Genomic DNA, 237,346 nt, shown 5'->3' with positions numbered 1-237,346 from the left:
AATTCCACAACCTCCTATTTTTTTAGTTTCATTTTTCAAATACTATTTAATTTAATTTCTTTTACTATTGATTACACGCATTTTTATGCATGTAATTGTATCTAAAACACTATAATTAAGTTAATTCTCAAGTCAATTATTATGTAATTAATCCATTTTAATTCATTTTGTAGAAAATAAGCTGAGTTGCGGAAACGAGATAAAATGAGGCGAAAATGATGAAGATTGGAGTTACCGACAAAAAGACGAAAAGCACAACACCAAGTCAACCATGATCAATGCAAGCTAGAGAGCGAAACCCGACTAGTCCCTTGACATTGATATATGGAAATATTTGAGACTGTGGAAAGTGAGGAAGAAGGAAAAATAGAAAAGAAGAAAAAGAAAATTGCAGAAAAGAGAAAAAGAGTTGTGTTACTTAATCAATGAGGGATTAATTAATCAAACCTTTGATTGATTAATCAATTATTGATTACATTTGGTTTCAGCCACAGCCATCACATGCAGCCACTACAAGTTGCCCATTTAATTGGTTGGAAACCCATGTAGCTGAGACACGTGGCAGACCACAATTCATTTCTTCTTTCCACGTTCCCACGCGCGAGATGATGATTTTTCACTCTTTTCTCTTTGCTGGCAGCCACATAGAGACCAGTATATATATTGCAAAACACAAGACCCTATACCCGATGGACTTGGCTTCTCTGCTATAATATGACATGCTATAATTTGCTTGGATTCTATCACAACCGTCAGATATAGTTTTAAGGGTCAGTTGATGTCACATCAAGAAACATCAAGAAGTTTTAAGGGCCAGATGATGCACTTTTTTTTCTAGCAAATTATAGTTATAGCAGAGAAGCCAATTTCATACCGGATTCCTCTTCAACCTACAGTAGCGCCGCACACAACAGGGCAGCCCTTTGGGCTGCTCTCTTCTCACTTTCCTCTCCTCCTTCTCTATTTTCCAGATTTTTGTTAGTTTTATTTTAGAGAATTGAAGAATTACTCACCCAAAGTTTCAAGGATTCATCAAAGGCCTCTACCTCTACAAGATTCAAGACTTTGGTAATTGTGAGAGTTGTAATTCAAGACTAGTCATGCTAGCTTTTTAGCTATTTGTGATTATTCTTGTTTTCTCTTACACTTCTATACTCTTTTCTCTTTGAATTTTGTATCTTTGATATCTTTGATGTTTATAATTATGGGTTGTGAGTAATTTTCTTGTTGGGGGTTAGGGTTGTGTCCCTAACCCAAATTTTGTGTAAAAGATGTTTAATTTAATGTAATGATGCAATTTTCATATGATGGATGCTTATATCAATTTTTGTTGGGTTAAAATGCATGTCTAGGAGCCTAGTCAACTCTAGGGTGTATATTTTGAGCATGTATAGGACGGAGTTAGAGGCTTGACTCCCTTTAATTCCTAAGCTAGAAACCTTCAATTTCGTATTCGAGGGGTTATAAGCATGGTGATTTACACCCGTTGCGTAATTGCGCAGGCGGGTCGCTTAGTAGTCTAATTCCTCGATCTCTAGGAATCTTGATGTGAATTAGAGACCCTTGAACCGGCTCTAATTCATGTCAAGTGAGTTCCTACGACTCTTGAACCGGAGTAGGAATACCATGTAAGGGAATTTCAGTCCTTGAGCCTTGAACCGCCTTGGATACGACTACCGCTAAAGTATGAAATTCGCATCTACATTAGATTAGCTTCCGACACATGAGATTTGGTGAATGAGTCTCCCTAGCACTCGACATTCTCATTTTTATTGTTTCCATTTCATTTTTACTTTTATTGCTTTACATTTCATTACTTTTTGTTAAGTTAAAATCAACTCCCAAACATTGAACTATTCCACTCATTTGTGCATATCCACCACTAGGTTCTTAGTTTTGATTAGGCTTTGGTGAAAACTAAAGCCGAGCATTGCTAAGGCTTGGTGCCTTAGATTAGCTTTTTTATTTTATTTTATTTCCTTTATTTGCATAGTGACTTTAGTTCCGACCACCCACGGATTGTGGATTAGCCACTAATCCCCGTGGTACAATAACTTTGGGCATAATATTTCCCTATCTTGACAATGATACGTACGCTTGCGTAAATGTGTATCAAGTCAACTATTTTAAATTGAAATGACAAATTTATCCTTGCACATGAGGGGTTTATGTCAAAAATAGCACTTGGACAAATATTAATTAATTTCGCAAACCATAGGGATAAAATTAAATATTTTTAAATCACAAGGTTAATTTTGTGTATCACTCCAAGCCATAAGGACTATTTATAACTTTTACCCTATTAATATTGATGAAAATTCTTTTTTTTTTTTTTTTTTAAACCGATGATCTCAATCATAATCAAATGTTCTCAACTAGGTATCTTCCTACACTAGATATATAGTTCTGCAAGCAGATTACTATCCGAAGTTAACTAGTTTGTATGTCGATGAGGGTAGAATATATTATTTACTAGTTAAGGTTAGAGAGGTAAACTAAAATTTAAGAACCGTGTTACTCTATTTAAGAACCGTATAACGATGGTAAATGAGTAAGTTCATCGATCTTAAATATAATAAATGCTCTCAATTTAAGAACCGTGTTACTCTAAATAGTTCCGCAAGATAACTATTATCTAGATAAAAACTAATTAATCTATATGTCGATGAGGCTTATAATTCACCAGCTAATCGGATTCTCTGAGGTCCCTAATTAAGTTAAAAACAAATGCTGTTCAAGAAAGTAATAACCAACAATGTCGATCGGAAAACAAACAAGAAATGATTGGAGGACCATTTGTGACCTAGACTATCTAATGTTGTACTATTTAGCTCTCTACATAAATAAGAAATAATGCCCTAAGAAAAAGAATAAAGTCCGAACTGTCCAGCACCGAAATGATCCCAACAAGATCACAGTCAGCATCTAATCTCAAAATATCTCAACAGAGCCTCGTGCAGATATTTTTCGTATTTACTATTCCTTCTCTTAATTCTACTTCTTCTAATTCGTCCCAAAAGTATCTCTCACCCTGTAAGTGAATCCCATAGTCTTTGATATTTTCCTCACCCAAAATGAAAAAAACTCCTAGATATTTACACCCCCATGCACTTTTCTGCCATCTGATATTTGTTAGGCAAAAGAAACCACAGGATATTTTCGATTGGTGCTTAAGATAACCCGAATATTTGGCACCTTTGATCTAATATCCAGTTAGGTACTTAGCCTAAATGAGCTAAGGCACTGTTAAGCACTTTATCTAGGCAGCTAAGCTAATGTAGACCAAGCTTCTAAGTTCATAACTATACCAAAATATCTAAGAAATGAAAGTAACAAAAATCTAGCTCAAAATGTGAGGCAAAGCATGTTAGTAAAAGACAAACAAGTAGGCACATCCTAATACCTTCTTCCCAACAAACTTGGACATATCACATACCATATGTTCTTAGCTCTCTATTCTCTATATATAATGAGGAAACAATTTCATGGTTTTATAAACAAGTTGGTTTTGTTTTTGTAAGCCATCCTCACAAAAACTCCAACACCCCACACAGATCGTTGTTCCCAAACCCTTCGAATTATTTGCAGAGAAGAAATGGAGTCGCACGTGCCCATCAGCTGGACGAACGAGAAGCATGTGCAGTTCTTGAACACCATGGAGGCTTCCTTTGTGTGTTCCATGATTGAAAACAAGGGTCGCCTTGCTCGTCTCGATCGTTACGTGCCGGACACCTCCGACTCGACCCTAGATCTGATCAAAACACCCCAGACAACCAAAAAATCTGGTAACTAATCTTGGCTAGTGTTGGTTTAGTCGGTCTTAATGTTAGTGTTTAACGCCTAAACACACTATACATGTAAAATGCCGATCGAATATGCGTTGAAGCTAATTAACTTGTTGATGATATTAGGTCCGGTACGCAGAATGGACGGCGGAGCTCTCAGAAGAACAAGGAGATTACAGTCGCAACCGTTCATTTCTTCGCAGCTGGATCAGGTTGATAATACTTCTGCTTGCTTTTTTACCACTAGGCAGATATTTTGCTTACTTTTACTTCTATCTTTTCTGGTTAGATCTTAAGCTTGTGTGTTAAGGTACTAATTTATATGTAATTATCTCTCTGTACAGGTGGTTCCACAGTTTGAGATCGCAATGGTTGGTGATAAGGTCTTATGAGAGATGCCTAGGAAATTATAAAAATGAGAAACTTGCAGAGCCAAAATTATCCAAATAAAATGTACCAGTGGTGAGAGCTGGTTAATTTTTCAGGAGGCAGCAATTAGGTTCAGCAATTTTTCAGGAGGCAGCAATTAGGTTCAGCCCTAATTTATTATTTGAGATCGGTGATCGCAGACCAAGTAACAGAAATGCCCATGTGTTGGGTACGTAAGCTTCAAGAATTCCAAGGATGGAAAGGACATTGATGGCAAAGTAAATCTGGAGGAAGATGGTAGTCGAACTTGATGCTTCCGGCAAATATCTTATCTTTTAGGATAGAGTTAGTTGCTTACGCCCATAACATAGCTCCACGATGATGTAATTCGACTTTAGATTTTTGTTTCTTTAAAATGTATTATCATCATTTTTCATCGAATGAGCTATATACGATCTTTAAATAATTTCTCCCTTTTACAAGTAATTTATTAGAAAACAATGATTAAACTTCCTATTAGTTTTTTGTTCTGGTTAAAGTAATGATATGAAATTTCTTAATTAATCTCAGTCTCACTGGCTTGCAAACTAATCAAGTTTCACGAGGTTAGACACCGATGTTTAATGTAAAGTAAAATAACTAGATATAGATTGACTCCAAATTATTACATTCCACCACATCTATAATAATATCGTGTTGTTTATTCAAAAAAAAAAAAAATAATAATATCGTGTTGTAACATTACTGCGCTAACTCATAAAGTGTTAGATAAAATGCTAACAATCGAACGAGTAGAACCTTCAACTTCTGATCATGGGTATTCAAGAGAAGGAACTACTTCGAAACGGAGGATAGAAAGGGCTGGAGATGAGTTGGGGCTGCTTCAACCTAATGCCCTAACTTGTATCATACAATTACAGGTAGGGCTGTCAATTTCGACATGACCCAATAACACAACTCGATACCCGCACGAAACAAAGCGGGTTGAACTCGCACGATTAAAAAGTGGGTCGGCCGTGGGTCAACCCGTCATGACCCATTTAATAACTGGGTAAGCCACAGGTCAACCCGCCAACACGAAGTGAACCAGTATAACCCGATTATGTTATACTTCTTCTTGAAATTTTGGACGTTGAGAGCATTTGATCATAGTATTAGACAATTTGAAATATTTTGCTTTATAATTATTGAATTTAATTATTTATGAATATGTATAATTATTTATATTCTTCGTCTTTTGAATCAAAAGAGGCTGAAATTTTATTGATAGGATTATAATATGGGGTTAAAATCCTTGGTAATTAAATCTAGAATACAACTTGGAGGGATTTCATGCCAAACCTCACTTTGCCCATCGTCAAAAGCCAAACTGGCTAGTCGAGGTGCCACTTTGTTACATGACCTGGGTGCAAAACTAATTTGAACCCCTGCATGACTTGAACTGTCTATTGGATGTCTTGAACTAAATTGCTTAGTTCAGATAGGTTTACATCAATACGAGCTAGATCTTGTACTACCAATAAGCAGTCTGACTCAATAATTACTTGTTGGAGATGTAATGTCTTCAGGAAATTTAAACCTTCTTGTATGGCAAGGAGCTCTACCTGTTGAGCTGAATTTACATGTTGCACTGGCTTCATGAATGCAGCAATAAAGCTTCCAGTTGATCTTCTTAGAACACCACCAGTTCCACCATATGCAGCTTGTGTTACAAAAGCCCCATCTACATTGAGTTTGGGGATCTCTGCAGGCTGCCAATTTTTCGTTACATTCTGGACCTGTGTAGCAGGCACTTGTCGAGTTTGTCGGAACTCTTCCAACCAGGTCAAACGTCATTTGAAGACTGAGCACTGTCTTCCCACAACTTCGTATTTCTGTTCTTCCATAGACCCCAGATGATCATAAGAAGCTTCTCAAAGGTTTCAGGTTTGAGATTCAGAGCCTTTTCCAACATCCACTCTTGAAAATTTATATTCTTCGTCTTGTAGAGATTTTTAGTGAATTTAATCAATTTATGCATTTTTTAAAGTTAAATGGGTCGCATTGTTAACCTGTAAATGAGTCATTTTGTCTAACACGACACGACCTATTTGTTAAATGAGTTAAGTGGGTTGGAAACGGGTAACCCGTTTAATAAATAAGTTGGGTTTGAGTTTAAATTTTTGACACAATTATTAAATGGGTTGGGTTTGGGTTTGTATCTTGCGACAAGACAAATACCTTGACCCGACACGACCCATTGACAGCCCTAGTTTCAGGCCCTGTTCAAACCTAAGTGAGTGTCAAGCCCAGGCCCAAAAGGCCCACAGAGTCCAGATCACACAAAGACCAATCTAAGCAGGGAAGCACAGAATCCCATTTTCTGTTCAACACTCTCCCTCAGAAGTAGAGAAGCCAAAAATTCCAAATCAAAGATCTCAAAGGACTCAAACTTTGCTCAGTAGGTCTTTGAAAACCCAGAACCAAAACCAAGTGGTAACACTAATTCTCAAGCCAAAACAAACAATGCTGGACCAATTCTTGACCTACAAGAATCTCATACTCCAGCTCTCACTCTCTCTCACCCTCACTCTCCTCCTCACCTTCCTCAAAATCCCCATCTTCTTCCTCCACAGCCTCCACACCTACATCCACCCCGATAACATCCAGCCCGGCGGTACCCGGGCCGCCATCCGCCGACCCGACTCGTCCGATTCCGGACCCGGGTCCAAACCCAACCCGGAGCTCCGAAAGAGAACCAAGTCCAAGTCCAAGAACACCCCGGCCTTCGATGAAAACAACGCCCAGATCTTCCGGCTCAAGCTCGACGAGGCCCACCTCCAGACCCGCCTCTATTTCCCGGACTACTCCAACGCCTTCACCTTCTCTTTCGTCGCCGTCTCTGCTCTTGCGCTCCAAATATATTTAGGTGATTCGCAATCGGCGGATTCTGGAGTTCTGGTCAATGGGGTTTTCGTTCCTGTTCTGTTAGGGTTTGCGGGGGTTTCGAAGCTGCTGGTGGTTCTTGCGAAGGTTTCGGCGGAGAAATCGGCGTCGAGGAGGTCGGAGAAGCAGCTGAGTGTGGCGCTGGGGGTTGTGGGGCTGGTGGTGGGGAGTGTAGTGTGCTTTAGATTTAGTCCATCGGTTTTGGATTTTGATTTCGGGTCGGTTGATGGGAATGGAAGGCTGTTTATTGCAATTTTGATGGGGTGCTTTTCGGGTTTCTTGTTCATGCCTGCGGCGAAGAGTGCGAGGGCGTTTTGGCTCGGGACTGATCAGATTAGGTCCGATTTGTCGATGCTTTCGTGTGAATGGTTTGGGAGAATGGTGCTTTATGTGAATTATACAATGATTCTGTTTACGGTTTTGTTGTGGATCAATCCGTTAGGTGGAATGCTCGTGAACAAGAATGGGAAAGTTCGAAATGCAGAGGGTTTGATTGGGAATCTCGGGTTTTCTACTTCGGATTTTGCTAAGTTTAGGCTTTGCTGCTTGCTGATTTCGAGTTTTCTGCAGCTGGTTGCGTTGCGGCCGAATTTACAAATGTATTTGAATGAGGCATTGTTGTCTTGGTATCAGAGATTGCATGCTGGGAAGGTTCCTGACTTGGAGTTCAGTAGGGCTAAGGTGTTTTTGCACAATCATTACTTGTGTCTCGTGGTTCTGCAGTTTCTCGCACCGCCAGTATTGTTGCTTCTGTTTCTGGGGATGTCTCGGGTTGATGGCATCTCTCCAGAAGATTACCAATATGTTTGTAGTGTGCTACCCTGTTCTGCCTTTGTGAAAGAAGTGGCGGTCTTTATGGCTTGGTGGATTCTCTTTCTTTGGGCCGTGTATAGTTCAGCTACCATTTTTCTGTATCGTCGCTGCATTTTGTACATGTCTTGATGACTTAGATGTGTTGTTTCAACCTTGAAGATTGATGATCCTTGAGTTGGACTTCTGATGAATTTTGAGTGAGAGTGTTGTGCTGGTTGTAACGGGATTGTCATTACTTAACACCATTTGTGGTTTGACTTCAGGGCATAGAGAATAGAGAATCAAACACATTATCTGGTATATACTTGATCTCTCATGCTTATTCAGATAGTCTGTTGTTATACGGACTTCAATCATAGTTTGTATGCACTAGTTCATTTTCCGTCCAATGTATTTGGTTAGAAGCGAATTTACCCATTGAGTTTTGTTTATTGTATTTGTTCAACAATTATTGGAGCATGTTACTTCTCAATTTTGATAAACTGATTAGGCATGTCACAGGAAACTAACTTCCACTCAAAATATTGCATTCTCTGGCTGAATATTTGAACATTTTCACTTGTTAACTTTCTCATCTAAATCCGTTACAAGTTAAATCCAATTTGCATTAAAGAAGTGAACGCTAGGAAAGCCAAGCTGTGTATTTATATGTCTGTGTTACCCTTAACCTGTTTGTTCTTACTTATTGGCCTTACAATTGTTGGACGTGCTGAGATGTGTTTGATTGGTCGTTTGAATCTATACAGGATTTGCTTATTCATTGAGGTTATTTCTATTGCATTTTTTGGAACTGTAGATATTAATGATTGAGATTCTAGTCTGTCTTTCGAATTTTTTTTTTTTTCCTTTGGGAAGAAAGAAAGTACTACATGACATATTAGAAACAGGATTGCAATTCTTCTACCTGTTGAATATTGCTTGAGACAGCAATGTCATGCTATGTGGGGTTTGCATTGGTAATGCTGCAACTTTTAACTGCGTTGAATTGAGAAATGAGAATGCCTGGTGGAGCCTCACAACAGTGGTTATAATCATGTTGAATTCAGCTTCATGGTATTAGTTATCGGCATTTTGACCATTTTCCAGTGTCTCTCGTATCTTCTCTGCTGTACATGATGCCTACCAATCGGTCTCATTGTTGCCTGAAAGACTTGTCCGCTTTGTATTCCAAATTCAACTTTGTACAGCTTGTGCCATTCTGTTGGTTGATAGCCAGAGGTTCTTTTTCACCATTGAAAATTACTCCCTAGCTACACTGCATACAAGTCCCTTTCATTCCAGGATTACTATTCAAAAAATTCCATCTCTCTGAAAGCGAGCATTCATGGACCTCCCACATCCGTGTTTTCGGCCATTTTGCACTGTCGTTTTTATATCATTAAAACTTTGGATCCGATATGTGGGGGGACCGAAATGCAATCCTCGAACGACGAGAAAGATCCTTCCACCATTTTGGACCGATATCAGTGGTACCATTTTGTTCAGATTGGCATTTCTAGATGCAACCGATATCCATACAAACAATCCATTCACATAATCACATCACAAAATTTTATCTTTCCCTACTGTTCATGTTTGTATTTGGGAAGTAAATCCTATTCTCTTTTACCCAAAGGTAGAATATTCACCATTGCTGTCACTTGTAACGTCGATTATTAACTGACTCATTGACTATACCAAGGAAAAGAAACACATGCATAAATAAAAAATTGGACCGGCCGCCACAAGGAGAAAAACAGTGCACATTATTTAAAGCTTCTTTAGTCTCAACCCACCTGATCTTTACACTTAGGCATGAAATGAGCCGAATTTATTTATTGAAAGAGAGAATTTTCAGTTCACCGAGATGCACTTGCATCAACAAAAATAAATGATTTGATAGTATCAATTACATTTTTTCATTATTAAAAAATTGTTAATAAATATTAACGATATACTAATTCATTTGCACCACAGAATAATTTCCTATGTTTCAGTTAAAACAAAGAAGTAACTGCTGCGTTGAAATTAAAGTTACAGTTTATACTAGCCTCTCATTCGTTGCCACGTAGATACAATCGAAGAAAATTCGAGCCGGAAGTTTCTCGAAAACAGGACAGAGTGAGTTAGAAGTTTCCTGTGGTTTCCTCTGTTTTGTTTCCACACGATTATCGGTTTGCAACCAAATTCTCATCCTTTTTAAATCCCCAAAAGGAACCTTCTAGAACCAACAAACCCCCAAATTCCTCTCCCAATCTTCTCCAAGATTGATGAAAATTACTAGTTTTGGGATTTGAAAATCTTCAATTTCTGATTTCGAGTCTGTTTTTGATATCATAGAAGCGGTGGTTGTTATGGCTCCTCCTCCGCCTACGGTGGAGCAGAAAGGCGAGTCCACCTCCGGCGAGTCGACGCAGCGAGGCTCTCCGACGCCGTTTCTGAGCAAAACGTACCAGCTCGTCGACGATCCCGCCATCGATGACGTCATCGCCTGGAGCGGCGACGGATCCAGCTTCGTGGTGAAGAACCCCACCGTGTTCGCCAGAGATTTGCTTCCCAAGTATTTCAAGCACAACAACTTCTCCAGCTTCGTCCGGCAGCTCAACACCTACGTAATTAAGATTAAAATTTTCCATTTACAATCCTTCAATTTCAATTCGCGATGATTCCTGATAAGTTTGACAGTTTGATTCGTTGTTATCGGATTTTGATTTGATTTGATTTGATTTCCAGGGATTTCGGAAGATTATACCTGACCGGTGGGAATTCTCCAACGACTGCTTCCGCAGAGGCGAGAAGCGGCTGCTCTGCGACATACAGCGGCGGAGAATTATGCCTCCGGCGGCCGTGATTCCGGCGAAACCTATCACCTCTCCGGCGAACTCCGGCGAGGAGCAGGTGACCACTTCGTCGAGCTCCTCGCCGCGGACGAGGATTCCGTGGCAGCTGGTGGAGGAGAACGAGAGGCTGAGGAAGGAGAACCTCCGGCTGACCAAGGAGCTGGCGGAGATCAAGTCTCTCTGCCACAACATCTTCTCCCTGGTGTCGAATTACGCCTGTAATAAGCCACCGGAGGGCGGTTTAGGTGAGTTGACGCAGCTGAGTTTGATGCCCGGGGAGCGGTTTTCCGGCGGGGAGACGAGTCCGAAGATTTTCGGGGTGGAAATCGGAGCGAAGCGGGCGAGGGAGGAAGGCGGTGGAGGCGATGAGGAGACGGATCTACGGCTGCGGCAACCGAGCGGTGGTGGCGGTGTGAAATCAGAGCCGTCGGATGTGGAGCATCGTGAGAAGCCGTGGCTGAAGCAGTGCCACAGGGCTAATCAGAGGGTGTGTAATTGATACGTAGACTTTACATGTTAGAAGGGGAAGAGAGACAAGGATTGATGCACGTGTGAAGATTTGGTGCACGTGCGTCTTCAACCTACTTTCTTCGTTTGCTTTTAGAAGAAAAAAGAAGAATTGTACTTTATGTTTTGGTTGTCGTTTGATCTTTGGTTCTGGTAGCTTCCATGATTCAGCACATGTAATCTTTTAGCAAAGAGAATAGTGAATATTGCATAAGAGAACAAAGTTCTCCTATTTTCTAGTCTCTTTGAGGTTGTGGATGTTATCAGTAAATTTTGTTACAAGAGACTTTACATAATGGTAGAGTTATTTTCGAAACAGATGTCTATTGCTAGCATAAGCTTTAATACAGGAAAGGTCCAATTTGTCTAAAGTAGGTCTCTTGTTGGAGGAAGTGCGAGGGTTTTTGAGTAGGAATGTAGATCTTAAAGTGCTTATTACTCCACGTACGTGAAGCTGACAGTGTAGCACATATTTTTGCAAATCATGCATTAAACTCAAATGAGAGTCGAGCATAGTTGTTGTTGCTCCTGAAAGTAAAAATGATATCATGATTGTAATCTTTAAAATAAGAAATTTAATTTAAAAAAAATGAAGATTGAAGAATTTATATTTGACATTACTCGTTAAAGTAATGAATTTAAATACAAATCACTAAAGTTAGATATTTGAAAGTATTTTTTTTTTTATTGTCAAAAACAATTTAAAGGTATCTTTAAATAAAAAGATGGTTTTTTTTAAGGTATCTTCAAATCATATTATGAATTTGCTCTTGTGAACAATCCACCTGGCGAAATATGTTTTATCTACTTTTTCTTTGTTTGCTGTCTCAATTTTGTTTGTGGAGTAAAGAAAGAAACCCCGTCAACACCCTTTTTTTTTTTCTTTTTTTTTTTTTTTTCCATTGTCCATAGTTGTTAACTTTCTATGACGCTCTCTTCTCTCTCGAGACAAACCCTAAGGTCGAAACCGGCCTTGAGTGGCGGCGGCGGCGGCACAACAAAATTTCTGACTCTCGGCAGAGAGGTTTCTCAGCCACGTTGTGGCTCTGCATCTTGGATTTGGAAGGGCGGCGACGTCTCTCTTTCTTCTCCCTTCCTTGGTGACGGCAGTGCTTGGCTCCGACGTCCCTTGACTCTATGTTTGGATCCGTTTTGTCTACTAGATGGATCGGATATGCTGCAGGCAGCCATCTTGGCTGAGATGGCGCGGGTTTCATTGCCTTCAACCTCGTCGGTGGTAGGCAGGGTAGGGCTATTCGCTGCCGTATTTGGGTTAGGTGATCTGGGACAGGGAATCGGTGATGACTGGATTGTTCAGGCCGGCTTGGATTCAGACCCGATCACATGGGAGGCTGAGGATGACGTGATCGGTGGTGAACCGGATTCCCTTTTGGCGGCAATGATTGCAGCTGGGCTGCAGTTAGACTGGGACGGTGATGATGGTGACCTTTCTCCTATGTTGGACGGCGGCGAAGGGAAAGGCTGTGGCGGCAGTGGTGGTGGCGGTCCTGCTGAGGGTGGCGGCTGTTTGGTTGCTAGGAATGCTAGGGTTTGTTTCTGGGCTCTAAGACTGTTGGGCCTGGAGTGGACTTCTGCTCATGGTTGGAGTCTTTGGGCTTACTTTTGGACGGTGGACTTCCTGTGTGCTGTATGGGTCTCTTGCTGGGCTATGTTTGACTGGGGATTCTCAAGTTGGGCTGCTCTGATGAATGAAGATGGAGTGGATGATGATACGTCATCCTCTACTCCTAATTTTATTTAATTTTTGATCTTGGTCGCAGAAACCAGTAGCTCTGAGGGTTTTTTATTCTTGCTTCGGAATTTCTAGGTTTTTGTTTGAAATAATGGCGCGTGAACTTCCTAAAAGGTGGGTGTACTGGGGGTATACTGGGTTCTTGTTCTTGTTTAGAATAGGAGTCTTAGGGTGCTCTGAGGAACGATTCTTTCTGTCGACCCCATAGGGGTGTTTCGTTTTTGTACTGCTTGCTGAATCAATATAATGGGCTGACCTTTTTGATCAAAAAAAAAAAAAAAACACCCTTTTTTTTGTTCAAATTCTTGTGTCATACCTTCTTCATCCTTCCCAACCTCACTATTATTCTCACTTGCTTTGAAGTGGTATACGAGGATAGTAAAAGTTTTAGCCTCTCTTTTCTTTTGCTTTCCGTCCCAAAATCTTTTTCCAGGATAGGAAAAGAAACAGACCTGCCTCTCTTCGACTGTGAAAACTGAATGTCATTGGTTTCGTAGCAATTGGGTCTCCACTCTCCAATACTATGCAGAAAAGATCTTAAAAAAAAAAAAAAAAAAAAAAAGGAGAGAGAGAGGATAATTTCTTTGGTGTGAAGTACCTTCGAGTTTAAGGCCTACTAACTTTTCTATGCAGGGACAATCCACGCACGAGCCTTAAAATAGCATCATAAGAAATGAAGAAAACAAGTAAGAAATAAATGGTGACAATGAATCTGAAAAACTCAGGCTTGTGATCGATACAAGTTCATCATCACTTGCAACAATAATCCTATTATCCTCTTGACCAAGGAACTTCAACAATTCAAACATGGTAAGTCTGCCTGCGGCTTATCAACAAAGGCATACAGAAGCAATCTGCAGAACTCGAAACATTGGTCTGCTTTGAATACGCGTACTGTACAACTGTATATGTAAGCGAAAAGGACCGTAGACTTAAAAGCTTGTTCTTGCAATTGAAACAAGTGGTAAGGAGGAATATGAAACTCTGGCTTCTGATTGATTAGATTAGCAGATTAGAAGCAATACAGCTTAAAATCCCAAGTACTCCCTAAAACTACTTTACAACATCATTATTATACAAGATCATCATTATATTATGACAACAAGCCTATCACCCTCTTGACATAAAAGGAAGTCTCTGTCGGTCTGCCCTTCACTCATCATCTTTCATCCCTTTAAGGATCTTCAGCACTTGAAGCATTGTAGGTCTGCCGGCAGGGTTGTCACAAAGGCACACACAAGCAATCTGCAGCACTTGCAACATGGCCTGCTTCGAATCCGCACTGAGTACCAAGGGGTCAAGAACATCAGCAGCTTGCCCCTTCTTGACCTTCTGAAGCACCCAGCCGACCAAATTTCCGCCTTCCTTCTCTTTGAAGTCTGGTCCAGTTGGCTCTTTTCCAGTCACCAATTCAAGCAGTATCACACCAAAACTGTAGACATCTCCCTTTTTAGTCGACCTCCCACTTTGTCCATACTCTGGTGGAATGTAGCCAAATGTCCCGGCAACATCAGTTGTGATATGAGTCTCGCAGTCACTGATCAGTCTTGCAAGTCCAAAGTCTGCAACCTTTGGCTCAAAGTCTTCATTAAGTAAGATGTTGCTGGCTTTAATATCCCTGTGAATGATGTGGGGGATTAGTTCATGGTGAAGAAATGATAGGCCTCGCGCTGCACCCATTGCAATTTTGAAACGTCTGTCCCAATCTAGGACGTCAAGAGCCCCCATCCGATTTCTCAGCCACAGGTCTAGGCTCCCATTCACCATGTATTCATAAACAAGGAGCTTCTCCTCACCGATAGAACAGTATCCCAGCAATGAAACGAGATTTTGGTGCTTCACCTTACCCAGGGTTTCCATTTCAGCGATAAACTCTCGGTGACCCTGGGTTTTATACTCACTCAGCTTCTTAACTGCAACTGTTTTCCCATTGGACAAAGTGGCCTTGTACACAGTTCCGAAGCCTCCATCTCCAATAATGTTTGTCTTGCAGAAATTGTTTGTAGCTTCAAGGATATCCACTAAAGTCAGTTTCAGAAGAGGCTGCTCAAACATGGCCATATTGATGCTCAGAGGCTCCTTTGGTTGGCTGTTACCCAGGAAATAGAGATGATGATCCATGAAACTCTTGAGCTTGCTATCCTCGCTTTCTTCAAGATCGTTTTGCCGGCTACTTCTTGTAACCCATCTGATCAGACCCACGACCGCTGCAAGAGAGATCAGAGCACTTCCAACGACAATTGCTGCAAGTCCCCAGGCATTCAGCACAGCTGATTTGTCTAAGCTTTTGACTCGGCAATCTAAATTTGAACGTCTCCCACACAATTTTCTATTACCAACAACATATACTTTTGAAAGGTCCCTGCAAATTCCACTCCTGGGAATCGACCCTTCCAAACCATTTTCTGCCAAATTCAAGTAAACCAGACTGGTGAGGTTGCATACTTTCTCAGGAATCTGTCCAGATAGCCGGTTACTAGAAACATCAAAGTACTCGAGTTGCACCAGATTCCCAAGGTCTGGAGGAATCTTTCCTCTAAACAAATTTGCATGAAGATCCAAATATGTCAAGTATGACAGATTTCCCAATGAAAGCGGCAATTCACCAGTAAGGAAGTTGTTGCTCAAGTTGACAGTTTCAATCCTCCAAGCCATAGAGTTCGAGAACAGCTCATCTATTCGACCAGAAAGCCTGTTCTCTTGCACGTACAACCCTCCCAGATTCTGCATGCTTGAAAGAGAAGAAGGAAGCTCACCATCCAGCTCATTAGAACTCAAATCTAAGTGAGTTAACTCTTTCAGGTTCCCAAAACTTGTCGGTACAGCACCTGATAACTTATTACCAGTTAAATTCAGCTTCACCAAACTGCCCAAACGACCCAAGCTTGCTGGGATGGTGCTTGTAAGCTGGTTATTTCCCAGATATAAACCTTGAAGCTTGGGGGAATCACCTAACTCTGGAGGAATGGAACCAGTAAGCATATTCCCAGACAAATCCAAGGTTGTGAGATTTGTTAAGCGCGAGAGTGATCTTGGAACTCCACCAGAGAGCATGTTGTTGCTGATCAACAGATTAACCAGAGCGACACAACTGCCCAGGTCTTCGGGTATAGGGCCAGACAATCTGTTGTAGGAGAGATCAAAGACCCCAACATGCTGAACAAAGCTCAAATCGGGGATGGTCAGCTGCCGAAAATAAAGTGATGGCTTTGGAGGGATTGGCCCGGACAGATCATTGTGGGAAAGGACCAGACACTGTAACTCAGGAAGGTCCGCAATCTCCTCCGGTATAGAGCCATTGAGATGGTTGCTCCCCAAGTCAAGTGTAGTGAGTTTGCAGAGGCTAACCTCACTCGGAATCTGCCCCTCAAGGAAATTAGAGTTCAGGTTCAGAACAGAGAGAGTACTCAGGTTCCCTATCTCCTTAGGAATGGTGCCCTTCAACTGGTTGTTACTCAGAACAAGCCTTTCCAATGCAGCAGCATTGCCAATCTCCTTGGTGAGAGAACCCTTCAACTGATTATTAGCCGCCGAAAATTCCATCAAATTAACAGAGCTCCAAAGGCTAGTAGGTAATTCACCAGTAAAGTTGTTTGAATCAAGGTCAATCGCCATCAGAGGAAGCTCCGAAAGGTACTCAGGAATCAAACCACCAATCTGATTATTCACCAAATTCAACTGAGTAAGGTTCCTACACCCCACAAATGTATTCTCAATGGTTCCAGAAAGGAAATTACTATCCAGATCAATCTCCAAAAGCGAAACCGCATTGCACAGCTCTTCTGGAATTGCACCACTCAACAAGTTGTTGCTCAAGCTAAGATGCATGAGCACAGAACAATTCCCAATCTCAGGAGGAATCCTCCCTGAAAACAGATTGCTCGAAAGCAAAATCGCCTCAGCCTGACTCCACTTCCCAAGCCAAGCCGGCAATGACCCGGAAAGCTGGTTCTTCTCAGCCGAAAACGTCAGCATTGGCAGCTCCGAAAGCTCCTCCGGCAACTCCCCGGAAAGCGAATTAAACGAAAGCATCAAAGTCTTCAAATTCCTACACTTTCCCAGCTCGGCAGGGACAAACCCACTGAGCTCAGAAAACACCAAGTTCAATATACTCAGCTCTGTCAACTCCCCTATCTCTTTAGGTATCGAACACCTCAAAGGGTTGTGAGAAAGATCAAGCTTACTCAAAGACTTCAGCTTGGACAGCTCCTCCGGCAACGGACCGGTTATAGAACACGCCGGAGAGAAAAAATTCTCCAGCATTGAAAGGTTTCCGATTTCTTTAGGCAATGGACCCGTAAAACGGTTCACCCCAATGTAGAGGTCAGTGAGGTTTCTCAGGTTACCGATTTCCGGTGGGATTGAACCGGAAAACGAATTGTTTGATATGTCCAATGAAGATAAAGACTCAAGATTTTGAAACAGAGTTAAAGGCAGAGAACCAGAGAGGAGGTTGTTACCCAAGTCCAAGTACTGAAGCCGGGTCAAGTTCCCAATGTGGGCCGGGACTTCTCCGGCGAGCCCATTTCCGGAGAGCTCAAGAGTCTGCAGCCGGGACAATTTTCCGAGCTCCGGCGGGATTTTTCCGGCGAGCGAGTTGGAGCTGAGTTTGAGGGTCTGGAGCTGAGTCAGGTCGCCGAGTTGGGCCGGAATTGGGCCGCGGAGGAGGTTGGAGGAGAGGTCGAGGACGGCGAGGTCTGGGAGAGAGAAGAGAGAAGGAGGCAGTGGGCCTCTGAGGCCCAAATTGGGTAGGGAGAGTGAGTTGACTCGGCCGAGTTGGCATGAGACGCCGACCCAGTTGCAGACTGGAATGGAACCTCTCCATGAGCTGAGAATTTCTGGGTTTTCGAGGCCAATTTTGAAGGAAATGAGGGCTTTTGCTTCTGGGTTTTCTTCAACAATGGCTGCAATGGTGATCAGAAGCCACCCAAATGCTAAGACCACAAAAGGAACAGACTTTGTCGACTCCATCAGAATTACAGAGAGAAAAAGAAATGGGGTCTGGGTTTTCAGAGTGATATGGAGCTTGTAAGAGAGAGAAGGTGAAGAGGAAGAAGAAGCTTGAACGCCATTACTGAGTGGAGTGAGTGTGTGGAAAAGCCACACTGGTATTTTAATAGGGTTTAAGAGGGGCATGCAGCTCACGTGACTTCATTTCCGTAACGGCAAAGTTTATGGTTTGCTTACAAGCCCCTACTTGACCTAAGTTTCTAACCTCTAGGGCCTTGAATACTTTATATTCTGAAATTTGCCTCTATTTTGATTCTACTAAAGTCTAAATATGATAATAGTAGGGTCTTTCTAAATGTACCCGGCAAATATCTAAATAGACCCAGCAAAATTTTTACACCTAACAAAATTACAAAATTTCCACCTACACCCAGCAAGCTTTCCAATTATGCCCTTCTCTTAATTAAACCCAGCAAAATACTCACAGCAGTTCCATACTTCAATTGCATCGCTCACAGAAGTAATCACTCTTGTAAGCCCTTTCTCTGCAGTTTTTCTTCCCTGCAGAGGAACTCCAATGAAAATGCTGCAATTAATACATGTGACTGATTTTTCCCTGCTACAAGAACTCCATTCTTTTTATCTCCCAAGGGATTATTGTTCTTCCTCTCTCTGCAATTATTATTAGTATGATGAGTATGGAATCTCTAAATTTTGTGATGCCAATGAAGCGTGCAGTGTAAACAAGAAAACGGAGGAGAAGTTGACTCACCTGGTTCATTCTGATCACTCCCTATCTTATAATTGTACTGCTTTGAGGACAAGGTAGTCGTCTTAATATTTGTATCTCTACTGCTAAGTGCCGCATGATCAGATGATAAGGGTGAAGCTTGCTCTAGCATTGCACGATTAGGGACTTCATATTCTTCTTTATCTTTGCTCGGTTGAGTTTCTTGGGGATTTTGCTCAGTATTTCGATATTTGTATGAAGAAGTACGGTGAACCAATTCATTCATAACCTGATTTGCCCATTCAGAACCAATTCATTCATGACCTGATTTGCCCATCAACGGCTTTTCAATCACAATCACTTCTCCTTCCACCTTTTCACCATTTTCATTCAAATCGGGCTTTCTTCTTCAAGAGTTTGTGGGGAAGGGATGAAGATTGCTGGGTACAAATGTAGGGGTAAAAATAGAAATTATATGACTATTATTGTCATTTTGTACCAGGATATAAATATTTTTTCATGCAAAATTGATTTGCTGGGTCTACATAGAAATTTGCTGGGTACATTTAGAAAGACCCTAATAGTATAGTATAATAGTAATCCTTCCCATGGAGGTCAGAAAATCCGGGTCTTGTCTTTTTCTCTTAAAATAGGGGATCTGCTTCTTGGGTTTATCTGCGTCTTTCTTTTTGTTATTCTATTTTGGATTTAGTGCATTACAGATTAGGGACTAGAAGGACTTTAGAAGCTTTTAGCACTATGTATGGATGCAGGGTGATGAGAATGTGATTCGTATGACCTTTTAATCATTTTTTAAGGTGGAGGATTGGTGTTTGGTGTTAAACTATTACTTCGTACCTACGTTTAAAATTTTAAAAGCTCGAAAAGCATAGAAACGAGCATAGAATGTAATTGAGTAGTGACATAATTAACTAATTATGTGTATTAGTGTAGAATGTTAAACTAGTTTAAAGTCTTAAAAGTGCAATAACACATAGAAACAAGCATAGAATGTGATTGAGGGGAATGAACCAATGAACCAGCCACCAGGTGTACCAGTGGTAACTAGGCCCATAAGAATCTTATACTTTCTCTTGTTTGTTTATTCATTGGGGCCAATTCACAAATATTTTAACTCTTTTGGTGCTAAATTGACATAATGGAGCCTGCAAAATTTGGGTCTTAGTGCAAATATGAGAAATATGGGGAGTAAGATAGGAAACATGAGTTATGTGAGTCATCCTTGCTCATTAATGAGTGGAGAAGACCATCAAGACACCGTATGGTGCTAAACGCCAAAAGGCTCACAAGGGAAAACAAAATGTTAGAAGTTACCATGGGGAAAATGTGACCCTTGAAAATTGCAATGTAAATTTTATGGGGAAAACCATTGACTGCCCCAACCAATAGAAATAACTTCTTGAATTCAAAACCGAAAAAAAAAAAAAAAAAATGTCTTCATCACTTCCATGTTGAGTAAGAACTGCCCTTTCTAGCAACAATGGCGTTTGCCAAGAATTATGCAACTTTTCGTTCTAGTAATCGAGCGACACAAGCACGGAGTTTTGCTCCATCACAAACCATTCGATCGTTTTCCACTCACATGTGAAATGAGATTAAACTTACAACACTTTTATTTCTTGTATTGTACATTTTGATTCTTACGTTACAACAATCTTGATGGTCTGTCGTAAATTTCATCATGTTTTCAATACACATATTAAGATTTCATAACTTCAATCACTAGCACAATAACTTTTCAAGGTTTCATAACTTCAATCGCTTGCACAATAACTTTTCATATTAAAACTGAAGCTCTAGCGTATAACTTACAACCGACTTTTCACTCCATGACAAAAGTTTGGATCGACTGTCAATCTCTTTAAGCAATAACACATTGAATGTGTATAAACCGTTTCATTGAGTTCTTAGTGATAAATTTCGATTCACCGTTTAATCCAGCAATCTTTATGGCATTCCACTAGAACAAAATAAAATTACTTTTTTCAAAATCAAAATTCGACAAAAAGATTTGTAATGATAAAATCAGGAGCTGGGCCTTTAAATCTCAAGTAAACTGATAAAAACGCCCTCGAGAGTCGAGAGTGACGAAGTAGACTATGGGCAAATAAATAGCAGCTCTGCAACCTCCGGTTTATGTTCATGGCAGAGAGGCCTCGATCGTGGTCGTTTTCGTCATTTACAAATCTGTAATATTAGCTTGGGAAAAAAATATAAACAGTACCCAAACTATAACCGACTCCGAATTTCTGTACTCAAGTTTCCAAAACTATCACTTTGGTACCTGAAGTTCGGACCCCGACCCAACTTTAGTACCTAGAACACTGTTGGCCGTTACGGAATTAGTCAACTGTTAAACTTTGAGGGGTATTCTCGTCCTTTCACTAGATTTCTTCTTCTTCCTCGAGCTCTCTTCATTTTCTTCTTCCTCCCAACTCTCCCATCACTCCAGACCATTGCCAAAAGAATGAAATCCAGAATCCTCTCTCAATTTTTTTTTTTCTTCTGATGATTTCAACAGACCTACCCTCTCTCTTTTGGGTCCCTATGCTCAGCTCTCAAACCTTGAGCACCACTATCCACTGCCATCAGTTGGAGGAACACCTTCCTCCATACCGCTTGAATTTATAGCTTTGGAATGAGGACATTCTGGTGTTCGCAATTGAGGCCGAAATCGGCACCTCTCAAACTTCCACCTTTAAGCTGATCAAAACCCAAAATTTCTCACAACCCACTTCATATCTCCCCTAAAATAAACCGACCCAAAAACAATCAGCCCCAAAGCAAACAATCAGAGCTAATAAAAACACTATCTTCCCCGAGATTTCTTCTTGCAAACCCATTTTTTACACGCAACGACGAAAACAAGAGCAGAAAACAAAAGGGGATTAAGTGTGAAGAAAGTGATTGTGAGAAAAATTAGAGGAAAACAGAAAAGAAGTTGTCGAGGTCTCTCGATCGGCTCTGTTGGAGGTTAGACTCCACCACTGCTGATTGCTACTTCTTTGGGTGTCAGAAAGTGATTTTTGCTATTAATTCACCATTTCACCATCGTTAATGGGTTTATGGGTAGGCTCCACCATTGTTGATGGCATGTTCCCTCCACCATTGTTGATTGTTTCTGGGTTTATGGATTTGAATGGGGACGAGAGAGAGAGAGAGAGAGAGAGAGAGAGAGAGAGAGAGCATGGGTTGTCTGGGTTTGAATGAGGACGAAAGAGAGGGAAGGGGTGGGTTATATATCTGGGTTATATATCTGAGAGAGAGAGAGGTTATATATCTGGGTTTGAAGAAAAAACATTGAGAGAGGAAAAAAAATATTAAAAAAAGTCTAAGTGAATGAAGTGACCAAAATATCCCTAAAAATACGCCACGTGGCATACGGGTTAACGCCGTCATGGACGGTAGGTATATATGTTGGGTCGGGAAGGATATTTGGGGTACCATTGTGATAGTTTCGGAAGTTTGGGTATAAAAATTCAGAGCGGCCCATATGTTGGGTACTGTTTGTATTTTTTTCCCTATTAGCTTCTCGGTTTGTTTCTTAGCTTACAGAGCATGCGCTTGAGATGGACATAGAGATTTGATGAGACCTGAAAGTAGTAAAGTTGGGGAGGGCCATTGCCTGTGCTGTCCCTTTCACCAGGAAGCAGAAACAAAACCCATAACATGAACTTTCTCTTTTCTGATGCCCTGAGCCCCTGACACATTTCATTTTCGTCCATAAAAAATTTCCATTTCGGTTATCTAAAATCGTCCTCTTATTCTTTACTTTCAAATTTCAATTTCGTTTTTGGTGGGAGAAATGTCACAAATGTGCATTACCAAGGTTTTCAAAGGCTTTTTAAAGTGTATACCTTGGGCTCAAATCGGGATGAGGAAGTCGAATTTTCCCTAAATGCAACATGAAAGCATTTTGTTGAAAAGACTAACATCTTTATCAGTTAGACATCGTTTATAAAAATGTGTAACTATTTTTCAATAACTCGCGAATTATATGTGTGAAGCTTCGTTTTGTTTCATTACATGAGTAAACACATCATAATGTATGTAGTTGCTAACAACTCTTCTGTAGTCTTCCTATAAGTATGAAGGAGCAACACATTGCAAAGCTTAGATCTATAATTTTCCGAAAATTGTTTTATAATCTTCATAATATGGATGAGCAATACATAATCATGAAGTTTACATCTCTATCATCTTCCTTTATTCCCCTTTCAAAACTTTAAATCTATGTGCAATATTGAGACAAACAAACACTTAGATGCATCCTAGGCTACTAGCCCAAAAATGAAGAAAAAGAATAAACTTTTTGGTTGTTTGCTCAGGGAAAGCTGCTAAAGCTTATAGCTAGAGCCATTAGAGGTATACCTATTCCCTTGTCCTCATGTAACCCCTTTTTCAGTTTTTCCTCATGAAAATTATTGGACTAGTAATGTCAGTACCACACTGTACCGTCAACTGAGCTCCAATGGTGGCCCATCCCATCTTCATTGGTGTACTTCATTGCAGATCTGCTACAGAAAGTAACAACCAGAGACCTACTTACGAATAGAAATGCCTTCTGGGTTTGGGACCAAAAATTTAAAACACCCAGAAGCCACCACATGTTCTTGTTCATTATTTCTCTTTGAAACTTGTGATACTTATTTTTCAATTATTTTGTGCTGCAGAGAAGCTGAGTAGCAGATTACATCATATATAATTATATATCCATAATTTCATATATATGAAAATTAAAAGCTTTGTAATATAGGGTGTTGTATAGTGCTCACAAATATTAAAATTCTTGAATCGAGAATCAATTGAATTAGTTAATTTTGTTAGACTTACGAGTCTACAATGGCTAATCTAAAACTCTCACTGCGGAATTTGAACACTCCAAAAAAAGTATAAGACTTAAGCTGGTAATAGTACGGGGTTTGACCAAAACACACGGGATGCCACCACATAATGAAATTATGCTGAAACTTATTTTTCAATTATTGTTTGCATAAATGCTGAGTAGCACTAGCACAAGACAGATTATATTATACATGAAAATTGAAAGCCTAGTAATAGTTGCAAATTCACAGCTGGGGACCTGGGGTTGCTTAAGAAAGCATAGAAGGCATTAATAACTGAAAGACAGGTTTTGGGGATTGTAATCGGAACAGTGATGGGTAAAATTACGTGCACGCTTATTAGTTTTGGGGAAATTTCAGAGAGCCCCGTTTGGGAGTCTGTGAAAGTAGAAATGCCAGAAATGGAGGATTGAGAAAGATTTGTGAAGTGACCTTGCTTGGAGAAAGTAACTAAATGGATTTTACCAAAACAAAAGTTACCACTCTGAGTAGTGCTAGTGCTTCTGATGCTCTTCGTCATAAGCAATGATACAGTTCGGCATGGCGTTTTGGATTGGGCATCTTTTGGGGTGAGTACTGTGAAGAAGTTAGTACTGGCAGTAGCAAAGTGATACGTATGCAAGAAGACCAGAGATTCTCTGCTCTCTTTTTTTTTGTTTCGGGGTGGTGGGTGATGGATATTTCATTGATGATTGCTTTGAATTTTCTCTTTTTCTTGTGTTTTGGAAGACACTACCAACTTGTTGTGGTTAGGGTTTAGGAAAATTGATTATTGTGTAACCCCTGCACCCAAATTTTAATCTCGAAAGCCTTGTTTTGGTGTCAAATACAGAGCGAGTGAAGGAATTCCAAATGCGAGTGTGATTAAGAATGGTTTTCGTATTTGACTTATGTATCTGATCATCTTCTTGTGTGGAAACTAATAAAATTCTCACACAATAGTTTCAAAAAGTTATTATGTGATTGGAAAGTTATAAGCAGATTCTATAATGATAATCACCTTGGTTTGTGGAGAATAGCTATTACACCACTTTTTTTTTTTTTTTAAAACCCCGTAGCCTATCCACCCTTACATATGCCAGTGAGAATCGAACCCATGAACCTTCACAATTCACCGGCAGCTATTACACCACTTTAATAGTCAATATTATCAACATTTTCCTTGATAAGTTTTCTTGTAATTAATTAGTAGTCTCATTAAAATTTAATGTTTTGTTTTAAAAATCGAAACTACTAAATAGTATTATTTAAAGTTAGCCCGCATAAGAGTTCACCTAATGTTTCTCATCAAGATTAGTTGATTATATTGTATCTTCTCAAGTTTGTGCATCGCACAAAATTATCAAGTTGGGCATTGTGGTGCTCTTGTTGATGAAAGAGACCAAGATGGGCAATGAAGAGTAGCAAAACCAAGAAGATTAAAACACTGCTTCACTATCACCTCTGCAATGGTATTCAGTTCAGAAAAGGAAAAAAGAATATTCAATTGATCAGTTTCCAAATTCTTATTGGAGACGTACAATTTAGTTTTCCTATTTGGTCCATGAGTTGCAAATATAATATGTATTAATTAGGATATTTCCTTATTATGCAGGATTTTATGTATAGTTATTATCTGATTCCAAGTAGGCTAGGGAACTTCGTCTATTATCTATAATCTATAACTAGAAGGAGGGAGGATTTCTTTGACATCTATCCCTAAACTTCAAGATTGAGAAGAAAGTTGTGCTCGTCCTTGATAAAACTTATTCGATCAATCTTCTTCTAGGTTTCAAATTATGGGATTATCAGATTGGACAGAACTGCCTAAGAACCTATTGGATTTAGTTTTACAAAGATTACAGTTACCATCAGATTATGTGCGGTTTAGTGCTGTTTGTATGTCGTGGAACTCAGTAGCAAAGGATAATTTAAGAAGACATACTAGGTTAACTGGTCCTCCAATGCTCCTGACTTATACGGGCAAAGAAGAGACATGGAATTTATGTGACATGAGGAATCAGAAGGTTCTTGATTTCCAATTGAAATTACCAAACACAAGGTTTTGTGGGTTTTCTATGGGATGGTTGATAACTATCGATGAGAATTTCATAGTAACCCTTATAGAGCCGTTCTCAAAAGTTACAGGGAGGGGAGAGAGAAAAAATTCAGTGGTTAGCCTTCCACGACTAAACCCTCCTGGGATTAATGAAGGAATTAGGACTGTATTATGGGATAAGATCTATGATTTTTTTGTCTTCAAGGCTATAATTTCTACAGACCCAATATCAAATGCAAATGGTTGCATCATTGTGGTCACATACGAGGATTCGACGCGGTTAGCTTTTATTAGACTCGATAAAGACACAAAATGGACTTATATTGATTCAAATATTTGCAATATTACAGATGTTGTTTATATTGAAGATAAATTATATGCCGTTGATGTTACGAACCGACTTTTTTCGTTTGACATTACTACTAGTCAATTCAACTTCACACTGGTTGCAGAAGGTTTTAATCGACCGGGAGGGTTCTTTAAGACATATCTAGTGGAGTCAAGTAATCACAAAGAACTATTGATGGTTCATAGGTATATGCGTTATCTTCGCCGACGACATCAGCCACGTTTGACAAAAAAGTTTAAAGTTTTCAAATTTGACGCCGACAATCATAAGTGGGCCGAGATAAACACTTTGGGTGATGTTTCGCTCTTTGTGGGGGACTCTGTAATGTCTGTGATGGCTTCAAATTTCATCGGTTGTCTACCGAATTGCATATATTTTATACATGATTGGGATCGTTCGATTCATCGTCGATGACATCGTGACTATGGTGTGTATGACATGACATATCAAGACATATATAATTTCGAAGATGCATCAACCCCAATCAAGATGAGCAATCGTACACCAATGTGGACTATGGCAAAAATTAAATTGTAAAACGATGGAGAAAATAAACTTTTTTACGTTTGTTTATCAACCAAAGAAGCAATGATAACCCAATTTGTTTAGAAAAAAGATGATTTGCATGATTATATTCATAATGAAATCGAAATAAATCGCTATACTAGTATATATAGATTTCTAATAAAATTCAAGTATGTAACCTAATTTTGATACACTAACTCTTAACGCTTACAACAATTTTGAAACGGTATATAGATTTTCAAGGTGAGATATATTCTTGTTTTCTATAGAAACCATATTCTTAACGAGTTTCTCTACTTGTTTTGCATTGATAAATTAATTAGTATCTAAATACACTGAATTATTTTGTAATGAGTATCTCCTTCGACAAAAATAGAACTTGCAATTTTTAATAGTATTCTAGTTTATCAAAGTAGGGTTACTCACTTGATAATAGTCCCTTTTTTTTTTCTTTTTTTTTGAGAATAAGTAAGATAATAGTCCCTATTATCTATTGCATGAGGAATACTTTTTATGCTTCTTACATTTACTAAAGAGATATCCTTAACAAGCTTTCATTTCTATTTTCCACTGTTTAATGAATTAGCCCCTAAATTTATAATTACTTAATTAGTATCGTGTGGTTGGTCCATTTGATAAAGGAAATATTTAATGATTGACTTTATAAAGTAAAGATATGATTTGCTCGTGTTGTTGAGATTTGAGAACCACAAGTACAATTGACTAGAAAATAAAGAATTGGACCCCGATTACATGTTCTTTAGGTCTCGAGGCACATTTCAGCACGTGCATGCTACATTATCATGCTACAAATGTTAAATGATGTAAACTGTCACATAAATTAGGATTTTAAACTCACATGCACAAAAGAACAGCATTTGAGGAGAGCATACATTATTTCATCTTAAAAATATTGGTTTAAATATTTTTCACCATATAAGAGACTCATTAATCTGATTTTTACCTTCACAGTCCTATAATATGGGAGCAGCTACCTGTTGTTGTACAGCCCCACAAGGCCTATATATGAATTTAAGCTGGACTCTACATTATTATGGATATGATCACAGTGAGAACATTAAGCTAATTGAGACCTGAATGAGGTTTAAGTGCAAACCTTTGACAACTCTAAAAGTAAGAACTAAGAAGGTAAACAAAGAGGAAAATTACCTCGAGAAACTTTCCAATAAGGGACGTGCTATGGAGATAGCAGCCACAGATAGACCCAAGGCCTCTGTTCTCCATCCAAAACCCAAAAGAAATTCATAGAAATTGACATAAACCCAACAAAAGTTGAATCATACAATTCAGAAAATGAATTTATCTTCTTACAATCTGTGCTAGGGTAGGTGAAACAGAACCAGCAAAATGAGTTGTATATTTAATTTGGAACTCTCTATTTATATAAAGGTCGGAGAGAATTGTATGCACCGACAGTGCACTGTCGGTTATTTTAATCTCTAAAAAAATAACAGCTACTCATCTAATCCACTCATTTATATATTTTAATATCAAAAAAATTACATCCATTCATATTGGAAGTACCCATGCACTGATAGTGCATGGAATACACTCCCTTGTCTCTATGTTATTACATAGATGGTCTCATGGATGTAAATAGACCTTGCTAAAACATTTTGGATTCGGTGAACAAGTATTTAGTTTTCATCACAGTTTGAATAATGAACATTGATGATGATCATTTATGAACAAGATAATGCACAATACAATGTCAAACTTCAATTCCTCTTAATTTCTAGTAAGGAGAGGGCTGACCCGATAGCAAGGAGAATAACCAAACACACTCATTTTGTAAATTGAAAGATCATAGAGAGCTTCGTTTAGCGCTGAAGTAGCGTACATTGCAAACAATATTTTGATGTTAGATACGTATCCAACTAAATCGCAAATACTATCGAACCCTAGCTTATAGAAATAAATGTACACATGATCCATCAAGGTAAAGCCGTAAAGGAGAAGGGGTTTAGACCAATAAATTCATGAAATTACTTATTGATTGAAGCTTATGTTTGGACCAACATAATCCTAATTATCTATCTATTCTCTATCATGTCTTGAAAGGGTTCAAGTAAACCAATCTCTATATACTGATCCAAACTCCAAATTTTATAGACATGAAGATGAACACTTATAAGCACGATGAAATTTAATTTCGCTGAAGTGACGTAGAAAAATGTGTTCAAACCCTGGTCAACTTTGATCAAATTCTTCATCTAGCATATGACTTACCAAGTTACCATTTATATGTGATTTATATGTGCATGTAACATTGAAGAGAATAGAGAGCTTGGCAAAAGCAAGAATGGAAGAACGTACACCATTAACGTACATTAAACCGCATAAAGAGATGCTGGCTAGAAGAGGAGAAACAACAATCATCAAATGATTCAAATCATAACATTAACATTAACATTAATCTGAACAACATTATCAAATCATATCTTACTTGATAAAATCAATCATTAACATTTAACCATGTTTCTTTGATCAAATGGACAACCATATGCAGGTATGGATTTCTGCTCTAACTCGAATGGGAAGGAGCTGCTTATTGTTTAATTGTTCTAGCTAGGGTTTAAGCATGTGTAAGGGTGATTTAGTTTCTATGAGTCTTCTATGACGTTTCTAGTTCCTTCATTGTATCACAATTGCGTGATTAGCATGCAAGAGAGGACTAGTTGAATGATTTCTTTCCATAGGAGGCGAAGCCTTGTCATTCTTGGATAGGCTTCCTTAATTGTGAGCTTCCCAATGATGTTAATTAGTTTCCTTTAGCTTGGATAGGTTTTACCGGATTTTCTTGTCGGAATTCTTATGTAAGTTTTGTAAGCTATGTCCAATTAGCTGTTGATTATTGAATAACAATCAACTTCTGTTCAAAAAATGGACAACCATACGATACTATTTGCAAATTTAGGTGCTAATTCATTAAACAATAGAAAATAGAAAGGAAAACTCGTTAAGGGCAAAATTACTTTTATATCTTTAGTAAAATGTATGAAGCATATAAAAAAAAAATTCCTCATGCAATAGATAATAGGGAGAAGTGAGTTCCTAGCTACCTTCTTCATTGCCCTACTTTTATAACTACAATAGTATTTTTAGAAATTGCAAATTCTAATTTTGTCAAAGGAGATACTCATTAGAATATAATTTGAGTGCCTTTTTAGGTGCTAATTAACTAATCAATGCAAAACGAGAAGAGAAACTTGTTAGAGTACTGTTTTTATAAAAAATAAGAATATATCTCACCTAAAAAATCTACATACATAATATTTTAAAGTTGTTGTAAGTGTTACAGTTAATGCATGAAGTTATGTTACAGGGTTGAATTTTATTAAGAATAGATGTATGTACGTACTAGTCTAGTCATTGATTTTAATTTAACTATGAATGTAGTCATGCAAAACATCTTTCTTCAAAACAAAGTGGGTTATTGCTGCTTCTTTTGGTTGCCCTGGAACTACAACAGACATTTGCGGAAAGAAGAGGGAAATAACTAACTATGAAGAAATAAATAAATGTCTTCTATGAGTAATGGAATAAGAGGTTCTATGGGTAATGAAATAAAGGAGTTACAAGACCTTGCTAGGTTATCATTCTAGTATGTAAGACAGTAAGAGGTTCTACGAGAAATGAAATAAGCATTCTTTTATGACCCTTGTATCATTTGGACACATATAATTAATTGATTTAACCTTAGAAAAATGATGGTCAAGTTAAATTGTTTTCGATTATTGCCTCTAGATTCCAACGTTTAGTTGTTTAAGAAAAGTAAGATTTAATTTGTATGTAACAAACTTACATCACTCGTATATACTATATAGATATGAAATAGAATTTATCACTAGGACAGATTCTTTTACATGATTGGACTGGACATGGGGGTATTGGGCTTTGTAAATGTGAAAAAAAAAAAAAAAGATAGCCCGGACTACTAATATCATTAAGACGAGCCCAACAATTAAAAAGCACGGGACCAGTGACGACCCTGCTCCACCAATCTCGGGCCCAGTTTCTGAGCAATGTTACTGGCCCATTGCTTCTTATTATAAACTTGCAGAGCTTCTGTCAAAAGCTTCTCACCCTTAAATTATGATTTTCAAACAATTCTATAACTAATGGAATTCAAAAATCTTAACCTGCATTCTCTTTTTTATTTTTCTGGTTTTCCAGCTTTTAAAAATTATAAAATAGGTCGGATTTTTTAGTTCCCTCAGTTCTAGAATTATTTAAAAATTATGATTTACGGGTGAGAAGATTTTGGTGAAAAGATAAGAACATGTGTTTTTGGCCAAAAAATCTTGTGTTATAGTCCATAATTTTGAGTAGAAAATCAAGGTCTCAGGAATTTTTTTTTTTATTTTTTAATTTTAAGGTTGGTTCTCATGGGGTTGAAAAAGCATGCAACATTTTTTTGGTGCCTTTAACCTCATTTGCATAGACGTAGACATGGGCATCGTTAACCTCACTAGATAAGGGCATCGCTCCACTCGTTTGCATGAGCCAGGGGTATGCCCGCTGTTGGCCTCAATTGCATGAGTGCTGCATGCCGTGCCCTCTATTACCCTTGCTTGATATGACCTCCGTTGGCCTGACTAACATGGACGCTGCCATGCTCATTGTTTGCCCGCGCTTGCATGGGCGTGGTAATATTTAGTCTCGCTTAGATAAAATACAACAATTCTGGTAAGTGTAAGCAAGATCAAGCGAACACCAAGTGTAGGCAAGTTCAAGCAAACACAAGTTGTTGGCAGCGAGCACCAAGTATCTGTAAGATCAAGCCAACACCAAATTTGGACAAGATCAAGCAACACTAAGTGCGGATAAATTTAAGCAAATACCAAGTTATTGAAAGTTGAATCGAGAGAAACAACCTTTGACCTAAGTTGGAAGTTAAAGGCACTAAGATCATTAAGGTGGAGTCCTCCATTCTATATAAGAAATCGTTATATAATATTATAAAATCAATTTGCTTCTTTATAGACATAAAAAATGATTGCTTCAATGAGGTTGCAATTTGAATAGAATTATTGTTTTCAGCCTCGAACATATATATTGCAAGCACCATGAACACCATTAATTCATTGTTTGCTCCACAACCTTGGTTGTTAGAAAGGCCATGTTTAGGGTTTGAAAATCCGACAAAACTCACTATTGACAGAATCACGTTTAATAAATTTCCCAAAAAATTAAACCACAAATGCACAGCACAACAAGATGGAGCAATGGGATGATGACATTCTATTTCAGTTCTATTATATTCTCTATTAATTGGGTACCATGCATTTCATTCACTCAAGGTCTACGCAAACGACACGTTGCCGATTGGACTAGAAATCTACCAATAGGTTCGCCAACGTGTCGAACTTAGAAGAAAAGAGACACAAAATCTTGCCCCATTTATGCTGATGATTGGGAAATTGAAGTGAATTAATGAGTGACAGTCAAGGCATCGAAAGCTTCTAGTAACTAGTACAAATTAATGTTGGAAATGGCAGACAGTTCAAATCAAATGAGGTGTCAAGTATGGAGGGGTTCTTACATTCATTCACTCTAGCTACTCCTTCATGCAAGTGGGTGCTTCCTCCAAATTCCTTTGTTCTTTAACTTTAACTTGAAACTTGGCATTGTTAACTCTTAATAATTTCATAAGTTTAGAGGGAGAATTTATAGAGGATTTTTTTAAAAATTTGAAATGTGAGGATATTTATATTTCTAGCAGGTAGTTTAATTATAAATGCTATTCATTTTCTAATTATATATACATATATGAATTCTACAAAAATTTAGCTAAATCAGAAAATGTTTAACCATTTGATTAACACAATTAATGTTCGCTTTAATTTTATCTAAATGACTATATTTGTTTACACAATTTTAAATGATCAAATAATCAATGAATTTGGTTAATTTATGTTAATATATAACCTAATCAATGATTTCAACCGTTGATTGATTAGGTTATATATTAACATAAATTAATAAAAAAATTCAAGTTCTTAAAGTAAGGAGGTCCTCTCTAAAATGGCCTCTATATAAGTTCATATATAACTAAGGAGCAGCTATAGCTATAGTTCTGATCTTTATGAGTATACGGTTGGCTGCCTCAGATTCTATTCGATTATGAACATTTTTGGCCTTCAAATTAACAAACAATAAACATGTTTCGAAGTTTGGGGTTGTGCATTTAAACACCACTTTAAGTCTAATCCTATACCTAATTAAGGACTGACAAGTGCATATAATTTGTAAAACACGAAAAAGCCTAGGGTCTCAAGGAATAACAGCAATTTGAGTACTTCACCTTTTGAAAAAACTCTATGATTCCTCATTACCAAAAGAAGCAAGAAGTATATCAAATCCTTTTGATCATAACTTACTCAAAATTCTTCTTCTTCTAGAGGTGCTGTTTATTATCTGTAGCTGTATGGCACAATTTTCAGAAGAATATATTTCCATCTTCTTGCTGTCTCAATAAATCTCAAAACTTCTTCAGTATAACACACACATAGATAGTGTTCTGTTGATTCTCCGAGCTTTGATCATGGGCATGCAGAAGAAAAAAAAAACACCTGTAGATTAAAAAGCTGAATTCCCATTTGCTCAAGATATAGTTTAATATATATCAAAATAGGAAAAAGCTATATATTCCTCATTCTCATTAACCCAATAAGCAATGACATTAGATTCTTATATCTGCAAGAATTGACAAACATTATACTGTCTTTTGTTTTTGCTGGTCAGAAATCTTTGTGCTTTTCAGACTGGCCGGGATATCTGATAATTGGGACAAGCTCAACAAATTCTCATCATACATGTCATTGCCCCAAGTATACAACCCTCAATATTCTTTGAGATTGTAAGAGCCAATTAAGCTTTTGGACTCTTAAACAGTATTGTACGTCCTTAATTTGCTAGCTTTCTTGTGCCTATATAAGTCAACATTCTCAGACCTAGTATTACACATTTACACCAACACAAAACACACATTCATCTTCTGCTAGTTGCTTATATCTCTTTCTGAAACTACTCCACTACTTCATTGATGTCGAGGATGATGGAGACCCTAACTCTTGGAAGAGTGGTAGGAGAGGTTGTGGACATGTTCACCCCAACTGTGAAAATGGATGTAATTTACAGTAGCAACAAACAAGTTTCTAATGGCCATGAGCTCATGCCTTCTGTCATTACTGCTAAGCCTCGCGTCGACATCGGAGGTGAAGATATGAGGGCTGCTTATACATTAGTAAGTTCTATCATAGCTTCACTTCATAGTTAATAGTACGTCTAGCTAATATCTATATTCATTATCTAGCTGTTGGGTAATAACTTTGTTATGTATTTGGTTTTCTGAATTGTGGTGATCAACACTTGAAGGTTATGACAGATCCTGATTTCCCAAGCCCCAGTGATCCATACTTGAGAGAACATCTCCACTGGTTTGTATTCATCATCCAACAAAGTCATTACTCTCTCTTTTTCATTAATCGATAAAAGTCCTGAAGTAATTTTTATTTACTAATCTCAGGTTGGTGACAGATATTCCTGGTACCACTGATGTCTCCTTTGGTAAGATTATGTACATTATAACAGTAACGAAGATCGATCGGTTAGGGTTTTTCATATGTAACCTTCAAACTTAAGTAACCAATCTGTATGCAATCAATTTCATGAGCAGGAAGAGAAGTTGTGGAGTATGAAACTCCGAAACCGGTGCTGGGGATTCACCGTTTCGTGTTTCTGCTGTTCAAGCAGGCCAGAGGAAGACAGACGGTGAGAGTTCCGGCGTCACAGGACAACTTCAACACAAGACAATTTTCACAAGAGAATGGTCTTGGCCTGCCTGTGGCTGCTGTCTACTTCAATGCACAAAGAGAAACTGCTGCCAGAAGAAGATGAGTAATTGACTAGCTCAGACACATCAATAAGGGAAAACGTACTAATTCAATTCCGATAATAACATAAGGAGCTCAGGGGGCTACGTTTGGGGGGCTTTCCGGCATGTACTGTACTAATGCTATCATTTACGTAGGTAACTGTTTGTGTGTTTACTAGCAGCTAGGGTTTGAGTGTGTGTACGTTTGTCCAGTATCGTTTATTCGTTTTTTGTTCTGAGCTTTTAGCTCTTGTTGAATAAGATATTGGTTTTGCAACTTTTTGCATGGTAAAAGTAGTCATGTATAAGCTTTGCTACTAGGCAGTAACACAGCTACGTGTCGTTCGGTTATTTGTCATTTGAAGTAGCTTATTATTATTTTTTTTATTACAGTCATTTTCAACGGTTAATGTTAATCCATGAATGTAGATTAATTTGGTTTTTTGAGGCTCATAAAGTTCATTTGGGATGTTTAGAAGATCCAGTTCACGAGTCTGGAATCAAAATCTGAATTCTTAGTTTTTCAATTTCGTCAAATTAAGAATGCACAAATAAAACGAATTCTTCGGACCACCTTCATTTTTAATTTCTTTAGCTAAAGAGTCTTTGAAAATACCTTTGCTCACTCAAACACTGTTCTATAGCAAAGTTTCGACATGCTGTACATGAACCATGCAAAGAAACAAAATTTGTTTGTGGTTCCTAATCATCATGTACCGTTAGAATATCGAGTTATCCACTCATGAATATGACACATTTGATTTTTGAACTAAACTAAGGATGTAGAGAAACTCAGAAAAGCCGCTTTACATTATGAATAAAGTTTCTGGTGTTTGATCCTGGGAAAATGCATGACAGAAGTCTATTCATTCTTTTTGCCGGGGAAAACGAAAGGCAGTCTGAGAAATTTGAAAGCAAGAATAATATAGTGAAAAGAGATTCTCTTTCTTTCTTTCTTTTACACAATTACAACCAATGTATAATCCCACCACCCAAATTTTACAGCCCTCTTAAATAACATACGAGCAATCTGGAACTGGAAGGGTGATGACAGTTCCCACACCCAAATTCCACCATGCCAGCCACCTGAACTAAAACACCGGAAGCAAACACGGGCTTGCATACAACAGAAGGATCTCAAACATACAGGCAACACTGCTGCGAATCAAAATTTCCTTTTTACTGGCACATGAGAAGTTTTGGTGCAATCACAACTGAACTCGTCAAGCGTTTATCTCAGCATTGCACTGATGCTCCCTGCTGCAGCTTCTTCTGCTCCAGAACATGTTTGAACAGCTTGTTTTTTCAAGTCTTGGCCCTTCCATTTTACTCTGGTCTGTTGACGTCGCTTGTGAACCGGGAAATTCATCTTGAGTTTCTGCATTCCGGGATTCAAATGGTGGGCATGGACCATCATTGCAAGTGCACAATGGAATGGCAACGGAAGGAAATGGACTACAAGTGACCGGGCAGAGTAGTTCTGAAGAAACTGAAGCTACACGGTTCTTTTTTATCTCTGGAGCACAAGCTGGGGATTCACGGTGAGGGTCACGATGAAGCATGCATGGGGTACAGAGGCCGAGTGACATGGGTATTTTGTTTTCCTTTGCTGGGGAACCAGGCAACTTTACAAACGAGATGATTCCATGCCTACAAAAAGGGCATGGAATGGACCCTGGTGGGCCTACCATTTCTGCAGGGATGTTGCTTGTTGAGCAGAGATAGAGTGCGCATCTAACACAAAGCTCATGCTTACATCCTAAAAGCACAAGTAATACAAGTTAAACTAGTAAAGACATAACTTACATACTAGAATCTAATAACTTTGTTCGAGTGATATTTTTAACGGTGATAAATGGAACAATTAGGTGCTATCACTGCTATGACCGTCTCAAATATCATAAAAGAGATCACTGTGTTCTATATCATTATGTGTCGTGAGATTAAAAATTGGAATTTGGGATGTCAACTTGTCTGCATAAGTGCATATATATAGAAATTGTTGGTTGACTAACTTACCCCCGTAGACAATTCGATCTTTTGACAGTATTAAAGAGAAATAGACAAACAACTCCAATGTAGAGCTGCATTGTATATCAGAATTTATTCTCATAGTAACCACAGAGGACTTGCTCTCTAGGCTAATGAACTAATTGGAAGTACTTCCACATACAACTGCTAAGGACCTCACTAAAGGATGATTAGGCAAGTGACTACACAGCTATACGACAGCATGAACCGAGTATTCACGTAGATCGTGGCGAAAGGTAATGTGGAAAGATACGAGGAAAATAATGATTAACATGTAAAGAACCACAAAGAGAGGCATAGATGGGACAAACCTTCTGCAGCAACAAAACATGCTCTTTCCAGGCAGACAGCACAAGTATCAGCCTCATCGGTTGAGGATGTTCCAGACTTGAATCCACACTCTCTGCAGTAAGATCCAATACTTAAGTCTATATGGTGACTATAATTAAGAATTTGTGTGTGTGTGTGGAGTGTCTATGCATGTGATCGTTATGGTGAAAGTTTAGACACCAAGCACTAGACATCAACCTAAATTATAAACTTCTTCAAAAAGAAGGAGCACTATTTTATATTTAAAGCATCTATCAAAGTCAGAAATGGAACACTGGGTGCATGGTTTGACAACCTACAACCAATGTCCAAAAGCTGTCATCTTGTAGATTAATTCAGGACTGAGCGCTCATGAAGATTCAAAGAAAAAAGTTCAAACTCTTTCAAGATTATTTCATAATAAACAACAGCAATACCCCAACCATTAAACCCTCTTTTTTCTCCTAGGATTTGCTGATCCCTTTGCTGATTGTATGCTGAAATCTATATTTGTGTACTCATTTACTTTTAATGAACTTAATCTTAACATACTTGACTTTGTATTCATTTGAAAGAGACCAGACAATATCCTACAGCAATAAGATAAGGCACTCACACTTTCGATACGATTCACATCAAGAGGTGGACTGTATTTAAAAGTTACCTTGCTACGTTCAGTATGCTCATGAGAGGCAGTGATAGGTAATTAGAAAGGGGGAATGCCGGTATTATTGTGTCGGAATTGGGTGCTAGCAGCGGTTCAAGCCAGTGGCGCCCCCACATTCTGGCAACATCAAGAGGAAGCCACCTGAAAGAATATACCTCATGTTAATCATGACAATAGTAACTGAATACCAATTTTAAATGCCAGAAGACTCGTACCCATTGCAATTTAAAGTCATCTTGCTAGCACCTCTTGCAAGGAGGATCTGCACAAATATGGAAGCCATTGTTTTAAATCCGAGAGAGAAAATATTATTCTAAAGGCCATGAAAGAAATATATATATCTCTTGCCTGACAGCATTTTAAGTTACCCCCACAAGCAGCGTAGTGCAATGGAGAACTTCCGGCTCCTACAAAATTAAACTTTCACTTAAGTCCAAAGCAGGATGATAAAGCAACATTCCATCGGGTTAGGTACTAATAACTAAACAGCAACCAGACCTATTAAATCCATAGACGTTCCATAATGAAATGTAACAGCTGCCACATTTGCATGAAGATCAAGTAGGAGCTGTACGCAATCAAAATACCCATTCAATGCAGCCATATGAAGAGCGGTAATGCCACAATCTGCTGGCTTATTTACAAACTTGGACAGAGCACTGCACTGGAATAGATTGAATAAATAGCAAGAAAGAGATGTATATATCAATTGATTTTGGAACCTAAAGTCACCAAAACTTAACCTAACTGACAATGGGCTTGTCCGAAAGCTACATAAACTGTAAATATCTCAATGATAATACCTAATTTGCATGGGCCAAGATTGGTTTAAACCTACTTACCTACTGCATTGAATATTTCATGCTGAGACAGAATTTGGTGAATTAGCCTCTGTGAATCATCAAAATTGAAAAGTACTCCCATTTCATTACCTTTTTTCCATTTGTGTTACAATCTAGGAAGAATTTAGATGTATTTTATTTACTCTGCTAAAGAAAAAAAATAAGAGCCACCCACAAACCTTTGCTCATTTTTACTTGTCGCATTTGCACCGTCACCTCTGTCACTATCTATCTGAGAATTCATAGCTTCATAAGGAACACTTGGAACAAAGTCAGCGACAACAAGTCTTATACATCTTACATGTCCATTTACAGCAGCAAAATGAAGAGCTGTTCTGCCTGTAAGGTAGTCTGCTCTTGTAACCTAGTACCAAGAAGAAGAAAAACTTGAAGATATCAAAACATAACTACTACATACTACTTCCCTAAACAAGATTGAGAAATTCAACCACCGAAGGAACTCACATTGCACCTAAACAGCAGAAGCGTTTGCAAAACTTCCCAATGTCCATATCGACAAGCTTGCATCAAAGCTGTCTACACACAAACCAAATGACTTAATCAGACTCAGAACCACAATAGTGCTGCACACAATGCAAAAGATCCCACAGCTGTATCTTTTCCAAAACTCTGTTCCGATGGTGAAAAAAAAAAGACGGTTATCCCCACAAAGCATCGAAACCAATCTAAACAGGAACCTAATCAAATCCCATCATGATCTTCAATTTTCAATTCCAGAGTCCCAATTTATGCATCAAACCACACAAAGTTCCAATCTTTCTAACTACCCATATCCCAGAATTTACTCAAACAGAGATTGAAATAAACAAACCCACAATTCAATTAGAACAGCACCAAGTATCATACCTGGCCACAGTAATTTCTGGAATTGACATCAGCTCCATTCTCCAGAAGCAACGAAACAATCTAAATCAAACCCAGAAAAGAAGCCAAATCAGAAAAACCAAACAATCATCAATTTCAAATTAGAAGCGAACCCAGAAAAAACAAAAAGAAAACCCAAAACGACCTCGTTGTGGCCTTTAGCGGCGGCGAAATGGAGAGGAGAGTTAAGCCCACCAAAGGTTGAGTACTTAGCAAGGCAAGGGTTGCAATCCAATAACATCTTCGCTTCAATCACATCTCCATCTCTCGCCGCCGATACCAGCCTCTCGCCGGAGGCAGAGCACCCAAATGAATTCCCCATTTTGCCCCTCTCTCTCTCTCTGTAGCCCTTCTCCTCTAATAGTTTTCTATGGAGGAATTCGAAAATGGTAAAGAGGATAATTTAGGTCAACCGCAGAGGAAAATTCTGATACAAAAAGCAGAGTATAGGTGCATTTGAGCTGGTGGGAGGTGACGTGGCAGCTCGGAGGAAGATGGGTTTGACTTTGTGTGATGGGTTCACTGTGGAAGAGAGAGAGACTGGGTCGTCTTCGTCGTCGGTGTTTTTTGTGGTTTTGGGGTTTTTGTTTTGTGTTGCGTTGATTTTGAGGGACGATGACAACGGAGAAGAGAAGAAGAACTGCGGTGGGTCTCGAATGACAAATGTAATCGGTTTTTGTATTTTTCTGTTTTTCTTTTTTTTGGTAGGAAAATAATTCTCGGATATCAAATGAAAAATATTCTAAATCATCACGTTAGAACCGAACACTATCACGTGTCTAATGCGATTGACAGACGGTTACAATACGTATTAGTTGAGGTAACATAATCTAGCGTGACAGAAAATTGTCAACATTCAAATACAACGCAGCGTGTTGCGTCACCTCGTGTGGTGCAGTATCACACAACCACAAAACTTATTTGAAATTTTTATATTTATGTTTGTGATGTAATTATAGACGTATTTTTTTCTTTTTATAAATATTGTGTTAATTAGTATTCAAGTTACACCATGAATCATTTGTAGTTTGATTCAAGCTATGATCAAACAACGAACCAACTCATTTCATTTCGTAACTTTTATACACAATTTTCATCTTATGATTTTATAAACATAAACTTTGTTTTTAATTGTTTCCATTACATTCTCTAAAAAATTACACATTATCGATTTATTCTTGCTAATTCAAAACATAAAAAACAAAATGAAATATTAAGAAGTTTTTTACAGAGCGATGCTAATGTTCAAAACGAAAATCAATAGTGGTGCCATTACCTAAACGCTTTCTCTTTAAACAATCATGTTTCACTAGAAATCCAAAGAAGCAATGAAGATCATGTGCTCCGTAGATCACCATAATCATGTGTACAGCGCCTGACCAAAAGGAAAGTGCTTGCACCAGTTGATGTCTTTTGTTACAAATTGACACGTGTGAGAAACTAACTGGAATATCATCGCTATTGTTAACGAGAAGTAGGATTGCTAACAGTGTGAGCGTTCACACGCAAGGAATTAGGTGAAGTTTGGTGTGCGGTGGGCCTATGGGCCTGCATATGTGGGCCATTGATCGGTAACAGATCAGTCTACAATGGTTTGGTGGAATCATTCTCATCCCTTTCTATTGTTAATTTACTTAGATTTGATATGCTCATGTGCATATATTTAATTTCATATGCTATATAAAAAACAAGGCTATCATTCACAAAGATTCCTTTTACATACACCATCCGAAGTATCAAAGATTCTAGTCAGGTACTAAAGAGATCGTTTTTTCCTAGCCACCTTAGGAATATTATCATCAAGATCATTCTTAAAAAGCCGTTTTCGATCTGTGAATTCACGGGCAATGTCTTGAACCATATACTCTTGCAAATGAAGGATTGAGGGTAAATCTTGTGCTCTATGATTGAATGCAATGTTACCACCACCTGCCGAAAAGTCGCTATTTGCAGCAGCTTTGAAACTGTTATTCCTACTTGGAGCAGGGCCGTAACTTCCAGACACAGTTGGAGTAGCATTAGCGGCCGTTGAAATATTACCTCAAAAACTCAAACCATTCCTTGTCAAACTCCCATTAGAATTTGGTCAGGGAAGAGATTGTTGTCCCCTATTGTTATTATTAGACATCTCCTGCAGCAGTTGCTCGATCATCATCTGTTGCTGCAAGGCCTAGTTGCCTTGGGAGTTCTGCGGATTGGTTTGTTGAAGCAAGCTCTGAGTGACCGCTGCTGTAGCTGCGGTGTCTGATGTGAGGATAGATGGGGCTTGAATAGCCACTGCTGGGTAAATTCTGCATTGGTCCCGAACTCCCGGTATTAAAGCAGCAGCACCCTAGAAAGGTGATGATGGACTTTGGTTGGAGTTATTTAAAGACGAAGATGCCTCATGTTGAAGAGAATTTGCATTTGAGCAGATTCTGGTAATTGGTCAGCGCTAGAGCTGCTTGTGTTGAGCCACTCAAAGCTCCTCAACTAGCCATGTGCTGCTTGTTATTCATTTGATTGTTTAGTCCGGGATGCAACACCATTAGATTACTAAGAGTGTTCCTGTCAGTTGGCATGGCTTGAATACTTGCTAACTGCTCCATTTCCTGGATCTTTTGCATCTGGAGCTTGGTTGCATTTGCATGTCGAGGATAAACCTTCAAGCCCTCTGCAATTTTCAGCACAAGATCAATCAAAGAAATCAATATAAAGAAATAGAACCAACAACGGAGACAAGCAACAAGCAAACATACAGGAGCTCACAAAAAGTTTAGCACAACAAGGAATGGGGGGGGGGGGGGGGGGGGAAGTTAATGAGAAAGAATCAGTGAGGACAAGAAATAAGTATCCAAGTACCAACTTCACCGCATTATATATCAAATACAAGAAACAAGAGCAATATTACTTTGTACAGGAAAGATATGAAGACAACAACAGGGTGATTCCAGTCAACTCCAGATCCACCATGTCCAAAGCCTCATTAACTTAACTAAACATAATACTCGAGAAGCATGCCAATTAGGCCCGTACTGAACACTATAACTACCTCACCAGAAGATAGTTAACTCATGGAATGAGTAAATTAAAGCAACAAGCAATACCAAGCGGATATCAATGGCAAAAACATATCATGGTTTGTTCAAGAATCTGTCTAAGATGGTGTTGGAATACGAATATATGACTAACATTGTGCTCAACTAACATGCAAAGCAGCATCAGAGAATTACAAAATGGAAAGAGGAATAGAAAAAAAAAACATGACTATACCAATTGGGCCAACTTTGTTTTCCCGGCAGAAATCGATCAAATCTTTCATGTTGTTCACAACCTCTGATATCTGTTAAAAGTTAGAAAGTCAGCGACTAAAATAAAATTCAAGTATAAAGAGATACATGACATGAAAACTGAAGATCATATTCTCACTCAAAAATCATGTCCACGAATGCAATAAAATATACCTGGAAACACCTCACATATCTTTTGGAAAAGCCCAAGTCATTCAGCGACTGCGACTCCACTCATAGGGAACTCATAATTTGTATATGCTAGATACAACATATATGATGGATGATTGACTAGTTGCCCCTGAAAATACCAGTCCTTCAACAAAACGGTTCAAAATGTAAACTTTTTAACTCATGGCACTTCATTAATGTGATATTTGATTATATGAGTATCTTAGGACCTTATATTAGTGCCTTATTTTAAGCAATACATACTATTGCGTTGGCTCTATTAGCCAAATATTGTATTGTTAGTTTTCATCACTTTCCTCTTTTAAGGAAACAGAGTTCTTAAACTCTGTGTTTTTGAGTAATTTAGAGACATGTACTCGTAGTTGATTCATGCATTTATCCTTTAGTGAGGTAGAAAGAATGTTCAGATAATGAGTACTGAGTAGATAATGAGTACTGAGTAATGTGATCTGTGTGAAAGCTTTTTTCATTTGTTTGAATCTGAGTTAGATTGATTTCTCAATTACACAAATATGTGATGTCAATCATGTATGTTACTTGATGTCATGGGTCATTAGCAACTCCTCCAGTATGCAAGTATTTGAATTTAGTTTACATGGTTATTGTGGAGTGTTTTTTGTGCTTGCAAACCCCATAACCTGAAAATGAAATTAAATGATATTTCAGAAAACTACTAGTAATTCTATGTCAGTAAAAACTATCTAAGGTTGCCAACTTTTTCGTTTTGAAGGTTGAAAAATTGATTCATAATGTTACTCCTCAAATGTGAGTATGAGATAGCTCATGATTAACAGTTTGATTAAGTTCCCAACGTACCAAACAAATCTTGTTTTATTCAATAGCTAACCTCAACCATCTTCTTCACAGTTACTGTTGGATTAGTGTGGTATGAGTAATTAATAGCTCTAGTATCTGTTTCTCTATTATTGCAGTTTACTACTTGGTGATTACCTTTAATCTTTTACTGTATTTTTTAGTACAGTATGGACCTTGTTTACAGTTTATATATAGTCATGAATTATTGGATAGTTTTCTCAATACCAAGTGCAAACCTTTTTGTTTCAGTGGGAGCGAAGAGGGAAAGCACCATATACCAGTAGGATTAAAGGTAGTGCTCAGAACCGAGTGGCAAAATTTATCATTAAAACATATCTATTAGCACTATCATACAAACTATGATATGCTCTCAAGGGAAGGCTCAGTTGTTACTTTTTGGCAAGTTGCATTTGTATTTGGAAATCACCTTCGAGTAGTTGCCTATTCAGCTTATATTAAGTTATGGAAGTTTCATTTTGATTCGGAACTTCAAATGGTCTGTTTGGCAGTTGCCTATTCAGCACAAAAATAGTTATGAAGTTGCACTTTGATTTGGAACTTCAAATGGCCTGTTTGGCAGTTCCGTATTCAGCTTATACCTATTCTGCAACTGGGTTTAGACATAGTAGTTGCATTACTATAAATTGGAACTCCGTAGGGCTCAATACTCTGCTGATGATTTGGTAATCCAACGATGACCTGCTACAGGGAGTTCAGTGTAGCTCATGCTTTTATATCATATATTGGGTTCAGTTCAGTACTTATCCTCCCAGCTGGGCTCTGGGGTTGTTGTGTGACAACTCGGGGCGTATAAGTGTCAATAATTAACCATAAGTCTGCAGTTTGGAAAAAAATAATTACTAGAGCAAAGTTAATTTCCTTTTTAATTGAGGATATGTATTTTTGTTGCAAACATTCTTGGTACCAATACAAGCAAATTTCAGTTTAGGGTTGTCAATGTAATGTATGGTATATATAGCCCATGTATGAATGTTTTTTTTATCCATATTGGAAAAGTAGGTTTAAACAAAATATTAAAATTTGTTACAACAAGAGCCTTGTATATTGTACTTTTATCATCTTTCAGAAAATTGCAACAAATATATTACAAAGAACTTGATCTAAAAGAAAACAATATCTAAATATGGTGCCTCCTGATGTTTATGCATTACAATTAGGTGACTTCAATGTTGTATTTTGATCAGATATTCAGTTGGTATGGTTTGGAAAATATTTTCTCATGTACTGGTTGCATTTATCGTTGTCCATGCAAGTATTGCAAACTTCATTAGTAAATGGAACTGACAATTTTTCTACACTTTACTGTTAGGGAGTACAGAAAGCTATAATGGTAATGGTTGGATGGAGAGATGATGAAATCAATTGTTAGTCTTATGGAACCATGAAGACCATTGTTACTGCTGGTAGAGTGTCATGCAGAGCGGAGTATTATGAGTTGGGAACCTTGGGTGGTACTAATAGAAGCAAAAAGCGCCAATTTTGTGTATGTGGCCAGTTAGGAAGTAGAGTTATATTTTTCGAAACACAGAGTGAATAGAATGTGTTTTGTGATATTGTAAGGACAATGTGGAAAGGGATTGTATTCCAATTCCATAGCGCGATGTCACATGCTAAAATGTTATATTTCATGTTGCTGATCTTATTGCAGATTGTTGCTGGTATCTCTTCTTTCAGTTAATGGATGCGTGGAATTTGAGTAGAAATACTGTAGGGTATTTGGCCTTTTGCTGTGGAAACCATTTTCAGGTTTCCCACTATCTGAGGATTTTGTTTTATTTGCACCCTGGGAATTTAATCCTTTTGTGAAGCCTCATTATAATGCAAAGACAGACTAGGAAGTTAGAGTAACTTGTCATGTTATGTTTGCATAAGTCCCTATTTCCAGCATGCTGAAGTTAGGATCACAAGAGAGTAATCGGACTTTGATACTTGTTACTCTTGGATCTCTTGGATATGATAATGGAAATAAAGTCACTTATTTACTGCAACTTCGGTGTTTCTATCACTTCCTAATTCTTTTCAATATATACGTCCCCGTTTCAAGCTAATTGCGGCATACATCACTCTTTCTGCGAGCATTGACGCAAGTCATGTTCTGGAAACCCATATGATCTTTTATGTAATTTGTTAAAACAACAATGCGTATATTCCGTATAAATTTCTACACCAAGGAGTGTTTGCCAGTGTTGCATTGACATGGGAGAAGGATGTAACTAAAATCAGTTGCAAATAGTGTCACTGCCTTTCGGTAATTTTGTCTCTAAATTTACATCCATGAAGTACTGCCGTACACTTCTGCAGGAGAAAGACTAAACATCTGCATTGCTCTTAGGCTCCGGTTTTAGAAGCAAAACAAAACCACATCAATAAATCAGTGATGATGCACAAGGGGAAATCCTTGCAAGAATATTTCACCCACAATTCATTCTCATTTATTATCCCATTTTAGCAATGACCTTTACAACAGTAGGAAAGACATAGTGGAAATTATTACCCATGAAATAAATACAACTACTCCAAATTACTATTGTACATAGTTTACCAAAAAGACAAAAACAATTACTATTGTACACATGCCAACTAGGAATCCAAGACATCATTGTTACTCCATATCAAACCAGAAAACGAGAGTCGACGTCCGAGCATACATGACTCGGACTCGCTGCAATGTCAGGCCTCCACTAGTTGAAACAGCCTTGTCACCTCCTTCAATTCGAGTGATCGAGTCCAAGAAACAGAAGCACCATCCTTATAACACTTCACCGATGAAGACAACAGTTTCCGCACTTGCCGTACTGACAATGGGGACTGAAAGGAAGTCTAGGGGATTCGCCTCGCACTGTAGCACACACCCATCTATTGTGAGCCTTCCACTTCTATGAAGCAAGCAACAACCCAGCTCTGCCTTCACTGTTAAGTTTGCCAATTTGCAGGTGGACAGGAACTCCAATGCACTGCTCAAACAAAATGAATTTTTTTTTATAAGAAGAGAAATGATAAGAAAGAGTGGTGATTTCCAGGATCACTTCCAGACTGCTATTGGCAACAGATTTAACACCCAATGGTTCATATTTGCTTTACCAAAAGAAGAAAGAAGTCCTTGATAGTGAGACAAAGTGGCACATACATGGTATCCATATGAATAGCATCCAAGAGGAAATGTTTATGAGCTGACCCCCAAATACATCCCTTGGAATGTTTTTTTTTTTTTGGTTGGGAATCTCAAGGAAAAGAATATAAAAAGCATAACAACCATAATCTTGACATGGTTCTTTGATCTTATATATTCAGCTGTTTTCAAAGAAATTTGTATATTGGAGAAAGTGCAGGATACAGAACCAGTTGCTATGTATTTGGCTCAAAAAACATAACAGCATGGAAGTTGATCCTGGTGATTGGACATTTGAGAGAGAAATGCCCACTTTATACAATCCTATCTCTCACTTGAATGCCCATCAAACTATCCACAAACACAACATAAACCTCCCAAATCATGTTTTCATTGGACCTAAAAGAAAAGCTTGGGATATATAACAACAATTTGATATTTTTCTAAGCAATCCCTTCTGTCAGGAATACTAGACATGGCTCCACTATCACGATGTTAACCAAAAATCACACATTTTTAGCACCCTGCTATGCCTCAAATAAGTTCAACTCTCACACTCGCTCACACCATTATAACACCGCACCTATACCTCCAATTAATAAAGCCATTCCCCAATTCAACTGTTGATGTCAACTCATCAAGCACTTTTTTTCATAGTTTTAAAATACTTTGCTGAAAGAGTTATTTGTCTTACTAGTGAAAGAGTGAACTATTTCATGTGTGAAATAAGATGCTGCTCATTTAGAGACTTACCTAGCATAAATTATTTATGGTGGGGAATGATGGGAGCTGGCTTCTACTCTTTTTGGGAGGCTAGAAATTCTATCCGTTTTCAGTGCTCTTAGAATCAGCGGTAGAGCCTCAAGATCACATCAAATTCGTGAGGTAAATTGGCATGCTCCTTGTGCTTTTCAATTAAAGGTTAATACAGATGGTGCTGCTCGTGGGACGCCTGGACTCGCGGGCTATGGAGGTATTTTTCGTGATCACTTGGGTAATTGTATGGGTTGTTTTGCTGGTTCCTTGGGTATTGCTACTGCCCTAGAAGCAGAGCTTCAAGCCATTATTCATGCAGTTTCAATAGCATCAGGAAAAGGATGGACTTCTCTCTGGATTGAGTGTGATTCAGCGGTAGCAATTCACTTTCTTGCCAATAAAAATTACTCAGTCCCTTGGCGTCTAAGTGTTGATTGGGTCAATTGTTGTACCATTCTCTCCTCTATGCAGATTCAGTTTTCACATATTTATCGAGAAGGGAATCAAGTGGCTGATTGCTTAGCTAACTATGGGGTGGATCATGAGGGGCATTATTGGTGGGACTCTTGCCCTCCTTGTGCATCAGCTGCCTTTGTTCACAATCTGCAAGGGTTACCGAATTTCCGTATTAGCTAATTCTGAAGTGCTTGATTGATTTCATGCAACGGTGGTTTCTGCTGCATGATTGCTCTATTCATTAGTTCGTAACTATTTTAGCTCAGTGCTCACTTTGAGTACTTTATTTCATTTTGTTTTCAGAGAGGTTTTGGTTCTTGTCCCCCTCTCTCCTCTTGTGTTTTCTTTTCCTTTTTTAATAAAATAAAATAGAGGGATGGGCGGTGGGTTCCCGGTTGCGATGGCCCCCTTTCTTTCGAGATTGTGGGTGGGTGCCAGTCACCCCATATCGGCTGTCGCAGAGGAACTAATATCGCCTAATCCTCTATTTAATTGATACAAAAAAACCTAGCATAAATTATTTCAAGTAACTTGCTCTTGTTACCAAGGACCTGGAGGAATATAACTTTCACCTGTTAATAATATGGTCCTCACAAGAACTAGAACTTTTAGCTCAAAAAGGTATACTGACATTAATCTTTTCAGTTGTCTTAATTGGGATCAAGGAAGGACTTCACAGTGCTCCACAACATTCTAAAACCAGAACCAGCATTGATGATAAACATACGATTCATAGAAACGCAATGAAAACAAGAAAACTCACAGTTGTGTTGTCCACAAAAATAATATAGACCAAAAGATGTTCGTATGGTACCTCAGGATGGTTGTTGCTATCAATTGTCTGAAGGCAAGTGATAAGTTCCAATCTCACTGAAGGCAAATGAATCATTCATCTGAAAATTTAGCAATTTCACTGGTAATCGATTTTCCAATCTCATGTTGAAAGAGAAAGACTGAAGCAATAGTAAATTCCCTTCTTTGTAACCTCAAGCATTGTTTACAGACGTGTAAAAAGATATAAAGACTGACCTCTCCACTTGAGGCTCCTGTTTGAGCAGTGCTTCATGTTCCTCATTGGCAACAACAACTAGTGCAGCTGGATGTCTCCTATGGTACTCATGGATCTGCACATAGCATAGGAGTCCTTCTAGTCATGTACGAATAAACAGATGAAGGGTGCATGAGTGATGGGTATCTCATGCAAACATCAGAGTTTGAGTTTCGAGAGTAAAGTTTACAGAAATGGTTAAATTCTACCTAAATCAATAGAACATTCCTGCTTTGGTAAACTTGATCACAAATTTTGTTTTATGATGATTAAATTTCTCACATTTAAAAATCCCAAAAGAAGATGCAAGAGAGAGAAAGAAACACACCCGTTTCAATCTATGCAGTGAACACATATTGGTGGCTGTGGCAGCTTGACCTCCGAGAGCAGAGCCGCAAACTCGTCCTTGCTCACATTATCGTTATCCTCATAGATCTCAACCTGAAAATAGTAACAACCAATTTCCAGAATTTACAAGCATTTAGACCTGGAATTCACAATCCTAACAATCTCACTCTCTCATTGTCATTCAACCAAAATTGCAGAGAGATTGAGAAGAGTGATACTTACGAGTCTCTGTGTAGATGGTTTCTTCAAACTGGACCTTTATCTCCAACCTTATCTCCTCCTTGATGCACATGCCTTTCTCCGTCTCCCTTAAAAGCCCCTATGGTAACAACTCCAAGCACAGTTTCATCTTTCCTGTCGTATGCGAGTCGATTTGGTCAATTTCATGGCTCACCTCACGGCATCTGTTGGTCTACAATAGTTTTGGTTCATTGCAGACAAGTCCTTCCTCAAATTCCAAAGATTTCAGCTCTACAAATTCGAGCGGATTTGGAATGCAGATTCCTAAACTAACCTGGAAATATCTTTATTAAATAACAGTAGACTTCACTTGCAAATGAACAGAACAAATTCATTCATTTCCAGATCAATCGAATTCACGTGGTTCCCAACAGAACATTTTTGAAATTCAAAAGCATTTGCCAGGAAGATGTGCGCCAGTACTTACCTTTGACAACGAGTCACCTTTCACAAGCTCTGACTGAAATTCAGAATCACATGAGATGCTAGAATGAGAATATTAACAGAGAGAATCACTTCTGCAAAATGCAACCAAAGAACAAAGAAGAAATCATTACAAAGGAAAAGCTCAGAGATCCCCTGCATATATAACTAAAACAAGAAAGAGTAACTACAAAGAACAAGACTGCAGCTTACTGGCTCAACTTAGTTTGCACAATTGGTGAGGCACACATCATCCTGTGATCATGGGGTTTGGCTTTTACCACGTAAAGCAAATCCTCCAAATGCAGAAACAGCTTGGCTTCTGGTACCAGAAGACCAGAAGCTATACGCAAGTACAAACAAGCTTTCACAAATCCTGCAAATCCACTTCAAAGGTAAAACATCTGGCCCTTTTGCATTTAAAATTTGAGAAACTTCAAGATGCTTTGTCTGAGTATCTTAATGGAGACAACCCTCATGGAATGTAGAAGTAGAAAAAGGAATGTACACTTGTGAGGCCACATAAAGACAAGCAATCTCATGAATGCTTTAGCTACCAGTCATCTTTAACACAACCTTACAAATATTATTTGTAACCCAATTACTGTCATCAATTAATAACACGCTAGACTAAAGTCTCGAAAGAGAAAATGGGCAAATTCGATGAACAAAGTTCTGCAGTTCCATCATATAGTAATCCATTACATCGTACATTCCATAAAAATCAGAACTGTTCAAAAGGCAGTATCGAAAAAGCTCAGGAATTATCATCTCTTTATGGATGAATCATTAGATTAAAGGCATTTTGCACAGTGGTAGGTAGGACACTAAATGCAAAAGAAAAAAAGTGGGGTTAACTCTCAGCCCTCGTGCAAGACAAAAGCAGTTTCCATTGTGAGGTAACAGGACCGCAATGCATCCACTTACCTCAGAAAAAGTATTCTCAAATTCATAATAAAAGGGGTAGTGGTTGAAGAGAAATGCAGAATCACAAAACCTCAGACGTTTAATTAAGAATGCTCATTAATGAATCACAAAACCCATTCAGACTATAAATGTCCTCCAGATTGTTCTAATAACAACAAAGTTAATGTCAGGAGTAGTGGCAGAGAATTAACCTCCAAATACTAACAAGAATGTCAGTCTCAATTACTAACATAAACCTCATAAAAATACTTTTACCTGTATAGGGGTGCCAGTAAGACAGCATCGGCGACCAGCAACTAGAGCAGCAGCAGCAATAGAGATTTGGCTTTTAGAGGATTTTATGGTATGCGCTTCAACAAGAACCAACCGAGTAAAGTCCCCCATTGTCCTTAGAATTCTAGATGCAGAGAGGCAAGGAGAAAGGAAAAGATGCACAAAACTCAACTTGTGTTTGCACCTGTTTTTTGCACGTCGACCTACTAAGCTCTCGCTGTTGGATGAGAGAGAATTTTGGCTGAGATTAAGTAAGGGCCAAGAATGAAGTCACTCAATCATTCGGCCGAGAATGAAATTAATTGGCCATTCAGCTGAGATGAGGAAATTAGTCAAATAAGCATTAGGTCGACCGAGAATATAGAATTTAGGTTATACGGCCGAAATGAAGGTGTTGACAGAAATCAGAGTTTCTCGGTCACTCGATCGAGATTATAGTTTTGAGTCATATGACTGGGCATTGTTCGGTCACTCGACCGAGATTAGAGTTTTGAGTATGAGATAAAAACATCGTTCAATCACTCGGCTGAGGTTTGAGATTTTGGGTCGAACAACCCAAAAGATGATGAAAGTGGATCACACGGTTACATGGTTGGAAAATCTAAGTTCAAATGAGTGACTACGCAGATGGGTCGAGAAGGAGTTTAGATATGCTCGGCCAAGCCCAACTGACAAACATCGGCCGAGAAGTCCGTTCAAGGAAGGAATCCTCACAAGGAAAGAGTTTAAATCAATTAAGGATTTCAATTGTGAAGATTCCAGATATCAGCCGAATCATAACATTTATGAATGAATCAACCCAAAAAAGGAAGATGAATCCTACTTGAATTCCACGTCTTAGAGAGCAAGTTAGCCTAGTTTTTGATCTGTATATATAGGAGCTTTAAACTCAGAGAGAGACTTGCGTGGGGCACCCGCACCACGTGGCATATGCGGCAGACCAATCACGGCCTAGCAGGGGGGTCTTTTGGGTATTGTATATTTAAGGAGCAGGGGCATTTTTGGAAGAGAGAAAAAAATTTCTTTGTTCTGATTGGGTGGCCCTAAAGCCACGTGGTGGGGAAAACCCCACCTAAGAATTTCTCTTAAACTCATTGTAAAAGGTCCTGCACCACACAAACAAATCAACATAAAACTTTTACTCACAAACTTTTCTCTTGCTATCCCATAGGTACTTTACCTTCGATTCAACTTTCATAACTTGTTTTCATTTCTAGTTTCTTAGTTTCAATTCAATTCTTTACATTCAAGCACTTTACTTTCTTGTTTATTTACTTTATATGCACTTTACTTTTCGCACTTAGGAGTAGTTCGTAACATAGAATTATCATCCATTGATCTCTTTCGGCCAGTCCGGATTGGGTCGATGCGATTCGTTGTTCACACACACATAATCTCACAACGCTTTGACAACCGAGTCCACTTCACCTTCGTCTTCACCGTGATCTGCGAGTACCTTCACCCGATAGATCTCTCGCTTGTCACTCGAACATTTAAGTTTACCCAATAAGTGAACGTGATAGAAGATCCCGGTCAGGATTGACGCCTAACCGAAGTCCTTGCAACAGAGGCATTAGAACCTAACGGCCGAGAGGGTTCCTTCCTCGGTCTTCAATCATTTGATAAGAAGTCAGATACAAGCGCAAATCAGATCTGAACCTCGTTCGGCCATTCGGCTGCGAGTTGGCACGCCCGCGCAATTTCAGAAGGACGATTCAACCACAGGTCCCTCGGCCCTCATTTCGGCCGAGACGATTTTGAGGCAAACAACTTGTATACACAAGTGCAGAACTCATAAACAATTACAAATAGGATTTGTTTACATTACCTCTATAGAAAATTCTGATGCTCAAACTCCATATGTAGTGATCACAACATGGCTTTGAGCTAAAAGATTTGCATCCTTTGGTCTACTTTTGTCCATAATGAACATATACTGATACAGATCCAGGTTGCACATGAGATTCAATCTCTGCCTGAAAACACACACACACACTCAAATTGTTCAAAGTAGCTCTCAGATGGATAAAAATCTTATCGGAGTGCACATGACATTCTGATACATAAAGCAATGAATTGAATAAGCAATCCAGGATCAAATATGTAATCAAACCTCGAGAACATAAATAATCAAAATACGATCCTGAAGAATTCGACGGACAGTTTCAGATAGAATCACAAAACCCATTGAGCAATTACAAAACCATTGATCAAGCTCATCGATTCTCTTTGTCAATATATGTTAAAAAAGCTCATCTATTCTGGTTGATGAATCAAAAAACCTACTCAGCAATTACAAAAATCAATTCTGGTTGATCAATTCGAAACCCCAAAATATGAACACCTTGTAATTGGGAGAGTAAAAGTAAAGCAGCTTACCCAAACCCAATAAGCCGCCGCCAATCGAGTGACTTATTCGAAACCACAACATATATATCGCCTCCAATTTACGAATCGAATTGGAGGGGCTGAATCAAAAATTGGGGGAGAAGGGTAACGATGAGCGAGATGACGATGAGAAGGAGAAGGGTATCGATCAGGTGCCTCTCACCACAGCCGGAACTCGCAACCTCAATCACCTCCTCTGGAGAACGATGAGAGAAAGGGATCGATCGATCGCTCTGAGATTGCTTTAGGGTTGTATTGCTATCACGTGCTTCCCATGTGTATCTCAACGTAAACACAACACGAAGTTGCTCGTATTCACTCTCTCGAACTGCTTTTCCATATTCCAGCATCATCGCACATAGGTGAAGATCGAAGATGGGTTTCTGGGTTTGAGGGGTTTAGGGTGGGTTGTTGGGCAGAGTCAGGTGTCGGGTGACGATAAGGTTCAGAGGAGGAGGGAACAATCGTACTGCCCTTTAAAAGCAACACCAGCACCTAGACCTAGAGCCCAGAAAAAATTACCACTTCCGGCAAATTGAAGACTGAAGACACTCAAATTTTTGAACCCAATTCAACAAACAATTCAATTCATCCCTCCTTTTGGTTCTCCAAATTTCAACAAGGTCAGAAAACTGAAAAAGAGGGAGGGAGGGAGAGAGAAAAGAAAGGGAAAAGAGGACAATTTTCTCAAAAAAAAAAAAAAAAACAGAAATAAAGAAAAAGGAAATTGGGGCACGTGCAGAGCACGAGACTGTGTGACTTAGAGTTAGAGATTCAAAGTTAATGATGGATTTTTTTTTATAAATTTGCTAAAGTTATAATGGAGAAATGAGTCCAGGGAGAGAGAGCTTAGCTTAGAGAGTGAGAGAGAAGCACCATACCTGATCGGACTCTAGATTTTGCTCGGAGTCTTAGGCTAGTGTTGAAGCAGGGAGCTCGGGAGGGTTTTGATCAGTAGGAGAAATGAGAAGGTAGGAAAAGGAAAATGAGTGTACCGTTTATATAGTCATAAGGTCAGTACTAGATTCTAGATCTATGTGTTAATTAATTTATAGATTAAGTTTGAAAGCTATTTCCCTTGCCCTGTCTAGATCTTCACACACACACACACATCCATTATATTTCTTTACCTCTTCGATTTTATTATCTTGATTAATGTCATTATCTTCAAGTTCCTTTGCTCGATCTTGTTAGTTTTAAGTTGATTTATGACTTCTTGTTCTCTATATAGTTCTAATAAATGGATTCCACCATACAAGATCCTAACCAATTAAATCTTCATTACATTGCTTTGTTTTGTCTAAACAGTTTAATTTTCCTAGAGAAAAATGTACCATCAGTCCCTCAATTCTTGTGCACCGGCCAATTTGATACCCATATTCCCAATGCTATCAATGTGATACCTGAACACTTATTTTGCTATCGACGACATACATCTGTTAGATTTCTCTAACGGAGACGTTAGAACAGTGACGTGGCAAGCACACGAAGACAAAAAAGAGAGTAAATGACCAATTTACCCTTTTCTTTTATTAATTTATTTTTCCTTTCTTTTCTTCTTCTTCTTTTTTAAATGACTAAATCTGGGTCTATTGTTTCGTTGTTGTTCGTTGGATTCACTTGCCTGGTCTGGGTTCCAAAGAACATAGAAGAATGGTAGGTCTCTCCTTCTCTCTCTTTAACTCTATCCATCCGAATCCATTAAAAGCTTCAACCTTTAATGCTTTGACCCAACCACCACCAAATCCAAATCTAACCCATCACCAGTCTCATTCTCCCCCGAGGAACCTTGAGTGTGAGAATGGATTCGACAATCTGTGAGATATCGAAAATCGAAAGCAAAAGATTATTCATATTGAAATTAAACACAAATGATCATCAACAGATTACTTATGGAAGTGGGTATTCATCAATGGCTGTGAAGGAGGGTTTTCGCATGCAGCAGCCTTCGATATGAATATGACAGAAGCAGAGCAATGGCTGACTTGCCAATTGGCCATGGTGGATCTTGCAGCACTGCGATGGGTTTTGGATGAAGACGATGATCCCATGCTTCTTGATGATGGCTTCTTCTTCGAAAATTCCATCCAAGAAATTGGGAGTAATTGCAAGAATTGGTTACGGGTTAGGGTTTTTTTTTCTAGCAGGATTGGGGGTTTTGGATGTTATGGGTGGAATTGAGAAATTGTCGAGTTTGATGGGAAAGAAAGCGAGGATCTAGAGTTTCTGGGTTTTAGTATGAACAAGGAGGTTGAATGATGAGGAATGTTGCTATGACTTTAAAATCCCCAATCCTGCAAACACTAATTCCAAACAAATATGATGCACCTCACTCTCGTGATATGCAAATCAGTTTCGCTGCAATTTTGTTTTAATTTGAAAGCATCTCTTCTTTTCTTTGTTAATTATATCCATGTTTGCCAGACAACATGGATGCAACTTGACCAAGTCTATCTTCATTGAAAATTTGAAATTGCTGGCAACAAACAGATACAAATAGTTACAATCTTACCCCAACAAGAAATCAGAAACTAGGAAACTGAATAGCAAACAACAATAGGTCAGTTGATAAAATTGAGAGAAAGTTGATAAAATTGAGAGAAAGGATGAGGAGTTGAGGATGGGAGAAGAAGAAAGTAAATAAGAAGAAGAAAGGAAAAAAATTAAAAAGAAAGATAAAAAAAATTAATTAGTTAATAGGAAAAGACAATTTTGCCCTTAATATAAATATCATATGTGTGACACGTATTTGCCACGTTACTGTTCTAACGTTTCCGTCAGGGAAATCTAACGGATGTATGTCGTTAATAGCAAAATAAGTGTTCAGGTATCACATTGATAGCATTGGGAGTGTGGGTATCAAATTGGCCGGTGCACAAGAGTTGAGGGACTGTTGGTGCATTTTTCTTATTTTCCTATTAGTCGATTTATACCTTGAAAAATAGATGTTGGCTTTTAGAGAATATATAGACAAGTTTTTCATAAGATTAGATCGAGGACAATTTATAGGTCATGCGTGTTGATGAGTTTATAACATAGCATGGTTTTTTATTTTTAACTTTTATGATGATTAACCACGTGGTGTGGTGTGTTGGTCGAACGGCCTAGTCTGGAACCCCCAGGTCTAGCGTTTGAATCCTAGCTCCATCCCGTGGCCAGCAGATTTGAGGGACCCTTTGGGTTCGTATGTCTGCGGTGCAGTGGATTAGTCTGGCTTTGCCTGGCTTTCGCCGCAATGTCGGTGCAGGTGTCCTGGCGCTGGGATACCACTGCATGGGTGTGTGAGTTACTAACTGCTAACTACCCGATAAAAAAAAAAAAAAAAAAAAACTTTTATGATGATTTATCTTGTAGTATGGGAAAAATTTACGCATGTGGTGATTGTGAAGAGGAGTTTGACAAGAAATCGGCGTTCAAAAAGCATGAGCTTCAGCATCAGGATGACAAAAAGAGAAAGGATTGGAGCAAACCCTAGCAGTCCATCTCAACTTGAATAAGAAGGGAGAGTTGAAGGAATTTGTGTGCTCCACTTGCAAGTCAACCTCTGTGCTTGAGAATGGTCTAAAAAACCATCTCAAGAGCACAAAGCATGCTGCATAGTGTCATGTCATGCAGATTTAGTTATGCCTAGCTTATATTTTGCTCGAGTCTTAGACTCTTAGGGCCTGTTCGGTAACGTTTTTAAAAATGATTTTTCAAAAACCGATTTTGAAAATGAAAATAAGAAAACAAGATTGGATTTTTGAGATCCGAAAATGTGTCCGGTAGTATATTTCGAAAACAATTTTCAAAAACGAGAACAACAAAAACGAGTCCGGTACTACCGTATGAAAATGCAAAAAACAATGAAAATGTATACATATATCTCCGTTTTTTCTAAAATATGAGAATGAAAAGGTGAAAACGTCTATTTGTCGTTTTCCTGTTTTACGAGTAAAATAAAAAATCATTTTTAATTTTTATTTTTAGTATTTTTGAAAACAGACCAACGAACGCATTTTCAAGCCATTTTCATTTTATAAAATGAAAAAGATGACTTGAAAACGTTACCGAACGCCACCTTAGTACTCTTGCACTACTACAAATATGACATTTAATGACAATATTTAGATGACATTTGCTCAAAAACGTCATTAAATACCTTTTCTATGACGTTTTCTAATGGAAACGTCATTGATCAAAATTTCGTCTCAAGTTTATGACGTTTTCGAAATGTCATTGTAAGTCTTACTATTTGATGACGTTTTTAAACTGCCATTATTCTTATGACGTTTTTCAAATGTCATGAAAAATATTTCCATGATGTTTGATAAATGCCGTGAATGACAATGTGCCATGGCGTTTGGAGAACGTCATGAAAAATGTTTTCATGACGTTTGGTAAGTGTCATGAATGACAATAGATATTTAGGATATATATCCGATAAAGTGAAGAAATATATGAAAATCTGATAAAAAGATAAAAAAATAGAAAAAACTCAGTAATTCTCTATTCTTTATACATTGTTACACGATCACATATACAATACCATATCATCAATCAATTGAACATGCATATCAAATCACACATACACATCCAAACACAATTGTTTCGATTCCAAGAAAACCACATAACAATCAAGAAATTGTAAATTTCATCCGGTCACCATCTACTCTAGCCTAACGCACGCCGGGAATGCAACTAGGGTTCTTGAGCACAATCGAAAACTTAATAATCATGCTATGAATCGAAAACAATTTTCACAGAAAAACCTGATTTTGCTTTTTCCCCAATTTGCTGCTAAAATCACAGCGGAAGTGTGAATTTGATAACCAGATGCAGCAATTGACTTTATTGGCTTCTTGATTCACAGCAGTTGGGATTTTGAATCCCTTCTCGAGATGAAAACATCTCGCACGTTTCCGAATCCAGTCCCAGACCTTCATCTTGATCAAAACTGACCGTTGTGATACAACGGTCACCTGTTCTTCATGTTTTGGTCGGGTTTGGGCCTGGATAGTCCGCGTGCTGTGACTGGGCCTTGATTAAATAACTTACCTTGATCAGGTACCTGATCAGTTACTTGGTCAGTTACTTGACCCGTAAAGCAAAAACCCTTTTTTTTTTTTCTTTTTTTTTTTTTGCAAAACCCTATGTAATACCCGCAATTTTCCATTTCGTCTCGTGAAATTGTGCGAATTGATTAAAGTGCTTTTGCACGAATATTACCCGAAATAATTCAACTTTTTGAATTATCGAAGTTTCGAAATATTCGTTTTAACAAAAGCTCGAATTGTGCGATTCAAGAAAAATCGACTTTTCTACGTACGGAATTTGGGAAAAACTTCCTTCATAAAAGTTGTAGAGCTCGTCGATATGATCGCGTGCATATGTCGAACGAAATTTTTGGAGTTCGTACGATTATGTTACGAATTTTGGAAATATGAGATTCTTTTTATAATCTCTTTTCCTCGGATTCTCTTTTAGAAATTTCTTTTTCTTCCTTTTCCTTTTCCTTTTCCTTTCCTCCGGGTCTCCTTCCTTCTTTTTCTTTTTCTCTTTTTTTTTCTTCTTTCTCTCTCTCGCTCGACCGAAACCGAAAACAGAGCAAAGGCTCTTCGGTCTCTCTCTACCTCCACCGGCCACCAAACGGCGTCGAACCACTTCCTTTTGCTTCGTCTCAGCCTTGCGCAGCTGCCAGAGGCAGCCTTGCACCGTGACACGGCCACCAGCGGCGGCGGGAAGCTCCGCCCGGTTTGAGCTCGTTTTGGAAACAAGCTTGATATCTCAAGCTACCGGTCACCAATCCTCACCAAAATCCATCCACAAGCTCGCCTCAACTTCCTGAAACTCCCAGAAGCAGCCTCACACGGCGGCGTGGCCCGTAGCAGTGGCTGCAAGTCAAACCCAACCAAGAACGAGACCGGAGCTATCGATCAAGATATCTCGAGCTGTAGTGCATCGTTTTGATTGATTCTTTTTCCAGTGGGTTCCCCTTGATGTTATTAACAACTCTCTAGAAGGCATCGAGGCCTGAAATTGAAGCTTTGACGTCGAAATCGAGCCTTGCCGGATTCTGCAAAATTCTGGAATTTTTCCGACCACCGAAGCTTTCGATCGGTATATCTCGAGCTACAGACCATATTTTTCTGTGATTCTTGAACCAGTGAGTTCTTCTTGAGTTTCTTAACAACTCTTCAGAAGGAATCGAAGACTTAAATTGACGTTTTTACGTCGAATTGGAGCTCGCCGTTTTCTGCAGTTTCTCGCCGGTTTCTGGAAAATTCCGGCCACCTTCATACTGTTCAAGGTAATTTTCGACCCCTTCCGGTCATTTTCAGACTTCGTGCTAGTTATGAAAGTTGTCAAGCATGATGAGAGGAAGAAGAGCAGCCCGGCCCCGACACCATTGGTGGTGGTCGGCGGCGGCTCTGCCACTAACTCCGGCGGCCCTTTCCGGCCACCTCCGGGGATCAAAAATATGGTTTCTGTACATTTTCAGATTCTATATTTCAATACGATCATTTCGATATATTATACGCAATTTTTGGATATCGTATGATTAAGTTATGAATTTTTAAGTTTAGATCGATTTCGATCGTTAGATTTGTGATCTGTGAAGTTAGGACCGTCAGATGGACTTGTAGTTTTGATATGATGATCTTATGACTGTCCCAGTGGCTTTGTGTGGTCATGGGCGAAGATCCGACCGTTGGATCTTCGTATAAATGCAAAACAGTGATTAGGAAGGCGATCCGTGAGGATCCGACCGTTGGATCATCATGTAATTTCAATCCGACCGTTGGATTGTCGTTTGATTATGTTTTTGAGTTATTGGCTAAGTTAAGGTCATGTTTGATTAGGTGATCGACGGTTTGATTTGGCGGACGATTCGTGAAATTGTATTTTGAGCTGTTAAGAAGACGCAGCGGGAATTTAGAGGTGAGTAAACCTCACGTGGTTCATATTACGAACCGAGTACCTTTAATTACTTTATTTTCTGTAGTAATTGTGTGAAAATATTTATGGAATAAATATTTGTTTTAAATCATATGGACTTGATCAACTACGGTCCATAGGTAAGTAAAATGATTTAATTATACAAAATGAATTTCATGATTTTCTTGTGTGAACTATAGTTGGTATTAGTGGTCATTCCTGAGTGGGTGATTACGTATATATATATATATTTACGTGATTATATGTGGAATGGTGTGACATTGAAGAGTGTGGAATTGTGATGATTTATTTATTATGGTTTGAAATTTGACTTATCATATTTATATGTGATGATCATGATTGATGAGTTCTTGTTAATATTCATGATTTACATTGGAGTATGTATAGAGTTGGAGAATGTAGGATTCTGAGGACGAGGTGTCCGAAGTTTGACGGTTATGGATAACCGGAGTGTTTGTGTACTGAGGACGGGGATGTCCAAAGTGCGACGGTTTATTATTAACCGAAGTTGTGTACTGAGGACGGGGATGTCCAAAGTGCGACGGTTTATTATTAACCGAAGTTGTGTACCGAGGACGGGGATGTCCAAAGTGCGACGGTTTATTATTAACCGAAGTATATGGTGCTGAGGATGGGGATGTCCAAAGCGCGACGGTTATAGTGTTAACCGAAGTATTTTTGCCGTTGCTTGACCCTAGGCCAAGGTGTCAGAGGTAACGAGGCAGTTAGAGCTCTAACGTGTTATTGGGATGGACCAGAGTGGTGTTATGTGGGTTGGGTGTTTGCAGGACCAGTGTGGTGTATTGTGATTTGAGGATTGTGAAAATGTATTCCTTGTGGTTTTCCATGAGTGGTTTGATGTCTCTTTGCAGACGTAATACTGTTGAATTTTACTTGAATTGTAATTTAATAAATCAACAGTTCTTTCTTGTTTACTCATACTGGCTGTAAAAAGCTTACCGGGTTTTGTGTTGTTGCAACTCCCGGTACACTATTCAAATTGTGTAGCGGGTAATCCTACAGGACAGGAGAACCAGGACGGTGATCGTGCGGTTAGAGCAATGGTTATAGTTTTACAGCAATTGTAATAGTGAGGCGAGTTAAGCTCATTTGAGCCTTACAATTTGATTTGGTGGGAGTGTGCTGTAATAAATAACTTGAGGATTTGGGTTATTGTAAATTTGAGAGTTGTGAAGTGTGGTTGTTTGTGAGAAAAAAATTCAGGATGTTAGTTGTAATTTGTTATTATTCATGTTTCGGATTTGAATTGATTATTCAAAATTCGGGGCGTGACACCCTAAAACGATTTTCATGCCAAGCAAAAACTGAATTCATATTTGTGAGCCTATGCTCTGATACCAATTGTTAAAACCATATACATGCTCACAACATATGCACAAAAGGATCAAGACTTACCTTCAGCAATTACTGGCATGGATTCCATCTTATGCAGCTACAAAACTCGATCACTGAATATGGTCTTCTGTTACTTACCAACTTGCTTCTCAATGGACAGAACTTATGCAATAATCGTGGACCAATTCATCTGTATATATAGGAGACTTAAACCTCAAGAAACTTCCCATTAAAGCATTCCTTATCGGATTAGGTTTCCTAGTTAGATTCCTAATGTATCACAACCTTGTAGCCTTTCTTGTAGACTAAGCAATGGATTACTATCCTTAATGAATTGATACACTGCTTCATTAAGTTACTAGTATTGATTTACAGTTTGTATCCATGTTAAACTAGGTTTGACATTTAACTAATCATGAATTACTTTATGATGATATGTGTTAAGTCCATATTTGATCTAACGTTGCAAGTCAAGGATGATGTTGTATAAATTCCATGTATCTTCTTCGTCTGCAGGAATCAAGAGCATCGGAGGGTGATGACAATTTGACATCATCTTAGCTTGTTGGCTTCGATTATTGTTGGCTACACGGTGCCATGACTTGCAAATAACACTACACCGCAAATAATCTGATGGTAACTCTAGTCTCTTGAAAACTGAGTCTAGTATTTTTTCTGACAAACTTTTCCAATCTGGATACATAATTTTGAAACCTATATCACCTCAACTAGCTAGCTTGGTCTTGAGTATTGACAACTGATGAAGTTTTTGCTTTGGGCAGGTTTTTGTTTATTGCTTCTCTCTTGTCAATCTCTGTGGCTTTGCATAATATTTTGTCTTCCTTGATTTCAGCGTACGTCATATATCTTTCTTAACTTTTTGTTCAGATAATTACATATTTTAACTTCTTTGAGTTATATCTTTTGCATCCGATTTTATGTTTTATCCACAATCTAGATCGGCGATCTCAAAACCTTGTAGCCAGAAGGCCCAGAACAAGGATTAAGACTATTAAAACTGTACAATCAGTTGATCAAAAGTGCTATAGTTGTTCAGATTAATCACAGTGCTGTTCTGCCTGTCTATATTCTTGCACTAACACATTTAAGTTGCAATAGGAGCTCGAAAAAGTGTATATTCTTGCACTTAAACATAAGAAAATTGATAAGCTAGATGACTAAAGAGCAATGAGGTCGTGACTTTACGAGGATGGTGTGTACGTGCACCGGGGGCTAGCTAATGCCTTGAAAGCACCAGTCCTCTATCAAAACAACAGCTTGAACCGCCTGAAATCTTGATAGCGGAAGGCATATACTGATAACTGACATGAACAAACAAGTTTCATTCTCATTTCCATTTGGCACGAATACTTGTCTTGCAAGTTACACCAACGAACTGATGACTAGAGATACAGTTCCACCTCTTTCGATCTGGGACAGAAACAGTGGCGCCCTTATAACAATTGCGGCAACACCTACTTCCTTTGCTCATGAAATAGCAGAACACTGAAGTTCAGAAGGGTTTATGTCAAGTTGAGCAAGTTTATCCAACTGAATATTAGGACTTTGTGAAGTTCTGATCATGCCACGGTAAATGTTTAATCAAGAAACACAGGTTTGAGTTCGAACTTAACATTAATGTTCTAGTAGACCTTATTCAACTTTCCCCTTATGAGTTAATAATAACAAGGTCAAGATATGGTGCCCGGTCTTACTGTTAAGACCATAATGGATTAAATATAGTCCAACGCTCACTCCTCTTTAGCTTCTGGAAATTATGAAAATTCAACTTGCAGAGTGCGAATTTGCCTTGGCAAAGACAATTAGATATTTTTATTTTATGTTCATCTTTTTTATTACACCCTTAGGACTATTAACTGCTTCCTCAATCAAAAGAAAGGTGTTAGCATTATGCTTAGCTTCTGGCATTCCGACAGAGATAATTAGCAACATATCAAGCTAATCCAAAGGCTCCAAGCCAATACAAAAAACCAATGCACAAACCATACTAGAGGTCGACGAAACCAAACAAAATTAGACGATAATTAACATTTAGCAAAAAAAAATTGGTCGCTGCTCCATTTCCACAGTTCTGTATGGTATAACCAACAAACACAATAAACATATCGCAGGTCCACCGAGTCAATACCCGAACCAGTGTTTTTTTAAAGCTTGAAGTCGGACCGTTTATCCCTAATAAGCAATAGCACCAGTATCAGCACAAAACAGTTCTCCAAATGTGGTTCGTTCTTGACTCGAAACCCTTGAATGCAAAGGTTTTACATCCATCTCCTGTATTTTCTTTCTCAAAACCCAAAAGACAAAGACAAGGTAAACTAAACTAACCAGTCACGAACATCATGTATTTCAAGGGCCATCATTTATTTGAAGGGCACTTTTGATCTTCTGAATGGTGGAGGAGATGAGATCAATAATAGTCTTAACCGAGTGCATAGTGAGCTTGGATGTTGGTTGGCCACCATCACACACAATTTGGAATCCAACTGTCAGCAGACATCCCCCGTCATCAGAGCCGTTTCCTTCTCCTTTGACATGGTCAGAAGTAACACAAGGAAGGATTGCAAATCCTGATGGTAAGAGTTCTACATAAGTAGAATCTCCACCCTCGTACACGACATCCCTCATGATATCTGAACTTGTTGAAGTGATCGGTGCATACACAACTATTGACCCTGAAGCGTCCGTCCTAGTCTCTTGGAACATCAGCATGTTATTATTGTTATTTGCATCAAGACCCTGAAATTTCAAGAAGATGACAGACTCATGAACAAACCAATTGAATGAAAATAGAACAAGATTAGAAGACACTACTCTTATGTTCACCTTGGCACTAAAGAGAGAAACACTGTTGCCACCTCCGTGATCCTTGTCAATCTGAGCCATGGCTTGCAGTGGACGACAGCTGACCAAAATGTCCCACTGCCCCCTTAATTGCCAGTCTCGCAAGAAATCAAACAGCCTTGACCTTGATACCGGCATCCAAACAGATGTTGCAGCACTCAACACGAAGCCAGATGGCTCACCGACCTCCAAACTCTGACGCACCATAACCCTCACGTTGTCAGTAACATTATCAATACAGAGTTTGTCCCACTGGCGCACTGATGAGCCACAAACCCCAGAACAAAAGCTTTGCATCATACGCTGTGCCAACCTTAGCATGCTTTTCTTTGAATTCATACTTAACCCTGTTGGAGAACATAAGTATGTATTAATTATGAAATATGAGATATTACAAAGACAATGAAGCTAGCTATAGACAGTAGTGGAGTTACCTCTAGGAACTTCATTAGGATTGGTAGAGGACATGAGGAAAGTCAGGGACTCGCATTCCCTCTGGAGAGTAGCAAGCCACCTCTGTGCACCAAAGCCAATACCAGAACGTAGTAATGGCTGTAACAGCTGGTGAATGCCACTCTCATTATATTCTGAATGTTCTATCCAAGTCACCTGCAAATTACAATCCATCAATATTCCTAGCCTTTAAAAATATATTCCAACTAGTGTCCCCTTCAAAAGGAAAAAACTAAAAGCTCCAAATGAGAACGAATGGATAAATATCTCACTTTTTGGTGCATATTTACCACCATTTCAGTTTTTCTTTTTTCAAAACCAAAAAATAATAAAAGCCAACATTTGTGTGAGAGAAGAGAGAGGAAGCATCAGAGAAAGACAATTAGAGTGGAGATAATAACACCCAGAGGTGTGTTGACATCAGGATTAAAGGTTATTTTAAACTGAGAGTGCACCAAACAAACTTGTGGAAAAGATAAAAGAGAGCAAGTCAAAATTCAGGACTGTAGAGAAACATAACATTGATTTAAATTCAAGTGGGCAGAAAATCACATTACATGGAATTCAATATACAACAGTAAAAGACTGGATCCAGGTCACTTAACCTCGTAGACAGTAAAGAACACATTAAGACAGACAGGAACGATAGGAATAGAAGCATCAAATACATAGTTTATGTGACAAAGATTGAAATTTCCAAGGTCTAATTTTACTTTCACCTGCATGTAAACATTATGTGTATTCTATTCAAGCCTAATATTAAACTATGAGTATCCTTGATTTCATCATCTCAAAAATGAGGAAGCATCTTCTTCAGTATATAACAATAAAGAATACGGGTTTCTAGGCACACAATACATTACAATAGGACCAACACCATCAAAGAAAGTAAATTCTTGGATGCACAAGTCAAGCTAGGCTAGATTTAGGAGATTTTAACTGCCCATAATTTCATCTTGCTTTATTCTCAACAAACTCATTATGCAGTTCAACAACCTTATTAAAAACACAGTATTTAAATTTACCAAGAACCTGATTAACCAATCAATGTTTACCTTGGAGTAACCATTGGGCATGTCTTGCACAATGAAGCCAGAAGGAAGCCTCCGGCAGTTCGCACTGGAAGCATCTTGCTGGATGTCAACGGAAACATCGACGACAGCCCACACACCCTCTGCATGCTGCTTGGAAAAGCGGAGGAACTTCAGAGGACGGACTGGAACCAATGGCGAAAGCATTTGAAGCTCGGCATGCATCTACAAAATAAGATCCTCCTGAGTTTTGATTTAACTAAATACAGAAAAAGAGACACGAGAAAAGAGACGCACCATTTGAATAGTACCATTTCTGGTTCCGTTTGGGCCGCTGGAAATCATCCCAATGGTGGAGGCTCTAGCAACCAAAGTAGGGAACATATCTGTCCATCGATTCTACTCATACAAAAGAAAACAAACAACCAGAATCAAGCATTACTCTATTTTAGACACAAAAATATGTTCAAATAGAAATAAAGAGCAGAGAAGCATTACCGCATCCATCATAGTCTCTACAAGAGCCAAGCTGTTTATGATCACCATACAAGAATCCCTTGAAGCATCAGTCATCAAGCCACTTTGCCTGGTACTGATACAAGAAAATGTCCTGTACAGCTCCACGTTCAATGTTTCGCTTCCACCATCTGAACTTTTCATCCACAAAGGGGTATCTGCTTGAACCATCCTAACCAATTCATCCATAGCTTCCCCTGCAAGCTCCAGGTAAACATGTCTATCAGTCACATGCTGCAATTCATTTGGCATTCCCATAACCGGTTTCATTAGAGGCATCACAGGCGACGAGCTTCCAACACCATCTCCCAACTCGAACCCCATCGACAACTGATTGCTGCCTCCAGCGTTCAAACAACCCATCCCATTTATTCCCATTGCCAGGTCCAGACCAGCAGTTGAGCTTGGAAGAGAGCGGGGAGTGGCCAAGTTTGAAATGGGCCTGCCCAAGAACTTTTGCGCCAAAGTACAAATTCGACTCAGTTCATCATTCAGTCGAGCATTCTCAATCCTCAGTTGGTGTTCATCAAATGAAATTTGGCCAGGAATGGCAGGGCCTCCACAGTTGTGGCATATTGGATTTGACATAGCTTCCTTCATCACACCATTCTCAGCTCGGAGCTTGTCATTCTCTTGCCTAAGAATTATATTCTCATGGCGCTCCAATTGAGTCTGATTCATTCAAAACCCCATTTACATATCAATTATTTAAAAATTTACCAAAACCAAATCTAACAAAAGAAAGAAATCAACCTTCATTTGAGTTCTTCTATTCTGGAACCAAAACTTGACTTGCTTAGTCTCCAAGCCAAGCCTCCTGCTGAGGTCCAACCTTTGCTTTTCATCAGGATGTGGGCATTCCTTAAAGAAACTACACCACAAGAACATCAAGAACAACACAACAGCAGGAAAAAAAAAAAAAAAACACCAACACTAACACCAAAACAGCTCAAATACAATAGAGATAAATCAATCATACGATTCCAGTTCTTGGATTTGGCTGGGGGTATGACGATGATACTTCTTCTTCCTCCGTGGCCGATCATCCTCGTCGACAGGGTCTTGATCATCACCCGATGCCCCATCAAAATGGTCACTGCCTGACCGGCTCTGGTCAAACTCCTCTTCCCTCAGCCTCCCAATAATTCCTGGGTCGAAACTCTCAGCAATCAGGTCAAGTTCATTGTGCCCATCCATGTTTTTCTGCACCTACAAAACACAAAACAACAGTCAAGCACAACTACAACATGGAACACGAACACAAATTAATGAAGAGAATTAGATAAAGCATACTATTGAAAGAGAGAGGGCAGAGGAAGTCTGCATTGAATTGGGAATAAAGTGTGGTTGAGCAATGGCGCCACCACTGCTGTGTGGATCAATCTCAGCCACAACTCTTGAACCCCCAACACCTCCACTATTACTGATCAAACCTCCAAAATTCATCAAAACTGGGGACAAACAGAAAACCAATAAACAAATAAAATATTAAATCTCTCTCTCTTTTGCTCTATCTGAATTGGCCTGGCTCTATTTGGCCCTTCTGTCTCTGCAGGTTCTGTTAGCAACAGTCACCATCACTATCAAAAAGGTATATATAACCAGATTTTCTCTTAAAAGAAAAATATATATTCAGTCTTTGACCTTACAGGGATTTTTGGCCAGATTGAGCTAAAGCATTGAAAAGGTGGGATATTTCGATTCCTAAGTAGAAACAGAATAAAAAAGCTGCTTCCTTTGTCAACTCCCATGCATGACTGTATAGAATTTGTTTTCAGATAGAAGAGAGAAAAAGAGGAAGAAGACAAGAAAAGGCCTTTTCTTTTTTGTGATTCCCAGTTCAAACACAACCAACCAAACCCCTTTCTTTGTAAAAACACAATCACATCATGGGTATGGCTGTAGGAAAAACCCTAAATTTCCTTCCTTTTCTGCTCCCCTTGACTAAAAGTTTGGCAGGAATGAAAAGGAAGAAGAATTAAAAAAAAAAAAAACTTTAAAACCCAAAAGGGTCTCAAAAGGAAAACAGAATAGGAAAAGGCCATGAGAGCTTATCTCACTTTCACACTATTTCACAATGACTTTTCCAATACCAAATCCAAGTAGAGAAAAAGACCCAACTGGACCTCTCCCTCTCTCTCTCTCTCTCTCCTTCTCCTCTCCCTCCTCTCTCCTCTATTATGTTACAGATAGATAGATAGATAGATGGGCATGCAAGTAAAGCAAAACCAACCCCAGTTTTACCTTTAAGTTTTGACAGTGAGAAATACTAAAGCCCCTGTCTTTGTGTCCAACAACAAAGAAGTTAATGGATTTTTCAGATCCTTCTCTCTCTGGGATCTGTGGATTGTGGAAGAGAAAGAGACAGATTAATAAAATATTTATATAAAACTAATATATCAATGAAAAACATTAATAATAATAAAAACAAGGACTTGGGGAAAGGTTTTTTGGAGCTGACTTACATGGACCTCTGAAGAAGAAGAAGAAGAAGAATCAGAAGAGTCAATGAAGCTCTTCTTCTTAATACTATTTTTCTTTTTGGATTGAAAAGAATCAAATTTCAGAAACTCTGAAACCAAAGTTTGCAAATAGTGGGTTCTTTGGTTTCTTAATCATGCACACCAAATCTCACTAACCAAAGCCTTCAGAGAGACAGAGACAGAGAGGTTCTAGAGCAATATGTTAATGCATAAATAGTGGGGGGGGGGGGTTATATAAAGGGAGAGAGTGGGGCCCACAGAAATCGTGAAATCCGCCCGTCGCGTGTCGCGGCGCGTGTGAGAGATTTTTGGAGACTCTTTTAGAACCTTTTGCCTTGGCGGTGGTATGATCGGGTGCAGCGGAGCACATGGTTTTGGGTGGAATTGGATTTACGTGCGGCCAATCAGGCGGTCAGTTTGGAGGACAGAACGGTAATTTTACCTGAGTTTGAGGGAGTAGGTGGTGTTGATTCCTTAAATTATGCCCCCCACCTAGGCTGCAGGGTTTGGTACGTACATTACATCACTCCCCTTGCTCCTTATCTCATAAAATCAGCCGCAAAAATTTGCCAAATTGTAATACCCATTTTATCTTCAAATTTTTATTTCTTACGATTTGATACAGATTTTGAACTGACAAAACAACTGAATTTTTTTGTTTTAGACATTATAGTGTTTGTAGTAGTCAATCATGTCCAAATCTTAACGATCAGAAACACTATTTTCTTGCACGTGAATCGCATGCAAAGACTAACTGAGAATTGTCGCGACGTTAGACCGTTAGCTAAATATAAAATGAAATTGTAGTTATTGTCTTTAATTTGTTTCTATTAGTGTGAACTCACACGCTTTTCTTACGAGTAGATAACATATTTCACTCTTATTCTTATCTGTCTTCATGGTGTAATTTTATGGAATATATTACTTGAATGGAAAGTCACATCCGATGGAATGTAAATCTGTAACTGTGCATGCATAACTTTTATATGGTATGTAATCTGTTGAATACCGACCAAAATTGAATTCACATTTTCCTTTTATGTTTGTGTTTGCACATATCCCAAATGAATAATGTTATGAGTTGACACTACCAAATTTTTCTCCATAATACTAAATGCAAAATTTTATTGTCGGTTTTATCTTATGGTCAATGTGCTGACGAGCAATCCTTGCACGTGGTTTGGTACCTTTGGGACATGGTGTGGAACTGTGGAAGAGGGCGTTGGTTTTTCTGGCGGTTGTCTATGAGGTAGTATCGATATTCTCCGGATTCTATATATCCCGAGAGGTCGAGCGATATAGGTGGTTAGAGGTTGGGCCCTTTCGGCTCATGGAGGTCATTCATGACGAACTCGTAACTGGTTTAGGCTTCAAGGAGGAGAGTGGGGAATTCTTGTTCACCACCGGTCTTTCCCATTTTATGTAATCTGGTTTATTTTAATAAAGGTTTCTTATTCTCAAAAAAAAAAATTAATAATAATAATAATTAAGTACACTAGCTAGAGGCCTTTTTTTTGTTTTTACATTTGGTTAGCATCATTAAATCATCCCTGTAAAAGGCTGTGATGGAGTTTGACATAACTTGTTATTAGGTTCATGAACCATCCCTAATTCAAGAATACTCGTGAGAATATGATAGTAGCCTTTAGACCTTCACTAAAATATATGCATATATGGGAATTAAGGGATTAATATCCAACACATTTAAGCTTTAATCTATGTACTATGTAGTGTGGTTTTCAATCGATCAATTGCAAATTTGCAATCATCTCAATCCCCTCATGCATTTGCATTCACTTAATTATATTTAAACTTATTACATAACAAGTTTTGTACTCATTTTTTACCTGATATTGATTGCAACTTCACATACAATACACATTATGTTGTTGATTTTAATGTACTATGTAGTGTGGTTTTCAATCGATCAATTGCAAATTTGCAATCATCTCAATCCCCTCATGCATTTGCATTCACTTAATTATATTTAAACTTATTACATAACAAGTTTTGTACTCATTTTTTACAAGATTGCAACTTCACATACAATACACATTATGTTGTTGATTTTAATGTTATGAAATGGAACACAATGCATGCATAGTAGGGTACTAACAACTTCATATTTATAAGTTTTGTATTTTTACAATTACCCTGGTATAATCTTAAAATTCAGAATGGTCTGAATACAGGACGTCATCATCGGTGATTATTTGGTAAGTTCTTCATATTTGGAAGTAAATCAAACAGAAAATCTCCATATAATATAGAGATTGCCATAATAGGACACTCAATTAATTAATTTGATTCTCCATTAGGATTCTTCTTTTCTTATTGACAACTGCTTATCCAGTGATATGCGTCTACAAATACATTTTGCTTATCCAGTGATATGCGTCTACAAATACATTCTTATCCTTAATCTTTGGTAAGAGGATTTGTTTCCTAACTTGACCAAAAAAAAAAAAGGATTTTTTTTCCTAGTATGATATACTACATTGATATTTGGTTTCGAAATTTTTCCTTTTCAAAATATGTTTTGGAAGAGAAGACAGATTTGTTAGTCGGCAGAGGCCGTTTGAGCTTTTATTTAAATTGAATTGAATATAACATTGACCGATGACTTATTTGTCGTTTGAGGTTGAAGTAATGTTGTCAATGACCTATATGTCGGTAAAGCTCTTTTAAACTTTTATTTGAATTGAATTAAAGAAAAAAAAAAAAAAACTTTTGCCGACGGCTTATTTATCGGTAAAGCTCATTTTCTATTTAACTATTTTACTTAAATTAAATTGAGAAACAACTTATTCCGACGACTGTTCGTCGACAAAAAGCGTTTGAACTTTTATTGAAATCAAATTGCAAAACAAAATTTGCCCGTGGGAACAAATTCTCATATTCCAACCACAGAATGTTTACCTAGTCAATCCCTAGGCTTCAAACACTTATAGATGGGCCTCTCTATTCGGATCTGACCCACATTCAGTTGATAACTATTTGTGGTCAAAGTCCAACCCCCCTCCGCGATTATATGAAACGAAAATTTAAATAGCTCTGGACGTTCCATCTTCTTCGTCACCAGAAGCTTTCAACTCTCACCATTTCTAGGGTTTTATTTCTCTGAAGCAGAGACCAAGCTACCGCCATGGTTCTCAAGTACGCTCTCATTTTGTTCCTTTTTCCATTTTACCCTCATATCATTCTTTATTTTCTTTTGCATTTATATTCTTGATTGATTAATTTCTAGGGTTTTATGATGAACGCGTATTTAGCTGATCGATCATAACGTGTGGATCATCATCATCTGAATTCATATTCATGATGGTGGATAGATGACAATGTTTGATGTTTATTGAGGAGTGCCCTCCCTCTATAACTCGGTTTGGTTGTTGAGAGAGAAAATGAAATCTTTGAGCACCTTTAGTGTCATAGTTAATGGCTGTGTCTAATATTTTCTGGGTTGGTTGTGGATGGTCCTTCGGGTCACTTTTAATGGAACAAATTAATTTGTACTATCGGTGGTTTTAGTGGGAGTAGGTCATCTGATCAAAATTTCCTTTACTTCTCGAGCTGGAGAATTCGGTTGAATGTGGGTTTTGATCGAATTTGTGGACTTGTGGTTGATTTGGTTAGCTAGGTGTTATTTTGAAAATAGTAATTGATTTGATCCACATACTGACTGCTTCATCATCTCTGAACATGTTTCTCTGATTATAAAGAAATGAACATGAATTAGTATCAAAATTGATTAATGAGCATTTAGCACTGCTTGAGTACTCTTAAATTAACTTGTTTAGGTGTATGTCCGCATTAAGACACAGAGCGACTTATAGTGCACTGAAATTTGCAACTTTCTTATGTAACCATTACTGTGGTAGCTGGGAAGCTAGCTAGCATTTGTGTCATTCGTGAATCACAATTGTGGTAAGGCCGGTATGCAATAATTTATTGTTCTAATTGGGATGTCAGGACTGAACTATGCCGCTTCAGTGGAGCTAAGATCTACCCAGGTAGGGGCATCCGATTTGTTCGTGCTGATTCTCAGGTAAAAGGGGCACAACTTAATAAGATATGCAGCATTACGTTGGTTCTGTTTTTGACTGTTCTAGTATCAATTCATTTGCTGCCTCCCCATGTTTTCTGAAACTTCATTATGTTTTTGGATCAATTAAGGTGTTCCTGTTTGCAAACTCAAAGAACAAGAGGTACTTCCACAACAGACTGAAGCCAGCTAAACTTGCTTGGACAGCCATGTACAGAAAGCAACACAAGAAGGTAATACCTATATATACAAGCAGAAAGAAGAAAAACATTAATTGATTGAGAAGTGATAACTTGCGATCCAATCAATCTGTTTACAGTTAGTGTTACTTTGCTTGCTAGCTAATTTTGTGCATTACAATCAGGACATTTCTCAAGAAACTATTAAGAAGAGGCGTCGCACCACGAAAAAGCCTTACTCTCGATCCATCGTGGGTGCTACTTTGGAGGTCATACAGAAGAGAAGAAGTGAAAAACCTGAAGTTCGAGATGCTGCAAGAGAGGCTGCTCTTCGGTATATATATTGTTATGCCTCCCATTTGCTTCTTGAGTTTCACTTTTAAGAATCTTAAGCATACAAATGGTGTTTGTGCAGTGAAATTAAGGAGAGGATCAAGAAAACCAAGGATGAAAAGAGGGCGAAGAAGGCCGAAGTAATGGCCAGGTCAACAAAGAATCAAAGCAAGGGTAACTTGCCAAAGGGTGGTGCTGCAAATAAGGGCCCCAAGGGCGCTGGAGGAGCTAAGGGCAAGCGATAAACAAACTTACTCGAAGATCTCAGAGATTAGATCATGTTTTCTCAAATTAAGTAGTACCAGGTTTTGCAATTCTTTATTCGTAATTAATTCCATGAAATGTCGATCATTTGTGGTCTAGTATTGTCTGCATAAATAATGGAGGGACATATTTTCTTGTCTGGATATCTAGTACTGATCTTCTTTCACCTTTACTTTTATTGGCTGCTTCACCTTCTATTCCTTTGATACCTCCTTTCGTTTCCACAAAGCTCGTCTTCTATCTTCTTTCTTTTACAGTTTTACTATATATTATCCCTTTAACATGTGCGGAGCACATGCATGCCAATTGGTTTTTTTTTTTTTTTTTAATTAAAAAAGTTACGGCAATTTTAGGAAAGCTTCTCATTTTTTCATGGGAGATATAGCAAATTTTTTAATATGATATAATGTATTGACTATCTTATCCTCATATAAAAATAATTTATTTATTAATATTTATATTATGTGAGGGCATATATGGTAGTTCAAAAATTTAACCATTTCATGAAGAATTAATTATATAAGATGTATGTAAAGGAAGATGACTAAAGTTCAATCAGCTAATGGTGCAAGCAGGAGGATATATTACAAAAGTGTAAGAAGATAGAAATATCAAATATCAAACGACACGTACTACTCGTAAGAATCACATTCGATTAGATCATAATCAGCATATAATATTGCATTAGTGCATTAGGTGAAAGGAAATGAAAACAAAGATCGATGATGGTGCTCTTTGTATAATGATCTAAATATTATCAACACAGTGGGTCAAACCCTCTAAATAATCTTGTTTTGTTATACATATATTTTCATTACAATAAAACTACAAATCTACAATTGTCACCATTGTGGAGGGTCTGAAACTAAAACTTCTTAGCCATTTTTTCTTTATTTCACTTGAAAAAGAGTCTTTAATATTGAATTTTAGTCGCGAGTGTAGAGGGATACGAGTACTCTTTCAATATATAAGAGTCCTAAGAGGTTACCATTGTGATTAGTTTCTTCATCCTTGGTGGTCTACCTTCTTCTTTGATGATTTGCTTTAGGGTCCACCCCGGTTTGAGTAATCTGATCTGGGTCCATTCCGGTTTAAACCGCGTTGAAGCAACTAAGACGTCCTTTTTTCAATAACAGCCAAAACGGAACTTCCTCAGTGAAAAGCTTAAAGCTTTGAGTCCCAGTTCCTTTCTTTGTGCCTTGCATTAAACCCTTCCACCAACTCCATCTAAAAAATTCATACAAAAACCTCATCAACTCAGAAAGACAGCAAGCACCCACAAACACAAAAAATGCCTGGTGAAGCTGAAGACTTGGAAAACAACAGAGGAGGAGTGAAGCACAGAGAAAACGGAGAGAGCTACTCATCATCTAAGTATGTTGCAGATGACGCAGAGACCCAATGGACTTCTTGGTTGGTGCCCATGTTGGTTGTGATTAACCTTTTTGTGTTCCTTGTGGCCATGTTTATGAATGACTGCCCCAACCACAGTTCTGGGATCAAAGGCAAGTGTGTGGCTAGGGTTCTTGGCAGGTTCTCGTTTCAACCGTTGAAGGAGAACCCCCTCTTAGGCCCTTCTTCTTCCACGTAATAATAATCTTTTCTTTTCTCAATTTGTGGTTTTTCGCTCTTTTTGAGATTAAAGTTTTGCTATATATGGGAAATTGATTAATTTGGGGTTATTGTGTTTGAAGATTGGAAAAGTTGGGAGCTTTGGAGTGGAGCAAAGTGGTCCATAAGCATCAGGGATGGAGAATTGTTACTTGTATTTGGTTACATGCTGGAGTAGTACATCTGATTGTTAACATGCTCAGCTTGGTCTTCATCGGAATTCGTATAGAGCAGCAATTTGGGCTTGGTATATATCTCTCCATGATCTTGTTAGTTTATCTTGGTTTGCTATATCTTATTGTATCCTATTGACTATGGACATTTTGTCAGTGCGAGTTGGGATTATATACTTGTTGTCTGGATTTGGGGGTAGCATCATGTCGTCTCTTTTTATTCGAAAGAACATTTCTGTTGGTGCATCGGGTGCTCTTTTTGGTCTTCTTGGATCAATGCTTTCGGAACTAATTACGAATTGGACTATTTATACCAACAAGGTCAAGAAAATTGTGATGTTTGGTTTATATTCTTTGAGTACATTTTCATGTATGCTGATTTACTCTTTCTTTGCTCACATTATCACATAGGTTGCAGCTCTTGCTACTCTTCTGGTCATCATTCTCATTAACCTAGGCATTGGAATTTTGCCACGCGTTGATAATTTTGCCCACATTGGTGGATTTATGACCGGATTCCTCATTGGATTTGTGTTGATGCCCCGTCCTCAATACGGATGGCTGGAACAGCTGAATTTTCCTGCTGGTGCTAATGCCAATGTCAAGTCCAAATTCAAGGCCTACCAATATGTGTTATGGCTTCTTTCGGTTACTCTGTTGATTGTTGGGTAAGTTACTTTCTTTTCACTTTGTCATCATGAACTGATACAGTTAAACTAAAACTAAGATGCAATGAAACAGGTTTACAGTTGCACTGGTGATGCTGTTTCGGGGCGAGAATGGAAATGAGCATTGCCATTGGTGTCACTACCTCAGTTGTGTTCCCACATCTAGATGGCAGTGTGAAGAAAATTAACACTCATATTAGAGAGAAGAGACTTCTATTAGCTAGATTTGGTTGATTCCTATGTAAATGCCTAGTTAGTGTTACAAACTGGTTTGCTTGTGGACTAGATATTCAAATTTATGCCCTATGGTATCTAACTATCTATTTCTATCTGTAATATTGGTTAGAGAAATCTAAAGTGAAGTTGAAAGGGCAAAAAAAAAATGGATGGCTTCGCCCGGGTTCGAACCGGAGACCTTCAGTGTGTTAGACTGACGTGATAACCAACTACACCACGAAACCCTGATGGCAGTAAACCACAAGACTATAAATATATATAATGTACCTTTCTTTGAGGCGGAACCTTCTATTTTGGGTCAGCCCACACTTAGTGGCTCATTCAACCTTCATGAACACCATGCGTTCTTTACTTCACACCAAACCAAAGATAGCAACATTATAAATGAAGCTGTTAATGTACGAATACCATAGTGAAAGTTTGCAAAATGGGGAGCCAAATATTGATGATAGGAGTATTGGTAATGTTGCTATCGAGTGTGACATTGGTGTCTAGCCTTACAGATATGGAGTGCTCCAGCGTGACGGCCCTTGTATCCGCTTGCTACACCTTCATAACGTATGGCTCACCGGACCCTTCTCCGGGGTCTCCATGCTGTCATTCCATGGTAAGTCTCAAAATGGTTTCCGATCCCACTGTTGAAAATCGGAGATTTACTTGTAGATGCTTGATGAGCCTCATTTCCACTTACAACCCTAATGGCTATGCGCTTGCTACTTTGCCCGACCTTTGTGAGGTCTCTTTGGGTTTTAACATTGATCCTAACACTGATTGCAACTTGTAAGTTCTAACTCTAATGCTTTATTACTTTTAATGAGACGATTTAGCAATCGAAAATCTTGTTAATGTTCTCTTTTAGTTATGCTTCTAAAGTTTATATCATAATGCAGGATACCATGAGTTGGGAATTATGCCCAAATGGGAAATGCAATCAACAGTAAGGGATCATTAACATTCTTCTTTTAATGTGAAGAGTTCACTTTGGTTGGAGATTCTAAAAGACTAAAACCATGTTTAAGTTGGGAAATGGGAGTCAAGTTGTGTGAATGGCAATATTGGTAAGACAATCATTGTATCTGAAATATTTCTTTTTGTAAGGGTAATAATCTACCTTTTGTCGACAAAATTTAGTTTGTTAACCGTTACCTTTAAGAAAAAGTGGTTATGATTCAATGATTCATCTCAAATGAGTGCAAACTAACACAATCATGTATTAACTTTTGTTAAAACAAATCACATGTCAAGTTACCCAAAAAAGACATGAGAAATTACTTTTCCTTTAGACAAAGTTCAATAATTAAGACATGCTTTATGCGAAGTATAATCGTTGGTAAAGCCTTTCGCTACAAATAAGATATTGGAGAAGATCTTCCACTTTTGTTTATTTTCATTTTTATATAATTTATTGTTAGTCCACCCAAATTGCGCGTGTGCTATCACACTCGTGGTTGGGATCCAATGAAAGCATTTGATCTGATTTGGGTGAATGAACTAGTCCATTCTCATCATTTTCTTGTAAAGCCAAAGGGGAAAAGGTAGTGATTCATAAAGTTTTAAGAGCTTATCACCGTGAATCTACAGTCTAAATTGGAATGTGAAACGCCAGTTGGAAACTCAAGGATCCAAAGGTATAAAGGAAAGGAAATCTATATACATTGTATACAAGCACAATCAATATTACATTAAACCGAGGTTTAATCCATGAAGGTTTAGTCACAGTTTTGGAAACTATGTCCACTCTGACATCCATGGCGCGAAAGCTTTAGTTGTACATCAAGATCAGCTAGCTAAGACTCAAACATTTGCCGCCATACACACAAATAGAAAAACATGCAAATATCAGCCATCACCGTAGTCTATTCGAGTGGCTAGAGCTCAGAAACGCTTTATTCCTGAAATCCGTATCTAGAGCTAAACCTGTTTCTGAACATGTGCCTGCTTCGCAAAACTCCTGGACGGATTTTTTTGTCAAACTATATTTATCAAATTCGAGCCTTTGTCTTGGGGCACTCTGTGACCGAACCTTAGCCCGGGATGATTCCGTGTTAGCCATGTAGCTAGGGTAACCGGCATAGCTGCTAAAGAAACCCCACGAGTACTCGCTCCTTGTCGGCGTGAAGTGGCCTCTTCTAGCACTACTACTTCCAGGTTTCGATAAGGCAGAAAATGCTTGTGGGCTGTTCTGTGCGGTTCTTAAAGCCGGTACTTCATCTTTTCCTATAGGATATTTCATTGAGCTCGATGAGAAGTAATCCATGGAAGATTGACTAGGAATCAAGTTTGGTTCTTTTGTTGTGCGTTTGGACGGGGAATCGAATGTCATAAACATTGGACTGTAATTATCCGAAGCCATAACATGCTGTGCGGTTTGAAAGGTTCTGGTATTTCGTTGGGAGCCCAAGTGAGGTTTCCAAGTATCTACTTCAAGGATTTTGTCAACCTTCTCATTATCTGCTTGCACATATCTCAGTGATGAAGCATCACGGCGGTTGTTCCACACACTTTCTTCCATCCACCGATCTAACCATCCTGAGGCCAGACGTCTTCTGTCCAGACTGGTGGCATCCTTTGCGTTTGAATTTGAACCACACCTCTGGATAATGAAACAGAATAACATGATTAAACTCCAAGTACCATACAACGACTATGAAATGACATTACGATTATTTTAAGCAAAATAAGCTCAACAAAAAAGTGCCTTCCAGAGGAGTTGCATTTAGCAGGAAGGTACTCAACAATTAGATGTTAAACAACCGACACAGTGGGAGATAACAATCAAATTCTACGCAGGCAGGCATTGAAGTCAATACCTTCAGCAATGAGGGCCCATCAAATTTGCTACTATAAACACGGTGCTGGGATCCAAGTTTGTCAGGACTTTCCGGGAGCTGCAAGCAGAAATTATAGAAAATGAATTACCGCCTAATCGTTATGTATAAAGATTTGCCTTGCCCCTGGCAATCAACCAAGGATGTGAACTTGTCCAAAAGTGCATAAAGCATGCAGATAGAAAGCGAAAACCAACTAGCATGCATAATTTTAACAAAAAAGGTCTGCTTACAGGATTGTAAGACAGGGAGGATTTGCTGCTAGAATGTACTGATTCTGACATGAGTGAGCGAGTTGCCCGTGCACGGGCCTGGAGTCGAACCAGTGTCTGCATGCGCCTGAGCATGTCCGCCGTTTGTTTCCTCACTATGTGGCCTCTCACCAATGCTTGAAGCTTCACCAGTGCTTTAAGTGCCCTTAAGGCCCTCCTTGCCTTTCACATTTTCCAAAAGTTTGTGAGAATCAAATCATCACTGTCTCCCCCATACCAACCAATATAATTCAGTACCCATAGAATAAAGAAACATGTAACTAATTTTTATCTTTAACCTAAACAATGCTTTCCAGTTACACCCGAAGCTAAATCATATGGAACAGACTGGCATACAACTTTTAGAAAGGAAGATAGATGCTTGTGGATATAATCATGATCACCTCAAACATGCATAATTGCTACAAAATAAAAAAAGAAAAGAAAGAACCAAACTAATAAATTCTTAAGTCACAAAACATCTTTTTTCTGAAACTTAAATTAGCAGGCTACCCAATCCCCATTTCATCCAGTTGATTAATGTTACCATCTCTATTCAATTAATGAGCACAACAAACCCCATCTACAACCCTGTGTTTACCCCTATTGCTAAGCTAGACTACATTAAATACAAACCCAATCTCAGGCATTACAAGCTACACAACAAAGTGGTAAAACTAGTGCATTGCCCACGGTTTAAAATCGAGAAGTAGGGAACTAACAGTAGTAGTTTTCTGCAATTAGAGGCCATCATATCACCCGAAAATAACTGTAGGTCCATCCAACAAGCCAAGCTGGAAGCCTGGAAGTAAATGGAGGTTGTGGTCAAAGACAAAAGGTCAAACTTCAATGCAGATTGACATCTTTGTCCTTCCCTCTGCAATGTGGCATTGGGAGGTTGGAAATCCATGTCCAGAAAGTACCAAAGTAACCTTCTTGTTAGGAACACAGATTCAAGCAGAGAATTTCTTCTCCTAGACTCTGACACTGACACATCAAACAGTGTCGGCAGAGTTCCAAGTTTAATACTTTGTTTATTTATTTTTGTGAAAATCTATGTTCAAGAAGCTTCAAACAAACAGTTTCTTTTTAACCCCATGTTTGATTCCCCAGAAAAAAAAACCTTTCGAATTTGTCTTGGGTTATATACTAATACTAATATTACCAAGACTAAAGCCATTTTCAACATTAAAATCCTGAATTTTCAGAGCTTCAATAGAAACCAAGCAAGTAAAAAAGCAAAGAGAATCATGCAAAAAGTTACGAACTTTGTACTTCTAGGAGCATTAGCAACGTAAATTCGACTACGTTTCAGGGGCAATAGTGGAAAAATCTAGAAGAAAAAAAAAAATACCAACCAGGTATCTCCGGAAAGCTGACTGTATCTTAACGGCGGCCAAGTGGCGGTGACGGCTGACTCTAACTGGCAAGCTAACGTTCCCCGAAGTCTCAACGCCGTTAGTGAGCCTGACGACCTCCGCCGCAGCATGAGCCGCCGCGAGAGCTGCCTCGGCCACGGCGGCAGTAGCTGCCGCCACCGCTATTGCGTGCTTGTTGGCGTCCAAGCCCCATTCTTGAGAAGCTGAAGTGGAGGCTTCGGCTTTGTTAGTCTTCTTTTTGGGCTTTTTCGGGCCGAAGAGTCGCCGGAAAAAGCCCATTTCTCATTGCTCGCCGGGACCGGACCGCTAAGCTAGGAAGAACATGACAAAAAGCTGAAGACTTTGGCGGTCGGATGAGGAGCAAGTGTGTAATTAAGGAGTGATAGAGAAGATACTTATCTTCATGTTTCACACACTCCGTCCTTAAGTAGCGTTTGGTTTGGGGAATTTGGAATAGTGGGAAAACTAACACCACGCGCGCTTGGTTGGGGTGTTGCAACACGCGCCTCCACCTTTTTGTCTAGTGGTAGTTAGCAGGTGGGGGCCCACACATTTAAACTGGTGAGATAGAAATATCTGTTTTGTTCTGTTGACTTGACCACATGGTACCGAATGAAGTAACTAGCTTGTTTTATCGGAAATTCTACAATGCTCCGAGCTTGCTATGCTTGGGCACGTCAGCTTATTATGGACCGTTGGATATAAAGTCAGAAATCTAACGGTTGAAAAAGTTGACCGGGTGACCTGTTATTCCATTCTCTTTCTTTCAACACTATGCCATCATCAGCATCAACACCAACACAATGGGACACTGGTTAGTTATCATCCACAGATTCACTCCCCAAATTCATAACTAACAAAAACCCAGGGTCCCCAATTCAATTAGATCAAGATCGAGAGCAAGAACTTTCATTCCGGTTCATGGCCCAAATCTACCAAATATCAGAAGTCCAAAACAAAATTCGATCTTTCACTATAAATCAAACCCATGCGATGCGGTTGGGACCTTAGACTCTGACCTCGATCGACATCGTTGTTTAATATACTGTAAACCCAGGGCCAAACCCGACCCAATCCCCGACCACCCTCCTCCACCTCACTTTCAGCTATGACCATACTTCATTGCTATTCTCTTCAATGCCATGGCCACCGTCGACCACCACCACCTCCACCTCCACCTCCACCCGGCCTCGACTCCGCCCCCGTCGTCGACCTCCGCCTCTCCACCCAATCAGAACTCTACTCCCTCTCTCTCTCCTCCTCGTCTTCTGCATCTCACCAGTTCGACGACGATGCTTTGATCCCCAAAATCAAGAGTTCGGTCTTCAACTAATCGCTGGCAGCCGCAAACAATTGCTTCCTTGGAGCCCTGCTTTTGGTAGACTTGCGAACAGAACGGAAAGTATATCTTTTTCTTCTGGATAGCAGCCTGCTCAAAAGAACTAATGAGAGAGAGAGAGTTGATAAGTTCGTTTGTATGTGGTGTGAGTTTTTTTTTTTTTTGAGAGAGTATGTGGTGTGAGTTTGTTTCAAAGGGAGAGAAAAGAATTAAAAAAATGTGTGGCTGTTGTTCGTGTAGTGAGCGAGAGAAGAGGGACATGTTTGTGACGCATGTGCAAGCCAAAGAATAATTAAAATGCTACTTCGGTGTTTTGCTTGTTTAATTAAACAAATATTCAATTAAATAAATGTTATGTTAAACAAAAATTTAATAATTTAATTAAATATATATTTTTCCTTCTCTTATTTTATTTTTCTTTATATATATATTATAAAAATAAAATAAAAATAAAAATAATATAAAACCGCCTAGGCGTCTGGGCGCTAGTCACCTGTTGCTCATGGAATGTACACTTTGTTGATAAAGTCTATTTCCTACACATTGTTGCTCATGAAATGTATACTTTTCATTACAATTAATAAGTTAGTTATACCACATTAGTGGACATGTAAGAATTTTGTGTGATCAAAATTAAAAATCGATAAATTTGATATTACCCATCTATTTATAGAGTATTATTAGGTATTGTGTAAAAAAATTAACTCAATCCGCCGTCATTTTGACATAAAATAAACATGTCAACCATTTAAAAACTTCTACTTCCCTAAGGGGAGCGGACCATTGAGGAGATAAAATTCTCGAAATTTTTACATTATTTGATATAGCTCCTACCCACGAGAGCATGAGAGCTGACCGATCGAAAAAATAAGTTACGAGTGAGTGGTTATGAGCATATTAGTTTTATGTGGTATTTAAAGTTTAGGGTTGATCTACTAGATCGAGACCCAAACGATGACAAAAATAGCTGAAATTTTGACCATAATTATATCTTCTTATCATGATAACATCCGACGGCCGATTTTGATAAATTCTATTTCCTCCACATTGTTCCTCTTGGAGGGTATATTATTTGATACAACACATTAGTACATATATAAGGATCTTGTGCGATCTAAACAATCGAAATTGAAAATCGATAAATTTGACATTACCCATCTAATTATAGTGTATTAATAGATATTGTGTAAAAAAATTAACCCGATCCGCCGTCAAATCGACACGAAATAAACCGGTCAACCCTTTAAAAGCTTCTACTTCCCTAAGGGGAGCCGACCATTGAGGAGATAAAATTCCCAAATTTTTTACATTATTTTATAAAATTCCCAAATTTCAGCTTCAAAATTCAAACAATTCCATAATAGTAATGACGTCGATCCACTCAGCCAACCGATTAAAGCTTAATAACCCTATATTTCTTCACTACAAGCTGCAAAGAGCAAGGGTGTCATCGGATCGTACACTTGAGACACAGTTCGTTAGATAAGACAAGTACATTATTTTAGGCTTCGGGTTCAAAATTCAAACAATTCCGAGATAGTAATGACGTGGATCCACTCGGTCAACCGATTAAATTTTAATAAGCCTATATTTTTCCACTACAAGCTGCAAACAGCAAGGGTGTCATCGGATCGTACAATTGAGACACTGTCCGTTAGATATAACAAGTACATTATTTTAGGCTTCGGGTTCAAAATTCAGACAATTCCGTGATAGTAATGGCGTGGATCCACTCGGTCAACCGATTAAGCTTTAATAATCCTATATTTTTTCACTACAAGCTTCAAACAGCAAGGGTGTCATCGGATCTTACACTTGAGACACTGTCCGTTAGATATAACAAGTACATTATTTTAGGCTTCGGGTTCGAAATTCAGACAATTCCGTAATAGTAATGACGTCGATCCACTCGGTCAACCGATTAAAGCTAAATAAGCCTTAGTCGTTTGACCGAGCCGTCGGCATACTATCAATGATGGAATTTTCTAAATTTTTGACCCAAAGCCTAAAATAATGTACTTGACACATCTGACGGAAGGATTCTTAAGTGTAAGATCCTATGACGGCCATGCCCTTTGAAGCTTGTAGTGAAAAAACAATAGGATTATTAAAACTAAGTCGTTTGACCGAGCTGATCAACATCCTAATGATGACGGATTTATCCGAATTTTTGAACTGAAGCCTGAAATAATGTACATGCCACATCTGACGGAAGAATTTCTCAAGTGTACGATCTGATAACAGCCTTGCCCTTTGAAGCTTGTAGTGAAAAAAAATAGGGTTATTAAGTTTTAGTCGTTTGACCGAGCCGATCGACATCCGATCGATGACGGATTTGTCCGATTTTTGGAACTAAAGCCTAATATAATATACTTGGCACATCTGACGGAAGGATTCTCATCTGTACTATCCGATGATGGCCTTGCCCTTAGAAGGTTGTATAGAAAAAAAATAGGGTTATTAAGCCTTAGTCGTTTGACCGAGCCGATCGACATCCGATCGATGACGGATTTGTCCGATTTTTGGAACTAAAGCCTAAGATAATATACTTGGCACATCTGACGGAAGGATTCTCAAGTGTACGATCGGATGATGGCCTTGCCCTTTGAAGCTTGTAGTGAAAAAATAGGGTTATTAAGTTTTAGTCGTTTGACCGAGCCGATCGACATCCGATCGATGACGGATTTGTCCGATTTTTGGAACTAAAGACTAATATAATATACTTGACACATCTGACGGAAGGATTCTCAAGTTTACGATCCGATGATGGCCTTGCCCTTAGAAGGTTGTATAGAAACAAATAGGGTTATTAAGACTTAGTCATTTGACCGAGCCGATCGACATCCGATCGATGACGGATTTGTCCGATTTTTGGAACTAAAGCCTAAGATAATATACTTGGCACATCTGACGGAAGGATTCTCAAGTGTACGATCGGATGATGGCCTTGCCCTTTGAAGCTTGTAGTGAAAAAAAATAGGGTTATTAAGTTTTAGTCGTTTGACCGAGCCGATCGACATCCGATCGATGACGGATTTGTCCGATTTTTGGAACTAAAGCCTAATATAATATACTTGACACATCTGACGGAAGGATTCTCAAGTTTAAGATCCGATGATGGCCTTGCCCTTAGAAGGTTGTATAGAAGAAAAAAATAGGGTTATTAAAGGGTTGACTGCTTTGTTTGATGTCATCGGATCGTACACTTGAGACACTGTCCGTTAGATATAACAAGTACATTATTTTAGGCTTCGGGTTCAAAATTCAGACAATTCTGTGATAGTAATGGCGTTGATCCACTTGGTCAACCGATTAAGCTGTAATAACCCTATATTTTTTCACTACAAGCTTCAAAGAGCAAGGGTGTCATCGGATCGTACACTTGAGACACTGTCCGTTAGATATAACAAGTACATTATTTTAGGCTTCGGGTTCAAAATTCAGACAATTCCGTGATAGTAATGACGTGGATCCACTCGGTCAACCGATTAAGCTTTAATAACCCTATATTTTTTAACTACAAGCTTCAAAGAGCAAGGGTGTCATCGGATCTTACACTTGAGACACTGTCCGTTAGATATAACAAGTACATTATTTTAGGCTTCGGGTTTGAAATTCAGACAATTCCGTAACAGTAATGACGTCGATCCACTCGGTCAACCGATTAAGCTTTAATAAGCCTATATTTTTTCACTACAAGCATCAAAGAGCAAGGGTGTCATCGGATCGTACACTTGAGACACTGTCCGTTAGATATAACAAGTACATTATTTTAGGCTTCGGCTTCAAAATTCAGACAATTCCGTCATAATAATGACGTCGATCCACTCGGGCAACTGACTAAGGTATTTTTCTTATTTTTATTAACTTCCCACTTTGAATGACTAGATCGTTAATGAATACAAGATTTGGGACACAATATTAGAGTACACATCACGACGAGTCTCTAAGAATTTTTGGGAATTTTTACGGACACCCAGCTATTTATTAAGATTTTTCAAAGTTTAAAAATTTTAAAAATTATTTTTAGAAAATATAGAAATATTTTTTTTTTGAGAAGAAAATATTTGTTAATTTTTTTTACGAGGTGCCATCTGGACCGTCCACTCTCCACTGTTTGATCTGAACCGTTGATCGAAACTATTTATCTGGGCTCCAAAGATTGATGAGATCAAGTTCTCGATCTGGACACAAGCAAGGATGACCCGACCGGAGCTCCGGCGCTAGGCGGCGTCACGGCGGCACACCAGCGAGGACAAGGATGGCTTATTTCCGGCGCTTTTCATCAAGTCGGTCGAGGAACTCCCCTACAACGTCCGTCATCCACATCGACGCCGTCCTGGCCTCCGCCGTCAATCTCATGAGGATCATGTCGGCTCATGGCTGCAAGGTCTTGGCCGGAGATGAAGGTGGTGCTGCCGCCGATGTCGGAGTGCAAGGGTGCCAGAGAGCTTCGAGCAGAACTAAGGCCGTGAGCAGGTGGAGCTTCCACGTTGCTCATATTTCTTTCTGTGATTCATTCCATTCTGTTTCTGGATTTTTTAGCAGAACAGCAGAGAAGAAGAGGTGACGATGAAATTGGTGATACCCATCAGCTAACCAAACTAATGGCTGAGAATTTGGCACCTCTCTATTAATTTTTTTCGAGGCCTTCTGCCACCCTCTCTCCCTCTGCCTGTTCGAAATTCGATTGCAGGTCAAATATTGAATGGGAATTGAATTTGGTGTGAAATTCAAGATCAGATCGAGTGAGTGAGTTGGTCAAATCCGGGCTGAATTCTGCAGCTGACAGTGAAAATGAGTTTGGAAGAATGGAGAGATATGGTTATACTTACGGTGAGGAGCATGGTGATGAACACTCCCACGAGAACTCAATCCAAGATCCATTTCTACCTAGATAAATTCATTAATCAATTCACCCTGGTCTGCATTAATTTCATTTCACACAAAACCCAGTCTGTGTAAAACTTGGAACTGGGAACCGACTAACCGGCTAAACCTTTCCTATATGCATTATATTTTAATAAACAGTCACGTGAAAATCACGTGGGTGGACCCCAAAACTTCGAGCACCGTATGCTCCGAGCACGGAAGACGTTCCCTTGTTTTATAGTTAAAGCTCGGAAGTTGGGAGTCGTTAGATTAGTTCATTTGATCCTTGTATTTCGATGACTTAAGTCAAAGAATGCGAGGGTCAGAGCAAAAATGAAGGTGAATGTGGAGGGTGGAGATCGAGATCGAGATCCATTGCCTACAGTGTGACCATGAAGTAAAATTATTAGCATGGATACTGGTTACTTTGAATAAGAACTTTACTATTTCACCTTTGCTTGTAATTACCTGCCTCAGTTCAGACATGGGTTCTTGGTATGTGCCATTGATAAGAGGTTCCTGTATGAGAATTAGTATACAAACAACTCAGATACGGTGGCCATAAAAGCTCGAATCAGGTGAATATGTAATTTTCTCTGAAAAAAAAAAAAAAAACTACCTGAAGCAATTGCAATTGGGAAGGTGAATCGTGTTGGTTAGGAAAGATGTTTGGAGGTCGAAACAAGATGGCATTATCTTGCGCGTACGTGCAGTTGACTACAGGGTTCTCTTCAAAAGTGTACAAACCCTGTGCAGTAAACATGAAAGGATCAAAACTTGCACACTTTCAGCAAACTAAACATTGACAATAGCCAAAAGTGCAATTCAAGACTCACCTGTGTAATGGGATTTCCGGTTAAGGGTTCCGAAGAAATGTAGGAATGATTACTTTGCGGGGATGCATCTGAAATCTGAATTCTGTTTGTGCTAGAGAAGTTTCCATTTACATTCATTAATTCACCTCTGTCGAGGACAGCACTCCCTTGTTCGTTTGCTCCTTTTACTCCATTCTCACCCTGATTCTCAAAAGCATTCTCATCTAGAAAAGTTTCTGCATGCTCATTATCAGAAGTAGTTGTACCTGTGCTGCTTGACGTGACAGCTTGAGCATCCTCAGGTTTTAATGTCAAAATTTTCTCAACCCCGTCCATCACTTGGTCGAGTTGTCTAACAGCGAATTGAAATGCTTCCCCAGATTCAGAAGCCCTGGTAGATAACATCAGAATTCTGTGGCTAAGATCTTTGTAACGGCTTGCCACAATAAGCTTAGGGTTATCATTGTCGGTGGAGACATCACTCGGTCTTGCAATCCCTAACCTTGCATCTTTTGTCCATCTCTTCAAGACATATTTGGCGGGGAGTACCTTTATATTCCTGTGATCCAGCACTTTAAGGGCATGGCTACATAGAAACCCAACACTCTCAAATTTCTTACAACTGCATATAACTGTACCATCAGAGGAACAGAATCTGACACTGTGTTCTTGAGTTTTCCCAAATGTTTTAGCTCTGTACTCAAACAATGACCCATTCTCACTACATTGGTTAACAACAACATTTAAACACTTCTCATATCCTTGCTGAAATACTTCAAATGCCCTTGAGGTGTATACATTACTTGCATGCTTTAACATAACCACATTCCCCATTAGCCTTGGCAAACAGCTGTTCATTTCATCGCTAGCTTCTATTTCTTTGGACCGTTGCTCATCCACCATCCTTTCGTAATGCTTAAAGAATTGAAGCACAGTAGTGTCAGAGTATAGGCAACTTCTCAGATCATTAAATAAACTTTCGACCAAATGTGCGCCTTTGTCAACAAAAATAGTATTCCTACCATACACCACAGCCCATTTCTCTCGTGCTCTAAACATCCATTTTAACCAGTCATTCTGCTGAAGACCATATTTATCTAGCATATCCCCCCAAGCAGAAACAAAATCATCTTCATCTTTGTGGTCGTATATACATCTCTTGAAATCATTGGCAAAAGACCCGGTATCGTTTACCATGGGGCTAATGTGTTTGAGAGCATTTTCGTACATTTGCCATGTGCATATACGATGGTCTGTTTCTGGTAAGACTGAATCGATTACCTCAACAATTGTTGCATCTTGATCAGTTAGAATGATCCTTGGTTTCTTCCCTGACATTGCTTCCAAGAAGGTTTGAAATAGCCACTTGTAAGATTCCATGGTGTCATCATACAAAAGTGTGGCAGCAAAGATCAGCACCTGTTTGTGATGGTTTACTCCTATAAACTGTACAAATGGGAGACAATTCTTGTCTGTTCTGCAAATTGTGTCCAGACAAACCACATCCCCAAAATAATCATAATCTGATACCATCTTATCATCGGCCCAAAAGATGTTACAAACTTTATCATCAGTATCAACCTGTAATGCATAAAAAAAGGATGGGTTTTCAACATGTTGCCTTTGAAAGTAATGCAGCAAACGTCCAACTTCTCCCTTCTTCATATCTCTGGTCCTTTCAGATTGAAGATGATTGTTATAACCTAAAGAAACATTATCGAGAGATTCCCTTACTCTAAACCGTCTATTCATCGATTCAGATGCCAATTTTGACAGTGTTCTGAAATCTTTGGTACCTTCTACCAGTTCAGCATCAGCAGCTTGAGAAATACTGGATTCCCTCTGCAGTGGTAATACTTGAGCCATACTTGCGTTTAAATTGTCATGATTGTGTTGTTCTTCAATATGTGAAACCCGATATTTACCATCAGGTTGACGAGTAATGACCATATGCGCCAGGCAACCAGTTCTAGTTTCCTTTCGATGTTTCTTTACAGTAACATCCCTTTTATCCCTCCGCCGATAACCCTCTTTAGAACAAGTGAACTTCCTAGATACCACCTGACCATGTACCTTACTCCTATTCACCCAATCTTTCCGAACATTGAAACCCACCAACTTAGCATACTTATTATAACACCTGTAAGCATGCTCATCAGACTCAAACTCTGTACCAACTTTCACAACTGCATCGACACTGTGGTCATTTGTAGATGATACATTGGACACAGTGCCATTGCCATGAACAATTTTCAGGTTGTGACAGTCCTGCTCTACATTCAAGTCCAAACTATTGTTTGTTTCAACTCCAAAATCTATGCTTTCCTCAACAATACTAATAAAATCGCCTTCCTCCCTTTCCATCGACCCTTCATAATAACACGAATAAAGCATCAAACATTGAAAGAAACAGAGAAAATCAGTCACTAATTCTATGTCCAACAACAGCAAAGTCCAAAATCTTTCCTATACTGCACTACTAAATTTGGACACTGAAAATTTGAATTGCAGCAGCTGCATTGTATAAAATTGGTTTAATTCATTTCCAACTTTATTGATTCTATTTCATAAATTAGCCAATTTGGGTTTGCTCAAAGTCTTAAAATTCACTAGAAACAGGGGAAGCCATGAAAAGTAAAACTACATTTCTGCATTTGTGAGAATTGAACTCATACCTTACAAAACTCTATATACACAGACCCTTGTGCTGAAGTGACCACACCCAATTGGGCAAATTGCATTCAGCTCATTACACAAACAGCAAGCTCAGGTTCTGGCATTGACCCTTTCAATGCCGAATCCAGGTGGCCAAATTTCACATCTGCAACAAATTAGGGTTTCAGAATTTCAAATTCCAAATTGCATGTAGTGTTTTAGCTCATTGAATAGGACCAAATTCACTTACCTGAGTAAAGACTCCTCCTTTAAGAGTGAGGCAACTGCAAAGCCATAGCCTTTTAACAGTCGAATTTGGATACCGGTTTCCGATGCGTGAGACAATGCATTACCCTAATATTCAGCTCAATTTGTAGTGGTGAAGCTACTGGTTGAGAGAAAGGAGCTTTGATTTTGCGTAAAGGTTTGAGCTTTTTTGGGGAAGAAATAGAAAAGTGTAAATTCTGTAAAGATTGAGGGGTTCAAATATAGTTATTGAAAACATCTGTGGTGTTTACTGTGATTTTTTAAAATTGTAATTCTAGATAATACAGGGCTAGTATAATTGAACCACGTGGCGTTGATATATTCATCATATTGATCGAGATTTCAAATACGTGATACTTTTAAACTTTACAATAATTACTTCATATTTCTAATAAATATTGATGGACACGTGATAGAGTTAAAGTAAACAATTAACGACTTGTTTTTTTTTTTTTTGAAATAAAGGGCCGGTGCGGCTGTCTTCAAACATTGATTAATGAAACTGCCGAATACAAGGGGAGGACGTTGAGCCTAAACCCCTAATTACAATAAACATCTAGAGAACGTCCCAAAATAATATCAGGAGTCTCTATAAAGTATATGTATTCTAGCATGCACCAACTAGCAAAGAGTGTTCTATTAGCTACTCCATTTGCTTTGAAATAGCGGTGACATAACGGAAAGATAACTCGATTACAACGAAGCATAATTACTAATTTCACAGCTTTCCTACTATGTTGCCGCCGAAAAATAAATACGACGACACTTAGTTTCATTCTGCCACTAGGAGGTTGCACCCATTTAATCAGAATGGATCGTCGCCTCGCTAGGTCAGACAAGGCACATATAGTGCATACACAGGCATTTAGCCCGACTAGGCTTACAGAATACTTGTAGGAGCTTATTACTCGCCAAAGGCGAGACAACATTAAACTATAAAAGTAAATAAAACTAATAAAACAGATAAGGAAAGTGTTGACACCCAAATTTCCACAAGTTCAAATTCTATGAGTGATAAGCGAAGAGGGCAAGTCATCAACCTCGTAACCTAATTGGGCCTTCAAGCAAGCCCATTTCACGTCAAAATGAAGCTCTCTATTTAGCAAGCTATACGAGAAGCCCAAATTCTCAAACGATTGACATGCATTTTCAAAGGAGCTAACACGCTTATTTACCATGCAATACGCGTAGACCCAAGCTACGTTTGGGGCTTATACGGCGGGATGTGGTGTGGAAGGTAACGGATCCTGTGAGGCCCATTGTTACGATAAGGCCCATCGATAATTTTGGACTTGGGAACCAAAATTCATGCTTGATGGACCAAAATCTTAACATGGGCTAGTAGAGAGATGAAAGCAAGCCCAACAAGACTTAGAGCCCACTAGAGTCATTCCCCTACCCAAAGTCCACTACACTAGAACCGGTAGCCCAAAAAATCGTTGGAGTCGTCTTCCCCAAATCAGGAACGTTGTTCCATCAAGTTGTTGCTGGGATTACTACTCCACCCATTTCTGGTAAGAACCCCAAGTCTATACAAAAGCTTCCCAACTCTCATCCTCCGAAATCCTATCTCAATTTCCAATAATCCTTAGATTTTTGTGATCACAATTTACAATAGCACAAATCAAGGGATTATGATCTCTCCAAAATCACAGCAGCACGAAATCTGGGATCCCCATCACCGTCCTATACCTGCGCCACAGGTCTTTACCCACTTAGCCAAAGCAAGCTTTCACTCTTTTGATTTCATGGGGAAAACAAAAGCTGAAAGTTTTAGAATGATCCCATCAAAACTGAGAATACCCTTTCAAAGCCTCTGGTTCTTGGCGCAAATCCTCCCCGTCTATCACCGCTATAAAGGGCGAGTCCATTGCCGTAGGAAACCAAGCCACAACAGCCCAGAAACATCAAGCAAGAGATCAAGCTTTATCTCTGAATCCCTAGCCATCAATTCTTCCCAACCAACCTTAACCCAAAATCCAGAAATCATGCCATTGCTGGAATTCTCCCTCTCTGCTAAACTCTCATGCATCTAGCTCCCACACCACATCCACCTATAAGTTCCATTTGAATTAATTCCAGTTGCTGCTGTTATCACCTGGGCCAATCGCTGCTGGTATCTTCAAGCCAAAAAGCTGCTGTTACCACCCAGCTAGTCACAACAAAGTTGTTCTCAGGTTCAACCTTTGATCAATTTCGGGCCTAGTCTCGCTTAATCAAGAGGGCCCTGCTGCAAAGGTTCAAAACACAAAATAGCCCTCACAGAGAGCAGCCCATGCAGGGCCCAAACCCAAGCCTGTACCAAGGAAGCAGGAAGACCATCGACGACCGACCAAGCTTGGCCCAAACCCGGCATGACCACCTCCGACCAGCCACTCTGCCGAAACGCCGCCCCCATCGATCCACCATCCCCGTTAGTATGAGGAGCGCCACCTATTCCAATCCATCTGCTCCCCATATCGGAATCAGTAGACCCCAACCCGATCGGGTCATTCCAATCAGATTGGAAAACAACCGATCCCAGCCTTGCCATCAGCAGCACTTCACCACCAGCCCGACTCAGACCTCGCAACACCCATCCAATCCACCAACCCGGCCAACAAGGAGCGATCCAAGACCCCCCAGCCATCGCAATCTTCCTGTCCCTCAACTCTACACTCTCCCCAATCAGATCGAGACTGCAATCTCCCTAATCCGATCGAGGCTGCAACACTCGAGGACCCTACGCCTGACGACAAACCCAATCTGGGTCGAAACGGCCCGTCCGACGACGGCGCCGTAAGGGCGTGCCGGCGGACGAGAATAGGAACAGTGTTTTTAGGTCAAAGCGCGTGTAGGCGCGTTCTTCAGCCCCCCGGAAGTTTCATATGTTTCTTTTAAGAAGAAAGAGTTAACAATTAACGACTTTTGTTTATGATAAAATTGTTGCTCGTAAAAATTTGATTTTATTATTAGATTTAAATCACTTTTTACTTTTGTTGAGAAAAACAATAAAGGAATGATTCGTAGAGCATGTTTTCTTCAATATATAAATATTTTAGGCTCTACCTAAGGAGATGTACGTTAAAAAACACTTTAATAGAGGTAAAAATGAGCTTTTAAGTCTTTATGAAAAGTTTGATAGAATTTTTTATTTTTTTTTTAACATTTGATGTTTGATCATTACGTCAAAAGACGAGTAACATATCACTTACTGCACATTCGATCGATAAAAAACAGTGTTTAAACAAAAATAATAATTTGATTTTAGATGATTAAGTATCCATACATGTTAGACTATTTAGAGTCACTTGCAATTATAACTGTCTAAATTCTAATTTATACTGTTATATAATTGTTTACTTTGATCGAGACTTTATGTTTCACCTGAATAGGCCATGCGTCACTAATTTATCAATTTTATCTACTATATTTTTGTACTTCACATAGAAGTTTGAACACATACAACTTGTTCACGTAACTGATCTTGAAAACAAAGAGAATAATGTGGTTAGAGTAAGAAACGAAAATGATGATGTTACATTTGATGGTTTAATTATTAACTTGTAAGCTTCTAATGATTGGCCTTCATTTTCTTATAGTTCTTTTTGTTACAAATAGCAAATGATATTAACACGGTTTGATTGTAATTGAATCGATATTGTTTTGATTCTAACGTAGAGCAATAAGCTAGCTCCACCAAAATTCATGTGCCACATGCATGCTCAGAGGCTCGATCTCATTCTTCGATGGCAATTTCAAAAACCTCTTATTCTTAGGATGAAAAAACATTCATCTGTTTTATTTAATAATATTAAGTTTCGTATTTGATCGCCGTAACATGACAATCAGATGACACGTACATTTAAGGAAGCAAAAGGGCAAAAGGAAAAGAAAGTAAACGAAAGAACAACAGTGAAACTTCAACATTATTCCTTGGCATGCAGCGCGTGCGAGATCTTAATTTGTATGATCAGTTTGTACCTATAAGAGGAAATTAGAGGCTGTTAAGCTAGAGAGAAAAAAAAATAACAGTAAATATGAGGGAAATTATTAACCACAAAAGTAATCACCACAAGAGAGGGGAGGGAGATTGCACTGAGAGGGAAGTTGAGCAGCCATCCTGAGAGTGTTGCAAATACAGCTCGTTTCCACAGCTTGGACCGCATTGCAGCAGTCGGAGCTTGGTTTGTCGTTACTCCCCGGAACCACAAAGGGTGCACACACATTCAGATTGGTCAGGACGGCCGCGCACGAGCTGCCCTGAGCCTCGGCCATCTGGATATGCACCAGCGCGAGGCCCATCAAAGCCACAAGCAGTAGTGCTGCAGCTTGGGAGCTGATGATCATAGACTTGAAGCCTGCCATGAGTAGTGTCTAAGCTGTGAAATTAGCTAAGAACTTATGTCGATCTGTGATTCTCTATGATAATGTCATGAGATATTAGGTCAATTTATAGTTGGTCATTGTAAACATGAGGTGATCACTCTTTGCATGAAGCACCTACTATAGTTTTGGGCTAGCTTACTACGTTAGAGGAGGAAATTTACGTGGGGAATCGACTATCACATAGATTTCACGGTCTACGAATTATTTGTTTTTTCCTTTCTTTTATCTAGATTATTGTTTGGTTTAGAGATAGTAACTTTCTTGAATGTAAATCACTCACTTACTCTTCTTGCAACTCTTCCAGGCTTTGGTTCCTTACTTCCTTATATAACAAGGTGCAATCGGGGTTATTACCGTTTGGCTCAATATGCAGTATACATTTATTTGAAACTATTTGTATCAAACGGCTTGATGTTTTCCTAACAAAGTTTTAACAAGCTACTATAAAAAAGTTGATTTTAGATGATAATATTGACAAGCTCTAATATGTTCTACTAAAAGAAATGACCTCGACTATAATCTCATAGACCTTTGAGTGCCAAGAGTAACTGATCAGATTAACTCTGTTGAATTTTAGTCATTACGTACGTACATTTCAAAGAGGTTTAGATTGGGCTTCCACAACCATGTTATCAGTCATCACTTAGCCTAATCTTTAAGCGTCGTCAATAAATTCTGATTAGGAGAAGATCCCTTCCTTTACATGAGTGCATTTAGCAGGAAGAGAGCATAACAGAGAACAAACGTACTATCACAAAAAAATCATGAATGTTATACAGACTTTCAACAAATAGCGAAACAAAATGCTAAATGCTAAGAATTGGATCCTTCTTATTCTGCCGGAGCGGGAGCAGTCCAGTACTTTTTCACCGCGAATAGTAGCTTTTCCCTCTCATGAGGTCCGTCTTCGTGATCAATAATTTGACTATCCCAATCCATGTGGTCGATAATGCTCTTGATCTTCACCAACAAATCTACGTCGTCTCGGATGATCACGCTTCCCTCTGGCCTTAGAATTCTATCCATCTCTAGCAAAATGTCTTCTACTTCGCACCTGCAGCTCAAATCGAACACAAATTAACATTATTGATCATGTAAAACTATTGCTTCTAGCACTTTCATAAGCAGTGCCGGCCCAACTGGCTGGCCTTATATGTATAGGTAACGATCTTACCTGTCCTTGTAGAGACTAAACACTGTATCAGCATGAATGAGGTCATAAGTTCTTGGATATGTAGACATTGCTTCACACCTGAAAACAAAAAGATCAAATCATTTATGTGAGTAACAGACTTTTATATATTAGCAGTCACAGCCGACCTATTTAGTTTTGTTGGAACTTACCAGTTTTGATATGATCCGATCAATCCACGTTCATAGATGACTCCGAGTGTGTTAATCTTCACGTCGACGGGAACCATATTCATGACCCAAACAGGCAGATCAACTAGGGCAGCAGCAAATCCACCCAAGTAAGCATTCATATCCAGAAGGTTTCTATACCTTCCGGGCTGCGCAAGTTGATTATTCACTGTTTTATAATGTGTTACCCTTTTTCGCCATAGCTCCGAATCTTGTTGAAAATCTTCAGCTGTGACACCCTTCACAGTTCCCCTACTAATTCTCGGCGGCACTGAGGTTAGTCTCGCCGGCCACTTTGCCAACTTCCCACCAGCAACATCATCTTCGCCAGAAACTTCCGGTAAAGGAGTCAAACAAGTCTCCAACTTTGTGTACCTAAAAAACACAAAAAGGATCAACTTAAGCAAACAGCTGAAACTACATTAGTGTATAGTATATGTAAGTTGATTAGAGCACAAACCAAGCTTGATCAGGATCCTGAGCAGGGCAGAAGTTGCGATTCTTGGCAAGCTTTCGGTTCATTTTGCAGTTTAAGTGATTAGTTGGTTTTTGCCAAATTGCAATGTCGTCCTTCTCCACCAACTTCTTCCAGCAAAGGCTAGTGGCTACATCCTCTATGCCAGTTTGTTCTTCGTTCAAGTCTTCCTGTGTTCTTTCCCAACCCTTCCAGTATTTCTTCCAGCGGATTGGTGGGCCGGATAGAATCCAGTACCCACCAGGCCTCAGAACTCTATCAACCTCCGTCAAGTAAACTCCATCTGTATATACGTACCATCCAAAAAGAAACAAGATTAGAATATTTAAGAGTGACCTAGTATCATGTGTAAAACATTAGGGCATATATAGTATCACTTCACTCTTGTAGCTATCAGCTATGTATCAATTACCTACTCAACCTTGAGATTTTTTTTTTTTGCTCAAAATGGTTAATGTGGAGCCTATCACCTTATCGTCCATAATTCTAAACATTCATCCATATTTTCATTAAAAAACACACATAGCGTACACACACGATCTCCTTTGAAGGATACGTACGTGATTTGTAGATCCGAATCAAAGACAACAAGATCCGATTTGAAAATGGTGAGGTCTACCTCGCCACCTCCGCCTCAAACTTTGATCAATTAGATCTTATGTGCATCTCATCTAGGATTCATTACTGCCGTACACCCATTTTTTATTTTTTGTTTAGCAAAGAAGACTTGTACAGTCAAATGTAGAAAAATAAATATTTGAAGGCGAAATTACCGTATTGTCCCCAAGGAATGAGGCAACGAGAGCAATGAGCCATGTCAAAGGCTCTAGAAGGGTATGGAAGTCTTTTCGACGCAATGACGCCGATGAGGGCAGGTACTCCTCGCTCGAGAGCGAATTGGACTTGGGCTTCATGTGTGTCTCTTGGCGCGAAAGACATTGGTAGAATATCCCGGGACAATAGATAAGCTCCCCAACTAGCAACCTGTATGATGAGCAATGAGGATCCACGTCAAATGACTGCCACGTCAAAAAACCATTATTTAAGCAATGAAAATAGTTTAATGAGAGATAATGGTTTTTGCTCAATTGAGAGATTTACGGCCCAAATTAGTTCAATTGATGAGCAACCTGTATGATGAGCATGTCATTTGACATAGATCCTCATTGCTCAATTGAGAGATTTACGGCCCAAATTACAAAATGCACTTGTTATCAGAACTCTATTAACTCTTTAAAGAAAATCACCTCATAAGAATCTAAAATCACCTTATAAAGTTATAAGAAAATCTCCATTAATGATTACCTAGCTAAATATAGAAGAGAATCGAACTACATTAATCACCGAATCCCCAAAAGAAACCGTTTGATTTACACATAAACTCAATGAGTGAATGATAGGGTCAACCAAAATTAAGAATTAATTATTTCCATAAACAAATCACGATTAAAAAGGAAAGTATTAAACTGAGGATATCATACTTACCCCACAGCCTGTATCAATGGCGGTCCGAATGGACCCGTCCTTGAGATTGATCAGCTTCCCAATATCATCAATGTAGGCATCGGCGCCATTCGGAAACATGGTTCCACCGCCGGGGAACTTAAACCGGTCGCCTTGGTATATAATCCAATTCTGCACCGCCTTCTCCACTGTCAACTCCTTGTGCGGAACATTGGCGTACCACGCCAGATCTCTACTTTTGGGCCAAGTAAACGTGTTCCGGTAGCCGTGAGGTGCCGGAACACGGCACTTGAGCAGCTCATCCTGAGCTGGACAGTGCCTCTCCCTGTATATCAGTCTGTCCCTCTCGAATTTCAAGGATCGCTTCGCGTCCTCGCATGGGGTGTACTCACTGTACTTGACGTCGCAGGGAGGGTAGGTTTTTGGAGTGTTGTGTTTGGAAATGTTGATGGCGAAGTTAGGGTTGTGGTGGGTGGTGAAATCTAAGGCTTGTTGAGGGTTTTTGGCTAGGGTTGTGTCGGGGGAGTTACATGGAAGTTGGTTGAGGCCGGCGGTGGTGGTGGTTGCTGGGGCGGTGCTGCCGTGTTGCCAGAGGCCGAAGTAGTAAGAGAAGATGCACAGGAAGAGGATGAGTGGCAAGGTGTAGGCGTTGTTGGGTTTTATTTTCCATGTGGAAAAGTTGGTAAGGGAAAAAGGCTTGGAGGGTTTCGATGTGGGGCGGTAGGGATGGTGGTCTTCGGAGGAAGCCATGGTGATTTGATTTGATCGATGTTTTGAGGTTTGAATATAAGGGTTTAGATTTGAGGGAGGTGAGGTTAGCGGGGGAGGTGGGATGAGAGGTGGGGAGGTTGATGGGTTAAACAAATACGTTTCTAAATCAAGTAGGTCATGTGGAAGACGATTTTTTTGTAATTTATATACAGATATGAATTGACCAGCCAGCTACTTATTGGCAATTAATTTGGCTTATTCATTTTCTGGCAAACAGAGAATAATAAATTTTATAATTTTTGGGTAAAAGTTTTGTAATTAATGTCAGCTATGTGTACGCTTATAATTTCATAAATTAGAACTATTGTTTATCAACTATCAAGTATAATATGATGAATATATGTGACGTTACCATAACTAAAGATTTTAGTTGCGATTGAGTTTTTTCATTTATTTGGATAATCAAAGGTGTATTTGTAAAAAAAAATAATTAAAAAAATTAGTGAATCAGAAATTGGGTAATCATTGAATGTTTTCGAAAATATTGATTCTAGCTAGTACGGTAATTCGCAGAAATTTGATTATCATAAAGAACTTTCTATTTGATTGTTATGATGATTCATTTAAATTTGGTCAATTCTTTAGTTTTTCAGATATAATACTTAGTATAAACTAAAACAATATTGAAAATAATAGATAACAAATAATATTGAAAACATAATTAATTATAAAAGAATTGTTACAAAGCAGATTCTCAGCACTCCTCACTAACATTTGGGTCAGCACGATCAGACATACAAGTACAAACTAGGTTGTTTTCTGTCATTAGAATTGGATGATCACCATGCATATTGATCATGACTGACGAGTTCCCTACTTACATTGAAAATGTCTTGTTAGGCGATGAGATCCTAACATCAAACTAATTTTCTATCAATTAATGTAGGTAAGTACATATATACTAGAGATTCAGAGAAGAAAAAGAGAAGAGAATAGATACATGCTAGTGTAAGAATGGAGTGAGATTCGTGTCAGGGATTTGGGAACGTAATCAAAAGGTAAGATTCTGTAATTACTTATGATTAGGTAAACAAAACCATGAGGATGTTTTTGTTAAATAATCTAGCTAGTTTTACATTGGAATCAGATGTGGTCCTAGCTCCTGTCTAGTAGATTACTCCCCAGATGAGCAATACTTTTGCCTTAAACCTTTCCCAGAACAAACAATTTTTTAATTTTCATAATGGAAATAAGCTCGTACATATTGTCATGGGGTTAAGTGCTTAATTAAACCTTTCCCTAAATTAGGATCGTACTGGCTTAACCAATCTGAATTAAATATTCTTCTTAACCCCAACAGAACTGTCGGTAGATCAACGTGACATACTGCATATATTGATATTATATATGTAATTATATATGGTTTAGTAGTTACTTCTTAATTAGTAGTTGGTTTAGCCAATTAAGCCACATGCACGACGACAACGCACGTTGCCTTTAACTAGTTCTTGCACCGTCATTTCTGATTGAAATAATGAAATATGAGATTGAATGTGCGTTATTCTCTAAAGTATTGGATCAAACGTACCCTACTTGAAGTTAGCTATATAATATTGAAACTGAAATAATGTATATTGGTTTTCTTCGTAAAGTATTGCAATGAGTTGATGTCTTCGTTCACATTAATGTGGTGCTTTCTGTTTCCGCTCCTCTCCTGGGTCAACTCATATAAACCCTATCGATCGAGGGCAACTGATCCATGCATAATGTAATGGGTCCTTTTCCAAATCAAGTCTAACCCTCTACCATTTGTAGTTTTTCCTTTCTTTTGATTAATACAAACCATCAAAAGGCAAAAACAAAGCCAAGCAGGCTAAACAACACAGAACACTCTATAAGCATATCTTTGTGTTGTACAACATCTGTAATAGGTGAATTTTGTTAATTACTATAGATATGTGTTTTTACTATGTGAATTTATGTTAAAGTGAGTGTAGATATTGGAGTTTGAACGAAGCAAAGATTAGCCCTTGTATGTAAGATGCATTTCCTCTTTCACCGTCAAAAGATGCTACTAAAGCCGTGATTAGTCAATTTACTAATGTGATGTTGCTAAAGATTGATCGAGATGCATTTTTCACACACAAAACAATTTAGCAATGCTAGTTATATTTTAGTTAAAATTTCGCATATGACAACATTAGCCTCACTTTCTTGGACGTAAGCATGGCTGCATGGGCATGGGAATTGATCTTAGCTCACTTGCATGAGCGTGGACATGGATATTGTTAGTCTCACTAGTTATTGGCAGTGTTAATTAGTTTCCTTAGACATGAGAATATTAGCCTTACTTACCATGGTCACTATACACCTCGCTTGCCTTTGTTATCGTTAGCCTGCTTACTTAAAAGAAATATGTATGGGAAATCCAACTCGTTATTGTTGATGAAAAAACCCTTCATTTTAGTACGTTCTTCCTTTTCTTTTCACAAAATGCAAATAGGAGATAACAAATCTAATGGTTTAGTTTCAAATGTGAATCGGAGGTAAGTATGTCCAACCTCTTTCTTGGAGAAAGACGATCTATTATAAGACCGAAAAAGATTATTATAAATCTATCCTTACTCTCTCTTCTCGAATACAAATAGTATTAACTACAATTTCCTAGTTGCAAACTAAGGCTACTTGACAACCGCTAATTCCCACCATACATGAGAGCAGCCATCACAAACCAAGAGCCATTAATGGTCGATGTGTATGTGGGCAACTTGCAACCAGTATAGTTCTTAGTATGGAATTAACGTGGTGAAGTTGGTTTGTCAACTTTTGAAAATTGAGCTGATATATAGAGAAGGTCAATGATAATTTCAATCAACTTCGATTGAAGATCGAGTTGTCAACCACGTGGTTGTCATGTGCAGTACACCATCGTACACATTAAGGAATAAGGACTACACAACTGAGCAAAGTCTACTCAGTACAAAGTACAAACTTAGCTCTACTTAATTAGGTATCCATAACAACTGAGTGCAAGAGGTAATAGCTCTCCAAAATATGCATGAAACGCCTAGGAAACGTTTCAGTCTCCTTAATTTCGTGAACTTGGCTGGCATATTATGTGGATTATTAACTGATGAAGTATCAAAACCAAATTCCCCTTCACTCTTAACATGTTAGTTGCATGCACTAGCTTAGTTTTGTGTATGTCGACGGTTGGTCGATCTCTCTTTCTAGTTTTAAACTACTTTCTGTTCAATCACTAGAAAGAGAATTTAAGAGGTAGTTTCTTGCAAAACATAACCGTAATTATAGAAATCATGGTTGTTCTTATGCGTACATGTTGATATTTTATCTTGAGTTGGATGCTAATGAGGTTGTTTCTATTCTCTACGGTAGATTCAAGAATGTTAGTCATTCCTAATTTCCTTCATTCTCAAAAAAAAAATAATAATAAAAAAAAAAAAGGGTCATTCCTAATTTCCTATTGCGAGTCTTCTAAATTCAATCTTATCTACCGTCGGACTTATATTGATCACTTTGAATCATTCTCATTACTCTAATGATCACATCTCATGATCGCAACATCTACTTGTTTCTTGTTGCTAGCTGAGGTTCTGCTGTATTCTAGTTTGCCTTATTGGTATCGGCATGGATTCACCAACAGACAAAATATAAAGATGGAGTAATGTTGGGCCGTGGATATTTAGTGTAACGAATGAGTCCGTTGTATATAATAGTACCATGTAAACACTAGCCCTACAGATGAAAATTTAATTGGGCATATGGTGTGGCCCATTTTCTACCACTGAAAAGCCCAAGTTGTCCAAAAGATGTTGAAGCCATGCTTACTGATGTAGAAGCTGCATTTTTCAATGCTGAAGTTTTTCCTTTGCACTCTGTTTGCGTGAAATTAACATATCATGCTGCTCTTTGATACTGCATCATTTTCAGTGATAGCATTCTTATGACACTTCACAACCACAGCCATATGGATGTTACCTTTCATGAACTGATCCTGTATATCATTATTATCATACAATATTACAATGGCCATTAGTCATAAGACCCTGTTGGGCAGAATATGTGTGCTTATATAGATCGAGTTAGGTATCTGCAGCAAAAACAGAACAAACATGATGTGCAATTACATTCTATGGTGATTAATAATCAATGAGAAAACTTCTCATACCTTGGCATTCTCCTTATAGCGATCAAATGCTTCACTGGAGTTTCATCTTCAGGGCGGCAGAAGACTAGATTCTTAACGTAAACCGGGCAGATCGAATATTAGGTTATGTAATAAGTAATAACTCATGAAATAGCTGATCTCTTGAATTGGGATTCTAACAATTTCAGTTCTTGGAGCTGCTTACCAGAATGAGGCCTATAATGTTTTTGGGAATATTGCCGGAATAGTACAGGTACACAACTGTGACCCTTGCCCTTGATTAAACCCATTGTTTGCCTCAGAATATAAAGTAGCCGTAAACGTACTTGGAAGATTCAAAGAAATAAAAGAGGGAGGAAATATTGGACATACATGTTGAGTTTGGAATTTACATCCAGAGAAAAGGTTTCAGAGATGGGTGTCGACATATATAGCATCCTTGACATGCAGTTTTTTGTGTCAAATCCAATGCACCAGCAATACTACTAGCTTCATGAGTTGATAACTCTCCTCCTTTCCCTGCCTAGAATGTATAAGTGCATCAAAGACTCAAATTTCTGGACTTCAGCTACCAGATCTTCGACAAGTTTACTAACGGAAAGCCGACCTCATTTGTATGCAAAGCCACAAATGTCTTTAGCTCCGGTCTCCTGAATAACACAGAATGCTCTTTCCCAAGGAAAACAATCCAATAGCTGCAGTCATATCCATTACTAGTGCGTATGAATAAATCGCATCTATATTTTCAGGTAGATATTTGGAATTTGGTTCACTAAAGCAGAAAAAGGAGACTAACTGGAAATAGAGGTATAAGGTATTGGTTTTGGTTTTGGTTTACTTCCTATCTTCCTCTCTTTTGACCCCTCGGTCATCAGAGGGTGTGTAACTTGAGATAAATGGACATGCATTGATGCATGGATTCACCACTTTGAGTTAACTTGTTAGAACTGGTTGATCATATATATCCAAGTGTACATGTCCTCTTCTTCATTATATTTTCCTGTCATGTTTATATGTTTAATGTAGAGCAATTATGTTCATGTTTGCTGAGTTTCAACACAGCGAAGAATCAAAACGGTTTTGTTCAACACAGCGAGTAGGTTCTGGTAGGTTCACTCTTACTGGGATGCCGTCCAAGTTGCTTCGTAGACCTACAATTTGATTCAATACACGTCCACCTCCGTGAATTTCTTGCTCTAAGAAATGTGCAGTAATTAATAAATGTTCGATGAAATAGGGGACTCTGTGGAAAGAAAAAGAATGCAACCACACTAAATTTTCCACATTCAGACAAGCTATGGTACTGTGATGTTTATTATACATTCAATTTACATCTATTTGAATAAAAATTACAATTTCTATGAATTAAAATTACAACCTTGAGAACAAAATTATCATACTCATTTACACTATTTACATATAATTAAACAAAAATTACAATATTGAGTCAACAAATTTGTTCAAAAATTTGTAACAAGGTCGTAGGTGGTGTAATTACCATCAATAGAACTAAGTTACTCAAAATAGGACTCAACATTACCACTTTAACAACAAATTTGTTGTCACTTTTATAAATGTGTGTATGACATACAAGTATGTATAATAAAATTTTCCACATTTTCATTGATAAAAAACAAAAGGTTACCTGGCTGCTTCAGCTCATCATACAAAAAAATAGCAAAGTATTACGAATTTTGGACCGACAAATATGAAGATAGGTCCAAGTCTAGTGTCCAAATCCAAGTTGACCCTAGTGCTAAACCTTTAGAGCAAGTGCAGCGGTTGCACTTTGCCCGGGCAAATTGGGGGAATGATGATGTGTTGACCAGCCAAAGTCATTTTGTTGCTTCCACCGGTCCATCTTTGACCAGGCAAGCCTTGCCTTTTCATGACCAAGGCCAAAGAAACGGGCAAGCAAATGACTAAATTCTTGACTGGGGGTGAGGGCTGCCAGCTCGGCTGAGGAGAGAGAAGAGAGAGTTTCAGGGGTGAAAGTGAAGAAAAGCAGAAAAATCTGTCCTTATGAAAAAGGGCCAGAAATTTTTGCTATTTATAGAAAATTTTCAAATTTTCAAAAATTTATAACTAATTCATACGAACTCCGATTTTTGCATTCCACATATGTACGAACTCGTATCGACGATCTCTATAACTTTCATGAATGAAGTTTTCCCAAATTATGTATGTGTAAAAAGTCGATTTTCGAGACCCCCCCCCTAAAATTATATAATAATGAACAGTGTTGACCGGGCAAGAAAAACAACGGGTGTAAACCCATGTCCAGTGGCAGTGAATAGTAACTTGACTGGTCGAATTCTCGACTTCTCGACTTTGCCTTTTCTTAACTACGGGTGCACTTGCTCTTATAGATTCCCCGGAAAGAAGAAAACCAAACAAAAGTTTCAACTGAATAAGGGCCAGGAATATTGAAGTTTAACTTGAACAAAGTGATTTGTGACTTTCAAGAGGCTTATGATGCATTGACATCCACAATACAAATTTTTTTATTACCAGCCAAATTTAAGAAGATATCTCAATGGGGCCGACAACACTACGCCTTGATTCAGGCAAAGCTGTATCAGACAACCCCTGTCATGCATGGAGGATCATAAACCATACACGACTCTGGAACCTCAAAGCAAACATTAATTCTTCAAAATCTTCCTTGCGGTACTTGAGCCACACTTCAGTAGCAGGATTCATGTGAACAAGTGGACGCAAATTTCGAACGTAATTAGAAAGAGGTTTATATTAATAAACTATGTGCAATAAGCCAATAGCCTATTAATCATGCTTTATGATTTGTTTATGCTCAGTCTAGCTAGCTTAGGACATAATTAGTGGACAGAGAGCATGAGAGACAAACCAACCGGTCCCCAGCTGTAAGTTTATAATTGTTCCATGTGTTTCGTACCTAGCTTAAACTAATTAATCATGTGGTCAAATACACGTTTGTTTCCTACCCGATCAAGGATTTAAAGAATTGAGGGGACCCTGCCATGATCCTATGACTTTGGATCTCTTTCTTACCAAAACATTAACATTATGATTGATCGACATTACCTGTTTCAAAATATGGTAAGGTTTGTTTCTGAATTCAAAAAGGCATTGACAGTGACATATAAAGATTTTAGAGAAATAAATTCTTCGAATTTCTTAATCTCATGCTCATGGGTTTACTTTCACTATAAATTCACTCAGTAAACACCCCAACTTTTCCCTAATTTACTTCCCCCATCATTCAAAATCCTAGTTATATCGTTTTCGTTATCTACCGCAACTTACTTTTTTTTTTTTTTTCCCTTATAATTGGGTGGTGAGAAGTGAGAACCTTTTGAGTATTTGTTTGGTAATTTCAACCCGATTTATGATTAAAATCTTGGTACATACAGATTTTAAAAACACAAAACATAGAATGATATTTTCTTAAATCAGAGGAACAAATACATTCATGGGGACACCATGTCCTACTAAGAGGAATGAATATAAGCAGTATCGTCTACTGTTCTTCTCGACCGTTTCATATTGTAACTACTAGCTGGCATTATTGGAATCAATCTGTTCAGAACATTCTTCAAGAACATCCATGCTAATAAATAAGATATAAATTGAGAATTATACACTTCGAGATCCATTTATAGAGGGGAAGGAACGCATCCACTCATATACATTGCCATTCTGATAGAGAATAAAAGAGCATAACACACAAGAGTCAAGATCTAACCACGACACCTAAAAATTTTTATAGTTGAAACATAGACTAATTAATTTCGTGCACAATCAAGGTCGGAATCGAAAGCATAACAATCTTTACCCCATGTGGGATCGTTACTTTGAAGCCAGCCATGATCTTAATTATCATATCAACATGCATGTTAGCCACGCCTAATTAGTCTAAGAGATCATTTTCACACCTATAAAAAAAAAAAATAAGGGAGTGAAATTCACACTCTCCATTTTACAATTAACACTTCATAACCACGTGGTGTGGTGTGTTGGTCGAGCTGCCTAGTCTGGAACCCCCAGGTCTAGAGTTCGAATCCCAGCTCCATCCCGTAGCCAGCAGATTTGAGGGACCTGGGTTAGTTAAAACACCCAATGGTTCGTGCGTCTGCGGTGCAGTGATTGGTCTGACTATGTTGGGATACACTGCATGGGTGTGTGTGTTGGTTCTATTGACGTCTTCCACTCAAAAAAAAAAAAAAAACTTCATGTTTCCTTTTTTAATATTTTAACATCACAATTTTACAATCCACACTACAAAAAGAGAAAATTTATGATACTAAAAAATATATATATATAATGTGATTATAAAATGAGGAGTGAGAATTTCATTCTTAAAAAAAAGTAGATGAATTAATTTATGGCATGCATAAGAAATAAGCACTTTGTTAATTGGCCACACGAGGAAAAAGTAAGGAAGATAAAAACACGTACGAGATTTACTTTAAACTAATTTCGCGGCCATGTGCAACTAATCCTGAACTAATCTAATTTACGATAAAAACAGCTTTTGCTGCAGCTTTATAACAACTAAATCTAATTAATTAGGCAGTGGTCGTGGTTTTTAATAATACCACCCTAGTCACTACTTAGCCATTGAAGAATCCTAAATATTCCACTATATCCAGATTGTCCCACTAATTTTGAGCTCACAAATTACACGTTTATTAAGCTAATAAGAGTTGCATGTGTTATAATTATGTACATAAAATTGATTGATCATATTAGTTAATCACTTCAAAAATTAATTGGCAATAGATGGAGTGGCCCAAACCCTTATAAACTCATAGGTAAAGTCTCATTTTTTTCCATGTGGGATGTATATATTCTCAACACTCCCTCGCACGTATGCGAATTTTCAAGCCATACATGTGGACAATTTTGGGTGACGTGGAGTCCGTGTGGCCCTGAGGCATGCACACGTGGGTAACCTATCTCTGATACCATGGTAGCGGAGAAGAGAGGCTAGAGAGAAATGAGAGAAACTCAAAAATTTCGAGAAGAAAAATGAGCTGCGTTACATTACAATGAGAACGTATAAGTATTTATACCTAGAGCTGAGCTGCAAAAATGAGCAACACGTGGCAGACAGCTGTAGGTCACTAACTAATTAAGCATGAACTAACCCTAATTAGCAAGACTAATTAAGCACTAATTATAACAGAAATGTAACAACTTTTCTAGCTGATCAAGCATAAATGAACAATGCTAGGCTAGGAAATATATTTCTGTTAACAAGTTTCATTAACAGATCTGACCTTTGTAACCTAGTTAGTGTGGCGTCATACTACATATAATGTGATCAATTGAGTGTATATAAACAACATTATTCAAACTGCAAAGTGCAAACTATAACAATAACAATAACTAGGTACGTACTAACTTTTTATGACAATTAATTTTGATTAAGAACAGAAATATGTAATGTGCTAGTGTTAGAAGCACCCAATTTTATCCCAATTTTTGGGTGCAAGTCTCATCAATATATATGGATCTGATGCTACACTTAAGTGTAATAGTGTGTGTGTGTATATATATATATATATATATATGATTGGTAAAGCGTCAAGAGATAAACCTAGGTCAGCCGCTCTCTCTCTCTCAAAATCTCTTGGGTTAGGGTTTGTCGTCTGCAGCAATATTTCTCACCAAGCAATTGCAATTGATGTAATGGTTGCTCGTCTCGCCGCCTCCCTATGAATCGCGGAAGGGAAGCGACCAGTTGAGTTGCATCTATCCAAGGGTTTACGACAACATGAGGTTTTCATGATCGGGAATTACACACGTAGATCCTTTTTGGGAATGTTCCGATCTGCTTGGAGGGTGAATGGCACCTTAAGGGTTGAAGAAACTGGTGAAGATGATCGTGTTGTCTTCTCATTTTCAGATCCGGCCGATAAGGGTAGGGTTTGGAAAGGGGGACATGGGGCTTTAACAGAGCTCCGATCGCACTTGCAGACTATGATGGAGTCTAACAGATCATGGCGGTGCAACTAAAAACGTCATCCTACTGAATGGCATTGCAAGGTGTTCCCCCTGCTTTTCACTCTGAAAGAATTATGCGACTTATTGGCAATATGTTAGGTGATTTCAAAGAGTATGACAAGCCTGCTTTTAGAACAAGGGTGTTGTGCATCCGAGTAGAAATCGACTATGCCAAACCACTACTATTTAAACAACATTTCTGGGTGGAGGATAGTGTTCAGTTTTTGGTGAAATTCAAATACGACAAGTTGTTTGGGAGGTGTGGGCACTGTGGTTTCGTTACCCACGTCGAACTTCGATGTTCAGGTCCAGAATTGGAGGAAGACAGTAAGGAGGTCGCCGGTGTTTTAGGGCAACCCTCTGTGTTGGCTGTACTACGTGATGAACTGGGGGCCAGTTCCATTGCGGCTAGGGTTTTGGCAAATGAACAAACCTGGTTTTCAAGGCACATATTTTCCCGTTGTTAAATAGCAACAAGCGTGGCCCGTGGCCCACCATTGTACCGATACTGTCCCAACTTAACCACCCGTTAGGTGTTGAGTTTTAATCACAAAAGGCCTCGGTACAATTGGGTAAGAGCCACCCACTTATAAGTTATATTATATTTTATCACTTTCTCAATGTGGGATCTGTCATCTCCAACATGCCCCCTCACGTGCAACCTAGCTCTAGGTATGCACGTGGAATTAATTGACAAACCCAATTCCACATTGGAAATTGGGTCACAAGTCCCACATTAGAGACTTGACCAATCACATAACAATCCAAGGCTCACATCAGACACTTGGCAATAATCCAATCGGAAACTTCCGACGGCCAATTTAATGAACCCAAACTAGGTCCATGATTGGAGAAGTGATTGGTGAATCAATTAATGAATGAACCCATATCCGGGTCCATGATGGCGACGTATTGAAGAGTAACCCGCTTTGATACCATGTTAAATAGGGACAAGCGTGGCCCGTGGCCCACCATTGTACCGATATTGTCCCAACTTAACCACCCGTTAGGTGTTGGGTTTTAATCACAAAAAGCCTCGGTACAATTGGGTAAGAGCCACCCACTTATAAGTTATATTATATTTTATCACTTTTCCAATGTGGGATATGTCCTCTCCAACACCCGTAGCATTCCGAATTTCTTCCTTCCTCAGGTGGTGGCAGCGGCGAGTTAGGCATGCTGACCAGTACAGATTAGAGAGCTTGTGGAGCCGCGTCAAAGTGTTGCACCTTGCTATCACAAGACAACGTCGAGCTAGGGATGGTGATGAGGTAACTATTTCTTTGAAAAAAATTGTGTTTGAGTTTAGCTGTTGGGAAAAAGAACTTGGATGTTGTGACTATGAGATTGTAGGAGGGACTTTTTGGAAATGTTGAGCAATCAAAGAGGAAGAGAGGCCGCCCTGTGGGAAGTTTGAATAAGCTGCCTTATGGTATGCGGGGAAGGGCAAGAATGCCAAAAGTGATATTGACTCGGGCAAAAAGACTACAAACAAGAGCAGAAAGACAAACTTGATGCCGAGGTTGTTGGCTGGTGAAGAGGCTAAGGATGGTGCTGATTCCAACCCTAAAGGGAATGAGCTAGTACTTTCTTAAGTCTATGTTATTAGACATCTACTTACAAGTCTTTTAAAGTAGGAGTAATCTCTATGAGTTTTTTTTTTTTAAATGTTTCTAGTTGTTATTTATACCACAAGTGCGTGCTAGCAGATTTAAACTAGATGAATGATTTTTCTTTAGGAAGCGAGATTGTTCTGTTCTTGCTTGGTTAGGCTTGTTTTCTAACGAGCGTCCCTTTGAAATTTAATAAATTTAGTATTGGCTTAAATAGGTTTTTGTTTATTATCAGATCTCTTATGTAAGTGCATGTTAGACTCTGACCTATTTTATGACTTTGATTATTAATATTATCAATTCTTATTAAAAAAAAAAAGAGTATATATGATTGGTATATAACACAAAAATTCCCAAATTTGGCCCAGAAAGATGTATTATTCCAATTCCCATGCACCTTTTGTCATATGCACGTTCCTTTTAATTAATTAGTTAATCAAAAAGCCAAACTCTCTCTCTCTCTCTAAAACCCACAGGGCTGCCTAATGCCAACCGCAATGACCTTCTCTCCTTATACATGAAGAAAATGGTGATTCCTCCTCCTCCTCCTCCTCCTCCTCCTATTCTTCATCTGCTCCATCACCTCCTTCTCTACCTTTTACAGCACTCCATATATCATATTCTCTTAACTTGAATCGATTCTTCTTCTTAGCTTTAGCTCAATAACGTTCATGGGGGCTGGTTCCTCTATGTCTTCAATGGATACCAGTAGATCAGGTTCTCCCGATCATCCTCCGGATCAAACTAATCCTGGTCTCGGAGACCTACCTGAAAGCTGTATCTCTTACATTCTTTTGTATTTGGATCCGCCGGAGATCTGTAAACTTGCGCAGGTGAATAGGGTTTTCCGGGCTGCTTCATCTACTGATTTTGTCTGGCAATCAAAGCTCCCATCAAACTATAAGTTTCTAGTCGAAAAATCATTAGTCCTCGGCGAACATAATAGTAACCGTATTCCGAAGAAAGATATATACGCAAGATTATGTCGGCCAAATCGTTTTGACAATGGCACCAAGGTACAGTATTATAACTCTATATATCTCTTAGTTAACCGTATATGCTTTTTTCTTATTGAAGTACTGCTTGGAGCCCTTAACGGTTAGATCTAGCTTGCGGATAAGTTAATTGTGATTTTGTTTTTGGCAACACTAACAGGAAGTTTGGTTGGACAAGAGTTGTGGATCACATCCACAGGTTTGTTTGTCCATTTCATCAAAGGCATTGCGGATAACAGGAATAGATGATCGAAGATATTGGAGTAATATTCCAACCGAGGAATCGAGGTACTTACTTGCAGAGCCAAGATTTCAATTATTATGATCATGACACTTTGAGAAGTTCGATCAAATGGATCAATTGGGTTTTCTCTGCAAATCTTCCATTATCAGATTATCAGACCTCTACATTTATGAAGTGGATAGTTCATGCACCAAGCCTCAATAATTGCAACCTTTATTCTAATTCTAACTTATTTCCGGTTTTCTCTCACCAGTGAGACTAACCCAAAACTTCTATAATATTTCCGTTTAGACTCATGGGTATAACCCTAAACTATTAGAATTCCCATTAGCCTTGCAGAGAATTCCTGCAAAATGGGTTTGATTCTCTTTGTTAATTCTTATTCTTGACATTGATCACTTCCACAAGTCTGGATTGTCCCTTTTCTTTCCACACTATATAAAACCCTGTAGTATGAGAAAGAGTGAGAATCAGCATAGCACCTAGGAATAACGGATAGCAAGCTATTCTAAGGTGGGCTCCTTTTTGAAGATTTCATTGCATCCATAGTCTAAGCTAATTAAGAAGATTTGATTCCATTTGTTATATGACAACTTGCCTTGTGCTAGAGAGAAATTTTTGAGTTCTTTACATAAATTAATTTCCATGGTTGGCATCATCCCATGTAATCATTCGTTGCGTTTTGAGCCTTCCTAAAGATCACAAAGCATAATCGACACGAATTTTGAAGAGATAGTTTTGGTTTAACGAAAGCTGTCTTCCAATAGCTTTGAGTCTCCTAACTACCAAGTTACGTGTTTACGAAAATCCGACGTATTGGTAACATGATAAGAAAAAGAAACTTTTGTCAACTTCCCTTGTTCATATTAACAAACTTAAAAGATTCAAGCGTCATTGTTTTACAGAAACTTTGCATATATATGATCTATCATAAGATTATTGGAGGATTAATATGGGCTTTTGTTTCTGATCATATGCAATGTATAGGTTTAACAGAGTTGCATATCTTAAACAAATCTGGTGGCTTGAAGCACAAGGGGAACTAGAGTTCGAGTTTCCACCGGGAAACTATAGCCTATATTTTCGGATTCAGCTTGGCAGGACTTGTTCAGGAAGATTCGGCCGACGAGTATGCAACACTGATCAAGTGCATGGCTGGGACATTAAGCCCGTCCGATTCCACTTATCAACGTCGGACGGCCAGCACGCTTTATCGGAGTGTTATTTGCATGAACGATGCAGCTGGGTTCACTACCATGTTGGTGATTTCGTCAGCAACAGTCCTAAGCCGATGAAGATCAAATTTTCAGTGACCCAAATTGATTGTACACACACCAAAGGTGGCCTCTGCTTAGACTCCGTGTTAATATGCCCAACCAAGTTTAGGAAAAGTTAATGAAATGTAGTCTATAACTTTATATAAGCAGCTAACCTCTAACCAAAACCACGCAATATGTCATATTTAGTATCTATATATGTAATTTACAACTGAAACAAAGTAATGTCGATGCCATTAATTTCCATATGCTTTTGTATCATATTAATTTGAGCGGGTTCAGGTCCCTGTTCTTGATGCAGTCTTTCCCTAAATCACGAAGGGAAATAGTAAGAAGTGTCGTCGTGTCCCTCGACCCCCAAGTCATTTAGAAAAGAATAGAAGAAACCAGATCTAGTGGGAGTGTGGAACTTCACATGCCATGTTTTGAGGCTCCTCTAAACTATTATTTCCACATTCTACCTCGTTCAATATTTTGCATCTTCAAATAGTATTCTGAAGACAATAATCCAATCTTGAGCAGAATATAACTATGAAGAACACATAATTAAAAACATGTAAATATCATATTACTCAGAAACTAGAGAAGTTCTCGGAGTTCTGTATCCAATAGATTACACTTGCAAGACATGGAGATAGAAAACCCTCCGAACAAAGAAACGAAAAAACGATTGCTAAAGTCCTACTCAACTGAACTACTCAAGTACAAGTGTGCGATGTCACGACAAATTCCATACTAAGCCAAAGAGAAGGAAACCAAGAAAAGAAGGGGAGGATAGGAAAAACAGTTATTTTAAAAATGTGCTGTACAAAAATATATGCTGCCACTTACCAAATTGGAGCCAATAATCAGGCCAAATTATGTTAGTCATGCCTTCCAGCCGTAACCCATATTATCATCAAGATCATTGTTAAAAAAGCCATTTTCTGTGAATTCACGGGCAATGTCTTGAACCATATCCTCTTGCAAATGAAGGTTTGAGGGTAATTCTTGTGCTCTCTGATTGAATGCATTGTTACCACCACCTGCTGAAGAGTCGCTGTTTGCAGCAGCTTTGAAACTGTTACTCCTGCTTGGAGCAGGGCCGTGACTTCCAGACACAGTTGGAGTAGCATTAGCGGCCGCTGAATTATTACCTCCAAAACTCAACCCATTCCTTGTCAAACTCCCATTAGAATTTGGTCCGGGAAGAGATTGTTGTCCCCCACTGTTATTATTAGACATCTCCTGCAGCAGTTGCTGGATCATCTGTTGCTGCAAGGCCTGGTTGCCTTGGGAGTTCTGCGGATTGGTTTGTTGAAGCAAGCTGTTAGAACTGAGTGACCGCTGCTGCAGCTGCGGTGTCTGATGTGGCTGTCGTGAGGATAGATGGGGACTTGAATAGCCACTGCCGGGTAAATTCTGCATTGGTCCCGGTATTAAAGAAGCAGCACCTTGAAAAGGTGACGATGGACTTTGGTTGGAGTTATTGAAAGACGAAGATGCCTCCTGTTGAAGAGAATTTGCATTTGAATTCATTGAGTTCTGCCTCATGAGCAGATTCTGGTAATTGGTCAGCGCTAAAGCTGCTTGTGCTGGGCCACTCAAAGCTCCTCGACTGGCCATGTGCTGGTTGTTATTCATTTGATTGTTTAGTCCGGGATGCAACGCCATTAGCTTATTCAGAGTGTTCCTGTCAGTTGGCATGCCCTGAACATTTGCTAACTGCTCCATTTCCTGCATCTTTTGCATCTGGAGCTTGGTTGCATTCGCATGTCGAGGATAAACCTTCAAGCCCTCTGCAATTTTCAGTATACGATCAATCAAAGAAATCAATATAAAGAAATGAAACCAACAACTGAAACAAGCAACAAGCAAACATACAGGAGCTCACAAAAAGTTTAGCACGGGGAAGGAAATGAGAAAGAATCAATGAGAACAAGAAATAAGTAGCCAAATACCAACTTCACTGCATTATATATCAAATACAAGAAACAAGAGCGATATTACTTCCTACAGGAAAGATATGAAGACGACAACAAGGTGATTCCAGTCAACTCCAGATCCACCATGTCCAAAACCTCCATTAACTTAATTAAACATAATACTCAATAAGCATGCTACTAGCTCCAAATTGAACAGTATAACTACTTCAGAAGAAGATAGTTAACTCATGGAATGAGTAAATTAAAGCTACAAGCAATACCAAGCGGATATCAGTGTCATAAACAATATCATGGTTTGTTCAAGAATCTGTCTAAGATGGTATTAAACGTGGCACATGATTTGCACATGTAGTACAACCAAAACCAAAACTGTTCCAGTCCAAAAAAAACAAAACAAAAAAACATATGCACCAACTTATAAACAAAAAATCAAATTACTACCAATATGCTCAACTACCATGGAAAGCAGCAGCAGAGAATTACAAAATGGAAAGAGGAATAGAAAAAAAAACAGGACAATACCAATTGGGCCAACTTTGTTTTCCCGGCAGAAATCGATCAAATCTTTCATGCTGTTCACAACCTCTGATATCTGTTAAAAGTTAGAAAGTCAGCAACTAAAATAAACTTTAAGTATAAAGACATACATAACATTGAAACAGAAGATTATATTCTAACTCAACAATCATGTCCATGAATGCAATAAAATATACCTGCAAACACCTCACATATCTTTTAGAAAAGCCCAAGTCATTCAGTGACTGCAACTCCAAACTCTTTGCAAGCTGCCGCCCAGCTGTCAGAACCCTGAAGGAAACAAGCAACATCAGTGAAGCCCTACTTCTTTATGAGGAGAAATTAAAATTGAATACCAAACTGGTTGATCGCCTAAAAAACTCACAAATTGCTATTTGCTTGTAGATCCTGCTGAGAAACTCCATCAGATCCACTTTCAGCAATCGTACTCTGGCACTTCTGTGCAACCTGAACCAACTGATTGACCTGGAAAATATCATGCCTTGTAAGTTCACCACATCAGTCTATACTTAACCTTATCTACTTGTTTCTTAGGTCACAGTTCTATCTACTTAATTAATCGGTTTTCATCACTTAATTACACAGTTTTCATCACTTAATTACACAGTACATTTGAAATTCTGGCAAAAAGGGGCACATTTGTTTCTTTCAAAAACACAAAGAAATTATCAAAGTAAAATTTCAGAACTACAACAAAACATAACTTAAGATGGCTCATTGGAAAAAGCAAAGAACGAGACACTACCTTACCAAATTATTGCAATCTCAAAAGACAGCTTTCACAAAGATCAGGGCTAAGTCCATTTCAAGTGTTATGACAATTTCTTTTTAGGTTCTACAATTGCATAGTTCTTATAATCAATGAATTAAACATCGCCTATTCTTTAAACGCAAGATTGAAAAGCCCCAATTAAAATTAATTATTATAACAGAAATATTTCTACCATCTTCTATACACATTCTGCACAATAAAAGCCAAAACTTAACAAGGCACAGAAAAACAGTACCTGTGGAGCAACAAGCCTACGAGGAAGAAGCTCTTCATGGCGTCGTGCACAAAATTCCCAAGACAATATCTGAAAAAGTGTAGGGTAACATATTAGCAGAAGAAATTTTTATGAGAATCAGAACCCAGTAACAAACAACAGGTATCTAACCTTTAAATCTTGTGTAAACACGATACGAAGCTGACCCTCGCGAACAACACGAAGTTGCTCGTATACACTCTCTTGAACTGCTTTTCCATATTCCAGCATCATTACACCAGAAGGAAATCTACATTCTCTTGGCAAGTCTAGAAACAAAAGCTCATCGATGACTCCACTGCCAAATTTGATCTCATTAAGTCTAGGGAGTACTTCAAAGGTCGCCTCTGTAGACATGCCCCCATGAAACTAATTAGGACTTCAATCTAATAAATTATAAAATACATCAAATGTAAAAAAAAGATGATGCTACATGAGATTCCTAAGCAAAAGAGTTGCATCCACAGACTCCTCACGACTATTTGTATCCTCTGGTGTTAAGAACCCTTGACAAGGTATATATTTTAATTACAAATCTAAATTTTAAGTCTTTTATTCAGAGTTTCAGTTCCAGAAAGCAACACATTCACAGTTCCATGTTAAACCATGTCCCAGTTTGCAATTCTCCCAGGCTTCAACTGTTTTACAGTTATCTCCTCCCATATTAATTCCTACAGTTTTGTAACAGTATCACAATCTTCACTTGACTTGCATTTGTGATTTGAATTGTTCCTTACTACCAAGATGTATCCCCACACAGGCGAAAGAAACTAAATCAAGTTTAAGATGACAGGCTATACTGAGTCAAACAAAAAATTCCCATGAGTATATACACATAAGACCATTTACTATGCAATTTTTACCAGAGTGAGCTAAACCAGGATAAAATTTCCCAAACCATGATATGCAAAGCAGAATTCACATAAAACTGCACATTTGCTTACCGAAACCTCTTCCAGATTTAGAACCACAAATGTCACACTGCCATGCATCCTGGCCAAAAAGAAAAACAAGAAAGATACACATGTGAGACGACCATGTTGGCAGGTAACATAAACAAAAATCATTTCTAAGTGGATGAAGTACTCATAAAATAGAAGAATCCTTTGTACAAGTAAGTATGAGAAACATGTCATACAACAGACAGAAGATTATGATGGGAATATGCTACCATATAAGTCAAATTTTGTGGTATGACAATTCTAATATACTAGAAGCACTAACAAGAGCATAAACTGACCATAGAAGCCTGGGGGAAAACACCAAGCGCATGATGCCCAACATTGTCATATAACGACAAGCACCATCTTTTCTTAGCACGAGGAGAGTAATACTCTGTCACAAACTTCCTCCAATACGCAATACTATTGTCCTGTCAATAATTTAAATCGACACATCATTAGATAAATTTGACTGACAATTTCAATCTGTAATATTCAGATACATCACGAAAAGTAATGTAACCCATATGAAGAGGAACTGGAAGGAAAAAAAAAAAAAAAAAGTTTTTCCAAATGAAGTAAATGACAGGGAACTCACAGCTGGTCGTTGCCGCTGATGATACAGATATTGCATCAGCCTACGAGCACAAACACCACCATCATATGGACGCTTATTAATGGAAGATGCTGGCTGCAAAGCTTGTTGTTGAAGTTGCTGTCTCAACTGCAACTGCTGTTGCTGCTGCTGCTGTTGCTGTATATGTGCTCTCTGCAATTGAGGCATGGACTGCAAAATTTGTTGCTGTTGCTGGTGCTGTTGCCGTAGTCTCTGCTGTTGAATCAAGGCATGTAACTGTGGATTCCGTCCTTGGAACTGCATGGAATCTTGTCTTTGCAGTAGTTGCTGTAACACCTGCTGCTGCATAATTTCTTCCTGCTTGATATCCAACCGTGGTTTCTTCTGGACGTGGGCTAAATTATTTGGATCTTGAATAAAAGTTCCAGGAACACGTGCTCCCATGGGAAGGGAAACTTGGCCAGTTTGGGACGTGGGCAAGGATGTAGCACTAGAAGTCCCCTGCTGCCGCAGGTGCTGGTGCTGCTGACCCTGCTGAATTTGTTGGGAATTCTGGTCATGCTGAGAATTCTGTTGCACTACAGAAGAGCCGTCCATAATTGATGATCCGGACATGCTAATATTGTTCGACGAGAATGACATAGGGGAAGCTGGTAAGCGTAAGTAGGACTCGTTATTGATGCTTGCACTTCTCTGCAAATGGGGACCACCTGAAAGTACAGAGTTTGCATCTGTGACCAAAGAACTTGCCCCAACACTTGGACCTGAATTTGCCACACTGCTTAAAACTGCATTGTTCATGTCCCCAGAAACCGGACCCAAATTTGAACGCCCAGTTCCAGGAATTGAATTAGAAGAGTTCCCGAAAGATGAGCTCAAGTGAGAGTTAACTACAGACTGAGACTGCCCATCCCCTTGGAAGAAAATTCCAGAACTCGATGAAGATTGCGTTAATCCTCCAGCCACCCGTGAAGGCACCATAGGAGGCCCCGCCCTTTGGTGGCCAGAGTCTAAGTAGCTCTCCAGAGCCAGGCCTGACTATTATTTTTACAATAATTAATACCCTCAAACCCCCCACTCAATTCAACAAAAAGAACTCACACCAATGCAAAAAAAGCCTCAAAATTTCTCACAAACAGAACACCCCTAAATATCCCCACGATACTAGAACAAACAATTTCAGAACCCCCACTTCAGCACATCAATAATATCACCACTCATTGGGGATCTAACATAAACAACAAGAAACAACAGCATCAGCACTATGACATTAAAATCTGAAAACACAAACTACACCATATTCCTCAACAAAAATCACCCGAAAACCAAAATTAAACACCAACAAACACAGAATCAGCGACTCACACAAATCCCAAACGCAACAAAATCTTGAATTTCTAATTAACCCCCAAAAAACCCTAAATTTTGCAGCTGAGCTACTCCAGAAACACTAACACAACCCTATCAGTCTCGGACCCAACATTGCTAGAGATCGAAAAGCAAAGCAGCTAAGCTCAATTAGCAATTAAACTGAAATCAAATCAACCCAATTAGGTCTTAGCTGAGTTTTCACCACTCATAGACTGAGAATCAAAGACTGAAATCAAACCCAAAATTTTTCCAAGAAATGACCACAATAATTTAACTCGCAGTAAAATTAACACTCGGGAAAGTCTTAATTGAGCAAGGACACAAGAAGATCGAGAAGCACGAACAAATTTCAAACCAAAATTAAGCAAAAAAAAATCAGTTCGATCGGAGCAGATAAATATTTTTTAGTTAGTGAAAAACAAAAATTGAAGAAATGAAAAATAAAATTGGGGCAATGAGAAAAATGTAAGGCGGCGACTGACCTCAGAACTCGGGAGAGCTAAAACGAAGAAGCTTTTTAGTTTTTGGAAGCGAAAATTTGCAGAGAGAAACGGAGGAAGAAAGAACAGGACGACGCCGTTTATATACCTAGCGGGAATTGCAGACGGGGGTGACCGGCTGCGTAGGTGGGGCTTTTGCCCTATATTACCGGCTAGGCACTTTGGATCAGGGGACACGTGTCGGTGTTTTGGGTGAGGAATGTAGTCGGTGATAAATCGCCGCGATGTCGACCCGAAGACCAAGGAGACGTGGCGCGGCGTGATTGGAGGATCTCTAGGTTACTTATGATGGACAGTGAGGATAGCAGTGCCTGGATGAGCCCTAGGGAGAAAGTGATCTGCTGCGGTCACTTGTAGTGTAGTAGGTTTAGAGTCGTGCCGTTCAAACTTCTACAGTGACGAAAATGGGGAGTAGTGCCAGGTGTTGGTGTGGGATTTGGTAGATCATGAACCTGTGGGCGATCGAGCTTTACCATATAAGGGATAGAGACAGACCGTCAGACCGGCACGTGTGACTGACACGTATAAGAACAAGGCCTCGTATGGCTTAGAGCCTTATTAAGACCAACTACGGAGATCTTAATTACATTAAATTAGCGATTAAGATCGCTTAAAGATGACGTGCTTATAAACTCAAAAGCATACAAATATCACCTCTATGATTACCCTATAACAGTAATACAGTATTAAACTGTGTGCTAAACTATTAGCTCTACACTTTACATGAGAAACTCTAAAATTTGAATAATGGGCCAGAAGACCTCTTCCAATAAGAAACCTAACATGGAATTATTCTCCCATGTCGCATCAGTAGCATTAAAATTAACATGTTTCGATCAAAAGTATATGTGAAAATCATGTCAAATAAAATTAAAATGATTAATTACAGTTTACCCCCCTGAGGTTTGGGGGTGTCATCATTTCACCCCCCAAACTCTCAATTTCACTTTTTTACCCAATAAAGTGAAGAATTTTAGGATATATCCCCAATAAAGTGAAGAAATATCTGTAAAAAATAATTTTACACTTTATCTGTAAATAAATATCTGTAAAAAATGATTTTACACACTCGCTGGTCTACGATATTTGTGATATATCTCTGATAAAGTGAAGAATTTTAGGATATATCCCCAATAAAGTGAAGAAATATCTATAAAATATAATTTTACACTTTATCTGTAAATAAATATCTGTAAAAAATGATTTTAAACAGATATTTCTTCACTTTATTGGGGATATACAGATATTTACATATAAAGTGTAAAATCATTTTTTACAGATATTTCTTCACTTTATTAGGGATATATCCTAAAATTCTTCACTTTATTGGAGATATATCACAAATATCGTAGACCAAAAATGATTTTACACAGATATTTCTTCACTTTATTGGGGATATACAGATATTTATTTACAGATAAAGTGTAAAATTATTTTTTACAGATATTTCTTCACTTTATTGGGGATATATCCTAAAATTCTTCACTTTATCGGAGATATATAACAAATATCGTAGACCAGCGAGCGACTTTTAACCACCTAGAGTATTTTTTTATTTTTATAAACCTATTATAACTTGTGGTGTATAGGTTGAAGACAAAATAAAATTCAAAAAAAAATAATAATAACGAAGAAACATTAAAAAAAAAAAAAAAAACGATTTTTTTTTATTTTTTTTTGTCTTGAAATGACCATTTTACCCCTCAAAAGTCAGAGTTAAAGTCCAACTTGAACGGAATAGGAGAAATTAGACACGACTGATTAAATTATTGTTATTGTTTATACTATTATGCCAAACTCTACCTTTCAGATTCAAGTATATAATTTCTTGTAGATATTTTTCGTCTTATAATAAATTTACGTAAAGTTAAACTTTCCAGCTTGACTGAATACAAAACTCTAATTTGAATATGAATAACATAGATAATTTCAACAAATTTTCTGATAGATTATTTGTTGTTAATTTTTTTTTTTTTCATGTGAGTTAAATGCAGAGATAACTATGAAAAAAGGAAAAGCTTCATTTTGTTTTAGAGGGTGATCATGATTAAAGGTGGCCTAATGGCCCGGATAGTTTGAGAATCATTGACTAAAATACGGCTACCTGTTTGCAAACTTTGAAGGGCTCGAACCTAGACTAAAATAAAAATTTTGAGTTGGGTTCAAAAGTTTTGTTTTGGAGCTTGGGACATAATCAGACCCAACTCTTTTTTTTTTTTCCGGTTTGGATTTCTGGACAAAATCAAGCGCAACCCACTTATCAAATAATATCCTGCTAAAAGAGAATACCATGATCATAGTGAATTTCTTTGATTTGTTTTGGCTAATTATGGAAATAACTACTCAATGAAATGAGCACATTAGACCTTGGTGAAACAAACTACTACCTGATCCAGTTTCAAATGAAATCACGTCAGATTGATCAAAATTCAAGAAGCCAAGAAATAACATGATTTTCAACAGCCTCACTTCTCCTTATCATGGACATCGGCCTTGTGTTGGCCGAGCGCCTTAACCGAGATAAGAAATGGGGTTGAGGTTTGCAACGGCTGCTGTGAAACGGCTTCTTCGTAACCACTGGCGGATCCATGCACAGACTAGGACGGGCTTGAGCCTGTCCGAGATTTTGAAGCCCAAAAAAAAATTAGATGTATGCATTTTTTTTTAATTGGCGTTTGTCCAGACAATAGAAGCCCGCAGTAGCCGACCTGAACCAACTCCCCACTCCACTCATCGACTACGGGTCATCTCCACTCTCCAGTGAATCGTCTATCGTCTCTCACTCTCTCACAGAGTCACAGTCTCACTCAGTCACTCTCTCCCACTTCCTCCTCCTCTCGCCGCCTGCGGTTCAGCCGGCTCTCCCGACTACACTAGTCCACTCATCGACTAGGGTCTATGGCCTATTCGAAGTTTCGAACTGGTCAACTGGAAAATCGTCTCTCACAGTCTCACTCTCTCCCACTTCCTCCTCCTCTCGCCGCCTGTGGCTCAGCCAATTCTCCCTTCTCCACTTCTCTCAGAGAGTCAGAGATCAACTGATGAACAAGTTCAATTTTGTTTAATTTTGTAAGTTCAATTTTGTTTAATTGAATCAAATCAATCAATCCAATTAAACCAAAAATTATTGCGGGCAGTTCAATTTCTAGCTTTTATTCTTTTTAGTTACTAAAATTTGAGGGAAAAAAAAAATCAAAGTTCTCGAGTTATTTCTTCGGGCAAAAGCACGGCTCAAAGGCTAGTCTGTCTGCTTGTGTATCTATTTTTCTATCATTAAAGAATGTCTACATGCCAAATTGAGAGGTCTGAATAGAACCACTCCAAAAAAAAATCATCTAAGAACTAAAAAAAAAGAAACATGAGTATGAAAAAATTGAAGAAGTGGGTGATAAAGAAACTTCGGCATTCTTTTTTCATTCATCAATAACACGTGCATTGCACGGGTATGAGGGGCTAATGATTTGTTATGTTCAGGTATTAGGTCTCTTACTTTTGGCTAATTACGGAGATATCCACTTAATAAATCGTTAAAAACTACCCAAAGATAAGACCAAACCCAGACCGAAAGAGGAAAGAAAAAAGAAACAAATCTTATTCCATCAAACACGAATTTATATCAGCTGTTGCTCATTTTTGTTTTTTATTATAACAAATTACCACAAACTACAATATCAACAAAGTTTTTCCCATAAGTAGAGCCCACTCGGACTACTAAAACCCATTCAACTAATTTTTGTTTTGAAGATGAAAAAGAAAATTGCACAGTTTTTGTTTTGAAGATGAACTGAGAGATGAAATTTAGGAAATAAGCTCTGTGATTCTAACAATTTGAGGTATGTAACTTTCTCTTTTGAATTGATTGATTACAATTATTTAGTAGTTATCTTAAATCTAAGAAGAATTGTCTTGAGAGCGTCTTAATTACATCTAAATTTCTTTTGAGTTTGGCCTATGTTAGAGAACAAATATTTGTGTCTTATGCATATTCATTGTTCATATGTCAAACATTAGTGAAGGACCAAGTTCATTGTTCATATGATATTATCTTCTTTAAAGGGTTTATTCATTTTAATTTTCTCAGTTCTTCTTCAACACCTAAAGATATGATAGTTTCTTTATCATAATGAAAAATATTGGGATTTGTGTGATTGTGTCTATTGGTATATTGCTCTTAAAATAAAACAAATAAAACCGACTTGTGAGTTTGCTGTGGTGGCAATTTTGTAATTTTCATTAATTTTTTAGACATTAACAGTTGGCATCAATGCGTCTGCATGGAAAATCTGCTTATGACTTTTACACATGATAGTAAGATTGAGCCCATTTAATTTACCTTGTCGGCAAATTACTCAATTAAGAATAGACTAGATGGTACTTTTTAACAAAATATTTATACATTTTCAAATGCACGGATAATGCACTCATATAAGCTTTTCAAATGTTATACATACAGAAATTAGGAAATGGATATTCATCCGTACCATTGAATAAGTAGAGCTAATTAAGAGAAGAAAACTAAAGGAAAAAAAAAGTCAGGAAAAGAAAAAAGCTCAAAGTAGTTCTTCTCTCTTTCTACAACACAGTCCATTGTGTCCAAATAGGTGTTCGATTGCTCATCTTCATTAGAGCCGCAGCATGTGTGGTGACATCCCGTGAAAATTTTTTGCTTTCAATGTTATACACACCAAAATCACGTGGACCACGACTCCCAAAATCAATTCTCTGACGATCCCAATCATGTAGGAAGTATATGCAGTTCGGCAGATATCCAAGAGAACTTGAGGCCAACACTGATATTGTAGAGCTATCCCCTATGAAGAGAGCAACATCACCTAAAGTGTTTATCTTGGTCCACTCACAATTATCGTGATCAAGTTTGAAAAGTTCGAAATTCAATGTTATACGGAAATCATGTTGACCAGGACCAAAGAACATATACCTCTTAACCATCAATAGTTCATTCTCACTTAGTTCCACCAGATAATTTTTGACTAAATATCTCTTATCTTGTTCAAATGCTTCTTCTGCAACCAATATAACATCTTCCTCCTCGTCAAATTGAGTAGTAATGTCAATACAAAAGAGTTGGCTTTTATAATCAACAGCATAGAATTTATCTCCAACATAAAGAACATCTTCAATCATGCGACGTCGTGAATCAATATAAGTCCACGTAGTGTCTTTATTAAGTCTGATAAAAGCCAGTTGACATGATGGCTCGTATATGATCATAACAATGCAATCCTTTGCATTTGAGATTGGATCCGCCGAAATTGTAGCCTTGAAGACATTGAAGTCACATTGCTTAACCCTTTTCCCACGAGTCAAGAGTGCAGGAAGGTTGATAATAGAATTTTCTTTCGGTCTCCTCCCATTAACTCTAGAGAAAGGATTTATGAGAGTCACTATGAAATTCTCATCCATAGTTATTAACCATCCTCTAGAACCACAAAATCGTTTGTTCGGCAACTCTAATTGCAAATCAAGAACCTTATCATCCGCGACGTCGCATAAATTCCATGTCTCTTCTTCACCCGTATAAGACAAGAGCATTGGAGCTGTGCGTTTGCTTAGATTATCATCTGCTACAGAATTCCATGACATACAAACCGCACTGAACCTCACATAATCTAATGGTGATGTTAATCTCTCTAAAACTAAATCCAATGGGTGCTTTTGCAGCTTTGCCCAGTCTGAGGAGTCCATGAGCTTGAAATCCAAGAGAAGATTGATCGAAGCAATTGTTAGATGTGAGATTATGAGAAGCCCAGCCGTCCCTCTATTTATAGATGTCTGGCACTCCTTGTCCTCCAGTCCTACTCCTTTAAGGCGTAGGAATCTTCGCCTTCCCATACATATTAGGAAACCTAGCCTAAGAAAGAAAGAATAAGAAAACTTATCGATCTCCAATAAGAACTAGGAAATCGTTCCAGTAGGAATGGTCCAACTGATCCTTTAAATTAGTGTATTCTCCATAATTGGGTCACAAAGGCATCTCCTTACTAAAAAGAAGAATTGAAGGAATAATAATTAATCAATATGATGCGAGTCCCTTAACTTCGACTTGTTTATAAAATAACTGGTTAGCCTTGCTTTGTTCATTAGCACAGATCTTCTACTCATGAATTGGTTTTTCTCCTTGATCGAACAAGTTCCTGGAAGCTGCTACCTGTAGTTTCTTTATACTCTTGAGCAAGTTAACGAAAGAATTCAATGTGTAAAATTTTCATGTCATGATATGTTCACATAATACGTATGAACATGAGTACGTAAGATCGATCGAAGGTCCATATGACATTTGTTTATATCTTTCAGAAAGTAATTGTAGTTAGAATTGTGGAATTTTGCAGATATTAAATAGCCTCACATGAAGATTAGAATTTTGTCCATGCATATATTAGAAAGACAATAGATATTCAAATTCAAAACTAAGAACAATTTCTAATTATTTGAAGATCTGATCTTGTTTGATCCTTTTGACTTGTATAGTTACTCTTAATCTGAATAGTACGGCAAATTCCATATGTCACTTCATAGGTCCAACTTTCTCTGTGCTTTTGGTTTGCCCGAAGAACTTTAAAAGAAGTAGTCTGTCCAACTGAAACCTATTATAACATATTGCCTGCAAGGGTCTTTTTATTGTTTTTCCTTTTTTTTTTTTTTTTTTTGGGAGGCAGGCGCGCGCTTCTATGATGCTTGAATATCTACTTGGCGTGGGTCTATGTAGATTTCTAACTTAATGCATGTGTAGATGGTGAAGAAGAAATAAGAGAGGCTAACTATAATGCTGCTTGCTAGAGTGATACAATCCAGATCAAGTGCATCTTAATTAATTGCTATGGTTCCGATACCACTTTGTTTACTTTACAATTTTGATCAATCAAGATTCTGGACTCTGGGAGATGCTGCCCAAGGGGACTCGTTCGCTTATTGTAGAACCATTGCTGGAAGTTTTGCACCAAAGTGACAGTGGAAATGAAAAAATACAGGGATTTGTCTTGTTGGCTTCAAGCATGAGGTATGCATATAGTGATAAAGATAGAGCCTGGGCTGGAGCTATTGCAAACAAATTCAGAGGCAAGTGAAAATAGTGAGCCTGGGTTGGACCTTTCACCAAAAAAACTGGAAGTACAGACATATATGTAGAGATTCGTAATGAATTTTGAACTTACTTTACATTTGAACTTAGACAGCAATCTTTGTTTAAAGGCTCTATTTTTTACCTCATTATGTTTGTTTGCTCTGATGCATTTGGAATAGATATGAGATTGGGTCATGAATTTTAAATCCTCTGTATTATATATATAGGCTACAACTCTTAGAATGTAGACTTCTCTCAACATAAAGCATAATTAAGTGTGTCCTCTCATCTGTTTTTGATCAAGAAGTTCATATATATAACTGCATGTTTATTTTACTGAAGCTGGAAGTTCTTTTCCTACATAACACATGCCAAACAATTGGATTAACTAGGTTTGGGTTTAAGTGACTTGTCTGGGATATCCATGTCTGTCTTGTTCCATGATTCAGTAGCAATGAAAGCTAATCAAATTTATCTTAAAGGTTGCCGAAGCCCGAAAGGGCTGATCTGTTCTGTTTGGTTTATGGTTTGGCGGCAACCATATGGTGCTGATCGAACCATGTGAAGTTGCTGCCTGAAATGGACATATTAAGATATCTTTCAACATCCCTAGTGCAACCTGAAGATCACAACAGTTCCCTTAAAAGTTCACTGCTCACACTTGATTAAACAATTGAATACTTTATATCAGTAGAAGGTTAGTCAACAAAATCTTATTTCTTTTCTCTCTGCCGCTTATTTTAACAAACCATCTCCAGTTAAGCTCACATTTAGGAACCAAGTATGGGGAGCATATATGAGGTTAAGGTACACATCAATGAGACTGAAGAAAGCTTGGATTGTTATAAAAGTTTCCCAAGCCATACACCACAGGCTCTGCAATAAAGGAAAACAGTTAAGAGATGAGAGTCAGCTAGTATTGATTGTAGCAGAATGCCTGAAAAGTTTTGAGAATGCACTGTTGCACATATTTCTATGCCTTGATGCGAATAATCTTTCTGATAGCTAAGATAAGGAGGCGTGGCATGAGATTTTGCACATCTGTGATATCATGTTTCACAAGAGCTATTTTCTTTTTTTGTCCGACTCACTTATAGGTACATTGTTCAAGTCAACACTTCTGAATTGAGAAGAGATAAGTAAACTCAGTAGCACACCTCACCTGGGCGAGAAAAGTAGACTGTTGTACTGGAGGGAAGCCCTGGAAGGACTAGGCTATGCACTCGAACTCCATCTTCACCCAGAACTTGACCCCTCACCTTGTTGGCATAAAATGGCACTATATATCAAATGACAAAGTCTTGTATTTTAGCTACCTTAACATCTGTTGAAATGTCTTCTCTGTTATAGATCTGGCCAAGGTTAGAGATCGAGGTTGTTGGCAATTTGGGTTGCACCAGATGATGGAAGATCCTGTTTCCGAAAGATGAATTTAGCAACATCATTCGCAAGAGATTATATTTTCTGTATCTCGATCTTAAGCCTGGGAACTGAACTACTGATGCTAATAATAGTAAACTTACTCTTGACCTTTTCGAGTCAAAATCATTGATTGACAAAATATTGCAAGTGTTATGTATCTTCTTATCGTTCTCTCCCACTGTAGGTGTCCTATAGGAATATACATTTCATGCTTTTTGTAAGGAATTGAACTAAATTTGCTGCGACCTTCCTTAGAGCATAGAGCACCAATATTATCTGATTTGCTATTAAAAGAGACAGAGTTTACCGTTGCCTGATCGAGCTCTTGATTCTACAATTTCTACATTGTTATAGTGAAAAGAAGCTGAAATTGCAGCTTGTTGGAGGAGTATAGATCCAATGGATCGGATAGAGTCGGTGTGACAAGACAACCCTGACAACAGTAACAAGTTCATGATCAGGTGAGCGAAGTGTGGCTGAATTCCCAGATCGAAACTCAATTGATGACTTGGAATCCAAAGAAGGGGACGTGAAACACAGAATCCTATGAAAACTTGATCCAGAGCATCTCACCCTGTGCTCACATACCATGCTGGCTTTCTCACACAGAATGTAGATAACGCTGATACTGTATCCAACTTAATTTTTGGCACATAAACCACACACTTGTCATTCTAAATGCTGTTGCCCAATAGGAAAGAAAATGAAGAAACACAGTTACGAGTATCGATTTGTTATTGCTTGGTTCTTATTAATAAATCTCTGTCAATACTAAACCCATGGAGCTAAAAATTTCGTGATTGTGGCCTCTTCCTGCTTCATATTGTCATAAACTTTGGAAGCTAGACACAACTACTCCTGTACGTACGTTGCTTTAGACTGCCAATCGACATCAATGGCACCATAAACCAAAGCCACACTCACATTACACACATAAAGCAAATTTAACACGATAGAAAATTAGAAATATTATAACCAACACAAATATAGATTCAAATCCAAATCCAAATCCAAGCTAGTTACGGTAGATCGAGAACTAATTAAGACATCCGTCGAACTATGAGCATAGAACTATGTGTTTACATGCACGATCGATTCCAATTCTAAACCAAAACCAAAACCAAAACCGAATAAAGCAAATCCAAATCCAAATTACATGCATCGAACTATGACCTATATCATTTGGCTTCCTTAATTATGCTGGTAATCATTGACGTGGTTGATCAGAGCATCTGCATCGATGAAGAGAGCTGTCTCTGGAAGACAAATCGGACAGTGAAACCGCTTCCCCTCATCACATCTCATCACCTTGCGTTCATGAAGGACCGTATGATGTCCCTCGATGTCCAGAAAGTAATTCTTGCAACGAACACAATACCCTTGCTTCACTTCTTGTTTGAGTTCCTGAGAGAAGAAATGAGTTAACACTTAACATCAATCAATGATATGCTTATGGAAGAAAGAGATGAGAGAGATAATAGATGAATCAAAATGAATTTTACCTCGTTGATCTTGTCTTTGAGGTTGCAGCTTTTGGCAATCTTCTTCTTCGTTGCCATTTTGATTTTGCACACACACTCTCTCTCTCTCTCTCTCTCCAAAACTAACTTACTTTTCTGAGATTTGGGGACTACTACTTTATAGAGTAGAGGAGCGAAGGGTTTCTGATGCTCTGAACCTCAGAGTGGGTGTGGGTGGACTTTCCCGCCTCGGCACATAATGTGCGTGAGACCCATTTTCGAATTTTTACCATTTTATTCCTAAAAGGTCCTTTGTCTTTTCTATCTTGTTTACCAACGTCCAATGGGTCTTTTTGTAATTTGCTGTATCAGGTTAAACAGTAAGTAAATATGCTTACATGGTATAACTTTTACCTTTTCTTCTTCCTTGCCCTGATCCTCTCTTCTACAAATCTACCCCTCTTCGTGATCGTGAGAGAAAATGGGGAGACGAAGTTGTTGGGGAAAGAGATGAAAATTAAAGAGGAGAGAGAAGGAGAGAGAGAGAGGAGAGAGAAGGAGTTGTGAGGCCGGAGGAGGGTGGTGAGAGTGGCCGACACTCTCTGAAAACGCGTACTGTACACCGCGTTCGTACATATGGGGGCTTAAGCTTTAGGTCGTTCATGATATGGGTTTCTGGAGATTTCCTGCAAATTTGAGGCTCCTGCAATTTGAAACCTTGTAAAGGTATGTTGCTTTTGAACTTTTTGAAGTAAATGTTATCAAATTTGGGTGTGTGTCTTGAATCGGCTGATTTGGGTGTCTTGAATTCTGGTGGATTTGGGTGTTTTGAATTCTGGTGATTTGACTTTCAATCAACTGGTTCTTTTGTGACTTGAAGCTTTCGTGATGGTTCAATTGGCGACTTGGGTTCTAGTTTTTGCTTTTACACATGGATTGTCTTTCATGTCACTACTCTATGCTTTGCATTTTTGTTGTACCATATATATATATATATGCTGAGGGTTTCGATTGGAAAGTTCGTCTGAGATTTTGATTCATTTGGTGCATTCTGATGACAGATTTCTGGATTTTCATTATAATTTCTACTGCTTCTTTCGATCATGTTTTGCGTTTGACATTGAAATACCTTGGCTATTAAACTATATATGTATATTCTCATCGTGTACTAGTTTACAGCATTGCAATCATGCCTATATGAAATAACTTGTTTGAGTTTTGAAAGAACAAAAAAAAAAACAAAAAAAAATCATGCCTAAGTCAACCTTGCTGCCAACTGCCAAAGTGTGCTCAAAGGCTGTGTTTTTTGCGCAATTAAGTTGACAATGTGTGTTGTTCTGTTGACAGTGAACAAGGATTGATCAGAAGTAAGCAACCCTTTTCCTTGCTGAAGGTTCTTGCAGTAAATGTTATCAAATTTATGTGGCATGGTTGGTCCAGAGCAATTGCAGTTATTGGGTCTATGTTTTCTGGCTCTGATTTTAGGGACTCTTGCATAGTTGGATCAGTTCTGTTATTGCTTTTGAAATTGTAGAAACAAGCCAGCAAAGAGCTTAGTTTTTTTAGGATTGTTACTGTGAGTGGCTGCGAGTGAAATCTGAGACTTTCTCACTTGGGGATATGCAGTTCATCAAGGTGTGGATTCTAGTTTTCAAATTCTTGCCACATCAGAAACAAATCTACCGTGGGAACTTAATTTGAGGTTCCGGACGGCTTCCCATCATTTTCTTTACCTCTTCAGTATTTGAGCTTTCACCTCTTCCTAAACCTTGGATGTTGCATTCCATTCCGAGTTTGTATCCAGACTGGACAGTGTGATTGCCATGCTTCTGAAAGAACCACTAGAATTGGTCATCGTGCCTTCCACCACGGGGCATCACCCACCGGAATCCCAAGGTTCAGGTCAGCGTCATCGGTTTATTAGAAAGGGTTATGAATCAACGGCTCATTCTAATCTCCAACAGAAAGCTTGCATGATCACAGTAGCTTGAGGTTGACGTTGAAGTTTCTAGGGGCATTTGTCTTCATAAAATACTTTATACTTTTGTGTTGCAGTAACCATTATTGCACATTGCTATATAGAGAAGAGAGATCTTCTCTGTGAACAAGTGCTTCTGTTTATGTGTTTATTGTGCACTCAATAAATTAGGACTGTAACTTTCAGCCAATTTTTTTACTAACTGGGTAAAAAAGGTTAATGCTTTTTAGCTGGGACTTGGGGACAGCATTCAATAAAATTAACTATTTAACACAAGGACAAGAATCATGGAAAATAAGCAAACTCTATCTGACCTATAGTATTGTTACATCACCAGATCGAACTTCCAATTCCCGCAATGTTACATCACCGGAATTGGAGATTAGAACCAAGGTCTGTTACCATCATTCTCTACACTAGAAATCAGTGAAAATGCAACTTCGTCAAACCATCATTATTTTCATCATGTTTACATGCATTTAATTGCTATTGTAATTCTATTTTTTCAACTACATAACATTACATTCTCTTTCGAAAAAAAACTACATAACATTACATTGTAACACTTAAAAAGTTTATTAATGTTACAAATCAAACCACATAATATTCTAGTGTAGTAGGTCTAGACTCTAGAGTCGTACCGTTCAAACTTCCTCAATGACGAAAATGAGGAGTGACGCCACGCGATTGGCATAGGATTAGTCAGATCATGAACGAGCTGTACCATAGGATTAGGGGGTTAAGGGATAGAGACAGACCGTCAAATTGGCACGTGTGGCTGACACGTATGAGAAAAGGGCCTCGTGTGGCTTAGAGCAACATTATGAATGAAAGTATAATAAGTAACAAATCCTTAAATGTAGCTAAAGTTTGGTGTTAAAAATTTCAGTAAATTTTGAATTATCATTAGTCTTTGAATAAAATAAAATAATCTAAAATGTTATTATGATAAATTACCAAAATCAAACGAAAGGAAATTAGAAAGAAAAAAGAAAAGAGTGGATGAGAAACTCAATTTCATACCAATATTTATGGTATACATGGAAGCCAAAATTTGGTGTTAAAAACTTCACTAAATTTTGAATTACTATTAACAATCTATGAATAAAATAAACTTAATTTGTGTAAATGTTATTAGGGGCCGTGACCACTTACCCAATTTTAGTCTAAACATTGCCCACTTACTCCACCAAGAGTTTTTTAACCTCAATTACCCAATCTAACATTCATTGACAGTATTGCCCTCATTAACTACTCCCCTTAGACCACCGAGCAAACCCGAACCTTAGCCAGCCCAAACTCTTCTCTCCAAAATTTCCGACTGGCCTCAGCTCACCTCCCACCTCCGTTCGTCGATCGAGACCCGGAGCTCTTCTCCATCCTCCTCTCGCTTCGCAGAACCGGAAATCTGCCATCAAAGGCCAAATCTTTGAACCTCTAAGACCTAATGAGTGGCTGGGTAGATCGATATCTGGAGGAGCACTGGTGTCCGGCGGCGATGGGCAGAGCACGCTAGGCACCGGGGGCCGAGGGCTGGGCAGCGAGGTGGCGGGTGGGCTGCTACGTCGTCGCTGATCTGGGTACTGCAACGATGGGGGGCTGTCGAATCTGATCTGGGTGCGGCAACGGTGCAGAGCAGTCGTCATGAGGTCGAGATCGGGTCTCAAGGGCAGCACGGAGATCAATTGCTCTGGTCCTGCTGTTGGGTGCGGAGATCAGTTTCTCTTGGCTGGGAATCGTGCCGGAATCAGGAAGCATGGGTGTCCACAGGGGAAGTTTGGGTGGCCGGAGAAAAATTCTGTTTTTTTTTTTTTTTTTTTTTTTTTTTTTTCTGATTTCGCTGGTTTTTTTTTTTTTCTGATCTCGATGGGAAGAGCTCCGAGAATGGGGAAGGAAAAAAAAAAAAAAAAGTTGAACGTTTACAATTGAACATATAAATTGATCAATTGTGTCTGTAGTGTATTCATTTTGGTTCACTTGAGGGCAATAATATGATTATTGGAGGGCAATAATATGATTATTGGAGTTGCAATAATATGATTATTGGAGGGTAATAATATGATTATTGGGGCAATAATATGAGTATTGGAGGGCAATAATAAGATTACTGAGGGGCAATAAAATGTTTATTGGGGCAATAATAAGAGTATTGGGGGGCAATAATAAAATTATTTATTTAGATAAAAACCTCTGAAATCTTTCAAAATTCAAAACATCTTCATTTTTCACTAATTATTGACCCCCGATAACAAGTTTATTGGGGGGCAATAATATGATTATTGGGAGGTAATAAAATCAGACGCCGGAATCCGCTCACCAGTCCGGCAATCGGATTCGAGATTCCGGTGACCGGTCGCCGGATTCCGGCCATCGGTTGCCGGAATCCGGTCACCGGCCGCAGGAGACCGCGGCAGGCCACTGGTCACCGGAGCACAGCAAGGTGGAGAATGACTTCTCTCTCTAAGTGAGAAAGAAGGAGAGGGCAAAAAAGTTCCAAAAAAAATTAAAAATAATAAAAAAAGAATTAATTGGGTATTAGGGAAATAATCCCTTAGAGTGTTTTGGGTAAATGGGGTTTAAAAAATGTTAGTGGAGCAAGTGGGCAATTTGGTGCCTAAAATTGGGTAAATGATCATTTCCCCATGTTATTATCGTAAACTACCAAAATGAAATGAAAGGAAATTAGAAAGAAAAAAGTGGATGAGAAACTCAATTTTAAACCAAAAATTATTGCGGGCAGTTCAATTTCTAGCTTTTATTCTTTTTAGTTACTAAAATTTGAGGGAAAAAAAAAAATCAAAGTTCTCGAGTTATTTCTTCGGGCAAAAGCACGGCTCAAAGGCTAGTCTGTCTGCTTGTGTATCTATTTTTCTATCATTAAAGAATGTCTACATGCCAAATTGAGAGGTCTGAATAGAACCACTCCAAAAAAAAATCATCTAAGAACTAAAAAAAAAGAAACATGAGTATGAAAAAATTGAAGAAGTGGGTGATAAAGAAACTTCGGCATTCTTTTTTCATTCATCAATAACACGTGCATTGCACGGGTATGAGGGGCTAATGATTTGTTATGTTCAGGTATTAGGTCTCTTACTTTTGGCTAATTACGGAGATATCCACTTAATAAATCGTTAAAAATTACCCAAAGATAAGACCAAACCCAGACCGAAAGAGGAAAGAAAAAAGAAAGAAATCTTATTCCATCAAACACGAATTTATATCAGCTGTTGCTCATTTTTGTTTTTTATTATAACAAATTACCACAAACTACAATATCAACAAAGTTTTTCCCATAAGTAGAGCCCACTTCGCTACTTCCCATGTGGTAAGCCCAAAAGGCCCACTCGGACTACTAAAACCCATTCAACTAATTTTTGTTTTGAAGATGAAAAAGAAAATTGCACAGTTTTTGTTTTGAAGATGAACTGAGAGATGAAATTTAGGAAATAAGCTCTGTGATTCTAACAATTTGAGGTATGTAACTTTCTCTTTTGAATTGATTGATTACAATTATTTAGTAGTTATCTTAAATCTAAGAAGAATTGTCTTGAGAGCGTCTTAATTACATCTAAATTTCTTTTGAGTTTGGCCTATGTTAGAGAACAAGTATTTGTGTCTTATGCATATTCATTGTTCATATGTCAAACATTAGTGAAGGACCAAGTTCATTGTTCATATGATATTATCTTCTTTAAAGGGTTTATTCATTTTAATTTTCTCAGTTCTTCTTCAACACCTAAAGATATGATAGTTTCTTTATCATAATGAAAAATATTGGGATTTGTGTGATTGTGTCTATTGGTATATTGCTCTTAAAATAAAACAAATAAAACCGACTTGTGAGTTTGCTGTGGTGGCAATTTTGTAATTTTCATTAATTTTTTAGACATTAACAGTTGGCATCAATGCGTCTGCATGGAAAATCTGCTTATGACTTTTACACATGATAGTAAGATTAACCTTGTCGGCAAATTACTCAATTAAGAATAGACTTGATGGTACTTTTTAACAAAATATTTATACATTTTCAAATGCACGGATAATGCACTCATATAAGCTTTTCAAATGTTATACATACAGAAATTAGGAAATGGATATTCATCCGTACCATTGAATAAGTCGAGCTAATTAAGAGAAGAAAACTAAAGGAAAAAAAAAGTCAGGAAAAGAAAAAAGCTCAAAGTAGTTCTTCTCTCTTTCTACAACACAGTCCATTGTGTCCAAATAGGTGTTCGATTGCTCATCTTCATTAGAGCCGCAGCATGTGTGGTGACATCCCGTGAAAATTTTTTGCTTTCAATGTTATACACACCAAAATCACGTGGACCACGACTCCCAAAATCAATTCTCTGACGATCCCAATCATGTAGGAAGTATATGCAGTTCGGCAGATATCCAAGAGAACTTGAGGCCAACACTGATATTGTAGAGCTATCCCCTATGAAGAGAGCAACATCACCTAAAGTGTTTATCTTGGTCCACTCACAATTATCGTGATCAAGTTTGAAAAGTTCGAAATTCAATGTTATACGGAAATCATGTTGACCAGGACCAAAGAACATATACCTCTTAACCATCAATAGTTCATTCTCACTTAGTTCCACCAGATAATTTTTGACTAAATATCTCTTATCTTGTTCAAATGCTTCTTCTGCAACCAATATAACATCTTCCTCCTCGTCAAATTGAGTAGTAATGTCAATACAAAAGAGTTGGCTTTTATAATCAACAGCATAGAATTTATCTCCAACATAAAGAACATCTTCAATCATGCGACGTCGTGAATCAATATAAGTCCACGTAGTGTCTTTATTAAGTCTGATAAAAGCCAGTTGACATGATGGCTCGTATATGATCATAACAATGCAATCCTTTGCATTTGAGATTGGATCCGCCGAAATTGTAGCCTTGAAGACATTGAAGTCACATTGCTTAACCCTTTTCCCACGAGTCAAGAGTGCAGGAAGGTTGATAATAGAATTTTCTTTCGGTCTCCTCCCATTAACTCTAGAGAAAGGATTTATGAGAGTCACTATGAAATTCTCATCCATAGTTATTAACCATCCTCTAGAACCACAAAATCGTTTGTTCGGCAACTCTAATTGCAAATCAAGAACCTTATCATCCGCGACGTCGCATAAATTCCATGTCTCTTCTTCACCCGTATAAGACAAGAGCATTGGAGCTGTGCGTTTGCTTAGATTATCATCTGCTACAGAATTCCATGACATACAAACCGCACTGAACCTCACATAATCTAATGGTGATGTTAATCTCTCTAAAACTAAATCCAATGGGTGCTTTGGCAGCTTTGCCCAGTCTGAGGAGTCCATGAGCTTGAAATCCAAGAGAAGATTGATCGAAGCAATTGTTAGATGTGAGATTATGAGAAGCCCAGCCGTCCCTCTATTTATAGATGTCTGGTACTCCTTGTCCTCCAGTCCTACTCCTTTAAGGCGTAGGAATCTTCGCCTTCCCATACATATTAGGAAACCTAGCCTAAGAAAGAAAGAATAAGAAAACTTATCGATCTCCAATAAGAACTAGGAAATCGTTCCCAGTAGGAATGGTCCAACTGATCCTTTAAATTAGTGTATTCTCCTTAATTGGGTCACAAAGGCATCTCCTTACTAAAAAGAAGAATTGAAGGAATAATAATTAATCAATATGATCCATGCGAGTCCCTTAACTTCGACTTGTTTATAAAATAACTGGTTAGCCTTGCTTTCTTCATTAGCACAGATCTTCTACTCATGAATTGGTTTTTCTCCTTGATCGAACAAGTTCCTGGAAGCTGCTACCTGTAGTTTCTTTATACTCTTGAGCAAGTTAACGAAAGAATTCAATGTGTAAAATTTTCATGTCATGATATGTTCACATAATACGTATGAACATGAGTACGTAAGATCGATCGAAGGTCTTAAACAATTGATTTGCTCATGTTGTTGGAAAACCACAGTTGCCTGACTACAATATAAAGGGACGTAATGCTACATTGCCATGCACGCAGAATAATAGTGTATATAGGGACCTTATAATAAATCCATATGTGAGGAATCGGTATAGAGATCGACCAACTAGTGACAAGTCGCTTTACATTTGATTTTGTGTGCTACCTTCCGCACACGATACTACGGCACTACTCTTTAGCTGGAAAATTCAAAACACTCCTTATTTGTAACGTGCATATACAATTCACATTTTTTTTTTTTCTTCTTAAGTTCCAACTTCTATATTGAGGTGATATTAAAAACAAGTAATTGGCTTAAACATCTTACGTCCTATTGAGGTATACAAGAATGGAACCATGCTTCTTTCATTTCTTGTACAACATCTTATCGTATATATTCTTTATGATCTCGATCTACACGTACATGTTGATAATTCTAACTAGAATTTCAACCTAGTTAGGTCATGTAATCTTTTCACACATAAAGACTTTTACTAGCTCATTTTGGTGGTTCTGGTTCTGGTTCACCTACCCTAGCACATCTTGTAAGAAGATAAAGACATTTTCTAAATTTGTATGATTCATATTTTGCTTGTTTTATGTTAATTTTTATGAATTCCTTTTGGGATTTTGATAGAGAACAGAGGCCTTGGGTCTATCCTCTTGGCTGCTTTCTCCGTAGCACTTCCCTATCTTGGAAAGTTTCTGAAGGTAATTCTCCTCTCTATCTGCAGGGTCGGTCCTGTGTTTGTCAAGGCCTTAGCTGTAAAAATAAAAAAATTAATTTTAACAAAAAGTTTCATTAGTCAATTATCTAAAAATACAAGACCCTCACATTCATAATGGAAGGTAATTAATCATTTTTATATTAACAAGTTAATTAGAAAAGTCAAAAATAAAATTGGATTCACAAAAATGAAAAAAATAATAATTAAATCATAATTTGAGCTCATAAAATCTGATAATTGGAGTAATATTATTATTATTATTTTAATCTCCAACAGAAAGCTTGCATGATCACAGTAGCTTGAGGTTGAGGTTGAAGTTTCTAGGGGCATTTGTCTTCATAAAATACTTTATACTTTTGTGTTGCAGTAACCATTATTGCACATTGCTATATAGAGAAGAGAGATCTTCTCTGTGAACAAGTGCTTCTGTTTATGTGTTTATTGTGCACTCAATAAATTAGGACTGTAACTTTCAGCCAATTTTTTTACTAACTGGGTAAAAAGGTTAATGCTTTTTAGCTGGGACTTGGGGACAGCATTCAATAAAATTAAGTATTTAACACAAGGACAAGAATCATGGAAAATAAGCAAACTCTATCTGACCTATAGTATTGTTACATCACCAGATCGAACTTCCAATTCCCGCAATGTTACATCACCGGAATTGGAGATTAAAACCAAGGTCTGTTACCAACTTACCATCATTCTCTACACTAGAAATCAGTGAAAATACAACTTCGTCAAACCATCATTATTTTCCTCATGTTTACATGCATTTAATTGCTATTGTAATTCTATTTTTTGAACTACATAACATTACATTCTCTTTCGAAAAAAAACTACATAACATTACATTGTAACACTTAAAAAGTTTATTAATGTTACAAATTAAACCACATAATATTCTAGTGTAGTAGGTCTAGACTCTAGAGTCGTACCGTTCAAACTTCCTCAATGACGAAAATGAGGAGTGATGCCACGCGATTGGCATAGGATTAGTCAGATCATGAACGAGCTGTACCATAGGATTAGGGGGTTAAGGGAGAGAGACAGACCATCAAATTGGCACATGTGGCTGACACGTATGATAAAAGGGCCTCGTGTGGCTTAGAGCAACATTATGAATGAAAGTATAATAAGTAACAAATCCTTAAATGTAGCTAAAGTTTGGTGTAAAAAATTTCAGTAAATTTTGAATTATCATTAGTCTTTGAATAAAATAAAAAAATCTAAAATGTTATTATGATAAATTACCAAAATCAAACGAAAGGAAATTAAAAAGAAAAAAGAAAGAGAACTCTCGAGTTAGAGAGCCAAGAGCGAGAGAACCCTAGAGAGCCAAGAGCAGCAGCGAGAGAACCCTCCGACGGCACGCCCTCGTGGCGGCGTCGTCGGAAGGGGTAAAGGGGACCTAGTGCCCGGAGATGCTTGTTCGTGGAATAAACCCAGTCGATTAGAAGGTGGCGCAGTGGCTTCGTTCTCCAAACCGCAAGGTGATCATGCCGGAAAAGTGCAGATCGGGCGCAGAGGCTTATGGGTCGGGCTGGGGTCGGCCTCCCCATGGCGGCTGGTGGCTTTGCCTGGTGGTGAGAGGGCGGGCTTTGAGGGACTCAGATCGGATCGGGGTGACCCGATTTGGTCTGTGTTACTTGGAGCCGTCCGGTGGAGAGGGGTGGCTGGGGGTGGCGGCGAGGCCAGTTAGGGGGTTAGGGAGTTTGGAGGGACGGCGGGTAGGCCTGAGTTCGCTCGGCGCGGCGAGTCAGCCGCTGGTGGATGGACGCCGTGGATTGGGCTTGCGGGTCGGGGACGAGGAGGCAGCTGTCTACTGTTCTTTTGGATTGGGCTAAGTGTGTGTTGGACCTGGGTTTGGGCTCTGGGCCCACACTCCTTTTATATTTTGTTTTATTATTTTTTGTTATTATTAGTTATCAAGGGCTTTATGCCAGCAATAATATCCTACATGTACTGTGTAGGCCTAAGTGGGCTATGTGCCTGTGTATGCACTCTACGTGCCTTGTCTGCTCTAGGCCGGCGGCGAGTTATTTGCTTCGTCAAATGGGCGCTCCCGCCTAGTGGCAGGGTGAGACTAAGTGTTGTCGGATTTACTTTTCGGCGGCAACATAGGAGGAAAGCTGTGCTAAAGCAGGCAATTATGCTATGTTGTACAAGGGGTACATATCGAGTTATCTTTCCGCTATGTCACTGCTATGTTAAAGCAAATGGAGTAGCTATTTGTGCACTCTTTGCTAGTTGGTGCTTGTTAGAATACAAGTCTACTGTAGAGATTTCTGATATTATTTCAGAAAATATTCTAGATGCTTATTGTAATCAGGGGTATAGGCTCAATGTCCCCCCTTTGTATTCGACAGTTTCATTAATCGAGGCTTGAGGGCAGCCGCAACAGCCCTTTTATTCAAAAAAGAAAAAGAAAAAAGAAAAGAGTGGATGAGAAACTCAATTTCATATCAATATTTATGGTATACATGGAAGCCAAAGTTTGGTGTTAAAAACTTCACTAAATTTTGAATTACTATTAACACTCTATGAATAAAATAAACTTAATTTGTGTAAATGTTATTATCGTAACACATAATTATGAATGAAAGTATAATAAGTAACAAAAGGTTGGCTCCTATAATCCAACAGGATTTTCCTTGCTTTACAGATCAGCATATGAATTAATCAACCGACTGTGAATTGCCATAGGACACAATTGGTAGGTGGTGGTAAGTAATTGAAAGCTTCAGCGATACCTCTGTATTGGGTTTTGATATTTGGCTATGTTTTATGACTTGGTCGATTGTGGTTCATAATTTACTATTTGTAATGGAATATTGATGCGATCAATAATTATAGTCTTTATTTTGGTAATAATTGGAGCTTTTCTTTGCTCATCTGTAAATCTTAGTATATTGTTGGTCAGTTTCATTATTTACTATTGAGAATCAGTGGATATATTTATTGTTAGCATATATCATAATTCATCATGGTCACTAAAAGATACAGCAACCCTAAAGGTCAGTGATCTATTTGTTCTTGCTTTGATATCACTCTAAATTGTGTTAAGGTGATAGACTACACCCTCGTAGTTCATTTTGGAGTCAATAACATTCTAAATTTCTAAGGTTCAATACCATTATATTGATATTGAGGGTCAGTGCCATTTTTGCTAGAAGATCAATAGCCTTATTTACTATTGAGGGTTAGTAGCTTTATTTCACATAGGTTTTTCTAGTTCATTGTACAAATACGGCTTTTCTTATTCATGTCTTTCAGTATTTGTTATTGATGGCTACTAGCATTACTTGTTGGTGAGGATCAATAACTTTATTCTTATCTTCTTGAGGACATATAGTCACTTGCTATTTGAGATCAGTAACAGATAACTATTGAGGGTTAGTTGTTTTATTTTCTATGAACTTATAGTACGGAGTCTATTTTATACCTTTTTTTTTTTTTCCTCAAAACAACTGTATCTAATTTGGAGTTTCATACTACTTTTTGTTAATAAAATGGGTTGATACTATACTATCTTATTTGTTAAAGTAAAACAATAAAGCGACAAATGATAAACACTGAAAACTAGGGTCTTTGTCTTCTAAACTTGATTAGAGCGAGAAAAGACAAATAAAACTGACTTGTGAGTTTGTTGTGGTGGCAATTTTGTAATTTTCATTAATTTTTTAGACATTTTTGTTGGCATCAATGTGTCTGCATGGAAAATCTGCTGATGACTTTTACACATGATAGTAAGATTGAGCCCATTTAATTTATAGAAAATTACATAGTAGCACATGACCAAAGATGTAAACACAAAAAACCTACTTGCAAAAAGATTTATACAAATAAGGACATGAGCCCAGGCCCAAAAGCCAAATGAATCAAGCCTGATTCCCAATTTTAATGACAAATGACTAAAATACTCGAGTTTCATCATAATTTACGACACTGCCACTGTCCTAAATCGAGTTTCATCAATTTCCAAACTCACCGATTTGGAAATCCTTCAAATTCTCCTTTCACAGTGAGAATTTCAGCTAGAAGCTTTGAGGGAAGATGATCAGTGACTCGAGGCGCTCCTAATAGGATCAATTTCACTTCTGGAAGTGGCCGGAAAATGGAGAATTTTGCTGGAGAACACAACTGCTACAGTGACGGTTTTGGTCAAAATTGATGGTTTTCTGGCCAAATCGCCGTGACCCACGGGTACCAACGTGTAGAGGAGAAAGAGACGGTTCTTTTATGGGTGGTGGCGCGCCGTTTGGTTGCCGGATGCCGGAGAAATCAAGGAAAAACGGGAGAGGGCCGACGCGGGGGAGAGAGAGGAAGAGTGAGAGATCGGGGAAGAAGAGAGAGAAAAGTGGCTGGGTAGGTTTCTGACCTACCCACAGTAACTTTCCAAATTACCATAAACAGTAACTTTCGTATTTCGCTTATAACTTTTGCATATGAAGTCCGATTTTTACGAACCAAATATGCACGCGCTCGGTTTAACGTCCTCTACGACTTTCATGAAGAAAAAATTTTCAAATTTTGACCCGGTCAAAAAGTAAACTTTCAGGGCCCCCCCTAAAATATCGAAACTTAAATAAATTGTATAGAAAATCGTCATTCCTCGTTTAATAACAACTAAACATGAAAAATTTGATTCCGGGCGTAACAAAGGTTCTGTAGTTTACTTTGATATACATGAGGAGCAGATTCATGAATTTAGTATCACTAAGGTTCTGTGGTTTACTTTGATATGATCGGCTACTGTCAATGATATGATCTGCTAATGTTCAAATTGAATTGATCCGCTACTTTATAGTTTATTGTTTATGTTAATGATATGATTTTCATTGTTTATGGTTCAAATTGGCTATTGTGTGGAGGTGCAAAAGGGTGATAATACAAGAAATAATCGAACAAAACCAGTGAGAAAAAAAGCTCCGGCACGTAGGAAAAAGTGCAGTATCAGAACTGGACGAGTATGAGTACAGTAGCAGGATTGGACGAGTGCAGTAGCAGGATTGGACGAGTGCAGTAGCAGGATTAGGTGATGACGAGTGCAGTAGCAGAACTGGACGAGTATGAGTGCAGCGAGTGCAGTAGCAGGATTAGACGAGTGCAGTAGCAGAACTGGACGAGTATGAGTGCAGCAAGTGCAGTAGCAGGATTGGACGAGTGCAGTAGCAGGATTAGGCGATGAGATAAGAGTAGTAGGAGAGTGAAGTTTTGTGAAGTAACGTAAAGAGATTATTCTCAAGAACTGGACGAGTATGAATGCAGCGAGTGCAGTAGCACGATTAGACGAGTGCAGTAGCAGAATTGGACGAGTATGAGTACAGTAGCAGGATTGGACAAGTGCAGTAGCATGATTAGGCGATGACGAGTACAGTAGCAGAACTGGACGAGTATGAGTGCAGTAGCAGGATTAGGCGATCACAAGTGCAGTAGTAGAACACGAGTACAAGTGCAGTAGCAGAATTGGACGAGTATGAGTGCAGTAGCAGGATTAGGCGATGAGATAAGAGTAGTAGGAGAGTGAAGTTTTGTGAAGTAACATAAAGAGATTATTCTCAAGAAAAAAAAAGAGTAACATAAACGGATTGTTCTCAGAAAAAAAAAAAAAAAAAAAAAAAAAAAAAAGTAACATAAACGGATTGTTCTTACAAAAAAAAAACATAAATGGATTGTTCTCAGAAGAAAAAAAAATAAAAAGTAACATAAATGAATTATTCTCAGAAAAAAAAGTAACATAAATTGATTATTCTAAAAAAAAAAAGTTACATAAAGGGATTAAAAGTCAAAAGAAGTAGTTAAAAATAAAAAAAATAAATTAAATCAAGACATGTGGCAAATGGAGAGCATATTGTCCTTATTTGTAAGATTTAATCCTTGTAAAGAGATAATCCTTGTAAAGAGATTAGAAGTCAAAAGAAGTAGTTAAGGGTAAAAAAGTAAATTAGCTCATAACATGTGGCAAGTGGAGAGCACATTGTCCTTATTTGTAAGATTTAGTCCTTATATGTTTAATTCAATCTTTAATGGATGTATTTGTTAAGTCATCTTTTGTCAATAACTTATATGTAATTTGTTATTTAATTTACCTTATCGGTAAATTACTCAATTAAGAATAGACTTGATGGTACTTTTTAACAAAATATTTATACATTTTCAAATGCACGGATAATGCACTCATATAAGCCTTTCAAATGTTATACTTACAAAAATTAGGAAATACCATTGAATAAGTCGAGCTAATTAAGAGAAGAAAACTAAAGGAAAAAAAAGTCAGAAAAAGAAAAAAGCTCAAAGTAGTTCTTCTCTCTTTCTACAACACAGTCCATTGTGTCCAAATAGGTGTTCGATTGCTCATCTTCATTAGAGCCGCAGCATGTGTGGTGACATCCCGTGAAATTTTTTTGCTTTCAATGTTATACACACCAAAATCACGTGGACCACGACTCCCAAAATCAATTCTCTGACGATCCCAATCATGTAGGAAGTATATGCAGTTCGGCAGATATCCAAGAGAACTTGAGGCCAACACTGATATTGTAGAGCTATCCCCTATGAAGAGAGCAACATCACCTAAAGTGTTTATCTTGGTCCACTCACAATTATCGTGATCATGTTTGAAAAGTTCGAAATTCAATGTTATACGGAAATGAGCATGTTGACCAGGAGCAAAGAACATATACCTCTTAACCATCAATAGTTCATTCTCACTTAGTTCCACCAGATAATTTTTGACTGAATCTCTCTTATCTTGTTCAAATGCTTCTTCTGCAACCAATATAACATCTTCCTCCTCGTCAAATTGAGTAGTAATGTCAATAGAAAAGAGTTGGCTTTTATAATCAACAGCATAGAATTTATCTCCAACATAAAGAACATCTTCAATCATGCGACGTCGTGAATCAATATAAGTCCACGTAGTGTCTTTATTAAGTCTGATAAAAGCCAGTTGACATGATTTCTCGTATATGATCATAACAATGCAATCCTTTGCATTTGAGATTGGATCCGCCGAAATTGTAGCCTTGAAGACATTGAAGTCATGATCACATTGCTTAACCCTTTTCCCACGGGTCCAGAGTGCAGGAAGGTTGATAATAGAATTTTCTTTCGGTCTCCTCCCATTAACTCTAGAGAAAGGATTTATGAGAGTCACTATGAAATTCTCATCCATAGTTATTAACCATCCTCTAGAACCACAAAATCGTTTGTTCGGCAACTCTAATTGCAAATCAAGAACCTTATCATCCGCGACATCCCATAAATTCCATGTCTCTTCTTCACCAGTATAAGACAAGAGCATTGGAGCTGTGCGTTTGCTTAGATTATCATCTGCTACAGAATTCCATGACATACAAACCGCACTGAACCTCACGTAATCTAATGGTGATGTTAATCTCTCTAAAACTGAATCCAATAGGTGCTCTGGCAGCTTTGCCCACTCTGAGGAGTCCATGATCTTGAAATCCAAGAGAAGGTTGATCGAAGCAATTGTTAGATGTGAGATTAGCTAATTGGTGTCTATGAGAAGCCCAGCCGTCCCTCTATTTATAGATGTCTGGTACTCCTTGTCCTCCAGTCCTACTCCTTTAAGGCGTAGGAATCTTCGTCTTCCCGTACATATTAGCTCTTCCCATACATATGAGGAAACCTAGCCTATTCCCGTTGTACGTAGAGACAGAAAGAATAAGAAAACTTATCGATCTCCAATAACTAGGAAATCGTTCCCAGTAGGAATGGTCCAACTGATCCTTTAAATTAGTGTAGTCTCCTTAATTGGGTCACAAAGGCATCTCCTTACTAAAAAGAAGAATTGAAGGAATAATAATTAATCAATATGATGCATGCGAGTCCCTTAACTTTGACTTGTTTATAAAATAACTGGATAGCCTTGCTTTGTTCATTAGCACAGATCTTCTACTCATGAATTGGTTTTTCTCCTTGATCGAACAAGTTCCTGGAAGCTGCTACCTGTAGTTTCTTTATACTCTTGAGCAAGTTAACGAAAGAATTCAATGTGTAAAATTTTCATGTCATGATATGTTCACATAATACGTATGAACATGAGTACGTAACACTACCACAAAACTGACCTAACAACACCATTAACAATGGTGTGTATTGAATTTATAGACACCAATCAATGGTGTTGAAGAGCAATAGACACCATTCTAGTTACCATTTATTGATGGTGCCCATTGCTGCCGTGACATATACCCAAGATGCCACTATTACTTTTTTGGTGACTTACAAATTGTGGGTCCCACAACTAAAAAGCAATCTGATATATTTATTGTATATATACAATACACCCACCAATCTGAAAAATAGTGACAGACAATATTTCAAATTAAAAAAAAATTAAAATTAATATACAATAACAGTAATTCTAATCAAACCACTAAATGAGAAAAGAAAATTCTGCAAAGACCTTAATTATAGGCATGATGTCTGCGTTCTCCTCTACTCCTCAATGGACAACTACATCACATAAAATGAACAATATTTAAACAATATAAAGAATGTTACATAGCTCATAAACTTTAAAACAAATGATATCCTTTGAACCATCTCAGTAAACCTTTCTGAACCCCTAAATGGTTTGATATATGACATAAAAAGAAGTCAGCAAAGTCTGTAGAATATATGACATAAACCACTTAAGAACCTTACTTTGCAAAGATTGTACTGCCTGTTTAACAGCTCAAACCCATTAAACCATCAAATTTAGCTCATGATAAACCTCTTTTCCTGGAAATGCTGCAAAGACAAACCTACACATTGTCAGAGAATAGAGACTACTAAAACAAGCTATAGTGGGGGAAGCAATAAGTCATTTCACATTTTAAATATAGTTCTTGGTACAAATTTACTGAGAGTAAGACCTTGTGATAAACGATCGACCCATCAAAGGCAAACCCAGTGGTGATTCTTCCCCTGTAATAGAATAATTACATGTATGAGTAACTTTATGACAGAATATCATATATCCCAGTCCAGTTCCCTTCCCCCCCCCCCCCAACCCCCCCCCCCTTGCTCACCTGCACAAATTTGATGCAAATTAATGCGACCAATTGCTCTTATAGAGACGAATGCTCCAACTTCTAGTCTGTCAACCTGCAGAATGGAACTGATATTAGTTCATAAGGTACCTCAACAGACAGTCGGAAATTCTTTAAAAATTAGGAAGCTTACATTTCCTCAATCCCAAGCATTTGAGCCTACAATGTGGAACTATAGCAAGAGCTGGACCATTGCTTTCTTCAATTTCTGCAACTTGATACTAAACAGCAAAACTACTTTCAATTGATTTAATACCACTACAGAATTATAAAGGGCATGAGACCAAGCAGTAGACTACCATAAATAGAATTCATCTAAAACAAAAGTTAGAGAAATACATGCAAGTTCCAGTTAGCATAGAGAAACAATTAATACAGTTTATACACAGACGTCTAATGAATAAAAAGCTATTTTTGTGGTATGTCAATTGCCGTTAAAATTTTTTTATGTACAGTTCTCATACATTGAGAAATTTTATGAATGATGAATACCATATACAGATATACTGTATTTGTCTACTTTTGGGGAAGCAATATTTATATCTATTCAACTTTAAATATAACTAAATCTTTTCAGTTCACAACTCTCATAAAAGATATCTTTGATTCATCCCCGGATTCTCTATTCTTTGATTAAAACAAAGGATTATCCTATTTTGCGATGATACAATTCAACTGAAGAAACATTCAAACAACTACACAGGATGAGAAACAAATGATAAATAAAACAGTGAAAGGATATAATTCAAACTTATAGAGACTTAAAAGTTATGGAGACCAAAACATTTGCCGCGAATAAGTAAATGAGTCATTTTGAAACACACGTGCATTATATCAGCAAACCTTTGTGATTTCTGCAATTTTAAAACACTATCCAAATTACATAGTTCAGTGTCTCCAAGTCTGCCAAGTTACAATTGTGTGTGTGTACAGTATATGTGTATATAAATAAAGGGCCAGAGAAAACCATAGCATAAGCTCATGCACATACAAAAAAAAAAAAAAATTAGGGGCAAACTCAACCATCAAATAACATATATTTTACACAAATCAGAGAACAGAAACAGAGACGAAATAAGTGATGAGCACAACCTAGAGAATAAAAACAACATTACAAAAACATAAAAGAGGAAAGAGCGAATGTTACCTGCTGAAAGTGAGACTCAACTTCTAACAACACAGTTCTACCAATTTGGATCAGCTGAAGACCTTAAATTATAGAAATTGAAAGCAACAGGCTTCTACCTGTGTCCATATTGTAAAATGGGTTCAGCATCTTCATCAACCCTACTTGAGCCCATAACATTATGAGCCTCTATCACCTGAAATCATGTCAAGAGTTAAAAAGGAGCATGAAAACAGTAATCTCATTGCTCATTTTATCCCAAACTATTACATACTAATTCCCTAACTATAACATCCCCAACATACTAAACAAACTAACACCCAAGCTAAATGTGGGCAAGCTCTCTCTTATTAGCTCCACCCCTTTCCAGACTTTCTTTAAAGCATAAGCATTGCCAAACTTGTTGTGCTATATAACCCAATTGCATAAATTAGCAGAAATCAAAGAACAAAAGCTAAAGTACCCAATTGAATTCGAGACTGAAACTTTAGTGTAGAATCCAATCCAAATCACCAAACCCATAAACTAAAGGAGGAGAATCAACAAAATTTACTTAGAGGACTTGAACAGCGGTGCAAACCTGAAAACTCTTGTCTGCAAATGGGATGACCCTAGTCCGTATCCCCACACATAGTTAATGGAAATTAGAAAGTGATCGATTGGGTAATTGGGTTAAGCAGTGATGGCGAATAAATGAATATATGGATAATGTAACTTTAAGAGATTTTTACCTTACAATCAGGGTTTTGAGATTTGAGATACTGTCCAACCCCAGAGACGGTGCCTCCGCTACCAACAAGTCAAACACATACCTGTGCTTCTCCTCAAAACTTTCTCCCAAAATCGATGAAAATTTCAGCAACAGCTGAATCTCTCCTCTTCTTTTTCCCACCCCACCGATCTGCGAGCAAAATAGAAAATCTTACATCAAATCCATAATGCAAAATCACAAATGTTATATCAGATCTACCACATAAACTTGATAAACCGAACCTTTCCTATTTCTCTTCAACCCAACCCTTGTAATCCGATTCGTCGACTCGGATATCAATATCGTCTACTGATCATGGAAGCTAGTGTTTCTATATTCATGAGCAAACTGATTCTTCGTCCTCGACAGATAATTGAAGGTAATCCGTCTTGAAGACCATGTCTGATTGCTGCTCTCTTCAACACTTGAGAGATGGAGAAACAATAGGGCAGAGAGAGAGTTTACGGTTAACACTGCAAAGGAAAGAAAAAGAAAGATAATCTTTAATGGGGCAATTCAACTTTCTAACATTGGTGACATTTCAACAGTATCTTGACCCCACGGTGACCAGGATTTTCTTTTCGGTACACACGTTTGGGAAGATTAGTGAGATAAAATTTGGTTGCTGTCACCATTAACCAAAACGTGGGGGTAAAATGGTATCCAAAGCCCACTTTTGTGGTAGTGTAAGATCGATCGATCTTCTACTCATGAATTGGTTTTTCTCCTTGATCGAACAAGTTCCTGGAAGCTGCTACCTGTGGTTTCTTTATACTCTTGAGCAAGTTAACGAAAGAATTCAATGTGTAAAATTTTCATGTCATGATATGTTCACATAATACGTATGAACATGAGTACGTAAGATCGATCGAAGGTCTTAAACAATTGATTTGCTCATGTTGTTGGAAAACCACAGTTGCCTGACTACAATATAAAGGGACGTAATGCTACATTGCCATGCACGCAGAATAATAGTGTATATAGGGACCTTATAATAAATCCATATGTGAGGAATCGGTATAGAGATCGACCAACTAGTGACAAGTCGCGCGCTTTACATTTGATTTTGTGTGCTACCTTCCGCACACGATGCTACGGCACTACTCTTTAGCTGGAAAATTCAAAACACTCCTTATTTGTAACGTGCATATACAATTCACATTTTTTTTTTCTTCTTAAGTTCCAACTTCTATATTGAGGTGATATTAAAAACAAGTAATTGGCTTAAACATCTTACGTCCTATTGAGGTATACAAGGATGGAACCATGCTTCTTTCATTTCTTGTATTTCTTGTACAACATCTTATCGTATGTATTCTTTATGATCCACCCTTTATACTTGCACATTGTAACAGAGACCACTTGGGTCTTCCGAACTTTCGTTTTCGTTAGTTTCATGTTTCCTTTTTCTGATTTATTTAGGAGGTTTTGGTTTTGGTCCCCCTCCTTTGTACTCTGATTTCCTTTTCTTAATTTAAGAGGATAGGAATGATCTCTTCCTCACCTATCCAAGCTTTAAAAAAAAAAAAAAACTAGAATTACAACCTAGTTAGGATTACATGACCTTTCACACATAAAGACTTTTACTAGCTCATTAAATACTAGTAGTTAGTAGAAGTAAAAGATATAAAATCTATAAGATAGTAGATGGGTACTATTTATAATGTAGTTTAGGGTTCGGTTCTTGATTTGCAATTAGAGTTCACATAAAACCTACTTACCCGGATGGATCCACTACTAGAAATATGGCCTATGGGGACAGCCATTATTTCATGGCCATTGATGTTATTAGGGACGGATTACTGTGCCTACTGGTCTTTGGCCACAGATTGGATGTCCGAGACGATTTGTACTGACTCCAAATGGATTTTAACCAACTAGCCACAGCACAAACTGTCCGTCGCTCCTAAGGTACACAGCCCCCTAACAATTTCACGCGCTGTACTGTTTACTTCTGACAATGAACAGTACTCACTGTTTTATATTATTATAACATTGCCTGCTCAACTCCTCACACGCTTGGTTCTTTTGCTAGTTTGCTACTACTCTTTTTTCATCTGTGGCCAATTGGTACCAAATTACCAAAAAAAAAAAGTACTATTGGGAAATACACAAAAATTACCATTTATGGTTTTGAAGATATTCCATTCTGGTTTTACCCATGGACCCCATCCAAGTTGTTTTATGGTAACAAAATTGATTCCTGGTAATTCTTGCTGGGATAAAATTCTCAAAGATAGCCAGTTTTTATAGTTCAAATCAAATGCCAAGTATGAATTCAAACATATCTGCAAACTAAAACAATTCCAACACATCTGCAACAACATAAACTGAATTAGAGCTCATTCTCATTCCACTATATATCAACTCCATGCTAAGAGTTCTTGCACACTTTACAACTTCCAGATATCTAACACTGGATCTAAAAAGATGTGATTACAACTTCCATCTACCAAAAGCGATCCCATTCTATATAGGTTACAAGAAAGCAATGACCAAGTACATCTCATGAAATTACTATCCTTCGTAAGCATGGCCAGGAGAACAAATTGTACAGACAATTACCAAGTAAAACACATTAGCACTGCTCAAGTTTAATCTTCAGAGTGGATGAACCAAATAATGAATTAACAATTCCATCAGCAAAGTACTGAGGCATATGAATAATTTTGAACATCAAGAGCGTTTCCAAATGTGTAAATACCTGGTAGAGATCACCTATCGGAACGTGTAGGATCCAATCTCTTCAGTTTGGGGACTTAAGAGTTGTCAAACGTGTCAAATTGTTTCTGCTTGAATCATCCAACTGCATTTCAGATACATAGCATTAGTGTTGTAATATGAAAAAGCTAACATGAATATCTACTAATAGATAAAGCTCTTCAACATTATAAAATTCAGATGGTTTGTGAATGGAGTCATGCAATTTAACAAGCAGATAATATGTGAGTATCTTTAAAGATAAACAATGGCTTAATAATAAGCATAGTCTCCTAAGATTGTGTTCTAACAGCTGCTCTGTACCTTGAATTAAGTGGCCAACTTCGAGAGCCTAAAACCTGTATGGTCCAAAAACATTGACATTACTAGGAAACAACAATTGGTAAGTAATTAATACATAATGAAAGAAACTAGCTTTGTGATTACCGCTGCAACAGAAGGAATGTCCACAAAATCATGGTAGGAGTATCTTTTATCAGAGGGACATGTGAGGAGTGCTCTAGTGCCAACAAAGAATTTATTCCTCCAAGTTATGAAGGTTAACAGAAACAGACAGGAGAAATCAATAGGCGTCCACAAATTAGAAAAGTAGAGATATGGATATCAAGATTTAGTTCTTGCCTTAGAATTGATTTTGAGAAGCACATTGGTAAGGTAATATTTGATAAATCTTGGAAGGAAAAATGCATTGTGTGACAATCCTGAAAACACTTGAGACTCTTTTTTTTTTTTTTTTTTCCAAGGCCATGTAGAATATCACAAAGTGATTATATGATCATAGCAAGGGATAGGTGGGATGCCACTGTAAATAACAATACCGTACCATAAATATAAGAATCTTTCCTCTCTGGTAAAACGCAAAGAATGAAATCAGGTGGACTTGGAAGCTTAGTTTGAGTTTTTTTTCAAACATCTTTTCAACTCTTATATAGGGCTTTGTCTTCTAGACTGTGGTTCTTCCTCAAGCAGCGTAAAGGGGCGCTCAATAAGCTGCACAGAAGAAGTTAGAGTTCTTTAGTGGACTACCCTGAAACCTCAAAGACACAACCTTCAATGTAAAAGAAATACTTGAGTGATAGCTCAACGTCAAGAAAAAACATCAAGAAAGAACTGAGATCCCTACACAAGGAGGAGTGCAATCCAAAATACCCAAGTTAAAACTTGAAACCCTAGCGACCTCGCATTTGGGCTACTTTTCGTCGGATCTAATCAATAAACATTTAGAGGGGAGATCAGACAAGATATGAACCTTAAGAAAATGAAGCGGCCATGCATGAGACAGGAGATCGGCTATCGCGCGCTCATCGCCTGGCAGTGAGAGGGAGGAGATCATGCAAAAGTTGAAAACTCAAAAATGAAAGAGAGATGAACAAAAAGAGGATGAAAACTATTATTATCTTTTTTTCTTTTTTTTAGCAAAATGGATGGATAATTGGATATTATCATAAACTGTGGGGCCGGCGCGTGATTTTGCCACGGAAAACTGATTTTCTCCCTACTATTGCTCATAATTTCATCTTTTGCGACGGAATTTGCTTTTCACTGTGGCTGATACATGTCCAGGGGTCAGCTAGACCTTAACCGTCGCAAATTTTGACCCTGTGTACAAATATAGGGACGGAGCATTAAATTTTCACTGTTGGGCTGTGGCCATAGGCCACATTTCTAGTAGTGATCTGATACGGGTTCGGTTCACTTTTGCTCCTGAACCATTTTGGTGGTTCTGGTTCTGGTTCACCTACCCTAGCACAGCTTGTAAGAAGATAAAGACATTTTCTAAATTTGTATGATTCATATTTTGCTGGTTTTATGTTAATTTTTATGAATTCCTTTTGGGATTTTGATAGAGAACCTGGCCTTGGGTCTATCCTCTTGGCTGCTCACTTCCCTAGCTATCTTGGAAAGTTTCTGAAGGTAATTCTCCTCTCTATCTGCAGGGTCGGCCCTGTGTTTGTCAAGGCCTTAGCTGTAAAAATAAAAAATTAATTTTAACAAAAAGTTTCATTAGTCAATTATCTAAAAATACAAGACCCTCACATTCATAATGGAAGGTAATTAATCATTTTTATACTAACAAGTTAATTAGAAAAGTCAAAAATAAAATTGGATTCACAAAAATGACAAAAAAATAATTAAATCGTAATTTGAGCTCATAAAATCTGATAATTGGAGTAATATTATTATTATTATTATTTTAATAAATGATGGAAGAATATGCTAATTTATTATTATTATTATTAATTTTTTTTTTTATAAAGGTTCTATAGGTGAGTTTTAAAATTTAGTGGCCCACTACATTTGGAGGCCCTAGGCACTGCCTATTTGTTTACCTTTTTACTTTTAGAGCTGTGAAAGGTTTGCAATTAAACCTCATAGTATAGGATTGTGAAGGTAAAAATCAGATTTATAAACCCTCTTGTATGGTGAAAATGATTTAAACCACTACCAGTCTACCAGTTCCATTTTCATTTTTAAGATGAAACAACTCATGATCTACTCAAATGCTGAAATCGGTAGAGAAATAACATTTCTTTATGAGTTTATGTGAGTGTAAGACCCTAATTTATGTGATGACTTGCATCATTTAACATTTGTCTATTCATGTTGAATCACAATCAATAATTGTATGTCTCTATCTCGCAGAAATGTTAAAATATGGCAATAGCATATTTTAAAACATAATTGTGCAATCCATCGACTTTAATTCCATAAATTTTGAAATTCATGAATTCTTTTCAAAATCCATCACTTTTAAAGTTTGTGTACAACACATCCCCAGCTAAACTACAAAACTAAAGGATTAGTGATTCCGACTGTGACTCGGTTTCCCTATTTGTTATTGAAGACTTTGAAGTCAACTTCTTTCTTTCTTATTGCAGACAACCTTTTCCTATTTGTTATTGGAGGTATATGCAAGTTTTTCCTTATTCGTTTATCTTCTCCTTCACAGTTCACACAAAAGGAGTTGGGTAGAGTTTACTCATCTATCATCTATAAATCGACGGAGGAGGAGATTTATGCCCGAACTCCAAAGGCTGAGAAGAAAAGGTTTGTGCTCTTTTAAAATAAATCCCGAACACTCGCCAATTTCTTATCAACAACCCAGAGTTGTTCGGTCAAATCTTCTTCTAGGTTTCACAGTATGGACTATGGAGTCTTCAAATTGGGCAATGTTGCCTAAGCACCTATTAGATTCCGTTTTAGAAAGATTACCGTCACGATTAGATTTTTTGCAGTTTAGTGTTGTTTGTATGTCATGGAATTTTGTGGCAGAAGACAATTTAAGGAAACGCACAACCCCAATGCTATTGGCTTATACAGGCAAAGAAGACACATGGAATTTATACGACATTGCATGTGATAAGATCCTTGATTTGCAATTGGACTTGCCAAATAGACGATTTTGTGGGTTTTCTAAAGAATGGCTGATAACTATCGATGAGAATTTCACTGTAACACTTATAAATCCCTTCTCGAGGGTTAAAGGGAGGATAGTGGAAGAAAATTCATTCATCAGGCTTCCTGCACTGAACCTTACAGAGAAGAGTAGAAAGCCATGGGGGCCTAAGGTATATATGTATTACGTCCACAAAGCTACAATTTCAGCAAATCCTATTTCAAATGCAAAGGATTGCATTGTTATGATCATACACGGTCAAAGATGTCAACTAGCTTTTATTAGACTTAATAAAGACACAAGATGGACTTATATCGATGAAAATATTCAACAAATAATGGACGTTGTCTATGTTGAAGATAAATTCTATGCCCTCAATCACTTTAACCAACTTTTTTGTGTTGAAATTACTAGTAAATAATTCAACTCATATTTGGTTGGCGAAACTCTTGAAGAACCATTATCTGTTAAAAACAGATATCTGGTGGAGTCAAGTGATCATAAAGAATTGTTGATGGTTCACAGGTTTTTATATCATACTGGCCCACCACGTAGTCGTCGCTCGACAATGAAATTTGAAGTTTTTAAATATGATGTTGATAAGCATAAGTGGATCAAGATAAACTCTTTAGGTGATAATGCTCTCTTTGTGGGGGAGAACTCTGCAATATTAGTGTTGGCTTCCTATTTTAGATGTTTGCCCAATATTAGTGTTGGCAAGCATCAAGTTGTAAAAGGCGTGAGAGTAATTTTGTATAATTATAATTTTGATTTTTGTTTTGTTTCAGATTTCTTAAGTATTTTAATATATACAAGATTATTTATATATAAAAAAAAGTCAGTTATGTACGATCATATTCTCTTAATTAATTGTATAGACTAAGACATTTTCAAACTATTTTTCTTTACTGGTATGAATACCAAACTATTTACTATTTTGTAGAGCATTCCTAAAGATTAAAGATTTTCAGTTAGCAAAAAGATGGCTCCTAACATAATAGCCAAAAGAAGCTTAGTTTCATCTTGTATAAGATGATTAATTATATATATTTAACTGGGGGTATGCATTTTAGGTTAGCTCAAATGGTGATGGGAGTTGGAAATTTATCGAGTTAGAACTAAGCTAGCGGTTACATTCTTTTTAACAAAAAAGAATAAAAAAAAGTCTCCTAGCTAAAACCAGAAATCATAAATCCTTTTTTGACATGAATTTCCATATATTTTCTTAGCTCCCAAACCCAGAAAAACAAAAAGAAAAAGAAAAGATGAGCTCCGCAGGCACCACTCTGTCTTCGAATCCGTTAATTCAGTTGAAAGCCTCACCTAAATTTCGCGCCAAAAAGAAAACTGCCAATTTCTCAGCTCGTCTTGACAATTCCAAGGCCAACCCAACAGACCCACAACTCAATCTCTCTGTGCTCCGCTTCACACTCGGTAACTCTCTCTATCTCTCTGTTTCTCTCTGAGATTTGCATGTGAAAATTGATGGGTTTATTGCGGGTGGTGCAGGAATACCTGGGCTGGACGAGTCCTACTTACCCAGATGGATCGGATACGGGTTCGGTTCACTTTTGCTCTTGAACCATTTTGCTGGTTCTGGTTCACCTACCCTGGCACAGCTTGTAAGAAGATAAAGTCATTTTCTTAATTTGTATGATTCATATTTTGCTGGGTTTATATTGATTTTTGTGAATTCCTTTTGTGTTTTGGATAGAGAACAGAGGCCTTGGGTCTATCTTTGGCTGGTTTCTCCATAGCACTTCCCTATCTTGGAAAGTTTCTCAAGGTAATTTTCCCTCTTTGTTTACCTTTTTACTTTTAGAGCTGTGAAAAGTTTGCACTTAAAGCTCATAGTATAGGATTGTGAAGGTAAAATTCAGATTTATAAGCCTCTTGTATTGTGAAAGAGATTTAAACCACCATCAATTCCATTTTCATTTTTAAGATGAAACAACTTATGATATACTCAAATGCTGAAATCGGTAGAGAACTAGTATTTTTATCTCACAGAAGTGTTAGAATATGGCAATAGCTGTGCGTATGCATTGCTTGCTCAGCATATTTTAAAACATAATTTTTGATGTTTTATTATAGGGTGCTACTCCAATGGATCAAACGAGTATCCCAGAGGGGTGTGAGCAAATATTTATGATATCAGAAACTACCTCAAATACTCGGAAGGAGGACTTGGCTTGGGCTACGTACATTTTGTTGCGCAATACAAACAGCATATCAGTGGTATGCAGCAGGTTTTTATTATAAATTGGAATTACACAGTTGAAATGGTATACTGGCAGAGAGAACCAGAGGAAAAGTCGACTAATTTGAATGAAAATGTGACTTGTTTTGGTACACTAGAATCCAATAAATAAATAAATAATGTTTATATATTTTAGATTTTTTGTCATAAGCTCATCAAAAATGTTATTTGCTGATTTTCCAGATAATATCAGTTCGAGATGAACTATGTGTGCGTGGTTACTGGAGCATACCAGATGATGTTTCAAAACCCAATGTACTTGATTGGTTTGAGAAACAGATCAAAAGCATTGGCCTCTCTAATTTGAAGGAAACCCTATACCTTCCTCAAATTGAAGGTAGCAATTATATGACATTTGTTTATATCTTTCAGAAAGTAATTGTAGTTAGAATTGTGGAATTTTGCAGATATTAATTAGCCTCACATGAAGATTAGAATTTTGTCCATGCATATATTAGAAAGACAATAGATATTCAAATTCAAAACTAAGAACGTACAATTTCTAATTATTTGAAGATCTGATCTTGTTTGATCCTTTTGACTTGTATAGTTACTCTTAATCTGAATAGTATGGCAAATTCCATATGTCACTTCATAGGTCCAACTTTCTCTGTGCTTTTGGTTTGCACGAAGAACTTTAAAAGAAGTAGTCTGTCCAACTGAAACCTATTATAACATATTGCCTGCAAGGGTCTTTTTATTGTTTTTCCTTTTTTCTGGGAGGTGTGCGCGCGCTTCTATGATGCATGAATATCTACTTGGCGGGGTTCTATGTAGATTCTTAACTTAATGCATGTTCTGATGATGAAGAAGAAATAAGAGAGGCTAACTATAAGGCTGCTTGCTGGAGTGATACAATCCAGATCAAGTACTTGTTAATTAATTCTAGAGCTATGGTTCTGACACCACTTTGTTTACTTTACAAGTTTGATCATTGTTTCAGATTCTGGACTCTGGGAGATGCTACCCAAGGGGACTCGTTCACTTCTCGTACAACCAGTGCTGCAAGTTTTGAACCCAAATGACAGTGGAAATGAACAAATTCAGGGATTTGTCTTGTTGGCTTCAAGCATGAGGTATGCATATAGTGATAAAGATAGAGCCTGGGCTGGAGCTCTTGCAAACAAATTCGGTGGCAAGTGAAAATAATTAGCCTGGATTGGAGCTCTCACCATAAAAAACTGAAGGTACAAAGATATATGTAGATTTGTAAAGGATTTTGAACTTCTTTACATTTGAACTTAGACAGCAACCTTTGTTAAAAGCTGTTTTTTGCCCTCATTATGTTTCTTTGCTCTGATACATTCGGAATAGATATGAGATTGGGCCTTGAATTTTGAAATCCTCTGTATTATATCTATAGGCTACAACACTTTGAATGTCAACTACTGTCAACAGAAAGGTGTGTCCTCTCATAAGTTTTTTCAAGATAGTTCATATAACCACAAGTTTATTTTACTGAAGCTGAAGTTGTTTTCCTACATAACACATGCCAAACAATTGGATTAGCTAGGTTTGGGTTTAAGTGACTTCTCTATGATATTCACGTTTCTCTTGTTCCATGATTCAGTAGCAATGAGAGCTAAGCCAAAAGGTCTAATCTGTTCTGTTTGCCCTAAGGTTTGCCAGCAACCGTTTGATGCCGAACCATGTGAAGTTGCTGCCTGGAATGGACATACTAAGATATCATTCAACATCCCTAGTACAAACTGAAGATCACAACGGTTCCCCTAAAATTTCACTGATCACATTTGAATAAACAATTGAATACTTTACATCAATAGAAAGTTAGTCAACAAAATCTTCTTTCTTTTCTCTCTGCTGCTTCTTTTAACAAACTATCTCCCGTTAAGCTTTCATTTAGGAACCTTGTGTGGGGGGCATATATGATGTTAAGGTACACATCCATGAGATTGAAGAAAGCTTGGAGTTTCATAAAAGTTTCTCCAGGCCATACACCAGGCTCTGCAATAAAGGAAAACAGTTAAGAGATGAGAGTCAGCTAGTATTGACTGTAGCAGAATGCTTGAAAAATTTTAAGAATGCACTGTTGCACACATTTTGTTACCTTGATGCGAACAATCTTTCTGATAGCTAAGATTAGGCCTGGCATGAGACTTTGCACATCTGTGATATCATGTTTCAGAGTGTAAACCTGTCACAAGCAATGCTAGTTCATCAGATTATCATCTCACGAGAGCTTTTTTTTACCTTCTTTATCTTTTTTTGTCCGACTCACTTATAGGTATATTTTTCAAGCGTACACTTCTGAATTGAGAAGAGATGAGTAAACTCAGAAACACACCTCTCCTGGGCGAGAGAAGTAGACTGTTGTACTGGAGGGAAGCCCTGGAAGGACTAAGCTATGCACACGAACTCCATCTTCACCCAGAACTTGACCCCTTGCCTTATTGGACAAATCAAGAATGAGTTCCAAGGCATAAAATGACACTATGAAAAGACTAAGTTTTGTATTTTAGCTACCTTAACATCTGTTGAAATGTCTTCTCTGTTATAGATCTGGCCAAGGTTAGAGAGGTTGTTGGCAATTTGGGTTGCATCTGATGATGGAAGATCCTGTTTCCGAAAGATGAATTTAGCAACATCATTTGCAAGAGATTGTATTTTCTGCATCTCTTAAGCCTGCTGGGTACTGAACTACTGATGTTAATAAAAGTAAATTTACTCTTGACCTTTCAGGTCAAAATCATTGATTGACAAAATGTTGCAAGTCTTATCTCCTTATTGTGCTCGCCAACTAAAGTATCTTATTGAAAAATACATTTCATGCTTTTTGTATGGAATTGAACTAAATTTGCTGCAAACTTCCTCAAGCATAGAGCACCAATATTATCTGATTTTTGCAATTAAAAGAGACGGAGTTTACCGTTGTATTAGCTCTTGATTCTACAATTTCTACATTGTTATAGTGAAAGGAAGCTGAAATTGCTGCTTGTTGGAGGAGTATAGATCCAATAGAAAGAGTCGGTGCGACAAGACAACCCTGACAACAGTAACAAGTTCATGATCAGGTAAGAGAAGTATGGTTTAATCCCCAGAAACTCAATGGTACTTAGAATCCAAAGAAGGGGATGTGAAACACAGAATCTTATGAAAACTTTATTATTGTAGAGCATCTCACCCTGTGCTCACCATGCTGGCTTTCTCACAGAGTGCAGATAATGCTGATACTGTATCTAACTTAATTTTTGGCACATAAACCACACTCCTCATTCCAAATGCTGTTGCCTAGTAGGAAAGAAAATGATGAAACACAGTTACAATTTGGTAATGCTTCGTACTTAATTATTAAATCTCTGTCAAAAATAAACCGATGGAAGCTAAAAAGTTCATGAATGTGGCCTCTACCTGCTTCACATTGTCATAAACTTTGGAAGGGTCAGTGAAATCCACAACTACTCCTGTTGCTTTAGACTGCAAATCGATATCAATGGCACGATAAACAGATTGACAGAATGAACAAAACCACACTCTCATTACACACATAGGTGTCATTTTGGTTTGTCACCTGTGATATGGAACCTAAGACCATGGTGAGATCATTTGTTATCGGTATCTCCAGTGGCTCCGCCATGTCACATAGATTCCCAATATCTTCTCCTACAAGATACGAATCCACTGCACCGGCCACCTCCATCCCTCGAGCTCTGGTCACGGCAATCACTGCTGCCCTCCCTATTTCCTTTGCAGCTCCATTTATTATTACCTATAGCAATACATTTTATTTGATTTTTTCCAATGCATCTTTACTGTTAAAGAGAAAAGAGAGAGCATTTCATGTAGAACCAAACATGTAACCTTGATATTGTTTTGAGACGGTTGCATTGAGCAAAGGGCAGAAGGTCTAGCTCTACCATTTCGATAACTCTTGCAGACCACAGGTTGAAACTGGCAGCTCAAAGCTACCATGGCTTCTTTTTCTCAGCTCAAACACAGTGCCTATGTTCACAGGAAGATGATAAGCCTATTTTCCTTAGCCATATGGTTATGGTGCAGTCAATTTTCTCTAAGATAAGGTTCTCGCGCTGTAGATTGGTCTTGTTTGGAAGGACTTACTGTGACCAATCGACAATGACAGGGATGCATGTTTTCCTTTGTGCCTCTTTTCTTTTGGGGCCATGTTGCGCATGTGTCTCAAGGAATAGGGCAACATTTGTTTTCCGGTTTCACATGCTTTCATTTTATTTGCTTATTTTTCATTGGCATTTTTCCATTGGTGGTGTAACTATTAGACGCTAAGTGCTGACCTCCTGATAGAGGAATAATGCAAACAAATGGTCAATGGTAGGGCGTTTTCATTTCTAAGAAGCAAAGTAATTGTCAACAAAATGATATTTCGTAGTTTTGTGAATTTGATTTTCTTGGATACAAGAAATAACGAAGCACGTAAGCTCCATGAGTCCATGAGCTGCAACTAGCTAGCAAACTGGTTTTTAATATCATTGTTGACGAAGACTTGTAAGTATATGTATATTTCAAGCACCTCGTGTAAACAATTGAATCGTATAGGATTAATAGTCTTGTGACCTCATGTGAAAGATTAAAAATAGTAGCTCATTATTTTGGTGTTACCGTATTGGTCTGCATCTGGAAGCAGTTCATGAATTTGTGCACTCTGGATGCTTAGGAAAAATTAAAAAATTTATGCAGAATATTCTAATTTTGTATGTCCAATTGAATAAAAATCTTCTAGAAAATGCTTGTTATTTATAAGGATTAATTTCAGTTTACCCTCCTGAGAGTTGACGGTGTAATCATGTCACTCCCAATACTCTTAATTTTAAATTTTTACCCCCCCCCCATCCCCGAGCTTTTCAATTTTCCTCAACCGTGTCCAATGTCTCATTCTCCGTTCAAATTGGACGTTAAGTCCGACAATGAGGCCCACTTTAAGGGCTAAAATGGTCATTTTAATACCAAAAAAAAAAAAAAAAACTCGACCAAAAGAAAGAAAGAAATTTTCTGCTTCTTCCTCCTTTCCTCTCCCTAACGATCTGAAACTCATCAATCTAGCCTTCCTCTTCTCATCTTCATCGTTCAAACCACTCTCCACCTCTTATGCCCTTGAGGGAATGGGATGTCGGGGTACATACTCGCCGTACTTGATTCCGACCTTGTTGGGGCCGGTTCTCGGCCAAGAAGAGCATGCGAATGTTGAGGGAGAGAGAGGCGGAAGTGTCGGGTTCGATTCACAGTTCAGATTGGGTGAGTTGATGCCCATTTACTGGATGACGAATTGGTGGAATTAGAGAAGCAATTCGAGTCGGCACAGCAAGCGAAATCGAGCATCAGATTGTCCGATCGAAACATCGTCGAATTGGTCCAAAAGCTTCACGAGCTCTACATGGTGGCGAAGGATGAGGGCGGCGATGACCGATTGCGTTCTCATCTTCGGTTCGGATCTGTTCGTGACCAAATTGGAAATCGAAGGTGACGACGGCGACGGCGATGATATCGGGGTCAAATTCCAATTCGGGGTGGAGTCAAATTCTCAGGGCTCCGGCTCTGAATTCGGTGACTTTCTGGCTCCACAAGGGCTTCAGGTTGTTGGGTTGGAGTCCGATTCGGATTCGGATAATGATGAATTCGAAAGCGGAGGAAGAAGAGTGGCGGAGGTTACCAGGAGGATGAGGAGGTTCTTAGCGACGACGCCGGCAAGCTCAATTTCCCGCCTGACTTCAAGCTCTTAATCAGAAACCTTCCCTTCACTGTCGACAGTGCTCAGCTAACTGAGCTCTTCGAAGGTGCTACAAATGTTGAGATGGTTGAGGTATGGTTTTGTTTTTCGTTCAAAATTTTGCATCTTTTTGTGAATTGAATGGAGATAAATTATGGGTTCAATGTTTTTTTTTTGGATTAATAGAGGCTGTTTGGTGGATTTTGTAGGTGATATATGACAAGACGACTGGGAGAAGCAGGAGATTCGGGTTTGTGACCATGTCGAGTGCTCAGGAAGTAGAAGCAACTGCTCGACAGTTCAATGGCTATGTGAGTCACCATTTTGTGTCTACGATTTGTGTGTGTATATGCGAGAAGGTGAAACAAATTTTTTGAGATTTGAGAAAGTTGCATTGGTGTTTGAGACTTGTTCAAGATCTGTTAATCAGAAAAGTTGGTGTTGATGAGTTGGAGATGATGGTAATGGGTTTCCTAGGGTCGGATTTTGGGAGGTAGAGGAGCTGAGGGGAAGAAGAAGAACAAGAATGATTTTTTTTTTTTGTCTTGAAATGACCCTTTTAGCCCTTAAAGTGGGCCCTATTGTCGGACTTAACGTCCAATTTGGACGGAGAATGAGACATTGGACACGGTTGAGGAAAATTGAAAAGCTCGGGGGATAAAAATTTAAAATTAAGAGTATCGGGGGTGACATGATGACACCCCCAAACCCAGTGGCGGATCCAGAAATTTTTTTCAAGTAAGGCAAGACAATGGCAGGTTGAAGGAAAAGGGGAAGGGAGGAAAATTAGAGGGAAGCTATAGATTTTGGAGGCAATTGTGAAAAGTTTGCCCAGATTTTGCCTGGTTTTGCCCTATTTCTGCCATTTTCTTCAACAATTCACTTGATTTTGCCCTATTTCTGTCAATTTCACATACCTTGCTTATACCAAACTTGTATAGACTCAAAAATCCAGTCTAGGAAAGTGCCTAAGCTGGCCTCTATGTGGATCCGCCGGTGCCCAAACCTCAGAGGAGTAAATTGAAATTAATCCTATTTATAAACACATGTAGATATATTCCAAATTATTCTACTTATCAGGGACGTAGCCAGGAATCGAAAATGAGTTGGGCTAGTTTAAGCTATATAAAAATTTGCTAGTTTCCAACACTACCACTATCTACACAACAAAAGCAAGGTATTCGATTAGCCAACCTTACGACCTCATTAACAAAAGTTTTCAACATGTTTTGGAACTATTAAAACATATTGATAACATTGTGGGTACAAGTCAACAAAAACAATCATAAACAGATTGAAGTAGTTCCTTTTCTTATTTTCATGTAAAGCCAGTACAGCTTTCAGGGGCTAATCAGGCTTAGAGGAATGAGGTCGTAGAAACGGGAGGAATTGATGAAGATATTCAATAGTTCAATTAATGTATTTGATTCCTCTAAGCCTAAGGTACGAGAAGAGCGAAAAGAGGATCGAAGAGCGAAACGAGAAGATCATACTAAGGTCGACCAAATGGTAAACCCACAAACTCGAAACAAAATATGAACCTATAACTCGAAACGAAAACGGAAAACAATCGAATTAAGAAGACCTTGATGGCACAACTCAGTGGTTTCTTCTTTGATTAATGTAAAGAGATCATGATCTTATCCTTGATTCCTTATGAGTTATATGGAAAGACTGTTACAGACAACAAAATATTAAGAAAAAATATACATTTTTGTTATCTCTCTAAAGCTTTATACTAATTTTATTATTCATTTCCATTTTCAAATCTCATTTATGATTTTATTTGTTCATGAAAGCTTTCGAAGATTAAAAAGATTCAAAAGAAAATGCATTTAAAATTACTTGGTGAATTATACAAGAACAAAGCTATGATGCAATAGACAATTATTAGATAAAGGGCTAAATACAAATTACTACCCTGTGGTTTAGGTCCCAAATCAATTCAGTCCATGAACTTCCAATTTCATCAAAAACACCCCTGCACTTTCAATTTTGATCTAATAGGTCCAATTTGTTAGTTTTCTGACAATTGAGTTATTTAACTTGTTAATGTGGCTCATATATGGCCTATGTTTTATGATGTGGTGTCGAGATGGTCTGCACAGTCAATTTAGGAGTGAGTCCTACTATTAAAAATAAATAGTTTTTCAACAAATAATCCAACTATAACTTGAACCCATAACAGAATATTAACGAATTGGACCTATTAGATCAAAATTGAAAGTGCAGGGGTGTTTTTGATGAAATTAGAAGTCCAGGGACTGAATTGATTTTGGACCTAAACCACAGGGTACTAACTAGTATTTAGCCCTTAGATAAATGTTCTTCTTATTAGTATAACAAGATCATGAAACGAGGGATAGAGAGCCATCGTGTAAACTAAATCGAATAAGCCTGTAAAGCGGCATATAAGATAAAGTTAAATAAAAATAATAAAATGAGCAAATTTAATTTTTTTTTTTGAAGAATATCATGTCGATATATTAATATTTCTCAGGCCAGAAAGGACCATTACATATCCTCCCTCTACCATCTCTGGGTAGATAAAGAGTTTGTGGTGAAAACCACAGCGATACATAGATTAGGTCCGATCATTTGACGGTACCCATGCTCACTTATTCAAAGAAAGCCTAGAAACTATGTTACAATGACAAGTAAATAGGCTTAGTTCAAAAGAAAAAAAACTAAATTTTCTCCCTGCCCTTAACACTAGGGTTAGGAGGCTTTCCAGGGCAAAGCATGCTAAGCACTTCTTCAGCTGCAATCTTCTTACTCTTTGAAGAGTTCTTGTTTTTCGAGCCCAGAGGCCGACCTCTTTTCTTTTTTTGTTCTATTTTGACCAGCTGCATAGATTCCTTAGGGAGTGATCCTTCCTTAGGAACTAAGACACCTCCGGGAGCTTCAATGAGACCCAGTGATTTAGCAGAGAATTTGGTGTAGAACTCTAGAACTTTCAGTTTCTTGGGCATCAAAGTGGAGCTAGCAGCAGTCTCACCACCATTAAACAGAAATTTCAGTTTCTTTGGGGACGTATACGGTGATGCAGGCCTATTTCTTTTCACAGTTGATGACTCCACGTCCACAGGAACTAAGGCTAGGGCATTTCCTTCCTCAGCAGGCCTTAGGTTTTCACTACGCACAACAATAGGCTTGCGGTGCTTGTTCATAGCAGAAGTGCCAAATAGGTTGCGCACTACTGGAGGCAGTAGCGGTGTTTGCAGGCCCTGAAATCGGAATGCTCCACTCTGGAAACGAAGATCAGACAAACCTGGAAAATGGGATGTGAGCGACTTCCCTGATGTCTCCGATCGTGTAGCGGTGTCTTGCCCAGCCTGTGCATCAACAGTAGGGCAAATATTCTGTTCATGAAACAGAAGATGGCAATCTTTGCATATTCCATGCAAATTTTCATAGAAAAAAGTAATCTCTTTCACCACTCTAGCCTCCAGGAATGATCTTGAGAGTCATTTTCAAGAAGAATGGATGGGAAATAGCATGAGCTACATGAACCCTAATTTGACCCTTATTGTCATACAGTCTTTGATCAAAATCCAAATACTTACCCGCCACAGAAGCAACATTCATGATAATCTTTTCCTCTTCTAGGGCTGGCGGAATACCTGTGATTTTGACCCAAAAAAAGAGTAGATTCATGGGGATGACGAGAGGATCTTCCAGGCCATCATATTGTTGTAGCAGAATCGGAGATTTGTTAAAATACCACGGCCCTCCCCTTAAAACCTTATTTCGATCACGTTTCAGATCAAAAGAAAAAACAAAGCGGCCTTGGGTACTGTCTTGAACCTTGAAGGCTCCATCAATGACCCAAATGCGTCGGAAATGGCGCTGGAGATCCTGATTGCCAAACTGTTTCTTTGTCAGTGGTTTGGCTAGAAGAAAAGCCTGAGAGTTTGAACGCCTGTCGGAGCTGTTCAAGTGCGAGATGTCAACAACATCAGAGCCCGCTAGGGCGAGAGATGCCGCGAAGCTTGCGGTAACGTCGTCAATGGACGTCATTGTGCAGTAAACAGGGGCCGTAGGGTGTACCACCGTGGGGACGAAGAATAGGGTTTGGGTGCGGCTAAAGTCGCATTAGGGTTTCTGATGGGAGAAATATTGATATGTAAGAATCATGTGTTGATGAGCAAATTTAATTTTTATAACCATAAAACATGAAAAATTAGGCTTGAAAACAATTGTGGTAATATTTTTTAATTAGTTATCAAGCTATGACTTTTTTTCAATAATTATTTTAAATTTTCTTTTTTGTGGCAAACAAATAATTATGGAAGCATTAAAACTCATCTTTAATGCTCGAAATATTCTATTTATAAGTAAGGTTAAGTTAGGTATTTGAAAGAGGTTTAGATAGCAAATTTTACTTTTTAAAAAGCAAATAAGAGGTGTAAAGAGCATGAGAGGTCAAATAAGCAAATATGGATGTCCCAATAGAAAAACTAAATTGTACATTCTAAATAGCAAATATGAGTATTTTTCGTATCTAAATTCTTCTTCTCAAATTTGCAAAAATAGATTGTACATTCTGATCAACACACACAGTCAAATTCGTTTGGATCATAGTCATGTTCAGTTTACTTTGAAGCACATGATGATATGATAACTAAAATGGATTAGTCATTCCTACCAACGCTTAAACTAACTCTTAATGATGAGATTTGACGTTTGACAAGCATTTTTATATCCTCATATCACATATTAACCGCTAATTAACAAGTCTAAGTTGGCCATGTGTCAAAAAAGACCTAATTTGGTATGAATAATAATTATTGAAGGCAATTAGTATATGCAAAAGAAGCAAATATTTTTATATTAATTAATCCTCCAATTACTTCGAGAAGGAGGCGATCTAATGAGACCCCCAGGTAACCCAATAGCTTCATTTACCAATGATGATGTCGCTTCCTTATAAGTACATGACATTATACCTACATGATTATCTTAATGAATTCATCCCTATTTTCAATTCGGCCAAAAAGTCTATGAGAATATGAGAGAGGGAAGAGTGGTTTCTAGTCATTCATCCTGATATGATTTTTGTGGTGTCAGAATTTGATAGCGCACCACAAAACATGTAGAACATCAAAATCAATCTAGCATTTTAAACCAAAATTGTAAAGCTTTAAAAAGAAACCAAGCCTATTTCTGGCGTATTATTTGACTTGAGTGTTAAGGGTGGAGTTTAGATTGCATGTGTGTGAAGCATTTCAACCAAAGCGATGCTCTTCCTTGCAGGTTCAAATTTAGTGCCCCATCATTTTCGAAACAGAACAGTAACACAGAAAAAATAGAAGCTAAGCTAGCTAGCTATATATATACCTCGTGTTTGATTTGTATTCTTCAATAATTTTGAGCAGTTGGGTATTCGTTTTCAAATTATAAGGATAACTAACCATTACAGAGACCTTCCACCATCCTTTGATTCTACAAATCATGTATCTATATATCCCTACATATAATTAACACAATTAGCAAATACAAATCTAACTCTTACACAACATGTGTCGAGAAATGCCCCCTCGATCCATTATTCATAATTATAAAACCTTAAAAATGGAACAAAACAATTAGAGTATAGTCAACTAATTATATGTCCTGATTAATTAAGGAGAGAGTATTATAATTTGTGAAGAACCCTAATCATTCCCATTGTATACATATATATAGCAAAGAATAATTAAAGTTTTGAGACTTTAGACGCATGCACCATTGCACCTTCCACGTGCCTCCATCTAATTTGGAAAACACCACCAAATCCTTACGGTTTCCCGTCTGCGTGGAGCCCTGAAAGCATGCATGCCCCATTTCTCTGGTAGTGCTCTGCAACATACTAACATGTATATGAACAGCAAATGATTACTTTGCCTTGCTTATAAGTTATAATTCGTGTGCGATAAAAGGTATACCCAAAACGGGTTGAAATATGTAGCTTTAGCTATATATAGCCTACTTTTTAACTTCTAAACTTGCCCAAGTTATTCATCAATGGCCATGATCGAATGTTTTTACTATATACGTACTGTGATCATTTTGCGATGAATGTGATGATGATATACAAGTTTATGTGTTTATGAATATGTATCGTATCGTACTGCAGACTCTTGTGTGTGGATGTTGGTGCCGGCTGGTACTTGTAAACTACTTATAATATTTTGAGAGTGACACTTATAAAACCTCATGTATATTCTATACGCTTCCCTCCTTTTACCGTTGCCCCTATTATGATAGCTTGGCTTTTTTGCCTTGTTCCTTAAGTTTTATGTGGAAACGTGTCCAAAAGATCGTTACCACCAAATGATGGGGTGCTGTAAAGTAACCCTTCAAAAACAAAACAAATGAAAGAAATAAGCAAGAAAGAATTGTTTGAGTAATTTTCTATACATACATAATCACATTCACAATAGGGCATTCGATTATTGACAGGAAACGATCCGTATGCTATGCTAATTTGGAGAATTTTTTTTTTTTCAATCATTCTCTTTTGTTTTCTTTTTTGTACGTTTAAGATAAAACTCACTAAATAACTCATGATAAAAAATAAACGAGTAATACAATTAAAACGATTGAATTTAACTATTTAAGTATATAGCTTTCAGTCCTTTTACAAAAGGGACCATGCATCTTAAAAGTCCAAAACCCTTTTCTTTCTAGAAAACCCTACAAGCCACAACAAGGACAACAAGACTTGTTCTTGTCGTCGAGCTAGAAGCTGTGCCTGTCCTGGTTCTCACGTGCCTCACAATTTTGACCCACAGAAATTCTATAAAACCACTGCTATGCCCTAAGGCCCCTAACCAATAAACTCGGTCCTCTCTATTCCATAAATATTTAACAACCAATGGTCGGTTTCCTCTCCCCAATCACAAACAAGATCCGCCTATTTTACTCCCAAAAACCCAGAAATAATTAAATTCTAAGCTTGACTAAGTTTTCTCATTACTTAAGTAATTAGCTAATCAAAAATAAATTAAAATTAAGAAAATCATAATTATACGTAGGTTGCACCATCTCCATCGAACCGCAGCTACTCTTGGGGTTCCTAGTTGGCGGCGTCTGCCTCCTAATCTCTATGGCTTTGCCTTTCGCCACGTGGCAAGATCTTGGCGAGTGTGGGATTGTCGGTGCGAGAGTACGGTGGACTTTTTGGTCTTTTTGTGTTTTTGTTTGGGGGACTGTTTACTTTGTTTTGGTATGTACTTTACCTGCGAATGACGACCGCGCCGTGTGCGCTTATTTTTGGCCCGGGAAAATAATTTTTGGCTCATTTTCCATATTTGTGTTATTAAATTATGAATATATTGCAATCACATTAGAAAAGAGGTTTATTCTTGTCTTGCAAAAGTGGTAGTACTAAAATTTATAAAAAGATGCAAAGTTAGGAACCGACAAGCCAAGTTCTTCACAATAATGTTGTACTAAAGCTATAAAAGTTGTTGTACTAAATTTACAGCATGACGGAGGGTCTATTCCGGCTACCATATCAACACTGTTAGCAACTAACGCATCAATTAAACCGATGAACTTCATGATTTTGAAGAATATATTAAAAATATGAAAAAAACATTATAGAAGAAGAAGAAATGATATAACTTTTCAACTAATGATATCTAACAAAAAAACATCACTTTATCTATCAGAATCTTTCATGATCTCAAGTTGTCAATGTAAATATCTGTGTTATTCTTTTTTTTATTTTTTTATATATATAATTATGGCTCTAAATGGAGAATGATCCACTAAGCCAGGAATTTCAAAACGAGTTGAAAATCTAGAAACTCTTCATGTCTTTTTGCTCATATCTCTTGTATATAGGAAAATTTGTCTATGCACAGCGGTACAAGTGAACAAACAATTCTAACAGATCAGAGACGTTGATATTTATAAATAATGTATTTTTTTAGTAATAAAAAAATATACTTGATGTTATCCAACTGTTCTTCCAGTTGGTGCAAGTACACGTTGGTATACTGAATACTCTCTTAGTTTTTATTTTTATTTTTTATCAACCCGTATATATAGTTGTAATTAATTATGAAAAAATAATTAGCAAAACATTTTTTTATAAGAAATTATCAAAACATTGAATTTTCAGCCACATAAAAAGGACAGAAACAGAAAATTTCAACATTATACTAAAAGTAAAACTGGAAACACGTGTGGCGCCGAGACTAAACTGGCCAACCATCGTGTAACCACAAAGTTAGCGCCGCGCCCTCCAGGTTTATCTCCCACGTGTGTCACGCAAGTCAATGATTAGTCACCCTTTCATTTCCCAAACTACCCTAAACTCGACGCGTGTCAACCCCTACCACCGTTCCGGACCTTCTCCCACGAGTACTCTTACCCGTACCCGAACCTAACCCAAGTTTCCCGTCCGTGTTTTTTTTTTTAACCTTTTGGACCATTTGGCGGCTTCTATGGCTTCGGCTATCACTTTTTTTTTTTTTTTTTTTTTTTTTAATGTCGTCATAATAATAATTTACGCATAATTATGGTAGCTATATTTTAATCATTTAATTCCCCTATATAATATTCATTTTCAACAGCTCACTTAGCTGGCCAGCCACTTGATTTTTTTTTTTTTCGCTTCTTCTATATTACCTCATTTTTATTTTCCACTTTCTCTCTTCCCCTCCTCGACTCCTCCAGAACCAGAAAAAACAGAGCCAGAAGAACTCTTTTGATTCTGTTTTCGCATTGGTTTTCCCGGCCACCCATCCTTGTACACACCGCCGCAGGTTCAAACCTCCTCATCTTCTTCTTTCTCCTCAGGGTTTCACTTTTTATGTTAAATCTCTGCGGCAAAGTTTCTGTCGCAGCTGTTTGACTTGTGTGGGACTACATTATTTTGCCGCAGAGATCTCAGAAGGGTTCGGACTCTTCTGGGTCAGAGCCGTTTGCTGGTTTTTTCTGTTTCTTTAAGGGGAAGGCATCGGCTTTGGATTAGGTGGAATACATGGGGTGTCTCGACTTCCTTTTGTAAGACGCCATTGATTCTGGTGTAAAGCAAAGACTGGTTTTTTTTGTGTGTGTGTGTGTCGTATGTCAGAAAAACACGTGGCTGCTGGCGTGATATGCCGGGGTTCGGTGAATTAAAGAACAGTGTCTTGTTGTTGTTGTTGTTGTTGGTGTGTGCTGTGAGAAGGGGTGTGTCTCAATTGGGTGGAATTTGAAGCAGATCTTCGAGGGAATTGGAGAGGTGTGAGAAGATGATGAGAATGAAGAACAAGACGAGTTCAGGGGTGGAAGTGTCAATGTCTAGTATGAATGGTGGGAACGAGTCTGGGCCGGGGGAGTGGGAGGTCAGGCCCGGAGGAATGTTGGTCCAGAAACGGAATCCGGACTCTGATCGGAACTTGGCGCCACCGCCGACAATTCGGGTCCGGGTCAAGCACGGGTCTGTTTACCATGAAATCAGTATTGGCGCCCAAGCTTCGTTTGGTAGGTTTCATCCAACTTTTTGTTGTTGTGTGTTGAGAATTGAGAATTGAGAATTGTGTTTGTGGTGTGGTGTGGTGTGTGTGTGTGAAAATGTAAGTTTTTGCGTGCAGGGGACTTGAAGAAAATGCTGGTCGGACCGACGGGTTTGCACCACCTGGATATGAAGCTGATATTCAAAGACAAGGAGAGGGATTCCAAGGCGTTTCTTGACATTTCCGGGGTGAAAGACCGATCAAAGATGGTGTGTGTTGAAGACCCTCTTAGCCAAGAAAAGCGGTATCTTGAGATGAGGCGCAATGCCAAAATGGAGAAGGCATCAAAGTCCGTCTCCGAAATCAGCTTGGAAGTAGACCGGCTCGCCGGTCAGGTATTGTGCTCAGTTCTTTACAAAAGTACAAGTCACTAGTACTGTAATCATCTTGTTTCGGACAAGTGAACTGGGAATTGGGAATTTTGTAGGTGTCTGCTCTTGAAACAATTATTACTAAAGGTGCAAAAGTTGCAGAACAGGATGTGCTTAAAGTGATCGAGCAGTTGATGAATCAGTTGCTTAAATTAGACGGAATTATGGGGGATGGAGATGTGAAGTTGCAAAGGAAAATGCAGGTAAGTTTGATTGTTATGGACCTATGGTCTTGTTCGTTTCAATTTGAATTTTGAGTACAAGGTTAGATAATGTTTATGGATGGTTTTGTAGGTGAAACGAGTTCAGAAGTATGTTGAAACTCTGGATGTTTTGAAAGTTAAAAACTCCATGCCTAGTAGCAATGGGGATCATATTCCAAAGCAAGCTCATAGTCATAGACAAAATCATTCCAACGGCAATGGGCGTATCCTAACACCAATTCAAGAGCAGCAACCAAGGAATTCACTTGGGAATTTACCTACACATCAGCAGCAAGGGCAAAAGCAATTACAACAACAACAACCATCCAGGCATTCTACATCAGGGCCAATCGTTACCACGCAGTGGGAGACTTTTGATAATATGCCGCCATTGATCCCAATCTCGTCAACATCTACATCAACAACCTCAGCAGCCAATGGTTCTGCCTACCCTAAATTTAATTGGGAGTCATTCGAGTAAGCCGTATACCTATTGTTTGTGTTTGAGTGTGTGTGTCTGTGGATGTGCTTTGATATTGTATCCTAAATGGTTTGCCTTCCCTTCTACATTCTTTTCTGTACTTAGAAAATGTTTTCGACCCCTTTTACTCTCTGTCATTCAGTTCACCAGAAATAAATGGGGTTACTCCAATAGTGATTATTAATATCAATATTGTTCTTTTTTCTTTGAATTCCATCTCTGTGGTTTGGTTTTCCATACTATAAACTTGGGCTATCTGTATATTCGTTACTAGAGCAATTAGTCTCAGAAATTTGAGGGCTCCTTGAAATCCAGTAAAGCAGTTCAATCATTTGCAATTTTTGTTTATGAATTATACCTTGCTTCCTGCAGCGGCTACAAACTGACAAAGAGAAAGGTATTGATGAAAGCTATATGCTCTAGTAATGAAATAAGTTGACTAACAACCCTTCCAATGATTTCAGTGAATTGCATAAACTATTCTCGATTAGAGAAGTTGTGTCCTTGGTTATGATTATTTTACACACTCCCCTTTCCATTATCAGAAACCTTCTTCTTGTTTTAACGTCCAGAATCCAAATAAAGCTTGAGGCTATCATAACTACTACGCTAATAAGATATAGTGCATTAATCAGACAGGGCCATAGTAGTGATGATAAAAACAGTTGACCCAACTATAATTGTTTCTTAGTGATGTAAGTAAGATATGATGGTGCTGAAAATAGTAAGTTTTTCAATAAGAGACGAGCATACAAGCATACTGATGTGAACTCTCAACCTTGTTTTTCCTGCTTGGTCTTGGACAGCCCACCATTTTCAATTGCTTGCAAAGAATGTTAGTGCATAATCTCCATTTTTGCTACATTCAAGTTCACAAATTATTCAATGTAGAAATTACTTCCCTGTTGGTTCTGTTTCTGCCGGTTCCTTCCTTTAAACAAGTGCAGTCAGTTGTGAGATATCCAAAATGAAACGGGGGGTTTCGGGTACAGATATTGCGAAAGAAATTTCTACCATTCTGATCGGAAAACTATTGGATCGGACAGATTCTCTCTTTCTAAGTTAGGGTGTAGATTGTTCTTCACTAGAAAATGTGTGCCATACTGAAAGGCTCCGAGTTGTGTGTTACATATATCACTGTAAGAACCAATCTTGCTCTCAAGAAAATTAGATGAAGAAGATAGAATCAGAGAAAATCGGAGATTAACAACTGAACGGAGGAGATAGATAGGTTACCTGAATTGTGAAGCTAGCTAGCAATCCAGCAGTGAGACACCTGAATATTCCTTAGATGGCTGGCTGTTATAGATGCTAGTTTGAGGTTAGGCCTCGTGGCTCGTGTGTAACGCAGGAAGGGAGTGAGTTTCGTATCATACAGTGAAGGTGGGCGGGCTCAACTATATGAATGGGCTTGGAAACTGGATAGTTGGGCTCAACCATATCGTTAAATAATCTTTGTTGGGCTATAGCCTGGTCTGCCCGGCCAGCCATACAGGTTCCACCTATTCATTATTTCACACGAAAACAAATATATGCACTTGATGCACGGAAGTGAGTAGCGGCGAAACCTATGGTTTTGAAAAGTGGCGGTGGTAAGCTTGATTCACCCAGACAAAGTCTCTGCTTGTTCCGGCTTGCCCGAGTGTGAGGGAAGCGAGGGTGGTGGAATCATGCTATATCAAACATTCATCCGAATGTCTATTTCTTAATTCCACCATCTATAAAACATCGATCCATTATTATTCGGTAGTAATGTGGATGGCATTGTTTCTAACTTTCTACTTTTGGGCTCAACCACTTAGATGGCCTGCTAACTACTCCAAGGCCCAACTCATATTGATGTTGATATATGATCAATATATTTTCCCATGAACAAGGTCTTCAATGACGTCGCAAGCTCGCCTATGCATGGCTAGTTCCTCACATAATCCTAGTACGTTATCTACTTATCTGAAAATTTTTGCCTCTTAACATCTCTAATCTTTCAATCAAACAGTCATCTCTTTTATAATCCGCTACCTTTGGAGAGAAAATTATCCAAGAAAAGATGATAACTATAATTTTTCCAATGTTCTTTTCCCTGTAGTTTTAATGTTGTTACATTCTAGAATAAACAAAGATCATGGAGTGATAGCTAGTCCTCAACCAGAAATGGTGACCGGAATCAAATTACGACATCATACTTACCAAACCAAAGATATAAAACTACCTAATTAACGAGCCTTATATTGCTCTTATAAATTAGTTCTTGCTTTGCACCTACCTTCTAGTCTCTGGAGATTGGACGTTCATAGCCGGCCTCGAAAGGAATTAGGGTTTTAGATCCATGTGAAATCCCTTTTTCTCAGTCTGTATGTGTCTTTCTGTAAGTAGCAGAAGTCCTTTTTCAAAATCTAAATGATTAAGTGCATTATCTATCTCATTCAATGTACCTATAACTAGCTGACACACCGACTTTTTTCATGATATTTATATGAACATCGTTGCCGGCAGATTAAACCAGTTGATCCATTCCTTACCAACTCGTAATCTTATTGGAGAGATGTAAGATTTACTATATTGCTGTAGTAGGTACAGCCTTTTAGATTAGGCTGGCTTCCATAATATAAGTATGATATTGGACTTTAACTCTTTAAGCCTGCCTGAGCTAAGCGTTTACTGTGAATTACCATGCATTAGCCATTAAGCACCTAAGCAAGTGCATGCTGATGAATTATTACCTCAGTAAACTAAAGATGCTAAGAAACTGCCTTATAATATTGATGGAGGTGGTGGTTTTTGTCATGATCGAGAAGTGGGAACCAAACAATGACGTGCAATATCGCAGCACACAGAGACGATCAAAGTGTCAAAAAATGATGATGAAACCACGCGCAGATCGATCATCAGCGCACTGATTCGATCGGTGTAGTGGTAAAACTTAACGGAAAGGGAAATCGATTGCTTGAAAATGAACGAACAGCAATAGCATATTTTGACCATGAATGTCTCTCCCCCAAGTCTTGTTTTCAAAAATCAATGTCCCCCAATCCCTATGCAACTCAAATTCTCCTCTTCAACCTCTTTATCACTGCAATCTTGGACCTAGCGATTGACAATGTTGTATTCTAGCAGTAAGTATAATTATATACGTGCAAAGTTTTTTTTTTTTTTTTTTTTTGGCAAAGATATACGTGCAAAGTTTGAAAATCAAAATTTCAGGTATTATATATTTGTCTGAATTCATTCTGACTCTAGCCAACTGCTAGCTATTCTCAACTTTTGAATTATTTTATAAAAAAATTTGTAGTATGTTTTTGGTGTCTCGTTTTACTCTTTATTAGTTATGAATTTTATTTGATTGTTGTTATTAAATTGAAAGGGTAAAAGTTGAACATCACAGGTCGTGTCCTTCTTCCATTTCTTTCTCATGGTAAGTTGGTAACATAGCGACAACTATCAATAAAAATTGCCGGCGCCATCGTTAGTCACTTAGTCCCATGAACATGAGAATATCTGGACGAAACTCTTGATTTTATTTATTTATTTATTTATCAACTAGATGAATAAAAAGTATATAGAATGTCTCATGCTTATATAAATTCACTACAAAGTTCGAGACATCCTAAGATTTTTAGATTACTACAAGAGAAGGGAGAAACTATTAAAACTACTCTTGCATCAAACGCAAAATTCCAATATCAAATTATATATTCTAAATACTCATAATTTCAACTTCTCATTAATTTTTCTAACACTATCACACACACTTTATTCGCTTAAACATGAATCTGTCCTCTGTCTATTTCACACCACAAGGTGTCATAGTGATCGCAAAGCCATAGTTCATCCTAAAAGCATCCCCAAAAGAACATTCTAATCTAATCAAGTTCAGATATTTAACAGAAACAATGGTTTGAGAAAAGGAGGTACAAGTTGGGTTGTTTTTGAAAACAAAAAGAAAAGAAAGGGAGGCCCAAGTTGACACGGAATCAAGGGCATGGTTGATCGAGTTTAAAGTTGTCTGAGAATTCCATGACGACGACCAAGCCTGGATCTCGGAGCCTCGGGATCGCGTCACTACTTCGGTCACCGAGCCGGGCTAAGTGGCGCTCGTTCCGTACGGTGTCGTGTTAGCATTTGTCTCCACAGAGGGTGCCACGACCTCTGTTGTTGCCATTATCCCCGTTCCCCGTTATAACTATTCTAATTACCATTAACATCAATCTCCTAACCTAATCTCATCACTAACATTGTCTTATTTACTTTTCCAGATTCTATTCTTTTATTCTTTTCCACCATCCATGGCCTGACGTCGTCTCTGATCACGACCATTATCCCTTATTCTCTATTACTCTCTTCTCGAGTAAATCCCACATATACATATATATTTGCTATTTAGAAATTATATTATCAATTTCTCACACAGATCTTTCTCCGGTTTCTTCTTAGTTTATCTCATTATGCATCAACGTACATGATAAAGATGAAAGATGATAATTTGAATCTAATGTTTACCTTTAGTTTCACTTTTATCTTTTCAACTCAGATATTTATTTGTGATTAAAATTAGTGAATATATATAGGATCAAAAGAGGACCTCCTTAAACTTGAAAAGTGAGGATGTTTCTCTTTTTAGGATGTATTTTAATAATCACAACTACTCATTCGCTAATTATCTACACACATATGAAACCATTTGATTAGCACAATGTTCGTTTTAATTTTATCTAATGGATTACATTTGTTTACACAATTGTGAATGACCAAATGATTATGGATTTGGTTATTTTTTTTTTTAGACATCATTCTTGCATAGGAATCTAAATGACCAACGGCTGAGATCATTGAATTATGTCACATACTTGTGTAAAATAACAAAAATCCTCAAATTTTTAAAGTAATGAGGTCCTCTCTAAAATGGGCCTCATATATATATATATATATATACAGTCCGGCTACACTAAGGACGTCCTTACCTAGCCTTAGGTACGGATTTCAGGTTTTCACCCACTTTCCGATCACATTTTCACATCTTAACCGTTCAGTTTTTAGGTCCTAATGTATAGATCACCTCTGCAAAATTTCAGCCAATTTGGTGATCGTTAAGGCACCAAAACTTCAATTTACCATTATAAATACGAACGGTTCCGGTTCGACAGATTCGGTCCGTTCGTGTAAATTGCAGTTTTGGAAGCCTTAACGATCACCAATTTGGCTGAAATTTTGCAGAGGTGATCTACACATTAGGACCTAAAACCTGAACGGTTAAGATGTGAAAATGTGATCGGAAAGTGGGTGAAAACACCAAATCCGTACCTAAACCTTAGGTAAGGACATCCTTACCTGAGAAAATCCTTATATATATATATATATATATATATATATATATATATATATAGGTCCGATCTACAGCGGACGTCCGCACTTTCGCTAAAGTGCGGACGGCGACGCAGCAGGTTGTTCCAAGCAGCGACAGAGGCGCGGAGCTTGCCGGACGGAGGACGGAGGCTTCCCAGACGCGTCTGGGCAGCGATTGAGGTTGGAGAAGGTCGGGGTTGCAGGTTTCTAGGCAGCGACCCGACCTGCAACTGGACATGCAGAGCTGCAACCTCGTCGCCGGCGACTCCACCCGATTGCATACCAGTCCGTCCGACCCCTGGCCTCCGTCCGGCATGCCCCGCCACTCCGTCGCGCCGCGAGCCGAGCTGCTGCGTCGCCGTCCGCACTTTAGCGAAATTGCGGACGTCCGCTCTCGATCCTCTCCGTGTATATATATGTTCAAGTAAATCTCTATTTTGTGTCTGGCCAAAACTCTAGGTTACTTGACCTAGTGGTAATAGGGTTATTAACTAGAGATAATCTCGGAGAATCTTAGAGATATCCATTCAATGTATGATTACCTTTCCTTGTACGATTCAAATTTTATGCATTGTAATCCTCTATATAAAGAGACCCCTTTTATCAATGAGAATACACAACAATTTTCTCTCAATTCTAGTTTCTCTAAAACAGGTTATCAGCACGAGCCCTAACCCTAGTTTCAAGAAGACAAAAACCCAAAAATCATTGTTCCAGTTCACTGCCATTCGCTGTGCACCTCTGCTGCTCGCCCGTGCGCCTATTCCTGCTGCAAGCCTCTGCCGCTACTAGCCTACGCACAAGTTCAGTCACTTGCCCTTGAAGCACCGCATCCACCGAGCACCTACATCACCATCTGCCCAGACCAGGATTGCAAATCTGTTGCAATCCTACCTTAGGATCGATATCATATCTCTACAACCCAACGTCGCAACCAGCACGCAGCATACACCGCAAACAACACACCTCACCTGCCCAACGCGCAGCAGCCCCGCGCGCCTCTCATCTACTAGTTTCAGCAACTAGGATTGATAGCAGTCTACAATCCTATAACAAGGATCGAGAACCACACTGCAATCCTACAAGTCTGTTCCCTTAGGACTAAAGCTCATCTGCAATCCTACAACAAGGATCGAATACACTCTGCAATCCTAAGAGGTATGTTTTACTAAAAGTTCCCGTTTTTGAGTTTTTCTTCTTTTTCTCGGGGACTTGCAACCTCCCTTCTTGTACCCCCCCCCCCCTTTCTTCTTCATAGGGGAGACCAAAAAACTGAACTGTGGGGGTTCGTGCTCACTCCAAGCTTGGAGCTTGTAGAGTCCTCCAAACTTAGAGTTTGTTGAGAAGTTATGATCGACCACAAACACATCATTGTTTCGATCTAATCCAATTCCTTTTGGAATCGGATTTCTTGGAAGCGATTACGCTCAGAAATCCCTAATTTCTTGGAAGCGACTATGCTCAGAAATTCTATTGTTTTCGTGATAGCCTTTTTTGCTCCGAAACTTACCCTAATTTCTTGTTCTCTTTCAGAATGAGTAACCTAAACAAACTGGACTTCGTTCCATTGGGAACAACTGGCTCTGGATATCACAAGTGGGTTCGTGATATTCGCCAGCATCTCAAGGCCGATGGAATCCTGGATACGATTCTCGAGCCTGGCCAGGACGTGCTAACTGTTGAGCAAGCTCAAGCTTTGGAAGCAAATAGAGCAGCCTTAGAGGCAAATAAGGCGAAAGCCATCATCCTAATGACTCGTCATATGGATGATTCGCTCCAGTACGAGTATATGAATGAAGAAGACCCTAGAAGGCTGTGGGTCTCACTCGAAGAAAGATTTGGCAACTTCCGTGACTCCCTGCTTCCTGACCTAGAAGTGAGATGACATAGCCTCCGCTTCTGTGATTTCAAGTCAGTTCTTGCCTATAACTCGAAAACACTTCGCATTAAATTCTTAATGGAATTCTGTGGTAAAGAGATCACAGATGCGATGTTGATTGAGGAGACTCTCTCTACCTTCCCCGTCTCTGCATTGATGGTTGGTAAGAACTATCGAATCGATGTTATTGCAGGACGGATCACAAGGTTTCATGAGCTCATTGGAGCTATGAATGTCACTGAAAAGCATGACAACATCCTTGTGAAGAACTATAATTCGAGATCCGTGGAAACAGAGCATATTCTGGAATCCAATTATAGTCTCACCCCTAAGAGAGGGCGCCAAGAGAGAAACCCTAATCTTAAGGATACTTCTGGACGTCCTGGTCCATATAATCTCTCTACTTGGGAAGGTAACCGCCAAAATAGGCGAACAAGGAACTGAAGAGGTCAACGTGGAAAGAGAGAGGGAGGCAACGCCTCTGGCCATGTTGGTGGCGCCACCAACACTAAGAGCCATCTAAATGACGCTTTCAAAGCGCCTCAATCAATGGTGTTTGAGTAAAGAGATGAATGTTCTCGATGTGGAGTATTCGGTCATTGGGCACACATTTGTAGAGCTTGTGAAGAAATTGTCACCGCCTACAAAGCATATTGTGAAGCAAGAGAAGCTCACTATGTGGAACAAGAAGATCAAGAAGATGATCTAGAGTGAAGGGTTGAAGACTATAAATTTGGCTGGGATCAATAGATCGCCAATTCTGTTTATTTTTCCAAGATATGTCATTGGTTTAGTTTTTCTTCACATAGGCTCATCCAAAATGAGTATGATGTCTAGGAAGGTTTTGAGATAAGTGGTACTTAAGCGAGATTTGCTCCACCGATATCTCTCTACTCACCTTGTCATATTTATTTTGGAGTTACCGAAAGAAGTCAAACAACTATACCTTTGTTTTGCATTAGCTAATATTTGGATTAGATTCTCCTAATGGTTAAGAAACAATGATGTACTCCATTGGCTTATGAATAAAATTTCGAGTTCTTTTCATTATGACTCCATTTTGATTATGACCATATTACTTTGTGACTACGATGGCTGGGCCATCAGTATTAATTCAAGGACATGGAATAGCCCAAGTTCCCCTTGCCAAATGGCACATTGATTACTGTCACAGAAAGTCTCAACGCTCCTAGGGCAAATCGCACCTATGAATAACCAACGGATTCCATGCGAAAATGCATGTAGAGAACATAAATGAGTTCATTTGAAATACCTCTAATGATTGCGAACAAAGGCACATCTTAGAGAAGTTTATGTGTCTCTCTAGTGGACTCTATGTCACTATTCGAGCTATTAAATCCAATAAAGTTATGAGAGAAGATCTCTTGGATTTAGACACATATTGACTTTGTCACGATAGGATAGGTCATCCTAGTCATGATATGATGATCCGTCTACTAAAGACTTCACATGGACATCTTTTCTCTCGAGCGAAACGAAGCATGAATCAAAAGTTGATTCCTGGACTAAGTGTGACCGCTGCTGCTGCCTCTGGCACCGCCACAGTCCACCACCAGCCTAGGGCTGGCACAGTCCCTATCCATGACGCCATGGATAGCGTCCATCATGGTGATGGCGCCCAAGGTGATGCTGCAATCACCAACTTTGCTTCAAATAGCGTCTCAGACGCTTAGGCCCAACCAAAATCTTCATTGGTTGCTTCTAAGGCCTCTCGCTCGTTTTACAAAGCCCGTTCCTTAGGGAAATTAGGACTGAGACCGTCCTATGCAAAGGATATGAAAATACTCATTCTGTTCTTACATAGAATCCATGGGGATTCTGTGGACTAATTCAACCAACTTGCGGACGTTTAAATATCTCATGATGTTGGTTGACACCCTGGTCGCGTGTTGTGCCATTGTCCACCTGTAAATGCTGCTTATGCTACACTCCTAGCACATATCATATGACAACGAGCTCACTCCCTGGATCATCCTATTCAGTCAATTGGATTTGACATTGCTAGAGAGTTTACATCGAAGACTTTCGATGGTTATTGCAATGAGACTGATGTTGGACATCATATTCCCATAAACACACCCAAATGGTCTCGCGGAAACGACTACGATGGTAGTCCGTACATTGGTAATGCGCACCAATCTCCCTATATCCGCTTGGGGTGATGCAATATCGCATGCAGCTATGCTAATTTGTCTACGACCCACCACCACTCAATCTATCACTGCGTTACAGCTAGTGACTGGGTACCAGTATCGTACTTACGCATATTTGAGTGTGCCATTTATGAGCCAATTGCGCTGCCACAGCGCACTATGATGGGTCCTTACAGACGAATGGGAAACTACGTTGGATTTGAGATTCCAACAATCGTCCGCCACTTAATGCCCTTGCTAGGCGATCTTCTTACCGCTAGATTTGCGGATTGTCACTTTGATGAGACAGTCTTCCCGTCGTTAGGGGAAGATAAAAACACGGATGTTCAACAGGAACGACATGAATTGTCGTGGTCTGTCCCCACTATGTCTCATCTCGATCCCTGTTAAAGTGACGAGATCACACATATTTGCTGCAAATATGCCTGCAAGGATGAACGTCCCTACGAGAGGACGTAGCGCCACCCTACAAGGAGGTAGGCATGGCGCCAACGCCAAAGAGAGTGGTACTCTGGCGTTATAGGCCATGGCCCCAGCTAGGATGCATGGGAGGCCCGTGGGTTCGAATGATACTTTGACACACTCCAATCCTTTGATCATCGACACTCAAAATCCGTCTCATGAGTATCTTTCGGGTTATGGTTATCGTTGGGGGACGTCTCGACGTCAGAACCTATTCCTGAGAATATAGAGCTCTATGAAAATTACACTAGTGTACATAAGACGTGGGATAGAAACTCCATCATAACTGATGATGTAGTTGCGCATTTCGTTGTGCATGAGTTTGTTGAGTCTGATGATATTGAACCACACTCCGTTGATGAATGAATGCCAACGTAGAGAAATTTGGCCTAAATGGAAAGATGTGATCCAGGTTAAGTTGAATTCTCTAACAAAGATGAAGGTTTTTGAGCCAGTGATGCCAACACCTCCTAACATAAAACTTATTGACTAACGGGTCTTCGTTAGAAAGCGTGATGAGAAAAAGAGATGGCAATCTCGCCTTATGGCGCAAGGCTTCTCACAAAACGCCCTGGAATCGACTACGATGAGACATATTCTCTCGTAATGGATGTCAGTGTACTCCATTACCCTGTCAGTTTGGTAGTTTCCAAATAACTGAACATGCAGCTTACAAATGTGGTCACTACGTATCTATATGGGGATCTAGATACGGAAAATACATCAAGGTTCATGGTGAACTTCATTTACCCAAGTCAAGTGGCTCTAGACCACGGAGCGCGTTTTACAAAGAGGTTGAAGTGCTCACTAAAGTGACTACTTGATTGGGAAGGGATATGCCCACGTGTTTCCATAACAATTTTCGGATTCTATCGAGGTTCATGTTGGACATGATCTTCATTGGAAGCCCTTAAAGAGTTAAGGGAAACCACTGAACACTTGAAATCCGAGTTTGAGATGAAGGATTTTAGGAGAACACGATTATGTCTCGGTTTGGAACTTGAGCATTGTGTTGATAGATGCTTAGGCATTTTGACAAAGTCAAGCCTTCAAGCACCCCCATGATCGTCCGTAGTCTTGATCTTGAAAATGATCATCTTCGTCCGAAGGATGATGACGAAGATGTGCTAGAGGCAAAAGTGCCCTACTTAAGTACAATAGGCGCATTATTGTACTTAGCTCAATGCACAAGATCAGACATCTCATTTGCAGTAAACTTGTTATCTAAGATATAGCTCTGCGCCAACACGACGCCATTAGATTTGTGTAAAAGATATCTTTCGGTACTTGAGATGTACGATTGATATGGGCTTGTTCTATCCCTACAGAGAGATGATGGATTCGGACCCATCACACACCAGGAACGCCGCCAACACTGGCTTGCGTCCACTATCCCCATCCCAAAACAACATGTGTTTTGGAAGGTTTTGCTGATATTGGGTATCTCTCTTACCCACACAAAGGTCATTCCCAAACTGGTTAAGTGTTCACCATGGGTAAAGACCATGATATCTTGGAGGTCTACAGAATAGACCCTAGACGCTATATCTTCGAACAATGCAGTGATTATTGCTCTTCACGATGTGGTTCGTGAATGTATATGGATTGGATCCATAATTACGCATGTTTGAACAATTGTGGTTTAAAGTCTACCATAGATGAGCCTATGAGCATTTAGGATAATGCTGCTTATTTTGAACAAATGAAGCAAGACTACATCAAAAGCGACAACACCAAGGATACATCATTGCCTAAATTCCACTTTCAAGAAACATGTTGGTAGCATCATTTGCGGAAGTTATCTGAACTCTCATGACCGTAGTCATCAGGGGGAGATGCAGACATGTATGGTCTCGAAACGTCACTACGCCAATTTCGGAATCAGACAACACATATCAGACAACAGCAAACATTTTAACTGTCGTCTGAAATAATTAGACGACAGCAAGAAATATTCTATCGTCTAAGTTTTTGAATCAAACAATGGTTTTTTCTTACCTCTTGTGTAATAGCATTTCAGACAATGGTTGATTTTTTTGATGTTGTCTGAATGAATTAATTCAGACAACAGTTATTATGTGATGTTGTCCAAGGTTCATTTATACAATGGCTGATTTTTGCTGTTGTCTGATTGTTTTCAATCACACAACTGTTATTAGGTGTCTGTTGTCTGATATCTTTTAAGTCAATGTCTGTTGAAAGATGTTGTCTGATTTGAGTGTTTCACACAATAGTTTTTAATTTGTCTGTTGTCACATTAGTTTCAGACAATGCACCTTATTTGATGTTGTCTGAATTTTAGGGATTTTTTTTTATTTTTTTATTTTTCGATACAAGCTGAGTTTTAGCTAGGGTTGACATACCACTTCAACACACAAAAATCAAAAATTTAACTTTTCCCTCTCCATTTGACCAAAACACCCGAGCTCTCGCCTCTCTCTATCTCTCTCTCACCCAGTGACCAGCGACTGCCAATCGACCACCGCAGTGACGGATTCCGTTCGATTCTCTTCCTCCTCAGCCTCAGAACATAAAAGATTAAGTCATACGATTTCCTCCACCGTGAGAACGATCAAATTGCTTCATCTTCACCGCCATTCCTTTCTCCTCTTTGAATTTTGCAATTTTTTTATTGCGTATTTCTTTCATTTTTGATTAATCGCAGATTTTCATCATCTATTTTTGTTTTCTCTGTGCCTCCTTCTCTTACTATTGTGTGAATTTGTGGGTTCAGGTACTATGGATTCATCAAGAAAATCCAAGTCCCCATACCCAATTCAAGAACCACTCTTTCTAAGACAGCTGCGTAGTCGAGAAAATGTAAGGAAACCTCTGGGTTCTTTAATTCGATTCGATTTTATTTCAAATCTAGGGTTTTTCTTTGTTAACGAGGTACTATATATATATTTATGTGTATGTGTAAATTTTCTATATATATTTATATGTGTGTGTGTGTAAATTTTCTAGTTTTCTAACTCTAGTAGTCTTTGGGTTTTAAGTAAGACTTCTATTAACTGCTATTCAGGAATGATGCGACTAGTGATATTCAATTTATGATCTCACTGTCAAGGTCAAGCTTCATATTCAATCAGTTTGCAGTCCCTTTGATGGTTGACTTGTTATATTTGTTAATGCAGGATGCTAATGGCAATGATGCGGATCTTAGTGTGTACAAGGGGAAAGTTCTACTTATTGTCAATGCTTCCAAACGGTATTCATCTCATATTTGTCAATTCTCACATTTACTGATTCTTTGTTCTATTGTTCACTGCTATTTTTTCTTTTTCTGCTGATTTGTTGTAGTGGACTGACCTAGTTGTAATATAGCTGGTTGATTTGTTGTAAAATGAAAATGGAGTAATGGTTTTGTTGAGAGTGCTAGCAAAGTAGCAAATGGTTTTGTAGAAAGTGACAGAAATGATTGAATCTATATTTTTCTTTTAAAAAGCTGAATTATTGATTAGATACTTGTTCTACTGTTTTGATTGTCAAATTGAATCTTTGTTATGTTTTTCTTAATATGTACGTGTTCGGAAAGCTTGCTTCACCTATTCTCAGTCAATATTGGAAGACTCAATTGCTTCAGGTTTCTTTAAGGTGTACTAGTGTGTCTTTTTTACGTCATTGCTCACTGTGTATGAATCTTTTCTTTGCTTCAAGTTCACCTCTACATCCCAAAATTCAGTATAATCTATGATTAGCATGCATTTTGCATCGACATATGATCTTTATTTAGTTTGTGATGTGAAAGGACTTTCTATGGGATCTCAATTTCAGTATTTTCTCTGGTTTTGAAACTATTCTCGAGTTGTCAACATTAAGAAAGATCTCCCCTTTATGTGAAATTTCAAATTTGGGAGTTTAGTTTGAACGATTACTCTGTAGTTTGGTTAATTTCTGTAAAATTTTATGGTGCCCAGAAGAATTACAGAGAAAAGGTCCTTTATATTCCATTCCTCCATGATCATTTTGGATCATTTCTATTCTCCAAAATGAGAGCAAGCTTCTTCTTTGTCTTTAGGGCTGCCCGGAACTCCAAGTGTTAAGGTAGGTGTCGTGGGGGCTGGTACAACAAGTGTCTTTGAGGAAGTACTGCAGTCATCAAAGAAATCCCTCAGTCTTGTCTTTGTGCCATCAAAAGGTGATTATGTCATGCTTCTACATTACTCTAGGAAAGCATCTAATTCTGTACACATAGTAGTACTGCCTCTTATGCTTCCTTCAGTCAATTAGAAGACCCAAAAGAAAACATCATGGCATTAAGACTATTTGGAAAGTACTGGAGATTACTATTAAACTGAAATTTCTCCAAATGAAAATGCATTGAGTAGGCCTGCAAAGGTTTTATTGTGCTGGAGTTAGATTCTATTGAAACCTGATGGGTTTTGGATTGCTTAGTTTGATTTTGATACTTCCAGGTGGCCCTTCAGCCACTTCGTTTTGGTGGTAGTTAGTTGCTACACTGGGGATAGCTTTTCATCCTGACATTTGTCTTGCATTTCTTTTACTTGGAAGTGAGACGATAGAATCTATGCATTTGCACCAAGTGGTTTATTGTTATTTTCTTTTGTTCAAGATGACCCAATATTGTGGGATCACTTATTCTATCTTTTGTTTTTGATACGTTTTCTTTTGTAAACTGTAATCTTCAGCAACAGCCAAGGTTTTGGCTTCAGAGCTCCCTAAGAATAGGAAAGACAAAGGCAAAGTCCTATATCCTGCTTCTGCAAAAGCTGGCAATGAGATTGGTAAGTGAAGGCTTCTTTTGTATGACTACAAACACATAGGTTACACAGTGAACAGTCTTTAGAGTACAAAAGTAGTGAAAATTAGATGCATTTTTGTAATGAATATAATACAATCAGGATTGAAATACAGGATCTATGAACAGTCTGGCATTAAAAGTATTTATGAAAACCACAGTTTGGATTAAAATCTCTTTGGTTGTGGAGCACATGATGCATTTTGTATTTTCTCTTTCATAGACAAGAGATTGCTTTGCATTTAAATTGATAGTGTAGATCTTAATCTATATTAATATATATGGTTTGTTATTATTTTAGTTACAGCATATGGACTGATGTGGATTGTTTCTAGTGTTAAAGCATAGAAGAATTGTTGTTTGCTTTTTTTATTTCTTATGCTGACACCTGCTCAATACATTAATTTAAGTCTTGCTGTGTGATTCAAAGTCCGATTGTTTCTGATAGAGATGTTCTCACTAAATAACTGAAGTCATTTTTCTTTTACTTGATACTTGATTTTGTAAACCAGGACTTAGTACTCATCATCATCTTCCTTATATAATGCTGATATAATTGCGACTCTTGAGACTCTTTTATGGACATGAGAGGATGAACAAACTTTCCTCTTCTAATGTATCTTTTACGATCCCGTTTCAACTTCTTAAAATGATAATATTTATGTTGTATTTGGCAGATATGGTAATCAGATCATGAGTGGGCCTTGAAGGTTTGTACTGACAGGTGGCCAGGATTTTATAACATTTTGCAAGGTCACAGAAGCACTGGTATGAAGTCCTACCAGAGTGCTTATTATAATTAGTTTAGTTACTAATCTTGTATTCAATAGCTTCTGAAGCTATATATAACTTGGATATTTTGTTAGATACACATAAACACATATATATTATTGAACATATCCACATATTATTATGGACTGCTTTGGTTAGATATTTGTTGGGAAATGCTTCACAAAGCTTAAACTTATAACCAGATTGCTTTGTAGTTAGATATTTGCTTATGTTCAATAGATTATTATGAGTGAAACCTTATAAGGCAACAATCATGATTTCTGTCCTTTTACTAATTGATAGACTTGTTATTGCACCACAGGAGGGTTTGAAGCCAATAGATGTTGCAGCTGCTAATAGGAACTGAAGTGTTGTGGAGATCCTCTTACCTTTATCTGTTTTGGTATTTAGACTCTTTAGGTATATATAGGCATGGTTAATGTGCATTGGACACATTTATCGACAAGTTTATGTTTTTGGCCTTTAAGTATATAGGCAAGGTTAGTATGTGTTAATATTGGGATGAACCTACTGCTGATGGAATATTGTAGATCTTGTTGGATTTAATGGAAAGCTTTTGGTATCAATATTGGATGTGTTTGTGGATGCATTGATTGATAGGTTTTTGTTAGATGCAATATCCAGAATGTATGTCTTGTTATCCAATCTCAAACAATGCAATTTCACCAGAAAACCATTGTCTGACAATTGAGCACAAAAAAATCAAATAAAAAAACTGTTGTCTGTACAACATAACAACAATATCTTTTAAACTGGTTCTATTGCCCAACATTGTAAAACACAATGTCAAAGGTATATATATTCTATTGTCTCACTTCATTAACCACTACATCAAAGTAGGAAAACCATGGTTAGAAATAAACTTCAATAACTGCAAAACCTAGAAAGTTGTTGTTTGAGCAAACAACACACAAGAGTTTACTTTGAGAAAAATAGAGTGTGAAACTTTAACAGACAATGCTACACTATAAGTTATGTTGTCTTAATGACCTCAGAAGTTACTTTTCTTTAGATTATGCTGACTTAATTCACTTTGGACAACAGCTACTTTAAGTTGTCTATTGTCTAGTCTGGTGTTCAGACAACAGGTTTGTTAGTTCTTGCTCTTGTCCAAATTTTCTTCAGACGACAGAATCTTGCTGTTGTCTGATACTCATATCAGACGGCACCCACTCAGTCAACAACAAAGAGGGGTATCAGACTACAGCGAAAAACTGTCGTCTGATCGTATTATTGGCGTAGTGCGTGAAGGGTGTGTTGTGCTCTTTTTCCCCTTCGACCGAGGTTATTTTTGTCCCACAGGGTTTTTGTTACTCGGCAAGGTTTTTAATGAGGCAACAAGAGGAGCACCGCGTTTGGGCGACAAAAGGATGTTAAACAGCGACAAGCGTGGCCCGTGACCCACCATTATACCGATATTGTCCCAACTTAACCACCCAATAGGTGTTGGGTTTTAATCATAAAATGCCTCGGTACAATTGGGTGAGATCCACCCACTTATAAGTTATATTTTATTTGTCACTTTTCCAATGTGGGATCTTTCCTCTCCAACACAGCCCCTCACGTGCAACCTAACTCTAGGTCTGCACGTGAAATTAATTAATCCAATTCTCATATTGGAAATTGGGACACAAGTCTCATATCGGAGACTTGGTCAATACAATCCAAAGCCTACATTGGACACTTGGTAATATTTCGATGGCAATACAAGGAACCCCAATTTGGGCTCATGATACGTGCCTACGTGGAGACGCAATTGGAGAATGACCCGCTCTGATACCATGTTAAACAGCGACAAGCGTGGCCCGTGGCCCACCATTGTACTGATACTGTCCCAACTTAACCACCCAATAGGTGTCGGGTTTTAATCACAAAAGGTCTCGGTACAATTGGGTGAGATCCACCCACTTATAAGTTATATTTTATTTGTCACTTTTCCAATGTGAGATCTTTCCTCTCTAACAAAGGAGAAGTGTTCAAGTAAATCTCTATTTTGTGTCTGGCCCAAACTCTAGGTTACTTGACCTCGTGGTAATAGGGTTATTAACTAGAGATAATCTCGGAAAATCTTAGAGATATCCATTCAATGTATGATTACCTTTCCTTGTACGATTCAGATTTTATGCATTGTAATCCTCTATATAAAGAGGTCCCTATTATCAATGAGAATACACAGCAATTTTCTCTCAATTCCCGTTTCTCTAAAACAAAAATATATGATTAGAACTAGTACTGCTTGGCTTTTCTATCATTTTGTTGGGGTTATCGCACAAGTTACAAACATAATTAACGATAGCATAACACGACCAAGATAGATATATATAAGATACAAAGGTGTTACTATAGAATGAAAGTGATAGATTAAACACAAATGCATGCGTGTAGGATCGAAGGAGGCAGCAAATAATTGAAGTTAAAGTAATCTCTGCTAATATATATATATATATATATATATATATATATATATATATATATATATATATATATTTGTTTCCACAAATTTCTGCTTGATTAGAACTAGTACTACAACAATTGGCTTTTCGATCATTCTATTAGGCACAACAAATCCCTATCTCCCAAGTTACAAATATATTTAACGATAAACATAACATGCACAAGATCGATATCTATATAAGATATAAAGGTGTTACTATAGAATGAAAGTGATAGATTAAACACAAATTCATGCATGTAGCATCAAAGGAGGCAGCAAATAATTATAGTTAAAAAAAGAAAACTATGGATGATCGGATCATATACTATATTTAAATGATAAAAGTACTGTACAGTATGTTATTGATCAAATCTTCAAACCGAAAATTCCCAATACATATCTTCGACTTGGAATCAAAGAAGAAGATATGAGTAGGTGTTGCTAAGCTAACGTGTAAAAATTACTTTGCACGTACTAGTATCAGTCTAGCCAAGACCTCATCCATCTATTTAATTCGTACTGCATGCTTTTTGTGTCTTGATGAAATAAAATAAAACACGTTTTGTACTTTAATTAGGGTTTATAAGGGAGGGTCATCTTCTAGTCCAGTCATTCTGTGCTGCAAAGTGAATTTAAAACGGCAGAAACTAGGCCTAGCTGCAGCCCCTGTTGTGTTCAGCGCACCCATCTTTTTGCTCTGAAAAGTAGACGTCGGCGCCGTAGAATGTTCTCAAGTTTGGCTAGTGTTTGTGTGGGTGTCGTGTCACCCAGACTCAGTTTATAAGCTAGGGTTCCATCAAATACGTGGGACTTTGTAGTTCGTTTAATATTAACATTGAATGTTTCAGCTGGCTACTTCTAGCTACTTGCAATGCTTGGAGATTTTGAAATGTCTTCTCCTGCAAAAGTCCCCTAATTAATTAAAGGACTAAATTCAGTTTGCCCGCTTTAATTTTGGGGCAAACATCAGTTTGGTCCCTGACAATTTTTTTTAATCATGATGGTCATTGCACTTCTATTTTCCATCACGCAAGTTCAAAATTCAAATTTAGCTCGAAAGGTGACGTCATATGCTGAGCTGGACCAGACATCCGGGCCCACTTTTCAGCTTTGTCCTCTCATTTTGTGCGAAATGTCCTAAGTAACCCTTGTTACTGTTTTGAGTCAATTATGGCCCCATTACACGATCGAAAACCAGTAATCAAAAACTAAACCCTCCTCTCCTTTCTCTTCCTTACCCACAACCCTCCCACCGCTGCTTAGGGTCAATTGCAGCCACAACCTCATGACCCCGAAATCAAATCTCCAGCTTTCAACAACCTCTTTCCACCACCCCTTTCATCACTTTTGGGTCGATCACTAGAACCCATTACCACCACCTGGACAGGTCTGGGAATGTCAAACCCCCTATCTGCACACCCAACAAATTTCATTACCAATTTCTTGGATTGCTTACCCAAACCTTGATGAAGTTGAAGATGCGAAGATGAAGATGCAAAGATGAAGATGATGTCGGCACGAGAGGTGAGGCCGGATCTGTGCAAGATGAAAGGCGGTGGAGGAGGGCGTGCAATTGAGGAGGCGGTGGAGGAGGGCTTGCGGTGGCTGAAGAACTGAACAAGTGCCCACTTCTTTCTCCATAAGCTCCGGCGACGGGTGCGGCGGCTCTGGTAGCAAACAAAGGTCAGGACCAAGGGGTTTTGATGAATTGTGAGGCTCTGATTCCAGCTAGGGTGGTCGTGCATATCGGACGTGGTTGGAAAAGACGAATCGGCCCTTGCATAACCTAGATTCCGGCGACGGCACATACGGTGTCGTCCGGCTTCGGGTGGCAATGAAACTTTTGGGTTTTCTTCTCCATTGCTTGCTGAGTGCAGTGGTGATGGTGGTGTGGTGAGGAGATGGCCGGAAACCGTTGAGGGTCGTGGAACAGTGGCATCACAGGTTTGGAGGTCGCGTGCGGTGACCGGAGGGTCTTGATCGACGATGAAAAGACTGGGTCTTGGTCGGGTTTTCAGTTGTGGTTCAGATGATGATGGCTGTGTAGTGAAGTGGTGGCTGGAGGTGGTGGTCTCCGGTGATGGCAGTGATGGTAGATGAAGAGAAGAAGAAGAGAGGTCGGGAAGAGAGAGAGAGAGGCAAAGTGAAGCTAAAGAGAGAGAAAATAGAGAGAAAAAAGAAAAAAAAAATAGAAATTAGATAATAAAAGAAAAAAGAAATAAAATTAAATTAGAAATGTCTATTTTGCCCTTATTAGTGATTTAAAATCTAAAAATTGGGCCCGGATGTCTGGTCCAGCTCAGCATATGACTTCACATTTCGAGCTAAATTTGAATTTTAGACTTGCGTGATGGAAAATAGAAGTGCAAGGACCATCATGATTAAAAAAAAAGATCATGGACCAAACTGATGTTTGCCCCAAAATTAAAGAGGGCAAACTGAATTTAGTCATTAATTAAATGTTCGAGTCCCAAATCCCAGCGACTACTTACTTAATTGATTACACCGACTTCACCTCTACTGGGTCTCGTAGTGACGTGAATTATTATGTCAGCAGATGAAGGTTCCACTATTATTCATTCAAACGTGACACTATGGTTTGTAGTTAGAATGTGAAACTATGGTTTGCAGTTAGTTTCTACAGTCTAATATATAATACGATGGAGTTGCCTTCCTAGGGTTCATTGAGTTGTTTATCACCGCTTAGTTCAAGTCGTCTGGCTCGTCAGATAGGGACAGGGGATTCCACATCATATATTATAGCAATGCATGCTCTATAATTAATGAGAATAATTGCAAACTCGAAAATTTGAAACCGTTTCTTCTTTCGTTTTAATAATAAAAATCTATGTATCTTTGTTTTTAATTGTATAATGGATGGTTTAAAATGCCATCAATTCTCTTCGTACCATCAAGAAAATTGAAACATAATGGATGGTTGGAGCATTTGATTAGTTCTTTAAACATGAACATTATTATATATATGCCCCACTTCATTACATGACATGTATTATAGCAATGCATGCTCTATAATGAGAATAATATAGATCCAATTGCAAACTAAAAAGTTTGAAATCGTTTTTTCTTGCTTTTTAATAATGAAAATTTTATATCTCTTTGTTTTTAATTGTGTAATTAATCTTTTCTGTCTTAATTGGAGTTTGAAACCAAAATTAAAAATGTCATTCCTGCATTGTCAATCCTTTTCGTATCATCAAGAAAATTGAAACATAATGGATGGTCGGAGCATTTGATTAATTCCTTAAACATGAACATTACACCCCCCCCCCCCCCCCACTTGATTGCATGACACGTTTTTGGAAATGCTACAGAGATTATGATCACTAACGTCATGCATGCCATATGCAATATATAAAAAAAACTGAACGGTTAAGATGTGAATATGCGATCGAAAAGTGGATATAACGATCCCTTAAAATGGCCAAAAAAATAATCCCTCACTAGAAGAGCATGTATATTATATAGAACGCAATGAACTACAGAAAGTAAATTAAGGATGCATATCTTAGTTATTAATTTGTAGATCGACCATCCCAAATCCCACATGAAGCATGTAAGTAACATGCCTTTTACTGATTACAAACATAATTAACATGCATATTGTTTCTTAATTAAGCAATTTAATTAGTCCTCTATCCTCCTCCACTTTCTACTCCAAATCAACTACCTATTGCACCGGCAACACCCGCTTAAGTATATTACGTACAAGATTATAAGTTCAATATAGAAATGTAGAATTTGTGCCAAAAGATGTATAAAGAATGCAAAAGAAAAGATGGCTTTTGGCTTTTGATGGCCTCCAAGAGGAAGTTGAAGTTGAAGTTGACACGGAATTGTGGCCATTCAGATTCACCAATATGCAAACATGCATTAAGCAAATAATTAACAAACAAGATAAAGATACTTGGTATTAAGCCATTATGTGTTTTATTTATTATATAGTACTGGCATCGATGATCTTTCCAGTTTGGTTTATGGGGAGCTAAAGCTATCATTCCCTGGGTTGGGTGGTGGTGATTAATTGGTTTAGGGTTTCATCGTCCAAATTGTCTCCTCAGTAGGATGCCACCGCCTTCTCTTCTCCCTTTTTTCGGTCCAATCAGTCAGTTTTAGTGGCCATTGTTGACAATTTGACATTGATTCTGTTCCATTCAATTTTGGCTCCTTTAGGCTTTTAGATTTGCTCGAATCCAGACTCATGCAATATACACCTCCATAAAAATCAAACGAATGTATGGATGAAAACAATATTTCAAACTATTCGGATTGACATTACAGGACTTTTACACGGCAAAAAAACGAGAACTTTCTTTTTCCTTGTATTACTTATGATCAGAGTACGTTGTCCAACAAAAACAAAAAAACACTGATATGAAAGTTTCCTAAAATAAGTAATCGGTTATATAAGAGATTCAAAATCTATGGAGTCGCACCTATGATATATATCATAGTGGACTTTGATTATTATTAAATGTAAGATAAAATACAAACAAACTAATCGATCATAATAAAACATTAGTGGAAGAAGCGGTTAGTTTTATAAGATTTTAAGTCATATGGAATAACAAGGCACCAGAGTCGGCCTTGATTGTTAACTAAAATAAAAGATAAGCAATAAGCTAATAATAATAATAATTTTTAATAAAAAAAGTTGATGGGTTTGTAAGATTCAGGGTCCTGTACGTATAGTCACACAGGTTGCCCATGTTAGAACCCCATGTTATAGTCCATAAATTTTATCGCAATGTAATGGTAATATATATATATATATATATATATATATATATATATATATACAGGCCCGATCAAGGGCGGACGTCCGCACTGTCGCTAAAGTGCGGACGTCGATGCAGCAGGCGGCTTTCAGGCGGCGGCGCGGGCTGGCCGGAGGGAGGCCGGAGGCGTCCCAGACCTCTTCTAGGCGGCGTTCGAGGTCGGAGGAGGTCGGGCTTGCCGGTTTCTGGGCAGCCACCTCACCTGCAGTTGCAGGTTCTGTGCAGCACAGCAGAACCGTCGCCGGCGACTCCATCGGACCGCAGACCCCTCCGCACGACCCCCAGCATCCCTCCGGCAAGCCGCGCCGCGCCGTCGCCGCTTGATCGAGGCCGGAGCAGCGACGTCCGCACTTTTTCTGGGTTGCGGACGTCCGCTCTCGAATGGATCCGTATATATATATATATATATATATATATATATATATGTGTGTGTGTGTGTGTGTCTCTGTGTGTGAGAGAGAGAAACAAACTGTTAATTTTATAAAATGTAGATTCCAATGTCGCATCACTGAAACAAATATAAGAACGGTCCCCTTAATTCTTATTGGAATATGAACTAAGCTATAAGCACTATATAAGATTGCAGAATATCTATAAAGATTATGAAAAATCAGTTGGTTCCACCATTTTTACAATGACCAGTACAATAGAAAGCGGGGATAGCTTGATTTGGATAGGATTCAAGTTAGCTAGTAATAAAGTAATATGGGATTCACATCCATAACTAATTGACAATGGATGAAATAGAGTAATATGGAGTTCACATCCAAAATCAATTGACAATAGATGGAATGACCCAATTCCTTAAAAACTCATAAACAAAGTTATATTTTTTTCACATTCTCAACAAGTGTGGCGATTTCTTAAGTTATACACGTGGACAAGTTATATTGGGTGACGGTGAACACGTGTGGCTATCGCTGAAACAAAACATGTAAGACATACACGTGGACAAGTTATATTGGGTGACGGTGAGTACGTGTGGCCATCGTTGAAACCAAACACGTAGGTAACTTGACTCTGATACCGTGATAAAGTAATATAGGGTTCACATCCAAAACCAATTGACAATGGATGGAGTGGCCCAAACCCTTATAAACCCATAAGCAAAGTTATATTTTTTTAATGTGAGAGTTATATTTTTTTCACATTCTCAACAGCTAGTAGGTAATTATTTGTTTTAGTTAAAAGCTTGTGGCTAATTAACTGCTAAAGCATTCACAGGTAACATATGTCAGCTGATTAAAGACTGATAGAGATATTCATTACTCACTTACTCTGAGGTAAAATATTAATTAATAAGCCTAAAAAAATTTAAGCACTAAAACTGGTGAATATCGTTGTGGCCCATTATCTTTCCAGAACTTTGAAAACGATATGTACATGAATTGAAATTGGACTCAATTGTGTACGTCTCAACTATTGCGTCTCATGTCATCGAGACATTGACTGTCTTTACATCATGCCATTGAGATCTATAAGTGTAGACTGTGTAGGAAATGTTAAAATCTGTCTAATTATTGAACAAAACGTAAACTTCTTAATTAGACCTTCTTAACGTCCAAAGGTAAGTTCTAATAGTGTAGATCGCATCCTAAAAGTTGAAAAAAATATGACCTAATCTTTAAAAGTAGATAACTTATATCTCTGTGGACATCTCTCATATATCCACTGTCCTACCCTAGTATTAGTGGTAACCGTCATAGTTAATTACTAAACCATCATAATTAATCAAGTTGAATAAATCGTCAGGACGATGAAATGGGACAAATTCCAAATTAACCAGAGTCATTGGTCAACTCAAGGATTTCCAAATGAAAAAGGATACATACTAGCTAGTCTTTTTTTTGTGATGATTGAAAAACAAAACAGAAACTAGAAAACAAACCCACGCACCACACCCCCTCCCAGCCGATCCAACTGGAACGCTGGGGACACAGAAAGGGGCAAACAAAAAAACCAGACAGATGGATTATGAGAAGAATGCCGATGCTAGATGGTCCGCAACAAAATTAGTCTCTCAATACACATGTCTGAAGATAATTGAACGAAACTGTAGTGTAAGCTCGTTAATATCATGTAATAATGTTTTAATGCGCCACCGAAACTGGCAACGACCTTGAACACATTCTATTAATAACTTTGAATCGCCTTCCACAATGATGTTAGAATGATGTTGAAGTAAAGTTGTATGGAGTCCATCTCGTAGAGCCGTGGCTTCCGCTACCAACACTGACGCATTGCCAATTTTTCTATTAGCTGCAAAAAGAGGGTTACCATCCTTATTGCGAATAACAAACCCAAGAGTAGCCAAACCATTCCTGACAAAACCGTCAAAGTTAAACTTCACTTGATTAGCATTAGGGGGTTGCCACTTAATATGAAAGTATTTCGAAATCTTTGGGAGAGAGAACCTGGGATTGGCTTTCAAATAATTAGAGCTCAAAGCATAAGCTTGAAACACACACGAGGCAGGAGACAAATTAATATTCTGAAAACCTAGTTTATTTCTGCTATGCCAAATGGCCCAAGCAGTGTAGAGACTTGAAGCAAAATGATCTGAGGACAAAGCAGAATTATTCCCAATATGATCAAGCCAATCTAAAAAAGATCGATTCCAATACAAAGGATTTAAAGTATGAGCTGAGGACCAAACCTGAACCGCAAAATAACAATGCATAAATAACATTTTAGTAGTAGTTAATTACTACTAAGTTTGTGTCAAAGTTTTATTCAGAGTTATCGATAACATTTTCATTTCATTTTAGTTTTGGACAAGAATGTCATTCTAGTAAGTTCATTCCATTTTCCCCCCTTTTTGTGCATAATTCACTTCTACAAACGAACATGGTCTTATAGTAGGACAACATGAGCTCTTCGAAATGTGTTATTTTAGCGTCTAAATGGTGCAGCGACTTGTATATGCAAGTCGATCTGCTTAAAATTCAATCTAAACTTAATTAAAATGCAGTATGAGGGCAGAATCTGGGCTTAAAATTCAAATATTACAGCTGTTTTTGAATTTGAATATATCATATATGAATGGAGAATGACATGGACTTCAACCAGGACAAGATATAAACAGTTCGGAATGCTGCAAATTCCATTCTAAAAGCTTACAAGCTTTTCTGAATCACACATACGATCGCACTCGAGAGAGCTAGTTTTCCTACAACACATAAGCTAATAAAACGTCATGTTAATATCAAACTCTAATCCTATTCCCATGTGGACTTCTCAAATCTTTTTGCTCATTGAGCAAAGGGAATCGAAAAGCACATAAACAGACAAATAGCTAGATGTTTCATGTACATACCAGGGCGGCAGCCCACAATTGATATATATTATTCTCGACATGTTCGTATCGTCTTTTTTCTGCTTCTTCTTCTTCTTTTTTAATTCTCTTCAGATTTGTTGTTCTAATTCTATTAACTTACTTAGATTTTAGATTTTTAAGTTTTTAACTAAAAGATGTGCGTCGGTGTTGAGAATGTAAAAAATATAACTCCCACATTGAAAAAATATAACATTCCTTATGGGCTTATAAGAGTTTGGGTCACTCCATCAATTGCCAATTGGTTTTGGATGCGAACCTTATATTACTTTATCATGGTATCAAAGCAGGTTACCCACGTGTTTGTTTTCAGCTATGGCCACACGTGCTCACCGTCACCCAATATAACTTGTCCACGTGTGACGTGTATGGCTTGAGAAATCGCCACACGTGCGGGGCGTGTTGAGAATGTGAAAAATATAACTCCCACATTGGAAAAATATAACCTTCCTTATAAGCTTATAAGAGTTTGAGTCACTTCATCTATTGTCAATCTTAGTACTTAGGAACTAAGATTAGTGCAATTATTTTAATATCATCATATTCTTTTGACTCAAACAAATGACCTAATAGTTAATTGTGATCCCCATGCATCATAAGCTGTCCTGTAATATAATGACAAAGTATATGCAATCACATACGTACCCTTGCTACCATAGACAATGTCCTTCGATCATAATCACTTTCGTGGCTTTTAAGAGCTGCGTACTATTGCATACCCACTACTCCATAATGCACTTCATCATTAGGTCTGAGTCTGACTGTCCCTAACCTTTTGAATAAGAGATAAAGGACCCTTTCCCATATACATATATATACCATCGACAATTCAGGATTCAACTTGTATATTCCACATTAGATCTTGCACTTAGAATCATATCGATATAGATAGTAGGAAGGCTGGTGCATGATCTGCGCTTTCAGCCCTCTAATCTAAGCACGTCCAAACGTAAATCATCTTTAAATTTAGCCAAGAATAATGCTAGTCAAAGAACATTGTGAGAGATCTTTGGGATATTGTGGAAATTATACCGATGTAGGGATTGATGGAATTGGCTCATGTTGAGAATATATACATCCCAGTGATCCCACATGGGAAAAATTGGACATTGTCTATGGATTTATAAGGGTTTGAGCCACTCTATCCATTGCCAATTGATTTTGGATGTGAACTCCATATTACTTTATTAGAGTATCAGAGCAGGTTATCTCACGTGTGCATGCCTCACGGCCACACGGGCTCCACGTCATCCAAAGTTGTCTATGTGTATGGCTTGAAAATTCACCACACGTGATGCGGCGTGTTATGAGAAAAATGGAACATTGTCTGTGGGTTTGGGTCACTCAATTTATTGTCAACCAACATAAGTAGATAAATGTTTATCATTAACATCAACTTAATCAACTGCTCACAAATACCAAAAGCAAGTCAAGGTCAGGCGGACTGAAGTATATATAACAACTTAATTACAATGAAGCTGATGATTATGAACATAGACCAGAGCAAATTTTTAGAACTACACGAGATCATTACAAATGGCGCAATACTAATGAAAGAAAATATTGTATTAGTGTATATTACCAAGCATGCATGTCTAGTACTGTATTTTATAATCTGTATAATTATTCTCTTCTACAGACAACTAGCATCATACTATATAAGAAAAACCAAATCAAAGTCAACCATGGGGACTATATATTATCTGTCTTATGCATTTGTTAGTGTTTGCTGGCTAGCATTGTTATCTCTGCATGGGGATGGATCTCTATAATTCAATTGAGTTTGACCAACTTTTATGCAAGGCAAGGCAAGGCACTCACTAAAATAATGGACATCGGCACCAACATAATACAATTCGATCAGTCAACTACGTATAATGCAAAACATGCACTGCTAGGAGTGCTAGCTTGTGTCCTTGTCATTTTAATTCCCAGAAGTAAAAGTCACTCCACCACCATTAATCATTACTGAAAATTACAATCGTACGCTGAAACAATTCTATATACAATTACACATCTTATAATACTAATAAATATAGATAAGTAAATGAAAAAAGTCTTTAATGAAACGATCTTCCTACATGGCATGTCCATCGTATCAATTACATATATTTTAAAAACGTAAAACTTCATACTCAAAACGTAGTAAAATATTTTATTTTGCGTTAAAAAAAAACTCAAAATAATATTTACTTTTTATTACTTATACACTTGAAAGTAAATATTATTTTGAGTTTTTCAAGTAATAGAAAGTAAAGAACAAATCAACTAGCCCAACCACATGATGAAATAGTCTTTTAAGTAAAGAACAACAGTATAATTCACGATTTTCATTTGATGCATGCACCCTACATTAGAATCTTTTGTAAAAATGTATTATAGTCGTCATTAATATTAATTAGTACAACATGCAATTTTTATCTTATATTCTGACCTTAGCATGCATAATATTAATTCTGAAATTTCATTACTGTGCTATTGATGTTGATCTTATATGCAACAAAATATATAAACCTAAAGGCAGTCAAATTGTTGTGTAACCCAACAATCCAATATAAAGTCAAACCCCGTTGTCGTTATTCGCTCAGCTCAATATTGAATGACTGCTACTGTTATGGGGGCTCAACATAGAATAACTGAACTATATTATTACATGACAATAATAAATGAGAAAACCAAATGAATTTCATGATAACTTTTTATATTGGCCGGGGGAGGACTTTGGAATCAATTAAAAAACATCTATTAATCTATAAAACCTTTCTTTGTTACTCACTCTCTGGTTTAGCATGTGGCATTGCTCAATTTAATGATGAATTCAGCTATTTAAGGAATAATTGTTGAAGTTAGTGTATTCAACTTAAAATTAATTAATAAATAAATAAGATTCTTGATATAAGAATATTCTTTCAATACCTTCTCTCATTTGGTGTAAAGTTAATTAAAGCATGTATTTGGTGTTGAGAACAAGATAAATGAGTTTGACACGCTACCTTATTTTGCGTCTATAATTATAGTTATTTTAAATTCTTTGAAATAATTCATTAAACACTTTAAAATGTCAAATAATATAGATCGAGTTGCTGAAGAGCTTACTAGGTCATAGAAATTAGAGCGAAAATAATTCATCTTCGTGTGCACCCTGTTTAGAGTCAGCCAATGCATATAACTCAAAACTAATAAGCGATTTGTGCATCGGCAGACCAAAATTGTTTTATGCGTTTTGGTATTAACTTCCTGTAGCTATAATGGCATATAGGTGTCAAACACAGAATAATGGCGCGCGTGTGTGTGTGTGTAATTATATATACACGTAGTTCCTATGTGTGCAATCTGATTGTGATTAATAACAAAGAAAAAGCAACAGATCAGAGCTTGGGGGATGAAGGAGTTAGGTCCAGTCAAGTCTTGAAACTGATCTGTAAATGAGTGGAGTTATGACTACTTCTGGATGAGGCAAGTTTTGCAAGTTGAGGTACAACTGGAACTTCTTTTCTGATGAGCATCTTGCTCCTTTTGGCTATCGCTTGCCACCATTTCTCGATCTGCAGTAGTAATAGTAAGATTCCTGGTTTCATGTATACTCAAAGCTAGCTAGACTGCATGTTGTTCTTATTAATTGATTGCATGTGAATGACGACATCATGATTGATCATGTTACCTAAAAACGTGCATCGATCATGTACCTCTCAGACCAAGTCCGACAAATGTAGCCGGCCGGCCTTTTGCACCGGTCAGCTGACTCCGGCCAATCAATGCAGACCAATTGATCAAGTTTCAAGTCCCAGAAAGCATCCATCTGAATCCTTCATTTGATTGGGTAATATTGCATTTAAGTATTAAGAACTTAACACCCCAATTGAAAATAGGTTTTGGTATAAACAATTTTTCTAAATATTTGGTAACCTTAAACAATTTTTCTCAAACATCGATCTTTGAACCATTGTTATTTTGGGTAAACATGTTCTAAGAATGAAAAAAAAATTTTTTTTGGAAATAATGCTAATTTGTATCACATAGCTTACACTACAAGAAAAAACATGTTTAACAACATGCAATTAGCGTTGTCAATCACTTTTGACAACGTTTGGCGCATGTTGTAGATGCCAGAGTCATTAAAAGTCCTCGAGTCCTGAACATCGCACTTTGCATGTTGTCAAAAAGAGGTGAAGCACGTTGTTGTAATTATTCAACAATGAGCTCTGCACGTTGTCATAAATTTTCAACAACGTTTCAAGTGCATGTTGTAAGTTTTAACAACACTCTCAGCATGTTGTCTTTAGTTTTCGACAGCATACATGGTATGTTGTCATATTACATACGTTGTTACAACGTTTCAGCATATATTATTGCACCCAATTTGTTGGGCTATGCTTTCCTGTACCTCTATAAACATTCACCATTACTTAAACACATTCACATGCCAATATTAGTACACGTACACTAACCATGTATGAAAAATATACATTTCATTAGGAGTGCCACATTCTCTTATACATATGTTCTTTACAAAACATGCATGACAAAGTACTGGATTCTTTGTTCACCAGCATTGACAAAACATGCATGGTACTTCCTGACCTACATAAATTCTCTAGTAAAGCAAAATGTACCTGCTACTTCAACTACTAAGGAAGCATTTCAATGGAGCTTTTGGGCCATGCAAGAGTGCTTCCTATAGCTTCACCAAGTTGTTTGGCATCCATGGTTAATCTGTACACTTCCATAGTCTGATACTCATCAAACACCACATCAACCCAAACCTTCCAACAATTTCGTCCAAGAGGCACACAATGAACTTTTGTACTTGGATTTGTTGAAGAGATCATTCCTTCAGCTACCACTTCATCTTCTTCATAATTGTTCCAATTCAAAAGTGCACATCTGCTATTTTCAAGATCATTGCTTGGAGCATTGATTGGTCCACTTCCTCCTCTTCTTTTTCCCCTTCTTTTTCTGTTCTTCATCACCTCTTTTCCTCTTCTTTGTCTGTTCCTTTTCTCTATCAAATTGCAGCCATTGTTTCTCCATCTTGACAGAAACTGTACCTCAAACTAGAAGGCACGAAATCATATATAGCGTAGGCACATTAGTCCTTCTGAACTTAGAACTTAGAACTTAGAACCACTACTACAGTACCACTCAATTGCTATTCCTTCTAATCTAATTAACACTTTGACAAGGACAAGTATTAACTACACAGATACAGAAGCACAAGTTACAGTCATCACAAATAATAATACATGCATTCTAATTGAAATAATCTGTAGAATAAGTTTCAGTGCAACAACCAAGATACATGAATCGATGGTAGTTTTTCTGTAAAACAAGGTACAAGAAGACTAATGAAAAGGAAATTATGTGGACATTATATGAATGATAAGAACTTTCTAAAGATTATCAAGGAAAAGGAAATTCAATAAATAGTTGTAAATTTCATTATGCAACATGATACCAGTGACTGAGAATGGCTGACTTATTGCATTCCTGTTCTGTAGAGTCTCTTAATGAAAAACTACACACAGCAGGAAAGCCAGAATAATGAAACATCATATATTTTTGACACAGAAGATTGAGAATTATGTAGGCATTCACCAACTTATCAACAATAACAGTGCAGTACAGCAGCAAATGTCAACATAATCAAAATGAAATCGATCAATAAAGACTTTGACAGCAATAAAAGACTTTATAAGCTGAGGAGTAGTCAAGAAGTAGCTATTTGTTTGTCTCATGGGGTTGGAATTTGGCCCAGAAAGGAAACCCCCCAATCCCTTTTAGACAAAAAGCATATAACTCAAGGATCAATATGTACAGAAGAATCCATTCAAGTAGTTTAATATCTACTTGGTTTTTAAAATGATAACTCAAGGAGATTAAATAAAAATTTATTTGATCACAAGGTTAAGGGTGTATAGATTCAGAGTATGCTTGCCCAAACACATAGAGATAAGAAGTTGGAAACAATGTGATCCAAACAAAGAACCAGGAGGGAAATGGTGAACAGAAAAAGACTTGGAAAAGAAACAATGAATTTACAGCAAGGGTTCTGAATCAATGCAATAGATGACAGACACATAGACACACAGTGCACGTTATAGGTTTGATAGCTTAAATCCCAGTTTGTTTTAGGAATCAGGAAACTAGCCTTGGTTTAGGGTATGAATTTTCCCTCGGTTATATTAGCGAATCAATCATACAAATTTGAGTCTTGGATGCTATCACTTTGGCAGTTTAGTAGGTGCCACTGATTTGAAGTTGTGACATTGCTGAAAACTATAATTAATTCCTTCTCTGGCAATGACCTCAGAAGCAATAAAACCAACTACTTTGTCTTTGTGGTGGCATAATCTGTTTTGATAATATAATTAATGTAGGGTTTGGTGTGTCTATGGCTTTCAGATCACATCCCCTGCTGCATTCTTTTCTCATGTCAATATTTAAAAAAAGTATGAAAATAGCACTTGCTAACCACCAAGGCTTTATGTTTCTGTTAACACTCAAACAACATTATAGTAATGTATATAGTGCCATCACTTTTTCAGACCAAAAAATTGGTAAAGAGGTCTATGGTTAGGTATAACGAATTAACTATTTCTGAAATCTACTAACCAAATAGCAGTGGAACATGTATGAGATACCCAGGTTCTCATCTTCTTTTTCTGAGATACCCACAAAATCCTACTAAGTACCTTATTTAGGATATGTTTTACAAATTCTCACAACTAATTCAAATATAAACCACTTTTGATCGACCTTAAGACATCATATAAGTGTTGTTCATACTAATTCTAAAATCAACACCACATTTGCTGAAAATAGTAGTGAGTAGTGACACAATTGTAGATCCCTATTTAGCAATGCTCTTACAACATATTTTACTTGGTGACCTTCCATGCTAGACATATTGTTCTCTTTTCTCACCATTTCTCAACAACCAAGAAACCAATAAACCCTTATACATTATGCAAATCTAATCCTCCCAAGAAGAAACACAAAACATATTTTATCACTGAGAAAGTCGCAATATTGGCTATAAATCATTACAATTTAGTGATACTATCGAATTTTTACATAAAACTCACTATCTAGCATGAATCATCTTTATTTTCAATGCACACCAAGTGTTCGACAAAATGCCAAATCAGGAAGAACAAGCAAAACATGAACAAGCGAATGAATAACAGTGTTTTGCATCTGCGAGACTAAAACCTGAGTTCATCAAACAATTTTCAAACAAGAACATGATGATTAGAATGAAATAGGAACCTAGCTAGATGATGAAATTAAAGGTGCGAAACGGTGGAACAGGTAATATGAAGAAAGAAAGAAGTACCTTCGTAGCCGTAACGCCGGAAATGCATTAGAGATTGACAACCGAGGTCGGCGGAGTCAGTGGCGCGGTCGACGGAGCCGAGGCAGAGGATGAACTAGTAAGGACGTAGCCGACGCTGGGCGGCGCTTGGGAGGTATGGGACTACGGGAGGGATTGGAGGAGCTCAGCCAAAGGCAAACTCGACCCTGCCGTCGGCTAAGCAGGACGTGCTCGACGGCGGCGACGCCGGACAAGCAGTCTTGCTCCATAGTGAAGTCGTCGATCCAATTGAGAGTGGCGACGGAGGGAAGCGATCGTTTCGGGCGGTTTAGGGTTTGAGAATTGAGAGCTTCAGAGCTCAATTCTTCAAGCCCAGGATTTTATATGTTTTGGGTCTATGATGGATTTAGAGAGCTGATGCTTCTTTTTTTTACTGACTTTAGTCAACAGGCCCTTTTGTTTTTTCTTTTTTTTTTAATCTTTTATCTCAAAGTTTCGACCGCGTTAGCTGCACGTTGTTGTTTTGAAAATATTTAACAACATGCACTCCTACTTGTTGATACATTAATTGACAACAAGTAGACAACAACGTGCAAACTGAGTTATCGATAACGAAATTAACAACATGCAAATGATGCATGTAGTGGTAAATAATTTAATACAACACTCTTTCTGCGCATGTTGTAGAATATTAGAGATGACAACGAGCATTTACAGCATGTTGTAAATATGATGTTGTCATAGACTATTTTTCTTGTAGTGTTAATATATACCGTTGGTCAATTAGAGAACTTAAATTAATTTATATATTTAGAATATAATGATTGTTTACAATGATATCAGAATCTTGTCCGTAAAGACTTAATCTAACTTAAAATATTTTTGAATATTTCTATATTTCAAAATATTTAATTGTTCTATCTATCAGTCAGTATTCCACTTTATATCTAATTTAGAACTCTTACATTTTAGTAAGTAAAATTTTTATGGTACATTAATAGATCGATACATTAATATCAAATCTTCGATGCAATGATAGTCACATCACTTTCAAAACCGTCCATGTAGTGATAGCTAGCCAACTTCTTGCAGCTGGTCTACTACCACTGCATCAACTATCAAACTGCAAGAAAACAATTGAAAACAGTTGGCAGCTTCTCTGTTCCTTATAATCAAATTCAAACCAAGGGACAGATTGTGGTTTGCAAAGTAATTCTTCTTCAATGACTGTATCCGAGTACAAGATACAGAAAAAGGGTGGAGATGACCATGTACGTTCTCTAGCTATACTTCATATGAAATTCAACATTTTACAGCTTAGAGTTGAATTTCACTGCAAGTATGAAACTCATGGAGACAGACACAAATAACCTCCTTCCCCCAAAACAAAGACAGACCCCCCTGCTCTTGATCTACATGCACTGATGCACCTAGAGACTACTAGTCTACTATACAGTATACACCGAAAAAAAAAATCATAAACTAAACATTGGAATCACTATTATTACTACTCTCATTATTGTCATTATCATTAGCGAAATCTAATTCATCACCTAATAAAAATAAACAATCTTCTTCTCCCTTGATTTCAGCTTTGTCTGTCTTGTCTTCCTTAACCTCTGCGCTGTCATCCACAACTCCAGCAGCTCCTGTCAACTGTTTGGCTTTCTGGGCTTCAAACTTCCAATCTGTAACACCCAAAACCACCAACATGGTCACAGCACAGGAAGCCTGCGCCGCCAAAAGTCCGAGCCATAGTCCCATGAAGTCTAATCCGGCAAAGAACCCCAACCCCACCGCCACCGGCATTCCCACAATGTAAAAGCACCCCAGGTTTATGTTGGCCCCAACTTTCGGCCGCGCCGTGCCTCTCAGCACGCCGCAGCCGGTTGTCTGCGGGCAGTTTCCCAGCTCGCAGAGCCCAATTATGGGCAGGACCAACGATGTGAGGGCTATGATTTCCTTGTCTTGAGTGAACATGCTGGCCCATATGTTCCTCACCATCACTGCAAAGATGAGAGCTGTTAGGCCTAGAATGAAGCTGCAACAAAGCCCCACAATGGCCGCGAGCTTTGCCTTTTTCGGGTTGTTTGCTCCGGTTTCGTTCCCAACACGTGTGGACACACTGAAGCTCAGAGAGGAAGGGAAGATGTAGATTAAAGCAGTGGTCTGGATTAAAACCCCCATTGATGCAACGGTTGCTCTTGGGTTCAGTAACAAACCACAGAGCAAGATCATGATCTCGTACCACCACCATTCAAGGCAAACAGAAATGCAGCTTGGTATGGCCAAATTGAGAAGAGTCTTCCATTCTCGGAAACACTCCATGGAAATACCTCCCCAAGTTTTCTTGTACACGCCGGAGATCATGATGTAGAGTATCAAAGAAATTACGAGATTGAAATTCGACCAAACGCCGCTTAAGGCAACACCTTGGATTCCCAAATTTAGGTGCGAAACCAGAAAGTAGTTGATGGGAATGTGAAGGATGATTGCCAGAGTTGCGCAGAATGTCAGAGGCAGAGTGATGGATTGAGATCTTAAGTAAATTCGCAAAGGGTGTAACAGAGACTGAGCAAGAAGATCGGGAAGTGAACAAAGGAGGTATGATTGGGCTTCAATGGAAATAGCCTCGTCTTGGCCGCAAAGGATTAGGAGTTTCTTCATGTTGAGCCAGAGAATTGAAATGGGTATGGAGGTAAGTACAAGGAGAAGAACTGTTCTTTGCAAACAGAGGCCGAGCAGAGTATGTTTTTTGGCACCAAAAGCTTGGCCGCAAATAGGTTCCATTCCCATGGCGAGACCGGATAAGATGGAGTATCCGGTGATGTTGGCAAAGCCAACGGCCAAGGAGCCGCCGGCTAAGGCCAGGTCACCGAGGCGGCCGAGGAAGAGCATGGAGATCATGGACCGGGAATAGAGTAAAAGGCCGGTAAGAATCATAGGGAAAGCAATACTAGCTATGGATTTTGCTTCTTTCAGAGCCAAGGAGAGATGGGATTTCTGGGGTTTTTGTAGTGTTTGGGGTTTTTGTTCCTTTCTGGGATGAGCTATGGTTTTGGAGATCAATGGGGTGCTGAGAAGGGGTTTGGGGTCTTCTGAGTTTGACACAAAGTCTGAATTGCCATTGCATGAGCAGCAGAGAGGAGGAGATGTCATCTTGCACATTATGATTATTATAAGTGTTTGTGGGTTTAGGAGGATCAATTGGAATCAAGCTTAAGAAAATGAGAGAGAGGGAGAATGAGATGGAGAGAGATCTGTGAAGGGGTTTATATAGGGCTTAGGGGGGGGTGAGGGGATGAGCTTTGAATATAGTGGGTGCTTTTTTGGAGGGACTATTGTGTCTTTGTAATGACCGGCCAGCAAGTCAGCAACACCTAGTGAGAGATGGGTGTAAAATCCACTTTCATTTCTCAAACACCATGAGCAAAAATAAAAAATAAGAAATACAGTATATTTCTGCTGAACTAAGATTTTGCTGAGCTAGATCTAATTTATAAGCTGGTGTGTGTTTGTTTCTTGTTCTAAATTTATGTCCTCAAATCCCAACACTAATTACATATCAATTTAGATTGATTAATCAGGTCAAAGTTTGTAACGTTTTCGGTTAGGAAAGATTAGACAAGAGGGAAATGAGACAAAAATGACTTGGCCAGTTATACTTGGACTTGATTTCTAGGTAGAAGCCAAATAAGCCCATTGATTTAGGGACCCATTTATGATGCAGGGAAAATTTTCGAAAAATATTGAGCTAGACAAGCCAAGGATTAAGGGGAATAATATATTACACCCTGTTGCCAGCCCAGAATTGTTTGCTAATTTGCTTCATGGATATACACATTTGGCTTAATGCAAAGCTTGCACAGTTGCACTGCTCCACCACCTTGGCCTTGACAAGGTTTTTTTTTTTTTACTTTTTATTTCAACAGTTTATGACTGATGGATGGATAAGTCCAAAGAAGGACTCCGTTCATCTGTTAGTAACAGTAAAAAAACTCGTGATAGTTTTAAAGTAAAAAAAAAAATGTGTTGGATGAAATGTCTTAAAAAAATTAAAGTATTAATAATTAAGTAAGTAAACAATATAGAATCCGTCTCTTTTAAGAGTCCAAATCGCTTTCAACTTTGCTATTTGTAATTAGCATTTCATTAACTCTCAACTGCAGGCACCGAGTTAAACAATTGAAAGTACCTGTAAGGCTTCACAAGTACCTGGGTCTCATACGGAACCGCTCATTCAAAACCATGTCGAAATTGGGTATCTTAATTCAATAATTCATCTCCCCTTTGGGGGATGGGACAATATATAGGGTTGAATGGCACTATTTTTGGTTGAACCCCATTACCAAAATGGCAAGTATCTTAATGAAAATGGAAAAGAGAAAAGTCAGCTTTTGTTGGGTTTTTTCCCCTTTGAAGTCTTTTTTATATAAATTTGATGAAGCCGTTGAAAGTTGTATCGCTGCTCAATAGAGAAACACTGCCAAGTGGATGGCATTCATGGTTCCACACGGCATGAATTGAGTGTTGAGTGGGTTGGTCTTTCACTGTTTCTAGATGTTTATAAATATCAAATAATTTAGAGGTTCTAAAACTCTAATGAAAAGTGCATGTAAAACCACGAGTGATAAGCCCTCTTTTCGGAGTCAAATTATTAAGACAAACCATCGTCTTTAAGTCATAAAAACGTGTAGAAAATTCTACACATGCTTCATATTCAGTGTCTTTAACATCGCCTTTGACCCCCGAGATTTGGGTTCCATGTTTTTGAATGTGTTTGGTGTCAGTATGAGCAATCGTGCGTCCGATCGACCTCATTCTTGTAGTTGTTAGCAGAATGTTTCTTCATGCTCTCTTTGTCATTATATGAGTCCAACTTTCGGTTGAACCCTAGTGTGAAGGTTTAGAAGATACCCTAATAGACCAAGAAAAAGGTCATAAAAAAATAATTAACAAAATAGCAACTTTCGCTTTTCAACATTCTACATTGATACCTTATATTTTTCATTCTCATTATGTACGTGTTGTATTCTTGTAATTTGAACAACTTACTTTCAAGATTACCGATTAAAGATCATCGTTATAAAAAATCACCAAAATTAAAAATCGATTCGTCACCTAACTATATCATAAACGGAAGTTATTGATTACTTATAATCCAACTTATAATCCAATAAGAGTCTCGTATTTTGATAATTGTTGGATTTTTTTTTACTTTTGCTAGAAATAATTTTAGAAAAGTGATCTTGGAAATGAACAAAAATTTAATTTTTGATTGAAAAAAAAAAAAAGCTAGAAAAGAATAAAGGCAATTGATTGCATTCCCCGAAAGAAAAAGATAGAGATTAGAAGCCAAAGTTGGAAAAAGAAGAATATAGAGATGGGAGAGACATGGGAATCGCTAAATATGGCAAAAACAAGAGTCACAATCAACAGAACTGTCAATGTCCAAAGAAGGAAAGAGTGAAAGACCATGTTGGCTTAACATGTTCTAGCTGCTGCTTCTGTTACCCCAAAAAGCAGAAAAATCAAATCCCATCGGTTAATACTTGGTGTCGTATCATTACAAACATTGAAAGACTGCTTTGGTCTTGACTGCAAACCTCAAGACAGAAATGCTTTCATTGTGGAACTCAAAGGCATCCAATAAAATCGGCTCATTTCAAACCCTAATGATAATGAAGATGACAGATTCAAGCAATTTAGCACCGACTAAAACCTATAATACATAAATGTTATAATGAATCTTTGCCGACAATAAGCATGCATGCCACAAAATTCTAGGGCATGCAAGAAAAGCAACGGCACTCGTTTCAATCTGTTTCAAAATGTCTCAGATCCTCGATAACTCTTTGTTGACCTTAGAGAGACTTTTTTTACAGCAAACTATAGTTTATACAGTAGAAATAAATACATGAAAATGATGTTTATATATGAGCAATTAGTTTTAGTCGTATTTCTTTTACTTTCTTGACTACTTTCTCCGAGCTACCCAATTGAGTAATTCGTATGAATATCAATCATAATCGAGCAATCCTCAGAAAATCAAAGGGATCCAGAACGATAGCAACAGAAACCACGCACCAAGTGACAAAAGCTACAGACTTTGAAACTTCTGTCAAACTTTGATTTTTCGGTTCCAAAGCTGATCATGATCTCAACATGATCCAAGAAAGTTGTAATAATGAACTAAATCCTATGTAACAGCCGTAAAAATAATCTTATTATTATCTTAACAATGGAGGAAATCATTTTTAGACTAATTAGGATACAGTCTTAGACAAATAGCGTGATTACAAGTAAGCAAAGCTCTCTTGTGCAAACCGCTAGTTCAACTATAATCTCTTAGTCTTGTCATTCTTCGTCTTCAATGTCGGAAAAGCTATACATCTTAACAGTTAGTGAGTAAACGATAAGCTTAATGAAAGGTAATGAGTCATCAGAATCTCGTAGTCGGTTCTTTCACATTTGAATCGAACATTAACAAAACAAATAAATTTTAAGGATCCAAATTCTAGGGGGTCAAGATCAGATTAGATATAATCTTTATGAGCTTGAACATTGATTGGTCAAAGAAATTAGGGATGTTATCTAGATCAATGTCTTAAAGTTTCAGTCATATACCAAGGATATATATCAAGTTTATCAAACTAAACTCTAGTGCTTTTTCATCTTAACTTAAGAAGCACTTCGAAGAGAAGCATCTCAGAATTCCTTTTTTGACTTGGTCATCTTTACAAAAGCCATTGTTAATGCCACTTTGTAGTTATTGTCTTCTTCACCGAAAGCCATTCCCATTTGGTTGGTAGTGTGGGAAGAGACACACTCAGACAGGGTGTGGGAAGAGAATTTGGAATTTGGAATTTGGAATTATCATTACGATTAGGAACGATAAGATTGGTAAGTGTTCACACATGGCTAATTCGCACGTGTCAGCAGTCCGTAATATATTTGTTCATATTTAAAGTTATCTGATCGGAAACGCGTAAACCGGTCATTTTCTTTGCCACAGAATCATTGGCCGACCTGGAAAAGGTAATAACAAGAGAATATGAACTGAGATTCTTAAAAGAAGCGTCTTCGGTTAACCACGTGGTGTGGTGTGCTGGTCGAACAGCCTAGTCTGGAACCCACAGGTCTTGCGTTCGAATCCCAGTTTCATCCCGTGGCAAGCAGATTTGAGGGACCCTTTGGGTTCGTGTGTCTGTGGTGCAGTGGATTAGTCTGGCTTTTGCCGCAATGACGGTGTGTACCACTGCATGGGTGTGTGCGTTACTAACCTCCTAACTTCCCGATCAAAAAAAAAAAAAAAAAGCGTCTTCGGTTCTTTCCTTCAAGTTAGAATTCGGATGCACTGCATAGTGAATAGTGGAAACCGAAAATTAAGATCCTCAATGTAAAAGTGTGTACTTGTCATAATGGTTATGACAAAATTATGCAATGATACTACATCTCAAGTCATAGTTGACGTCTTGGTTCTACCGTTCAAGGGTCGTGTGTAGTGGTAGAAACAGTTTTGGCTATGAAAACATCAATATAGCAAGAGCATCAACTATTCAACTTCCAGCAAATGAAACTTAACAAATCCGACATAAAATGTCATTAATTTGGTGCCAAATGGGGGCAAATTCTGTATTAGGAGTCTTGCTCAGAAACAATAACTGAAAATAGTAAGTTCCTTCAAGGTTTTAAGCAGAAGCTACAACACATAAGCATCTAAAAGCTAAAACTAGGCTATACGAAACTACATAAGCTGTATCTCTTGATCAAACCCACATTGGATTGTCCTGGGAACTACAAATTGCAACAGACAAATCTTGACTCCACACGTCACCAGACACTAATACAGACCACCAAGATCATTCCTCCTCAGCTTGGGGTGAACGGCTGCAGTTGACAATAGACAAACAGAGATGTGTTAATAACAAGTCAAAAGATATGCAAGCATATAATTATGACAACTCCAGTTAGTTGCCGGGATTGAAATTCAAACCTGTTATATCTCTCATGCATGGGGCTTTCAGGCCCACCATAATTGGGGCTGTCCTTGCCGTCGGGCACAGAGTTGGGACTTGGAATACGACCTTCTTCGGGGCTGTTGGCCCTCTCTCCTTCATAAGGGCTACTGCTGGGACCATGACCATTTTCAGGGCTAACTCTAGCTCTCTTATAAGGTGGAGGACTAGGACTTGGAGCATGGCCATTTTCAGCAACAGCCCTATCTCTTCCAACATAAGGACTACGGCTGCGGCTGCGATCACGGCCATGATCAACACTCACCCTCTCTTTTCGGGGACTACGACTGGAGACCCTCCCACGATCAGATCTCTCCCTCCTATAAGGACTTGGGCTGCGCCCACGGGCATAGTCAGGGCTTGCTCTCTCCCTTCGGTAAGGACTTGTGCCACGTCCATAATCAGGACTACCCCTCTCCCTCCGGTATGGACCAGGGCTAGGGCCACGGCCATAATCAGGGCTTCCCCTCTCTCTTTTGTAGGGACTTGGGGATCTTCTTCTGTCACGGCCTCTCTCTAGTGACCTATCACGACTTCTCCTGTCAGGGCTATAGCCATCTCTTCTTTCATCATCATCACGAACTGCATATTCAACCGATATAACTCGGTCCATCAGCTTGCTGCAATGAAGACAAATCCAGAAAACAAAAATTAGTGCAACTTCATATTGAACTTAGTAAAGAATTAACAGGGGAGAACAATCACAGCCTGCTCTAATATTGGCATCTAAGCAAGAACACCAATTCCAGAAGAGAAAAAAAAAAAAAAAGAAAAAAAAAACAAAGTTGCATCATCAAATGCCCACCTCATGTTTGTGGCCTCCAGTGCCCTAGTAGCATCCTCCTGTGACTCATACTGAACAAAAGCGAAATTCCTTCGGATCCTTACACTTATTATTTTCCCATATGGATCAAAATGCCTCTCCAAATCCTTGGTCCTGGTGTGATATGGATCAAAATTTATAACAAACAAGGTCTTTGACGGTCTTGTATTAGTTGAAGACCTTCTAGAAGCACCAGGTCTTCTAGAACCACGCTCATGCTGCAACGAACATAAATGTACTTAAGACTGTATACACTTGAAACAGACCTGACAACCAGTTACATAGCAAAAAGTGATGAAGGGTACTTACACTGGATACCTTTGACCATTCAACACGAAGCCTGCGCCCTTTTCGACCAAATTCTCTCCGATCGAGTCCCCGTATTGCATAGTCAGCATCTCTCTCGTCATCCATGTAAATGAATGCAAAACCTATAAAATAGTAAGGTAAAATACTCTGAATAGATTGAAATCAAATCCCATATCTGTTGTACGAAACGAAGGTAAGAATTCCCCCGACAAGGATTCTTCAACAACAGACGGCATTCTTCCCTTCGGCAATGTAACAAGCCACCCAGAATTCTATCCTATTTAACAGTTTGGCAACCTCCTGGAAATCTATAAACTAAGTGACCAATAAAATTAGTAACAGACCTTGTATAATGAACTAAGTGATGTCAAGGGGCAAGAATCCAAAAGTGAATGTCTCATGGTGGGTCAGTGTAAAGATGGTGCCTTCTCCATCTAATCTGCTGCCTTTGCTGTGGAATCAGCAGTGTTTCAATCTTGAAACATGTCTGACATTGAGGGCTGGGCGAAAGTCATGAGGAATGAAAGACAATGGTGACTGTGGAAATGTGGAATGGTGGTAGTGCCATTGCAGGTCAGAATGACTCTTCTTGAAAACAAGAAGAGGGATCTCGTCACAGGCAAGAAACGGAATTCTGTAGAGCCCATCCACTAGCCTGGAAGAGAATGGATATCCCAAGATAATCCTGCGTCAAAGAAAATGTTGAGTATGGGGGTTTATGCGTCATATAATACATGCTTGTTTCTTAAACGTATCCTGAACCCCCACAGGAACTCAACAACGGAAGACGGCTGCCACGGAGCATGTGTTCGGGATGATTATTCGGTTGGGCTGCCGAGGAAGCAGGGCATGGGTGAGACGGGTGGATACGGCTCGGATGAATTGCCTTGCTTCTGTAACCTCCAGGGGATAATAGTTTTACAGAATCCTTACTATCAATGGACAATCAGTGCAGATTACATGCATATGCACAGATTTGGATCCCTTGTTTGGAAATTAATAGCAAACCAGACACATGAGTAATTACTACATCAAACAACCTAAATGAGGTCGATTCTTCAAATCTCCAAAATTATATTAGCAACACACTAACCTTCCTAATGGTTTCTGATAGGCAAATCAAGACTGGTGAAAAATAAATGCCAGATTTTGGAAGCTCATACATGTTTATAATAAAACCTAATAGCCCAAAAATACAGATTAAAGTACAATTTTTAATGAAAATGTCTCACTTCGTTTTTTTTTTTTTTCTTTCTCTTATCTCAAAAGAGTTGCAACTTATTAGTTTTATTGCAAGTGAAGGAAAGGGTGACTTTGGCCAAATAAGCAGAACATGGAAATGAGAAAGACCAACAGTTAATAAATAATAAGCTTCAGACAGATAGAAAGGTAACCAAGAAATGATGAGCAAAAGAACTCACCAGCCTTCATATCCACTCTATCAACCTTCCCATATCTTCCAAAAAGCCGCTCCAGATCATTTTGTCGAGCATCATACTCAAAATTCCCACAAAAAATGGGCCTCATTTCCTGGAACAAACAAGATGAACTGTTCATCAACATACTAAATAATATTTCACACCATTCAAATAAGACCTACATCACTTTGCAATCAGTCCACCATAAGCATATCATATCGTAACGAGAACAAACTAACAATTCAGCATTTACCTAAATTAACATATATATATATATATATATATATATATATATAAAAACAAACCTAACACCAATCATTCCTCAAAACAGAATTACATCAAATTTTAATTTTCTTAACAGACCGCTACATTACGAGACTAATTTCATAATCAAAACCTCATATCGTAATCTTCTTCAGCTGAAAACTAGCACAGCAGTCACAAAAACCTCAACAGTTACTGAAAATCACTCTGCTAGACTCACCTACACTAAAACCCGACCTCCGAATTCAATTCAACCGGAGCAAAATATACAGCAATTACAATTCAATCAATCTAAACAACGAAAACAATTCCCAATTCAAGAATCAAAACCACGAAAGCAAATCAACATTAATCCAAAACCAGATCAAGAAACAACACAGACTCGAATCCGATAACGAATTGAGCCAAGAGAAAAGTCAGATCTACGATTATGCATAACCTAATCGCCAGATCCCAATTTTGCGAACAAAGAAGCACGCTATAAGAAAGCGTTTCGTTTCGAATTTTGACCGGGAATCAAGCGGAGAGCTAAGGAAATAGAGATCGGATTCCGGTGGGTTCTTACCTCAAATCAGAGCCGGCGATTTGAAAGTGACGGAGCTCAAACCCTAGCGATGAAGAAAGTATCAGTTTCTTTGATTTGACCGAAATAAAGCCCTTGTTACTTGTTAGTGAAATAAATAGTAGAAGGAGAAAATCCACGTTTTGGAAATTTGGATATTGTCGAAAAAGGCCCTGTACTTTCAATATATTTGTACCTTCTGTCCTGTATTATCAATTTTTTTTTTTTTTTTTATAAATTTTTCATCAAAATTTGAACAATTTGTTTCTAAATTATTGTGTGTTAAAAAAAAAAAAGATAAATGAAATTTATTTGATTACTTTAATTAAGGCTTGAGGAGTATAAAAGGAAGACCCTGTTAAGCACTTTGGACTCAATGGACTGGGCCTTATTGTCTATTGGCTTCACTGGTTCATATTGGTTTACGCCCGTTTTGCGATTGTGTTGGGTTGGGCATCAGAAGACTATGTAGTGCAGATACAGTTTCATATAAATGTTTATTATCAGCCAACTTTTTTATACTTCTAGATTGAAATACATTTTCAAAAACAAAAGTAAGGTAGCTGATTAATTTCATTATTTTGGGTAACTTGTCTTCATCAAATAAACCAATTAGGAGCTTCAGAGGAAGAACCAAATCGATCCTCATGAACTTGTTCAGTACTCGGCTGCATCTCAGATGCTCCTTGTCCTTGTCCATTAGAGCTAAGAACTGCAATCTCAGCACGTATTTTGGCTAATTCAGATTCTATGTTATGTATTTGCTGTTGTAAATGGAAAATAATCGCAGCGCAGCCATACACAGGATTTTGTATTCTACTTTCAGCCTCATAACATAAAGTTTCAATGGCTTGAGCTCGAAAATACGGTTGCAGTGATTCCAATTCCTGATAAATCATAAGGAATAACACATCAGGGTAAATTTAAATTGCTTAATTCCCAAGTACCTGAGAGACTGATAATGACCCAAGTACATATAATGTTCAATGAATATATATATATAGTACCTTAAGCAAGGTGGCAACATTCTTGGCACCATAGATTCTATGAACATGTTCAAATCTTTGAGGATTGTTGGAGGGAAAATAGGGAGCGAAAATGCAATCTTCCGGACATCCTTTTCTCAAATACTTGCAAGCAGCACAACGACCAACCATTATTCTAAATCTAGAGTGGATCTCAGAATCTCATTCACAAAGATTCTTTCGATCTTTTTTCCTTGAGAAAGAAATCTCTTATAAAGATTTTGTGGTGTCTTGATCTATAAAGAAGAAAAGACTATGGTATTTGTATGGATTTTGTGTTAGATATGGAGAGAAAATGCCAACGGCTACTTTTCAAATTGAAGATTTTCAGGGAAGTCTGTCTAATTAGAACTTACAATTAGGGTATGATTTTCTCAATTTCAAATTTCTTACTCTTTTCAACCATTGTAGTTGTAAAATTTGTATTGATTTTAGAAACTTGTGTGGTTTCCTTAATTTGCTAAGCGTAGGATATATATGTATTAGACTATTAGCAGGTTTTGGAGAGAATTTCCAACAGCTACTTTTTATTCAAATTGTATGGATTTCGATTTTTTTTTGTTTCCTAATATCATCCTTAGAATTCAGCCTGCGTTACCTTGATAGCTAGCTATATCTATAAAGTCGATCAATTGTGGAGTCTTCATATTCATAGCTAGTGTGTGTACCTTGATAGCTCATGTTTTGAGCAATGCTGATAATATGTTTGAAGTGATGATTTCATCGTCCACAACCAAGATATTGATATTGGCAGAGTACTGCCTCTCTTCAACAACTCCCTCTGCATCCATTTATGCTTAAATGGTATGAATGTGGTGCACTCCTTTGATCCCCAATGAGGGCTCTTCATAATACAAGAAGATGCTTAGGTGGCCACATCAAATGAAGCTTTTTACAAGTGTAAGAGCTACTTATTTTTTCACCCATAATAGACCAAGATTCATCATTCTGAAGTTAATTTGTAAGTTAGGATTTCTGCCAATTAATTAAAGTGCTTGCTGTTTTCTTTGTGAGGGTATATATAAACACAGGCAGCAAACCCGGAGTGGTTTGAGTTATTTTCCAGTCACATAATGCACAAATTTTTCATGCCAATCGACAACATGAGTTTTTATTAACCGACATTTCCAAAACAAAAGGTGTACATCAAGACATAGCTTAGAAGGACCTAGACTTATCAATGGAAGCTCCAATATCTAAGATACAAAAGATATATAACTAGGTGGTGGGCAGAATCATAAAATCTAGTTTGGGACACAAAACCATCCGGTGAATTACCACAAGGGCGTTCCAGCACATTATCTCCATGTGTTGAGGTTGTTAACAGAGCTGGATCCATTAATTGCAAAGTTTCATCATCAAAGTCTTGCATCATATGATGAGACTTTTTCCTGGGGCTCTTAAAAGTCCAGGGCCTCCTCAAAGATCATAGCTAGGGTCCTTTAAAGCATTTTCAACAAACTGGTCCTCCTCAGTGCCTTCACTATTGTTTCGATCAAGCAGCATACTGTTGTGGTTAGCCGCCAAGTCCAAATCAAGATTAATTTCCTCATTTGCACCTTGGAACTGATCCTGATGTATCAATCTATCTCTTAGTTCTCCAACAGAGATATAGCAATCAAGAATACGTACGTTAAAGGTTGGGCACATATCATAAGACTATTGAAATTGTAGGTTTAATTAAAGTTCTTTCCTATGCTGTGCAGATCATTATGTATATTCATGGTATTATTAAAGTTAGAAGGTTCAAGAGTACTTACAATCTCACGATCAAAGAGGCCAATCACACTGCCATTTCTGTTTACAGCTCGCATATCCCTTGGTTGATTGTTACCTTCTTCATTGATACGCAAAGTGCGGTTCCCCATGGTGGAACTACCAGCACCTCTTCCAGCAAAGACTTTCCCAGCACCGCTACCACGCCAGCGAGAAACAGCAGTCCAGGTTGAAAAAGGAGGTTCAGATTGTGCAGCCTGGCCATTTGATGTTCCTGCAGCAGCTTGTGCATAGCTATAAGGGACCACCGGTTGAGGAAAGACAACCATAGCTTCATTGTTTACCATATTCTGCACTACATCTAATGAAGCCATTTCAGGGGGAAGTAAGTGTCTCATCATGGTACTCTGAGGGCTGGCCCTAAACCCTAAACAATACGCATAGTTAGTTTCTCTGTCATTATCATTTTAGCAGCCAGTTTTTGTATAATTCAACGTACAGAAACAGCTTACCATCATGAACTTGATCGGTACTTGGCTGAACCTCTGGTTCTTTTCCTTTTCCATTAGATCTAATAACTGCAATCTCAGCACGTGTTTTGGCTAATTCAGATTCTGTGTTATATATTTGCTGCTGTAATTGGAAAATAATCGCAGCGCAGCCATACACAGGATCTTGTATTCTACTTTCAGCCTCATAACATAAAGTCTCGGCGGCTTGAGCTCGAAAATATGGTGACAGTGGCTGATCAATCACAGAGAAAATCAGAGCATGATAAAAATGTAACTCAATTTCTCCAAAGCACTGAGTATGAAGAATAATGTAGTTTGGTTATGTGTTTATTGCTTCCCAAGTACATTGCTCTAGTGAGAGATTGATGATGACCGCACATAAATTATGACTAAATGCAATAGAGTATTATTGGTTGCAAATGAGTACATATAGTGTTCAATGAACAGTACCTCGAGCATTTTGGCAACATTGCTGGCACCATAGATTCTATGAACAGAATCAAATCTTTGAGGATTGTTGGAGGGAAAATAGGGAGCGAATACGCAATCTGAAGGACATCTCCTTCTCAGATACTTGCAAGCAGCGCACCGACCATTAACCATTATTCTAAATCTAGAGAGGATTCCCAAAATCTCACTCACAATATCTTTTTTCTTCCTCAAGAAAGAAATCGATCTTTTAGAAAGATTTTGTGGTGTCTTGATTTGTTCAGAGGGAATGAATATGTTATTTGTGTGGATTTTGTGTTAGATATGGAGAGAAATTGCAACGGCTATTTTTTTCAAATTGAATATTTTTTAGGAAGTTTGTCTAATTAGAACTTATAATTAGGGTATAATTTTCTCAATTCAGATTTCTTACTCCTCACAACCATTGTATTTGAAGAATTTTTATTGGTTTTGGAAACTTTTGTGGTGTCCTTAATTTGTTAAGCAACGGATATGTATTACGTTTGGAGAGAATTTACAAGGAAGCTTAGCTGATACATATTCACATATAATTGATAATTAAGTTAATTGACAAAATTTGAAAAATGTTGTTTATATTCTTTTTTGTTTCCCTCTATCAACCTGCGTTACCATAATGCGTGGGCATTATCCAAGCAAAGTACAAGGCATAAAGAAGGAGAGAGCTAGAGGGGGAGAGCAAACACTTTTTACAAGGCACAAGTATATGCTCCATGTCATATATAATACATATAGAAAAGAAATTAAGCACACTAATTAAGCCTCAACAAGTATATGCTCCATGTCATACAAGTATATGCTCTTGCTAATACTGGTTTATCGTTGTCTGCATTGACTTGGTGGGACGAGCCTCCTCATGTCATTCAGGACCAATGTCGACGAGATAAGCTTGGTCTCCCTAATTTTCGTTTTCATTAATTTGTTCTTCCTCTTTATGTTAGTGGTATTGTTTAAATTTGATGTCATTCTCATTGTTCTCCAGGGGTTTGGCTTTTGTGCCACCCTATTAGATTGTACATTATCTTTTTTTCAATAAATTTGGGGGTGGGAGAGCACTTGCTCTTACCGACTCCTATCTTAACCAAAAAAAAAAAAAAAAGCCTCAACAAGGCATAACCAAATTCAAATTTTCTACTAGTCTACAATGACTATAATTATTATATATAACATTGTACTTCAACATACGTCTTAATTCTGTAGTTCTTTATAATCCAAATCCAATCTAATATTAAAGTAAGTTTTTCCAGGACTGAATTTAGACCGATACTTGCCCGCTTCATACTCCCTTCAATAGTTACCAAAACCAATTAGGGCATTTAGGAAATCATCATCTTCCTCCTGCAAGATGAGTGAAACCGAAATGCTCGTTAGCAAAAACATCGACGTTTCAATATATATAAAAGCTCCCACTTTAAAGTCTATGATTTCTCCGCTCCATGCTTTCTTGGTGTGTGTGTGTGTGTAGGAATTTGCTCAGGAACGGAGGTCCGTTCCTTAGCTATGGAACGGATTTTCATATTTTGACCATTTTTCGATCACATATTCACATCTTAACCGTTCAGTTTTTAGGTCCTACTGTATAGATCACTTCTGCAAACTTTCAGCCAATAATTTGATGATCGTTAAGGTATTGAACTCGATTAAATCAATGAACAAATCGAATCTGTCCAATCTGAACCGTTCGTGTTTATAATGGTAAATTGTAGTTTTGGATGTCTTAACGATCATCAATTTGGCTGAAATTTTGCAGAAGTGATCTATATATTAGGATCTAAAAACTGAATTGTTAAGATGTGAATATGTGATCGAAAAGTGGTCAAATATGGAAATCCGTTCCTTAGCTAAGGGTCCGTTCCTGAGAAGCCCTATATATATATATATGTGTGTGTGTGTGTGTGTGTGTGTGTGTGCCCGCGCACGCACGCGGGCACGCATCACAAAAAATGGGTCACTCAGAGTTGGCTAAAAAACGATGTTGTGAAACATATACTAAAGAAAATTGATCAGGTTTGACATGAATTTGGCAAACCCATTAGTACTAATGAGAAGAGCTAAAAGTAATTTTTTTTGTTGAAACTACTAATTGGTATTTACTGAAGTAGCTAGTACTTATAAAATCCGATTTTTTTATATTTAGTAATTTTTACGGTATAGAGTTTGAGTCCTTGACTTGCCTGAGCAGCGAATTGTTGATCAAATAGACTAGAATAGTCATCTGTCTGAAACATGTTGCTATTGAACTCGGAGTTGAGTATCTGTTGATCACCACCCTGCTCCTCCTGCACAGTTATAGTATATTTGCCCAAATTAGTATATCACAAACAATATGGATACATGACAGGGGTTCGGAATGCCCCATTTAGAGATGTATAAATTAAATGGGTGCAATGTCTTATTACCAGGCTCCAAGATTGCTCTTCATCAGGTGCATTATCTTCCATATGGTACGAGCCTAAGCCAAAAATTTTAGGGTTCCCAACTTGGTTGGCGGTTGGGTTCAGCTCATCAAGCTGACGGTTAGCAGCAGGACTAGAGCTCAAGTAAGGGTTCCCAACTTGGTTGGCAGTTGGGTTCAGGTCAAGCTGACGGTTTGCAGCAGCATTAGTGTTTACATCGTTCATATAAAGATTAGGGTTCAGCTGAGCTTCATCGTTCACAGCAGAGTTAAGGCTGCGCTGAACTTGGGAGTTAACAGTAGGAAGAGGTGAAGGGTTCAGCTCAAGTTGACTACTTGCATCAGGATTACGGTTCTGCTGATTTTGGCCGTTCACAAAAGGATTGGGGTTCAGCTGAACTTGACCATTCGCAAAAGGATTAGGGTTAAGCTGATGAACTTCGCCATTCAAAGAAGGATTAGGGTTCAGCTGAACTTGACTATTTGCAACATGAGGGGTCAGCTGAACTAGACCATTTGCAGCACGATTAGTGTTCAGCTGAACTTGTGCATCGATTGTAGGAGTAGGTGCAGGATCTTCATGTTGATATAACATGCTAGTGAAGCTGACAGGAACTTCTTCCCCACATTGTTTCTACACACAATGAATATGGCAAGATTTAACTATAGGCATTCAATATAATGTACGCATTTGAAACTAAAAACGAGAAATAATGTTTATCTAGCTGGTTAAGTTCATATACACCTGATGAGAAGGAGGCTGGCAGTTGTCGAGCTGCTGCAAGACCAGATTATTGATCACCATGATGTCATCGTCATCATTGGCCAGAGAAATGTTGTTGATGTTTCTCGTGGCGTTGTTCATGAGAGCACTAACGGAAAAATCATTGTTTCCCCCTCCAAAAGTTGATGACATACCATACGGATTCTGTTGCAGCCCATGTGGTGACAACAATAGTGAAGCATTTTGTTGCTGCTGACTGGTCCTAGGGAGAATTGGTGCAAATGGGTTTGCACTACCAGTCTCAAACAAAGAAGAAGAAGCATTATTCCCAATATGCCCCAGTGTTGGTGCATTGAAAGTAGTACCATTTAGGTTGACATTACGAACTCCGTTCGTCAACCCATTGACAACTTCATTGTTGATGACCAATCCATTATATCCACCGTTTATAATGTTGTTGAATCCACCAGCAGGTTGACTGGTTCTGCCGCCGAAGTTTGGCCCCAGATTAGCATTGTTAAAGGGACTCATCAGGTTGTCAATGCTTGGAGATGAAATTCTGGGTGTGGTCCCAAAATTGAACGGGTTAGAGGTGAAATTGAGTGCTTGTTGAAGCTGCTTGGCTTGACTTTGTTGTGAGTAGATATCCATCCAATTAGTACCACCATTCATAAGGCCATTTCCACCATTATTCATCAGACCGCCATAGCTTCCAATGCGTCCAACGTTGTTGTTCATCAGCTGCATTCCAAAATCGGAGCCGTGTTTTGCTTGAGAAAAGGTGTTCATTCCATTACCAAGCTGGATTAGACGTTGTTGCTGAACAGTATTGTTTACCAAGAGATGCGACTGCCCCGAACCAAAGAGTTGGTGGCACTGAGGGCCGCTGCTGGTGCTGGCTAGGTTTAGAGCTGCTGGTTGCTGATTGTAATTCAGCGGAAATTGCAAGGAGCTCGAACCAAGGTGGGAAGCAGTGCCAAGAGGTGCTAGGGTATTCTGCAACGGCGGTGTGAGTCCCAGGTCATTCATTTGCAGTTGTTGTTTGAGGTATTCGGCATATTGTTCCCGTTGGGCATGGTTGAAAGACGGTGTGGCTGGAAGGCCAAATGCCAAGCTTGACCTGAATACCCTCTCAGACAAGCACTTTGACAATCTAGCTTTCTCCGCAACTCGCTTCAAGAACATGCGGTACTTCTGCAAATTGGCATTCATGTACCATTGTTAAACGATCTTTCTATGTTTCTGATGAATACGGAAATGATCAACAACAATTCAAAAGAAAAAAAATATACTAACTTTCTTTGCTTGAAATGGGAAGTGGCATGAATTGGTGTTATTCAAAAGAAAAATTTTCGTGTTAATAGCTAGCCATACGGCTTAAAAAGGAAGTCTTATCATGCATATATATAATCATTAAATTTATACACATCTATCAATTTATATATAGACTTATAGAGTAACAAACCTGCAAATGGCTAGCTACGTTCTCCCTAGTCAAGCCAAGCACATTCATGAACTCGAGGATTCTCTTTGGCACAGCCTCTGTATGTAAAGCCAAAAGGTAAACAATAGTTATTACTTATTAGTAGACCTAAAATTAATCAGACAGTGAAATATATAATATAAACTTACTGTCCAAGCCAATATGTCTGATGGCCAAGAGAAAGTGATTGTGAAGTGAATTACTCCACACCACTTTTGCCTTCTTTTTGGCAAGCACACGCCGATCATGTTCACCGTCATCTTCTTCATCGTCCACATTCCTATCCCTCTTACGCGTTTTTTTCTTTCTGGACTGTTCCTTTTTGTGATCCTCCTTATAATTGAAGTCATTGTTGAAGGATATGCAATCTAAGTCCTCGAGCTCACCAGGACCCTGCAGCAGCTGGCTGGATGCAAATTCTCCCGAAGCACCTTGCACTATCTCCTCGATGGTGACACTGGAGGACCTGCTCTTCCTGGATTGAACAACACACTGCCACACCATTTTTATGTCATCTTTGCTCACAGGCTTTACTATATAGTACACAACTCCTCCCTCTAGACTCTTCAGTATCACACTCTCTTTGTCATCCGCAGACATCACTGCACCCATTGAGTAATTAAATTAATCGATCAAACTAGACTAGAAATTAATTCAATTGCTGAGTTAAACTAAAGACATGAACTCACTAATGACGGGTAGCTCAAACTCATCATGCACTAGCTTCTGCAATTCCAAACCATTCATCTGAGGCATGTGGAGATCTGTAACAACTAGATCAAAGGAGCATTTTCCCTTTCGAAGGATGGAAAGAGCATCTATAGGGTTCGGAACAGTCACAACTGAAATCATGGAGGGCAAACAAAAGATATTACTGTGTGAAGTGTAAATAGTTTAACAAACAATTGATCGAATATTATTATTTAAGGGTATAATATTTGTCCAAAAAAAAATATGATAAATATTACAGTTGGAAAAATGAATGATTTTAAATCTATGTGTAACAGTGGATCGGATGCATGAATGGATCAACAATAGAATTGATATGTATTCGAATTAAATTTCCCTGCGGGCATAACATCGATCTAAATAATATGAACTATGCTGTTATCTTTACCAAAAGAAAAAAAGGTTTCAAAACAATGTTACTGGAAAAAAGTACAATGAAGGCAATCATCATCATCACACAAGATTACAGAAAATAATGTCTGATCGCACATTCATTCATCCTCGAATGTTTTAGAGAGCTTGCACCTCTTTATTAAAGAATAAAGAAATTTGAGTTCTAAAATAATAATAATAATAAAGAAATTATAAAAAAAAGGTGGCTGACAATGAAAAGTTCTTTTGGATCCACCAAGTCAATTAAAAAAAGGGACTAGATGTTGCAAAATCCTCAATTTCCACTCACACGCAAATATATCTACTAGAGATTTAAGATCTAATGAAGGGGAAAGTGTAATTAGTTTATAAAACCACCACAGCTGATCGACCAAACATAATAGAAACCGACTTCAATTATAAAGAATTAAGAACATAAAACATTAATCGAAATCTTGCTTATAGTGAAGAACTAAAGACATGCAAAAGTCTTTTGAATTAAATCGTGCTAAAGATGTGGTGAAGATCCACATTATGAAAACTGACAAGAACAATCACACAGGTTATCTAGAAATTCCATGGAAAAAAAAAAACAACAACAAACAAACAAACAAAAACAACAACAACAAAAAAAACCAATATATAATTCTAAGAAGAAATCAAATTAAATTAATTACTAGTCCATTACAAAGAGAAGATTAAAAATGAAATTTTCATGAATTGAACTAGCTAAATACAAACATATATACAAGAACACCAGTTTCATGACATAAAGTCTCAATCTACTCTTGTACTTGGGCAAATTAAGGTTAACTAATCAAAATCGGAAGCAAAAATCGAATTGAGTAACAAAAGCCAAAAAGAATTTCATAAGAAAGCTAGATCTACAAATTAAGCCAATTGTGGAGTGCTCATAGATAGCGTGCATACCTTCATAGCTCCATGTTTTGAGCATTGCAGAAACTATGTTTAGAGTGGTGATATCATCGTCGACAAGCAAGATATTGATATTGGCAGAGTACTGCCTCCCTCGATCGACAACTCCCTCTGCATCCATTTATGCTTAAATTGTATGACTTTGGTGCACCCTTTGATCCCCAATGAGGGCTATATATAATACAAGAAGATGCTTAGGTCTGGTGCCACACCAAATTAAGCTGTTACAAGTGTAAAAGGGCTACTGTTTTTTTTTTTCTTTTGTTTCAAAAAAGAAAAAAAATCAAATCTGAGTTATTTCCACTGTATTTCCCAGACAGATTGCATGCAGCAAAAATTGAGATACAGGGAGGATATGCATGAATCGCCCCCTTTCACATTGCACACTAATTAATGGAGGAATCTAGAGTGAAAAAAAGAAATTAATACATTTTTACCAAAGATAGGAGGTTCTTACATAGAGTTCTTCCTCAAGAAGATTCGCAATCTTCTAATTTACATTCTTCCAAATAGAATTAATATACCAATTTAGGAGTAAAAATTTAAATTTTCATGTTTTATTGTAAACATTTGAATAATTGGGTGGGATTAAAATTGTAGAGAGTGTGTTTAGCAATTTGTTAGTTTTATTGAAGAAAATATGAATGTTCCAATTTATGGTCAAACAAGTTACTTCTTACATCTTGAGTTAGTGTATCTACGTTTTGTTACATATGTTCCTATTCAAAACTAGCTAGTTTCTTCTTGAAATAAATTTTCACATCTCTAGTAGTGTTTGAGTTAAACCATCTTGATTTTAAATAAGCTGTGTCAATGTACTAAAACATGAACTAGTTGACGTAAAGAGAGTAAAAGATAAGGGAATGTCCCTAGACTGCCGGTTTAGTGATCTAACAAAAGTTTTACGGTTAAGTACTACCGACAGTATCCCAACAACTAACGACCTAACCAACGTAACTGTTAGCGATCAATTATTTGTCTCACACAAGTGCGGTGGCATTAGGCACCATGCGTTACTTAATAAAATAAGCTCTTCATTAGAAGAACTATTATGTTTCATAAGTATTATATAATGTCAATCACCACCATCACCAGCAATCTAGGGTTTTTGAAAATTACTGCCAAAGTTATTGTTTACAAAGGCGTAGCTACACACGGGCTCCGGTGGGCTACAGCCCACCCCAAATTTTGCTAAAAATTACTTTGTAGCTTAATTTTAGTTTAAAAAATTAAATATTAAAAATTAGCCCACCCCAAGTTTCTATACTTAGCCCATATGTTATTAAACTTAGTCCATATGTTATCTTTTTCATTTTTTGATCATATATATATTATTTATTTTCTTGAGGAATTTAATTTGATTTTATTTTCTATTATGCTTTAAGAGGTATAGCCGCATAAAAAGCTTGCTTTTTTTAGTAAACTAGATCAACTTTTTTCTCTTTTTTCTCTCGCTGTTTCTCCAAAATCAATCAGACCCGGACGAAAAGCTTTGGTTCTTCTGTCGACTGTCGTTTTCCCTCTTCACTCTTCAGGTATAAGTTTATCCTTTATTTCTCTTGGGTACGTATATGATTTTTTGCACCTCTTCGACTTTTAATTCATATATTTTTTGTTTTTAGTTCACAATTGATTAATCAAATCCATTTGAGTCCTATCGCGCTATTGCTACTTGATTAATATACTAATTTAGTTTGTTGACTTTGTTTAAGAGGTGTACATGCTACTAGTATATATATTTTTTATTGACCAACGTTTTACTCCATATGTATTGTTGGATTCTTTATCAGTTCTTAAATTGTATTTTTCTTTTTCAATTAAGGTTTGGGATTATGGGTTTGCTTTTTTTGCTGATTAGTTGGCTCTTTGTTTTATCGTTTAATGAATCGGTAGAGTAGTGTTTCTGTTTAACTTTTGATTTTATAATAGTTGATTACTTGATTTTATTGTTGCATTTGTCAATTGGTGATGGTTACATATTTAAATATAATGTCTGATCATAATCGACCAACCAAGAAAGCAAAAACTCTTGATTCATGGCTCAAGAAAGAAGAGAAGATCAGAATAGCAGTACACCACTTGCAACTAATGAGCATCATCATGTCACTTATTTGCCGGTTTCTACAGCACCTACAGAAAGAGCATTACAGCTATGAAACATATCAAAACAATATTGAACAACAAGATGGAGAATGACGGGCGTAAGGTGTAATTTGAGTAGGTACGTTCTTTTGTCTTAGACTTCAGTTATCAAGTTTCTATCAAACGTTATAATGTTCATTTTTTTAATTAGTTAGCTATTTGATTGTTTGATATGTCTTTAATATACACACTAATTAACAAACACAAGTTTCATGTCTTACAAACTCACTGTTGAACAAAGGATGGCAAACCCTAGCCCTCCCCTAACGACGATCTCTATAGCGCTGATCCTAGCGCTGCTCCTATGCGGTGATGCACACAACGGCTCCTGCCAATCTCTCTCAAGACCTCTCAGTCTACCCTTACCTTTCAATGGTATCTTGAATTCAGCAAGGGTTGGACCGCCCCCCTGGGTTGGTTGCTTTCGATCTCAACGCCTCTGGTTGCAGCTGGCTTTCGTCTCTCCCGAATCTTGGCGGCGGCTGAAGAACCATGGCATGCTGAACTGGTGCCTCGAACCCGATCTCGAAGGAGGACAGGACGACGGTGATTTTGATATTGGGGCACCGAGTTTTGACTGGTTCGCATCAGAGACTATGATGAGGGCCGGTCGGGATGTGCTACCAATGTTTGACAGCGGGGTTGCGGTTGTCGGCGACTGGTTTCTAAGGGCTCGAAGGCACAATTGGATCTGGGTGTCCAGATCAGTGCGAGTCAGGTGGATGTGCAGTGTCTGGGCTCAAATCCGAGGTTCCATATCGGTAATTGCGACGAAGACGGCGGCGCGGCAGCCTTGGACTGTAGGGGTCGACTGCTGGATGGGTGACCGGCCGACGTCCATTCCGATGATGGCTTGGTGGCTGCTAGGTTTCGTCCTTGGTGGGCCGTTGTTTGGGCCTAGTGCTTTGCAAATGGATTTTGGGCCGGGATTTTGTGGGTCCAAAGTAACCAAGGGGTTTCTATACCCATTCTTTCGTTAGTTTGTTAGCTAGCCTATTACTATGCATGACTAGTTCATAGTTGAAGAGGCTTACTCAAATAAGTGAGCAAGACATGTCGAATAAGTAGACCTATCCTATGTACCACCGTGTTATCTTCACAACTCTCTGTCTGTCTATAGATGGCAGCGGGAGGGTATGTAATGGCTGCTCTGGCCTGACCTTATTTATTAATGAAATCTCTATGATGATGTTTATTCAAAAATATGTCTTTAATATAAGATGTGGTTTGTAAAACTTAAAAAAAAAAATTAAAAGAATTAGTAAACTTTTATGAAAATATTTTTTTAGCCCACCCCATTCTAAAATCCTAGCTCCGCCATTGATTGTTTAAATACCAACCCAAGGGAACTAGGGAAGCAAGCAAAAACAAATTTAGGGGTACATTTGCATTACAATTAATATTACATCTTTTATTTAAAAAAAAAAAGGTGAATGACAACTAAAATCATAATGTAAAAGTCGAAAATGAAGCCCACTGTTGCAGTGCGAGAAACGTGAAGAAAATTCCACTTTTCCTTTTGATTTTGTTTTCTCAATGTTGAATCTAATTGCTGGTAAAATTTGGTTTTGATAATGTGAACTTTACAACCTCAGGAAGAAACGTTAGATTTGAATCGGTGGGAATCTATGTCAGGCATACTTTGGCTACAACCAGCTGAGTGAACTCTTCCATTTGGCGGGCTGGTGTCGTTGGCTTGGTCTCACCGTCTCACCATAACTTTACCATTAATTAAAGTTACTATGTAGTCATTATAATTTGGCTGGCTCTATTAAAACCACAGTTACTAAACCGACACGGTTTTAGAAATCCACCAAATTCAAACTACTGAATCTAGCATCAATCGTGGTTTTAGAGTCTAAAGGCTTGTGGTTTTAGAAGTCCACTAGATGTTAATGTCAATACCAGCATCTATTGTTTATACTCACATGAATGACGAAACCGCTGAACGCACTAAATTTAAAGGGCCAGTTACCTACGTCAACTTTTTCTTTCATCCTTTTGTCACAGAGAAGGAACACTCTGCATAGCTCTCAACACAATTACTTGTCACATCACTCACAATCCTGGAGCTCTGATTGCATTCTAAACTTGACCATCTTACCTGGCTGGAAAACTGTCACATATATGGTTTAATTACATCCTTATCCCATAATTAATTACATGGTGCATTGGATTATCCCTCACATAATACCAGTGGCTGGCCAAAACCTAAATAGGAAAGCCACAAATCCGCCCATAGATTCAAGTTTAAACGATTATAATTACCAGATAAGTATGGCTTTGTTACCAAATATAACAGCCTTGTCCCTTTTAAGTTGTCACAGAACAGCAGGAATCTGTACCCAATCGGCCAATCTTACAATATTACTCTTATCCCAGGTTTTGTTTTGTACATCTCCAGTTTAGGAAGTAGGAGAATTTCTTAGTTGCATGCAAAGTCCTCTTGGAAAAAATACTACTCATATGCTTAGTCATGTGAAGGAATAATTTTCCAGAGAAAGTAGTATAAACATAGTTTCAAGTATGAATTTGTTGGATAAGGAGGAACTGATTAATTTGGAAGGTGTGTCGAGGATTTGAGGGTGTTTCAAATTTCAATTTTCTTGGTAGCTATTAAATTATGGAAATGAATCGGGTCATTTTCCATATTCGTTGTAATGTATATTCTTTTGGTACCATTCATATATGCCATTGATTTCAATTGCTGTATTAGTATCAATATAACAGGTAATTTGTTTGCCTAATGAAAACAATTTATACATGAACAATATCCATACATGATAAGCTTGGATGCAGCAATTAATCCCCAATTTACTGTATCCCATTATTTCATGAAAATTTGTTTATTAGACAGAAGTTTTCACCAATTTGTGATTCCAAAACAACTTTGTGCAGTATAAAAATGTTTTTAACACCAGCAAATTGTATTTTACTCTATAACCCATCTTTGATCTGCTCATATAATGCCCACAAGACAATGCCAATGATAGTATCTCTAACCAAGTCCTTGAGCAACCTGACAACCCAGCCATTAGAAGCAGCATCGTTAGAACTCCATGAAGGCCTCTGTCCTCCTACGAGGTCTCGAAACCGTAGGTCTCCTGAGTCAGCTAATAGTGCATAGATTACACCATTCATGTGGCCTTTTCCGATAACCCCCACCACTCTCTTACTCTTATTAACAGCTTTGCTCCTCTTTAAAGACCATGCAAGGTACTGAAAAGACAATAGCACAAAAGAATGCACGCAACTTCTAAGCATTTTTTTACTGTTAAATAGTCACTCATTACAACTAAGACTTGTTCATGAAGGGTTAAAGCATATCAATCACTAAGGTCAAGTTATGAAGGGTTAAAGATACTTACGGTGTCTCGTTCATGTATAAGAGGTTGCAGGAGTGAGGGATATGAAGAACTTAGTTGCTCATACAGCTGAAATGTGCTGTCACTTGTACTTGATTCCTACAAAACAACATAGAAGCAAAACATTCAAAAATAATAAGTTCATGCTTCTTTTGTATCACTCAGTGCACTTAATTAGTTGTAATAATTCCTCTTAGCTGTGAAACCATAAATTGCTGACCGTCTCTAGTTCAAGAATAGCAAGAGAATAACCTTGAGACTCTTTTGGGACATATCAGATGGTGATGTTATCCCACGAAAAACCGACGTCACTAAGCTCAGTTTCTCTGTCCATGTCAGAGAATTCCAAGCCCTTTCAAGCTACAAAAACAAGTTGTATATAACTAAATGAAGCAATATTGTCCTTTAATGTCGTCAACAAGTATTGCAAATCCAACTTCCACATCCAAGATTCAGAATTTAAGCTGTACTATATATAGCATTAACCAAAACATTGAAAGTGTCTAAATTTGTGCATACAGTTATTTCAATTGGGCGATCCCCCAAAACAATCTGAGCACCAACTTCTTCAGAGGCTTTACGAGCAGCGCGGAACTGCAATCAATTCAATTAAAGCTCACCAATAATGTCATATACATAATTGATATGCAGAGTGCATCATCATGAGTTCATGACTACAATCTAACAATTCCAGTTCCATTTTCAGTCGTACATTACACTATTAATATTCTTAAATATTCCTAACTCAAGCCAACTACCTCATCACCGAAAGGACGGTTGGTATCTGATGAGATCTTTGAAGAGAAAACCGCCAAGAGTACGCGTAATGCCAGAGCAGTTTGACCCCCTGCCATATTATTACACAGTTGAGTAATTCATGATCACATAAACGACGAAAATCTCCACCATATTGGTCGGTATGACATAAAGGTCGGCCTGTTTTAAACCTTCAGATCGATGAGTTTCTCCATTTACCATTTATGAGTAAACATTATTTTTCACCGTTTGATTCGCTTGTATGTCAAAGCAATCAAGGACATTATAATCAGAAATTTACTTCTTACCCAAGTTTATGCTACGACCAACGGCTCCAAAGAATCCATTTCCACTCAAAGAGAACATGTTCGACTTCAATTGTTGACCGGACTCATCATCCATGGAAGCATACATAATCCCAGCTCTGAAAATGGGCTCTGCAACAACTTAAGTTAAGATCGATGTGGATTGAATAAATTCATCCACTCTATTTTGTCACCCTTCTTACACCATTAGTCTATCATAGCTTAAAATAATTTACAGAGTAATTTCAGAAATTGGGTCGACATTAATTCAGCAAATCATATCTAAACCAATCATTAAAACCCTAAATCTGGTCATATTACTTGCCTGCTTCTACATAGCTCCACAACCACATTATCAGGTTTCACTGCCCGGACTACACGCTCAACCTCCAGAGCAGAGTCCTGAGAAATATGAGTGGTTCCAACTAACCATATCGCCTCAGGCTCAACGAACTCGGTTCTCCATGCGGGAACCGGGCCGAACCGGCTCTTATCGACCAAGAACAAGCTCCCATTTTCAGCCAAATCAAGCAATTCAGGGTAAGTTTTTGCGATTGTGGCTCTCGAGTCTTCCAATATTTCTGACCTGAAATCGAAGTCTGGTGGTGGAGGTTTGATGGAAACCTTGATGGGTCTAAGAGGCTTGCGGGTGAAGAAAACTGGGTTTGTGTGGAAAATTGAAAAGGTTGAGTGAATGGTCTCCATGGATGAGATTGAATGAGCTCGGTTCTTGTATCTTGTATGTGTTTAGCGTTCAGGTGTTTCAGATAATTTGACCAAAACAAGTAAGTGGTTTAGATTATCCAACTTTTAACGGTCACTACAGTGGTGAGTCGTCTATTCTACAGTAGTTTTGCAGAACAAAATCAGTAATTTACGTTCGGGCCCTAAAATATCTGGGGTGTTTTATTATTAATTTTTTTTTTTTTTGAAATAGAAGTTGAATTCATTAGATCAACAATCAAAGGCTAGAGTCTATCATAATTTATATAAGCAAAATTCGGCAAGACAATTTGAACAAACCTATCTAAGTTAGAGCAGCTCATTAAAATCTGTGAGACGCTCGCTTTTAAGCAAACATATTTAAGAATGAATAAACCTCTCCCTCTACGGAAATGAAATCATTCA

The 237,346-nt window shown here is 38.1% G+C and overlaps 30 protein-coding genes, 6 long non-coding RNA genes, 1 other non-coding gene and 1 pseudogene across 57 annotated transcripts; 14 read left to right on the top strand and 24 right to left on the bottom strand.

Annotated features, from left to right (window-relative positions):
- Window positions 1-3,380: 3,380 nt before the first annotated feature.
- Window positions 3,381-4,668, top strand: LOC133716007 (uncharacterized). The gene is made up of 3 exons (XM_062142733.1): window positions 3,381-3,785; window positions 3,912-3,997; window positions 4,130-4,668. The coding sequence occupies exons 1-3, from the start codon at window positions 3,596-3,598 to the stop codon at window positions 4,175-4,177; spliced, it is 324 nt and encodes a 107-aa protein (XP_061998717.1). The 5' UTR covers window positions 3,381-3,595; the 3' UTR covers window positions 4,178-4,668.
- Window positions 4,669-6,527: 1,859 nt separating this feature from the next.
- LOC133714695 (uncharacterized) lies at window positions 6,528-8,378 on the top strand. Its single transcript, XM_062140907.1, has one exon. It carries the CDS (start codon window positions 6,660-6,662, stop codon window positions 8,019-8,021), a length of 1,362 nt encoding a protein of 453 aa, XP_061996891.1. The 5' UTR covers window positions 6,528-6,659; the 3' UTR covers window positions 8,022-8,378.
- Window positions 8,379-9,900: 1,522 nt separating this feature from the next.
- LOC133714696 (heat stress transcription factor B-2a-like) lies at window positions 9,901-11,460 on the top strand. Its single transcript, XM_062140908.1, has 2 exons — window positions 9,901-10,483; window positions 10,605-11,460. Exons 1-2 carry the CDS (start codon window positions 10,226-10,228, stop codon window positions 11,208-11,210), a joined length of 864 nt encoding a protein of 287 aa, XP_061996892.1. The 5' UTR covers window positions 9,901-10,225; the 3' UTR covers window positions 11,211-11,460.
- A 2,483-nt stretch (window positions 11,461-13,943) lies between these two features.
- LOC133715784 (leucine-rich repeat receptor protein kinase EMS1) lies at window positions 13,944-18,066 on the bottom strand. The gene has a single exon (XM_062142428.1). The coding sequence runs from the start codon at window positions 17,940-17,942 to the stop codon at window positions 14,124-14,126; it is 3,819 nt and encodes a 1,272-aa protein (XP_061998412.1). The 5' UTR covers window positions 17,943-18,066; the 3' UTR covers window positions 13,944-14,123.
- Window positions 18,067-25,294: 7,228 nt separating this feature from the next.
- LOC133716975 (putative F-box protein At3g25750) lies at window positions 25,295-26,317 on the top strand. Its single transcript, XM_062143600.1, has one exon. The coding sequence runs from the start codon at window positions 25,295-25,297 to the stop codon at window positions 26,315-26,317; it is 1,023 nt and encodes a 340-aa protein (XP_061999584.1).
- A 6,990-nt stretch (window positions 26,318-33,307) lies between these two features.
- Window positions 33,308-34,726, top strand: LOC133717391 (CEN-like protein 1). Its single transcript, XM_062144095.1, has 4 exons — window positions 33,308-33,698; window positions 33,830-33,891; window positions 33,981-34,021; window positions 34,131-34,726. The coding sequence occupies exons 1-4, from the start codon at window positions 33,498-33,500 to the stop codon at window positions 34,349-34,351; spliced, it is 525 nt and encodes a 174-aa protein (XP_062000079.1). The 5' UTR covers window positions 33,308-33,497; the 3' UTR covers window positions 34,352-34,726.
- A 528-nt stretch (window positions 34,727-35,254) lies between these two features.
- On the bottom strand, window positions 35,255-39,703 carry LOC133715244 (E3 ubiquitin-protein ligase XBAT33). 2 transcript variants are annotated; one of them, XM_062141662.1, is made up of 10 exons: window positions 39,208-39,703; window positions 39,045-39,104; window positions 38,643-38,714; window positions 38,357-38,541; window positions 37,834-37,994; window positions 37,684-37,742; window positions 37,551-37,597; window positions 37,333-37,476; window positions 36,671-36,762; window positions 35,255-36,087 (listed from the first exon to the last, which is right to left on the bottom strand). In XM_062141662.1, the coding sequence occupies exons 1-10, from the start codon at window positions 39,382-39,384 to the stop codon at window positions 35,552-35,554; spliced, it is 1,533 nt and encodes a 510-aa protein (XP_061997646.1). In that variant the 5' UTR covers window positions 39,385-39,703; the 3' UTR covers window positions 35,255-35,551. The 2 variants fall into 2 exon arrangements, with proteins under 2 accessions (XP_061997646.1, XP_061997647.1); XM_062141663.1 differs by having other exon boundaries at window positions 38,643-38,710; window positions 39,208-39,278.
- Window positions 39,704-41,426: 1,723 nt separating this feature from the next.
- LOC133713989 (probable transcriptional regulator SLK2) lies at window positions 41,427-42,558 on the bottom strand. Its single transcript, XM_062140007.1, has 3 exons — window positions 42,506-42,558; window positions 42,315-42,384; window positions 41,427-41,715 (listed from the first exon to the last, which is right to left on the bottom strand). The coding sequence occupies exons 2-3, from the start codon at window positions 42,361-42,363 to the stop codon at window positions 41,531-41,533; spliced, it is 234 nt and encodes a 77-aa protein (XP_061995991.1). The 5' UTR covers window positions 42,364-42,384; window positions 42,506-42,558; the 3' UTR covers window positions 41,427-41,530.
- A 3,170-nt stretch (window positions 42,559-45,728) lies between these two features.
- LOC133713911 (uncharacterized) lies at window positions 45,729-53,988 on the bottom strand. Of its 2 annotated transcripts, XR_009848322.1 has the most exons (12): window positions 53,320-53,988; window positions 52,769-52,916; window positions 50,923-51,064; window positions 49,954-50,116; window positions 49,745-49,835; window positions 49,300-49,591; window positions 49,058-49,170; window positions 48,711-48,805; window positions 48,496-48,574; window positions 48,313-48,374; window positions 48,189-48,232; window positions 45,729-46,314 (listed from the first exon to the last, which is right to left on the bottom strand). It is a non-coding gene; the product is annotated as an uncharacterized LOC133713911 (long non-coding RNA). The 2 variants fall into 2 exon arrangements; XR_009848321.1 differs by lacking the exons at window positions 48,189-48,232; window positions 48,313-48,374; window positions 50,923-51,064; window positions 52,769-52,916; window positions 53,320-53,988 and adding an exon at window positions 50,249-50,466.
- A 9,558-nt stretch (window positions 53,989-63,546) lies between these two features.
- Window positions 63,547-68,595, bottom strand: LOC133717869 (homeobox-leucine zipper protein HDG1-like). Its single transcript, XM_062144618.1, has 9 exons — window positions 67,779-68,595; window positions 67,465-67,694; window positions 67,239-67,356; window positions 66,468-67,157; window positions 66,267-66,368; window positions 65,994-66,194; window positions 64,920-65,094; window positions 64,468-64,832; window positions 63,547-64,380 (listed from the first exon to the last, which is right to left on the bottom strand). The coding sequence occupies exons 1-9, from the start codon at window positions 67,929-67,931 to the stop codon at window positions 63,991-63,993; spliced, it is 2,424 nt and encodes an 807-aa protein (XP_062000602.1). The 5' UTR covers window positions 67,932-68,595; the 3' UTR covers window positions 63,547-63,990.
- A 3,428-nt stretch (window positions 68,596-72,023) lies between these two features.
- On the top strand, window positions 72,024-73,964 carry LOC133717858 (large ribosomal subunit protein eL24-like). The gene is made up of 5 exons (XM_062144602.1): window positions 72,024-72,124; window positions 72,938-73,013; window positions 73,142-73,243; window positions 73,375-73,523; window positions 73,605-73,964. Exons 1-5 carry the CDS (start codon window positions 72,114-72,116, stop codon window positions 73,765-73,767), a joined length of 501 nt encoding a protein of 166 aa, XP_062000586.1. The 5' UTR covers window positions 72,024-72,113; the 3' UTR covers window positions 73,768-73,964.
- A 661-nt stretch (window positions 73,965-74,625) lies between these two features.
- On the top strand, window positions 74,626-76,755 carry LOC133717286 (RHOMBOID-like protein 2). Of its 2 annotated transcripts, XM_062143975.1 has the most exons (5): window positions 74,631-75,373; window positions 75,481-75,644; window positions 75,728-75,891; window positions 75,982-76,238; window positions 76,312-76,755. In XM_062143975.1, the coding sequence occupies exons 1-5, from the start codon at window positions 75,078-75,080 to the stop codon at window positions 76,424-76,426; spliced, it is 996 nt and encodes a 331-aa protein (XP_061999959.1). In that variant the 5' UTR covers window positions 74,631-75,077; the 3' UTR covers window positions 76,427-76,755. The 2 variants fall into 2 exon arrangements, with proteins under 2 accessions (XP_061999960.1, XP_061999959.1); XM_062143976.1 differs by lacking the exon at window positions 76,312-76,755 and having other exon boundaries at window positions 74,626-75,373; window positions 75,989-76,162.
- LOC133716974 (putative non-specific lipid-transfer protein 14) lies at window positions 76,484-77,375 on the top strand. The gene is made up of 3 exons (XM_062143599.1): window positions 76,484-76,490; window positions 76,889-77,255; window positions 77,366-77,375. Exons 1-3 carry the CDS (start codon window positions 76,484-76,486, stop codon window positions 77,373-77,375), a joined length of 384 nt encoding a protein of 127 aa, XP_061999583.1.
- TRNAV-AAC (transfer RNA valine (anticodon AAC)) lies at window positions 76,626-76,699 on the bottom strand. Its single transcript has one exon. It is a non-coding gene; the product is annotated as a tRNA-Val (tRNA).
- Window positions 77,376-78,106: 731 nt separating the features above from the next.
- Window positions 78,107-82,448, bottom strand: LOC133715680 (protein IQ-DOMAIN 23-like). The gene is made up of 4 exons (XM_062142285.1): window positions 80,913-82,448; window positions 79,537-79,737; window positions 79,286-79,363; window positions 78,107-79,068 (listed from the first exon to the last, which is right to left on the bottom strand). Exons 1-4 carry the CDS (start codon window positions 81,210-81,212, stop codon window positions 78,322-78,324), a joined length of 1,326 nt encoding a protein of 441 aa, XP_061998269.1. The 5' UTR covers window positions 81,213-82,448; the 3' UTR covers window positions 78,107-78,321.
- A 3,700-nt stretch (window positions 82,449-86,148) lies between these two features.
- LOC133718254 (protein FAR1-RELATED SEQUENCE 5-like) lies at window positions 86,149-91,051 on the bottom strand. The gene is made up of 6 exons (XM_062145079.1): window positions 90,865-91,051; window positions 90,635-90,780; window positions 87,981-90,328; window positions 87,764-87,892; window positions 87,613-87,663; window positions 86,149-87,523 (listed from the first exon to the last, which is right to left on the bottom strand). The coding sequence occupies exons 3-6, from the start codon at window positions 90,321-90,323 to the stop codon at window positions 87,467-87,469; spliced, it is 2,580 nt and encodes an 859-aa protein (XP_062001063.1). The 5' UTR covers window positions 90,324-90,328; window positions 90,635-90,780; window positions 90,865-91,051; the 3' UTR covers window positions 86,149-87,466.
- A 3,648-nt stretch (window positions 91,052-94,699) lies between these two features.
- On the bottom strand, window positions 94,700-95,269 carry LOC133714109 (protein 108-like). Its single transcript, XM_062140187.1, has 2 exons — window positions 94,934-95,269; window positions 94,700-94,844 (listed from the first exon to the last, which is right to left on the bottom strand). Exons 1-2 carry the CDS (start codon window positions 95,226-95,228, stop codon window positions 94,834-94,836), a joined length of 306 nt encoding a protein of 101 aa, XP_061996171.1. The 5' UTR covers window positions 95,229-95,269; the 3' UTR covers window positions 94,700-94,833.
- Window positions 95,270-95,808: 539 nt separating this feature from the next.
- On the bottom strand, window positions 95,809-99,404 carry LOC133718255 (probable methyltransferase PMT16). The gene is made up of 6 exons (XM_062145080.1): window positions 98,572-99,404; window positions 97,860-98,070; window positions 97,072-97,369; window positions 96,594-96,986; window positions 96,424-96,501; window positions 95,809-96,303 (listed from the first exon to the last, which is right to left on the bottom strand). Exons 1-6 carry the CDS (start codon window positions 99,298-99,300, stop codon window positions 96,081-96,083), a joined length of 1,932 nt encoding a protein of 643 aa, XP_062001064.1. The 5' UTR covers window positions 99,301-99,404; the 3' UTR covers window positions 95,809-96,080.
- A 12,059-nt stretch (window positions 99,405-111,463) lies between these two features.
- On the top strand, window positions 111,464-113,767 carry LOC133718253 (F-box protein PP2-A13-like). Its single transcript, XM_062145078.1, has 3 exons — window positions 111,464-112,046; window positions 112,186-112,313; window positions 113,257-113,767. The coding sequence occupies exons 1-3, from the start codon at window positions 111,702-111,704 to the stop codon at window positions 113,663-113,665; spliced, it is 882 nt and encodes a 293-aa protein (XP_062001062.1). The 5' UTR covers window positions 111,464-111,701; the 3' UTR covers window positions 113,666-113,767.
- Window positions 113,768-114,092: 325 nt separating this feature from the next.
- LOC133718251 (probable transcriptional regulator SLK2) lies at window positions 114,093-120,532 on the bottom strand. Of its 4 annotated transcripts, none has more exons than XM_062145074.1 (10): window positions 120,405-120,532; window positions 118,573-119,779; window positions 118,274-118,405; window positions 117,978-118,026; window positions 117,166-117,380; window positions 117,016-117,084; window positions 116,373-116,473; window positions 116,185-116,278; window positions 115,994-116,063; window positions 114,093-115,324 (listed from the first exon to the last, which is right to left on the bottom strand). In XM_062145074.1, exons 2-10 carry the CDS (start codon window positions 119,530-119,532, stop codon window positions 114,414-114,416), a joined length of 2,601 nt encoding a protein of 866 aa, XP_062001058.1. In that variant the 5' UTR covers window positions 119,533-119,779; window positions 120,405-120,532; the 3' UTR covers window positions 114,093-114,413. The 4 variants fall into 4 exon arrangements, with proteins under 4 accessions (XP_062001058.1, XP_062001059.1, XP_062001061.1 ...); XM_062145075.1 differs by having other exon boundaries at window positions 118,573-119,589; XM_062145077.1 differs by having other exon boundaries at window positions 118,573-119,339.
- Window positions 120,533-124,994: 4,462 nt separating this feature from the next.
- On the bottom strand, window positions 124,995-126,275 carry LOC133716972 (F-box protein At4g35733-like). Its single transcript, XM_062143598.1, has one exon. It carries the CDS (start codon window positions 126,273-126,275, stop codon window positions 124,995-124,997), a length of 1,281 nt encoding a protein of 426 aa, XP_061999582.1.
- A 1,749-nt stretch (window positions 126,276-128,024) lies between these two features.
- On the bottom strand, window positions 128,025-130,484 carry LOC133716971 (uncharacterized; annotated as a pseudogene).
- A 345-nt stretch (window positions 130,485-130,829) lies between these two features.
- LOC133717418 (uncharacterized) lies at window positions 130,830-139,369 on the top strand. 2 transcript variants are annotated; one of them, XR_009849610.1, is made up of 3 exons: window positions 130,830-131,111; window positions 131,733-132,377; window positions 139,352-139,369. It is a non-coding gene; the product is annotated as an uncharacterized LOC133717418 (long non-coding RNA). The 2 variants fall into 2 exon arrangements; XR_009849609.1 differs by lacking the exon at window positions 139,352-139,369 and having other exon boundaries at window positions 131,733-132,561.
- Window positions 136,563-137,843, bottom strand: LOC133714428 (F-box protein At4g35733-like). The gene has a single exon (XM_062140544.1). The coding sequence runs from the start codon at window positions 137,841-137,843 to the stop codon at window positions 136,563-136,565; it is 1,281 nt and encodes a 426-aa protein (XP_061996528.1).
- Window positions 139,370-145,357: 5,988 nt separating the features above from the next.
- LOC133716970 (F-box protein At4g35733-like) lies at window positions 145,358-146,500 on the bottom strand. The gene has a single exon (XM_062143597.1). The coding sequence runs from the start codon at window positions 146,498-146,500 to the stop codon at window positions 145,358-145,360; it is 1,143 nt and encodes a 380-aa protein (XP_061999581.1).
- Window positions 146,501-147,314: 814 nt separating this feature from the next.
- LOC133713576 (uncharacterized) lies at window positions 147,315-150,504 on the bottom strand. Of its 7 annotated transcripts, XR_009848118.1 has the most exons (9): window positions 150,226-150,500; window positions 149,964-150,133; window positions 149,813-149,843; window positions 149,254-149,428; window positions 148,240-148,327; window positions 148,086-148,161; window positions 147,930-147,981; window positions 147,718-147,804; window positions 147,315-147,525 (listed from the first exon to the last, which is right to left on the bottom strand). It is a non-coding gene; the product is annotated as an uncharacterized LOC133713576 (long non-coding RNA). The 7 variants fall into 7 exon arrangements; XR_009848120.1 differs by having other exon boundaries at window positions 147,315-147,364; window positions 147,476-147,525; window positions 149,254-150,133; window positions 150,226-150,504; XR_009848116.1 differs by having other exon boundaries at window positions 149,696-150,133; window positions 150,226-150,503.
- A 1,803-nt stretch (window positions 150,505-152,307) lies between these two features.
- On the bottom strand, window positions 152,308-154,083 carry LOC133718186 (uncharacterized). The gene is made up of 4 exons (XR_009850134.1): window positions 153,954-154,083; window positions 153,131-153,694; window positions 153,008-153,042; window positions 152,308-152,789 (listed from the first exon to the last, which is right to left on the bottom strand). It is a non-coding gene; the product is annotated as an uncharacterized LOC133718186 (long non-coding RNA).
- A 3,103-nt stretch (window positions 154,084-157,186) lies between these two features.
- LOC133718421 (protein COFACTOR ASSEMBLY OF COMPLEX C SUBUNIT B CCB2, chloroplastic) lies at window positions 157,187-160,838 on the top strand. 3 transcript variants are annotated; one of them, XM_062145256.1, is made up of 7 exons: window positions 157,187-157,535; window positions 157,611-157,723; window positions 157,816-157,887; window positions 158,196-158,339; window positions 158,545-158,698; window positions 159,305-159,548; window positions 159,932-160,061. In XM_062145256.1, the coding sequence occupies exons 1-6, from the start codon at window positions 157,367-157,369 to the stop codon at window positions 159,502-159,504; spliced, it is 852 nt and encodes a 283-aa protein (XP_062001240.1). In that variant the 5' UTR covers window positions 157,187-157,366; the 3' UTR covers window positions 159,505-159,548; window positions 159,932-160,061. The 3 variants fall into 3 exon arrangements, with proteins under 3 accessions (XP_062001240.1, XP_062001239.1, XP_062001238.1); XM_062145255.1 differs by lacking the exon at window positions 159,932-160,061 and adding an exon at window positions 160,607-160,838 and having other exon boundaries at window positions 157,188-157,535; XM_062145254.1 differs by lacking the exon at window positions 159,932-160,061 and having other exon boundaries at window positions 157,188-157,535; window positions 159,305-159,718.
- Window positions 160,076-162,394, bottom strand: LOC133718420 (dihydrodipicolinate reductase-like protein CRR1, chloroplastic). The gene is made up of 9 exons (XM_062145253.1): window positions 162,181-162,394; window positions 161,891-162,088; window positions 161,731-161,796; window positions 161,515-161,610; window positions 161,249-161,365; window positions 160,846-160,938; window positions 160,667-160,768; window positions 160,430-160,516; window positions 160,076-160,326 (listed from the first exon to the last, which is right to left on the bottom strand). Exons 1-9 carry the CDS (start codon window positions 162,289-162,291, stop codon window positions 160,294-160,296), a joined length of 903 nt encoding a protein of 300 aa, XP_062001237.1. The 5' UTR covers window positions 162,292-162,394; the 3' UTR covers window positions 160,076-160,293.
- Window positions 162,395-163,235: 841 nt separating this feature from the next.
- Window positions 163,236-165,106, top strand: LOC133717358 (uncharacterized). Its single transcript, XR_009849559.1, has 2 exons — window positions 163,236-164,152; window positions 164,269-165,106. It is a non-coding gene; the product is annotated as an uncharacterized LOC133717358 (long non-coding RNA).
- A 7,554-nt stretch (window positions 165,107-172,660) lies between these two features.
- On the top strand, window positions 172,661-174,819 carry LOC133715660 (BAG family molecular chaperone regulator 1). 2 transcript variants are annotated; one of them, XM_062142260.1, is made up of 5 exons: window positions 172,668-172,818; window positions 172,938-173,521; window positions 173,632-173,888; window positions 173,981-174,127; window positions 174,219-174,819. In XM_062142260.1, the coding sequence occupies exons 2-5, from the start codon at window positions 173,290-173,292 to the stop codon at window positions 174,606-174,608; spliced, it is 1,026 nt and encodes a 341-aa protein (XP_061998244.1). In that variant the 5' UTR covers window positions 172,668-172,818; window positions 172,938-173,289; the 3' UTR covers window positions 174,609-174,819. The 2 variants fall into 2 exon arrangements, with proteins under 2 accessions (XP_061998243.1, XP_061998244.1); XM_062142259.1 differs by having other exon boundaries at window positions 172,661-173,521.
- A 12,037-nt stretch (window positions 174,820-186,856) lies between these two features.
- Window positions 186,857-190,577, top strand: LOC133717333 (uroporphyrinogen-III synthase, chloroplastic-like). Of its 2 annotated transcripts, XM_062144029.1 has the most exons (7): window positions 186,857-187,025; window positions 187,198-187,283; window positions 187,601-187,674; window positions 188,485-188,604; window positions 189,116-189,211; window positions 189,903-189,993; window positions 190,319-190,577. In XM_062144029.1, coding segments are annotated over exons 2-6 (312 nt in total). In that variant the 5' UTR covers window positions 186,857-187,025; window positions 187,198-187,281; the 3' UTR covers window positions 189,923-189,993; window positions 190,319-190,577. The 2 variants fall into 2 exon arrangements, 1 of the variants encoding a protein (XP_062000013.1); XR_009849537.1 differs by lacking the exons at window positions 186,857-187,025; window positions 187,198-187,283; window positions 187,601-187,674 and adding an exon at window positions 187,702-188,060 and having other exon boundaries at window positions 189,116-189,993.
- Window positions 190,578-205,033: 14,456 nt separating this feature from the next.
- On the bottom strand, window positions 205,034-208,653 carry LOC133717058 (uncharacterized). Its single transcript, XR_009849389.1, has 2 exons — window positions 207,918-208,653; window positions 205,034-205,635 (listed from the first exon to the last, which is right to left on the bottom strand). It is a non-coding gene; the product is annotated as an uncharacterized LOC133717058 (long non-coding RNA).
- A 434-nt stretch (window positions 208,654-209,087) lies between these two features.
- LOC133717057 (protein DETOXIFICATION 49) lies at window positions 209,088-211,361 on the bottom strand. Its single transcript, XM_062143686.1, has one exon. It carries the CDS (start codon window positions 211,062-211,064, stop codon window positions 209,379-209,381), a length of 1,686 nt encoding a protein of 561 aa, XP_061999670.1. The 5' UTR covers window positions 211,065-211,361; the 3' UTR covers window positions 209,088-209,378.
- Window positions 211,362-215,470: 4,109 nt separating this feature from the next.
- On the bottom strand, window positions 215,471-219,436 carry LOC133714845 (serine/arginine-rich splicing factor RS41). Of its 2 annotated transcripts, none has more exons than XM_062141104.1 (6): window positions 219,294-219,436; window positions 218,468-218,576; window positions 217,047-217,168; window positions 216,720-216,955; window positions 215,893-216,534; window positions 215,471-215,786 (listed from the first exon to the last, which is right to left on the bottom strand). In XM_062141104.1, the coding sequence occupies exons 2-6, from the start codon at window positions 218,571-218,573 to the stop codon at window positions 215,759-215,761; spliced, it is 1,134 nt and encodes a 377-aa protein (XP_061997088.1). In that variant the 5' UTR covers window positions 218,574-218,576; window positions 219,294-219,436; the 3' UTR covers window positions 215,471-215,758. The 2 variants fall into 2 exon arrangements, with proteins under 2 accessions (XP_061997088.1, XP_061997089.1); XM_062141105.1 differs by lacking the exon at window positions 219,294-219,436 and adding an exon at window positions 217,391-217,731.
- A 453-nt stretch (window positions 219,437-219,889) lies between these two features.
- Window positions 219,890-220,447, bottom strand: LOC133716969 (LOB domain-containing protein 24-like). Its single transcript, XM_062143596.1, has 2 exons — window positions 220,298-220,447; window positions 219,890-220,177 (listed from the first exon to the last, which is right to left on the bottom strand). The coding sequence occupies exons 1-2, from the start codon at window positions 220,445-220,447 to the stop codon at window positions 219,890-219,892; spliced, it is 438 nt and encodes a 145-aa protein (XP_061999580.1).
- A 2,046-nt stretch (window positions 220,448-222,493) lies between these two features.
- On the bottom strand, window positions 222,494-223,146 carry LOC133713727 (LOB domain-containing protein 24-like). Its single transcript, XM_062139763.1, has 2 exons — window positions 222,994-223,146; window positions 222,494-222,775 (listed from the first exon to the last, which is right to left on the bottom strand). The coding sequence occupies exons 1-2, from the start codon at window positions 223,144-223,146 to the stop codon at window positions 222,494-222,496; spliced, it is 435 nt and encodes a 144-aa protein (XP_061995747.1).
- Window positions 223,147-234,526: 11,380 nt separating this feature from the next.
- On the bottom strand, window positions 234,527-237,021 carry LOC133718161 (uncharacterized). 3 transcript variants are annotated; one of them, XM_062144975.1, is made up of 7 exons: window positions 236,544-237,019; window positions 236,222-236,337; window positions 235,916-236,004; window positions 235,677-235,751; window positions 235,410-235,517; window positions 235,161-235,256; window positions 234,527-235,011 (listed from the first exon to the last, which is right to left on the bottom strand). In XM_062144975.1, the coding sequence occupies exons 1-7, from the start codon at window positions 236,921-236,923 to the stop codon at window positions 234,730-234,732; spliced, it is 1,146 nt and encodes a 381-aa protein (XP_062000959.1). In that variant the 5' UTR covers window positions 236,924-237,019; the 3' UTR covers window positions 234,527-234,729. The 3 variants fall into 3 exon arrangements, with proteins under 3 accessions (XP_062000959.1, XP_062000961.1, XP_062000960.1); XM_062144977.1 differs by having other exon boundaries at window positions 236,222-236,350; window positions 236,544-236,711; XM_062144976.1 differs by lacking the exon at window positions 235,677-235,751 and having other exon boundaries at window positions 236,544-237,021.
- Between the last annotated feature and the right edge of the window lie 325 nt (window positions 237,022-237,346).

Source organism: Rosa rugosa, chromosome 6 (genome assembly GCF_958449725.1).
Source record: "Rosa rugosa chromosome 6, drRosRugo1.1, whole genome shotgun sequence".
Lineage (NCBI taxonomy): Eukaryota > Viridiplantae > Streptophyta > Magnoliopsida > Rosales > Rosaceae > Rosa > Rosa rugosa.
The sequence above is the reverse complement of the archived record's forward strand: the minus strand, read 5'-3'. Positions and strand labels throughout refer to the sequence as shown.

Coding starts and splice junctions, on each gene's coding strand:
- LOC133714695 (XM_062140907.1), top strand. CDS start 6,660: ATGCTGGACCAATTCTTGACCTACAAGAATCTCATACTCCAGCTCTCA.
- LOC133718255 (XM_062145080.1), bottom strand. CDS start 99,300: ATGGCTTCCTCCGAAGACCACCATCCCTACCGCCCCACATCGAAACCC. Junction 97,370..97,859: donor CATTCCTTGGGGACAATACG/GTAATTTCGCCT, acceptor ACGTATATACAG/ATGGAGTTTACTTGACGGAG. Junction 96,304..96,423: donor TTTAGTCTCTACAAGGACAG/GTAAGATCGTTA, acceptor TTTGAGCTGCAG/GTGCGAAGTAGAAGACATTT.
- LOC133715660 (XM_062142259.1), top strand. CDS start 173,290: ATGATGAGAATGAAGAACAAGACGAGTTCAGGGGTGGAAGTGTCAATG. Junction 173,522..173,631: donor TGGCGCCCAAGCTTCGTTTG/GTAGGTTTCATC, acceptor TTTTGCGTGCAG/GGGACTTGAAGAAAATGCTG. Junction 174,128..174,218: donor AGTTGCAAAGGAAAATGCAG/GTAAGTTTGATT, acceptor ATGGTTTTGTAG/GTGAAACGAGTTCAGAAGTA.
- LOC133714109 (XM_062140187.1), bottom strand. CDS start 95,228: ATGGCAGGCTTCAAGTCTATGATCATCAGCTCCCAAGCTGCAGCACTA.
- LOC133718420 (XM_062145253.1), bottom strand. CDS start 162,291: ATGGTAGCTTTGAGCTGCCAGTTTCAACCTGTGGTCTGCAAGAGTTAT. Junction 161,797..161,890: donor TCTTAGGTTCCATATCACAG/GTGACAAACCAA, acceptor ATCGATTTGCAG/TCTAAAGCAACAGGAGTAGT. Junction 160,769..160,845: donor ACATTTCAACAGATGTTAAG/GTAGCTAAAATA, acceptor TTGTCCAATAAG/GCAAGGGGTCAAGTTCTGGG.
- LOC133717286 (XM_062143975.1), top strand. CDS start 75,078: ATGCCTGGTGAAGCTGAAGACTTGGAAAACAACAGAGGAGGAGTGAAG. Junction 75,374..75,480: donor TTAGGCCCTTCTTCTTCCAC/GTAATAATAATC, acceptor TTGTGTTTGAAG/ATTGGAAAAGTTGGGAGCTT. Junction 76,239..76,311: donor GTTACTCTGTTGATTGTTGG/GTAAGTTACTTT, acceptor GCAATGAAACAG/GTTTACAGTTGCACTGGTGA.
- LOC133718254 (XM_062145079.1), bottom strand. CDS start 90,323: ATGGAAAGGGAGGAAGGCGATTTTATTAGTATTGTTGAGGAAAGCATA. Junction 87,893..87,980: donor CCGGAAATCCCATTACACAG/GTGAGTCTTGAA, acceptor TTTACTGCACAG/GGTTTGTACACTTTTGAAGA. Junction 87,524..87,612: donor CCATGTCTGAACTGAGGCAG/GTAATTACAAGC, acceptor GTCACACTGTAG/GCAATGGATCTCGATCTCGA.
- LOC133716975 (XM_062143600.1), top strand. CDS start 25,295: ATGGGATTATCAGATTGGACAGAACTGCCTAAGAACCTATTGGATTTA.
- LOC133715784 (XM_062142428.1), bottom strand. CDS start 17,942: ATGGAGTCGACAAAGTCTGTTCCTTTTGTGGTCTTAGCATTTGGGTGG.
- LOC133715680 (XM_062142285.1), bottom strand. CDS start 81,212: ATGGGCTTTTTCCGGCGACTCTTCGGCCCGAAAAAGCCCAAAAAGAAG. Junction 79,738..80,912: donor CAGCTTTCCGGAGATACCTG/GTTGGTATTTTT, acceptor AAAATGTGAAAG/GCAAGGAGGGCCTTAAGGGC. Junction 79,069..79,285: donor ATGGGCCCTCATTGCTGAAG/GTATTGACTTCA, acceptor TTCATTATCCAG/AGGTGTGGTTCAAATTCAAA.
- LOC133717858 (XM_062144602.1), top strand. Junction 73,014..73,141: donor TTGTTCGTGCTGATTCTCAG/GTAAAAGGGGCA, acceptor GGATCAATTAAG/GTGTTCCTGTTTGCAAACTC. Junction 73,244..73,374: donor ACAGAAAGCAACACAAGAAG/GTAATACCTATA, acceptor CATTACAATCAG/GACATTTCTCAAGAAACTAT.
- LOC133718251 (XM_062145074.1), bottom strand. CDS start 119,532: ATGGTGCCTTCACGGGTGGCTGGAGGATTAACGCAATCTTCATCGAGT. Junction 118,027..118,273: donor TTTTCCCCCAGGCTTCTATG/GTCAGTTTATGC, acceptor CTTTTTGGCCAG/GATGCATGGCAGTGTGACAT. Junction 116,474..117,015: donor GTAGGCTTGTTGCTCCACAG/GTACTGTTTTTC, acceptor GATATTTTCCAG/GTCAATCAGTTGGTTCAGGT.
- LOC133717333 (XM_062144029.1), top strand. Junction 187,675..188,484: donor ATTGTCAATGCTTCCAAACG/GTATTCATCTCA, acceptor CTTTGTCTTTAG/GGCTGCCCGGAACTCCAAGT. Junction 188,605..189,115: donor TGTCTTTGTGCCATCAAAAG/GTGATTATGTCA, acceptor TGTAATCTTCAG/CAACAGCCAAGGTTTTGGCT.
- LOC133716972 (XM_062143598.1), bottom strand. CDS start 126,275: ATGGGAAGGCGAAGATTCCTACGCCTTAAAGGAGTAGGACTGGAGGAC.
- LOC133717057 (XM_062143686.1), bottom strand. CDS start 211,064: ATGTGCAAGATGACATCTCCTCCTCTCTGCTGCTCATGCAATGGCAAT.
- LOC133716970 (XM_062143597.1), bottom strand. CDS start 146,500: ATGGACTCCTCAGAGTGGGCAAAGCTGCCAGAGCACCTATTGGATTCA.
- LOC133715244 (XM_062141662.1), bottom strand. CDS start 39,384: ATGGGGAATTCATTTGGGTGCTCTGCCTCCGGCGAGAGGCTGGTATCG. Junction 38,542..38,642: donor TTCTGCTGTTTAGGTGCAAT/GTGAGTTCCTTC, acceptor TCTTGGTACTAG/GTTACAAGAGCAGACTACCT. Junction 37,995..38,356: donor ACAAGTAAAAATGAGCAAAG/GTTTGTGGGTGG, acceptor ATTCCAGTGCAG/TGCTCTGTCCAAGTTTGTAA.
- LOC133718161 (XM_062144975.1), bottom strand. CDS start 236,923: ATGGAGACCATTCACTCAACCTTTTCAATTTTCCACACAAACCCAGTT. Junction 236,338..236,543: donor GTGGAGCTATGTAGAAGCAG/GCAAGTAATATG, acceptor GCCCATTTTCAG/AGCTGGGATTATGTATGCTT. Junction 235,752..235,915: donor ACCGTCCTTTCGGTGATGAG/GTAGTTGGCTTG, acceptor AATTGATTGCAG/TTCCGCGCTGCTCGTAAAGC.
- LOC133718253 (XM_062145078.1), top strand. CDS start 111,702: ATGGGGGCTGGTTCCTCTATGTCTTCAATGGATACCAGTAGATCAGGT. Junction 112,047..112,185: donor GTTTTGACAATGGCACCAAG/GTACAGTATTAT, acceptor CAACACTAACAG/GAAGTTTGGTTGGACAAGAG. Junction 112,314..113,256: donor ATTCCAACCGAGGAATCGAG/GTACTTACTTGC, acceptor TGCAATGTATAG/GTTTAACAGAGTTGCATATC.
- LOC133714845 (XM_062141104.1), bottom strand. CDS start 218,573: ATGAGGCCCATTTTTTGTGGGAATTTTGAGTATGATGCTCGACAAAAT. Junction 216,956..217,046: donor AATGGTCAAAGGTATCCAGT/GTAAGTACCCTT, acceptor TGTTCGTTGCAG/CATGAGCGTGGTTCTAGAAG. Junction 216,535..216,719: donor CTGGAGGCCACAAACATGAG/GTGGGCATTTGA, acceptor TCTTCATTGCAG/CAAGCTGATGGACCGAGTTA.
- LOC133713989 (XM_062140007.1), bottom strand. CDS start 42,363: ATGAAAGATTTGATCGATTTCTGCCGGGAAAACAAAGTTGGCCCAATT. Junction 41,716..42,314: donor AAACAAAGTTGGCCCAATTG/GTATAGTCATGT, acceptor TGAAAATTGCAG/AGGGCTTGAAGGTTTATCCT.
- LOC133716007 (XM_062142733.1), top strand. CDS start 3,596: ATGGAGTCGCACGTGCCCATCAGCTGGACGAACGAGAAGCATGTGCAG. Junction 3,786..3,911: donor CCAGACAACCAAAAAATCTG/GTAACTAATCTT, acceptor TGATGATATTAG/GTCCGGTACGCAGAATGGAC. Junction 3,998..4,129: donor TTTCTTCGCAGCTGGATCAG/GTTGATAATACT, acceptor CTCTCTGTACAG/GTGGTTCCACAGTTTGAGAT.
- LOC133714428 (XM_062140544.1), bottom strand. CDS start 137,843: ATGGGAAGGCGAAGATTCCTACGCCTTAAAGGAGTAGGACTGGAGGAC.
- LOC133717869 (XM_062144618.1), bottom strand. CDS start 67,931: ATGAATTTTGGAGGTTTGATCAGTAATAGTGGAGGTGTTGGGGGTTCA. Junction 67,158..67,238: donor ATAGAAGAACTCAAATGAAG/GTTGATTTCTTT, acceptor TGAATGAATCAG/ACTCAATTGGAGCGCCATGA. Junction 65,095..65,993: donor TGCCCAATGGTTACTCCAAG/GTAAACATTGAT, acceptor TGTAATTTGCAG/GTGACTTGGATAGAACATTC.
- LOC133718421 (XM_062145255.1), top strand. CDS start 157,367: ATGAGCTCCGCAGGCACCACTCTGTCTTCGAATCCGTTAATTCAGTTG. Junction 157,536..157,610: donor TGTGCTCCGCTTCACACTCG/GTAACTCTCTCT, acceptor CGGGTGGTGCAG/GAATACCTGGGCTGGACGAG. Junction 158,340..158,544: donor ATACAAACAGCATATCAGTG/GTATGCAGCAGG, acceptor CTGATTTTCCAG/ATAATATCAGTTCGAGATGA.
- LOC133717391 (XM_062144095.1), top strand. CDS start 33,498: ATGTCGAGGATGATGGAGACCCTAACTCTTGGAAGAGTGGTAGGAGAG. Junction 33,699..33,829: donor TGAGGGCTGCTTATACATTA/GTAAGTTCTATC, acceptor CAACACTTGAAG/GTTATGACAGATCCTGATTT. Junction 33,892..33,980: donor TTGAGAGAACATCTCCACTG/GTTTGTATTCAT, acceptor TACTAATCTCAG/GTTGGTGACAGATATTCCTG.
- LOC133714696 (XM_062140908.1), top strand. CDS start 10,226: ATGGCTCCTCCTCCGCCTACGGTGGAGCAGAAAGGCGAGTCCACCTCC. Junction 10,484..10,604: donor TCCGGCAGCTCAACACCTAC/GTAATTAAGATT, acceptor TTTGATTTCCAG/GGATTTCGGAAGATTATACC.
- LOC133716969 (XM_062143596.1), bottom strand. CDS start 220,447: ATGGTTGGTCGTTGTGCTGCTTGCAAGTATTTGAGAAAAGGATGTCCG. Junction 220,178..220,297: donor ATGTTGCCACCTTGCTTAAG/GTACTATATATA, acceptor ATGATTTATCAG/GAATTGGAATCACTGCAACC.
- LOC133713727 (XM_062139763.1), bottom strand. CDS start 223,146: ATGGTTAATGGTCGGTGCGCTGCTTGCAAGTATCTGAGAAGGAGATGT. Junction 222,776..222,993: donor ATGTTGCCAAAATGCTCGAG/GTACTGTTCATT, acceptor GTGATTGATCAG/CCACTGTCACCATATTTTCG.